The sequence below is a fragment of the Zonotrichia leucophrys genome, chromosome 17 (genome assembly GCF_028769735.1).
Source record: "Zonotrichia leucophrys gambelii isolate GWCS_2022_RI chromosome 17, RI_Zleu_2.0, whole genome shotgun sequence".
NCBI lineage: Eukaryota > Metazoa > Chordata > Aves > Passeriformes > Passerellidae > Zonotrichia > Zonotrichia leucophrys.
Window position 1 is genome coordinate 9428798 of NC_088186.1, and position 264158 is coordinate 9692955.

A 264158-nucleotide genomic window follows, 5' to 3' on the forward strand; every position below is an offset into this window, starting at 1 on the left:
TTTAAAACTGTCAAAAACATTAACAGAAAAAAATAATAATAATAAACATGATGGCATTATGAATGTTCTAGAAGAGATGAACAACAAAAAAAAAAAAAACTTGTTACTGCACTAATTACAGTATTTAAAGATATATGCAAAAAAAAAAATTAAGATAATGACCTGCCCAGCCACCACACAAAAGGTGATGGCAAATTTATTCACACTACAATACTAACAATTTAAAAAAAGTTTTGTTTTTTCCTGCATTTTTATACTAAAATCACTTTGTTCTTTTTATACAATTGATAAGTTTATATTCACGTGGTGAGCAAAAATCACACCAGAATCAGCACCGTTTTGTTTTGTGGTTTCTTTTTGTTGTCGTTTTGGTTTTTTTGGTTTTTTTGTGGGTTTTGTTGTTTTTTGTGGTTTTTTTTTTAAGCTTTTTTTTTTGCCTTTTTTTTTCTTCCATGTTTTTAATGCTTGTCCCCGATGTTTCAATAATGGTAAAAAATAAATCAGTTTATTGAAACCTCATAGCGTGTGGCTTAAAAATCAATCCAAGGTGCCCAGCGTGGAGCAAAGGGATGCAAACAGACGAGCTGGTGGCAGCTGGGATCTTCTCACCCTGACACGTCTGTCCACCCCAGCCAGTCCAGGTCCTCTATAATATATATATCATTCACTTTATTTTTAAAAAAAGGGGAGGGAAAACTGGTTTTCTTCAGGAATTAGTGTCTTGTAAAATCCTCTTCAGCCTTCTCTCTCTCTAAAACCACTGGTGGGATGGGGTGAGGGGAATTCCTTCACGGAGGAACCCAACACTGAGACAGGAGCAGGGCGTGGAGCAGAGCTGGTCTGAACGGAGAAAATCCAGGAGGGAGAGAGCCAGGATCACAGGGAAAGATTCTGGGATTCTTCTCATCAGATGAGAAAAAAGGGTTTGGAGAGAATTGAGGGTATTTTGTAGGGCCCCACCACAACGTCCTGCGAGATGGGGGAGGAATTATTCATTCATATATTAAAAAAAAAAAAAAAACAGAAACAAACAAAAAACCACCCAACCAACCAAAAAACCAACCAAACCAACAAAAAACCAACCAGCACAACCTGCCCCGGGGCTGTGCCAAGGACACCCAGAGGCAGCTCCCTCCCAGAACCGAGTCCCATCAAGTATGCAGAGTTTGCTGTGGCGGTGAGGGCGGGAGGGCTCCAGGGCATTCCGAGGACGGCGGGAGGGCTCCCCTGCCTCTGACAGCATCAGCGCCTTCACAGGGGACACCAGGACAGCTCGGGTGGCCAAAACAACGCAACAGCCACCCCTGCACACAGAGCTGTGAAACCCAGCAGCTTTCCAGGAGCAGGGAGGGGAGAACAACACCACGGAGGTGGAATCTGCTTTCACTCCTTCCTCAAGTAACAGTCGGTGGCACAGCCCTAAGTGTCACAAACCCTCGGCTTTCCTTGAGCGGGGTTTTTTTTTCCTTTTTTTCTTTTTTTTTTTTTCTTTTTTCTTTTTTTTTTTTTAATTTTCCGTGTTGTTTTGTGTCTTTTTTTTTTCTCTCTCTCTCTCTTCTCTCTCTTTAAATTGCGACAGTACGTGAGTGCCTGGGGCGGGAGGGTGGGTGTCAGAAGGGGCCGGCGGCGCTGGCGGCCGAGCTGGTGTCGGGCAGCCCGTTCTCCTGCGTGTCCTGGGCAGAGGTGCTCGCCTGCCGCTGCGCCAGCGCCGAGCTCGAGTGTTTGCACTTGGGTGAACCGCACTGACAGCTGAAGAATTTGCCTTTGATGTCCCAGAACCTGTCCCCGTAGTCGAAGCTGCAACAGAGAGAGAGACAGGAGGGGTCAGTGAGACATCAGTGCTGCCACAGCTAAAGAGAACCTGGGGTGGGCTGGGTTGGAGCAGCCTCAGAGACCATCCTGTTCCATGGGCAGAGACAAGCTTCCATTAGAGCTCCAGCCTGGCCTTGGACAGCTCCAGGGGCAGCCATAGCTTCTCTGGGCAACCTGAGCCAGGGCCTCACTGCCCTCATTGTGGAAGGCTGCAGTGACGGATCCTATCCAGGGAGGCCACAACCCGACAGATTTCTTCCTTTATCTAACACAATCTAACCCTGCCCTCTGGCAGTGGGAGCCATTCCCTGTGTCCTGTCCTTCCACCCCTTGTCCCCAGTCCCTCTCCAGCTCTCCTGGAGCCCCTTCAGGCCCTGGCAGGGGCTCTGAGCTCTCCCTGGAGCTTCTCCTCTCCAGGTGAGCACCCCCAGCTCTCCCAGCCTGGCTGCAGCCCTGGAGCAGCTCTGTGGCCTCCTCTGGATCTCTCCAGCAGCTCCAGCTCCTCCCTGGGCTGGAGGAACCTTACTAGTTCTCTTCTTACTAACTATTCTAGAAGCAGCAGTAGCGATAATCCAGGCCTATGTTTTCGTACTCCTACTAAGCCTCTACCTACAAGAAAATCTCTAACTCTCAATGGCACACCAAGCACATTCTTATCACATGGTTGACCCTAGCCTGTGACCCATCCTAGGAGCAGCCACTGCTCTAATAACTACCTCAGGGCTGGGGCAGCTCTGCAGTGGGGTCTCACCTGGGCACAGGGGCACAATCCCCCTTTTCCTATTACCCATGCTGGGCCCAGGGCTATGAGTGGGCATGGCCAGGTCAATCCTGGAGCTTTGCAAACTTCAGGGGGACCCCGAGGGAGCACAGGGATGGAGCGGGGCAGCTGGGGAGCAGCACAGCTCAGTGTCCCAGCACGGCAGGGGTGCACGTACCCGATCTCCTCTCCAGCCTCTATGTGCCGGGTGCTGAAGAAGGCGATGCGGGGGAAGCGCAGGTCCTGGTGGGACATGAACACCCGCACGGGGATGAGGTTGGGCTCGCACAGGTGGTTGATGAAGCGGCTGATGTTGCCATAGAAACGGGCGTCGATGCAGTAAACCTCTCCATCCTGGGGAGAAACGGGGCAGGGCTCGTCAGGGGTTCATGGCTTTTATAAATGAGCAGGCTCTGCATTCATGCTGCACAGAGCTCCAGGAGCACTCGTGTGGGTTTGAATGGACTGGGAACACACACACAGACTTTCATACACAACAGTACCCTCAAACCAGAGTTTACTGCACACCCCACACCCCCCAGGAGCAGGTTTTTAACACTCTGGCACACCAGTTCTCCCAGTCCAAGCACCAGTTTGGCACAATGGGATTGATGTTCAGTGCAGACACCTTACGGGTGTTCCAACCCCTGGATAGGGGAACAGGCATCTGTTCTGTCCTCTAATTGAACATGACAGCTTGGAAACACAAAGCCAGAGCCTTGAGAAAACACAGGGTTGTGCAGATAAGAGAGAAAGTGAGAACACAAAAATTCCCTTTCCAGAGAGCCCAGAGAGCAGTAATACTTTGTTTTCCTTGAAAATAAAAGAACCCCCCTCAGGGCTTTTTATTCCAGCAGAGAATGACTGTGCAAAGCAGAGGCTTTAATTACAGCAGCTAATTTCAGTTGCAAAGAGGCCAAAAGCAAAAGGATCCATTAGTGGTGCTCCAAGTCCCTTTTGGACAAGCACCTCGGATCGTTAATGGATGAGCTGTGCCACGTCACACTCGGGGTGCAGGAGCCCAGGAAAACATCCCAGAACTGGGGGAGGCATCACCCCAGCAGGCCTGGGGCACACACAGTGTCACCAGCCCTGGTTTCATCAATCAGAGACTTCACTCCCTCAGTTTCATCCACAGAAATGCCATGGTGGGGCAGGATGATACATCCACATCCACAGCAGGACATGGGACACTCCAGGATCACCTCACACAGGGCTGTGAGCAACAGCCCAAGGGACAGGGACAACAGAAAACAAAACCCAGACAACAGAAATGACAGCCCAGGTAACAGAAATGACATCCCAACCACTCTCACCATTCCAGCCCTTCCTTTGATTCACACCAGGACCTCGAGGCCCCCAGGGTTGGGATTCACACCCTGGCAATGCCCCATCACTCTGGAGGACACAAAACCTGCTGGCTCTGCCCTGTCCTTCCCTGCCCAGCCTGATGGGCAGCTTTAGCCATCCCCCAGTGATTTGGTGCCTGCTTTTCTCCAGGTGTTCCACCTTGGTGTCCCTTCCTGCTTCCCTGAAGGATTCCCAGGAGCCAGCACAGAGGTTCTCCCTCAGGGCTGAGCAAGAGGCAGGGCAGGGCCCAGCTGGGCTCTTGCTCATAAACCAGGCTAAAGTCCTTTTCAACTTCTTAATTACAGTCTGACCCCCTGTTTGCACACCAGACTCATTATTTCTCCTTTCTCAGCTTTTGAAATGTGTGTTGCTTTAAAGAAATGAGGAAAAAAAATAAAGCAAAGCTTCTTTGTCACCAGCTGATGACAGAAACAAGGCACAGAGTGTTTTACAGCCTTCCTTGGAAGCCTCCCCACTCCTGTGAGTCCCCAGCTCACCTCTTCTCACTTCTCCTTTCCCAGAGGGAGTCTGAAGTCATGGCCTTGCTTAAAACTTTTAGATTGTACTTTGCAAAGTAAAATTTCTGCCCTGAGAGCCCTCACAGAGCAGTGCAGGGGAACAAACAGCAGCACAAGGTGCCTGATGGATCCTTTCTGAGTGAACAGGGTTTGTGGGGTGTTTTTTAATCTTTCAGCTCATCCTCACTTCATGAAGAACTCACAGAGCTGCCAATCACACAGGTGCCAGGCTGGGAGTACCAAAACCTGGACAATGGAGCTCAGGATGCCCCAAGGGGTTTGACAGAAGAGCACCTTGCTCAGAAGTGGTGTGGGCAGCACATGTTGGATCTGCTGCCCTTTCAACCAGCCCTAACCCTCACCTCAACCACCTTTCCCCTAAAGCACAGCAACTGTGCTCTCTGCAGGATTTCACTGCACATCAAGATGGAGACAATGATTCTCTGGGCTCTTTGAGGAGTCAGGAGCTGGGGTTTGTGTGTTGCACCCTGCAGACACAGTACCTTGTTGTCCAGGTCGAAGAGGTAGGAGTCCTCCTCACGGACATCGGCCTCGGAGTCGGAGATCAGCTCCCCAACGTACCTGTGGGCACAGGGACAGGCAGGAATGAGACCACAGCCTCAAACCCCTCCTTTTGGGAGAGAGAAACACCCCAAAATGGAGCCCAGACACAGATGGGCAACCACAGCACACTGCTGGCCAGCTCCAAGCTACCAAACTGAGCTTTGTTAACTTCCAGCACTGAAAATCTGGCTCCAAACTCCACCTCTTCAGAGCAACACTTAAATAATATTATAAATTACATTAATGATATTAAAACCACTTTAATATTAAAAATCAATTTATTTTTTCCTGAGGACTAAGTTTCCTTTTGCAAATCTGTTAGCCAAGATCAACACACAATCCAAGTCTCCTGAAGTTCCTGGTCAGACTCAGGCTGTCCCACAACCACTGCAGTGCTCATGCTGCTCACACCCCAAAACAAAACATTTTTGTCTGCCCTTCATGTATTTCCCAGGATATTTTGAGCAATTACAGCTCAAACAACTACAAAACTTTTGGTTTAAAAGTCTTAGGTTTGCTTTAAAAGTCTAACCTAACGTGGCAGGATCCCTGGATCCCTTCTCAATCCCTCCTGACCCAGGATAAATGTGAGCTGTGGTCCCAGGTACAGCCACCCTGCTGTAAAACCAGGGGACAGGCAGGTCCTCCAAGGAGAATGAAGCAGGTGCTGCTTGGTCTGGGCTTGCTGAGAAGCACCAGACAGCCAGAGAGGTCTGGGTTTGATGCAAACCTCCCTTGTTGCAGGAGCCCCCACAGCACTGGTGTTCCCCACCTCTGTCTCTCCATCATTTTGAACAGTTATGGACTGTCAAGGTTCAACAGTACCTGCCCTGAGCTGCTCCAGTCAAAGTAAGAGACTCAGAGAGGAGGAACTGAGGGAGGGTGTGAGGAAGAGGAGCAGCACAGCAGCTTTCAAGCTTTTCAAGTGTCCAAGGCCAGAGTTTGGAGCAATATGGGGTAGTGGAAGTGTCCCTGCACATGGCAGAAATGGGATTTAAGGTCACTTCCAACCACCCCAGTCTGTGTTTCTGTGATTTTGGTGTGTAAGTGTTGCCAGCCTGCAATGAAACAGTGATTATTCCAAGCAAAGGATTCACCACATGAATAAATATTCCTTGCAGCATCAACAGAACTTCCATGGCCATGCTCTCACAGCATTCCTGCAGCCCTCAGGCACATTCCAAGTGTTAAACAACTGCCTCCAATCCCCCAGGGCTCAATGAAGCACTTAACTCCCAGGCTGGGGAGGAGGAGAGCCAGGAAACATGAACCTGGAGAGCATCCCTGAGCTCTGTGACCAGGATTTCTGGCTGTAGCTCCCAACTGGGAGCCTCCTGTTTGCCCTCACTGCTCCACTACTGGAAATCACCCACTCCTTGGAGGCCTGAAGCACAGAAAGGTGGCCAGAGAGGGAGGGAAATTGCTGTGGGAAGGCCCAGCAGGCAGCAGCAGCTGAGAACAGCTGAATAATTCTGCTCAGAGAGGCCCCGTGCCCAGGGACAGCCAGTGCAGGTTTATAATTCCATGAAATAAAATACCACAACCAAATTAAAAATCGTTGGTTTAATGCTCCTTCAAAGCCTATTCCTGTAACTCATTTCCTTTCCAGGGCTGTTCAAAGATATTAACAGGTCCCTGATTTTCCAGGCCCAAAGTTAGGGAAGGATGTGCAAGGGGTGCATGTTCCTCCCAAAAAACAGCAGGAGCCCCTTCATTTAACAACTCCTGTGCTCAAGGCAGTGCCTTTCTCCCCAGCAGATGTTCAGCACACTGATGGCAAAGAACTCCATCCCAGAGCTTCCCAGGGCCTCTCATCACTGCTCAGACAGCCTGGGCTCGAGTGAGCTTGGAACAGATGATCTTGGAGGTCATTTCCAACCTCAATGACTCTGTGATCAGAGGGGATTCCATGCAAAAACCAAGAGCAATGAGCAGTCCCTAGCACAGGCTCCAGGGTTTTCCACAGGATGTGGGGGACAGGAGGCCTGGCTGCAGCTCCTCTGCATGAAAATCAGGCTGAAACACCTGCCTTGATGCAGCTGGCACCTTCCTAAAGCACCACTGGAACAGAAAGCAAATATTCAATAGCCATAAATGGATGCAAAAGGAACAGAGCAGATCCTCTGGTTTCTGCATCCCACTAACTCCCAGCCTCTCCAACAAAAGGCAGCAGCAGCTGTGCTGTTTCCAGAAGGAGCAGCTCCAGCAGCTACCAACCAAGCATGAACAGAGCAGATCCAACCCAACCCACAGCAGCAGCACAGGGTGAGCAACAGCAGCTTCTGAACAGCACCAAATTCCAAAGCCAGGGAGAAAGCTGCCCTGAGCACAGCCCTGAGGGGCTGCAGAGCCTGCAGGCTCCATGGAGCCCTGTGGGACAGGAGGGTGACACTGCCACACCTCCCCTTGATGCCTTGTGCAGCTGCCCTAGAACAGAGGCTGGACAGAGCTAAAGAACAAAGCAGGGATTTATGAAAAGCATCTCCTCAATGGATCCACCTTGGGCAGCACAAGAGCCCAGCCAGGGCTGCACCCAAGATGAACCAAAATGGCCCCAAAATGCACGGCCGGGCACGGGGTCTCTCCCTTTGATCAGTTCTGCTCCATTTGCACCTTGCAGTTCATTGTCCCATTCCAGCTTTAGCCCAGGCAGTCCCACCCTGCTTGTTTTTCTCTCTCCAGCCCTCGGTGTTTGTGCTCTTGGGCTGAGATTTGGATCATTTGTCCTTGGTGCCCAGCTGGAGCAGGAATTGTTTTGTCTCCCTGCTCTGTGCACAGAGCTCACCCTGCCCTCATGTGAAGCCCAGACCCACTCACTAAAGCAGCACAGAATGTGAAAAATAGAAAAGATAAACCTGAGGCATCACCCTCACCAAGCTGCTGCTCCCAGGGCTGTGCACAAGGGACAGGAGGCAGTTACAGAGTCACAGAACCATGAGGGTTGGGAGAGATCTTCAGGACCACTGAGTCCAGACATGAACCCACCCCCAGCACCATCACCCCAGACCCCATCCCCAGCTGCCACACCCAGATGCCTTTTGAGCACTTCCAGAGGTGGTGACTCCAACACCTCCCTGGGTGACTCATTCCAATGCCTGACCTCCCCTTCAGCAAAAAGCCATTTCCATAGCTCTGATCTGAAGCTCCCCTGGTGCAACTTGAGGCCATTTTTCTTTTCACTGATTCCCTGGGAGCACAGCCCGAGCCCCCCGGCTATCCCCTCCTGTCAGGAGCTGTGCAGAGCCACAAGGGCCCCCTGAGCCTCCTTTGCTCCAGGCTGAGCCCCTTCCCAGCTCCCTCAGCCTCTCCTGGTGCCTGTGAAGAGTTCCAGGATGAAGGTCACACCAACAAAGGTCACACCAGTACAATGATCCTTCCACAGCAGAGCAATAACCACTGGACAGAGCAGCTGCCCACCCAGGGCTCTAATGCAGATGTTTAACACAAAATGCTCTTCCAGAGGAGCTGCTCCTGGGATCTGCTGTGTCCTGGCAGCCCTGAGCACTGCCAGCCCTGGGGCTGCTTTGCAGAGAGGAGGAAAAGCAGGAACCAGGTCTATGGATGCTCATAGAGAATCACAGGAAGGACTCATGGAGCCAAGGGCTTGGATTTGGTGAGTGAGAAAATGAGTGTGTGACACAGGGGGAATGTGCATGGGCACGACATTAATTAGCTCAGCTGTTTAGTAAGCAGCTCATTTAGCTAATGAAGGTTATCAGCAGTGGAACAGTGCCAGCAGCCCCTGGCAAGGCTGGGGGCAGTCAGGCTGTGGGATGTGTCCCCCATCAGCCCCAGTGCTCTGCAATGTGTGTTCATCACCCCTTCCCTGGGCCGTGCCCTCTCTGCCTGCTCCTCCTGTGCAGGGTTTGCTGAAGTCTCTGCCTTTTTTCCTTGCAGCAGTTTCATCACAGCCTCTGGTCTGTTCTGGGCACTGCACCATGACCCTGGGACCTCTGGTACTTATGGACAGCCCTGCACAAGGCCAGGCCTGAGACACTCCCACAAACAGCAGCTTTTGGCTTTATCTCTAAAAAAATATTTTAGCAGCTGGCAGCTCCTTACACAGAAGAAATACTCGGCCAATTCACTGCAGAATTATCTTTTCCTTTATTTTTTATTTTAAATACTGTAATAATCTTCCTCAATCCCTCACCCAATTCCAAAACACATCAATAACTAGATCTAAAAACAACCAGCAACTATTTCCATGATGGACATGAGCCTTATTTAGAAGATCCTCAGTCACTGTAGTATTGCAATGATGAAAACACTTTCTAAACTATTTCATAAAGTACATATACCACTTTAAAGCCTCAAGCTGTGGGGTCTGATGACAGGTTTTCCACTTGACATAAATCTGAACATTTCTGTGCCTAAGTACTTTATTGAGTGAGGGCCAAAACATGTGCTTAACCCCAAGTGCTTCCTTGTTTTGCTGAATCAGACTAAGCCAGAGCTGTGACACTGGAAAACCTCTGGAGAAGTCAGGATTGAAGCAGAGAACGTTGTTCCCCACTGCCCTGGCCTGCAGTGCCCATATCTGCAGCAAACAGGAGTTGAGCACATCTTGCAGCACAACCTAAATGTGCTTTTCCCCCATAATTTGTGTTTCAAAGTGGGAAGAGCTGAGCACAGATCCCAGCAAGACAGAGGGAAGTAGAGAAAGCTCCACACTATGAGAAGCAGGACAGACAGAGCAGGGAATGGAGTCAGGAAACCTCTGGCTGAGGGCAGGCAGCTGGGCTCAATGCCAGCTTGATCTGCATGAAAACCTCTCCCTGAAAGGGAGCAAAGCATGTGTGCCCTGGGGAGCTGCTGGGGCTGCTGGGATGGTGAAAGCTGCACAACTCACTCCTGGATTAGGGAACAGCTGAGGGTTTTGGGATGGTGAAAGCTGCACGACTCAGTGCTGGATTGGGAAGTGCTGGGGTTTTGGGGATGGTGAAAGCTGCACAACTCATTCAGTGCTGGATTTGGGAAGTGCTGAGGCTGCTAGGATGGTGAAAGCTGCATAACTTACTCCTGGATTTGGGAATGGATAGGATTTTCTGGGCTGCACAACTCAGTGGTGGATTTGGGAAGTGCTGGGTTGCTGGGATGTGAAAGCTGCACAACTTACTCCTGGATTTGGGAATGGATGGGATTTGCTGGGTTCATGGAAGCTGCAGAATTCACTCAGTGCTGGATTTGGGCAGTGCTGGGGTTTTTGGGATGGTGAAAGCTGCACAACTCAGTGCTGGATTTGGGAAGTGCTGGGGCTGCTGAGATGGTGAAAGCTGTACAACTTACTCCTGGATTTGGGGTTGCTGGGCTAGTGAAAGCTGTACAATTTATTCCTGGATTTGGGAATGGATGGGATTTGCTGGGCTGCACAACTCATTCAGTGCTGGATTTGGGCAAGGCTGGGGTTGTAGGGATGGTGAAAGCTGCACAACTCACTCAGTCCTGGATTTGGGAAGTGCTGTGTTGCTGGGCTGGTGAAAGCTGCACACCTTACTCCTGGATTTGGGAATGGATGGGATTTGCTGGGCTGCACAACTCATTCCTGGATTTGGGCAATGCTGGGGTTTTGGGCTGCTGAAAGCTGCACAGTGCTGGATTTGGGCAGTGCTGGGGTTTTGGGGTGGTGAAAGCTGCACAGTGCTGGATTGGGCAGTGCTGGGGTTTTGGGGTGGTGAAAGCTGCACAAGTCAGTGCTGGATTTAGGAAGTGCTGGGGTTTTGGGGGGGCGAAAGCTGCAGCACTCACTCGCACACGAAGGTTCCCAGAGGAATGTCCTGCATCGTCCGCACTCCCCAGCCCATCTTCTGTGTCCGGTAAAGCTGCAACCGAGTCCTGGAAAAAAGGAAAGGAGGAGATGGAGCCACACTGATGGCAGCACTCCATGGGAAGGATGAATTTTCATGGAGAGATGAGCAAAAAGCCAGCACCTTCCATCAGCACACACTCCCAGAGGATTTTAATATTCACCCTCCCGTTCTCACCCTGCAGGGATGCTCCACTCCCATAGCTCCCAGCTGTGGGCAGATGTTGGCATGGAAACAGCCCAGGGACAAGGGACAGGTGCCAGTCAGCCCCTTCTGCCTGCCCAGGTGCACACCAAGGGGCTGGGGAAGAGGGGACAGGGCTGGATGCCCTTTGTGATCATGATTTACAGAGGATATCAGAACCCCACCAGCAGCATTTCCTTCCCCTCCATGCAGCCCTTGGGGAGGCAGGGGAGGTGGAAGGGGATTGACAGCAGTGGAGTGGTGCTGAGGGGGAAGGCAGGGATCTCCCAGGGACTAAAAAACACCTTGAGCTAAGTGCTCTGACCCCTCTGCCCTCTGCCAAAGCCAGGGCATTCAGCAATTCCATCATATCCAGCTGCCTGGCTGAAAGACAAGAAAGAAAAGCTGCAACTTGAGACTTCTTGGTGTAATAGCTGCTCTGTGGAATTTTACTGATGGGGGTTATAGGCAGAGAAACAATCCTGTAAGTCATTCTGCCTCCTGCTCAGCCAGAACCTGAGTTAAGTGCAGGATGAACAGTCTCCAGGGCTAGGAAGAGCTTGCTCTATCCCTGAGGGAACCAAAACCCACTCTCAGCAACGCTGTTATCGGAATTAAGTGAAATCTGATGCTCACCTTAACTTCCCCCTGTTGCTTTTCCCAGTGCTTCTCTTCCCCCCACCCACTCCCTCCTGCACTGTCAGCTCAAACCAGGGGATGTGAACTTCATCCTGTCTGCCCACAGCTGCACCAGGACACACCTCAGGGGAGTCATTGCTCTCACAGAAGCAGGGTCTAACACTGGGTTTGGGGCTTGGGGGAGCTCCCCCAGCTTTTGGCATGTCCATCAGAGCAGAGCTCAGATCTGGCTCTGCTCTGGAGCCAGCACTGATGGCAGCAGGGCTGTGGCTCTGAGCTGAGCCTGCCAGCTGAGCTGGGCCAGGCTGCCAGCTGGATACGTGTGCTCTGCCAGGCAGAGCTAATTTGGAGCCAATCTGATAAAGGAAGCACTGCAAACAGAGCAGCAGCAGCACCCCTGTGTCAGCTGCAGCCCCCAGCAGGAGCCTTCCCCACTGCCTCCCCAGGGACTGTGAGCTCTGCCCAGCACCTGACCCTCCTTCCCAGCAGAGCTGCTCTCCCTGGCTTGTGTTGGGTTCCCAACCCTTCCCATCTTTTAGAAAAAACACTTCAGAAAGGCAAAAAAATGCAAAAGCAACAGCTCTAGCTTTACAGCTCCTGTAGAAACACCCACGGAGGCAGCGGAGCTTGGCAGGGAAAACCAGAGAGAGGTAAAGTTCTGAGGAAACACATCGAGTTCCTTCCTTGCTTATTTTTAACAGTGCAAAATGTCATTGAAACTACAAAGCTTGCAAAAAGAGTGTTGTCAGCACTACAAAGAAATTCTAAAAAGTTTTTGGGGTTTTTTTCCAGTGGGATGCCTTTGAACTTAGTGCAGGGAGAAACTCCTCCATAGCAGAGGTCCAAACCAAAACATTGACATTTTTAGCCAGGCACCAAAATCCCAGGGGTGTAACCTGGAGCAGAGAGGCCAACAGGCATTCAGGTATCCAGTTCAGGGGGAATCATGCCAAGAACTTGTAAATTTTAAGCAGCCAAATCTGGCTATGCTGGCCTGTATTTCTAATCTAGACTGCTGGCTTACAAGATCTTCTGAATTCAGACTCTGCAGCTCAGCTGCTGCCATGTCCTTCTCAGCTCTCCCCCTGAGACACCACACTTGGGCTGTGCATGCAAACCCACAAGCCATTTGTATGTTTTATGGTCAGCTGATGAGAGAGCACTGCAGTTCCCACCTGAGGGTGCAAACATTAACTGAGATGTTAATTGAGCTCATCAACCCACTGCTGCTCCACTCCCACTGGCAGCATGCAGGATCCCACTTCCATCCCACCAGCCCCAGCTTCCCTGCTGGGTTCTGTGGGATTATGGGTGAGCTGAGAGCCACGAGGCTGATGGGTTTGGGGCTGTGTTTGCCCCTCCTGCCCACCTGAGGCCGTTCTGCACCACCCGGTTCCTGCAGGTTCTCCAGCACGAGCACGCGTGGTTGCACTCGAAGATCAGGGGGGGCTCAGCCATGTTGAACTCGGGCAGGAGTCGGCCATCCTGAAGGAGAGAACCACCCCAGTCTGGGTTATTTGTCCCCAAAACCACAGAAATTCCCCCCAGGGTTAAAAACAGGCCAGAGAACCCCATGGTGAAGTTGTGCCCAAAGCCAGCGTCAGAGCTCAGGTTCTGCTGAGACATAAACTATAAGGAATTTAGAGATTTTAGAGGAGCTAAGATTTTAGTAAGACATAAGCTTTATTATAGTTAATCAAAATAAATGGGTAGGCCTTGATGAAGTTAAGAGTTAGTAGTTCACTAATAATTGATTGCTTGTCAACATAATGTTGATTAGCTGCGTTTGTAATGAAGAATATAGAAACATAAATAGCTTTTAGGAACATAAGACAATTGTGGCCTCCTCTGCTCTGAAACCAACTGAAGATGGGGAATGGGAGTTCTACCAACGGTTCATTTGTCACATTTGCATTGAAAAGGCAGAAAGGTCAGAACGAGGAAGACTTCATTTATTTGCTCATTTTGGGACCCCTCCCCATTAAATGGACCACCAACCCATTTCAAGGAACAAACTACACATGCTTAATGGCTTTTGGACTAATTACCATGGGAAGCAGGGAATGGGATGTACCAAAGTTATGAATATGCATTTATATTTTGAGTATTCAATACCTGTATAGATAAAAGGACTCTGTAATCACCTGTAAATTGCAATGTGTATTTGGGAGCTATCCCTCAATAAACATTCACTTTCTAACTTTAAACTGCTAGAGAGTTTTTATCTGTCACAGTTGGATATCAGTAGTAGATCAATATCCATATTTTTTAATAAATCACCAAAGTGGTTTTTTTGCTCTACCCTGACAGCAGCACAGTCACCACTGTCACCCACAGCTGACAAACAGCCAGAGAATTTAGATTTTTGCTGCCTGCTATCACCCTACACAGCATTAAAAAAAAACCCTCGCAGTGCTGTGCAGAAAACTGGTGTGCATCATCATCATTATTGCCATTTGCTGTGCTGGAGGGAGAAATGGATGCTTAGTCTGCCTCTGGAATAAAGCCTGAACTTGCAGAGTCCAAGGCCAGTGCACTCAAGTTCTGTGAATCACACTACATTCCCAAATAACACTTCCAAAAAAACCCTACAATTCAATTATTTACCAACATACAGAATTAAGGAAGTGATGGATGTAATTTATCATATTTAACAAATTTGGCTTTTAAGGCTTGAGAGGTGTAATCACCTATTAATGTGTAAATAAAATGGCTACAAAGCCAAGAAAGATGCCAACACTGCCCCTGGGAGAAACCTGCAGAGATTCACAGAACTTCTGATCTTTGTAGCACCTGCCCAAAGATGAATCTCAAAACCTCCCTGGAGGGTTGAAGCATTTACCCAAAACAAACCTGACTCTTGGCAATGTGGCAGTCAAAGCATCTTTACTCTGCCTTCATCCAGGAGAATCACAATAAATAAAAGCAGATTTTTAAAAATTCTCTTTCTACTCCCCTCCCTTTGTTTACATCTTACAGCACTTTCCACGTTGCTCTGAAATGGAAGCTGATTTCACACTTGGATTGTTAAAAGCTCCCTCTCATATGGGTGTAATTAATGGCTCAGTTGGCACGAGAGGAACACAATAAATAACACAAGGAAAGCTGCCCTGAGCAGGCAGTTTGGATTATCACATGTCTGAGAGCTTAGACTATAACTTGAGGCATTTTAAGTCAAGAAGAAAGGAGTTGGAATTACAGAAACAGGGAATGGTTTGGAGTGGAAGGGACCTCAAACTCAGCTCATCCCAACCCCTTCCATGGGCAGGGACATCTCCCACTAGAACAGGGTTGCTCCAAGCCCTGTCCAACCTGGCTTTGAGCTGTGCAAGGAACTGAATCAGGCAGAATTCATCTCCTAGGCCCTGGTGTGAGCCAGAGGGGGCTGTGTGTGCTCACCTTGTCGTACCAGCAGCGCATGCTGAGCTGGCCACACATGCAGTTACTGGAGGAGCAGTCGTCTATACACACACAATACTGCAAGAGAAGCAAAGGGTTAATTCCACACCACTCACACCACTGAGGCTGCAACTGCTGCCTGGGTCAGGAAAATCCATCTCCTCCTCTTGCTGCAGCTCCTCACCAGAGGGATCACCAGCTTCCCCACTCAGGGGCAGTTCTACTCCACTGTGTATTTCTGTGTGCAATGAGCACCAAAGGACTCTGCCTTGCCAGGAAGGATCTCATTCTGAGCCAGCCTCACTGCTCAGGAGAGGATGTTCCCCTGTTGTAACCCTCCCCCATGCCCTGTGAGCTGTTCTCCACACCTGAGGACAAGGAAAGCTCCAAGGAGGGACCAGAGCTGGGAGATGATGCAGCTGTGCTGCCTCAGTCCTCCCCTGCTGCTTCCCCAGGCCACCACAACAGGGACTGGCCCTGGCAGGGTCACTTCAGCCACCTCAGAGCTGTGCCCAGCAAGGTCTCACCCTCACCCTGAACCTCCCCATCTCTGCTTTCCCACCCAGCCCTCCCAGGGCTGCAGCATCACAGCCAAGACCTCAGCCTGGCTGCTGCAGCCCATGGGAAAGCAGCATGGGGAAGGTCTCCCAACAAATCCCTGACTCTGCAGCCTCAGAAGAGAGGACAAGGATGAATGGGAGCCACATCAGCCAGCACCAGATGGCCAATGCTAGAGCTGAACACAGAGCTCAGCTTTAGCCTCAAAACTGAAGAAAATTAAAATCCCATCTCCTACAACAAAATGCCATCTCCTACAGCTCCAATGCTACAGCTGAACACTGAGCTCAGCTAAAGCCTCAAAACTGAAGAAAATCAAAATCCCATCTCCTACAACAAGAGCTGCAGGTGAGGCACTCAACCTTAGCTGGAATTTGATGGCAATATCAGGACAACATTCCCATGTGGAATGCCAGATCTGTTCTGAGGAGCACTGCAGAGCCCAGAACAGGAACACAGCAGGATCCCTCACCTGTAAATGAGTGATGTTCCTGTCAATGTCCATCGGGGAGGTGACACAGTTCTGTGACACGTATTTGTAGTTGCTGGGGCAGGGCTCACTGTCCACGGAGTTGACACAGGGGATGGGGATCCGCTCGTAGCCCCGGGCAATGTCTCTGTCGTGGAGAAAGAACTGTCACAGAGGAAAGGCCCCCAGACAAGGGGCCATTCAATGCCATCCTGGGGCAGTCACTGAGCACTCCAAGCCATTCAGACTAGAACAGAGCTCATGTTTTCCCACCCTGCCTTACAGATGGTTCTTTGTGCTTGTGAATATTTCCATTTGGAGGATGAATTTGCAAACCATGGACTGAATCAGCATGGGCTCACACTGACCTTCACACCAGCTTAAGAAGGCACACAATTCTTTCTTAAACCAGGCCCCCAGCCTTCCCTGTGCAAGGGCTCAATTTCATGACCCACAAGCAAAGCCAGCCCTATTCTCACCTGCTCACCACCTTCTCTATCTGGGCAGGCTTCTCAGAAGATGATTCTTTGAGAGTCTTGTTCATCTGTAGGGCCACCCAGACCTGAGAGTTAAGGCTGGAGCACTGGAGCGGGGTCTCACCCTCCTTGTTCTTTAAAGTGACATCCGAGCCACGGGAAAGAAAGAGACTGCAAAACAGCAAGGAAGGATAAGGATTCCCCAGGAGAAAGCAAGCAAGGGGAAAACAAGCTGAATCACATCCTCCAGCCAGCCCTTAAGGGACTGTAGTAGTGAATAATCACCTGAGTTTTCTTTATTAAGCATGGTTCAGTGAATCCTTCTGACAGAAGCTCTGGGCACCCATGAGAGCTCTGGGCAAACCATGCCTTGCTTCAGGTACCTTGCTGGTACCAGCCTAACTTCAGACAGGCTTGAAACTCTCTCTGGCAGGGAAAGATATGGGGTGGGAAGAGTAGGCTGGAAATGGAAGAGCCCCACAGGAAACTGGTGGTGGACTTGGCCCTCGTTTATACTCACCAGCTTTTGGTGAGAACATGATGGCTTTATTCAGAGCAGGGATGAAGCAAAGGAACAAAGGTAACAGGGCACCTTTTTACCATGCTAGTGGTGGGGAAAAAAAAGCTTTAATCAAGGAAGCCTGACACCTTCCTGCTGGGAAGCCCAGGCTGAGCACGGCCCCTCAGACTCAAACACGCCACATTCTCTGAGCAGCTGCTGGTACCTCACACCCCCCACCCCAGGAGAGAAACAAGCCCTCCATTGCAATCCTGGGCTGTGTGTAAAGACCAAAGGCATCTCAGAGGCTCTCCTGAGGCTGGCAGGCAGCAGCAGGGGGGCAGGGAGGGTGGGCACTGCACTTACACCACACACCCACAGCGGTTCAGGGAGCAGGAAGGGTGAGTAGGGCACTTACACCACACATTTGTAGCAGTTCAGGGGACAGGGAGGGGTGGGCACTGCACTTACACCACACACTCACAGTGGTTCAGGGAGCAGGAAGGGTGAGCAGGGCACTTACACCACACACTCATAGGGGCTCAGGGGACAGGGAGGAGTGAGCAGGGCACTTACACCACACATTTGTAGGGGTTCAGGAGGCACTGCACTTACACCACACACTCACAGGGGCTCAGGGGACAGGGAGGGGTGGGCACTGCACTTACACCACACACTCATAGTGGTTCAGGGAGCAGGAAGGGTGAGCAGGGCACTTACACCACACACTCACAGGGGCTCAGGAGGCAGGGAGGGGTGAGCACTGCACTTACACCACACATTTGTAGGGGTTCAGAGGGCACTGCACTTACACCACACACTCATAGGGGTTAAGGAGGCAGGAAGGGTGAGCAGGGCACTTACACCACACATCACAGGGGCTCAGGGGACAGGAGGAGTGAGCAGGGTACTTACACCACACATTTGTAGGGGCTCAGAGGCACTGCACTTACACCACACACTCATAGGGGTTAAGGAGGCAGGGAAGGCTGAGCACTGCACTTACACCACACTCATAGGGCTCAGGGGACAGGCAGGAATGAGCAGGGCACTTACACCACACATTTGTAGGGGTTCAGAGGGCACTGCACTTAAACCACACACTCACAGGGGCTCAGAGGCAGGGAGAGGTGAGCAGGGCACTTACACCACACACCCATAGCGGTTCAGGGGACAAGGAGGGGTGAGCACTGCACTTACACCACACGCTCATAGTGGTTCAGGGGGCAGGGAAGGGTGAGCAGGCACTTACACCACACATTTGTAGGGGCTCAGGGGCACTGCACTTACACCACACACTCACAGGGGCTCAGGGGACAGGGAAGGGTGAACAGGGCACTTACACCACACACTCATAGTGTTCAGGGGCAGGGAAGAGTGAGCACTGCACTTACACCACACATTTGTAGGGGTTCAGAGGGCACTGCACTTACACCACACACTCATAGGGGTTAAGGAGGCAGGGAGGGGTGAGCACTGCACTTACACCACACACTCACAGGGGCTCAGGAAGCAGGGAGGGGTGAGCACTGCACTTACACCACACATTTGTAGGGGTTCAGGGGGCACTGCACTTACACCACACACTCACAGGGGTTCAGGGGACAGGGAAGGGTGAGTAGGGCACTTACACCACACTCACAGGGGCTCAGGGAGCAGGAGGGGTGAGCACTGCACTTACACCACACACTCACAGTGGTTCAGGGGGCAGGGAAGGGTGAACAGGGCACTTACACCACACACTCACAGGGGCTCAGGGAGCAGGAGGGGTGAGCACTGCACTTACACCACACACTCACAGGGGTTAAGGAGGCAGGGAGGGGTGAGCACTGCACTTACACCACACACTCACAGGGGCTCAGGGGGCAGGGAGGGGTGAGCACTGCACTTACACCACACACTCACAGGGGCTCAGGGGGCAGGAAGGGTGAGCACTGCACTTACACCACACACTCGTAGCGGTTCTCTCGCGCCGCGATGTGCAGGGGCGAGTCCCCGTGGATGTTCACGGCGTGCAGGTCACACTTTGCTGCCAGCAGGATCTCAGCTATGTCAACACAGCCAGAAAAAGCAGCCCAGTGCAAACAAATGTTTTCCTCCTGGAGGGGAAGAGAACAGAGAGGAGGCTGTTTAAAACCCCGTGGATTTGGGGGTTCCTTCCTCAGCTCTGCACCTGCAGTGTTCAGCGTGTGGCTGCCACCCCAACCCTGCTCTGGCTGAATGGGGATGCCAGGGTGGACAGGGAAACCTCAGAGCAGCCAAACAGGGAGCTCTCACTCCATCCACCTCTGCACACCAAGGATGGGGAGGCTGCACACAAGGCAATCCATCACCTTCCCTACACACACACAGACAGCTCGTCAGTCTCCAAGCCACAAACCAATCTAGATCAATCCAGGAAAAAGTGACAGACATGAACAAACATGCTGGAAAAGGCTGAATGCTGAGTTTGCCCAGCCCCAACAGCCAGCAAAGCTACTGTGCCTCCCAGGGCTGCAAAATTAAGGAGAAAAAGGGCACAGCACGAAATTAAGGAGAAAAAGAGCACACGGGGTACGTGAAGGTGCCAAAAAGAGAACCAGGAGCCATGGGGTAAGCAATCAATCTGACTCCAGGCATCTCTTAAATACTGTATGTACTCATCTCTCACTAGCAGCACTGGAAATAGCTGAACACTCATCTTTCTGATGGAGATATTTTAAGGGATGATCCTGTTTTCTGTTACACTGCAATTTGCAGCGCACGTCGATCCCTTCCCCATGACAGCCTCTAAAGACATTGATGACAACAGTGAAATGATAGTAATGATCACCCAGCTATTCCCCTTTTTTTCTTCTTTTTAAAGCAAAAACAAAGCTGCTGCCGGAGTGTTTGAACTGTTACCATGTAACTTAAGGTCCTGCCTTAAATAGGGAGCTATTGCCACACATCAGGGAGAGGGAGACACTTTCCTACCCAGCTCCTGCTTCCCTTTACAGTGCCATCTAGAAAAACCCCACACAACCTACAGAAAACATCCATCCTGTGGGTTGCAGCCACATTCTGAAGCTCAGACAGGTCACAGACCCCAGGACTGGTGCTCTGCCTTGCATTGCTCCTGCCTGAAAAGCAGCATCATCACAAGCAAAGCCTTTCTCCCAAAGCAGGAGGTTTCCCAGTGACATTTGTCCTGAAGCACATCCAGCAGGACACCCCAGCTGAGGTCCAGGAGAGATGTGTCACACACACAGCTGTTAAGAGCAGTTTTCTTTCAAGGAAATTGTTGACTGAGTTGATTTGATGTTCATCATTAATGTGTGATATTGAAGCTGTGATAGATCAAAGAGTCTGTTTTGTTCAGAGTCAGCAAACAGATGTAACAGCTCAAAAAGCTCCCTCTCACCTTGATTTTTGTTTTTAGGAACAGGATTGGATCCAGACCTGGGAACTGGGAACCATCTAAGTGTGCTGTGTTTGGCTGGGATAGGGTTAATGTTTCTGGTGTGGGGCTGTGCTGAACACAGGGCTGGGGACACAGAGATGTCACCTGCTGAGCAGGGCTGACACAGAGCCTGCTCTGTCCTGTGCTGCCTCACTGGGGGACAAGGAAAGCTGGGAGGACACAGCAGGACAGGTGACCCTGACCAAATGGACATTCCAGACCATCTGACATCAGTTCAGGATATAAGGTGGGGAAAGGAGGAGAAAAGGGGATGTTTGGAGTGATGGTTTTTGTCTTCCCAGGTCAGTGTTCCATGGGTGGGGCTCTCCTGCAGGTGCTGAACACCTGCCCAACCATGGGAAGCAGGGAAAGAATTCCCTGTTCTGTTCTGTTCTGCTTGTGTGTGTGCCTTTGGCTTTTCCATTAAACTGTATCTCACTAAACTGTCCCTATTAAACTGTCCACGAGTCTTATTCTACCTTTTAATCTTCTGATTCCCTCCCCACTGGTGGGGGAGTGAGCAAGGGGCTGTGAGGGGCTTGGTGCCTGGCTGAGGTTAAGCCACACAATCACAGAAACACAGAGGGGTTTGGTTTGGCTTGGCTTGGCTTGGTTTGGTTTGGTTTGGTTTGGTTTGGTTTGGTTTGGTTGAGACCTCAAAGCTCATCCAGTGCCACCCCCTGCACTGGGGTCTGGTCAGTACCCAGGTCTGGATCCAATCCTGTTCCTAAAAACAAAAATCAAGGTGAGAGGGAGCCTTTTGGGCTGTTACATCTGTTTGCTGACAGGGACACCTCCCACTATTCCCAGGTGGCTCCAAACCTTGTCCAACCTGGCCCTGGACACTCCCAGGGATGAGGTGAGACACCACACTTCAACATCCTTAGAGACTCCAAGAAAAGAGTTTGAAACATAGTATAAGGAAAATAGTGCTGCTACAATGACTGCCCTGAAGAAGGCTAGGAAAAGCAGACAGTGTCTCAGAGAGAATCTCTTTGTATCTTCTCTATTTCCCTGGAAATCCCTGGGAAAGCAGCTGGCACAGCCCCACAGGCAGAGCTGGGCATCCCATGGAGCTCCCAGGGGCTCAAGCACTGAGTGCCTCCCACTGGGGCAGGATTTAGGGAGGTGAGGGGCAGCTCCAGCTCTGGACACATCAGAGCTTTGTGCCAGGGATGCCCAGGCATAGCCAGGCTTTGACAGCTGCTGGCAGAGTGCCCAGCCCATCCAGAAACACAAACAGGAGCTCATTCCCTCAGAATGCACACAGGGTGCCCTAAACCATACCCAGAGTCCCTGGACAAACTAGGAGCTGGTAAGGCTGGACTGAAGGGGCTCTGCCTGCTGCAGTGTGCAGTGGCAGCACAGAGGGATGGGAAGCAGGGAGGCTCAGAGCTGAGGATTCCACACAGCATCCTGACAGAGCAGCTGCAGGGACAGCACAGCCCACAGGCTGCCAAACTTCTGCCCAGAACTCAGGAAAACTCTCACCAGACACTTCTCACTCACACTGGGTGGGACTGAGCCCAAAATCTGTCCCCTGGGGGGTGTCTGGGGTTAAGCAGAGACTGGAATTTGTGCAGGAGGTGCCAGGGGAGGGAGCCTTACATTGTCACGGATGTTGATGTCCGAGCCCTTGGCCAGCAGCAGCTTCACCAGCTCGATGTGCTTGTACTCCGTGGCCCAGATCATCGGGGTCCAGCCACCATCGTCCTGGGAGGGGACAGCAGGGTGACACACAGCCCTGCCACAGCCCTGCCCTCCCCCTGCCCCGCTGCAGGTCCCTCAGAGCCCACCATGGCTGGGAGCAGCACTGCTGGGGTTCGCTCCAGCTCAGCAGGCTGGCACTGCCCCTCCAGCTGGTTCAGGTACACAAATTGTCCAAAAAGGCACAAGGAGCACCCAGGGTGTGTAAAAGATCTTACAGAAACTCCCTGAGAAGCCTGGGGGACCTGTCCTTGCCCCAGGTTAATTACCTCTGTCCCTACCCCCAGCTAATTACCTCTGTCTCACCCCACAGCAATGGACAAACCCCAAGGGCAATGACAAAGCCCACAGTGACCACTGCCAGGCTCAGCCCATCCCACACCACTGTCCATGATCCCCCCACTAGGAGAAGCTCAGGGACACCCTGGAGCAGCAGGATCCACAGCAAATTCAAGGAGAGACTGCAAATCAAGGGGAGCTCCCTGAGGTCAGTGAGGGATCAGGAGGGGCACAGAATTGTCACCCTGTGGTGTCTGGAGGTGTCCCCCAGCAGCAGGACTGTACCTGAGTGAGCACTCAAGTGCTGAGGGAGCCCCTGAGCTGGCAAAGCAGCTGCTGCCCCGGGGAAGCCTCACCTGGCAGTTGACATCCATGTTGCCATTGGAGAGCAGGTACTGCACCACGTCGTAGTGCCCCTTCTTGGCTGCCAGGTGCAGACACGTGGAGCCCTCAGCATCCTGCACACAAGCACAGAACACACCCTCAGCCATGCTCAGGACAGCACAGGAGCTCCCAGATGGAAACGGGAATTCCAAAAGTCTCCACCCCGCTGCCAGGAGGGCAGAGAGAAGGAAGCAGAGCCCTAAGCTGAGCTTGGGAGCTTTACAGCAAAGAGGTGCCACCCTGCAGAGAAGGAAAGGGCTTTGCAAAGCCTGGGGAAGGCACAAACCCCAAACCCTGGCAGTGATGCCCCACCTTCTCCAACAGCCCCTTTCCCACTCCCCTCCATGTGCTGGAGAGCCAAAGGGAAGCGGAAATCCCTGACATAGGCAAAGTTTGCACTTTACATCAGAAAAATCACTCTGTCTCAAGTTGAAATGCTCCATTCCTCCAGGGTTTTGCTGGGTTTTGTTAGCCCAAGGCCTTATCCCAGCACCTGGCAGCAGGTCCAGGGCTGGGGTGTCTCTCTCCTGTGAGACCAGGTCCCCATCCAGCCCACAGCCATCTGCACAGACTGGAGATAAAAAACAACCCCAAAGGCTGAAAGGAAAAAAGCCTTTGGGAGCTGGGGATGCAAGGCCTGGAGGAGATGGACAGGCTGTGAGTCATGATGGAGATGCTCCCACCAAAGATCTCTCTGGCAGCAGCCTGACTTTTATCAGGCATTTACATCCCAAGAGCTTAGCACAGAGCAAGGCCCAGAGAGCAGGAAATCAGGAGGAGGAAATGAAAGACTGAAAAAAACCCAAATGATTCCTTCCAGCTAAATCCCTGGGAGCAACGCTGGAGGTGAGAGCTTTGGGATGGAGCTGATGTGATTCAGGCTGAGGGAGGGGACATCTCAGGTCAGGGATTGCACCAGGAGGGCTCCTTGGGACACTGAAAGAGTTTCTACACCCCCACATGTGCCTGCTCCAGCTGAATAATTCCACAGCTTTCCCCTTGGATGGGCAAGAAGCAAGTGCAGCTCCCCAGCCCTGGGAGAGCAGGCAGATTTTATTGTAAAGGTTTTATTCAGGTTTTGAGTGGGGCTTTTCCATGCTGGAAACAGGACCAAAAGCTTCACCCTGGGGGCTGGGGAGCCCCCACCCAGCTCCCTGCAGTCCCACCTGCCCCAGGTAGGGGCTGGAGCTGCTTCCAAAGCAATGCTGCTGCTTCAAACAGAGCCTGAGCTAATTAAGAAACTAATTAACATCATCAACCAGCCTAGACCTCAGATGTGATCTGAGGCTTCTCATTTGCTTTTGCAAGCTCAGGATTTATCTCCTTCCCTTGACCTTCAGAAACAGAAACTCCCCTTTTTTCTCTTCCACAGGAATAAATCAGGTGAGAGATGTCTGGGCTGCTCCAAGGCACTTGGGACAGTGGCCAGCACAAAGCCACAGGTGCCTGTCCTGTCCTTTTCCCCTCCCAAGGATCCATTTAGGGCCTGGACTGGGCAGCACCTGATACCTTGTGCAGTGCTGCCTTCCCAAACCCAGCCATGAGCAGCAGGTTGTGACAATAAGTTTGCATGGGGAGGGTTCCTGTGCTCCAAACAGCATCTGATTTATGGGACTAATAAATGGTCTGTGTATTTTCCAAGATTGCAAAGCATCCAGAGCATGCTAAAGGCAAAGAGACAGCTGCATTTTATTGTTTTGGTTTAAATTAAGGGGTAGAGTTTAAGGATGGGGTTCAATTTTGCCACTGCAGCATGAGTGCAAGAATCCACACATCAGTTCTTTGGAAGGGAAAGCTTCCTCTGTCATTTTTCCTGGCTTGGCAAGCACCTAATTACCAGCCAATTTTAAAACATCACCCCAAAACTCTCATTATTAGAGCCTACAGAGAAGGGAACTCTGAAATCCAACTCCATTGCAGTGGATTTGTGACACTAAAACCTGTGAAACCAAATCCCCCTGACATTTGGTGCCACAAACTAAAGGGACAAGTGGCAACACTTGCCCCAAACAGCTCATGGCCAGCAGAAAAATGAGATTATGACACCCCCAGCCTCCATTCCAAGACAAACCAGCTCATTCTCCTCAGCCTGCGCACTTCCACCCAAAACTTCAAGGAAGAAATGTTGGACAGAGGCTTCCTCAGGAGAAAAAGGGAAGGAATAAATTCCTACCTTGGGATCTACTAGTGCTCCAGCCTTGATCAGGTATTTCACAGTTTCCAGGTGGTTGTTTTCTGCTGCTTCCATCAGGGGGGTCCTCTGGTCCTCAGAGCAGGTGTCAATGTTGGCACCAGCCTGTTGGGAGGCAAGGCAAGGACAAGCACAGTTAGCAGGAGAAGGATGTGGGAGTAGAGATTTAATAACAAGATTTTCTCCTGAAATTTAACCATATTAAACAGGGAAGAAAAAAAAAGAATAAAAAAGAATAAAAAAGAATAAAAAAAGAAGAAATAGAATGAGGAAAGAAGGCAGTGCAAGTCCACCTGCTCTGCAAACAGCACACACTGCCTGCCCCCTCTCCTGCCTTCCCAGCCAGGAAGGAGCTGTAAGGAAGCCAACAGCTGGTGTTCAATAACTCCTGTTATTACCAGATTTTGTACTCCTACTTTCTAGATATTGTTTGTGTAACAATTTGGAAAAGCCAGCCTCCTCCTTCTTCCAGCAGCTTTGTTTTCCCTGGTCTATGATTTAGCCTCCAACAACCAGCTCCTCTCAATGTCACAAGCAGTAGGAACAACTTGCTGGTGGCAACAGAGCAGGAGCTGTAAAGAATATCCTGGGGATTGGCTCAATATTCCCGTGGAAGTCAGTGGCAGTTCCACAGAGGTCTCTGAGCATCTGTTCAGCTCAGCCCAGAGTGCCTCCAACAACATCTCACTGCTTCCAAACCATGGCTCTGTCAGGTTATCCTGCCTGCTTCAGGCCTTGGCTGAGCTCAGGAACCACCCAAAACTCAAACCCAAAAGGTCCCAGACACACCACAGCTCTTGGCAGGGGGGTGTGTGAGGCTCAGACCTGTTCACAGCAGCTGACTCAGGTTCACCTGGCACAAGGAGCTGCTTTCAGGTGCCTCCCACTGAATTCCTTTGTTTTGACTCTTTTCCCCAGCCAGAGCTCTTTAAACCAGGGCAGAGGAGAAGCATTTCAAGTGGAACAAACTGGGGCCATCCCCAGCCAAACCCTGGGCTGCTGCAGGAGCCAGACCTCAGGGGGAGACAAGATGAAGCACTTTGGACACAAACCAACCCTTCTGATATTTAAATTTTTTGTGATATCTCACAAGTTTTGCTCCTTTTCCTCATTCCACTGTCATCACATGCAGTAATTTCAGTCAGAGCAGCCAGGGAGGTCCAATGCTGGTTTCAAACAGTACCTGAAAGCCTCCAATTCCAGGTGCTGAAATGCAGCAGCCCAGCAGGATAATTTCCAAGGGCCAGTCACTGCTGCCTTCTCAACAGCCCTTTGAGGTTTCCCTATCCCACAGCATAAACAAAACACAATTCCAGTCACTCCAGACCAGGTACACCAGCACAAGAAAGGAAAACTAAATTTTTAATCCTTCTTTTTCTTCCTCACATTGTTTTGGAGCAGGCTCAACAACATCCCTACAGCTTTAAACATCTTCCCTCAGTTAGAATCCAAATCTCAGGCAACAAACCAAACTTCCATCCTCCCTCCACTCCTTTCCACATGTGAGACATTTATGCTGCAGAGGAAAATCCTGCTGGAGCTCCTCAGGTTCTGACAGAAGGGAAGGCAGGGCCTGGCAGCTCCCAGGCCCTCATCACCAAGAGCAACCTGGCTTGGAGATCAAAACCAAGAGCTTGGAGATCTCCTGCAGCCTGGCAGCACATCTGGCAGTGCTGGCACATCTGGCAGTGCCCTGGCTGTGCTTAGGCACAGATCCCCACCTGCCCACAGTGCCCTGCACCAAATCTCCCCTGCTCCTTGCCTGGAGAACAGGACAATTCCAGCAGGACAATCCCAGCTGTGCCCTCCCATTACTCTGCCCCACTCCTCCCTCAGCAAACCCTGGGACTGAGGAGGTTTTTACAGGAGGGATTTTCCCCTGCTGTTTTCCATGTGGGGCAGACCAAGCCCACAGAAATGGTTTGTGCAGACAGACCTGAATGAGCATGTGGCAGATGTCCACGTGGCCAGACTCGGCAGCAGCATGGAGAGGGGTTCTCTTACTCTGATGCTCCATTTTAAAATTAGGGTCAATCCCATCCACTGCAAAACAGAGCAGAGACACTTTCAAGCACAGTTCAGAGGCTGAAGTGTAACAGGGGAATCACGTCTCAGCTGAAGGCTGTTAAAGGATGGATTCCCAGCCCATCCTCAGCCCTGCTCACGTCTCACTGCACATTTCACCAGAAAGCTCTCAGGGCAGTCCCCTGCACATTCAATATGCAAACAGCCCTCAAACCCAGAGCTTGCAAACACCATGGAATTCAATACCGTTTTAAGGCATTACTATCTCTCCAAAGGCCACATCCCTTGGCCTCACAACTCATCTCAAAAACAACAAACACCACACAAAGATAAAAAAAGAAAAAAACCACTGCTTGGTTTAAAGCAACCCAGAAATTGGGAACAACAAAGAGCTGGGCTCTGTCTCACCACTATTAACTGAAATTAATATTAGTGATCCTTTTCGCACCCCTGCAAATACAGAGCTGCAACATGGATGGAATTTGTCCACACAGGCTCAGGATCTGGCCAGAGATTCTCACAGCTGTGCAGAGACTGACAGATGATGCTGACAGCCAGACAAAGATGTCTGGGCATGATAACATGTTGTGTATGATGAGGCTGTAGTTAAATATCAATGAATAACATTTCTGTGCTATTGAAAACAGGAACAATGGAGCAAACACTTGCTAGACAAAAAAAAAAAAAAAGAAGGAACTGATAAAGGGCAAGAACAGAAAGCATCCAAAAATGTACAAAGTACTGGAGTGGAAAGGAAGCATCCTTGTGAAACACTGTGTCCTTCAGAGGGGGAAATTCCTGGGGAATATTGGATGCTAAAAACAAGCTCAGCAGCTCAAATCTGACATCTCAGATAGGCACCTCAAAGACATCTGCTGATAGGCACCTCTGCACCCCAAAACAAACCCCATGGATTGAAGGCTCTTCCTTTTTTGCTTTCTTGCAGATGGATCTTGGTTTAAACTGACTCCACCTTGGTTTAAAGTGACTCCATCCATTCCCTCTCTACTGGATGCAAATATGTACCCCAGGCATGGAGAGGGGTGGGAAAGCCACATGGAGGTGACTGTGGGGACACAAGCAGCATGGATAAACCATGCTCAAAGCAGACACAGGTGGGGATCAGAGCCCATTTCCCAGAGAGATGCAGCCCTCCCAATGACACATCACCCACAGCAGTCCCTGCTCCCAGGGCCCTGGGGAGATGACGTGGTGCCCTGCTGGGAAGTGGCTGCTGGCACTGCCTGGCAGGAGCTGGGAGTGCTGCCAGCCAGGCCCTGGCCTGGGCAGGAGGCACCTACCCAGCATCAGCAGCACCTTCTGCAGCTCCCCTTGCCTGGCAGAGAAGTAGAGCTGCTTCGGGTGGAACCGCAGCTTCTTGGGCCTGCAGGAGGGGAGAGAGGAGGAATTAGTGCCCAGGAAAGGACAGGAATGTCACCCTCACTCACTGCCACCCCTCACTGCCACCCCTGGGCCTGACCAAGTTCTGGGCTCATCCCCCAGCGTGGGCAGCAGGGCAGGGGGAGCTCTGCCCCTCTGCCCCCATGCTCAGGTGAGACCCCACCTGCAGAGCTGGCTCCAAATCTGGGATCCCAAACATGAGGAGGATCTGGAGCTCTGGAGTGAATCCAGAGAGGTCCCTGAGATGCTCCAAGGGCTGGAGCCCCTCTGTTCTGGAGCCAGGCTGGGAGAGCTGGGGGTGCTCCAGGGAGAGCTCAGAGCCCCTGTCAGGGCCTGAAGGGGCTCCAGGAGAGCTGGAGAGGGACCGGGGACAAGGGATGGAGGGACAGGACACAGGGAATGGCTTCAAACTGAAAGACAGGAAATTTAGAATTAAATATATGAAATAAATCCTTCCCTGTGAGGGTGGGCAGGCCCTGGCACAGGGTGCCCAGAGCAGCTGGGGCTGCCCCTGGATCCCTGGCAGTGCCCAAGGCCAGGCTGGGCAGGGCTGGGAGCAGCCTGGGACAGTGGGAGGTGTCCCTGCCATGGCAGGGGTGGAACTGGATGAGCTTTAAGGTCAGTTCCAACCCAAACCATTCCATGATCCTCTGATACAGAAAAACAAGTCTCCAAAAGGAGGTTTTAAAAAGCTGGTAAAACTTCCAGCTCCAGCCCCAGGCAGTCCTGTTCCAGTGAGGGCTGGATCTGTTTAGCAACAGATTCTGGGTCTCACTGCTGTGAACAGGAGCTCCCAGAAGTTCCAGCTGCAGCTGAAGAGCCAGTGAAGAACTAAATCCTCCAGAGAAATCAATAAGACATTTAGAGCTGTTACAGTTCTCCCAAATCTGTTGGGGATGACTAATGAGTGAAGTGAACAAAAAAAGCTCTGAGCTGGACCAAAATCCAGAAAAGCCAAATCTCCTTTTCTCTAGGCTAAGCAACTTTGCTGGGAACTGGAGTGACCCAATGGTCTTTTTCTTACTTTTCAGAGTCCAGGGCAATCAGGGCACTTTCCAGAGTTTCTTTCACTGGTCCCTGGGTCAAGCTAGTAGTAGGCTTTGGAAAAACTGAAGACCCAGGGATGTCAAACCCTTCAGCAGCAGAACTTTCTGGCTTGTCTTCCTCTGACAACCTCGTCCCAGTGCCACTGAGGAGGAAAAATGAGAGACAGCCAAAGCACAACCATTAAAAACACACAACAATGTTTCTCTCATGCCAAAAAAGAAAAGCAAATGCATTTTAAATACAGATAAGTGTAACTGAAATTGAAACCCAAACCAATAAATTTTACAGCTTTTTCGGTAAGAACTTGCCCCAGAAAGGAATTACACTGCCCTCTGACTACATCTTGATGTACTCTGTGCTACAGGAGACCCAGGCACATGGGACAAGTCTTAAAGCCACCTAAACAAGGCCAGATGGCATGGGAAGTCAGAGCAGAGTTCAACACAGGGCTGGTTTAATTTGTGTTTTCCTCCTCTCATGGGTGCGAGTCAGGAGCTGCAGATGGGGAATGGCTGTCACCGAGCAAACCTGACAGCATCAACTAATTCCACTGTTATTCCATTCCTAACAATAAGAGGAAGGAATGGTTTAACTCCTGAATGGTTTAACTCAGAGCAGAATTCCAATAGGACTGGTTTAATTTGTGTTTTCCTCCTCTCATGGGTGCGAGTCAGGAGCTGCAGATGGGGAATGGCTGTCACTGAGCAAACCTGACAGCATCAACTAATTCCACTGTTATTCCATTCCTAACAATAAGAGGAAGGAATGGTTTAACTCCTGAACCCCCCACCCTCCAGAGCCTCTGCCTCAGACCCAAAACCCCCCAGCAGATTCCTGCAGCTGAGCCACCCCCAGCCCATCAGGAGGCGCCCAACCACTCCCACCAAAGCCTGGCCTGGCAGGAGCTTTGAGATCCCCCCACACCCCCGTGCTCACCTCCCCGTGGTGGTGTCGGCCCTGCCCTCCACAGCTGCAGGTTTCTGCTGCTCGTAGCTCAGGGACACCGTGGAAGTGGTGTCAGCCTTGGCTATTGTCACCTCCTTGGCCTTGGAGGCCTCCTCCCCGCAGTGAGGGCAGTAGCTGGTGTCGTTCACCTGCGAGGCACAGCTCTTGTGGAAGCGGTGGGAGATGCTGCTCTCGGGCTGACACTCCATGAAAGTGCCCTTAAAAAACCACAGAGAAGGGAATTCAGCCCCTGCTGGGCCCGTGGCTCGCCCCTTCACACGCTCCATGCCACTCCTCACCACCTCTCTCGGCCCTGCTGCGTCCAGTACAGTAAAGCAAGCACTGCCACTTCTTTAGAAGAGAACAAAACCAAGGTAAAGGGGGAAAAACTCACTTGGTTAAAGACTGCAAAGCAAGATTTGGAATTGTGTTTGGGAAACAGAACAAAGAAGTCCCAATTTCCAGCTCTTCCCTCTAACGCTTGAAGTTCTCGCTTGTGTCTCTAGAAGTGCCAGTGCACTGTAAGGACGCCCCCAAAACTGGAAAAGAAACCTTCAGACCTGTGCTGAGCCAGCACTAAAACTACCTGAAACACAGCTGTACAAAAACCATGCAAGAACCTGTCATTGATCCCACTGTAACCCAAATTATGTCACTCTTCTGCCTGGGCCAGCCTAATGAACCCAAACAAGCTGACTGTTCATGCAAACAAACTGGACAATTCCTCCTAAAATTATTTTCCCTTTCTAGCAAAGTCCCTGCAACTGCTGTGCAGGAGCCCAGAGCTCCCTGCCTGTGGTGCCAGTGCTGCCTGAAGCCCTGCTGTGCTCTGGGTTGGTGATGGTGGCACAGACAAACACTCCAGGTTCACCTCTGTGCACCAGCACACAGCACTGAGAGATGGAAGAGAGTGCAAGGAAAGGCCAGCCAAACCCCCTCTTCTCCTGAATCCAGTCCTCCCAAGCAATCTAATTAACTCTATTTCAGCTTTGCAAATGCCTAGAAGGGTTTTGAGGGTTTTATCTCCTAAATGATCTTTGACTCAGCAAGAAAACCCAGGATGGCTCCACTTACTACAATAATGCTTGAGACAACTGCAGCATCTTTCCTTGAGTCATCTTGAAGAATACCAGCATCACACAATTAAGCCTCATCATCACTCCATGAGGCCTCAGTTGGTGCCTTTCAGCTTTATCCACAGGCAAAGCAGGACACTGGCCACCAAAGGACTGCAGCAAGTCCCTTAAAAGCCTCAGTGGCACAGGTGGAAGAAGCAGCAGGAGATCACAGCGTGGTTTGAGTTGGAAGGAACCTTGAATCTCATGTGGTTCCACCCCCCTGCCATGGGCAGGGACACCTCCCACTGTCCCAGGCTGCTCTGGGTACCCTGTCCAGCCTGGCCTTGGACACTTCCAGAGATCCAGAGGCAGCCACAGCTGCTCTGGGCACCCTGTGCCACCCTCACAGGGGAGAATTCCTGCCTAATATTTAATCTTCCTAATATCTAAGCTAATTGAGATCTCCAACGCTGCCTTGGTCCAGTGCCATCACTCAGGATCCCCATCCTGAGGGCACACAGAGGTGGGGGCACAACTTCATTTACAAACCAAGCTAAGACATTTTTTTGGATGTGATTGATCTGTACACAAAGAAAAACAACCAACCCTTGTTCCAAAGGAATTCCAAAGGCAAGACTTCCAGCATATGAAATCCCTTTGGTAACACCCCTTGGGGGTCTCCAGGAAGATCAAGGTGACGATTTCAGCTGCCCTCACACACATTCCTATTGAAAACACCTCCTGACGTGCTGTGGAACGAGGTGGGGCTGATGCCAGGAAGTCAGGACACCCCTTTAGGGACCATCTCCACTTTCAGCTTCCAGCTGTTGCAACAGGTACCCCCTTCCCTGGATTGAGAGCACGAACTTACTGCAGTGCAAAAGTATCCACAGCCAGGGCAACACTGGTGTTTCACCATCCTCCCTCTATGGTCCTCACACAGCACCAAAAGCTGGACTTTGTTAGACGGGCGCATCAGTTCATACTTAACCACACTGTTTGTGCATCGGCCCAGCTGGAACAGGAGAAATTAAAGGCAATGAAATTACTGCAGACCACACCACTCCCTGTGCTTGTGCAGAGGAAGATTTTTGCACACTGCTCCTCGAGGAGCCCTGGCTTTTTCACAGGGATTCAGCTGTGTGCCAGAGAGCATTAGCAGTGCAGCAGGAAGCTGTGAAAGCTGCTCTCAGGAAGGAATGCATCATTTACTAACTAACATGCATGTGCACCCCGAGTCATTTGTTCCTTGCAACAACAACAACAACAACAACAAAATGATAACTGGAAATAGGCAACAGCCAAGCAGCAGAAGGGGCAGTCCCAGGGGCCTGACTCACACAACACACACTCTCCTCTTGCCAGGAAGAGCGGGTGTCAGTGACCAAGAGAAGGAGACCATGCACACTAAATCTTGTTACTGCTCAAAACTCCCAGGCACAGGAAGATAGAGGGGAAAATAATTGCTCCTCATTGCCAGTGAAGTTATCGTCTGTACTGCTTCCAGCGCTGGCCCCTGCCCAGACCACAGGGATGAAGAGCCAGGCTTTGATGAGAGCTCAGCTAAAGTCATGTTTGGAGCGGGTTTTCCAAAGGATTTCACCAATCTACAGCTCTGGGTTTAAAAATCACAGGATCACAGAATCATGGCATGGTTTGGGTGGGAAGGGACCTTAAAGCTCATCCACTTCCACCCCTTCCACACCTTCCACTGTCCCAGGCTGTTCCCAGCCCTGTCCGGCCTGGCCTTGGGCACTGCCAGGGATCCAGGGGCTGCTCTGGGCACCTGTGCCAGGGCCTCAGCACCCTCACAATTCCTTACCAATCTTCACCTGTCCTCCTTCAGCTTGAAGCCATCCCCTTTTCCTATCACTCCATTCCTTCTCCTGCCCCGCCATGTCCTGTGACTGGCAGCAGGTTCCAGGACTGGGGTTTCCTGTCCCCAGCCAGTGCTCCTCACTCTGCTGCTCCAAGAGGGAGCAGCACCTCCTGCAGCCACCACTGTCACCTGCCAGCATGACAGGACACTCCTTGTGTCTGTTTCAAGCTCCTCTTGATAATAATCTTGCTTTCCCCAAACATCTGGCAAAGGAGAATTATAAACTAGGAATATCAAGGTGAAAGGCTGCTCCAAGGAAGGGTCCCTTGGAGGGAAGGTGGAGAATTTATTGTGCTCATGACAGAGTCAGTCAGGGACTCAGTGCCACACACTGTCCCTCTGCTCCAGCCAAGGATTTGCTGCTTTTTCTCAACAAAACTAAACTTTATCTCTAATTTTTTTTAAATTCCACTCCTGCACACACAACATCCCTGTGGGAAAAGAGAATGGATTTTATCCTAGGCTCATCATTCACCTCAGCATCTCCTGTTCAGCTTTCCCAAATTCCAGCTGCAGAGATTTCCTGTGGTTGGGACACCTTGGCCAGACTGATCCCTGTCCCCACCCCGAGCCCAGGGGCTGCAGGGTGGCACAAGGGGACCATGGATCCTTTCCTGAGGAGGAATTTCACTGAGCTGAGCAAATTCCACTGACAGGTGGAAAGCTGCATTACCCATGTGAGGAAGACCCTGAGCTGTTATGCCACACTTTATTATTTGTTAGAAACTCTAGAACAAGTTCAACATGATTAATTGCTATTTTCCAACCATTAGAGAGTGCAGCAGGGTGCTCATGACTATTTATAACACTCTCCAAGGACATGACAGTCTGGAGAAGCCACTATTCACACATATAATATTCCTCTAACAACTCTGAGTCACTTATCCCATTATCAAAAAGAATCTAACATAAAGCATGGCCTTTGCTATTCCTCCCTGTGATTTATCCAGGGACAGAACTGTCAACTCACCATAGCCAGGAGCAGCAATTCCTTCACACACCTTGTGTTTGTTTAGAAACCCTGGGGTCCCCCCTCTCTCTGATGAGTCTCCCAGGACATTTTCTCTTTAATGAATCAATTTTGCCACTCTTTGGAAATTCCTCTCTCTGCAGGTACCAGCACATACTAACAGAAGCAGAGCTGGTCTACAAACCTGATTATCCCTTTGTCCCTCCATCCACCCTTCTCCTGGGATCCTAGAGGAGAACTAGGGGTATTCTCACTCCTTGTGCTACCACTGGTGAGTGTGACAGTGCTGCAGTGAGGCTGAAGCTGAAGAGAAACCCAGTGAAAGGAGAATCCATCAAGAGCATTCCTGTCCTGCAGTTGTCCCTTTCCAGGTTGTGGAATGGAGTCACTTCTGCCACTCCCTTCCACACTTCTGGAACCAGCAGAGCCCAAGCAGCCTGGCTGTGACCCAAAGGCATCGAGTGCAATCCCTGTCAGACCTGGGTGGAAGCTTTGGGACAGAAAGAGAGGAGGACAGAGAAAGGCTGGGGCAGCAGAGCCATGCCAAGCTCCTGAACTCAACACCCGGCCACAGAAAGGTTTGCAGCAGGTCCTGCACAGTCAAGGGAAAGCAGCTCCAGTCCTTGAGTGGTTTTCTCCCTCTGCTGCAGGTTCCTGAATCTGAGCCTGAGGTGTGAATGTTACATCAACCCCATGCAGCCTCACAGGCCAGGACAAGCCCAGGAGAGGCACCCAGAGCCTCTCCCAGTGCAGGCTCAGAGCTGCTCCCTCCCCAGTGGCCTCACCCAGGGCTGGGACAGGCACACAGTGCTGGGGGACACGGACCCTGCCACTCCTCACACCAGTGGGTCCCAGCCTAGGCCCAGAGCCCCTGGGTGACCCCACACGTGCTCCTGGCACAGCTGTCACCCTGTCTGGCCTTGTCCTCAGCAGGAAAGGCTGTGGGGAGCTAAAGGACAGGCTCCTACCTCGTTGTCCACGCTCTCTGTGGCCATGCACTGGTTGTTGGCTAGGGTGGTGATCTCTCTGCTTTTGGGGGTTTCCATCCGACAGCTGCACAGGGGCACCTCCTGCAGACCATCCACTTCCATGGCTTCAGGGCCATTGGAGAGACCTGGGGCACAGAAAAACAGGGACTTAACTCCAGTTCTCTGCCAGGAGAAAGGATTCATTCCACCAACACCCTGTGACACCTTCCCATTCCATGTCAATGCTCTCCAGGCTTTAGCAGAGAGACCCTTCCACCCCAGCTGGAGTTTGCAAAAGCCTCCTGCACTTTTCCAAGTCCAGCCACACTCAGCTGGCTGTGCTGAAAGCAAGAGTGATAAGTTAAGATCAGTTTATTCTGAGAAAGCCTCAGAAAGGCCAAGCAATGAGGTGCAGGGTTTTATCAGCCTCTCTCTCCTCCTCACAACACTGGGCTCTGGCACGAGGAAATTTGCAGGAAACCACCCAGAGCTGGAAATTTGAATAGGCAGTGGAGTGATAAATAGAGATGATCAGGAAAGCACAAACTCCTCTTTGCAAAGGCTTATTACACAGATGGGAAAACAAAATTCCTGGGACTGTTTGGTGTCAGCCAACCACAAATTATTTACTTTGGAAAGAGAACAAACCAGGGAAAAGAAAGCAGCAAGATGCTCCAATGTTCTTTTCCTCATCTCCTCTGAGATGTTGAACATTTACAAACCTGTGGAAAGGTGGATGAGGGCTTTGGAGGGGGATCACTGTGGGAATATTCCTGTTCCTCTGGATTTAAATCAATCACTGGGTTACCCAGCATTGCCAAACTGGCCTAGTGACAAGGGGGGTGATTCCAGTCCTACCCTCCTCTTCCAGACCTGCACCAAACCATCTCTGCAATGTTTGCAGCACAGAATGCTTTGGCCTTGGGGATGCTTCACCCTGAAGCTTTCATCCCAAGCTTTCCCTGCCCACTGCTATGGATTGACTCACACTGAGAAAGAAGCTTGCTGCTATTTTTCAAGCCTTAGAATGGGAATGGAGAGCTCTCTTGCTGTGAGGTTTTGCAGTTTTTACTTCATCCCTGGGGGAGATTCCTCCTCAGCTTCCCCCAGAGCTCCCAGCCCGTGCCTCTGACCCTGCCAGCTGAGCACAAACCCTTTTCATCCCATCAGGAATTCCTTCAGCCAACAAGTTGCAAGCCCAAGCCTAGCAAAGGGATATTTCAAGACATACAAGGCCAGGGAAAGTCCTTGCTGTTTTCATGTAAAATCCTGTCAAGATCTTAAAGGTTTAAGAGTTTTCTCTGGGAGCACAAATCACAAAGCTCATTCCTCCTTCCGAGCTGTCACTTCCCTAATCTGTTTGACATCCAGAGGCTGTGGTGAAAGCATCCCTCATCCCTCCTGACCCTCCCTTGGTGGGGAAGGCTCCCACCCTCTCTTTGAAGTGCCTCTATCAAAGGAGCCAGACAAGCTTTGAGGGAGCAGTGGGGACAGACAGGCAGATCCAGCCAGGGGATGCTGGCTCTGAGGAGAGTTCAGCGCTGGGAGCAGCAGCTGGGGCTCTGCACCCAGGGCCCAGCACCAGCCCCTTCCCCTCCCAGGGCTGAACGAGCCATTCCTGAGGGAATCCAGTGGCAGCACTTCTGGGGGGATGCTGAATCAGCATATTTCAGGGAATGGAGGGAGGTGCTGAATGGGACAGGAGGGCTGGGGCAGTACCTGGGACCATTGGTGAGAGCATTCCTGAGCTAACCTGGAACTGGGATCCCATCTACAGCCTCACTCCATCCCAGCACCCTCCCTATCCTCACCCACATCCAAATCCACCCCTATTTCTATCCCAGCCCCATCTCTACTCTTATCCCCATCCCAGCCCCACCCCTATCCTCATGCTTATCCCCAGCCCAGCCCCATTCCCATCTCCTCCTCATTCTCATCCCAGCTGCATTCCTACCTCAGCCCCATCCCTGCCCTCATCCTCACCTCCAACCCAGCCCCATATCTATCCTCACCCCCAACCCAGCCCCATATCCATCCTCACCTCCAACCCAGCCCCATATCCATCCTCATCCCCAACCCAACCCCATATCTATCCTCACCCCCAACCCAGCCCCATATCCATCCTCATCCCCAACCCAGCCCCATATCTATCCTCATCCCCATCCCTATCCCAACACTCATCCCCGCTCCAGGCCTATCCTCCCCCTCATCTCGATCCCTAATTCCCATCCCGATCTCTAACCCCCCTCCCATCTCGATCCCTAATGCCCAATCCCTAATCCCCATCCCATCATGATTTCTAATACTCATTCCATCCTATCTCCAACCCTAATCCCCATCCTATCCTGATCCCTAACTCCCATCCCTTCCCATCCCGATCCCTAATGCCCATCCCTAACCCCCATCCCGATCCCGCTCCCGCCCCATTCCCGTTGCTCTGCGCGCTCTGTGGCCGCCAGGGGGCAGCCGGGGCCCCGAACGGCGCCACCCTCGGAACAAAGGGACCCCAAACCCGACCCCAAATCCAAACCCGACCCCAAATCCAAACCAGACCCCAAACCTGACTTCAAACACAGTTCCAACCCCAAACCTGGTCCCACATTTAAATTCAAGCCCAAACCCAGCCCTGACTCCAAACCCAGCCCCAATCCCAACCCCAAACCCAACCTCCACCCCAACCCAATCCCCACCTCCAACCCATCCCCAACCCCAAGCCCAGCCCAGCCCAGCCCAGCACTCACCTCCCGCAGGTGAGGAGAGGATCCCCTTCACCCGGAGGTCCAGGGAATCCAGGGACACCTCCATGTACTCCATGCTGTTCTCCTGGCTGGGGCCCTCCCTGCTGCCCAGCGAGGCTTTGTAGGCTTCAGCACCTGGATGGGAACAGGGGATTCACAAAAACCCCACAGGAACAGCCACCCCATGGCTGGGAGGCCCGGGCTGTGCAGGGTCCCTGTGGGAACCATGAGGGCAGAGCACAGGGAATGTGCCACCAACATCTGGGCATGGCTGGGCACTGCTCTGCTCACACTGAGTGCCACCTCCAGCCAGGCAGGGAACAAGGAAAGGGAATAAATGAGATGGGTTCAGCCTCAGCAAGGGCACAAGGAAGGGATGACTGGAGCACCCTCCTGTCCCCAGCTTGGTACACACTGGCCAGGCACAGCCAACTGCACCTCAGGAGGAGGATGGCACAGGTGACATCCAGCTGAGTGGGAGGGGAAACACAAAAAGTCAAGTTGTGCCTCCAAGTGGGCAGAGCTCTGCTGGGCAGGGATTGTGGGACAGGGAACTGTGTCTCTGCACTCCCTTGGCTTCGCTTTCTCTCCTGCTTGGCTTCTGCCAGTCCAGCTTGGCCAAGAGGGTTTGGTTACCCTTCCAGACCAGCTGAAGGGGCAGAAAACCAGCCTGCATGTGAAATGCAGAATTAGGTATTTGCTGTGACAGGGATCAAGGGTCCCTATGGCCTCCTGGGAGGAAGAGGAGGGAGCCAGGTGAGTGACAGAGCCCAGGCACAGAGCAGGGGCTGAAGAATGGTCAATTCACTCACAAGTACCAAAAAGCTGCTCATACAAAAATCACCTTTTTGCCCTGAACTAGCAAACCCAGAAGAATAAAAATAAACCCTTTGGTGGCAGTGGATGTATGACACCTCAGCAGTGAGGCTGAAGGCACAGCTGCACTTCCACCTTACCTCTCCCATGTTGCTACCTTTCCCAAGGAAGAAACATCACATCCTGCCTCTCCTCACCTCTCACCAGGGCTCATTGAGATCTTTTTTGGTGCTCAGTGACTCAGGACAAACAAGAGGGACCTTGAACAACACTCACACTTGGGATGGGCCCGAGGCAGCTCCTTCCTTGTGGTTCTTCCACAAGGAGCAAAGCCAAGCTGCACATTCCATTCAGCTGCACTAGCACTCACACAAAAGCAATGGAACACCACTCCAGGGTGGTTCTTCCTTTCCTTCTGCATCTAAACATCCTCCCTGGAGCTCATGGGACAGGAATCCACATGGACACATCACACAACCCCAGACTGCTTTGGGTGGGAAGGGACCTTAAAGCCCATCCCATTCCAAACTCTGCCATGGGCAGGGACACCTCCCACTGTCCCAGGCTGCTCCCAGCCCTGCCCAGCCTGGCCTTGGGCACTGCCAGGGATCCAGGGGCAGCCACAGCTGCTCTGGGCACCCTGTGCCAGGGCCTGCCCACCCTCACAGGGAACAATTCCTCCTGAATAGATAACATCAATTTCCTGTCTTTCAGTCTCAAACCATTCCCCCTTGTCCTATCACTATCTGCCCATATAAAATTCCTTTCCTCCTTTTTGTAAGCCCCACAAGGCCTTTTTTTGGATACTCCAAAATAAAGGGATTGATGAACAAAATAAAGCTCCTGCAGCATTCCAAGGACAAAGCCACGAGTTCTGCTGTGACAGTGACACCAGCAGCCCCTGCCAGTGAGGGCCAATTCACAGCCTGGCTCATCACACAGCCAGCCTTGGGAAGGAAGGGTGAGCCCAGGCCTCAGGTCCTTCCCTGGGGTGGAATTCAGGAACAAACCCCCATCCATTACCTAGCACACCTCCTTGTTTCTTTTTATTCCTCCGCCTCCTCTTGCGGGTGGGTTTCAGCCATGGACTGTCTGTCTTCCCTTTCCTCTTCAGCAGCTTCTTCTTGACGCTGGACTCGGAGCTCTGGGGAAGCAGAGAGGCCACGTGCACGTCAGGCATGGTGGCACCAGGGTCCCTCTGAGGAACAGCCCTCACCCAGCTCCAGCAGGGCTCTGAAACCAAGGGCTGCTAAGGTGCCTTTATAGCACTGCAAAGGAAACCCAGGCACACGTGGGGGTGGATTTCCTGTCAGCTCAGCAGGCCAGGCTGCACTTTCTCTTCCATGGAGGCCCTCACACCACGCTCATGAGCAGCACTGCAGGTGGGCAGGCACATGCACACTTCCAGCTTCTCCCAAAAATTAATTGTAGAATCACAGAATATCCTGAGTGGTAAGGGAGCCACAAAGAGCACCAAGTCCAGCTCCTGGTCTGTCACAGATATCTTTTCATTAAAATCTTTTCTTTAAGATTTTCCCTTCTAGGAAGCTGAGGCTCCAGAAAAAGAATGTAAACAATGGTTATCTGCTGCTGAAAAATGCAACAGGTGCACCTGTGATTAGCCCATGTTAGATGTGTATAGTTAATGGCCAATCAAGGACCGAGCTCTCTGGGACAGAATCAGAGAGAGCTCCTTTGTTATTCATTCCTTTTCTATTCTTAGCTTAGCCAGCCTTCTGAGAACTTTTCCTTCTTTTTAGTACAGTCATAATGTAATATATATCATAAAATAATAAATCAAACCTTCTAAACATGAGGTCAACATTCTCGTCTCTCTCTTCATCCTGCAACCCTTGCAAGCCCTGTGACACTGGTCCTGCACAAACACCTCACCCTGTCCCTCAGAGGGTTGTCCCAACGCTTCTTGAGCTCTGGCAGTTGGGTTTTCAAACTCAAATATTCGTGTTTCTCCACAAAAAACCCACTTTGCACTTGAAGGGCCACCTGGCAGGGCTGGAGTGGACCCAGGGGAACTGAGCTCCAGAGCAGCAGAGCAGCCCCTGAGCCAGGCACAGCACAGACCAGTCATGCAGCAAATACTCAGCCACATGTATGAATCTCAACAGACTTGGGGTTTTGGTTTCAAAAAATTCACAGTTGTCTGGGGTGGGGTTTCAAAGTCAACATCAGAACAGGAATCAGGCACCCCAACCCTGCCAGGGTTTAATGCATCAATCATAAAATTCATGTTCAGACTGAAACTGTCATCTCCTGATGCTTATCCAGCTGCCAGCAAAGCCTTGGAAAACTTCCTGGTACCACTACCAGCAGCTGGATCAGGCTCTGCCTCCACAGGCAGCTGTGCCAGGCCCTGCTGTCCCAGTGAGGGAACACGTGGAGCTGAGCCCTGGCTCTCCAGGGTGTCTGTGCTGCCCCAAAATCCCTGAGTGTGGGCCTAGCTCTACCCCAACTGCATCACTCTGCTCGTGGGGGAGAGGTTTGTGTGAGAGCCAGTCCTGTCTGGGAGCTGAGTGATTCAGCAGAGCTCCAACCTCTGTCCAGGACATGGAGATCCCACCTGGGAGTGTGGGTGTGAGTCCCAGCCCAAGCCATGGACAACAGACTGGCCTGAGCCACCCAAAGCAGAGCCAGGCTGCCCAGCCAGCCCCTGCTCCTCCTGGGCTGCTGCAGGGTCAGAGCGTGGGGAACGAGACCCTGAAGAGCTCCAGGGATTCCCTTGGTGTGTTCTGTGAGCATGATTCCACCTTCAGCTCAACACATCAAAAATTTCCTCAACTCTTTCTGAAGAGTTGGGTGTCTGAAATGCTGGCTCCTCAGCCTGAGAGGCTATGGAAGGAGAGTTTTTAAGGAAAGGGGAAGGAGGCAGGCAGAGACTTCAATGAACAACCTAAATTTAAAAATGACCAGGTTCTCTTCACCAACCGTCTAAAAATAAAAAGTAGAAATCCCCAGCAGCTGCTGAAAGTCCTGACCTGTTGCTGTACGACCAAGGTCCCAGGGAGAGTATCTGTCTGTCTGTCTGTCTGTCTGAGTGCTGTTTGTCTCCCTGGCAAGAACTGCTCACCAGGAACATTGAATTTAGGCCGTGGGCTGGGCCAGTGGATCTGGGAACAACCCCACCCCAGCAGAAGTTGGGGTTGGAGATAAAGCTTTGCTGGCTCCTACCCGGTGCCAACAGTGCATCTGAGGAACTCAGGCACCCTTAAACACCTCTGCTAACATTCAAATGATTAAAAGCAGTCAACACCTCATTGAAAACAACAAAAGCCCATTAGTTAGCATCAGAATGTAATTAATTGTGCCACGGATCAGGGTTAAGCACCTTGTGGAAAACAATACTCTGTGTGTGGGTGGTTTCAGAGAATGAGTTTTGTCAAGGAGACTTGAAACTGCACCGCTTTGGCTTTGCTCTCTCTCTCTCTCTCTTTCTGGCAGCAGTGCAAAGGGGAAAAATTATTATCAACAGGCCACGGGCTGAAAAACACATTTAGCAGCCCAGCTTACCAAGTCAGACTCGTCTCCATCCTCCTCCTCCTCCCCTGATTCTACAGACTCTTGCTCTTCCTCAGACTCGCCATCATCGATCTGCAGCCACCATTTGCCCAGGAACAGAATGGGTCAGTCAGGTCGGGTCTCCCAAACAGAGCATCCCCCACACCCCTGGTGATCCCAGCAGAGCATCCCCCACCATCCTGCTGTGCCCACACACACCAGAGCACCCCAGCCCCAAGCTGCACATGCACCGAGCCCAGTGAGCTCCAACCACATCATGGAACATCCGTGGGGATGACAGAGGGAGAAAAAAATAATCAACTCCAGAATAAAGTTTTCCAACTAAATTTCAACTTCTTTGATAATCCCGAACCAGCCTCATGCCTGAACTCTGTATCAAAATTTGGGGGAAAAAAAGCAATTGGATTATTTAAGTGCTTTCCCAAGCAAGGCTTGGGGAAGATGTTTCCTATTGGTTCAGGAAATCCCAGAACTACACAAGGCTGTGGTTCTGCAGAGTGGATCCCAGAACTGTGTAGGGCTGGAACTGCGGGGGAGGTGGGGAGACCCTCACAGGTGCAATGGGAAATGGTCACAAAGGGCCTTTCTACCATTGCTGCCATCTTGCAGGTGAAAATCCCTAGAAATTGCTTCAATCCACGCCCCTCCATCCCTGCCACCCCATGCTGCTCCCCAGCCCCAGCAGGGCACAGGAATCACCTTCCTGGCGTTGTCTGCGTCGGACGCGCTGTCCTTGGAGGTCCTGTTGTCATCCCCAGGGAACATGGCTGCCTGATCTGCTCCATGATCATCTTCCTCTTCCAAATCATCCGAGTCCTCCTCCTCAGAGTCCACATCTATGCTCTCCCCGTTCACGTGGGGGCTGCCATCCCCCAGCTCCTTGTCACTCTGCAGGTCACCCAAGCACACGAGACACAAAGACAACATCAATTCCTGAGATCCATCCCAGATTCTCCTCTGTGCTTGGAGTCTAAAGCTGGCTCTGTGTCCCTCCAGAGCTCCTGTCATTGTCACCTCACCCTGCTGGACCTGGGGACCACAAGGAGTCACTGCAGACTCACATGGTTAGGGGAGGAGAACCCCATTGAAGCATGGAGGGATGCAGGAAGGTTTCTAGGGAATGGAAAGGGAAGTTACATCAAATTGGGATTTTCATATCACTCCTTGAAATCCCAGCACTGTTCTCCTTGAATTCTAAGACCAAAACTTCAGGGCACAGCTCGCAGCAAAAGCAGAATTTCATCAGGAGTGAGTCCATGTCTAAACTTTTATAAGTAACCAAGTGTTTTTCTGTACAGCCTCAGACATCAACATGAGATCTTGAGGACCAAAACAAAAGGGGCATGCCTGAAATCTCTCCAGTTGCCCAGGACTCACAGGACAGAAGGGGAACATTCATTGGAAAAGGTTTGTTTAGCAACTGGTACCTGAACAGCCCCTCTGGAACAGTCATTCCCAAAGCAGCAAGGCAGCTGCTGCCAGAGGGAAGAGGAGACTCAGAAGGGAAAATGTTGATCCCAACAAGCCAGGACAACCCTGCACCTCCACATGGGTTTGGTGTCCAAAACAAGGGACATGGAAATGACAACAAACACCTGCAGTGGGCTCAGTGCTGCCCTTACCTTGGCACCCACAGAGGAATGAGTTATGCTCTTGAACATCTCTATCATTGTTCTCTGTTTTAACACTTTGGTCTTTTTCTTGGGAACCAGGCTATAGGTTCCCATTCTCCGCTTTTTCTTCCGAGATACTGCAGCAGCTGCAAGAGAGGAGCAGAGGGAACCCAAAGTTTGCTCAGGAATGAAAAGAAGGGACAGAGAGCAGGGGAGAGGGACTGGGGACAAGGGATGACATGACAGGACACAGGGAATGGCTCCCACTGCCAGAGGGCAGGGCTGGATGGGATATTGGGAATTGGGAATTGTTCCCTGTGAGGGTGGGTAGGCCCTGGCACAGGGTGCCCACCCTGGATCCCTGGCAGTGCCCAAGGCCAGAAATAAATTTAAAATCTTCAACAGGCTGCCAAACAACTGCTACATGTGAGTTTTTTCATGGCAATTTTGCTAAAAGTTTTTTTAAATAAAATTAAGTCTCGTGCAGTAAGGATTTATTTAAAGGCATATGCAGTAATGATTTATTCAGAGGCATTTGCAGCAATGGTAAAAAATAACAAGAATTCCCAGAAAGGGGTGAAAAGATCTCTGATGTGTATAAAAATATTGCATCTAAGGATTCCAATAAAAAGGATCAGCACAAATTTTTAAGTCAGTTTTCTCACCACCTTTCCTGGTTCTCAGTTAAATAAAACAGGCACATCTTTGCTATTCTTATTAAACAGGTTTCACCCGCAGTTTGAGAGAAGCACTGAGAGCAGAATGCCATGCAAAGGAAACTCCAGGATGCAGTTGGAGCTCCCTGTGCTCACATGTTGTGGGCTACAGGCTGGGCAGGGCTGGGAGCACCTGGGACAGTGGGAGGTGTCCCTGCCATGGCAGGGCTGGCACTGGGTGGGATTTAAGGTCCCTTCCAACCCAAACCTTCTGGGATTCTATGAAACCACACCTGAGGGCACAACCTGGGAAAACTTCCCAGTCCAAGAGATTTATTCACAAGTCAAGCAGAAGATGACACACGGATGTGCAGACAGACAGACACCTTCATGCCAGGGCTGCCCAAACCCTGAGTGCCCTCTGCACACTCCTTCTGGCCCCTCCATCAGCACACACAGCAGCAAATTCTTAAATTATCCTGTATTTGGCAGTGCTGCTGGTGTTGTAGGAGGCTGAATGGAATCCAATTGCTCAAATTGAGACTGCAAGGCCAACAATCCCGACTGACAATGGAAGCAATCTGACAGTAACTGAAGAACACACAGGGAAAAGGCACCTTACATAAAGAGCTGTTTGCCATTTCACCTCATTTCACACCTCCTATGGAAGTCTGTTTGATTCCTTTCACTTCTTTGATTGGGTCTTAATTTGTTAAGTCTCCCTCTTGGCCTTCTAATCAAAGCAGCCATGGCAGCTCCCTGCCTGCTGCTGACTGAGGTGAGTGCACAGCACAGGGATGCTCGGTGCAGGCTCTTTTAGGAACTGCCAGCTTCAGCACCACTGGTATTGTTTGCACTTGCACAGCCTGTTCCTTGGAAGCAGGAAGTTTTTTCCTCTTCCACGGTAATGAAATTTCACCAGAATTTATGAAGAGACCGCTTAAAAAATTCTGTGAACCCAATTAATTTTATTTATAAGGCTGTAATTCTTGGTAAGCAGCTGTGGAGATATTCAAAGCCCTACAGAACTGATAGAAACCTCTTCAGAACATCCCAGAGGAAAAGGGATCAAAGTGTCTCCTCTAAGAAAAGGAATAAAAAGGGAAGGGAACCCTGGAGGAGACTGAGTGGCAAAAAGGTATTAACAGACTTTTAACCTCCTCATCTCCCTCTCAGCCCCACAGCTTTGGGAGGTGGGAGCTGCTCAGGATTCCAACATTCCAGCCCTTCCCTCTTTACCTGTCTGTGCCTTGGTGGTGGCCACATAGCTCTGGTTCTGAGGTAGTGACTGGTGAAGGCCCGGGAGAGAGGGCAACGCCAACGGCTTCACAAAGTCCAGCATGTTCTCAAACTCCTTCTCCTTGGACTCCTTCTGATCTCTGCTGTCTCTCCCATCTTTGGGGTCTTTACTTGCATGCTGGAAAACAAAAAGGCAAATTAAATTGAGTTTTTGGATTGAAGAATTTTAAAAAAATAGGAAATTATTGAATTAATTTCTCTTGACCAAAATCTCTTTTATTTGAGGGCAGGAGGAGCGCATTCCCAGCAGGAGCACACAGATCAGGGGGCTTTGCCCAAGCACTGCCAGCCTGGCTGAAGGCTGTGCAGGTGACAGGTAGTGACAGAGGCAGTGACAAAGAGCAGGCTCTGTTTGCACAGCTCTGGGTGCCTCTGGAGAAGAGGAACCAACTCAAGCACAGCACTTGTTCCCTGTGACACCAAACAAGCTCAGCAACATCCTGCAGAGCTGTTCTAGAGGAGCAGGCAGCAAAGGAAAGGGATTTTCCTTTTGGACAGCACCTGGCACCACTGAGCCTCAGCAAAGGCTCCCCTCTAGCCCAGCACACACCAAGCACAGCCAAAGCAGCTCCTTCCTTGACACTGAGCTGTCCAAGCTCCCCTTAACCCCCTGTTCCCACTCCAGCCCCCAGGCAGGCTCCAGGCTCCTGCTTTGCAAACCAAAGGGATTTTAGAGTTGTTCCTGCAGCTCCTCCCAGGCACCACAGCCACTCACACCTGCTCTGATGTGAGCCTGTACCCAAGACAAAGTCAAATCCTGCACCTCTGGTTATGAAAGAAGGGTTCCTACAGCTCCACAGAGAATCATTTAGGTTGGACAAGACCTTTAAGGTCACCAAGTCCAACCATTAACCCAGCAGGGCCAAGTCCACCCTCAGCCATGTCCCTGAGTGCCATTTCTCAGCTTTTGATGTTGCTTCAATGTTTTCCTCCTCTAATTTAGGAAACAATCCCCTTCCTGTGTGTCTAACTCCATTTTCTGTACCCTAAAAGCCTCAGACAGAGAGGTCCAGACTGTGTTTGTGTTTCCTTTTTCCATCTGTGTTTATTCTTTCAACAGCCATGGCTTGGTTTGATGGTGCTTTAATTCCTGTGCCTTTTGTGTCAAGTGTGCCAAAGGAAAGCCAAGGGCAGGGCAAGGCCCCTCAATCCAGCTCACTGAAACATTTTCCTGTCCCAGCCCAGCAAGGAGGTGCCTGGTGAGACAAGGAAACACATGGAGGAATGAAACAAAGCCCCTGCTGCTCCTTGTGTGCCACAGGGTCAGCAGACATTGGGGTGGCAGCTGCCTCTGCTGGGCCATTTTACACTGGATTTACCCTCTGCTTTATCCCACTGCATCCAGCTGGGCAGCAGGCAGGGCTGGCAGAGCTGCTCCAGCAAAACAAGAGAAAAAGCAGCAGAACACAAGGAAAGACTGGGAGAATTGGGATTGCTCAGCCTGGAAAGGAGAAGGCTCTGGGGAGACCCCACTGTGGCCTAACAGTACCTGCAGGAGCTACAAGAAAGAGAGAAACTCTTCACAAGGGCACAGGACAAGGGAATGGCTTCACAATGAAAAGGAGTGGGGTTAGATGGGATATTGGGAATTGTTCCCTGGGATGGCGGGCAGGCCCTGGCATTGGGAATTAGGAATTATTCCCTGGCACAGGTGCCCAGAGCAGCTGTGGCTGCCCCTGGATCCCTGGCAGTGCCCAAGGCCAGGCTGGGCAGGGCTGGGAGCAGCCTGGGACAGTGGGAGGTGTCCCTGCCATGGCAGGGCTGGCACTGGATGGAATTTAAGGTCCTTTCCAACCCAAACCATTCCATGATTGTAAGGTTTAAGTGCTGCCCCACTTGCAGAGAACTCTTCTTTACAGGACTGGTGAAGCAAGAGCTGAAAAAGCCCCGCAGAAAGAGGAATGCAGGCAGAAGCAAGGCTGGAATAAAAAGCAGGAAGCAATAAAAGCACTCAGGTTCAGGCAGGCAGCCCCAGCCACTGCTCTGCAGCAATGTGACCTTGGGAACAAACAGGGAAGAGGCTGATTCCCCTCATTAGGCTGTGCCACGTGTGTGGTGCTGGCAGAGGCAGGCCCAGCAAAGCCCTAATGATAATCAGAAATGACCCACAGCAAAAGGCCATCAAAGTGCCAATGATTCCTGCAGCAAGCCCATAACTTATGGCTCAATTGCCACAGCTTTTCTAAAAGGGCAGCAAGTCTTGGATTAAGGATTTCAAAGATGACAAATCCACCATAGCCTTTGATATGTTGTTCCAATGCTTAATTGCTCTCACTGTCAAATAATTAAATGCATTATGTTTTTGCAACTAAATTAAAAAGCCCTGTCTCATCAGAACCTCTCACTCCCAGGAGACACTTATGGACCAACTTCTTTTTTTTTTTCTTTTTAAACTTTTCTCTTCAATAATTGTAATAAAATGAGCAAATTAATTTGCCATAGGATCATTTTCTGGATCACCCTGAGTCTGCTCCCAGTTGTTCTACCCCTTAAAAAATGCACGTCAGGAGTGCAGGGCACAGGATGCCAAGAATAGTCTCAACAATACTATTTATACCTCTTAAAAGTCCTGAGTTTATAGATCTAAAGGTTAACAGTAACTCTTGGCTACACAATTATTCTGAGAATTCCCAAGTCCCCTGATATATCCAATGCTTTCCATTTCTAACTTAAAATTAGAAAAATGAGCTTGGGACAGGCAGATCTGACACAAGTGTGAACAAGGGCTGCATTTTTTGTCCTTTAAGAGCAAGTTTTTGCAACTGGTCTCTAATAAAAGGTGCTGTTACTCCCAAACACCAGGAATTCACACTCAGGCCATGCCAGGCTGCTTGGAAGAACACAATCCAGTGTTTAAATTTAAAAGTATTATGTTATTAGTTTAGGGTTTGTCTCTGCCTCTATAATTACAACAGAGAAATAAATTTAAAATCTTCAACAGGCTGCAGAACAACTGCTAAATGTGAGGTTTTTCATGGCAATTCTGCTAAAAAGTTTTTTTTTAACTCAAATTAAGTCTCATGGAAGAGAGATACTTGAAGATACTTAAAGATTTACTTGGAGGCACATGCAGCAATGGTAAAAAAAACAAGAATACCAAGAATTCCCAGAAAGGAGTGAAGAGATTTCTTGTGTTTATAAAAATATTACATCTAAGGATTGTAATAAAAAGGATCAGCACAAATTTTTAAGTCAGTTTTCTCACCACCTTTCCTTGTTCTCAGCTACATAAAACAATCACATTTTTGCTATTCTTATTAAACAGGTTTTACCCACAGTTTGAGAGAAGCAGAAGGAAACTCCAGGATACAGTTTGAGCTCCCTGTGCTCACATGTGGGCCACTGGAGGCCAAGAAAGGGCCATAAATGAGACAGAAAAAGAAATACAACACCAACATCTTCATTTCTTGCAGCTTCTCATGTGGTATCAGCTTTGTGTAGTGAATAGTGAAGAATTTGGGCAGATATTCCAGCATTTCTAGCAATGCCTGGAAACAGCAAAAATGGGAATCACCACTATGTGCAACCCCACTGTGAGAAATACAGCCAAGAAAATGGGCTAGATTGGGGCAAGAACAGGATATTTGATGTGTTTACAAAAATTAAACTCAAGTGCTGTCTACATTTTAACAGGATCAACCACATTCTATTATTGCCACTGAAGTCCCCGACAGCAGCAGGGGGAAGTTATTAAAATGGCAAAAGACAGAATATCCTCAGTTGTTTTGGTTTTTCCCTGAAAGCAAAACTCCAGAACAAACCACGCTCAGTAATGAACCCTTGTGTTGGCTCTATAAACTCCACAGGACATTTTTCCCACTGCCCAGCATTTAAAGGGTCTTTCCATCCCTAAAACCAACAAGATGGGAAAGAAACCAGAGTGTTGGTGGAAGGACACAGGCACAGGTCCTGCCTGGGAGCAGGGAGCTCTAAGCACTGCAGAAAGGCTCCTGATGCCTGAAACCACCTCAGGCTGAGATTGTGGGCTCCCTTAGTCCTGTGCTCTGCAGGACTCCCATCTCCAGCACACAACCCAGAGCCAACAGGGCAGGAGCAGTGAGCTGAGCAGCCCTGCCACAGGGAACAGGGCAGCTGGATGGAGAGCTCTGCCTCCCCATCCACCAGCAACAGGGTCAGGAGATTTGTACCAAGGCACTGCCTTTGAAGAGCACAAAGCAGCAGCTCCCAGGGGGATCTGCCTCTAACAACTGGTGAGTGGTGGTTAAGCAAGAAATATCAGTCTGCTATAAAAAATTGATCACAAGCAGATGATAGTGCCTGTAGGAGCTGTAGTGGTGCTGCTCTGCCTTTGCTGCTGCAGGATTGTGGTTTTCACTGCTGAATTTCAGCAGCCTGATCAAGCCTCACCTTGGAGCAACAAGCCTGCAAGGCTTTGGTCTTAGTCTAGATCAGATTAATGATCTGCTGATTAATACGTGCCCATTAGAGGGGGGATTATATGGTGACTTGATTACAATTGCACTGATCTGAATGCAGTCACATTCCTACATAAAAACATGATTTAGGCAGCCAGGTAGACTGAGCTGAAGTGAAGATGTGGTCCCAAACCTGCACTAAAAGTGTTTCTGAAGCAGAGCACTGAGGGGTGTGGATCTCATCCTGTCCCCTCCTGCACCAAACTGCCCCAAGGCAAGGGAGTATCACACATCAGTCAAAACGAAACAGGGAGCCCAGGGCAGATGTGCCACCAGGGCTCCTGACCCCCCCAAACCCCTCTGCTGGGGCCAGGGCCGTTATTTCTGTGGGCTGTGGTCAGAGCTGGGGCAGCACCTCCAGCAGCAGCAGTTCAATGTCAGGTTAAAGCCCTGCACAACAGCCTGCACTCTCACTTCCCTCTGCAGCAACCCCTCTGTCTGAGGAGCCCAGCGGCAGCACTGTCACTCCTGAAGGAGGTTCCCCATCAGGGAAGGCTCTGGAGGGGCCCTGAGGAGCAGCTGAGGGCTCTGGGGTTGTTCAGCTGGAGCAGAGTGAGGGCAGAGCTCCCCGGGGCTGCAGCTCCTCCCGAGGGGCAGCTCCATCTCTGCTCTGGGACAGGGACAGCAGCCAGGGCACGGCTGGGGCTGGGCCAGGGCAGCTCAGGCTGGAGCTCAGGGCAAGGCTCTGCCCCCAGAGGGTGCTGGCACTGCCCAGGCTGCCCAGGGAATGGGCACGGCCCCGAGGCTGCCAGAGCTCCAGGAGCCTTTGGGCAGCGCTGCCAGGGGTGCCCAGGCTGGGGCTGCTGGGGGGGCTGGGCAGGGACAGGAGGGGGATTTGATGATCCTGGTGGGTCCCTCCAGCTCAGGATTTCTGTGATTCCATGATATTTATCTCTGCCCAACCTCACACACACCAATTTCACTCTTTCAGTCCAGTGGAGCACACCTGGATACCCCTCTGGAGAGGGTCCTTCTGAGTCCTCCCCAAGGACACAATATCCCCATTATCACCACCCCCATCAGGCCCTGCCCTTTTTGCTTTATGTTTCCTGCACATGGGAGGGTCAGAGCTTGCTGAGCAATCCCAGACCCCTGCAAGAGACGGCCACAGGGTGTTCTCCAGGCCAGAGGCTCCTGCAGCACAGCAGCACCACAAAGGAGGCAGTTTAAAAGCTCTGGGATCAGGTATTTAATGGCAATGCTACTGAAGGGAATAGTTTGATGAACATTGGTGGAAAGACCTACATGAGCAAAGCATCTCCTGCTCCAAGCTCTTCCTCCCTGCCCACATGGTCTCCCCCAGTTAAACTGGCACCTGCATTTTGGGGACACACTGTGAATCAGGCCAAAACACCCATTTAAAGGATTTTTGCACTATTTCCTGACCCAGTCCTCTGCACAGCATAAAAAATACCACCAGAGACACACACCCCAAACTCCAGCCCTGTGGTCACCACGGAAAGGAAACACAACTTGGGGTTCCCAGTTCACCCATCTGCTCCTCCTGTCTCCAAGCAACTCTAGGATGCCCTCACCACCTTTCCCATCCTTTATCCCTTGTGTTTTACTGAAGTTCAGCTCAGCAGCTGGTTCCCAAGCAGGAGGAGCCTTCTCCCAGCACAGCACACACACACAGACACACACTTGCCTTTCAGTCTGCTGCCTGGCCCTGCAAACTTTTGGGTTCTTAACAGGGCTGTAAAATGGATTAGCAGTGAAAGAAAGATCTTTCCAAAAGGGCAGTGCTTGTGTTACTGCTCTGTTCAGAAGGAGAGCAGAAATTATGTTCTCTGCTCAAAAACCACCTTAACATGCGACAGCATCAATTAAAATTGTCACCTGTTTCAGATTCAGCTTCGATCCCAATTCAGGAAGCAACTCCTAAACAGAGAAAAAGCTGGTTAAATTGGTGAGAAAATTCTCTCCTTCCTTTCAGAGACCAATTCACATGTGCAGGAAAAGGTTACCAAGGTCCCCTGACACCTATTGGATTACACAAAACAATTTCTTGGCCCCAGTGGGTTTCTGCAGGAGCCAGGGGGAACAAATGTTCACACTTTGCAGGCAGCAAAACACCTTCCTCCCCTCCTCCTCCTCCTCCCAGGCAGAACAGTTCTGCAAGAACAGTTTCACCAAGAAAACAGCAATGCCCTAAAAAATACTAACCAAGCAAATTCCTGTGTCCTGCAATATCAGTTCCTGGGTGATTTCCACAATTTATTTCCCAGGATACAGCACCTGATTTCACAGAGGTTTTTTAAGGGGAGAAGGTGTGAAGGTTGGTACAGGAAAAGCTCCTGAGCTGAGGAGCCTCCTCTAAGCAGCTCAACAAAGAAATAATTGGGACAGAAAAATGACAGCTTAGCAAGGACTCTGCTGCTCCAAAGAAAATAGCATGTAAATTCCAGAGACAATGGGGAAAAATGAGGTAGTAATTATCAGGAAGGCTGAACACACAGATGTTTCATTGTCTTGCAGAACTGAGATCAGATCTTGGGTTCCCATTCAGCTGCAGAGGCTTGAGCAGAGAACATGGGAACAGCCTCTTCTCACCACCCTTCCTGGGAATGTTGCTTCTCTCCCTATTTTAAGCCCAAGGCAAATGCCCAGAGGAGCTGAGGACAGGCTATGCACTTTCCAGAGCAGCCCAACAAGTGCAGGCTTTGGTTTTTTGAAGCTGCTTTTGTCGTGTGAGCAAAGAAGGACCAGCAGCCCCATCCCAGTGAGCTGTCCCAGCACTCCCAGAGCTCCCAAACACCCCATGCCACTTCCCAGACACAAACCTTGAAGCCCACGGGGTTAAATGGAAATATTTTTCTGATATATCATAAAATATGAATGAGGGAAACACTCCCTCCCTACCCAGCGGTCACCTTTAGGAGGGAATTGTCTCTTTCAATTGCTCAGCCCCATGGAATCTCTCTCTGCTAAATCCCACCAGGGTCTGGGGGTTTGCCCAGCCTAATTCCAGTGCAGAACAGGGGGCTGGAGGCTGCAAAGCCTTCCCTGGGTGGGAGACACCCTGATGGGAGCTGGATGGCAGCTGGGCTTCCCTGTGCCAGTCAGAAACACAGGCAGGGTGAGAGCAGAGAACTCAACCACAGCCAGGGCAAGGCAGAGGGGAATGAGGGCTCAGGGGGACAGGCAGCTGCGGCTCCTGCCCCTCTCCTGAGCCTGGTGCCCACAGCTTTGGCATCCTGCCGTGCCCTTGGCACTCCCAGCTGCTCCCAGAGGCACAGGTGGTGCCACAGCCACGGCACCTTCCCCCATCTGGGGCTGGCCAGGTGCCACCCTCTCTTTCCCCTTTCTCCTCTCTCTTTCCCTGCTCCAGACCACAGGCACTCCCAGCTTTGAGCCTTTCACACCTCACACTGCCGTGCTGAGATGAGGGGACATCTGAGGGCCCTGTGGATCTGCAGGATCACAGCATCCATGCATTGCACAGACCTTGACAAAGCTGCAGCAGCTTCCATGCATTTCTGGGAATGATCCCATGGCTCCCCCTTCCCAGTCTCCCTCCACCCTCAGACACAGCACAAGGAGAGGATCCAGCTCACTGTAGTCATATAAAGCATCACAGGGATGAAAACTGCTTACAGTGGAGCTCTGCCTGTTGCAGGATCTATTCCCTACTTCTGGCAAAGAACCAAAAAAAGAACCAAACTTGTCAATAACCACGACAAAGAGAGGCCCATTTCTGTCCTCCACACTGTGACATGAATGCACCAAATGACATCTCCTTATGCCTCCAAAAAAAAGCAAGGCTCTGCTTTATTAAGTGATGGTAAATCCACCCTAAGGATCCTGGAGAGAACATTTCCCAATGACATGGAGAGAAAACATCATCTCTTTTAGCCCTATAACGATTCCTACAGCAAAGCAATCAAGCTGCCTCACAGATCAGCTCCTTGACAGCTTCTGAGCTTGGGAGGAGCCTCAAGTTTTCATGCTAGGCTTAATTTCCTTTGGGTTGACCTCAGAAAAAATCTAATTTGTTTCACAAGCAGCTCTGGATGTCAGCAGAGGCTGATGAGCAATAGAGCCATGAGAGAAAGGCCATTTAGTGTCTCACACAGATCTGCTGGAGGAGGCAATTGATCAATTATATATTTAGAAATACATTGGGGATGGGAGCTGGTGTTGCCATGTGACCAACTACTTCAACATTTCTGTCTGGAGGAAGAGAAAAAAATAAAATAAAATAAAATAAAATAAAATAAAATAAAATAAAATAAAATAAAATAAAATAAAATAAAATAAAATAAAATAAAATAAAATAAAATAAAATAAAATAAAATAAAATAAAATAAAATAAAATAAAATAAAATAAAATAACTAAATATAGATATAGATATCGATATAGATATAGATATCTATATAAAAATATAGCTAAAATATCAATATAAATATAGATTTATATATCTATATAAATATATAAATTAATATATTTTTCTATACATATAAAATTGTGCATATTATGAAATTATACATTAATTATAATATTATATTTTAAATAAAGTATAATATAGAATATATAGATTAAAAATATAATATAGACAAGAAATATATTTTTATTTATATATCTATATAAAACATAGATAAACTATCTTGATAAAAATAAAAATAAGATTAAAATTAAATTTAAATTTAAATTTAAATTTAATTAAAAATAAAATTAAAATAAAAATTAAAATAAAAATAAAATAAAAATAAAATAAAAATTAAAATAAAAATTTAAATTAAAATAAAACAAAAACTAAACCAAAAATAATAAAACCACCAATCCACTCAGCAGGCAAGCTCTGAACACCACGTGTTGCCATGCAGCCAGGTACCCCCCAGGCCCCCAGAGAAAGCCAAGAGCAAGCCCAGCAGCAGCAGCTCTGTGCTGGGCAGGTACATTACCAGGCTGGGGGTGGGTTTAGGCATTGTCTTCCGTGCTCTGTGCACCTTGACTTCAGCATTAGCAGCAGGGCCTTTTTTAGCATCCGTGTCCTTGCTGCCCTCCCCGAGCTTGCTTGGCATCGTGGCTTGGAGCTGGGCAAAGGACCCCACAGTCCTGCCTTTGCCTGCTCCTCCAGGCAGGGTTTTTGCAGCATGGCCAGTGAGAGAAGCAAAGCTGGTAGTCCTTAGAGGCTGCTCCTGTGCCATCTGCTTGGTTAGGATATATCCATTGCTCCCTGTGACAGAAGTCTGTGTGAAGTCATTTGCTTTCAGATGGTTTTGCTTCCCAGGCTCGCTGTCCGAAATGCCATTTTCTGCTATCCTATTTAATTTAGTAGAAGAGTCCTGCTGGCTCACTTTCGTGTTGTCCTGAGTGTTTTTCGCTGGGTTTGGGTGGCCCCCACCCTCGCTGTGCTCACAGGAACCGTTGGTTTCACCATCTACTGCCATTTTTGGTTCCCCCACTTGCTTTTCTGTAGCGCTTTCATCTGCAGCCATGGCATTAAACCCTGCAGGGAGAGGGAGGAAGAGAGGAGAAAAGGGTCACAAGTGGGTTGAAACTCCAAGGTTGAAACTCCCAAGCTGTACTCCAAGCACAGCTACTCACAGTGTAAGAGCCGCCATGCCTGATGTAAATCACAGAATCCCAGAATATTCAGGGTTGGGAAAGACCTCCAAGATATCCAACCATGGATCAACCACCACCACATCAATTAAAGCACAGTTTTAGTTGTCAGGCTGTTCCCTCACCCACCTGCCCAGCCCTCCTGGCTCCTCACACAGTGACATTTCAGGTGGTGGCCCAGGTGACAGCAGTCACTCCCACTTGCCTGAGTTGCAGATGTGGCCATTTATTCCCAACAATGGATTTTTCAAGGTAAATATTATCTCTGGCTTTTCCAATAACTGCATTTATTGCACCATATGTCAACACCTCACCTGGCAAACAAAACTCTGCCCCATCTTGCATCCGGATCTCTGCAAAGCCCTTCCCAAAGCCAGTCTGACACAGAAAAGCTTTGCTGGGCTGTCCCAGGGAGCTTTTATGGCTCTCACACGGCCCAGCAGCCAAATGTCATCCCCAAAAGTGAACCCCATCAGGGCTCTGCTGCTACAGGAACATCCCAAGGAATAACTCCTGGCTATCCCAGCTCTCCTGGGAATGTTCTTCAGTGGGAATTGGCTCTTTCAGCACAACAAAGCACAACAGGTCCAGGATTCATGGTGTCATTTCAGAGGGAACAGCAGGAGTAAACACAGGAATGAAGTGTGGTAAATGCATTTTTAGACTGAAATAATTCTATGATTCAAATGCAGCAAGGTTTTTGCAGCCTGACAAAGCTCACACACAACAATGCCCACATAAAACAAACATTTCCAACATTTCCCTGCTCCTCCATCAATGACTTTATCCCACCAAAGATTTCAAATCCAAGCTGAAAAATCCAACTAGGAATGTCACATACTTGCAGAAAAAGTTTCTGACATGACAACCCAGCAGCTCCCCAGGCATCCAGGAGTGATAACAATTCCCTGGCATGCTCAGAGCAATGATTACATCAACCTGCTGTTGGGGATTCCTTGGCTTGTTTTCCTTCCAGAGAGCAGACAGTTATGAAAAGCAACACGAGAAGTACAGGGAGAGCTCTGTCAGAGCAGGGGGGATTGGTTCAAACCAGCTCCCATCAAAGCAATTTTCACCTACAGGATCCAGAGAACCTGGAGGAACAGCCAGACCACTGGGTACCAGCTCCTCATTTCACACTGCCCTCAGAGCACAAACAGCAAGGAGAACATTCTGAACACCATTCTGAACAACATTCTGAATCCCAAAATCAAGGCTGGAAAAACTCCCAAGAGCATCGAGTCCAACCTGTGACCGATCCCTACCCTGTCACCCAGCCCAGAGCCCTGAGTGCCACCTCCAGGTGTTCCTTGGACACCTCCAGGGATGGGGACTCCAAACCTCCCTGAGCAGCCCCTTCCAATGAAGAAATTCCAACCTGAGCCTCCCCCTGAGGCCGTTCCCTCTGCTCCTGTCCCTGTTCCTGAGGGCAGAGCCCGACCCCCCGGCTGTCCCCTCCTGTCAGGAGCTGTGCAGAGCCACAAGGGCCCCCTGAGCCTCCTTTGCTCCAGGCTGAGCCCCTGCCCAGCTCCCTCAGCTGCCTCACAAATGTCACTTATGAGCTGGCAAGAACCTGGTGCCAGGCTAACTCATGGAGGACCACCAGGACCCTGGGATGACAAGCCCAGTGTGCCTGAAGCAGCTCCCTGCAAAGGGCAGCAGGGAGGAGACCCAGCACCACCCAGCTCACCAGAATAGCTCTTCCCAAAACCCACCCAAATTCTCTTTCCATTTTCATTGGGAAAATAAAAATATCTCACTTTTTCTACCCTTTTTTAATGCATTTGTTTAGTTCATCTTAATCATGGAATCACAGAATATCCTGAGCTGGAAAGGAGCACCAGGATCATCAATCCAGCCCAGCCCCTGCACAGATCCTCCACCAACCCCACCCTGGGCATCCCTGGCAGCTCCTGGAGCTCTGGCAGCCTCAGGGCCGTGCCAGCACCCTCTGGGGGAAGAACCTTTCCTGATATTTGATATCTCTTCCCAATGTGTTGACCTGGAAGATTTGGGTACAACTCCTGCCCAAACAGCACTGGCAGCTCTAGATTCTAAAAGTGATGCATTCCAGTATCTCAAACAACATTATTATTCCTTAAACTTTCTGATTTTTTGTGCCCATCTGAGATTTAAAGACATTTCCAGCAAACTGAAAGCCTTCTCAGGCCTGGTCAGTACATGTGAAGCATTCAATCCAAGCCCTGGCTGGACACCTGGTCAGTGCTGGACTCACACCAGGCTCTCAAAGGTCTCCTGGAACATCTCACCCCTCCAGCCTCAGCCTGCCCATCCATTAAGAGGGGACAGCCCCTCTGATGCTCCTGATTTCCAGCTGAAAGCCACAGATGTTGGGCACAAAGCATCTTTGCAGATGTGTCTGGAAGTCTCTCCAAACCCTGAGCGGTCTCTGTGGCCATTTTTCCTGCTGAGGAAAAACTGCACTAAGAGATCCATCCCCCCGCATTCCAGGAAACCCAGCCTGGGATTGCCTCCCACATGGGCTCTGCTGGCTCACAGCCTCCAGAGAGAGCCCCAGAACACCCAAAAATTGCTCCCCAGGGCTCTCTGGAGCACACAGAGACACAAACCTCACCTGCAGGAGCAGTGACTGAGGGTTCCCCAAGCAGGATTTGAATTTATCACCTCCACCTGCTCCCTCTCACACCACCCAGACCTCCCTGAGCACAGAAACAGGCACAAGGGTTTGGTTTTGATAGCAAAAACTCTGGGAGAAGATAAAGTGGGGTTTTTTTTCTGTTTTATTTAACTATTTGAAAAGCTGTGGGCAGAGGGAGCCACAACTATGCCTTTATTCTTTCAATTCTTGTTTCTCTTTCTGCATTCAGGGTCTTTAAAAGGCCATTTAAGCAATTATTGCAGCAAAGTCAGTGCCAGGAAAAAAATGCAAAGCAACAAAAAATAATCTCTGTAACCACAGCTGGAGGTTTCTAGAGCCCAGCTTTAGGCACCTGGGTGAATGAAGCCTTCAAGATTTGTTGATTTAAACACTGTGCTCTCCCACCAGAGCAGTCAAACAACTTCAGTGGCTGACTATGAGATAAACTGAGTAAGCAGAGAGCAAGAATTGCTCTACCTGCCATGAAAGCAACCAAAACAATGTGAATTAGAGCACTGCCCTAGGGAAAAAGTAACTGCATTACTCCAGAAAGCAGCACGGGCTTTATGAAAAATCCATGAGGCTGAAATCAAAATCACACACAAACACACACACACACTTATTTCCCTTATTGTGAAATGCAATCTGATTGACTGTGGAAGTGGCACCAGCCTTCCAAACCTGTGTGAGCAGAGGTTTGATACAACAGAGATGTGGAACTTCACAGCAAAGACTGAGAGAAACCACAATTCCCTGAGACACTGCAAGCAGGATGCTCCCTTTCTTTGGGGTAAAACCCCTCCATTCTCCCATTCCCACTTCTGGCAGCCCCAAAACAAACCCATGAGCAGTTGGGAATGGCATTGTTCCCTCCACACTGAGCTCTGGGCTCCTGCAAGCAGCACCAGCCCATCATCCCCACCTCAAACCCAAACTGAAGATTTGCCCTTGGAGCATCAGTTTATATCAAGAGCAGCGTCACAATTTGTGTGGCTGGGTTTTCCCAACCAGGACACCTGATCTGGTGACAGGAAAACAGGAATTGCCATCCCAGGCTCACCAAGGGCACCTGCACAGCACAACTCAAAATATTTCACAGCTTTGCTGAACTCTGCCACAGCCAGGGATGGGAACACAGACCAGAGGCAGCAGGAGCCTCCCTGTGTTGTCACTCCCCAGTGACAATACTGAATCAAACAGGAGCTTTTCCACAGCCCAGACACCTGAAGAAACACTTCTTCCCGACGTGACCTTTTCATCCCCCCTTTTTCATTCCCCAAAAAAAGCTTCACTGAAAACCTGCTAAAATCCTCATTTCAAACACACCTCGTGGCAGTGAGATCTCCCCTTGAAAATGCTGCTCAGCAGCTTTTCTGCTCCTGTGCTGAAAGTGCAAGGGAATTACAAACCCAAAGTTTTTATTTCTCTAAAACTTGGTGACTTTACAGCATTCATCCCTTCAAAGTAGGCCAAAACCAAGGTTTTCTCCACATTCAGTTTTCTCTCCAACTCACAGCTATTTAATCTACAGGCATTCTTTCTTTAATTAAAAAGAAATAAAAGGTAGGAAGTTCTAGCCTGCATTCATGAAGTATAACCTTATTAATTAGAAACATTCCAGGTTTTTTTTAAAGCTCTTTTAGGCATCCCCTATGCCAGATGCAGCAGGAAAAGCTCCTCCCATGGACCCCAACACTGCCTGAATGCCCATCTGAGCTTGGATTCATTTAAAACCCAGCTAATTTAAAACCCAAGAGATTTACTGGTGTATTTGAAGTTGATACCAAGTAAATACACATTATTTAGGGGCTGGGTACATTTTAGTAACACAAGGAATTTAAGACTCAGGAAGTTGAGCTATTCCACCATCCCTGTAACTCCACGTGGCAAAGAACAGCCAATAATAAATTTAAATCCCTGCTCTGAATTAACAACTCCCTGAGAGCACTGCAGAGCTCCCTGCCCTCCCCAGGCTCAGGCAGAAGGGTCAGGCTCAAGTTTTCACCTCAGAACATCACAGTTGCTCAAAATGGAATTAAACTTCCCAAAGAAAACAGACTCTGGTGAAAATAGGGGAAAACAGACCCTGATGAAAGGAGAAAAGCTAATGCAGGGTGAGACCACCTCATCTAATTTTAGGTGTCTAAAAGGCATCTCAGACTCCAAGGGCCCCTAAGCCACTGCTGCAACCAACAGAGAGAACCCACAAAAAAGCAACACACAACTCACAAAAGCAGCACAGGCTGACTTCAAAAAGTGAACTTAGGACAAACTCACCCCAGCCTGGACCATGTGTGACCTGCCTGCTACCATGTCTAAGCAGAAATGAGCTGGATTAATTCAGATTTAGAATGATAACTTCAAAAAAAACCCCCAAATTAGGTAAAATTAAAGCCACCTCTGCTCTCCCAGCCCAGCCATTGGTTCCTCTTTGCCTGCTGGGGTTTCCAGCCCTTTCAGCAGAGCCAGACCTGGCTGCAGTCCTGCCCTGGAGCTTGCCAGAGCTGGGTCCAGCCTGCCAAAGCTTATCTGTGGGCAGAGGCTGTTTAACAGATGTGTTACTGTCCCCAGCAGCCATGCTGGGCATGACCTGAGGGGACACAAAACCTCTGTGGGGACCCACAGGAACCTCTCATCTGAGGGAGGCCAAAATTCCCTGTTACCTGGACAGTGCTCTGAAAAAAATAAAGGTTTTAATGTATTTTTAAAGTTTGGAGTTCACTGCTTGGTGAAACAAAATAAGAAAAATATGCATTGAGCCCTTGTACTCCAGGCCAAAGTGCAGCCACTAGGTCTGAGGGAAAGAGAGTGAAAAAGAAAAAAATAGAAATAAAAATATATTCTATATATAATATAATATAATATAATATAATATAATATAATATAATATAATATAATATAATATAATATAATATAATATAATATAATATAATATAATATATACTCTCTATATATAATATATAATATATTATATATTATATTATATATAATATATTATATATTATATATTATATTTTTATATAATATATATAATATATTATATATTCTGCAACAAATGCACTACTATCCTATCTGGAACTTTTACACATTTTTCTGAGCATCTTGATGCTGAGAAATCTCTGCCTGTGGGATTTTCCCTGCATTTCCAGAGCCCTCAGCACAGCCAAGAGGCTTCAGCTGCTGCAAGAGAAATGTTTAATCAAAGACAAGGCTTAAATGAACTTAGCTCAAATGAGCTAAGCAAAGACAGAGCTTAAAGGAAAAGCTCAGGATTTGGAAGTGCAGACTGAGGAGTGCACACAGCTGGATTTATACACACTCACATCTCACAGATGTTCTACCTTAACCATCCTTAAAACACCACAGATCCCACAGCCTTTGATTCAATACCCAACTGTCCTGCTGGATAAAAGTGAGAAAAGCACCTGCTTTTAATCTTTGTGTTACAGCAGCTCCCTCCCCTCTTCCTCCTCCAACAAAAAGGAAAACTGCCAAGCAGAGAAGAGCCCAAGCATGAAGATGTTGGGGCTGAAATGACATAGGTGAGGGAGAGGGGGCAGCTGGAGACCCTGAATCCATTGGGATGAAAGCACCTCCTCCATCAATGGAGGCTGGAAGCCACCTGAGCAACCTGACCCAGTGATGGCATCTCTGCCCATGGCACCGAGCTGGAACTGGATCATCTTTAAGGTCCCTTCCAACCCAAACCAGTCTGGGATTCTGGGATTGAAGCCAAAAAGCAGAACATTTTGAAGCCAAGAAATGCAGACAAATGTGCTTTCAGGTAAAAGTTCCTCTCTGGGTTGAGTTATTGATGGTCTCTTCTTGCCCCCAAGCCCTTGTGAAGATGGATTGGTGTCCAGGTATTTCCAGACTCAGATGTCACTCGTCCCTGGAGCACTGTGACACCAAGATGCAAAACAGGAAAAGCAAACCAGAAAAGAGGAGGAATCAACTTCTGCTGGGAGTGCTCAGCATTGAGGTTCCACAGGTTGGGCTGCTGGGATTGGCCAGTGGGCTGGGGATGCTGCTGGGGACTCACAGGGTTGGAAGGGATCTCTGAAGATCATGCAGTCCAAGCCCCTGCCAAGGCAGGGTCACCTGGACCAGGTGACACAGGAACATGTCCAGGTGGGTTTGGAATGTCTCCAGAGAGGGAGACTCCACACCCTCCCCGGGCCCCTGATCCAGAGCTCTTTTCCCTTCCTCATGTTGGGGTGGAACTCCTTGTGTTTTAGTTTATGGCCATTGCTCCCTGTCCTGTCACTGGCACTGCTGAACAGAGTCTGGCACCATCCTCTGACAGCCCTGGGGATGTTTATGTGCACTCATCAGAGCCCTCTGAGACCACCCTGCTCCAGACTAACCACACCCAGCTCCTGCAGTCTGTCCTCACATGAGAGATGCTCCAGACCCCTCATCACCTTTGGAGCCTCCCCAGCAGCTCCTTGTCCTTCAGACCAGAATTTAACCCAAAACTCCAGATGTGGCTGAGTAGAAGGGAAGGATCAACCCCCCTGACACCCTCCAGCCCTACCTTGGCCCCCAGGGCACAGTCTGACCATTAACAGTTAAACTGGCTCAGCAGTTCAATGACTCAGAGCAGACTGACAGCCTCAGGAAACTCCTCCATCCCTCTGCCATGCTTTGGTGTCACAGCCCAGCTCCTGCTCCAGGGCTGCCCCATGGTGCACAGCTGGGTGAACGTGTAAAATCCTGCAGCATCACTTTGCTCTGCCTGGCCTCCTGCTGGCAGCCTCAGCAGGGATCCCAGTGCCAAGGACCTGAGGAGAGCAGGTTAGTCCTTCCCTCCTTTCAAGCTGCCATCCCTGCACTTGGGAATGCAAAGGCTGCAGCTGCTCAATGGAAACAGCACTTCCTGTGCTCACAGCAGCTTCCTACCTGCAATAAGAGGAGAAAAAGGGGAAAAAAAAGGCTCCTCCAGGAGTTTAAACCCCTGACAGTCTCTCAAAGCAGGCTGAAGTTTATCTGAGAACAGCACTGTCTCACCCAGCACTGTGGCTCTTGTAAAGCAGCTGCCTTGGGTGAGGGCTCAGAAACACAGGAGCAAATGGAGAATTTCATTCCCAACACCCATTCCTGCTCCTTTGTGCTGCTGCTTTCCTGGAACTTTCCACCCCTGGGCTTGGGCAATCAGAAAAGGAGTGGTTTGCCTTGAAAGGTCAAGGGAGACGCAGAGCTGGGAGTGAAGCACACGAGGAGCTGAATTCACTTGCAATCCTTGCAAAGAAACCACTTTTTAATAGTTTCTCTCTGAGTCACACTAAAGACAATATGGCCTAATAAAAGCTTTTTTCCACTCATCTCCCATGTCCCTGCCCCCTTCCCCACCCTGTCAAAGGGAAGTATGGACCTAAGCTTACACCCACATGTGAAACTGCACTGGAGCATTTCCCATGGACCACAGAGCAGCTTCATCCACAGCTTCTTTCTATCTGTGTTGAGCAATTTTACACAGACAGGGACACTGAGCCTAGTGAGCAACTTCCACAGGCTGGGACTCACCCCAAGAACTGGAAATGAAAGTGCTGGAATGTGCAAAGAGCTTGTTCCTACAAACACATGTCCCATTTAGAGCTCAATCATTTCTCTCTATCAGGATGAAGGCAGAGGAGGAGAGCCCAGGTGGGAACCACAGGGGATTTCTGCAGCACCTCCCTGCTGAGGAACAGAGAGCAGAACACCCCAACTGCCCACACAAGGGCTTCCCACCCACCAACAACCCACGAGATGTCCCAAATGAAGGCTGAGGACCACCAGGAAAGGTCCACTGCCTCCAAGCTGCACATCAGTGAGGGCCAGGATGGATGGGAGCACCTTGGAGCACCCTGGTCCATGGTACAAAGTGGAATGAGATGAGCTTTGAGGTCTCTTCCAGCCCACACCAGTCTGTGATTCTGTGATTATCAACTCAGCTCAGCTACTGCCCCACCAGAGCAAGATCCTTCCCTGCAAGAGATCTTCATGGAGATCTCTACCAGGATGATGTTCTCCACTGCAGCTGACAGGCCTTGCTTGGGGTCAGAGCCCTGAATATCAGCCCAGGCCTCAAGCTATCCGAATTTCCTGTCTTGTCCTGGACTCAGGCAAAGCTCAAGTTTGTGCAGAGGTGGAATTGGTGCAAGGCCATTCAGAGGCAGCAGTGGAGCTATGGGATGTGATAACACAATTCCAGCAGGTACCTGACCTGCCCTCAGCATCAGCACCTTTCTGAGGCAGGAGGGAGTGAAAAGAGGGGGAAACAGAGCAATTCACAGTGAGCTTTAGTCAGCCTTTGGATCTGCAGCTTCAAGTTTGGAAGTTTGGATGCCAGGTTAATATTGTCAGGTTACCTGGCAGGGGTTTTTCCCAAAGGGAACACAATCCAGAGCAGCTTCAGTCACACACTGCAGCCATGGCTCCCACCAAACACACCCTCAGCAGCCAAACCAAGCCAGTCTGTGCCACTGACAGAGATATTCAGCAGCACAATGCTCCTCACTAAAGGGAAATGACTGATCAAGAAAACTGGAAGCTGAGACTTCAGGGTGCTTTTCCAGTCCACACATCCCAGCTGATTCCCCAAGGCAGGAAACTGGGCTCAAAGGAACCATTCCTGCAAGCCTGCTGGAATGATTTCATGTTCATGCAACAGTCAAAAATGTGCTTTCTGTGCCAGCACTAAACACTGTTATTAACAGGCTTTTGGGCTGTGAACCAAGGTTCTGGTGGTGATGATGCTCCCAGGATCCCAGCTGGGGAGCCAGGGGCAGCAGGGACAATGTCCCAGCACAGCAGCACACACATCACAGGCTGTGACACTCCTGGTGTGCCTGGGGAGGCAAGGACACTGCAGAACATTCCAGAAGAATTGAGACTCACGTTTAGGAGCCTCCTCTCCCTGGGAATAGAGGCTGGAGTGGTTGGAATTTCTCTGTCCCTGCACAGGGAGGGCTCTCAGCTTCCCTCTGACACAGCATTTGCTCCAAGTCAAAGCCAGTCAAGAGGCACAGAAATGTCTCTTCCCACCCTTCTTTTGGATTTTTTTACCTGCACAGATTCCTGACACCTTAACATCAACCAAGAGTTATACAAAAAACCTTTATAATCCTGAGCTAAGAAAGGCAAGGGATCAAAGTGAGTTTCCCCAAAGCAGCACAACCTCCCATCAGCACCTCCTGACACCTCAGATTTTGTCTCTGCTCTGCTCTGCCCAGACCAGAGGTCCCTGTGCCACCACTGCTGGCAGCAGGATTCCTGTGCTCCCAGTTAATATCCAAGCACCTGACACAGAATTCAGTATTTCTGCCTGTTCTGAGCTTTACTTCCTAACTAGAGCAACTTGACAAAACATTATGCTGTACAGAAAAGAAAGAAAAAAGCAATGCTGTACTCAAACACAACAGAATTAAGTCCAAAATTTTGCTTCTAGATAAGAGTAGGGATTTGGATGGGGCCAGTTCAGTGCTTTCATAATGCTCTATTATGGAAAGGAGAACAAAAATATACCAAATCCCTGAAGAGCTGTGAGAAGTAACTAGTCCAGGAATAATAAAAAATGCAAAGAAAGGAGGGAGTTGGGGGAAAGATAAAGGGTGGTGGGTTTTTCTTCCCTAATCCCACTGACACATTTATTAAACCCTTAGATTTGTGTGCATGTAACTCACAGACAACTCTGCAGGAAAAGACTTTGTCAGTTGAACCTGTGCTGCATCCTGCACAGTCAGAGCTGCAGAACCCCCACAGGAGCCACGAGGTGTGGGGTGTCTGAGCCCTGCAGCCTTTGGAGCTGCTCTGCAGCCACAGAGAAACCCAGAGCAAAACAGAAAGCCAACATTCCTAGAGGGAGGAAAAGGTCATGGTGGGGAGGGATCAGAGTTCAGCTCAAACCAGGCACACACACAGGAAGTTCAAAGTAACTCCTGTGCACTTCACACCAATGCAGAAGTGAAAATTAAATCTCCTTCTTCAGGGGAGCAGTGAGGGATGGACAGAAAAGCAAATCTGCATGTCCAGTGGAAGAGCCCTGCTGAGAACAAGCACAGGAGAAGGGAGCCTGTGCTTGTGGGAGCACAACTGGGGGGCACTGAGCACCTCTCCAAGCCCCAGTTGTGTCCCCATCTGTGCCCACCTCACCAGCCAGCTCTGACCCTCAGCCAGTGCTCACCTTCCTCTTTGTTGTTGGTGATGTCTTTCAGCAGCTCAGTCTTCATGCAGCCGTCTTTCCTTGGCTCTCCCTTACTCAGCACTGCTCGCTGTGGTGGGGGAGAAGAAAAACCAGAAACATCAGGGTTGAGCTCAGTGCTCAGACACACGGTGCATTCAAAAGAAGAGACAATCATGGACACATCCTGTTTACAGCACAGCCAAACCTCCCTCTGCAAAATAAAGGCTGCCAGGAAGCTGCCACCAAGGCACAGGTCACAGATAAAACACGGCAGGGCTGGCCCAGGCTGACAGCCCCAGGAGCACGGGGGCTCCAGGCTGTGCCCAGGGCTGGCACCTCCCAGCCCAGCCTTGGATGCAGCCAGACAGATTTTCCCAGTGCAACGTGCCTGGGAACCCAGCTGAGTCCATCTGCATGAAAGGCATCTCGAGGAGGTGACTCTGACTCCCCCAAAACGTTCAGATCTATCAGACTTCTCACTATGACCTCATTTATCAACAGTCCCAGCCCATGTGCTTTTGGTGGCTTGGTTGGGTTTTTTTTTGCAGCTCATTCAAATGAACATCCAAAATTGCAAACCATCACTCAGCTACAGCTACCTCCTCATTCATAACATCCATGTTTATTAAAGTTAATGAGCTCTATTTTTAATTCTATAGAAAGCAATTTTTCTTTTTCCCCCTCTTAAAAAAAAAAATTTAAAAGGGAACACCTGCTCATCTCCTCTACCTTTCACACGCCTGGCACCACGTTGTTAGCTCAGGTTTGCAGCCTTCATACCTTCCCATTTTCTACTTTGAAGTAGCAAGACCGAACCAAAAAAACAAAACCAAAAAAAACAAAACCAAAAAAACAAAACCAACAACCTACTACCAAAATAAACCAGAAGGAAAATGGTATTTTTAAAAAATGAGCTAGAAGGGGTCTTTGCCCCAGCTGAGTTTCAGCAGAGGGCTGGGGGTGCCCTGCAGAGCTGGAGGTCGGAGCCGGGTTCAGCGCGCGCTGCACGAGAATAAGCCCAGGTCAAGCCAACTGTTGTAGGCCAGCACGGGGAGCAGATGGTGCCTGCAGCCATGCAAATCACAGGGTTTAAAGCTCACTGGGTGATAAAGAAAGAAAAACAACCTGCCCACCTCCCTTAGAGCAAGTGAGGGGGATGAGACACGCATGGAGGCCGGTGTGCAGCTCCCAGCAGCTCTCCCACGCTGGGTGGGACTGTCCAGAGCTGGCAGAGATGGGCTCTGCTGCTGTCACCAGCCACCCTGCCAGGCTGGGCAACTCACAGCAATGCCCTGTGCTGGCAGTGCTGCAGAGCAGCCCCCAGCCCCAGGCAGGGCTCACCCAGCCCCAAATCCCTGCAGGATCGCCCTGTCCTGCCCCCAAATCCACCATGGCAGAGACACCAAGGGAAGGAGGGAGACAGAGTCCTGGGAAAGCCTCCACCACCTGCCAGGCCCAGAGCTAAGGGCACTTCAAGGATGGCTCCTGCAGCACAGGACAGAGGCTGTGGATGGCTGCCTGTCCCTGCCTGTCCCCAGCCTGCCCCGAGCACAATCAGACACAAACCCAGCCACATCCCAGTGCTCTCAGCACCAGCACCTTGTGCTCCAAGCACAGCACCTTCAGATCTCCAGGCACACAGCAAAAAGCTGCTGTGAGCACTGGAAAGCTCAGTCAGCCCAGGCTGACACAGAACCTACCTTCAGCAGACACTGGCCAACAGCTTCCATTGAGAAATGACCATAAAGCACAGCCCAAACTCTGAACATAGAGCAGCTGTTTTATTTATTCACTTGCTAAGCCAGTAATTCATATCCTTGCTGCAAACATGAGCTTGTAAACCCTACCTCTCCTCTAGCCAGACCTCTTGTAAACTGGGAATAACCTGAGTTTTTCTCATGGATTATCCTGCAGCAAGACCTGAGCAAAGAGAGCTCAGAGTGCTCGAGGGCAGCCCTGGCTCCCACCACAGCCAGGGGCACCAGGCCCTGGCCACAGGCACCAGCAGCAAATAAAGAGCCTCAGTCAGCCTAACAGGGACCAGTTTGTTTTCCCAACCTTTGTTGCAACAAGGAGAGGTCTTGATATTCCTGCTCCTCCACTGACTCATACAAGAAGCCCCAGGATTTCCAGGGGCCATTCTTTGCCATCTGAACACGATTTTTCCTGTGTTTCCTAAGCTGTAACCTCACTCCACACACTGCCCACGCTCTCCCTTCCACAGAGGCGTTGCTGCTGCTCGCCCATGAGGAGAAGCCACTGCAGGAACCCTGGGGTCAATGAGACCTTGACCACCCTCCCTGCTCGCTGCAGTCACCAGCAGCTCAGAGCTGCCTGCCCAGCTCTCAAAGCAGAACTCCCAACTCCAAGAGAGAAACCATCACTTTTGTCCTTCGAGAGTACAAAAGCTGGGTGCCAAGGCAAGGCTGGCTGAGGTGGCATCTCCCAGGCTCTCCTTCCTACCTCAGAGACAGCAGAGGCGACAACGTTACAACTTCCCACCAAAAACTCGGCATCAAGGTAGAAAAAGAAAAGAATCATTAAAAACAAAAATGAAACAAAAAGCCAACTGTGAATTTTGAAGCATTTGGATCAGAAGGAAGCTACAGGAAATCCCTGCAAAGCGCTCGAAGCCTCATCCCCCCAGGCCATTGCTCTCCCATCAACGCCCAGCACCGAGGGACACCCATGGGGCACCCAGCACCATCCATCCCACCCAGCTCCACCCAGCCAACTTAGCACCAACTTCACCGCAAGTGTCAATACCTCCAGCTTTTTTGTGTGTGTGTGTGTGTGTTGGGTTTTTTTTGCCCTCCCCTCCCTTAAATCCAGAGCAAACTTCCCTTTCTGCTCACCCTCCCCATGCCCCATCCGTCCGCTCCCGATTGGCAGGGAAATCCTATACCCACCCTCCCCGCCGAGAAATGTCTGCTCTTGCAGCAGTCCCAACAAAGCCAACTGCCAAGCACACGCTGCTTCACAATAAAAGTCTCACTCGCTCCATTTATTTTTTTCCTCCTTTCCCCCTTTCCCGCAGCCGTCTGCCTCCATTCCCTCGCCCACCCCAGACTGATTATTAACCATCCGTGGCTGGAGAACCTCCATAAAGAGCACACACAACCAGCCACGAAGCCTTCTTGCCCCCCCCCCCAACCCTTAATTTTTAGGTTTCAAAGGGTAGAAAAAATTAGTGCATCTGAAGAAAGACTGATGGGGTCTTTGAAAGGGCTTTAAGAGCCATGAGGAGCCAAGCAGAGGAGCTACTGCTGGTTTAGTTTTTTCCTCTCTGCCTCTGTTTATAAGAAAACAAGCTTCCTCTCCTCCATGAGGTCTTTGGAGGGGATGGAAGACAGGTCAGACCGGCCAAGGAAAGGCTCTGCAGCATTTCCAAACAGATGATGACTACAAACTACAGTGGTGCCTTTAAAACAAACAAAACAAAAAAATTCAACCAAAAACCCAAAAAGCAAAAAAATAAAAAAAGCCCATTAAAAAAAAAAACAACAAAAAACCAAGAAAAAGGGAAAAGAAAGAAAAGAAAAAGAACAAAGCTGAAAGAGCTTTCTCAGCCTCCTCTCCTTGGTATTTTCATCAGCCATCCGGGTGCCCTTCGCAAAGGTCCAAACAGGTTTTATAGGCACAGACAACACATGCACAGCAAAACTCCAACATATTGCAGCTTACCGAGCCCAAGGGAGCAGAGTTACATCATGAGCCCAGCTCCCTGCTCTCCCGGCAGCCCGGCAAGGAGCGCAGGCTGAGGTGCCAAGATGTCTACCTTCACCAGGGTCTTTTTTTTTTTTTTCTTTTTTTTTTTTATGTCTTAAAAATCAACGGTCTGGGAACCCGAGGCTCGCAGCAGCGGTGCTGTGAGCAGAGCTGTGCACACACAGCAGGTCCATCTGGAAGAGGGCTGGGAGCAGGAGACCCCTCAAAGTGCCCGTTCCCATGCGGGGCAGGGCAGGCACCAACACCTCTGTGGGATGGACAGCACTGATCCTGCCTGGATCCAGCCCCCAGCTGGTCACCAACCCCTCCAAGGGACACCAGACCCCACTCAGGACACAGCCCCTGGGAAAGATCCCACCAGCCAGGAAAATGAGGGCTGCAGCAATGCTGGAGCAAGGCAGAGGCAAATCTCTCAACACATGATGCAACCCCAGCAGCAGCAGATTCTTATTCAGTCATTTTTTCCCTCCTTCTCCCCAAAAATATATAAATTGAAATAACACAACCCAAACCAGCCTGCTCATGATAACTTTTGCCTTGAAGAGAAGACAAACATTTTGTAGTTAATTATATAGGAAGTAATGATTAAGAGAATGTTTGTAGAAAGAGAGTGTTTCTTTGTAGGCACGGGGAGGCTGCTCATTTCAGATCTCAGCACTGTGCTTGGGCAAGGCCTGGGCTCAAGGCTCGTGGGGACGCTGACCACGGGCCTGTCATTAGAAACAACAGAAGCATTTGATCTGCAGAAGGAAGGAAACACAACCACGAGCATACCTGGCCTACAAAGCAGTCACCAGTCTCAAAGCTCCTTCTTTTCAGGCTAAGGCCACTTCCTTATAAGCCTCATGCAATCATGTGAACATGGAATTTTATCTGCAGCTCACAACAAGCACTGCCCTCAGCCTGAAGTTTGCTCCCAAATCAAATTCTTTGCGATTCTTTTGTCTCCCGAAATCCTTTCATCCAGACTATTCTCCTCCTAGAAAAGAAACATTTCCTTCTCAACCCCCATGTCCTCTCTCTCCTATTCCAGCACACACCCCCTGAGAAGGGGGGAAGCACAGACAGAGGTGCAAGTCCCTGCATGCAGGAGCTGGGAACACGTGCATGAAACACAACAGGACTGAAAGTGACTTCTCCCAAGACAAGGCATTCCACGACGGCGTGCAGGCTCCAGGCAAGGGGGGTCTGCAGAGCCCGTGCCCTCTTGGAAAGGGGAGATCGATTTACACTTCCTCACTGCTTCCAGGCCCATCTAGCTGCATCCCAGTAGAGTTAAAGCCAGTGCAACTTGTGTGTGCAGGCAAATGTAAATCCAGAGCAGACAAAGGCATCCCCTCCTTCCACAGGCTGAGGGTAGCAAGGAGTCCAGCTGCTGCCTGCCTTCTCCTGGCCCCCGGCAGGGGAGGAGGGGAAGAAAACCCTAAAATGGAGATCAAGATTCATCACTATCTCTAACAAAAGCAAACCAGCCATTTCATAAACACCCAGTCCCCAGGAACTGGCTGAGCCAGGACAATACCAGAGCACCAAGAGGAGCCTGGAGCAAGCAGATTCCAGCAGTCCAGGGCAGGGGAGCTGGGAGGCAGCTCACCCCCATCAATGGGGCTCAGGTACCTCCTTCAGCCTCCACGCTCCTCTGCCTCCCACCCCAAAGCCCCGCAGCCAGCGGAGCAGGTCCCTGTGCCCCTGCCCATGCCCATGGTGCCCAGCCAAAGGGCCCATGGGGCAGCAGAGGAGGGAAAGCCCCTCGTGGGTTCCCCTGGGACCACGAGGGCCTGGCTGAGCTGCCCACAGCACCTCCACCTGGGTCACCTCCGGCCATGGAGCGGCCAAGCAGCGAGACATCGGTGCCTGTGAGCCAGGAAAGCGCACGGGGAGAAAGGAGGGGAAAAAAAAAGACAAAATAATAATGAAAATAATCATAATCATAAAACTTGCACCCTCGGGCCTGTCCCTCTAATAACTACAGCAAAACCTCACCAAGGCCTTACTCTGCTGGAGGGCGAGAAAGCGACAGAGCGCTGCCCAGCACCCGAAGTCCTGGAGGTGGGAGATCCTCACACCCTCTCCTCCATGGCCTACGGGCTTCGTCCCCGGCGTGGGGCCTGGTTTTTCTGCTCTGTCATTAAGAGTGGAGCCTGGTCTTTTCCTTCAATCCCAAGAATTGCACGGAATTAGATCATCTTTCTGGCTCGCCTCCCCCTACAGGCAGCTCCCGAGCATGCTCAGCGCGGCCGCGCTGCCATTTCATAACCGCATTGTTTACGGACACACGGACCTGCCATCTTTTGACAGGGACACAGGGCCCGTGTCCCTGCCCAGAGCCCCAGCCCCGGCCACAAACACCCCCCTGGGGGCAAGCAAAGGGAGAAAGCATGGCAAAGGAGAAGCCTGGGGGGTGATGGTGATGGGTTTGTTGTTTTTTTCTGATGGTTTTTGTTTCTTTTTGCTCCTTTTTTGCTCCTTGATTTAGGTGAAAATCCACGTGCTTTGGAGGGAGAGGTTAACCCCTGTGGGGGCTGTGGGGAGGAGGAACTCGCAGGGCTGGATGCAAAATGCCAGCCATGATTTTTAGCTTCTTCGAATCACAACTGTGCTTTGATGACACCTAAAAATATAATCCCCAGCCCAGTCTGCCATCCTCTGCCGAGCCTTCCTCTGTGAGAGAATATGGTATTTCCCTTAAATAAACAAGTTGGCTTAGTCCCAGCACATACAGTTTTCTCCTTTAAATGCAAACCAGAGTATTTTTGCAGGCACACAGGAAAACGAGGAGAGGAGGAGGGGAAATGTTCTTCATTTAACACCAAGAACTCCATGAAAAGCCTTGCAAGGTTGCTCAGAGCCCCGCTCCGTTCCAGACCTCTCCCTGTCTGTGCTGATCATACTTCACAGGTGAAAGCAGCTCTGACTTATGACAGAGAGAAAATGCCAGAAGAGCTGGAGGTTTCCTCATCCTTGGAACAAGGACAAGTTGTGAAAAGCTTCCTTTGCAAGAGGCACTGTGCTGCTCAGGCACAGTATGGCAGTGTTGCAGGGAGGACACTTGCACGTCAGACCTTCTTAACCCCCACTGCCTCTTCCCCCTCCTGATGGGGGCTGAAGAAAAAACAGAAATCAACCACCTGGTTTGGAGGATGCAAGTTGTTGTGTTGGAGTCCAGGATATTCTGTAAAAGCTTGCTCAACATTTTCTCCGCTTCTATATTTTCTTTTTCTTTTTTCTAATGGAGGCTTTCCAATTAGCTTGTACAGTTTGAGTGCTTCTCTCCTGCTGCTTTCCTGACTACTGTAAATGCTGGCAGGCTGCCCTCCTCCTCTGCCCCCCTCCAGGACCAACAGCACCCTAAGGCAAAGCCAGACACGAATCCTCCACCCAAGAGACCAAGGAGCTCACAGGGGCACCGGAGGGACAAATCCCACTGGAAACATGAGGGGCCACAAGGGTCTGCAAAGAGGGGTCGGTGTCAAAACTCTGAATTCGGAGGAGTCGGAAAAAATAACTGGCTGAAAATGGGAGTTGAGGATTATAAACTCAGGGATTTGTTTCCAAATCACTGACATTCCATGTCACTGCAGGAACATATGGTCCTCCAAGGCTGGCAAGCAGGGAGCACACGCCATCAGTGCCCCGAGCCTTTGGGCTGACCCCAACACACGGTCACTCTCCCGCTGCGGCCATTCCTCGACCACTCTCAGCTCCAGGAGCAGGAAGGTGAGAAGGGAAAACTTCAGGGAAAAGCAGCAAAAGGAAAACAAAGAGGAGCAGCAGGAATCAAGCCAACCCTCCCCCAAACCAGCTGGCCAGGAGAGTGAAGTTCTTTAAAACAACTCACTGCCATTGCATGAGGTGCACGCAATCCTCTTTCCTTAGGAGATGGCATCACATGGGAGAGCTCCTGGGAGCCAGGCCATGGAGCTGCCTCTGCCCCCTGCCCAGGGCTGGTCTCACAGAGCCTGAGCTGCAGGAATATGCCCCATGTGTGCCACAGAGCCTACTTCTACCCAAACATGTTTTGGGACGAGGGCGAGAGCTCGTGCTGGCACCGCACAGTCAGGTAAATACATGAAACAGAACAAAACCAAGAGCCAAGGGCCCCAATTTGGGCTCTTAACCCTTGCTGAGAAGCAGTGCCAAGCCCAGACCTCGGCAGCTCTCTTCCCTCCAAAGTAGGTCAGGCTTTTCTGTGTCTGCAGACGCTTCCCAAGGGCCCAGCCAGCAGGGACAGAGCGTTTCGGCCGTTGCCACACCGGTGTCACCGTGGTCACCACCACACAGGAGCACACTTCCCACACCTCAGAGGGTTTTTGGTTGTCTCCTCAGCCTTCATCAAGCCCAAAGCCCATTTTCTCCCTGGGTGGAGCTGCTCAGGCACCAGGTCAAGGCCTCAGCTCTTCACTGTTAAAGAGAAATCTCTGCTCCCTCCTCGTGACTTCTGATGCCTTTTCCTTTTCTTTTGGATGATGAACAATGAGCACATTTATAGTCCAGTGGAGACATGAGAGATATTTAGATTGGGTATCACAGATTGTCCTGTGTAAGCTCTCTAATCTTTTCAATGCCATCTTCACACCTTGCTCCTTGATTGAAAATTCAATATTGTGTCTGCATTGCAGCTTTGAGGGTCTCCCCGGAGCACAGCAAGCTCAGGCCAGTGTTCTGCAGGGGTGTCTGTGACTTCCAGGGCTCTGGGACCTTCTGTGTCCATCCCAAATCTCAGCGAGGTCCGTGGCAGCCAACAGAGTTCTTGCATGTAACATGAATCACAGAGAAAAAAAAATTCCCAAGGGCAGAACCAGGGGGCTGAGTTTTATAATATGTTGCAGGCACGGACCTCCTGCCATGAAATCAACCAGGGATGTTTCCTTTTACTCAGATGTTTCCTTGGATTGCTACTATGAAAAAAAAAAAGAAGCAGAAGAGAGAGAGGAGGAAGTAGCCCCGAAATAAAAAGGATTTCTTCTTCCTGGTGAAACACTGCTGGCTCTGGCCTCCACCCAAGTGAGCCATAGGCAGAGGCTGTCAAAAGAGACCCAGTGAGGAGGTGCCATGTGGCCACAGGCCCTCTCCTCCCCTTCAGAAGTTCAGTCTTCAAGCAGCTCGGGCACCCCAGGCTTTGTGCCTGTTTCTTCTTAGAGCTACAAGCAGGGAGGGCTCCTTGGAGAATTTTCCAGAAACTTCACACTTAAAAAGCACAAACAAATCCAAAACCAAACCCAACCCCAAGCGAGCCTCCCCACCCCAGGAGCCAAAGAGGGAACAAAGCCCGAGGTTTGCCAGCTGTGCCTGAGGCTCCTGGGAGCCCATGGAGCAGCCATCCCAGCAGGATGGGCACCCCAGCAGGATGGGCACCCTGGCAGGATGGGCATCCCAGCAGGATGGGCACCCCAGCAGGATGGGCACCCCAGCAGGATGGGCACCTCAGCAGGATGGGCACCCCGGCAGAATGAGGCACCCCAGCAGGATGGGGCACCCCGGCAGGATGGGCACCCCAGCAAGATGGGCACCCCAGCAGGATGGGCACCCCAGCAGGATGGGCACCCCGGCAGGATGAGGCACCCCAGCAGGATGGGGCACCCCGGCAGGATGGGCACCCCAGCAGGATGGAGCAGCCACCCCAGCAGGATGGGCACCCCAGCAGGATGGGCACCCCAGCAAGATGGGTGATGCCAACCCGCCTGCACAGGCCGGCCACGCGCAGAAATATCCAAAGAAATGAACAAACAACCCCGGCCATGCTTCCCCGGCCTCTCCTCTCCTCTCCTGCCCTCTCCAAGGCCTCTCCTTCCCCAGGCTGCCCTGCCAGGGCCTCGCCAGGCACGGGAGGAGGACGGACCCTGCGGTACCTGCGGGCAGCTGTTGTCTTCTTCTGGTGAAGACTCCAAGAGTTGCATATTCCAGATCCTCATGAGCAGTGATTCAGTTTCTGCTCATGTGATAAAGCTCCCTCTACAGAGTGAGCATGCCCAGAAGAGCCCATTTCACTGCTCCCTCCACTGCAGCCATTTCACAGAGAACCTGCCGGCTCCAGGGCGTCCATTGGAGCGCGATTATCCCGGGCATCCCGGGGACGCACCGCTAATGCAGATCATCTGTCAACTTTCTGACAGGGCGCCAGGCCTCAAAACTGATCACTCGCCTGAAAAAAAGAGAAAGCTTTTTAAACCACAGTGCTGTCTCGTGGCCCTCAAGAGTAGCACTTGCCCGTGGGAAAAGGAGAGGCAGGAGGGACAGGGAGGGATGTGAGTGGCTTGGGGATGTCCTCAGGCTGATTTTGTTGTGCTGAACGAAGTGCCCGACCTCTGAGAGCTGGGATGAAGGCACATGGGTTAAACTGACGCAGTGAGCAGTGTCCAAGACAGAGTCTTCGAGATCTGAACTGCTGATCTGAAGGGGAGATCATTTTCACTTTGAGGATTAATAACCTGACCTGCTACAACTGACTTTGAAAGAGTATCACAAACACAGTCATAGAAAAGCAGGGGGGCAATGGAATGAAGGGACATCCTCATGGATCCATCCTCATCCTCACCCTAATGAAGGGATAGTTCACTACGAGGTGCAGGAGCTCTAAGCTCAGCCCATGTGAAACCCTACAAAACTGCTGGGCCCAGCCAGCAAGATAACAGAAGAAATTTTAGCTTCAAAATAAAAGTAGTTTGTCTCTGTTCCACTTCACAATTAAGCATAAACTCTTGGCAACCTTCATATCTGCTCAGGCTCCCAGTAAAACTGCCAGAGCAGCTCGCAGGAACATCTGTAAGCAGAGCTCGGCTGGAAGGGATTCAAGGAAGACTGGCATTTACGGGAGGCAGGAGCAGGAGGCTGCTGGAGCCGGTGTCAGGCTGGAGAACCTCCCCCCGAGCAGGGGGAGGGCGGCCAGCAACCTCGGGAAGAGGCCAGAAGGAAGAGGAAACTCCGACATGGCCCCGTGGCACCACCCGAGTGCTCCTGGCCAAAGGAAAAACAGCTTAGCAGAGGAGGAGAGCACCAGAGAGAGTCCTCCTTAAGAGAGAGCTCTCCTTAAGAGCAGAAAGTACAGTGAAGATGAGTGGAGTGAAATGTGTGACAGCGAGCTGGGGAGGGCAGGAGCAGCCTGCACTGGAGGGAGGAACAAGGCATCCAAATCCGTGGGGAGCTCTGGAGGAGCCTGGGGATGGTGTTTGCCCTGCCCCAGCACAGGCCAGCCCAGGCCTCAGCACAGCACAGCAGCCATGGCTCTGCCAGGCTGGGAACATCCACAAGCCACGTTTCCTCCAGGCCCAGCAGCTCTTTCACCACCGTGGCCAGGCACGTTTGCAGAGCTGCAATAATTAAAGCAGCAAAGAGCTGCTATGGATCTCCCTTGGCTATGAGGATGTTGTTTTCCTCTCCACACTCTGGAGAAGTTTCACTACTAAACAGTTAAAACACACCAGGCTAAATTGAGATGATTGAAATTCACAGGCAAGGAGTATTTGAGGTGACAGCATAAAGAAAGGATCGCTCTTTCACCCATCGGGTTTTCATTTGATGTGAATCTTAAGTTTTAATAAACACAAAATGAGATTTTCCTGGCCTTTCTCTCACTAGCTGAGAGGTGTAGAGGTAACTCATTTAAAGACAAATTCAAAAATCCCCAAACAAAAGCAACAAACCCCAGCCATACAGACAGAAGTTGCATTATCCACCGCATCAAAAGATTACTGTACTTCAAACCAAAGATGGCTTTAAAACAGTCGATGTGCTGCCCTTCCTTGCAGCATGAAGTTACCAAGCTTTCATTAAAAGCCCAGAAATAGAAACGAAGATATTAACAAAGGCAGTGTCAATGATCCAGCACAGTCAACATTCCCTTTCTGAGATAAAATAAGGCGGCACAGCCTCAGCCTCCTCGCTGCATCTCCACACCAGACATGTTTTCACTGCTGAGGTTAAATATACACGGAGAGCAGATGCTACCAGAGATGCTTTTCACATCTCATGGCCACCCTTGAAAGCACTAACCACTGTTTAGAAACAAAAAGGAGAAAGCAGAGCTCATCAGGGCACTGCAGATGCTTCAACAACCAACTTGAGTAAAGCATCGATCGATCGTAGCAGCATCTCTGCCACGGGGGATGCCTGGGTGTCACTCAGTGAAACCTGACATTTCTGCCATCCAAAAGGAGCAGGAAGCTTCCAGGGCACAGGCACTGGCAGTGGGAGAGGTGTCTCCTGCCCAGGACCCCCCTGTACCCCTTGGCAGGGCGCTGCACACCAGCAGCCCCAGGGCTCTTTGCAGGCCGCCTGTGGGAGAGGTTTTGCTGATGATGCAGGATGAGAACAGGCCCAAGCCCCGAGAAGCTGTGCCCTTTATTTAACCCAAATACCTTCCCACCAGAGCCAACACCCCCCTTTGCAAACATTCCTGCCAGGGCCCACAGATTACAGGGTACTTTCACTCCACGGCTCTCCAGCCTCCCTTCTCTGATTGAAGGCTCAAACACCCCTTTCAGAAATCCCACATTTTCAGGAGAAGGGAGCAGCACAAACACCTTCCTTCACAAAGGACACCAGGTTCCTCAGGGCTCTTGCTTAATGACACCATTAAGTCCAGCATTTTCACAGCTCCCTTGCAGGGGAAGCCCAAGTGGGAGGTTTTTCTTTTTATAGGAAGAACAATATTTAGCTCTGCAAAATACAGAGGGTTTTCCTTATTTCCTTTCTTCCATCGGGCTCCTCTTCTTGCAGACCCTCCAGCTGATCAAATCTGCTGCTCCCTTTCAGCCTCCTCAGAAGCAATCCCAAAAGGTGAAGATTCTTTGGGTATGAAAAGAGCATTTCTGCTCTTATAAACCTGCTATAAACCATTCTCCAGCTCCAGCACAAGCTATTCAAACATTCCTTCTGCTCTTTAACGGTTATATACAACATTTCTTAATCAGAAAGTCCCAGGATACCCTGGATATCCATCCCCAGCACCCTCCAATGTCCACCTCCAGGCTCAGGTAACAGTTTTGAAAGAACAGGCAGTCATTAATGCATCTTTTGGAATCACAGTTTTTCCCGTCTTTCAAAACCTGGTTTAAGTCCCTAAAGCTTTCAAGCCATCTCCCTTCCTTCCCCCTTTTCCCCAGCAGAGCTGAAAACTGTTTTTATTTAATAGGAAACAATAAATGTTCCCTGGGATGCTGCATTGAGTAAATCATAAATGCTAAAAAGGAAAAAAAAAAGGAAAAGAAGAAAGATCCTCTTGGACAGCAATTGAGATGTGAGCTCTCTGGGAGATGGTGCTGTTTTGATAAGAATATGCATTGAATATTTCATTTACAGGGCAATCCTAGAACTTTATTTAGCAGCATATTGGCCAGACAGCTGTAATTTAGAACATACTGTATTCCTAACAGCTCCCAATTATAAATTCCTTCAGCTTTAACTTACAGTAACCACAGCTCCTTCTATTTTGGAGCTCTAAATCCACCATTTCTCCCCTTCACTCATCTATGGCATATCAAGAGCTCCTACACTACAAACACAGCCTTGCTGGAGAAGGATCCTAAATCCAGCATTCTCTACCCCCAGCAGAGCTAGCAGGCTTCCAGCACACTCACTGCTCCACAGAGCAATGTTTTATTGGTTTATTTGGGGGCAGTGGCCCCATTTGTCAGTGCAAAGCCATCCTGCAGTGCCCTGCCAGCAGCAGGCTGGGAAAATGGCTGTGCACATTCCATCCTCCTCCTGCTGCAACGAGAGCTGCAGCTCCTGCCAGCAAGCCTCACGTGCTCAGCGTGGCCCTGTTCTTTGACCTCACACCTATTTTTTTAAAGGATTAAGGCACTGACTTGAAAATAAGCAAGCTCTTCACTGGAGGAGAATCAGTGCTCCACGAAGCCTTTGTGTCTCTCCCCTGATCATGAGCTCCTGTGGAACAGCGCCTGTTGACGGCTCTCCCAGCCCATCCTGCTGACTTGATCAAATTTCTGCAAGGAACAGAAGGAGCAGATGAACTCTGGAAAAACAAAGCTCCTGCCTCCATGCAAATATCCCTGGTTAAGAGGAGAGGAGAAATAGAGCGAGCATGATGTGTGTACGGAATTGGCTCCACAGACGCTGCTTCTCAGCAACTGCCATAAGGTGGCAGTGGGTCTTTAAGGCTACCTTACACCTTCCCACAGCACAATAGGAACGAGCACACCAGTGGGTTTCCAGCAGCTGAAACTGATTAAGTCAAATTTCCTCATCAAGGGAACCAGGCCCTACATGAAAACTTGGGGCTGAGATCACCTCCACTGCCAGAGTCACACAAGGAGGAAAAGGCACGGGGGTGAATTCTGCAAAGCCATAAAGGCAGCCCCCATCTGAGCCAAAGAAAACCAGCCCCTTTTCCCTCTGGCTGTACAATCACAGTGCTGTTTGTTTTACAGAAACGCTTCTCTTTGTGCATTCATCCAGCCATAAACAAGCCAGTGACCATTAAAGAGTAGGAGAAGTTCTGCCTGGCCAGCAAGCTGGGCTCCAGCAGGATTTTATGCAGGGAACATAAAAGCCAGCCCAGTAAGCAAGCTGGTCACCAGCTCAGCACTGGGCTGATGTAGCAAAACAGGCCCAGGAAGCACCGAGGAAGAGTTGGGTTCACATGAAAGATGGAACCAGGCAATAAACAAGCAAATTACTTTAGGTAATGAAGTGACTCATCATGCAGAATGCCCATCACCTGGGACACAGCAATAAAATCAAATCTATGCCAGTCACCCCCTGAACCATGCTGTGAAAAGTGGCCAGAGGTGCCCTGAAGGAAGAGCTGATCTACCTTACAGCACAGAGCTGTGATCACAGAGATTTCTGCTCAGAAAGTCAAACACAATAATTCTGTACCACCCAAGGATTCCCAGTGCTGACAGAGCAAACCCCTCATCTTACCTGTACCTACAGCCAGGCTGGAACACAGGTGGGTCCCCCCATGTGTGAGGGGACAGGTCAGAGAGAGCTGATGTCCCCCTGCTCCACACTAACCCAGAGCTCCCCTACACCTCTCTAACACAAACATCCAGAGCCAATGTAAATGTTTAATTGGCACCTCACCATGCAGCGTGCTTGTACAACAACTGGAGTCAATCGGCTCATGCAGCACATACCTGCTGGTGCTTACACATTCCTTGTAAAAAGCTGGCAACTACGGGTGAAATCCAAGAGCCCAAGCGAGCACAACCCACACTGCCTTCCCCCAAACCCACTCACCAACACATTAAACCCCTGCAAGAAGCACAGAAAAATCTCTCTGCCAAAGGAATAAACGTGCATATTCCCTCCTTTCCATGCCACTTTGGAGGACCTGAGGTGGCAAGGTTTGTTTGCCATCACTGGAATGCAAAACAAGTCTGAAAGAGGGGAGTTGGAGTTTAACATTCTTCCACCCTCCCACAATCCCAGAGGGATCTGGAGCAGGTCTGAGCCCTGCGAGGTTCCCCATTAATAACAATTAACGCCCGAGCCCACGATGAGATGAGACGCAATCACGTGCCTGCCACTATGAAGGCTCAGCCCTGGCTGCAGCCTCTGCCTGCTGTCACCTCATGTCACCACCCTGACATTGCACAGGTCCCTTCTCCACGGCCAGCAAAGGTCAGCACTGCAAACCCCTCCCCGCGGATCCGCAGGAAGCGTTTGAAGCCATCTCGTGTCAGTGGTTTAACTGCGCTGCTTTTGAATCAATTCCAACAGTTTGCACTCCAGCCGCTCTCCAGGCTGCCCCAGCCCAGGGCCACGGCAAGGAACCCATGGATTTGCCCTACCTCCATCCTGGCTGCGGGTCCCTCCTGCTCCTGACTCCAGGCCTATCCCTCCTCCAGCCACAAATCCATCTCACTCCATGGGTGCAGCCTCCACCCCGGAGCATGCTCAGTACGGGCTGATCTTCAGCCATTTCAGAGCTTTAATGAAATGTAAGCATAAGGAAGTGTCATTAGCAAAAAAAAAAAAAAAAAAAAGGGGAAAAAAAAAAAGGTGCAGGATTCATCCCGATCCGGCCAACCTTCCTCTTCCCATCCTCTTGTCAAGGAGGCAAAGCTCTCACTGCGAGGATTGCAGGCATTTTTAGGCAGCAAGCATCTCGTTTTAGAACAAAAGCAAGGAAAATCCTGTCTCAGGCAAGCCTTGTGCAAAAGGAGCATTTCCCAGTGACATTCAAACCAGCCAATTTGTCACTCTGGGTCTTCCACAAATTACAATATTTTCATGAAATACCATTAATATTATTTTTTCCCTCAACGGGCTTCAAGCAAGGCTTTTAGCTGGCAATGCAAATAGTGCTTCCCAGCCATCTTAAAGCTAAACCTACCCCAGTCTACCCTGAACTCATTGAAGGTTATTTTAACTCCATTTGCAAGGAAGTTAAACAGCAGGTGAAAGAGAAGGAAAGAGACTGCAGTGTAACACACTTCATGCTACGCTCTCCTAAGGACCTGAATTTTAAGAGAGGTTTGTTTTTCACTTATCAGCTCTGAAATTCCTCCATCACTGCCTTGTTCCCTCAATGCAGAAAGGTTTGTTTCAATGAAGAATTAATAGAGGATTTTTTTAAAATCCTTCCTAGGTTTACAAGCAACAAAATATGAAAGACACACATTGTTGGAGCACACTTGGGGAATAAAACCCTGCATGCTCTGAATGATATGCACATGGAGCTCGACTATTCCTTAAAAACTGTTATTTCCCCACATATTTTTTGTATATCCCCTACAGATCTCTCCCAGCTCACTGAACTGCCCCAGAAAGCAAAGACAGTAGGTAAAAGTAAAGCTTTGCCAGGGCAAAAATTGGTTATTCGATCCCAACAAAGTTGCAACATATATATCCTGTTCCTCCTGTTGGGCTCAGGCCAAAACCAACTCTGGATGCTGAAATCAGTGAATTGTGTGTGCTCTGCCGAGCGGTGTTCGCTTCCGTGGAACACGAGCACTGTCTGCTCCAGAGCTGGAGCTGGAGGAAAATTCAGAAATAAAACCAGTGACTTTATCAACACAGCATTTCAGGAAACACCAGGGTGGCAGCTGAGCACCAAACCAGCTTTTTTCCCGAACAGAACTTCCAAGGGAATCGAAACAACACCACAGCCATTCTGTACAACGCCACAAGCCAAGATTTTCATCAGGCCCCAGCACATCTGTGCCAGATGCACTACACAAACAACTCATGATGTTGTTCCCTCATCCCTTCCCTGATAAATTCAGCCCAGTCCTCAACACCAAGCCACAGCTTTTTAGCAAATTCTCTGGGCCCTCGGGAGCGCCAGGCAGCCTGGCACGCCAAGCGCTGGCGAGCTGCTTTTTACTGAAATATTTTTAGAGCAAAAACATTTGGTAAAGTGACCCAGGATAAACCACACTACTTCAGTGTGCTGAGCTCTGCTCAGACCTCTCCTCCTGCTCCAGGATGTCACCAAAGGCCATTTGGCCCCAGGCTGTCCCCTCTATTGGGGCCCAGATCAATTCTCTCCACGCCACACTGGGCAATCCCAGACACCACCCAGTGCCTTCATTAAGCACAGATTGATAAACCCTGCCAACAAATTCTATTCCCATCCTCTGCTTTGCCTGGAAATTGGAGGTAGTTTAAAAATAATATCCAGACCATAAAATCCCGAGGCATGTCTGCTGAATCGAGCGGTGTTTGCATCTCGCACAGCTCAAGCATGTCAAATTTGTTTCCTTGGAAACAAAGACCAATTTGCAAGCATTGCTTTCTTCCCTTTTTTATTTTATGTAACGAAGACATCCATACCTGCAGCTCTTGCTGATACAAAGGAATTAAAGCAGATTCACCTACTAACAGGGTTCATAAGAGAATTATTAATGGATTTCACTAATGAACCATTGGTTTGCTGCACTGAGGGAAAACCAGAGCACGTTGCTATTTTAAAACCCCATTTTCCCTCAATGGATGCACACTCGAGGCATAGCATTGATATTGTTTCCTTGGGGACAGGTAGAGCAAAACAGCAAAACCCAGAGTGATTTCCTTACCCTGGGTTGGGGATGGTGGGCCCAGTGGAGGAGCAGGAAATCCTGTCCTGGTTCTGCCACACCACTGCAAAGCACACACAGCCCAAACACACCTGCCTCCAACACAGGCTGAAGAGACAACACAAGCTTCACAAAAAACAAAAATTATAACATCTTGTAGATATGTTTTGGCAGTTTTAAGCCCAACTTTTCCCCAAAACACGCAGTAGGAAAGTTGGGAAGCCAGACCTTCTGTGTAGCCATAACTCTTCTCCCAGCCCCACTCCCACCTCCCAGGGAAGGCAGTAAATCCTAAAGCAATGACACACAACCTCTCTGTGAGGGCATGAAACAGGAGGGAGGGCAAAAGTGTCAGAGCTGGGTTATCCACAGGCTCATTTACAAAGGCAGTCAGAGCCCCCAGCCTCCAGAGCTTTTGTCAGGAGCTCAGCACTCTCACAAATCCGTCAGATAGAGCGAAAAACCGACACGTGAGAACAGCAAATAAAATGATGGCTCCTCAAACACGCCCTCCCCGAGGCCTGCTCAGCACAGGGGTCATCCCCAGATCATTCCCTGGGTCACCTTACAGTCTCTATCTGAGAAGGTCACCTTCACAGCCAAGGGAACAGAGCTCCAAACTTCTCCTGCTCCTGTTAGGATCACTGCATTGAAAAAGCCACGGGAGCTGCACAAACAGGAGGTGACAGAGCAAGAAACCCCTCCTCTTCCACATAAGGGACAAAGCTTCACCATTCCCTGTCCCTGGAGATTTCCAGTGTTGTTACTGGAGCCAATGGTCAGCACTAAATCTGATAGAACTGTGGATGCTTCACACTGCAGGCCTTGGACTCCAACATTACAACCAAGCTTGGCAAGGCCACTTTCCTGACACAGCAGCCTTGCTCTGCTCTTCAGCAAGCCCACAGTAGCCCCAATCACCTGGAGAGCAATCTGTAAACAAAAAGCACCCATAAAAACCCTAAACCCTGCAAATGTCCAGCAGAATTCCCAGAGAGTCTCACCCTCAAGCCTGAAGAATTTTTTTTTTTCAATACATTCACTTGGAGAGCTCTCAGCACCACCAGCTCAAAGTTCCAATCTTGCTGCTGTCAAGGAATCCTGGAAACAAATCCCCCAGACTGCCAACAATGTGCACCCTTTCCTAAATACTGTAATTGCTAAATTTGATTCCAACCAATGCCACAGTCTGAAGGAGTTTTGGAGACTGTTGAATGAATTCTGGGGGAAATCCATGAAAAGCCATCTAGTTCTTCCTGATGAAAAGCAGAGCAAATACTGAAAAAAACATCTAAACATCACCAGGTAAAAAAGAACCTGATAGATACATGGGGATTTGCTTAGAGATACTGTAACAATAATTAGGACTTTAAAAAGCAATTTATAATAAAAGATGGGAATAGTAGGCATATGTATCCACTTTTGCAGATGGGAAAATCAAGGTTTGGAGGATTAACTGCCAAAAATTTCTGGGGCAGCCCTTCACAAATGTATGGAGCAGAGGAACAGGGTACAGGAGAACTCGATGTGAAGTCATGCTCAGCTGCTGATTTCCTGAGTCACCTCAACTGAACAAGCTAGGCCACCAAGGAATGTGTTTGGACAGCCCATAAGAGCTGAGTCAAATTTAAATTCCTCTGAAGTCTGAGCACCTCAAGCTCCCTTCAATAAAACCCTCCATTATTTAAAAGCAACCAGAAAACCCCAAACCACATAATGGACGTAACAAACACATCGGTATTTTCTCCCTCTCTCTGATATTCCCTTAACCAACATGTTTTTGGAGGGGAGGGGAAATATTTATGCAGAACAGTGACCATGCAATCACTAAGGAGCTCTTTATGCCCATTGCCAAGTTTGAAAGTGGGTGGATGCCATGTGGGTGAATCTGTGACACCAGGACACAGGCCAGGCTCATAAAAGGAGTCAGACACGTTGGAATCAACCAACAGGAGCAATAAATTCTGGGAAGTTCCTTAGAAATGTTCTGTCAGATAACTGGGCTGCAAGTCAAAGCCCCTGGGGCAAGGGCATGAGCTCTGTTATGGGGTTTTAATGCAGGTGCCTGAAACAGCTGGCAAAGGCTTGGGTGAAAAGATGGGATCACACAAAAGGAAATGTGGAAACATTTCAGAGGGAGATGACACCACTTCCTATCAAATTTAACTATTGCAGGTGTGGGAGGGACAATGAGCTGATGGGTGCTGAGAGCCCCAGGTGTGTCTGGAGACTTCTGAACTCAGGTTTGAATTTGGGGTGACATTCATGGGATTTATTTTAACATCCAAAGCATTAAACCATCCAATTGCTTGGGCTCCTAGAGCCACAACACTAAAGCTTTGCTGTATTCTGGAGAACAGAGACATGGACAGCCTGACAAGGGTAAGCCTGACAAGCTTACTGTGATGCTTCCCCACAGAAAAGCTCTGTAGAATAAAAACTAATTTTAAATCAAGAGTCACACACTGATTTTGGATGGCCAGTTCAGGTAAAGTTTTTTCAAATCTTTTTTTAGAATGACAGAATATCCTGAGCTGAAGGGACCCACCAGGATCATCAATCCCACTCCTGACCCATTCCCAGCACCCTTGGGGGAAGAACCTTGCCCTGATCTCAGCTGAACCACTGCCACAGCTCCACACCATTGTTCTTGAAGAACATCTCCTCACCATGTACAGACATTCCAGCAAGAGGCAAATGGTCAGTACACTTCAAAATGAGGCAGTGGTTTCACAACAAAAATGAAACCACTATTTCAGAAATAACTTCCCTTCAATTCTCCTCACTATTTGCTTGGGGTCCCAGAGCCACATCACTAAAGCTTTGCTGTATTCTGGAGAACAGAGACAAGGACAGCCTGACAAGGGTAAGCCTGACAAGCTCACTGTGATGCTTCCCCACAGAAAAGCTCTGTAGAATAAAAAATTACTTTTAAATCAAGAGTCACACACTGATTTTGGGTGGCCAGTTCAGGTAAAGTTTTTTCAAATCTTTTTTTAGAATGACAGAATATCCTGAGCTGAGGGGACCCACCAGGATCATCAATCCCACTCCTGGCCCATTCCCAGCACCCTTGGGGGAAGAACCTTGCCCTGATCTCAGCTGAACCACTGCCACAGCTCCACACCATTGTTCTTGAAGAACATCTCCTCCCCATGCACAGACATTACAGCAAGAGGCAAATGGTCAGTACACTTCAAAATGAGGCAGCGGTTTCACAACAAAAATTCAACCACTATTTCAGAAATAACTTCCCTTCAATTCTCCCCCCTTCCCACCTCCCTCTATAAAACCCATTCATTGCCTCACAAGGAGGCACAGAGCTTCACTTTGTTAACATTTTAAACCGAAGGACTCAAAATACAGTGAAACACTAGGAAGAAAAAAAACCAAATAAACCACAAAATGCTGCAATAACAAGCAGCCCTCAGAGCTGTGAACCAGAGATTGGGAAAGATGAACTTTGCAGAATGTCTGCCCAGCATCCCCTCTCCTCCTCTGCCCACTCTTGGCCACAGGAACCAAAATCTGTTTGGGAAGCAAAGCAAGGGAAGGTGGGATTCCACCAGGGAGAAGTTCTGCACACTGAGAAAAAGACCATTTGCACTATTTTTGTTATACCAGAAACAGAAAAGGGCTGTACAGGATCCAGATTCTCCCTCCCAATGCTGATCTGCTGAATTTAAATGTGAATCAAAAGTATGATGGAAGTTTCTCCTCCACTCTCATACAGCCTCACCCCAGAGGAAAAACAAGCAGAAGTCATTGGTTCTGGTTCAGTCGTAGCACATTAAAATAAAATAAAATAAAATAAAATAAAATAAAATAAAATAAAATAAAATAAAATAAAATAAAATAAAATAAAATAAAATAAAATAAAATAAAATAAAATAAAATAAAATAAAATAAAATAAAATAAAATAAAAGATAAAAAATAAATCCTGAGTATTTCTCTTCTGCAACAGGAAGCCAAACACCAGCCTTGATCACTCCTGAGCTCCAGTTAAACAAACTCAAGGACTGCTGGAGTCAGCTTCCCTTCCTCCAGCAGTTTTGTCAGACATTAACTTGGTAGCTGAAAGCTCTGGAGTTTCACAGGAAACTTTCCAGCACACAGCCTCAGAGCCAGGCCCAGAGCAGGGCACCAAGGCAGCTCCAATGCTGACTCTGCTGCACTGGGGCAATGGAGCTGCAGCAGGGTTCTCATGTAAAAACCAAGAAAAACCAGCCAGGGGGGCAGAACATGGCTCTGCAAAGAATTCCTCCAGGGTCCCCTGGCCAAAATGGATGCAGAGCCCAGCCCCAGGAGCAGAGGGGGATCTCCATGGGATCAGCACATTCCCTACAGCCACAGCCTGCAGGGTGATCCCTGTCCAGCCTCAGAGGGGAGCCCAGAGCTGCTGCAGCCCCTGGCAAACATCACTCAGCTTTTAATGCCTCCCTAAAAGTGTGTGCAGCTCTCAGCACAGAGCCCATGGGAGCTGTGCTCTGCACTGGGAGAGCACTGGGAGCCACAGGCATGGACAGGGCCTGCTCAGGCCCCTCCAGAACAATCCCACCCATGGGAAAGCTCCCAAACACAAGTGCCCTCGTTTAGGCTCAGTGATACAGTGCTCCAAAGCAAAAACCCCAAGGAACTCAAATCCTCCATGATCCTTTCCCTCCATGTGCACCCTGCCCCTTTCTCCCACCCACAAGGCACTGGCAGCCCCAAGGGGACAGAGGGGAGCTCCCAGCCAGCCCTGGGAGAGCTCTACTGTCCCCTCCTGTCCCCTCCTTCCTGGGTCAGCTCTGTCAGCAGATAAACTCAAATGCTTCTAAGCCTTGAACACAACATTCCCATCCTAGCAGCAGAATTGCTCCATGGCAATGCCCACTGCCAAGTTTGAAAGTGGGTAGATGCCATGTGGGTGAATCTGTGACACCAGGACACAGGCCAGGCTCATAAAAGGAGTCAGACACGTTGGAATCAACCAACAGGAGCAATAAATTCTGAGAAGTTCCATTTTTCCTCTAAGGAAGGAGGAGGGAAAGCCCCACTCAGGTCATGATAACAACATCAGCCAGGTGGATATAAAGGGAATATCAGATCCTGCCACCATGACTGCACCACCTCTGATATTCCCCTCTCCTGACATGTGGAAAACCTGCAAGGCTGGATATGTACAGGTCAATATTCTGTGACCTGCCTGGAGCACCAATATTTTTTTTCCTAAGTCCTTTATAGAAGGAACAGAGTTAAGGATCAACTCTAAAGCAGCCCAAAGTGCCTGTCACTTCAAACTGCATCTCTCCACACAAAAAAAAAACATTTCAAAAGGTCCTGTAAAGCCCTGCATATCCCTCTATGAATCTAAACATGCCCCATTCCCAAGGGGAAGGAATGGATACCATAAATCAAACTTGGGAGGCTGCATCCACTGCAATGCACAAGCAAACAAACCACAAGTACACACAAATCTTCCTGCAACAGCATCATCTGTACACAGCAGCCTAAATAACTGCCAGGTGTTTATACAGCAGGACTAACTCTGCAGGGAGGGAAGAACCCACTCCAGTGATTCAAGGGATTCCTATCCATTTGTTTTCCCAGGTTCTTACACCTCATTTCAACCCCAGCAATGCTGCCTTGCACTCAGCAGTTGACTTCACCTTCAGTCAGCCTGCTTGGGAGGAAGGAAGGTTGTTGCCATCATTTTGTTTTAAAGAGCTACTTCCCTGCGGATCCAGCTGTGCTGATTTGCACAGCTACACTGCAACAAGATCCTTCCAAAATTAAGGTCAACTCAGCCTGTGTCTCATGGAAAAATTCATCAAATATTTTGTCATGTGTTTTTCTAGAGGTGAAAGCCAAATTCTGTGGGAAAAACCAAACTCACCAAGCTTGGGCCTTCCAGACTTACCACGACACAAAATCTACCCAAGGACAACTCATTTTTTTCTTACACATAATTGAGAACTAAATGGAGGCTCTGTCTTCACTGCAAAAGCCACGTCTGTGCTGAAAGGGCCACCTGAAGATGGGTTGAAATGCTATTACCTTGATTTGCTAGGAAGGATCAAATTGGAAATTAATTTAAATTGGCTCTCAAGGTGAAAGCATCCTTTGTTGTGTCTGCACTGGGCTGCAGTGCTGGAATTGCCACCTGAACACAACACTTCTGGCACTGGGCACAGTGCAAGACTGTGACAAAACCATAAAACAAGTGTGGGACACCAACTTACACAGGTTCTTTATGCAGGCAGTTGTGCTCCATTTCCTCTCCTTCAGCCATTCAGGGTTTGTGGGACACCTCCAAACCCAGGTTTCTGAGCCTGGTAGAGCCCTGTCCTCCCCAGCCTCTCTGAGATGCTCCCCATGGAGAAAGGAAGGGTCAGTCCTTCCCACCCATCCATCCAGGGCTCAGGGAACTCCCTTGCATCACTTTTTAGTCCTGGGCCTGGAGGACAATTCAAGGAAATCTCCTGCAGCCACTGCAGACACAACCAGCAGCATTTGCCTCCCAGCCCTTGGCCATCCCCACCTGTTTCCCACCTTTCCCTCTCCATCCCCAAGTGCCTCCCTTGAACACATTTTGGGGAAGTTTTGCCTGTTTGCAGTTGTTCATTGCACTGATGCCCAGTCCCTCAGTCTCCTCTTGTGTTTCAAAACTCTCTTCCCATATTTTTAACTCCTGTATTTTCTCACACTTGTTTCTAATTTATTCTCTCCATCCCACTTCTTTCTCTCTAACTCTTTCATACCCTCCTGTTGGAGCAGGTTTAAAAACAAGGACCCTGCTGTTGCTTACCTCCAGGTACAGGCAGCAATAAGGCTTAAATGCCTTAATTTCACACTTTAAATTTTTTACAAGCTTTGCCTAACATGTCCTGCTCAGCTAATGATGCTTCTCTATCAAGCACATATTGCATCCTGTCAGGAAATGCAGTTTTGAAGCAGTTGCTCCTATCCCACATGGAGAATGAACTGTTAAGCAAGTGCAGCAAAACCAGGAACCCAAGTTAAAGATGAAGAGAAAGATCCCTTTGCAGCAAATAATAAAAATAAAGCTGGTGGGTAAAACAGGGGTGGCACTGACACCTCCCCTTGCTCCCCACAGCCCAGTGAGTGCCCCAGCTGCCCCCAGGCTTTACTGCTTCATCAAACCCCCCAAAGTTCATAGAATCATTAAGGTCAGAAAAGTCCTCCAAGACCATCCAGTCCCAACATTCCCCCAGCCCTTTAAGGCCACCACTAACCCACATCCCAAAGTTTTTGGGGACAAATGGTTTTGAACACTTACAGGGCAGCCTGCTCCAATGCTTGGCAGCCCTGAAGAAACAGTTCCATGAGGAAATTCCTTTTGATGTCCACCCTGAGCCCCCCTGGCCCTGCCTGAGGCCGTTCCCTCTGCTCCTGTCCCTGTTCCTGAGGGCACAGCCCAATCCCCCCGGCTGTCCCCTCCTGTCAGGAGCTGTGCAGAGCCACAAGGGCCCCCTGAGCCTCCTTTGCTCCAGGCTGAGCCCCTTCCCAGCTCCCTCAGCCTCTCCTGGGGCTCCAGACCCTTCCCATCTCCATTCCCTGCCCTGCTCCATCCCTCAGTGTTGGTGGGACCCTTCAATGGTGAATTCCACAAATCCCAGCCAAAACTGGGATTGCTGCTGGTTCCCTCCCCGCTCTGGAGCTCTGCCTGCCCTCCCCAGTGCTCCCATTTGCTTTTGCAGAAAGAGACATTTTCAGCAATGACCCCATTCCACTGCGCCTCCTACTTTCTCTTGCTTTCCTCCATCATGAATCATTAACCATCCCAATTTATCAGCAGATAGCTTTATATATATATAGCTTGACTTTTTTATATATATAACTTAGCATATGCTTGAAATTAAAAGAATAAAGAAAATTGCATTGAACTTCAAGGTTTGGAGTTTTGTTTAAAAAAAAAAAAAACAAAGCTGCAAAACTATCCCACAGAACTTTCTACTAAAAAGGGAAAGTCAAACCTGGTTGAATTTTGAGCCTACCAACCTCCTACCCTTTTGATGTCTGACAACAAAGAGGTGTGAATGCCATCAAATCACACACAGGTACAGGCAGAACCATCCTGGGCTTGTGTTGATGCAGCACAAGCTGCCATGCAATTCAAAAAGCCCCAAAACCAGACTTTAGAAAGCAAAAACCTGCCCATACACCCCAGTCCCCTCATTTCTAACTTTAAATGAGGGTCACAAAGCACCAGTGTAGAATTGCCTTGGCAATGTGTCAGATTTCCAATCAAACAGCTCCTCCTGCCCCATTAGAAACCCTCCCACAGGGATATTTTCTACATCCCATGTATTATGGAAGTGTCCCAGGGCACAGGCAGAGTTTCAGGGCTCTCTGTGCCACCCACTCCCACATTCCCAACTGCAAATTCCCTCCTTGGCAGGGCTGCATTAAAGCAGGGAGAAGGACCTGCCTTACCATGGGGCAATTAGCAAGCTGGGGGGGAAAATAAATAGGAAATATAAATATAAATATAAATATAAATATAAATATAAATATAAATATAAATATAAATATAAATATAAATATAAATATAAATATAAATATAAATATAAACTAATTAAAGTTTTAAAATTAAAATATAATTAAATTTTAACATAAATAATAAATGAAATAAATAGGAAATAAATAGGAAATAGGCCATGCAACCCATGGCCTTCCCTGCTGGGAAGGAGCCCTCCTGTCACTTTTAGAGCACAGAGGCTCCATCCTGCCAGAGCCACCAGCACAGGGATAAACCAACCAGCAGCCAGGCAAGTTCTGAGGTGTTTTGTCCTAAGAAATCCTCATGAAATCCCAACAGAGCAAAGCATCAGCAGGAAAAACCTCTCAGGGCAAGTGTGGGGTGACAAACCCTGTGTCAGGCTGGGTTTTTACAATCCCAACAAGGATTTTGGGGTGTGTCCATAATCTCACAGCGTGGAAGGGATGAGGAGGGAGCAGCATCTCCTGGCACAGCACAAACCCATCCCATGCCATGGTGGGATGGAGGAGCCAGGATGCCCACAGACCTGGCAGGGCCAAGGAAGCAGCTTGAGAAGAGCAGGGACAGTTTTTTTTCTTGATCATTCCTTGGAATAAAATATATTTTTTAAAAAAAATTGTTCACCGAGCGATTAAAATGTGCAAACATTTTGCTTGGTGTTCCGACTGCCACATTTAATATTTCAAACAACATCCAGGCCAATATTGTTGCTTAATTTAACATAACTGGATCCTGAATGCATTTCTAACAGATTAAACCACAGAAATATCCACATGTTTTAATGAGGATTTGGCACTACTCGGAGCCAAACACATTTTAGCAATATTTTTGGACTACAAATTCTTTCATAAGAAAAGAAAGCCCACTGGTAATAGAGCTGCATTCCCTACATTTCAAGCCTCTTTGGATTTATGTAAATTGAAAAACTGAAATATTTAGTGCCATTATAATTCAAGCAACATCTGGACAATTTTCTTTGCCTCGTAAAAGATTTCAGTCAGCTTTGCAGAGGCTCAGGCCATGTTGCTCAGCAGAATGGCTCCTTTTACATTTGCATGCTTCACTTCCATTCTGCAGTTTCTATGCCAACAAGCATTTGTAACTCTTTAAACAGCACATTTGGAACTGGGGGGAGATGGAAGATTGGAAATGTGATAAAGATTTGTTTGTTTGGGGGGGTTTTGTTGATGGTGTTTCCCTAAACCTAAATCATCTTTTTTTTTTTTTTTTTTTCCTTATTTGAGCCCTAGAAACCTCAAAAAGGCCCAATAACCATCACTGCAGCCATGGCAACTCTTCCACCTGCTTCAAAATGCAGCAGTGACTTGGTAAGAGGGGTTTGTTCAGTCAATTTGATGTATAAAATGTATATATAAATATATATATATATATACACAAAAATATATATTATAACAGATATAAAATGTGTAGATATAAATATATAAAAGAAAGACTCAATAGCAAACACTACAAATTTAGGTGTCCATCTCCTGCTGTAGAATCCAGGCCCTGTGGGAGTTTCCAAATCCCAAGGAAAAGTAAACAGAGAGAAGCAGCTACGAGTGAACTGTAACTCAAAACCCAGCAGTTTGATTTTTAACCAGATTTTTAGAAGTAACTCCTCCCCTTCCTCCCCACTCCCAGTCCCAGACCTCCCAGATGGCTCAAATTTTATATTTAAAGCTCCAAATTTTATATTTAAAGCTCATGCTCAGCGCTGTGACATTACAGGTGCAAGGAGACAAAGGAAACCACAGCCATGAAGAGGCACAACACAGCATTCAGAGCAAACAACAGTGATGATCTTGCAAAACTTGGAGAAAAAATTGTATTTTTTAATACAGATGAAGCCTAGATTGTGAATTCCTCTCCTCCTGAAGTTCCCCACAGGGCCAGGATGGAGCTGCCACCCTGGGATACCAACAAAGGAGCCCAAAAATCCCCAGTCAGAGGTGGCCATGGCATGGACAGGGGGGAGAAGGCAGGACTGGAAGAAGTTTCCTGAGGGAGCTGCACGAGCAGGGAGCACCCACCAACACCTGGTCCTCAGCATTTTTATTATTTAGTGACAGAACAAGGGGGAATTGCCTCAAAACCAGGGCAGGCCCTGGCACAGGGTGCCCAGAGCAGCTGTGGCTGCCCCTGGACCCCTGGCAGTGCCCAAAACCAGGTCAGAGCACCCTGGGACAGTGGGAGGTGTCCCTGCCATGGCACTGGAGGAGCTTTAAGGTCCCTTTTAACCCAAACCAGTCAGGGATTCTGTGATTTCCTTGTCCATGAGCTGCAGAGGATGGAAAGCAGCACCCACAGTGCTCCTGCCAGTGCTGAACATTCATCTCCAGGCTCCTGGGATGGGATCCATCAGCTCCTCCTGTGCAGATGTGACACTGCCCTGATGTGCTGGGAGGGGACAGGAGGATGGAAATGCTGTGCAATAATCAATCCTAACCACAGCACCGAGAGAAAAATCACAGAATTATTAAGGCTGGGGAACACCTGCAAGATCAAAAGGTCCAACCACCCCCATGTCCCCAATGCCACATCCACGTGGGTTTTTTCTCCATTTCACAGGAGTGCATGGAGCTCTTTTACAAGAGTGTATGGACCTATTTTCCAGGAGTGCATGGAGCTATTAACTGTATTAAAAATTAATTATTAATTATTAAACTGTATTAAAAAATACAGGTTTTCTCCATTCCACAGCAGTGCATGGCGTTATTACCTGTATTAAAAAATAACTATTAATTATTAAACTGTATTAAAAATACCATTTTTTTCTCCATTTCACAGCAGTGCATGGAGCTATTTCACAGGAGTGCATGGAGCTATTAACTGTATTAAAAATTAATTATTAATTATTAAACTGTATTTAAAAATACAGGTTTTCTCCATTCCACAGCAGTGCATGGAGCTATTTCACAGCAGTGCATGGAGCTATTAACTGTATTAAAAATTATTAATTATTAAACTGTATTTAAAAATACAGGTTTTTCTCCATTTCACAGGAGTGCATGGAGCTCTTTTACAAGAGTGCATGGACCTATTTTCCAGGAGTGCATGGAGCTATTTCACAGGAGTGCATGGCGTTATTAACTGTATTAAAAAATTATCTATTAATTATTAATTATTAAACTGTATTAAAAAATACAGGTTTTCTCCATTCCACAGCAGTGCATGGAGCTATCTCACAACAGTGCATGGAGCTATTTCACAGCAGTGCATGGAGCTATCAACTGTATTAAAAATTAACTATTAATTATTAATTATTAAACTGTATTAAAAATACAGTTTTTTCTCCATTTCACAGCAGTGCATGGAGCTATTTCACAGAGTGCATGGAGCTATCTCACAGCAGTGCTTGGGGCTATTTCATAGCAGTGCATGGAGCTATTAACTGTCTTAAAAATTAATTATTAATTATTAAACTGTATTTAAAAATACCTTTTTTTCTCCATTTCACAGGATTGCATGGAGCTATTTTCCAGCAGTGCATGGAGCTATTTCACAGCAGTGCATGGAGCTATTTCACAGCAGTGCATGGAGCTATCAACTGTATTAAAAAATAACTATTAATTATGAAACTGTATTTAAAAATACAGTTTTTTCTCCATTTCACAGCAGTGCATGGAGCTCTTTCACAGGAGTGCATGGAGCTATTAACTGTATTAAAAATTAATTATTAATTATGAAACTGTATTAAAAAATACAGTTTTTTCTCCATTTCACAGCAGTGCATGGAGCTCTTTCACAGCAGTGCATGGAGCTATTAACTGTATTAAAAATTAATTATTAATTATTAAACTGTATTAAAAATACAGTTTTTTCTCCATTTCACAGCAGTGCATGGAGCTATTTCCCAGTGCATGGAGCCATCTCACAGCAGTGCGTGACTGATCCAGGCTCCCCTCCCCACATCGTGCACAGGGAGCTGCCACTGCCCACGGATCAGGGCCCTGAGTGCTGTAAATTGGAGCATTTTCACCTCCCTCAATGAACTGTATGGGTGTGTACTAGCTGGAAATACAGCTCCATCTGCGACTGAAGAGACTGAGCCTAAAATACTGAAATCAACAGCAGCTTTTGACAGACAGGAGCTGGCCACAGGGGTGTTTCTGTCTGGGATGACGCCTTCCACGCCATGCACGAGCCAAAGGCACCAACAGCAAGAAAAAGCAATCCAGAATGAACAAATCCGGGCAGGTTTCTGCTGCAGCCCGCTCTTACACCTTCCCAAGATATCTGACCAGAGAGAGGAGAGAGATCTCACCTATTAAGAGGAGGGAGAGTGATTTGAAATCAATGTTTGGCAAAATCAAAGCCTGTGGGGACTCGTGTTAATGAATTCCCCTGCTGGGTTTAGGATGTTTAAAGGAAAACAAAAGATTGCTGCACGCAGGGCAGAGCAGGTGAGACCTGGGGAGGTTGTTCACACACCTGGTTTTCTATTCCCTAAGCTCCCCCGGAGCAGGAGAGGCTCAGGGACGCTCAGGTGATGAACCACAGTGCTGGGTGATGCTGAGATGCCCCTGCTGTTCTCCTGCTTGGGATGGCAGCTCAGAATTGGCTGGAAATGCAGCAGATGAGCTCATGTGCTCCTCAGCTCATGTCAATGCCCAGGGGCCACGGGTCCTTCCTGCCCAGCCTTCCCCAGGGGTCCCTTATGAGATTAGGCAGGGCCAAGCACGACAATTCACCATTAGCTGCACTAAGTGCTACGGAGAGATCATGGAAACCAATTAACTGCTGCCCTTCTCCCTCCTGTGATGGATTACACTCTGCTCCTTCAGAGCAACTCACATGAGGGGAGAGGGAAACACAGCAGAGACAAGAGGAATTTATTCCCAGGTGCTTTCTTGTGTGGACACACAGCACTGGAGCTGCCAGGTGTGGGTGGTGCCAGCAGCTCCTCCTGGATCCCCAGGGGATGAGCTCCACCTCCCCTGTCCCCAGAGCCACACCTGGACATGCTTTGGGACATGAGTGACTGGGCAGCAAGCCCTGGTCACTGCTGAGGATCTGGGGTGGCACACTGGGGTTTTACCCTCACCCACCTTCAGGGCAAACCCCACTGGAAGCACAACCATCCCAGCTCCAGGGTTTTACCAAAGCTTGCTGGGATAAAACAGGAAAGCAAAGAGGAGATCCAGCACTGCCCTGATGCTGACCTGGAGCTCTGTCAGTGCTCCCACACCACCTTCCCCATGAAGGGATGAAAAATAAATGTGCTGGGTGATAAAACACAGAGCTCCCTTCCCCACCCAACGCACCCACCAAGGCACTCATTTAGCTCTGAGATTCATCACTGAATATTGCATCACTCTGGAGCCTTTTAAGGAAACATTCCAGCATTTTCCCACATTAATCAGGTAACTTTTTTTTTAGCCAGACAGAATTAAAAATAACCAAGATCCAGGTAGGTGTCAGTGAAAAGCTCCAGCAGGGAAAATCCTGTGGATGGAGGGAAGGGGAAGGGGAAGGGGAAGGGGAAGGGGAAAGGGAAAGGGAAAGGGAAAGGGAAGGGGAAAGGGAAAGGGAAAGGGAAAGGGAAAGGGAAAGGGAAAGGGAAAGGGAAAGGGAAAGGGAAAGGGAAAGGGAAAGGGAAAGGGAAAGGGAAAGGGAAAGGGAAAGGGAAAGGGAAAGGGAAAGGGGAAGGGAAGGGGAAGGGGAAGGGGAAGGGGAAGGGGAAGGGAAAGGGAAAGGGAAAGGGAAAGGGAAAGGGAAAGGGAAAGGGAAAGGGAAAGGGAAAGGAAGTCCTTGCCCATCTCCAGGCACTGTCCCTGCAGACAAACACAACCAAGCCCAATGACAACTCTCCCCATTAATGCTGGATAATTTTAGGGTCTCAGCTACAGGCAGTCCATCTCTCCAGCAAAATCCTACCTAAGACTTGCACTATCTACCACAGCAGGCTTGACCCCGTTTTTATATGCAGAAGCAAAAAAAAAAGAATAAAAAACCCTCCTAATCCTACAGAACCCAGAGCAAATAACACTCTGGGACTGTGTGATACCACCCTATTAAATACAAACATGTTCCTACAGTAGCTCAATGATTTTAAGCATTCACCATCTTTTCATTTCAGTTTTAAGCACTTTGCCTGGCAACTGTCTGAAGGGCAAACCATTATGGAAATAGGAAGACAATTAATTTTCCTTTATTCTGGAAGAGAGGATTATTGGAATAAATAAAATAATCAGCTTAAACAAGAGCATAATTCACAACTTCTGAAAAACAGAGGACAGGTTTCTTTCATTTTCCTTTCCAGAGAAATGATTTCCTGGAATGGAGGTTGCAAGGGAAGTGGAGAAGTTTTGGAGTTAACCTTGGACTGCTGACTCACAAATCACTGCCTCCATGCCTTCAGCAGGAGGAAGGCTGGCATTTCACTCTTAGAGCCACTTTATATATTTATTTAATATAGCAAATCAGAACAGCCCCCCAAAAAGATACAGAGGCCACTTCCCAATCTCATTTGGAGCAGAGGTAAATCTGAAGCAGCCACTGTTGGACACCAGCCTTTGGCAGCACCACAATTAATGTGGTTAAAGGGGGATCTGACACCCTGTGACATACAAGTACACCTACATATATGAATTAAGTTACAGATATTTCACTCCCAAACCCCAGAGGGAGAAGGGAACAAATGGAAGAGAAGAGCTTTCAATTTCATATTAGCAAGAGATGAAATTATTTACTGAGAAAAACTGGGGGTATCTTGGTAAGAACTGTAGAGTTCTTTCTGCAGGACTCCTCTAATAAGCAGAAGGAGCTATAAAAATAGGATGGAAACCGTGGTTCAAGCCTGCTACAGCCTCAAAAAGAAACAGAGATAATAGATGGAGGCACAGATTCCCAGGAACACTAAGGACTGCAGAAATACTGAGAAATCAAATTGATGATGTGGAAAATAACACAAGATTAAGAATGATCAGGTTAGTGGGGGCTCCTGAAGGAGCAGAAGCAGGAGAAGGCACTTCCAGTTTGCAGTGGATTATGAGGATGGGGGATGAACAATCCCCACAGTCCAGGGGATGTTTGAATGGCTCAGAACTCTCCCTGTCCTTCCTCCAGTCACAAACTCCTGGTGCCCTGGCACAGCCACAGCCCAGCAGCTGAAGGAAGAGCTCCTGCACATCCCACAGCCTGTGCTTCCCACAGGGAACAAACAGCCATTTCCCATTTCCTCTGCTTCTCCTCCTCTGCAGAGCACTGAGGCACCAAGTAGGTCACAGAGCAGACAGCTCCTGAAGAATCACCTGCAGTTGGTTTCTTCTGCCTTCTTGGGTTTTTAGGAGTCACCAAATCCCTTCACCACCACCTTCAAACCCCATCCTCCATCCATCCATCCCAGACCTCTCCCTGCATCCCTGTCTCCTGCCTTTCTGCTCTCTCCCAGCTGTTCCACTCCATCTCTCTCCTGCAGGTTCTCAAAGCAGGATTTTCCTTCCATCTTCCCCTTCCCACAACCATATTTTTCCCAGCATGATGAACCTCTTGCACTGCTTCTCTCACCCTCAGAACCCTGGCTGTCCTCTGTGCTGGTCAATGCATTAAAGCCCATCCACCATGGGAATGGAGTCATTCTCTAATTCCACATCTGGGTTAAAAATCACAGCTCCTTCCCCTGTGTCTGTAACTTCACTCACTAATTCTCAGGGAAAAGGGGGAAAGGAGTCCCCTTTGCCAGCTGGTGCTTTCAGGCTCCCTCAGGTCCTCTCTCCATGCAGGGCTCCAAGGAGCACAGGATGGCCCAAGATCCCTCCCTGCTTCACTCAGGAGCCTTTGGGCAGGGACAGCACTGCCAAAGGACACAAAACAAGGATGCAGCAGCAAGGACTGAGCCCAGGCTGTTAAGGAAGCCAAAATTCAGCCATAAATTGTATTTCAAAATGGCCAGGAAGGCAGGAGAGCAGGAGGTAAAACTCCTCTGAAGGTGGAGAAATGCTGTGCGTGACAGCAAACCCTCCCACACAGCATCACCACAGAGAGGATTCACCACAGCAAATAATTACAGGGCTCCTGTCACAATATCTGCTCTTAAAGGCATTGCCAGTTGAGGCCAGGCTGGCTGAAGCAGTGAGAAGGGAGAGGAGCAAAGGCACCAGGCTTTGAAGTGGTCACCATTTGGGTATTAAAGCCTGGGACCTGCATGCTGTGTCCATCCAGCAGTCACCTCCTCCTCCCTGGGATTGCCAAGGCTGCAGGAGGGTTTTTGGATACACCTGTAGGATTCAGTTCCATCTTGTTCTTTCTGGTTTGAATACAGTCCTGGGCTGATATGATACCAAAAAGGTGAGCAAGTCCCAAATTCAGGTTTCAGTTCCTCCATTGAACAAAGCTGTGCTGGTGGAGAAAGAGACAAACTGGCCACACAGGCAAAATTTTCCACACAAATCTAAAGATAGGAATGTGCAAATTCAAACAATGAATCCTCCTCCAAAATCCAAGTCACCCATCTCAAAGAAAGCATCCAGGAGTCCCTGCCCTGCAAATCCAACCCCCTGCTCAGGACACAGCTCCATGGGATGCAGGATCTCCCTCAGCTCAGCCACACCACAGTGCTCAGGGTCTGCAAGGGGAGGGAGGTGCCCCCTCCATGGGAACCCCCAGCAGGGACCTGCAGACCCCTCTGGCAGAGCCCTAAAACAAACACACAAACTGAAATTAGATTTGGTTGTAGCTACTTTTTCATTCCAGACTGATCAGTTCCAGAGCTTGCTGGAAAGGAGGTGAATGTCTCCCTGGAAGAGAGGAGAAGCAGTTCTGGGGTGAGGGTGTCCCAAAAGCTGCTCTGATCCAGAGGCACCAAGTCCCCAGGTCACCAAAGGCTTGGTAAGGCTGAAGAACAGTGCCCTGTGCTGGGGACTCTGCTCAGCCACCAAAAATAGCTCATTTCCCCCATTATACCCTAAAACAAGAAGAGGGAGAGGGCTTTATCCTCTGGCTTGGAGCCAAACCCCATGGCACTAAGGAAAGTGTGACTTCTGTCCCTTTGCTGAGCCTTTCCCCCAGTCTGGGACTGCAAACAGGAGAAGGTTTAAAGCTGGTCCAAACCATTTCAGGGATGAAGCTGATTACTCTTCCCAGTGAGGGTGAAATAAAGAATGAGGTGATGGACCCAGGCTCCCTAAAGTCACCCTGTGGAAAAGGGAAGGACAGCAATGACCTGCACTGGGGGCAGCCAGGGCCCAGCACCTCACTCCAGACCAAGGACCAGCCCTGGTGTCACAGCACCTTGGGCCCTGTGCTGGTGAAGCAGCCCCCACCCACACACCTCAGCCTGAAGATGCATTTTTGTTACACCCTGATCACAGATTTTTACAGTTTCCTTTAACTTTCTTGCTTTCAACTTGGCTTCTCCAAAATACTATTTCCCAGTTCTTCCACCAAACGTGCTTTTAAATAGAACTTGATCATTTTTCTCTGAACTAAAACCCCTTGTCGTGGTGATAGATACATCACTGGCGTCAGTTAAAAATGTGAAAGAGAAAATCCTCATCCACCACTGAGAAACAAGCAGCACCACTGAATCCTGACACAACCATGATCCTCCACAACACGAGTCTTTGTTCTCACAATCATCTCCAAAACAATATTCTGACAACATCCTTCCCTATATAGATTTATATTGCTATATCTCTATCATTTCCCTCACGCCCATCAAAATGAAGTTATAATTAACCCATCATCAATAGAAATTACAATGATTTTGAAACAGCAAGAAACAATCTATTTGCATTTGGTAGCTAATTATTCCCCCTACGCACACAGCCACCAATGTTCCCTAAAACCATCCACAGAACAGACAGTCTGTGCTAGCCAGAGCTTCTGGAAAGGAGGGGAAAAGGAGGGACTAAGCAAAAAAACCTCAACGTTGGGGTGGCAAAATTTTCTTCAAATCCGCAGCATCTCGAGCTCAGCCGAGTCTGTAATAGAACTGCCCTTGTGAACTCATCCAGCAGTGCCAGAATCCACCTGGGTATCACATGGAAGCCGACAGCAACCTCAGGACGAACCTAGTGGGAGCCACTGACATCTGCTAAATTATTGAATTATTATTCCCTTCTTCACACCACTCCAAGGTAACACGAAGCCATTTTTTCAGTAAAAGCTGTTGGACATAAATTTCACACCAGGAGCGCTCCCAGAGCCGGGCAAGCCCTGGATCTGCAGTTGCACCTGGGGTTATCCCCTCCTCAAGGAGGAAGGGTGAGCCCTCCTTGCAGCCAGGGATGCCCAGGGGTGAGCTCCAGCCCCTCCAGCTCCCATCATCAGGTACAGAACAGAACAATGCCCTGCCCCACCCCCGCCCCCACGGCAGGCAGGTTTTGCTGACACATCACCTCCATTTCCTCGCCATCCCCAAGGATTACAGCGATGTTTGTAAGAGGTAAAGACACCAGCTCTGGTCAGGGAGCGCTGACTCGAGCAGCTCCAGCAGCCTGACAAAAATCAAGCCAGCCAGGCATTTCTGCTCGATGTCCTGGGAGCCCCAGGTTGGCCCTCCATGGCTTGTGCTGCGTTCAGAGGAAGCTGCCAAAAGCTCCAGGGATGGTAAATCACATCCTCCTTCACCCACGCCTCTGGAGGCGAGTAGAGAAAACACTCTTGGCTCATTAGGAACCATCCGAGGCTTCCCTTCCTCTGGGATGCCCCCACGAAGCAGGGATTGGGGAGGAAGGGGCTCAGTTCCACCTTGACACAATCCCTGTGCCTGCAACACTTACCTGGCTGCCAAGGCATCCCTGCTCAACACGCCGAGAGTCACCAGCCTTCAAAGCAAAGCCAAAATAGCTCAAGGATTGTTTTCCTTCCCCCATCTGACACGGGATTGCAGCTCCTCAGGCATGGGGAGGAGGGGGAGCAAAATAATAGTAATAATCACAAGCAAAAGACTAGTCTTCTGGAGGCAAAGCTAATCCTGTCACACATTTTCTTCCCAACAGAAGCATGAGAGATCGAGTCCCACTGGGTTCTGCTCACAACTAAACAGGACGAGGTGTTTGCAGCTCCCTTCTGCCAACACAGCTCAACCAAGGCCTCACCTCCTCTAATCATTTCACTCAACACGAAGCCACCCTGGTGCTCTACCCCAGCTCTAGAAAGCCAGCCCGAGCCTCAGGATGGCCTTGCACGGAAATAGGATTACTTTGGCCTGGAGGAAAAAAAGAAACCACAACATGAAGGTCACCCATAAAATCATTACACAGCTCCCTCTTCCCCGGCTCATAGAGAAAAAAACCTTTCTCAAACCCTCAACCTGAAAGGAGAAACACAAAAAGATATGTACATTAATGCCATATACCTCCGTCAATTTTTTTCCTCGTGTCTTTAGAGCAGTTGTTTACTGCAGCCAACTGCAGAGAAATTACAGTAGCTTAACTCTCCAACTCCCTCTAAAGGATTAATCTTCCAGTGAGCATGCTCACGCGGGAGCTTTTTCAGCACTTGCATCCATTTCATGAGTGAGGGCTGCTGCACACATGAGGAAATGCCATTTCAGGGCTCCAGGCACAGCGAGCAGCCCCAAACCAAGGGCTCAAGCCCTTCCCAGGGCTCCACAAAGGAGCTCTGCCCAAGGCTCCAGCTCCAAGGAGGTTGAAAGATTTCATGTCCATGGCCCCTTTCAGGAAGGAGGGGGGCGGTGGTTTCCCTGCGACACCGTTTGAAATGTCTGACCTTGGCTTTTCTCTACAGCCTGGTGGACAGTTCACCCACTGAAGCTGGAGTCAAAAATAGCTTCTTCTCACTGGCACATTTGTCCTTTTGCATCACTTGTTGGCTCATATTTGCTTTTTAGAAAAAATCAGGAAGAATTTGGGGTGCAGGGAGGGGGAGGGGAAACATTCTAATAAAAAGGAACAGCGTTAAAAATCTAGTTCTCAACTCTGCAACACAGTTGGTAACAGATCCTGAGACACATTTAACTCCACAGATTAAGGACCCATGCAAATGAGGATTTGCTGGTAGACAACAAATCCAGTATCTAAACAAGGCTGTTCAAGTAATCTTGTCCATTCTCTCCTAGACCACTGTAGATTAAACTGCTCTATTTGAGATATTTCTCTCTCACCTCAAAGGATGGCCCTCAATTCAAAGCCTTCCTGGTGAAAATAAAGCTCCAACATTAAGGACAAATACACTGCAGAAATAGTTTCTTCCATTTTCATCTTCTCATATTCCAGGGTTCTGCCCTTCCCCTTCCCATTTATCTATTTTATGTCCTGTTGCTTAATTGCTCTTTGTAGCTGAAAGAGATCCAAGCCTCCCCCTCCCCCCAAAGGCTCTTATTTCAACTTTTAAACCCAGCTTGAGTCTAGGACATGCAGAAACCAGACTGCAACCCCTGAGTCCAGGGAAAATCACAACCTCTGAGCCCAAGGAGAAAAAACCCAGAGGGGGCTCAGCCCAAGGTCTGAGCTCACTTCCCAGACCCAGCTCCAGGCTTCTCCCAGCCATTACAACCACCTAAACATGTACTTATTTTTCGAAAAGTCTTGAGTGTCTTTGATGCCATGAAGCCCCTTTAATGTTTTAAGCCACAAAAAGGCAAGATGCCAGGAGAGTGTTAAAGAAGGGCTATGGCTGTGTTTGACAGTGCTCGCTCACCATAGCGACCGTCCCCGCAAGAAATGATAAAACCTATGGTGACACTGGATATTTTGCTCTGTTGCCACCTAAATAGAATCACCCCCAGAAAGGGAATCTCTGTTACCATGCATTAAAATAGAGGCTTTGTTTTATTTATAAAGCATCCAAACTGGTTGGTTGGGATGTGTCAGAGCACAGGCTGCTCAGCCACCCCTCCCTGCTCCATCCTTCGGGGACTTAATGACTGATGGCAGCACCTCATCCTCCCCTCGCCTCCCACGGATCTCAGGTGCTGCTGAGCCTGCCCCAGCTCCCCCAGGCAAGGTCTGGAGCCAGGTGGGATCTGACCCTGAAAACCCCAGCAAAGAAACCCCCAGACTTTGGAGAAGGCAGAGGTGAAAAAGCCTCGATGGAGGAAGATCATGTCCCGCTCTTCCTCCTCCACAGCAGGATTACACCCACACGTGAAGGTGGGATAGCAGCTATGGAGTTATCCTGACCTGTCATTCCTCATTTGGAAACCAGTCATACTCCCTGAGAGTTTAGACTTTGAAGATTGACTACTATTGATTCTTCTGCAAGCAAACAGCCCAAGCTGGCAATCAGTCAATAATAAGCAATTACTCGACAGCCTCTTATCTGCAGATGCCAGGCCAGACAGCTCGATTTGTGGAGGCAGCAGGTCAATAAATCAAAGCTGTCCTCAAATTTTAAAATATCATCATTTAAAAACCCACCCAGCCTTCAAACTGGCTGGAAGAGCAGCCAGGTCAGGGGGATTCCTGCAGAACAGTGTGGTGGCTATCACTAATTTACAGCTCGGGAGATAGAAGGTGATGTGCTGAAACCCACCCCCGACACTCCTCACCTCTCAGGAGTAGCATGAGTGGCAGCTGGATGAAGATGATGAGAGGGAGAGGAGGAAGCAAAACCCTTCTCCTTTGAACAATGACTTGTAGGGGAAAAGCAGCCTTCCCAAAATACTTCCCAATCCCTGGGGCACACCTTGCTGCTCACCAGGAGCCTCAAACCCCAACAAAAACGTGTTTAACACCCCCCAGACAGCAAATTAACGGCACCTCTCTTATCCCCCTGCTGTGAACTCTGTGCCCTGGGTGTACAATTAATCATTTCATCCCAGGAAATGCACTTCCTCCCTTTTTCATGGCCTAAAACATGAGACAAGCACAGGAGCCAAAGGCTCCTCATGAGCATTTCAGAGTGACCCAGAGGCAACACTTTCAACCCAGCAATGCCAACAGTGCAACAAAGAAAACCAGCTGAAAACTCAGGGAGGCATTTCATGCTCTCAGTGCAGACTCCCTTTACAGGCTCATCTATATGAAAAGAGATAAAAATTGCCCATTTAATTTGCAGAAGACTGAGCATGCAGCTGAAATGCCAGCCCAGTGAAATGCCAATATCTATCTATCTATCTATCTATCTATCTATCTATCTATCTATCTATCTATCTATCACTGCAAGGGCAAACACAACCTTCTATCTAGTTCTGTAGACTCCAGAAACTTCCCTGTTTGTCCATGGGTTCTTGCACAAGTCATGGCAACAGCCCAAAAGCACCAAAAGAGCAGAAACATTTCACTAATCCTGCTGGTGCTGCTGAGGAGGGTGGTGGCCTGCAGGATGCTCTGTGCTCCACATCAGAAGTTCACCAGGGGCACAGGAGGATGGAACCAAGACACCCAAAAGCTGCCCAAGCACTGTAAATCCAATCCCCTTGGAGCCTGTGAGGCTTCCAGTGCTAGAGAAATGTCCCAGATTCATCAGGTTTGGGGCAGCTCCACCACCACACCACAGTGATCCCACCCAGGCTGGCTGCCAGGGGCCCAAAAAGTGCCAAGTGCCCAAGAGAGGAAAAGGAATGACTTGGGAATGTCCTACCATTGGTCCCAGGAAGGGCAGTGTTTGTATAATGATGATCAAATCTTGCAGACTGAGTAGCTGCAATCATACCAGCTTGAAAAAACAAGATTTTGAACCTAAAATCTAAATAAAAAGGGATGACCCAATGGAAACAAGATCAATCCCATAGCTGCTACTCACTCTTCACACTCCACTTGCCAAAAAATTCAGGTATCTGAGGATACATTCTAAATATCCTGTCTTCAACACTTTTCAGTGGTCTGGGAGGGAAGGCTGGGTGAAAGGCAGCAGATCATGGATTATTTCAACTTTACTTGGCAGCTGGGACAGACTTCTTGAGGAGCCTACTGAGGTTTTCACTTCCATCTAGACAGGGTGCACTCAGGTCCTTGCAGCAGTGGCTGGGCCAGCAGGAAGCTGTGGGAAGCTGTGCCCAAAATCTCAAAAAGATTTCTTCTCTTCTTACCCACAGAGCACCTACAGGTGGCTTTTACACTGCCAGCCTTGTCTGCAGCACCGTGGCAAAGCATGGGAGAGCACTCAGGAGGGAAAAAAAAAGGTGTTAAATGCATCTTCCTGTATCACTCTCACCATATATAGAGAAGCTACAAAATGCCAGAGCAGCTGACAGGATCCCACAAACCGCAGTGCAGAGCACCAGAGGCTCCTGAGTTTTGCAGGAAAGGTTTTCACCCAATACCTGCAGTTTTCTGATATAAATATGGACATTTCCTTCCCCCTCCAGCAGTGCAGATGGCCAGCAGCTCAGTGGATCCATGCTGTAAGGGCAGTCCAGTGGCAGCCCAGCTCTGGGGAGGAGCCTGCAGAGCTGCTGGAGTTGCTGGGCATGGAAAACATTTTTTATTTACCCAGGAAGGAGCTGCCTGCCATGGGCCTGGCTCCCACAGCCCCACTCCAGAAAGGTTTTCACCCAATACCTGCAGTTTTCTGATATAAATTTGGACCTTTTTCCTTCCCCCTCCAGCAGTGCAGATGGCCAGCAGCTCAGTGGATCCACGCTGTAAGGGCAGTCCAGTGGCGCTCTGGGGAGAGCTAGAGCTCTGGAGTTGCTGGGCATGGAAAACATTTTTTATTTACCCAGGAAGGAGCTGCCTGCCATGGGCCTGGCTCCCACAGCCCCACTCCAACCAGTGCTGACCTACCCCACACAAGGAAAATAACACAGCAACTTTACAAACCACAGCTGTGGCAGCAACACAAAACTATTTCTCACCTTTTATGACAAAAAGCAATGCCAGTTGCAAGACAATAAGACATCACAACCTGCCATTCATCCTCCCATCTCAAGGCACAGCCATTCCATACAAAAGCTGGAGATCACCTGTCGTGCTCTGCTTCCTTCTTTCAAATGCAGCATTGTGTTAGCACCAGGATCCCGCTGCTTTGGGGCTGCAAGTGTTGCTAGAGCAACAAAAATGCTGGAAAGTAGAGCAGAGAACAAAAGGACTCCACAGCCCCACGGAGGATGTGATCAAGGAGACAGTAACAATGTAAAATGGGACCAGGAGACCTCCCTGAGAGCAGGGAACTGCCATCTCCCATCCTCTGCTGGGCAGAGTGATAATTTAGCAACTAGATCATTCCAGTAAGGAATTCCAGCAGCTCAGCCCCATGTCTGCCTCTCATCAGGAGCCCCATGACTGACCAGAGCCCTGCTCCTCCCTGTGATCCATCCTTGCATGCCCAGCACAAGGCTGCCATTCCCAGCTGACTTTGTGGCAATTAGGGACATGTTTTTCTGTCAAGGCAGGACAAATCCCTGCTTGCATGTCCAGCAGGTTGTCCTTGCAGCGGGAGATGTGGTCAGAATTCCCCTCACTGGACAAATCCAGGTTAAGTGATATTCCAGCAGCTCACTGAGACCAGGGGATCCCACTGCAGAGGGGCCCTTGCTGTCAGGAACATGGATGCTTTAGGAAACAATCCTCAAGGCAGACTGATTCAGGGATCCCCTTTGTCCCTTCTGGCAGGTTCAGCACAGGGACACTGCCCCCAGGATGTGGGGAGAGTGTCCTGGCTGGAGCTGCCACCCCTGGAGCTGGGCAGGGACAGGCAGCAAGCACCAGGCTGCTGTGTGATGGAACCCACTGCCAAAATCCATCCTTGGAGGGTTCTGTGTGCTGCAGCAGCCCAATCCTAACCCTGGAGAACTTTGCAAGAGCTCAGATCCTCCACACACTCTTTGCACCACACTGGGCACAAGGACATGGCTAACTCTGGTGTGTAGCCCATGATAAAAAACCCAGTTTAAAGGCAACCTTTGTTATGTAACAAACACTGTCCCTCTGTGCCTGCTGTTCCTGTCACCTGGCTTTAACCCTGGCTCTGCCAGCAGCTTCCAGAAGGCTCTGAGAGGAAAGGGAGCCCCTTGCAGGAGCCACATTTGCTACATGGGAGTACAAACCACTCACACAAACTAAGCAGCAGCAGCAGCAGGAGAAGTCCTGGAGGTGTCTGGCTTGAAGTGTAAAAGCAAAAAAGATTTTTTTTTCAAAGCTTAAGCAAATCCTTCATCAGTGAAGCTGATGAAGACATAAAAATCCTCAGGGTGGATTATGAAAATGAGCAAAGGCAGGACCAGCTCCAGGGATGTGAGGCTCAAAGCCTGGTTCAGAGCTGGCCTCAGCTCCTTGTGACCACCTGCACAGGTTACAGAGCAAGCAGCAAAGAGGATGAACAGCATTTATTCCCCACTCTGGATTAAAATTCAGAGGTGGGGAAGCCCCATGAACTGTGAGGATCCCAGCAGCAGAACCTGCCTGTTCTGGGAGCACAGGGCCAAGGTTGCCATGGCAGCTTTTGGGTCTCTTTCCACACCTGAGGAAACCTGAAGGGTTTGCTGCAACCTGACCCAAGGCCCTGCTGTCCATGGCTGTGCTGTGACCATGCTCAGGTGCCTCCCTGTGCCTGCTCACAGCTCTGGGCAATCTCTGTCCCCTCTGAGCTCTGCCCATGGCACACAGAGCAGAGCACTGGGATGTGCTCCAGCCTCACCTCAGCTGGCACCTCCAGCCCAGCTTCCTAATTCCAAAATAGCTTCTTCCTCATTTGACCTGTCACAACAAAAACCACTGAAAAATACAAAAATTCAAACAGACAGAATGATAAATGCTGGAACTGTATAATGTAAAAAAAGAAGTCAATTAATCCAAGGACCTGAAGACTGGTCCAACCACAATTTTGGCATCTTTTTAGCCATTCCTGATAAAGGCACCTCTACACATGACAATTCTATTGAGACAGGTCAAAGTCAGACCAACAGAAATGCTCTCCTGCCTGAATGTGCTGACACCAACATGGCTGTGCCCCAAAACTTCCCACAAAGAGCTTCAACCTGGGGATCATCATTATACAAACAGAATCTTCATTAATGGTCATTACTTTCAGAATGCAAAGGAGCTGCCATGATCACCCTGTCAATTATTTCTACAAATGCAATGGGTAAAACATAAAACCTGTAACTGAGGGGAAAACACATTACTTCTGCTTCTTCCTGCTCTGCTGAGGAGGGCTGGGAGGGGCCCAGGAGCCCATCCAAAATGATCTTTATGCCATGGAAGCAGCTCACTTCACTCAGGAAGGCTAATTTTGCCAGCAGAAACTGCAGCCAGGTTCAAAACATCCAAGCCACCCACACAGCATTGCTGGATGGAGGCAAGGCTCACACCTGCCCACACAGCCAGGGCCTGGACCTGCAGCTGCTGCAGTGTCTGTGCCCCTGTGTCACACAAACAGCTCTCCCTGCAGGCCTGAATGCTCTGGAACAGTATCACTGGCATAATTAGTAATTACTGCTCTGATGCATTCATGTTTGCAAGTCCCAAACCCCCCAGTCTGGCCTTGTTGGGCAATTCCAGAGCAGAGCCTTCAGCTCTGCCCTGCTCCTCTTCCTCCTGCCTTGGGTCTGCCCTGGACCATGGGCTATTCCCCCATGGAATTGTGTTCATATAAACAGCCCATGCCACAGGGAGATCCCTCATCACACCCCTGGGGCTGTCAGGGCAAGGAAAGGGGTTTTAATCTGATTTTGGGCACCATATCCCCAGCTCAGAGGATGCCCTAGAAAAGATAGAGATGTTAACTGCTCCTTGCAGAAGCTGCCCAGCCCAGCAGGCAGGGAGGTGATACAGCCTCCTGTGGGGAGGGACAGATGTGCCCAGTGCCACAGCACAGCTGGGGAGCTCAGGGGAGGGGACACAGCACCCAGGTAATGGCAGGGGCTACAGGGGATTAGCTCTGAAACTCAGCCTGGGAAAACTCACTGCTCAACTCACATGGAGATTAACAATCATTTTGATTCAAGAATTCCCACAGAAAGAAATGGGGCTGATGAGCCACTGTGCTCCTTCCAGCCTGATCGATCAGTGATTCTGTGGCTGCCCATTTTCCTGAATTCTCCTGCAGAGGTGGCCTGTGTCTCTCAGCCCCCAGGCAGCAGGGGAAGAACAATCTGTTGGGACAGCCAGGAATGTCTGGCAGAGGCAGGAAACCCTCTCTTTCCTCCTCCTTTCCTCCCTGGGTGATGTGACACACAGGGATATTTCCAGTTAGCACAACCCTCCATTGGCCAAACCTTCACACAGTTCTGATAATGCAGTGAGAAAACAATCCTGCCTGATTTTCCTTCCATGCAATTTAACTTCTAGTACTGAATATAACACACTCCTTCCCACTCCTGTGCCCAGAGCCAAACAAAGCTGATCTGCTGGAGAGGGAGGTTTAAGTAGGATTTAAGATCTGCCTTGAACTGCTGGTGGCAGCCCACGATGGAGTGGATCCTACCCAGGCTGAGAAACCACATCAGTTTGTCACATGTGGAATAAAAGAAAGCATTTATTTCTTTCAGAGAATTTCTGCCAAAACATTCAGGGCTTTTTTCTCATTCAAACAAAAAGAAATAAAAAATTAAAAAGTCAAACAGCTGAACCAACCAAGTGAGCAGGGTTTTTCCCAGGGTTTCTGCAAGGCCAGATGCAGCCTGTGGCTGGGGGATCCAGCAGGGCAGGGGATGCTGGGGGGGGGATCCAGCCCTTGGGATCCCCTCCCTGCTTTCCTGCATCCCCTGCCCTCTGAAACCAGGCCTGAACCTCCAGCTGCAGCTGCTGTGCTCTTGCAAGACCACGTCAAAAACCCAAACACAACAGAACAGAAAGGAAAGGTCACTGAGGTGACTCGTTCAATTTTGCTTTAGAAAAGTCCTTGACAGGTTGTCAAGGTGGATTTGTTTATTAAAAGTGTCTTTTTCCTAGCAAGGAGCACAGAATGTCTGTACAATAGATGTCATAATTGCCCAGGTTTGTTAATAATTGCATCAGTTGGAACAGGATGCATTAGCCTAATTTAAGAACAAAATAAGAACATATGAAAGATCACAGGTCCCATTTTCAAGGTGAATCCAAGGCTGCTATCACAAGTCCAGAGATGAGGAGCTGGACCTTCAGAGTCCCACTGGCTTTGATCACAAATAGTTCATACTTTACAAAGTGCTTTTGGAAGTTTTCTATTCCCTTCATCAGGCCTGGTCATGATGTCAAGGAATAAAGCCAAAAACCAGAGCACATAAAATAGTGACTGTTATGTAACTCGCCATCTCTTACCTAATGAAGATAATCTCTACATTTAAAAATTAACATTCAGCACTTCTTCAACAATTCCAGTTAAAGGCTTTCAACACCAAGTCAGGCCTTTGAACTTTGGGGGAAAAATTACCTCTGTTTTACAGCTGGGAAAAGCACCACAGGCAGCAAAACCTCAACCAGCCTTGCCTGGACACTTCTTTAACTTCTTTTGTTTAGGCTGCTGCCTGCCCCATTGCCTGGGCACACTGCAGGGAGGCTCTCACTGCAGCTGATGGCAAATCCCTCCCTGACTTCTGGAGGTTTGGATCAGGTCCCAAAACTCTTTTTAATATAATACTCCAGTCTGGGTAATCTTCTGTCTTATGGAGGGTCAATGCTGCAAACTCTGCTTGCACTTAATTCCTATTGTCTGTCTGCACCAATTCTGCACAGCCAGCATTTCCTCAGGCCTCTGCTCACACAGCAGCACACTCACCAGCCCCAGACACCAAGCCAGGCAGCTGCTAAGGGAGAAAAAAGAAAGCCAAACCCACAGATTTACCTTTCCTCAACACTCAACCACACCGTCCAAGCCTCATTTCACACATGGGACCACGCTGCAGGAACCCTGGGACACAAGCTCTGAGCTTACAAAGCACCCTCCACACTTACAGGGCAATAAAAATTAGCTTAATTAACAATACATCGGCAAGGAAATGTTAACGAGCACCCAGCAGGGGGGCAGGGAGTGCTGTCTAATCTCCTTGTGAGGACTGCTTGCTTTGGCAGGGATCAGCAACTGCATCAGCATCACCATGGGGCAGGGAGGGCTCTGAGTCACCGGGACACACCAGCAAACATTCCCATCTCTCTTCAGAGCAGGCACTGTTGCATCAGGAGTTACTCTTGGCAGCCCCACACCTTCCACTGAGGAGTTTTGGTCATTTAAAGAAGAGTTTTGGCTATCCTGGGCATGCAGAGTATAAACACACACAGACACGGGGCCTCCTCCTCCTCCTGCAGCTCTGTGGCCACGTCTGCAAATTCTGCAGCTCTGCCCACGCCGGCCTCGAGCTGCTGGGTCACGAGTGAGGGGAACCAGCCCAAACCTCCCTGTTCTTGGGGAATATCCAAGCCATGTCCTTAGGGTTTGCCCATCCTACAGAGCCACAGGGTGCTGGGGCTCATCCCAAGGCAGACAATGGAAATCTCCCTTCCCAGCTAGTTCTCCTCCTTGTCACAGGAGAAGACTGGGAGCCCCACAAGTGCCAGCCCGGGGCTCCCAGCCCCAAGGCAGCCCTGGGGGCTCATCCCCTGCAGGGCTGTGTGGGGAGGAGGTTCCCTGCAGCCAACGGAGCAGCTCTGCCTTTCATGGGAAGCATGGCTGGGAACAAAGGCCCGGTGGAGAAAGGCAAACTGGCTGGGGAAACTGGCCAAGGCCCAGACCTGAGAGATGAGCCTCATTCCTCATCATCTCCTGCCCTTCCTCCTCCTCTTGCACAGCCCTGGGGTCACACCAGGTCCGTACCTGAGCCACTGGGGATGGGATGGGAATGGGATGGGAAGGGATGGGGATGGGGACAATCCATGTGTCCCATGTCACTGACACAGCCTCAAAGCCCAATTCCAGCCCACACACGAGTCACAATCCCAGCAGCAACAGCCACACAACGTGCACGTCCTCCCTGCACAAAGCACCAGCATCTGCAGGAGGAGGGAAAATTTGGGGCTGCTGTCAGCCAGGGGCAGGAGATAAATGATGTCTATAAAGCAGCCTCTGTGAGGGCAGTCTGGAAGGCTGAGAAAACATCAAACCAGTAAGGTTTTAATAAAAGCCATAAATGATTAATACCAACGTGCTCTTATCAAAGGCAAACTCCTGGAAACACAAGAACATAACCAGATCACCAGCACAAAGGGCACATTCTACAGGGAAGGAAACAACAAAACTCACAATAAAAACCCAGAAGAAGTGCGAGATAGGCATGGAGCTCACTGTGTGTGGCAGAAATCTTTTTAAAATCTTGAAAAAAACCCATGAGAAATACAACTTGCAGCTCCTAGAAACCCGAGTGGAAATAAAAGACAGAATATGATCCCCCCTCGCTGGCCTTTCCCAACGCTGCACGCCGGCAGCTCCTGGCGCTGTGAATTCCCAGATTCAAAGCAGACAGAGCTGCAGTTTGTCTGTCTGCTCACTGGTGGCACCTCCCTGCTGCAGGGGGATGGCACTAAAGCACAGGCAGGACCTTCACCTCACCTCTCCACACATGGAGCTCCAGGAGCTGGCACCACAGCAAGAGGAAATATTCCAGCTCATCCAGGGCCATCTTTAAAGGAACAGTCCTTGTTTGTCCTCAGAGTGTGGCAAAAAGGATTAAATATTCCAGATGTCACCTCCAGGCCCGACAGGACACCTCACAAACAATCACCTTTGCATATTAAGAAGGCATTAAAGCATCAGTCTGAATCCAGCCCAGCAAAATTAAAGAACACCCTTCCTAATCCAAAGAACAAAAGGATTTCAAATGTATGGGACTCACAGACCCTTAACACTTAAAACACAGAGCCCACAAAAGCCATTACAAACAAGTTTGCAATTAAAGGCACCTCATGTCTTGGTTACCAGTTCAGCACAGCCTTCTGGGTGTTGATTTAAGCCATCAAATATTAATAATACTCTTCAATTAATAAAATATTCAGACTCATCTTTTAGATTCTCATAATCTGGAGGTTTTTGTGCAAACTGGCAGGATCCTACATGGAACCACACAAACCAGCTCCCAGCCCATTGTTAATGCTTTCATCTCCCAAATACAAATATTCTCTATTTTACACTTCCAAACCCACACTTGACAGGCTGTAAATTTGCTGCCAACCTCAATGGACACATGAAATGCACCAAAAAAAAGAAGATAATTTCCCAGGTCCCAAAAATGCAAGTGACTCCAACAGCCATCTCCTATTTAGTGCAGGTCCCAGTGACCTCCAGGCTGGAGGTGCTGCCCCAAATCAGATCCCAAATCCTCCTCACAAGGCAGGAGGAGCCAAGAGGAGCTTCCAGCACCTTCCATGAGTCCCTTCCATGTGCCTCCACACAGGGAATGAACTTCAGTCAAAGCAGCCTAAAAACGTGCCTTGGGTGACACCCCAGGAGTTGATATAATCAAGAGAGGACAAATTAAACTGCAGGGAAAACAAAATAAAATATACAGAGGGTTTTTCCACCCAGCTGCTCCCACCTGGGCTGGGCTAACCCAGCATCAAACCTGGAGTCAGTCTGGCAATTGGGCAAGGCTTTGGAATCACAGATTTGGGACATTTGCATTCACTGGATGCTGAGGAACACCACGTTTCAGTACCTCCCTCCCAATTCTGCAACAGGCATACTTTCAATTCCCAAATCAGCAGCTGGATGAAGCATGTAATTTTGAAACCCATTAATCCTTTCTAAGTCTTCTACCATGTGCATGTTTAATTTCCCACTTCTTGAAACAATATTATGATTTTTGAGAGAAGCAGAGCTTCTGAATGCTCTGGGTCAGCAGTATGAAACATCCCCAATTCCCAGTGAAGTTGGATAAAGCATTGGGGTAATTTGCCTTCTGGCTTTGAGCCTGTGGGAGAAATTACCTATTAAAACTTCCTCTGAAACTGCAAGGATTGGAAATGTGCAACTGGAGAGAAAGAAGGTAGCTCAGATTCTCAAGAAAACAGGAGCTGATGCTTAAAAATGAAAAGAAGGAGTGAAATATGGATTTCATTGCTCTCAGGGCTGTACTCAAATGCACCTGCAGGTCATGGCCAGGAGCCTGGGGAGACCAGGGCTCCCTTTTTCAAGACAACATGCTCAAATCCTTCTGTCCACATCTGCACTTGAGTTCCAAATTAATTAAAAGCCTGGAGCAGCACTCTGAACTTTTACCCTAATCAAGGTCCCAGCAGCTCAGACACCTGCACTGCCATTCCCTCTGCACAGAGGTGCCCTCCTGCCCTGCTCCCTTCTCTGGGGATGGCTCAGCCCACCAGGCCCCTCCTGGCTGCCCCAGAAGCAATAAACTCCTCATTCATTTCCACCAGCAAGGGCAGCAGGGGCAGGCAGTGCTGCTGCAGCATCCCAGGGCTCCTGGACTGGCACAGGGAATGGATCTGAGCCATCTCTGGGCACCTCTGATCCCCACCCAGCTCAGCTCCCCAGTCCTGCTGCTGCTGTAAATGCTGCACTGAGCTCACAGCACCTTCTGGAGCAGGTTCTGGCCCAGCTGACCCCAGGATTTATAATCACTGTCATTATTTTTATCCCTGTTCGCAGAATTTCACATTTCCCTGGAACGCTCAGTCACTTACCTGGCTTTATTTTGGGTTTATCCATGTCAGCCTGGTTATCCTGCTCCATATTTACTTCCTCCCCAGCTGCACCACCTGCAAATTTCCTCCCTGTCTATGTGCTGGCTCTGCAGGATGCTCAGCCTTATGCAAACAGAAGTGGACCTGAATTTTCTGCTCTGCCACTCAGCATCTCCCTGTCCTGAGCTGACACTGCCTCAGAGAGCTCTCCTGCCAGAAGGAGCCACTGAAAAGGATGGATTAATATGGAATAGCCCATCCCCACCCCCAAGCCAGCCCCTGGTACACCCAGACAGCTCAGGTGGGCTCAGGATTTGCCTGTGCCATCAGTCAGGCAGCAGCTTTGAACCATCCCAAACAGAAATCCAGGCTGAGACAGGAGCAAATGGCAAAAAAACAATGGTGGGGATTGTGCTGGGCATTAAGGAAACAGGAATCCTCTTGGAGCAACATTTCCTACTTGAAAAGAGGATGTGCTGGATGTGCTTGATACTTTCTGTGCTACAAAGTTTTACTTAAAAGCAGGAAAGCTTTGAGAAGCTTTTCTATTTTAGACACAGCAATACCACACTGAGAGTTCTTCCAAGCATGGTTTATTCTGGGTTTAGGAACTGCCCAGAGCTAGGAGGGCCACACCAAACTCTTCATTCCCTGCTGGATTCACTTCACCACTTCAAGCAGACTCCAGCCATCAGCAATGGGCTGTCCCTGCCCACACAGCCCCACATCAAGGGAGCACAGACTCCCAGCCCTGCTCCCTGCTCCTCCTGATCCACACACAGCTGCCTCAGCTCCGTGCTGACCTTTGGCAGCCAGGAAGAGAGAACTCTCCAAAATGTGTCCTGAAGCACCCAAACAGACTCCTCGAACCTCTCACAAAACACAATTTCCTCTCACCTCCTCCTTCTCTGGGGTGCTGTGGCCCAAACCAGCACTTGGCGAGAGGGAAAGTGTGAGAAATTGATTTATACTAAATTTCAGCATTTCTTACCTTAAGGTTTGCACATTATGTGAGCTCTCTGCCAGGTGTTGAGAATTTTCCATGAATCCATTTCCCACAGGGAAGAGCATTTCTGGAGTGTAGAGGGGAAGGAGCAGAGGCCAGGCAAGCTGACAAAGAGCAAGGCTCAGACTGGCACTGCAGATCAGCCCAGTACAGCTGCCCTGGTGCCCACTGGCAATGGGACACCCAGGGCCCAGCACCAGCCCAGGGATGTCTGTGCCCAGCTCCAGAGACTCCAACAGGCTCCCCCATGGAGGAGCTGCTTCTTCTCCTCATTGCTGTTGGGCTTTTTGCTGGTAATTGCATCTCTCCCTCCTTCTGCTGACACAGCAGTGGCAGAGCAATTCCTTTGTATTCATGGACAGAGAACTATGTGGGCAAAACTCCTCAAATGGAGACCAAGGCTCTGCTTTGAAAAGCAAAAAATGAGGCACCTTGGTCTGGGATCACCTCTAAACTAATAAAGCTGCATCCACAGCAAGGACTTTTATTACTATTTCAGCAAGAAGAAATGAAAAATCATTCTCTCCAGCCAGCATAATTATATTGGAAGAGTTTATTTAAAGTATAACCCAGGCCTTTGATTCTGCCTTGACTGACAAAATGTTCTTCAGATGCTCTCTTCAGTCACATTGGCTCAGTCACATCAGCTTAGCACAGCTGAAGGGCACTTCTAAGGCTTTCTTAAAGCTTCACCAGTCCTATTTGCTCATTCTGTTATTATTTAAAGTTTCTCTAGGTGGAAGAAAAGGATGAGTTCTCCACAGGCCTTTGCCAGCCCACAACATGTGAGAATTCATGGAAAAAATAAAAGTTGGCACCTATTTGACACAGGATAAGACTTCACCAGGGCCAGGGCTGTGTGTAATTATTATCTTGTTAACAAAGTAAACTCCCTACTTCAGAAAAGTTCTAAAACCTCCTTATGAGTGACAGAGGGAAAAAAACCAAAACAAACATTTCTTTTTCTGCCCAAAGACACAGTTAAAATGCATTAACCTGGTGCCCCTGGAGAAATGCAACACAAGTGAGCACAGGTGTGCTGTGTGTGCTCAGTGTGCTGTGAACACACCTCAGGGATTCCTGGGGAAGCAGCTGCCCTGCAGGACACAGCTCTGAGGGGGAGTGCTGGTCTTTAAAACACACCAGGTCTGCCTGAGATGAGTGACCGAAATGTGAATAAAAACCACAGAGGCCTCTCCTGGCTGCCAGGAGGGAATGAGGGAGGGCAGGCCTGGGAGCAGAGCTGGATGGTGCCACACGTGGCAGACACACAGTGGGAATCTGCAGCTCTGCCCTCCCTGCTCCAGGGATCCCTCCTGCTCTCAGCACCTGCTGCAGGAGCCTCTCTCCAGGCACAGCAGGGAAATGTTGGCCCTTGATGCTGTGGGGAGGTGACTGAGCTGGCAGGGGGCTCAGGGAGCTCCCAGCACCGGCTGCAGGGGATGAGAGGTGAGATCAGAGCCAGGGAGAAGCCTCAGCATCACCCTGACCTGAGAACTGCTCAGCCCAGCCTGGGGAGCTGCTGGTGCTGAGCCCACCCCAGAATCCCAAATCCATCCCCAGCATGAGGAGCTGCTGGTGCTGAGCCCATCCCAGATCCAGCCTGGGGAGCTGCTGGTGCTGAGCCCATCCCAGATCCCCAGCCAGGAATTCTGCCTGCTCTTCTCTCTCTCGTCGCTTTAGAGATCAAAGCTGCACCTCCAGAAGAGGAGATTTTACAGATCCGAACAGACAGAAGGGAAAAAAAGAGATGAAAAATGCAGCGTGACTTCTGAGGGAACCACTTCACTCAAAGCCACACACACACCTCGCTTCCTGCACCAGCCTCCCCAGGTCACCACGGGCCCCAGGAAAAACAGCACGGCCTGAACTCCAAACCTGCACCAAACAAGTATTTTGGGAAGCACACAAACACAGGGGCAGCTCTCCAGCAAACTGGTGCAAACCGGAGGAGCAGCATCAAATCTGATGAACGTGCACCTCATACATGCTGGCTGAGTGAGGCTCAGTTCCTCAAATCTCAATTCCTTAAAGTTTGAACTTTAGTGCAGTAGGTCTGAAGCACATAACAACCCCAAACTGGACTGGATATAAGATATCTACTGAAGAAATCCAACAGCAAAGTCAGATCTTTCTGCAGCCTCGAGGTTACTGCACCACAGCCATTCCCCAGCACAGAGATCACCTGGGACAGGTAACAGAAGAGAAAAACAACAACTGAAGTTCACAGGATTTAGCAAGAACTTGGTGTTCAAAGAGATCCTCCCTCAGCCATCAGCACTAAGATCTGGCAAGCAGCTGTTCTAGACTGGGAGTTTTTGTCTGGAGTTCAATGCCTGCCAGCAGAGTTGGCTGGGCACTCCCTGCAGACACACAGACATCACCTCCCCAACCTGCCCACTGCCTCCCAGCTCTCTGCTGGGAGCAAGGATCTCCTCCCAAAAACACCTCTGCACCTCTCTGAACCAAGTGAAACCATTCCATCTTGCACTTGGCAGAATGTGGGATGTTTTTGCTTGCTCTCCCACAGCAGCACTGGGGAAGCAAAGAGCTTCTCCTCCAGTCCCCACATTCCAGCCTGAGTTACACCAACTTCCTCCCCTGTGGCCTCAGAGGGGTATAAGCAAGATGTGGCCTCAGACAGAACTGAGTTCATGGGGGAGGGGAGGAATTAAACTGCAAATGAGTCACTGTTCCCTCCCCATAATCCACAGCAACATCTGGGGATGCTGTGCCTGACTGAGAGCAGGGTTCTTAATGCTCTGCTCACAGGGCAGACCCAGCCAGGGCCCCTGGAGATGCTTCCCAAAATAAAACCTGTGTGTCTGCAGGGTCAGGACTGACCTGTGCAGGAGGAGTTGATGAGCTATGAGCCAGCTCCTGCCCCACTTACAGCCCTGCCACTCTCCTGGAAGCAAAACTGGACCACAGAGTTACAGAGGCACTCAAGGCCTGATTCCTCTGTCACAGGGGAAAATTAACTCATCCTCTGCAAAACATCAGGGAAAGGCAGCAGGATCAGGCCAATGGGGATGGAACACAAAACATGAAGGAAGTGTTGGACAATCTTCCAACAATGATGGGGATCCTGCCTGAGGAGTAAATCCAAGCTGTCTGCAGCACTTGCAAAGCACTGCCAGTGTTACCTGTGTGACTGTGACACAAACCTCACCTGGGCCAGAGCACAGCCCTGCCACTGAGGCACTGCAGAGAGAGAGCTGGGAAAGGCAGAGCCAGCCTGGCACACCTGGGGGGCACAGACAGTGACCACACCTGGCTGTGGGCACAATCTGCAGTGGGTCTGTACACGAGTGTGCACCTGGATCACAGTCTGTGCATGATGCACAGCTGGATCACAGTCTGTGTACAGTGCACACCTGTATGACAGCCTAACAATGATGCACACCTGTATTATAGCCTATGTACAACTGTACACCTGTATTAGTCTGTGTACAGTGCACACCTGTAATAATCTATGCACAGTGACACCTGCATGACAGTCTCTGCACAACAGCACACCTGTATTACAGTCCATACATGAGTGCACACCTATCTGACAGTCTGACAATGATGCACACCTGTATGACAGCCTGTACGTACATGCACACCTGTATTACAGCCTATGTACAACTGTACACCTGTATTACTGTGTTCAGTGCACATCTGTATTATGGTCTGTGTGCAAATGTACACCTGTGTTACAACCTGTGCACAGTGCACACCTGTATGACAGTCTCTGTACATCTGTATGACAGCCTGTGAATGATGCACACCTGTATGACAGCCTCTGTACAACAGTACACCTGTATGACAGTCTGTGTACACTGCACACCTGTAGGACAGTCTGAGAACGATGCACACCTGGATCACAGCCTGTATACATTGCACATCTGTATTACAGTCTGTGTACAAATGTTGACCTGTGCACGAATGCACACCTGTATGACAGTCTCTGCACAACAGTACACCTGTATTACAGTCCATACACAAGTGTACATCTGTATGACAGTCTGTGTATGATGCACACCTGTATGACAGCCTCTGTACAGCTGCACACCAGTATTACAGTCCATACACCAGTGTACATCTGTATGACAGGGTATATGATGCACACCTGCATGACAGCCTGTACAACATGCACCCTGTGACGACACACTGAGACAGCATACATCTGTGTATGATGTACCCGTAGACCCTCTTACAACATGCACACGTGTAAGACCACTATCATCTGCATTACAGTCTGTGTATGATGCACACCTGTATGCCAGCCTCTGTACAACACAGCACACCTGTATCACAGTCTGTGTATGATGCACACCTGTATGGCAGTCTCTGTACAGCTGCACACCAGTATTACAGTCCATACACCAGTGTACACCTGTATGACAGCCTGTGTATGATGCACACCTGTGTGACAGCCTCTGTACAACACTGCACACCGGTGTCATTACCTGGTGGCTCTCTCAGTGCACCAAGGCTCAGTAGCCAGCCCAGCCCAGCTGCTCGGCAGCGCTCACCTGAGGGCACAGACTGTGACAAGTTTACACTCTGTGCACAGCCGGGCTGGGCCGCACACAGAGCGGTGCTGCAGCCCCGTGTGTTCTCACACCCCGGGCACGGTCACAGCCCGGCTGCCGCCACCCACGGCAGTGCCCGTTCTGGGGGATGCGGGGCCGTGTCCCCCCGAGCCCGGCGGGTGACGGGGCCTCTGCGGGATCCCTGCAATGCTGCGGCTGCTCCAGGATCCCTGCAGCGTCCCGGGCCAGGCTGGACGAGCTTGGAGCAGCCGGGGTTAGCGGGAGGTGCCCCTGGCACGGCAGGGGTGCCGCTGGACCCTCGGGTGCCTTCCAGCCCGAACCGTTCCATGGCTGATTGCACATGCCCGGCGCGGCTCCGGGGAGGCACGGCAGCGCTGCGCTGTCCCCGTGTCACCGCGGCGGCAGCGCCGGCAGCACCAACTCCCGGCCGGGCTCCCCCGGGACGCGCAGCCCCGGCTCCCTCAGGGGCTCCTCCCGCCCGCGGCCCCGGACCCTGCATGGCTCCCGCCCGCCGCCGCCCCGGACCCTGCATGGCTCATAGCACCGGCCCGCCCGCCGCCGCCGCCGCCGCGCCCGGCCGGGCCCCGGACTCTGGATGGAGCCGCGCCAGCACCGCCCCGCCGCATGGGGCGGCCCCGGAACATGGATGGCGGCCCCGCCGCTCCCCCCTCCCGCCTCCGCCACACGCACTCGCTCCCATTGGGGGGAGCCCCGGAATCTGTATGGCACATACCACTGACTCACCGTGGAGGGGTGTAACTTATACAGAGTCCCGGGCCCCCCTACACACAATGGCAGCAGCTCCCACATTCTTCCCCTCAGAGGAGTTGGACTGAACCATGGGGCGGCGGGGGCACGGCCCCCCTCCCGGCCTCCGACAGAACCCGCCTGGCCCTGGGCGATACCACTCCACGCTCCCCCATCTTCCTTCCCCCCGCCCGGGTAGATGGACGCCGCCGCTCTCACTCACCTCGGCATCCACTGTGGCCATGGCCGGAGCCCCGGAGCGCAGCCCCGCCCCCCCGGCGGCTCCTCGCGCCTTGGCTCCGCCCCTTGCCCCTCATTCTTCTCAATGGAGACTCTCTGCCGCGCACTGCGCATGCGCGCGGCAGCATGGCGGCCCCCAGGGCCCCGCTGTCCGTACGGTGTCATGGCGGCGCCCGTCGGGAGGTGCCGTACGGACGGAGCGGGGATGGCGCTGCCGTGACACAGGGACAGCGCTGGGCTGGGACGGACCCCGAGCTCCCCGCACCGCCCCCACAAACCGCGGCTCCTCACTGATCCCGCCCAGACCCCCGAGTCCTCCGCACACCGCAGACTGAGGGGGAAGAGCGGCCCCGCTCCCAGCTGAGCGCATCGTGAGCTCCGCAAACTTTCAGCAGCGCAGCTTGCCCAGAAACCTACATAAAATAAAATCCCTGCAAAAATCGCAGAAAGCGTCAAAAAGTCCCTCTGTCTTTCCTGCCAAAAGGTTGAAAATCACCTCATTTTTCAGCTTCTCCCACTTTTGTGTCATTTCAGGCCAGTTTGTGCGAGGTTTACGGTGTCTGTGCCCCCTGAAGACAGGGATGGGGCAGAGGGAGCAGCTCGCCCTGGCTCTGCCCCAAGAGGGGTCCCTTCAGCCTCCTCCCTGCCTTTCCCACATCTCAAGCAACCACAACAGCTCCAACCCTCCCAAACCCCTCAGGGTCCCTCCCCGTGCCCAGGCCCTAAACCCATGATTGTAAAACAATTATCCCTTTTACAGCTCTCCACTAAAGCAGAAAATAGCACAAGGGGAGGAGATAAACACCTGCAAGGCTTCCTTGGCCCCACAGCTGCATCAGAGACCATTCTGAGGAAGTGACACCTGCCCCAGGGAGACACAGGGGTGGGCAGGTACTGCTGCACCAGCCGTCTGGACAGGGCAATCCGTGTTTCTTGGGGAAAACAGGAGCCTTTGAGTGCTCTGAAGTCAATTTACACATTTATTATCTGCTCTCTGGAGGGACAGATCCCATCCCTTGGTCCTCAGGCTGCACTCCTGTAGACCCCAGCTGACACCTCGCTCCTGTGAGCGGACAAATGGACATTTCTGTTCTGCTTCTCCCGAGGGGCAGCTCCCATCTCTGCTCTGGGCCAGGGACAGGAGCCAGGGCACGGCTGGGGCTGGGCCAGGGCAGCTCAGGCTGGAGCTCAGGGCAAGGCTCTGCCCCCAGAGGGTGCTGGCACTGCCCAGGCTGCCCAGGGAATGGGCACGGCCCCGAGGCTGCCAGAGCTCCAGGAGCCTTTGGGCAGTGCTGCCAGGGGTGCCCAGGCTGGGGGGGCTGGGGGATCCTGGTGGGTCCCCTCCCCTTGAGGGCAGCTCCGTGGGGAGCCCTGGCCGGGTGCGGGGCACAGCCGGGCTTATCCCGCTCCCATCCCACAGCTGCAGCCCCCGGGCACTCCTGGCACAGCTGTGCCAGCCCCGGGGCTGTCGCTGTCACGATGCACTGACTGACCCTGACTGACCGCTGCCCCCGCTGCCCTCACGCCGCGGTGCCCCAGGCTGTGGGACAGGCTGGGACAGCGCTGAGCTCCACAGGAGCGTCCCCAGCGGGGCCCCCCCGAGCTGTGTATCCCTCCGGTCACCCTGAGTGTCCCTCCCGGTCACCCTGAGTGTCTCTCCGGTCACCCAGGGCTGTGTGTCCCTTCCTGTCACCCCGGGCCGGACCTCGCAGCCCCCGCGGTGCCGGAGATCGGAGGCACTCGGGGCTGTGTCAGGGACCCCGAGAGGCTCCGAGAGGCTCCCAGAGCCGCTCAGAGCCCCGGGCGAGCCCTCAATACACCGCGAGCAGCCCCGGGGAGCCCCCGGGACACCGCGAGCAGCCTCAGGGAACTCCCAGGACACCGTGAGCAGCCCCGGGGCCGCTGCGGGCCCGGCAAGGGAAGGAGGCGGCGGCCCCGGAGCGCGGCCCGGCAGCGGCGGCAGCGCCCGCCCGGCAGCGCCGCGGTCAAAATAAAAGTCCCCGGGCCTGGGGACCCGCCCCCAGCCCGCCCCAGCCCCTCCGAGCAGCCTCTCCCTCAGTTTGGCAGCAGCAGCTCATTAATTAATTAATTAATTAATTAATTAATTAACCAATCCCCCAGAGAACCCCTGCGCACCGGCGGGACCGTGGCAGCGCCCCCGCGGAGCCCCCGGCGCGGCCCCTGCGGTGCCTCCCTCGGTGCGGACACGGAGGGGCCCCGGAGGTCCCAGCGCAACCGGGGGATGGGATGGGCTGAGGAGGAGGAGGAGGGTGGTGGCGGGGCGGGTGTCCTTTCCCTGGGATCCCCTCGGCATGGGGAGACTGCTCCCCGCACAGAGAAGAGACACCTCTGGAAAGCTCTGCTCGGGCAGGGGCCGGGGGCAACCTGGACATCGCCCACCTCACACTGAGGGTGCTCAGCATTTCCCATCCCGCACTGGAGGTGCCAACATCACCCCATCCTGTACTGGAGGTGCCCAGCATCGCCCATCCTGTACTCGGGGTGCCAACATCGCCCCGTCCTATACTGGGGGTGCCAACATCGCCCATTCTGTACTGAGGGTGCCAACATCACCCCATCCTGTACTGGAGGTACCCAGCATTGCCCCATCCTGTACTGGGAATGCCAACATCGCCCACCCCGCACTGGGGGTGCCCCGCGTGGGATGTTGGGAATCGCCTGCCTTCATCCCTGCTCCTACAAAGCAGACCCGGGCTCTCCAGCCTTTGCTGCGGGTCTGTCTTCCCCAGATGGACACAGGGACGCAGCGGCCACTGGGACAAACCTCCCCAAGCCACCGGGGGGGGGAGAAGCTCCCAAAAGAAGCCGAAATAACCAGGAACACACAGAGTTTTTGCAGCCCATCATCACTGGCCACCGCTCTCCTCCACCTCAATCTCATCCTGAGCGAAGGCAGAGGGGCGAGGACTGTGCCAGCGCTCCCTGCTTTCCTGGAGCGGCTGCTGGGAGCCGGGGCAGGGCCGGGGCAGGGCCGGGCAGCCGGAGCAGCCTCGCCGAGCTGCAGCCGGGCGGACATCGCCCTCTCCCGCCCGAGCCGGGCGAGCGGAGCCGCAGCCGCACATCCTGGGATTCCGGGCAGCAGGAAGAGCTCAACCCCAGCGCCCGGAGCTTCCTCCGGCCGCGGCCGCGTCCTTCCAGCGGCACCTGCCCGTGGAGCTGAGGCGAGGGGGATTGTAGGGTGGAAACCAGGGCAAGGTTCTGCCCCCAGAGGGTGCTGGCACTGCCCAGGCTGCCCAGGGAATGGGCACGGCCCCGAGGCTGCCAGAGCTCCAGGAGCCTTTGGGCAGCGCTGCCAGGGGTGCCCAGGCTGGGGTTAGGATGGATGATCTTTGTGGGTCCCTTCCAGCTCAGGATATTCCATGATTCTGTGATTCACCTTCCCACCCCAGCCCTTCCCCTGCCGAGCTGCAGGAGCCGTGGCTTTGCTTTAACCTCAGCTCTAAACCAGGCTCCAAGCTCCAGCTCCAGTGGGGATCCTCCACTGACAGCCCTGAAGCATTTCTCACCGTCAGGTCTCAGCATCCAGACAGCTGAGATATCATTTATGATCATCACATACCCAGAGCAAAACAACCTTGGTCTTAAAAAAGATCATCTTTATTTACATTTCTCCAGTTCTTTACATTTGGGGGGTTAAAACCCAGGACAAAAATACTCCCCAGAAGCCGTGGTAAACATGGAAAACTGCGAGTTTACATTTCAAAACCCAGTTATAAATTGCACAGAAGTCTTAGGTTGTACAGAGCCATCACAAATTGTTGTATAAAACCCCAAAATCTGTAAAGAGAACCACAGGAATAAAGAATTACAGCCACGAGTAGTGGTACAAGAAAGGGCACAAGTTTTGTGGGTTTTACCCTGCCAGTCTCTCTTGGGGAGGAGGGATGGGACATTCCTGTTGCAGATAGTTGCAAATATTTTAAAATATAGAATAAAACCCAAATGGAGCCTAGAACACCCTGTATCTCCTGCCTTGTGCTGGCTCAACAGGAAAACGTCCTAGCAGAAAATATTTATTTTTACAAAACTCCTGGAAGTTCAGTGGAAAGCTAAAAAAGAATCATTGTCAAAAAGAAAGAAGAGCCTTTGCATCCCCCAACTCCCCTTTCCCCATCTCCTGCAGGCAGTGGGACAGCAGATGCCAAAGCAGAGTTTAGTTTAGGACACAAACAACATTGAAAAAGCCAAAGGTATGGAGGTGGGATATGTGAAGAGTAGGAAAAGAACAAAACCATGAAGGACATAAAAGCAGCAGGGAAAAAAAAAAGAACTGATGTTATTTTTGGTGTTTTCCATTGGACACTGAGTTTGGAAACAATTAACTCACAAGCTTCTCTCGTGCCCCACTGCTCCCCCTCCCCATTTCAAACAAGCCCAAAAACAATTGCTTCAAAGCCAGGAATTAGAATGAATCCCTGCATGCTGAAGTTCTTTCCCCAGAGCTGTGATCAGAAAAATGGGCTTTTCCTCTTTATTTCAGTGTTCAGCAAGAGGAGGGAGGGAGGATCAAGGGCCTAAAGGAGCTCCCCAAGAGGTGGAACCAGAGAGGCTGTGGACAGGGGACAGAGGGGTTGATCCTCTCAGGAGAGGGCGAGTCCAGACTCAACCCCAAACCCAAACACTGGCTTTGCCCCACACCCAAAGCCCTCCCCAAGGACCTGCTGACAGTGCCACCCTGCAGGGGGGATCAAGGAGAGCCGGACCAACCCCTCCATCCTGCAGTGCTGCCCATTTCAAAGGGCTCCATAGAACATCAGCCAGGCTCTTTGGGTCAGGCCTCACTTCCCCGCACAGCCAAGGCAGGGCAGGAGGGGTGCAAAGCACTGATTGTCACTTGTAATGTCAATTCTCCTGCACAACGAGGCTGCTCAGAGCCAGCCCTGGCTGATGGCTGCTGCACCCTGGCTCTGAGGGGCCCTGCACAGCAGCTGGGCTGGGGAGCAGCCCTGGCCCCCAAAAGGATGAACACCACCCTGAGGTGTAGCTCCAGCCCATTCCTGCTCCCTCCACAGCAGCTGGTGGTGATGGACACTCCTCACCAGACAAGAGTGTCCCCATTTGCTCCCTGCTTTGCAAAGTGTACAGCAGGAGGTCCCAAAGACCAGGTTGTGGCAAATATAATTGGGGAGAGCAAGCTGAGGTGCACAGGAGCACTGCAGAGACAGGGCACAGCACGGGCTGGGTGGGGGCTCCTCCTCCACTGCCTCCACCATGGATGGGCCAGTCCCAAACAAAGGTGGAACATTCCCAAAGGTGGAACAAGGAGGACAGCTGCTGGCTGGGAGTCTGGAAAAACAGCCCAGTGGCTCTGGCCACAGCAACCAAACAGCAATCTCATTTTCCAGCCAAGGAACATGGGCTGGCCACATCAGCAGCAGCTCAGCCCCAGGCATGGAGAAGGAGCTGGGAGACCAGTCCCGTTCCCAGCCCTTCCTGCCTCTCCCTGAGCCTGCCCGGGTCAGGAGCCTGCAGCCCAACCCAGCAGGTCCAGAAGCATTGACAGCTCACAGGAATTTTTCCAGGGGTGTGGAAGGGATTTGGGTTCAAGGATTTGCACAGCCAACAGCAAGGAAGGCCATGGAGCTGCAGACTGAGCCAGGCAAGACAGGTTCAGCCATGTGGGAGGAAGAGGAAGAGCACTGGGGAAGAGCTGTACCTGCCTTTGGCCCATTGGGGATGAAGAATGCTGCTCATGGCAGCACCCAACACAGGAGAGCCAGAACCATGGAAGCTGGGCAGAAGCATAGGCTGAGAAGAGAATGAAGAAGGATCTTTGTGTCTGAGACACAGATCACAGCCCAGGCTACCTGCAGTGACAACATTGAGGCAACATCTGCCTGCTTCAGCCATGGGATGACCAAAGTGGGATTGTGGGGAGGAGCCTTCTTCCACTTTCACAGAATCACAGAAATTCTAGGTTGGAAGAGACCTTTAAGATCATCGAGTCCAACCCATGTTCTAACACCTCAACTAGATCATGGCACCAAGTGCCACATCCAGGCTTTTTTTAAACTCTTCGAGGGATGGTGACTCTACCACCTCCCTGGGTAGATGATTCCTGTATTTGACCACTCTTTCTGTAAAATACTTCCTCCTTAATTCTAGCCTGTATCTCCCTTGGCGCAGCTTGAGACTGTGTCCTCTTGTTCTGTCTGTTGTTGCCCCCAGCTCACCACAGCCACCCTTCAGGAAGTTGAAGAGAGTGATAAGGTCACCCCTGAGTCTCCTTTTCTCCAGGCTGAACAACCCCAGCTCCCTCAGTCGTTCTTCATATGGCTTGTGTTCTAAGCCCCTCATCAGCCTCGTTGCTCTCCTTCAGAACTTTCCATAAGTTTATCCCAAATGGCTCTTTAGGAGCTGGGGCTGGTGGTCCCCAGCCCTTCCAGCCAGACCTTGGCTATGCCATCTCCATCCTCCCAAAGGCAGAGGCTGCTCTCCCCCTCCTCCCCTGCCAGCAGTGAGCACTGCCCAGGACTCCTGGGCCACTTGGACAAATCCTGGCTTTGGGACACAGGGCCTGGGAAGCAGCAGTGCTGCAGTGGCTGCTCTCTCCAGAGCCAAGCCTGTGGCCCCAAATTCCCTCCAGCCATGGGGAATTTTGAGCCTGGCACTGTGGTCAGGTCACACCGTGTTTGTTTTCCCCAAGCTGCCTTGGCAGAGTTCACCACCTTTCCTGGTGAGAGCAAAAAAACTTCATTTTGTAAGAAATCAGCAAGGTGCATTCCTGATTTGGCATGAACAGGCACATGGATCAGCATCAGAAATGGATGAAAAAGCACAGCATTTCTCATAGAATAATTTATTAAATACAGCATTAAAATTTGTATTTCTGAATTCAATCATTAAAAACAACTTCATCTCATATATATATATATATTTATATATATTCAGGGACAATGACAATCACTCTATCATCATTGGTGCATCTTGTGCCAGCACTGCTCAGAATGGCACCTTTGCTACACTACCCTTAAAGCAGTTCAATGCTTAAAAAAAACCAAAATAAAAAAGCATTTGCAAAGAAAGAGTGCAAAGCAGGGCCTGTCCCAGCTGCCTGAAGGGTGTGCAGAGGTGGCTGAGCAAGGAGGCAGCAGCTGGAAATGCTCCTAAAGGTCTGTCAGGTATTGCCTGCCCAGCCTGGGGCCGTGTGGGGACCAGCTCTGAGGTGCCAAAGGTCTGGAGGCCACAACTCCAGCCTGGCTGGCACCTGTGGCTCTGAGGGACGTGGTTGTGGTTTCTCAGCTTGGGCAGTCAATGCTGAATGAGCTAAACAAGGTGTGTGGGGGGAAAAGCACAAAAGAAAAATTGCAAGAAAACCCAGCTCGTTCCCCCAGGTGCCAGGTGCAGCAGAGGCTGCAGCTCCCCACGGGTTGTGTTCATTGTCACATTCTGCTCAGGCCCAGGGGACACACAGGGCCACCACAGGGCCCTGGCAGGGACAGCCACTCCCAGGGACAGCCCCACAGACAGGGGAGGGATCCCACGGGCAGGGCCCCTGGGCAGGCTCAGAGGTAGCATCAGACAGACTTTTGTGATTGACGGTCACTCAGCTGCAGCCTGGGAGGAGAGGGCACCCTGCAGGGACATGGAGTGTGGTCCCCCTGCTCCAGAGTGAGCAGTGCTGCTGTCCTGTGTGCCAGGGCCCAGCAGTGAGCAAGGCTGGGCTGTGTCCCACAGGGCTCTGTGGGGAGAAAGACACCCCATCCCACACCAGGATCTTCCCCAGGGCTCACCAGGGCTTTTCAGCAAGTGTCCCCACAAGCCCCCCTGTGCCCATGGCCACTGACACTGCCATCACTCCCCCCACAGCTCAGGTACAGCGAGGGTTTGTGCTTTTGGCTTTTCTAAAGTCCCTGACCTTCTGAACCTGCTTACTCCAAGAAACCTCCTGCTACCCTTAGGACCTCTGAGGACAAGGAGGAAGGGCTGTCAAAACCATTTGAGGAGAGCACACAGCCCCTAAAAGAGGAGAGCAAGTCCACACAGCCCAGCCCTCCCTCAGAGTGGGGCTGTGCAGAGTCAGGAGTGTTTCAGATAAGGCATCGCAGGTGCTTTGATAGTAAAGCAGTTAGTGTTGACTACAGTACTGGAACAGGCTGGCCCAGGGCACAGGGCCACATCCAGCTCCCCAGCACTTGGAGGAGCTCCAAGGGGAGCTCCAGGGCCACATCCAGCTCTCCAGCAGCAGCAGGAGACTGTTCAGGTTCCCTGACCTCTCCTACACACATGCAGGCTGCTCTGGCTGCCCTTTTTGGTTTTTTTACCCCCTCCCCAGAAAGAGACTTCAGAAGCCCAGGCTGGGATGTGGCAGCTCCCCCCCAAAGCAGCCAGAGAGACAAGAAGACGCCTTGTGCTGTACCAGACTGTGCCACAGGCGGGTGCCCCATGGTGCCAGGGCGGGCAGTGCCAGCGGGGTCGGAGCAGGGGAGGGCTAATTGCCATTGCTGATGCTGGAGTTGGCACTGCTGCAGCTCTGCTCGTAGGATGGAGGTGCCTCTGTGGGGGAAAGGAAGAATGAGAGAGGTTATGGTGGGTTTGGGAGATTCCCTTCAGCCCAGTCTGTGTAACCCAGGGCAGAGTGAAGCAACCCACTAACACACACTCCCTGCCAGGGCCCCAGCTGAGGTGCAGGGGCTTTGGAGGGTTTGAGCCAGCCAGTCCCATCCCTGCCCTGATGCCCATGGAGGTGAAAATCACAACCTCACAGTCTTGTTCTGTTCCTCCCTTTCTTTCCTAAGCATCCTCCTGTCTTCCAGCACCTCCAGATCACTCGTGCTCCATGTGCCCCAGCCCAGGGCTGAAGTAACACATGGAGTGTTCTGTTACCCCAGGGCAAAGAGAGGGGCTGATTTGGGTATAACTGTGCCAACACACACTGCTGGCCTTGTCACCCCTGTAACAGCCCCAGGAACCCAGCACAGCCCCAGGAACCCCACACTCACTGCTGGCCCTGCCACCCCAGCACAGCTGCAGGATTCCAGCATGCTGGGATTTCCCCGAACTGCCCTGGACACTTTGTCAGCTCCCACCCCCACAGCTTCAGACCAGCTGCAGGCCCACTCCAAGTCAGACAGAAGATTCCAGTGACATCATTTTCCTGGCTGTGCTCCCACCAGCCTCACCACAAGCCAAGAAGTTTTTCTATCAGTGGGAGGCTGAGAGCTCTTTTAAGAACAGGGAGATCCTCTCACGACGAGCCCAGGGCAGGCCTGGGTGTGGATGTGGGAAGGACAGCTGGCTTTTACAGCTGGAAGAGGGGACTCCTCCAGAGGCTAAAGCAGGCAGAGAGATGTCACAATCCCTCTGACAGCAGCCTGCAGCAGACTGACTGAATCCCCAGATTCCCAGCAGTTCACAGCTAGCAGAGACTGAGGTAGGAGCTGTTTCCCCCCAGCTGCTGATCCCAGGAGTGCTGCTCACCATAGGGGTATCCCCACGTGCTGTACTCTGGGGGCAGGATGAGAGAGCTGGCTGTGGGAACAGGCACCACGTTCCCCTCAGCATAGTAGGGGACAGTGGCTCCTGTGGACAGGCAGAGTGTGGGGTGGTTTGGGGAGCCCGTCTGCTCCGAGTCCGCCCGAATCTCCTGGAAGCTCAGTCCTGGGGCGTAGCTGAAGGGCTGCTGCTGGGAATGGCTTTTGGTGGGGATGGAGACATTGTCCATGGGGTGATAGCCACTGGCAGCCTCCTCTTCCTCTGGGGGGGCACTGGGGACCACCACAGATGGGATGTGCTGGATGGAGCGGGAGGGGCTCAGCGGGACCCTGTTCACAGCAATGTTTCCAATGTAGATGGGGAGAGTGACAGAAACCTCTGGAGACTTGAGGGAAACCTGGAAGAGAAGGGAAAACAGTGGCATCCTCGTGATACATGGCAGTGGGAAGATTCACCTGATGCCTGGAGCACCCAGACCACAGTGCTCAGCCTGGGAGGGAGCACAGAGCCACGGCCCAGCCCAGGGATTCTCCAAATAAACTCACCTGGATGTAGTAGTCAATGTGGATGAGGCTGCAGCCCTGCAGAATGGACTGGGGCAGTGCTGGAACCAGGATCTGCTCCTTCCATTCTGCATGTTTCCAGGCTTTCACCCCTGAGCCTTCCACCTCGGCGATGGTCCTCAGGTCGTAGATCCAGCGCTTGGATTTGTAGGCCACTTTCTGCACAGACAGGAGAAACACAGCTGGCTCAGAGCTGCAGGTGGTCTTCTGTCTCCCACAAATGTAAACCAGGACACAACCCCACCCAACTGCTTTGTCAAATAAGCACAAGCACAGACATAAGAGGCATATTCCAGGAATACCCTTGTTGTGTGACAGACTCAGCAGGGATAAGCAAGACAAGTTCTAGATCCTCTTTCCCCAGGAAGGCAGAGGGGACCAGAGGTGGGGATTTGGCTGCCCCAGTTTCACAGAGGCCTCCCTGGGGTGGAGCAGCAGCACAAGGCAGAGGATGGCCCCATGGGCACCCACCTGGAGCAGACTGGCCACCACAGCGCCGGTGTCGCGGCCAGATTTGTTCTCGATGTCCGTGCGGAGCTGGATGGCCTGGCCCACGATGTAGCCCTTCAGGTCAGACGTGGCTGTCAGGATGATGTTGCCACTTTTCACAAGCTTGTAGTTGAACTTCTTGGTGATGGACATGGTGTTGGGCTGCTGCAGGATGGCACAGACAGAGGTGTTGGCTCAAGAGAGTCAGAGAGCCTCCAGGAAAACACTCAAGAGATTCACAACAAGCAAGCAGAAATATTTGCATCTAAGAGGATGCAAAGAACCGGCAACATGGCAATGCCACAGACAACAGGTCTCACTTCTCCAGCCCCACAGTTCTACTGTCCTATTAGTTGCTTTCCCCTCCAAAGCAAGTTCCCCAAACCCAAGTGCCTCCAAGCACCTGAAGCTGTTGCCCAACATGTTTCTCTGCATGCTGAAAGTTCAGATAAACCTTTCAGAGCAACACACACAAGGGTCAGAAATCACCTGGAGTAGGCACTGACAGCAAGGCAGGAGAGGAGTCCTTGTCCTGCTCTTGCATAGTCACAGCACGCAGTCAGAGCTGTCCAGCCACTCAGTGACTCCTCAGACAGCAGGACAAGGACAAGTGCTGAGTGTTGGCATTTCCAGCCATGCCCTCCTCGTCCTTACCTCGATGTCAGGGATGTCGTTCAGGTTGAGAGGGCAGAGAACGTAGAAGATCTTGTTGCATTTGTAGTCCTTGGAGAAGCGAGGTGTGTCTATCACAGCTTTCACCTGATGCAGGACCTTGCCAAAAGGGCCTTCAAATGATGTAGGAGCAGAAGCTGGAGTTGAGAGAGAAAGAAGAGGTCATAAGGCTGAGCCAGGCCAGATTCTGAACTGGAAGTATATGCAAAATCCAAGGCTTACAGTGAAGGGCCTTCAGCCACTTTTCTGCATCTTACCTGGCAGCAGGAACTGGAAGGGAAAGTTGTGCTCTCCAGCTGTCAGGACCCCTGTGGAAACAAGAATGAAGCGTTCATGGGACAGGCTGAGAGGCTGTTACCTAGGAATGTGTGATCTGGGAGAGAGAAGCCACCACCCAGGGAATCACACACCACCTGCTCTGCTGCCACTGGACCCCTCTAGACCCAATGGGCAGTGCTTGAGCCAGCAGGAGCACCTGCTGCCAACCCACCCCTCCTTGGGACAGGAGAGGTTCTGTAGGAAGATATCCTGTAAATAAGGTCATTTAGGGCAGGCTCTAAGGGATTCCAGTTCCACAGCAAGTGGTTATCTCAGGCTGTTGACACAGGACACAGAGCAGGGCTGCTGTGGGTTTAGTTTTCCTCTAGTCAGTCCCCTGTCAGGCAGTCAGGGAGAATGTGAGAAATCACAGGCACTGTCTGAGGGTGGCAGGGAGTTCTGGTGGGCATCAAGCCACTCCACCCTCAGACACATACCAAGCCCTTCACAGACAGGGCTCAGGAGCTGGAACCAGAGGTACACCCACCCCTGGACCCTGAGACATCAGGAACTCAGAAAAATATTGCCACAACATCAACCTTGGCACTTATTTCCTTCAACCACTGCTCTGCAACAGCCTCGAGGGCCCAGGGCAGAGTCAAGATCCAGTGCATGGCTGAAACAACAGATTCCAACTCCCCAACTCCGTCCACCCTCCAACACTCCCAGATCCCCTCCAGGGCAGTGTGACAGCTGAACTGAGCCCACAGTGTGATCCAGCAGCTCCTAAAGTTGCCTTCAGTAAGAAAACCACCGAGGTTTATCCATATTTGTTAAATCCATGCATACACAAGAGGTTTTGTTTTTAGAGTGGCAGAGCTGAGAGGAAGACCTGGATGCCCAGTAAATCGAGCTGTGTTTGTTCTGCTCTGCAGGATCATTGCTGGAGGTAGCAAAGCCCTCTCTGGCTGGTGCTTTTGTTGTTGCAAGGCAGGGGGAGGCAGCTTGGCCGTTAGCAACGCTGGCTCTGCAGAGCTGACAGAAACCGAGCCCTGTCGCCAGGGGATTAAGTGGATTACACGGAAGGGGGAGTGGGGAGGAGAAGAGTAAATCCCCCCACTGACACAGCAGCCCAGGCAGGACTTGGTGCATCATTCATGCTGTGAAAAGCCAGATCTCTGCCTCTCTGCTCACCCAGCCACCCCATGGGGATGAGGCACAGCGAGTGTGTCCTCACAGCGCAGGGACAGAGGGATAAACAATCCAACACACACATCGTGGATCCCGGCAAAGGGAGAACACCCCCCTGCAAAGGGACAACAGCAGAGGGGGCTATTTGTGCTCTTTGTACACTCTGGCCTCACAGAGAGGAGCAGGATTTGCCCATTGCCATCACCTCCCTGCAGATTCCCCTCCTGTTCCCCGAACAAACCCGAGCTATGTAGGCTAAAATGCAGCACCCGGCGCTGTCACCAGGTGGAGGCACCAAGCCAGGCTGTGCCCTGGCTGCCAGGGCTGGGGCTCAGAGCTGGCAGGCCCCGAGGCAGCTGTGGGACCCTTCCCCTGCTCCCTCCTGGGCAGCCTGGCACAGCAAAGGCGCCAGGTGAGCTGCAGCAGGTGCCTTGGCTGGTTCAGGATAAAGCCTGGTTAATGGGAATGACTCGATGAGCCCAGCCCTTGTTTGCTGCCCTGAGGGTTTCTGATTTTAACAGGCACCATTCAGCATTGATCTTACAACCATTATCTCTATTTTAGAAAGCAAATGGGTAACTGGAATACATCGACTGTCCTGTGCAGCTTCTGCATGGCAGCACAGGGACTCTGCACCTGACAAGGAGAGGGAGCAAGGGCTGTTCCTGCCCTGCACAAGGGAGGGAGGTGGGAGCTCCAGAGGGCAGTGGCCACTGAGAGAATTCCACTGAGGATTTCCACCATTTCTCCGAATTCCCAGCTGTGCAGAGCCCCACATGCAGGTTCAAGCAGTAATTCTGAGCCTCCTACTAGGGGCATGAAAGTTCACAGTCTTTCCAGGACCCTTAGGATGAGCCCACAGACTCCACCAAGTAAAAGTCCCTATTCTGCATTACAGGCAGCACCATCCAACAAATCATTTCTGTAAGTCCCGCCCAGCTCAGGTGCACCAACAGAAAAATGGACTGGAAGTGAACCTGTGAGCACTTCCACAGTTTCTAACTCCCACAGCATCACTGGCCCTGATTGAGTCCTGTGAAAGCACAGGCACGATCCAGAGTGCCTGGAAGAGTGACAAGGCAGCAGAGCCCACAGGTGAGCTGGGTCCTGCCTGCCTCCCACTGCAGCAGGGGGAAAGGCAGATATTCAGCAGGAGGAGGAAAGGCAGATATTCAGCAGCAATCTGGGCTCCTTCTTGCTTCTCCTGCAGAGGCTCCTCCAGCACGGGCACAGCAATGGCTCCATTTGCAACTTGCAATTACAAAACCATTTCTGTCTTCTGCCTGGTGGAAAGTTGGCAAATCCCAAACCAAGCACCCTTACAATGGGAAGGGAGGTGGCAACTGCTTCTAAACTCTCCAGCTGGCAACTTTGCTCCAAAAGGCTGAGCTTCCATTCCCAAATGCTGACTAATCTTGCTGTAATAGGGGAAATCTGCAATTTCCCTTGTCCCAGCTTCCCTGTGAGCATGGGCAGGGCACAGACTGACCTTGAGCCAACACCCAGGTACTTCTGCCATGGAAAACAGGAGCAAACTCAGCTCTTGTAGAGTCAGTCCAGCACAGCCATTGTGCTGGTGACACAGGGCAATGTGTGTCTCACCAGGCCTTGAATAGATCCCCAGATCACAGCAGGGAAGATGCAGCATCAGGCAGACTGTCCAGAACCTTCCCACAACATCCACTGTCCAATTCCAGCATCCCAGCAGTGAGGGGAACACACTAACAGAGACTCTCATCACCCCTGTCCCTCCAGCCCAGAGAGCTTCAAGCAACAATCCAGGACATTCAATGTGCTAATTCCATCTGCAAGTGGACTTTGTAACAGAGCCTGTTGTTGGCAGCAGGCAGAGGTGAGCTGGTTTCCAGCCATGGTGGAGCCCATGGCCACCCCAACACCTGGGAAGAGCCCATGGCCATCCCAACACCTGCCCTTTCCCTGCTCCTCCAGCACCAGAGGCTTTGCCAAAGCCCTCCCCAGCCTGGGCAGGGCACAGCAGGGCAGTGGGGGTTCAGCACTGCTCCAGGGGCACTGGGACCCCTCAAACAGGGGCAGCTCACAGACCCTGTGAGGGGACAGGGCTGTGCCAGCCACACCGAGCCAGCACCTCCCCATTCCCAGAAGCCAGAACAAAGGCCACAGTGTCCTCAGATGCAAAAAAGCTTTTCCTGAAGTTGATGTGCAGCTAAAAATACCTTGAGAAAGTCATTAGGCAGCAGAGGCAGCAGGCTTGGCAGGGCTCTGCTGTGGGGCCATACCTGCAGCAGCCTGTCCCCCTGATAGGAGCCAAGCCAGCAGAGATTGGCCACCCCCACACAGCCTTGGGAAACTTCCTCCCAGAACATTCCTGCAGGGAAGAAGCTGCTGCCCCAGACAGCCTGGAGAAAGCTCAAGTGCAGATAGCAGGAGCAGTAACAACACACCCATAGTGCAGAAGAACCTTGGGGATGTCCCTGACTCCAGCAGAGATAGGGCTGGTGTCTCATTCATGGCTCAGCTGCTCCTCACTGGGGCTGGGGTTGTACCATTGGATGTGGAGGAGTCCTGGAACATTTCATTTACAGAAAATTCCTTCATCCAGAAGGATCAAGTCTTCTGGATCCCCTGGAGACACTGGGTTCCACCCAGAGAGACCCTGCCAGGCTGAAGGGGCTGGGCCTGTGGAACCTTGGGAAGTCTGACAAGGCCAAGTGCAAGGTGCTGCCCCTGGGTCAGAGCAGTCCCAAGCACAAACACAGGCTGGGCAGGGAATGGATGGAGGAAAGCCCTGAGGAGAAGGGTTTGGGAATGGTGGTGGATGAGAAGCTCAGTGTGCCCCAGCCCTGTGTGCTGGCCCCAGAAACTCCCCTGCCCTGGGCTGATCCCAGCGTGGACAGCAGGAAAGGGGGGACTCAGCCCCTCTGCCCTGCTCACACCCCACCTGCAGAGCTGCCCCAGCCCAGGGAGGAGCTGGAGCTGCTGGAGAGATCCAGAGGAGACCATGGAGCTGCTCCCAGGGCTGGAGCCAGGCTGGGAGAGCTGGGGGTGCTCACCTGGAGAGGAGAAGCTCCAGGGAGAGCTCAGAGCCCCTGCCAGGGCCTGAAGGGGCTCCAGGAGAGCTGGAGAGGGACTGGGGACAGGGGATGGAGGGACAGGACACAGGGAATGGCTCCCACTGCCAGAGGGCAGGGCTGGATGGGATATTGGGAATCAGGAATTGTTCCCTGTGAGGGTGGGCAGGCCCTGGCACAGGGTGCCCAGAGCAGCTGTGGCTGCCCCTGGATCCCTGGCAGTGCCCAAGGCCAGGCTGGGCAGGGCTGGGAGCAGCCTGGGACAGTGGGAGGTGTCCCTGCCATGGCATGGAGTGGAATAAGGTGATTTTTAAGGTCCATTCCCACCCAAAGATTTCCCTGCACAGCACAGGGCTGCAGCACTGCATGGCAAAGCTGCCACATCCCACCCACGGGCGCTGAAACGACCCCATGTCTGCATTTACACTGTGAAACAAATGATCCAAGTCCAGTTCACTCCTCCAGAGCTGCTGAAAGTGTCTGGGCTCTGCTCTGAGCAGTGACCCCTCCCTGGCTGGTGCTGCCAGGCCCTGCCCAGGCAGAGGTGGCAGCCAGAGGAATCCCCAGCCCTCCAAAGCCATCATCCCTCCCTGCCCACACCCTGCCCTGCCTGCAGCTGCCCAAGGGCTGGGAAATGCCCTCCAGCAGCTTCTGCCTGGCACAAGAGCAGGGCTGGGGCTCAGGAGGGGCCAGCCCACAGGAACAAGGACACAGCCCTACCTGCTGTGCCCCACCCACCTTCCCAGGGCTGTCTGGCAGCTTTCATGCCAACAGCCCGGTCTGACAGCCCTGTGGGGCCTGCTCTGCTGGGCTGCACGTTCCAGCCAGTGCCACTGAGGGGACACTTGCCAAATGCTCCTCCCAGGCTGCAGCCCCAGCCCCAGCGTCCCTGTCTGCAAGTCACAGGTGGTGACAGCCATCCCTGCACAAGGGTCACGGCCACCATGACAAAACAGGAGCTCCAGGGAAGCAGAAGGGAGTCAGGAGGTGCCTTGGTCACACAACTCAGGTGAGCTCATTCCCCTCCTGTGAAGGCTCACACAGATGTGACACACAGCAGGCTGCAGGCCAGGAATCACACATGTGGCACAGCACACACCTCTGCCTCACCAGGCTTCACCCACAGCTACCACAGCAAAAGAGGTGAATAATCCCATTTATTCTCCCTCCAGCCCCCAAGGAGAAGGATGATATCAGCTCTGTAGCCACCAGTAGGAGCCTGGAAATGTCCCCACACCCCAAGGGACAGAGAGTGGCTGAAATGGGGCTCCTGCTCCAAGCCCTGTCCCTCCCTGTCGCAGACATCTTTTCATGAAAAATCCTTTCCTTAGGATTTTTCCTCCTGAGAAGCTGAGAAGCCTCAGGAACAAAATGCAAACAATGGTTATCTGCTGCTGTGGAATGCAACAGGTGCATCTGGGATTGGTCTCGTGTGCTTGTTTGTAATTAATGGCCAATCACAGTCAGCTGGCTCAGACAGACAGCCTGAGCCACAAACCTTTGTTATCATCCTTTTCTATTCTTAGCTTAGCCAGCCTTCTGGTAAAACCTTTTCTTCTATTCTTTTAGTACAGTTTTAATGTAATATATATAATAAAATAATAAATCAAGCCTTCTGAAACATGGAGTCAGATCCTCATCTCTTCCCTCACCCTCAGACCCCTGTGAACACCATCACAGCTCCCCACCAGTCCCTGCTCCCCCCTGGCTGCTAGAACAAGAACAGGCTGCACCTTTGGAGCACACAGATTTTTTTGGTTCCTCTAGCAGAGGAACAGCAGGCCAGACCATATGGCAGCTTCTCCCTGGCTATTTAACAAGTGATGCATTCACTGTGTTGGCCAATTCAAGGAGCACAGAAAGGTACCTGGTGCCTGTGGCCCCTGTGCCATCACTTGTAGCAATGTGGCTCTTTAATGCTGCCTGAAGTCAGCCCTGGGGAAGGCAAGGTGCTGAGTTAGACTGATTCTGGTGCTGCTGATGCTCAGCTTGAGTACTCTCCTGTCCAGGCAGAGAGCAGGGAAGCAGAAGGTTTGTGTTTTCCACTTTGGGGAGGAGAAATGAGCAGCCCTAGCTCTGCACTGTGCCCCAGGAGCCCCAGTCCCCAGCCACAGGCAGAGATGCCAGTGTCACTGCAGTGCCAGTCCCCAGCTAGAGGCAGAGATGTCAGTGTCACTGCAGTGCCAGTCCCCAGCCAGAGTGAGATGCCAGTGTCACTGCAGTGCCAGTCCTCAGCTAGAGGCAGAGATGCCAGTGTCACTGCAGTGCCAGTCCTCAGCTAGAGGCAGAGATGCCAGCGTCACTGCAGTGCCAGCAGCCAGCACCCCACTCACCCCTGTCCTGCCCTCTCTCCTCATCCACCTTTGCAGCCAGAACACTGAATATTAGATATAAGCAAGGGGCCAGAGCTCTTTAGCTCTCAGGAGGCTCTACCAGCATCAATTCTGTGCCAGGGCACTTGAGGTGATGCTGAGCCACTGCAGCTTTAGCACAGGACTCAACCCAGCCTCTGGTGAATGGAGTTAATACAGGGGATTACAAACTGCAACAAAGGAGGGAAATGCACACATTGGCTCATGCCACCAGCAGGCACAGGTGCCACAGAGGGAGCAGCCAAGGCCAGAGGAGCATCCTGCCAGCAAGCACAGGCAAAGCCAGGAAAGCTGAGCTCCAAGAGAGCTCTCCTGCTCTGTGTGGCAGTGATGGAGCACAGCCCCAGCAGGCTCCACACTCCCTGTCAAGGCAGCAACTCTCTGCTCCAGCTCTGCAAACACACAAACACACAGCAGGAACAACCCCCCCATGGGTAATGCTGCTGAGATCAACCTTTCTGTACCACAGGAGGTGCAGCAGAGCACTCAGCACTGAGGTGAGGGCTCCACTGCTCACAAACCTCTGTGTCAGCAGCTTCCAGAGACATTCTCAATGAATTAGCAGGATCTGGCAGTGTGGAAATGCTGCAAAAACCCCAGAGGATTAACTGCTCTACTGAGGCAAGAAATTGGGAAGTGCTGAGGAAGCTGCTGTGACCCAAGGCAACTGCAGGGCCCTCAGTGTGGCTTTCCTGAGCTGAACCTGCAGTTCCTGCTCTGAACCCAGCAGCACAGTGGGGCCAGGAGCTGGCACCAGAACATCCTCAGTGCCTCAGCACTGCCCATGGACACCCTGCTGCTGTCCAGGAGCATCACCTGCTGCTCTGAGACCTCCTGCTCACACAGAACAAGCTGCACAAGCCTCACAATTCTGTTTAGTCAGGTCACCAAGATTTTTAAATTCAGCTGGGAGCCAGGATTGTTACCCTGTGCCAACTGCTGGCCATGAAGGTGTTGTGCCAGGCCGGCAGAGAACCACCCCAGGGAAGAGGTGATGCACAGCTGCCCCTTTTATAGCTCTGTGCAAGAAATCTGCCAGCAGAGGAAGCATGTGGAGCTGCCAGGAAATCCCTGCAGTGCCTTCAAGCTAACTAACAAGCTGCCAAAAGAAAGGTCAGCTGGAAATTACAGCCAGCTCCCTGCATGAGTTCAACTCAGGTCCAAGGAGGGAATGAAAAAAACCCAAAAATGTACTTACAACCTACAACCCTTCCACAGGGCAAGAGCTGTGTGTGCAGCTGGAGATGCAGGCAAGGAACAGCCCCACGGGGGTACAGGCACATGATGGACCTGCTCCTGTCTGGCTGAACAAGGGCAGAGGCACAGCAGGGAGGGGGAGAGGAGCAGGAGGCTCTGCAGAGTGAATCACTCCATTATACTGGAGCAAGAGAAGCAGCTCTGTGTCCCAGAGCTGGGTACAAGCAGTGCCATTCTGTGCTCGCTGCCACTCGATCCCTGCACTGCTGACACCTACAGAAACCCCACAGCCCCCAACCCTCCCCTCTCGCCTTTCTTTGCAAAAGGAAAAATCAACACCAGCGAGCAATCAAAGTCCAAGTGGGAAAAGTAAATACCCTCTCAGCCTCCCCTCCAGGAGGCAAGTAACAACCCCCCCTGTGACCTCTGTGGCACAGCAGCAAACAGAGCAGTGAGAGGCTCTGCAGCAGCTGGCACACTCCACACTTCCCAGCAGCTTTGAGTTCATTAAACCCTTGGCCTGTGTGTGATTGCCAAGGCTACAGCACAATCCCCTGCTCCTCAGGGCTGCCTGGGCACAGAGGATGCCCTGCTTGGGTGGGGACAAGCCCTGAGGAGCTCTGCAGCAGCACTCATTGCCAACCTGCTCCAATGGCACAGCCAGGTCCTGCACACCCTGTTCCAAGGTGGGGAGAGAAAGGAAAGCGCCTTTAATTAGTGCCAAAGTGGGCATCTGGGTTATTTCAGGGCCTGCCTCCTTTTTCATGCAATGAAAAAAACCCCAAAGCAGTATGTAATACAAAAAGCAGTGTGCAATACAAAAAGCAGTGTGTAATACACAAAGCAGTGTGTAATACAAAAAGCTGTGTAATACAAAAAGCAGGGTGTAATATACAAAGCAGTGTGTAATACAAAAAGCAGTATGTAATACAAAAAGCAGTGTGTAATACAAAAAGCAGTGTGTAATACAAAAAGCAGTGTGTAATACAAAAAGCAGCGTGCAATAGAAAAAGCAGTGTGTAATTCAAGCAGCAGTGTGTAATACAAAAAGCTGTGTAATACAAAAAGCAGGGTGTAATATAAAAAGCAGTGTATAATACAAAAAGCAGTGGGTAATACAAAAAGCAGGGTGTAATATACAAAGCAGTGTGTAATACAAAAAGCAGTGGGTAATACAAAAAGAAGTGTGTAATACAAAAAGCAGGGTTCAATATAACAAGCAGTGTGTAATACAAAAAGCAGGGTGTAATATAAAAAGCAGTGTATAATACAAAAAGCAGTGGGTAATACAAAAAGCAGGGTGTAATACACAAAGCAGGGTGTAATACAAAAAGCAGCTGATGCCAGAGGACAAGCTGCCCCCTCACTTATTTCAATGCAAAGGTGTGTGGGAGGAGAAGTGTGGAGTCACTCTTGGAGGCTTACAGAGAAATCTGAGCCTCGACAGTTTTGCAAACTCCTCTCCCCTTCCCCCCCATGTGTCCTCAAAGAGCACAGATCGGTGTTTTTGAAAGTTACTGCTCAGGCTGTGGGAAGGGATAGAGTGAGGCAGGCTGTTTGTCAGCTGAGCCTGCTCCCTGCACCACCTCCTGTGTGCCAGCACTGGGGCTGAGCCACTCACCAGGGATGGGCAAGGCACAGCCCCATTCTCTGTGTGGCCTTGGGGACACCTGGGATCCTTCCTCAATCCAGGCCAATGCCATCAGGCTGGATGAGCCCCTTTCCAGAGAGCTGGGGATGGTGTCAGAGGCCAGCCTGGAAGCACCCTCTGCCCCAGGGCACAGCCTGGCTGCTAGTTTCCCCCCAGCAGGGACATGCTGCTCCTCCTTACCTTTTTTTAGCATTTCTGTAGTGGGGGCAAGGCAGGAACAGAAGAATCCTCTGAGGCAGAAGCAAATTCCTCCCTTCCTCAACTCATTTTCAGCAGTGACATCCCCAGTGTGGATAAGGCCTCTGGGGACATGGCAGGAAGGCAGCCCCTCCACCTGGCACCAGGGCCTCCCACAGTCCCACCCTCCCTCCTGCTCTTTGCTTTGTGGTGGGAGAAGGTGGGCACGGCCAGCCCACACCTGGAGTGACAGGCAGGGATCCACCCTGGGGGTTTTGCATGGTTTTTTCTCAGGTATTTGGTTGTTAATTGCTGCCCTGAGATGTGCAGGATGTCTCTGTTTCAGCCCGGGCGTCTGAAGAACGAGTCAGAGCTCTTCAGTTTTTGGTCTGGAAGTAGTTTATTAATTCTTATCTATAAAATTTTCTTTCTGCTCAGCAGGGCAGCCACAGGCACTCTGTGTTGTCCTTTTATACTACAAACTACGTATAACATATTTACACTTAATTCCCAATACCTATCACCTGTGTTAGACAGTGCACTTCTACTCTAAACCAATCCCAAAGTGCCAACAGCACTGCAGAAAATGGAGAACAAGAAGAAGAAGGAGAAAGGCTGGACACGCCCAAGTCCCTCCATCTTGTCTCCATAATCCCCATACCAAAAATCCTAAAATCTACATTTTCACTTTGTGATAATTTTATTATTATGCTATTTAAACTTGTGTGACTTTCAGGTCCTCATACAAAGCTGGTAACTTGCTCCAGGGGTCATAATCAAACCCACAGGTGTTTTGGGCTGTGTGCCAGGGTCTCTGAGTCCTCAGGGGGGTCCTTGACAACTCTGGACACCTGGAGGGATGCACTGAGCTCTGACAGTTTTTATTCTCCTGCAGGACCACACCAGATGCCACCAGTAACTTTTGCTTGTGGTGGTGTCATGGGTGGCTGCTGGTGCTGTGTGCTGGCACTGTGGGCCAGCAGCTCCTGTAGGAGCCCTTGCTTGGAAATGCTTCCAACTCCCCCACCTCACCCTGGCTCCTGCCACCACCATCAGTGACCTCCCCACCCCACAGCCCAAGAACCAGCAGGCCAGCCTGCCTCAGTTTCCCCTCCCAGCCGGGTCAGCCCTGCAGGGAGGCACCCAGGGAACACCCACATGGGACACTCCATCTGTCTGGGGCTCCTTCATGCTTTTTCAGGAGAGGCCAGAGCAGCTGAGAGCTATTCCTGGAAAGCCTAAAAATGCCACAGCTGAGTCAGCACCGAGGCTCTGCCTGCACCAGGCCATGGAGGGCTCCCCCAGACAGCCCTGCAGGGCTGAGCTGTGCCAGGACACTGCTGCCAGCACCCCTCAGAGGACGCAGACAGACAGACAGACAGACAGGCAGACACAGAGGCAGGGAGGTGGAGGAGCAGCCCAGACACGCATCAATGTCACAGGGAGGGCTGTGACAGCAGACAGCTCTCTCTCTCTGTCCCTGTGCTGCAGGCTGGAGCAGTGCCAGCCCCCAGGGCTTTTGTTCCACATCCCTGCAAGCCAGCACAGCACATGCCAGGGTCAGCTTCAAAGCCATCTCTGCTGGGGGACTCGGGTCTAAAGGCAGCATTGACACTGTCCCATCTCCATCCCACTGCTCCCCTCCACCCTCCCAGGGCCCAGCTGTCCTGTCTGGGTGCAGACATGGGACAAAGCTGCAAGTCCAGGGCAGTAATTCCTGAGCATGAAGGGCAAATCCCCCATGGCTGCAATCCCACACACAGGGAATGCCCACCCTCTCCCCCTCTGCTGGGAATCAGGCTGAGAGCTCCCAGCAGCTGGGTGCACACAACGTTTTGGACACAAAAAGCTGAAGAGCACAGTCAGTGACTGTGAGTACCCAGCACACTGCTCCAGACCAGCTGCTGATACCTGGGCTGGGCTTTCCTCATAATGTCACTGCAGCTCTGCAAGGCAGGACAGGAACAGCACCACAACACCTCAGTTTCCAATCCCACAACTCCACAGGGACAGAATTTCCCTTCAATTCGCTACACCTAAGGTAAATCATGCACTGCTGTTTCTTGCCTCACTGCCTGCAGCTGTGGCAGCTCTGGGGACATCAGCTGCCCCTTCAGTGCCACTCACAGCCCAGGCTCTGGGAGCAGCTCCAGGGCAGAGCCAGCAGCCCAGCCCTGCTGCCAGCCCCAGGCTCTGCTCAAGGCTGGCACAGCCTGTGATACCAGTGGGTGACAGAGAGGTGTACAGGAGTCTGGGTCCCAGAAAACCAACAGCCAAAAGAACAGGGTTTCCCACAAACACTCCAAAAACTGGGACTACCAAATTTTGGCCACATTTGGATGTCAGGCCTTCAAAGGGCACACTTCAGCACATGGGTTTTTTTCCCATCCTTCCCAGTTCACTCCAGTCCTAGTTATCAAGGGAACGGCTCCCAAGGGCAGCCTCACAAGAACTGACTGCCAAAGCAGCTATCAAAGTTTTCCAGAGGCTGCAAGCCCCACAAACAGCACACCCACCTCTTCCCTCTCCACCTTCCCTGCCCAGCTTGCCCAGCACACAGATCTGACCACAAGATCACAGCTCTCCCTTGAATCATTAAATATTAGAAACAAAAGTTGGAAGGAGCAGTTTGCAGTGCAGTTGCAGGTTTAAACCTGTCCACAAGTCCACACTCAGTTGCAGCCTTCAACTCCCAACTCATCTAAGCCTGCCACAGACTTTTATGAAAAATCCTTTCCTTGGGATTTTTCCTCCTGAGAAGCTGAAAGGCCTCAGGAACAAAATGCAAACAATGGTTATCTGCTGCTGTGGAATGCAACAGGTGCATCTGGGATTGGTCTCATGTGGTTGTTTCTAATTAATGGCCAATCACAGTCAGCTGGCTCAGACAGAGAGCCTGAGCCACAAACCTTTCTTATAATTTCCTTCTAATTCTATTCTTAGCCAGCCTTCCGATGAAATCCTTTCTTCTATTCTTTTAGTATAGTTTAAATATAATATATATCATAAAATAATGAATCAGCCTTCTGAAACATGGAGTCAGATCCTCATCTCTTCCCTCATCCTGGGACCCCTGCAAACACCACCCCATGAGCCCAATGGTCTGCAGCACCTTACAGATCCCCTGTGACTGTGTCCCCACCCTGACACCACAGCTGGGCTCTCTGTGCTCAGCACACCCAGAATCAGACAGGAGTGGTTCCCATTGCCCTCCCAGGCAGTTTATCTCTGACTGCAGCCCCCAGGCTGAGAGCCAAGAGCCAGCCAGCCAACTGTCTCCCCTGGCAGGGACCTGAGAGCCAGCAGCCCTCTCACCAGTTGCTGCAAGAATGAGCTCAGTCTCCCCTCGATGCTGAAAGCTCTGCTTGGGAAATTGCTGAGCTAGCAGCAACTGCCATTTCAGTTTTACCCATTTCCTGTTACTTGACAAAACAGTATCAGAGGGCTGAGCTCCTGCTACCCTGGGCTTCTGCATGTTCCTGCTACAGCAACTGCCTTCAGCAGGTGAATACTGGCACATCTTGATTTCAACAGCATGAATTATTTGTGGTAAGGCTGACCTATTTATCAGCAGAAAGACAGCATTCATTCAGGCCCAGATCCCCCAGAGGCTCTGGTGTCACTTTACCCACAGGACAATACAACTCCATCACTATCTCTGTCCATCTCACTGGGAGCAGGGGTAACTGCCCTGGGCTGATCCTGCCACGCTCCCAGAGCTTCTCCTGGAGCACAAGTGACACATCCACACCCCCTTTGACAGCAAACCACTGGCTTCTGCTGACCAGCTTTGATCAGTGCTTTGTGAGCACCATAAACACACGTGGGAAGCAGAGCAGGGCGAATGTCACAGACATCTTTTATGAAAAATCTTTTTTTTTAGGATTTTTCCTCCTGAGAAGCTGAGAAGCCTCAAGAACAAAATGTAAACATTGATTATTTGCTGCTGTGGAATGCAACAGGTGCATCTGTGATTGGTCTCATGTGGTTGTTTCTAATTAATGGCCAATCACAGTCAGCTGGCTCAGACAGAGAGTCCGAAGCACAAACCTTTGTTATCATTCCTTCCTACTCTATTCTTAGCCAGCCTTCTGATGAAATCCTTTCTTCTATTCTTTTAGTACAGTTTTAATGTAATATATATAATAAATCAGCCTTCTGAAACATGGAGTAAAATCCTCATCTCTTCCCTCAACCTGAGACCCCTGTGAACACGGTCACAGGTGAATTCACAGAGAATTGAGACAGGGAGCAGTCCCTGTGACAGCTCTGCTTCAGGCAGACCAGGCCAGAGGATGCCAGCAGTGTTTGCAGGGTGGCTGCCAAGTTCTGCTCAGGATCCTTCCCTGCACAGCTCCTGCTAAGCTCTTGTAGTGTCTAATCCTGGCTCCCATGCTCTGTGCACAGGCCAAGGCAGCCTGTGAGGGGTATTTCACATTGAAGGGATGCTGAAATCTTGGTGAAACGTTTCTGTAAATCTTCTCTGAACACAGATTTGCACCAGGCCTTAGGGGACCATACCTTTGTCTGCCAGGGACAGCGTGCTGTTGAAGTACTGCTCCTCCACAGTCCATGCTGTGTCATTGATCTTGTTGGACACCCCACAGGATCCAATGCAGCTCACCTTGATGGCTGTGGAGAGACAGGACACATGTCAGCACTGGGAGAAAGCAAAAGCTCAGGTTCAGACCTGCCTCAGGTACTGCACTGTGCAGGAGCAGTGCTCATGAAAACACACACAGGGTGGGAAATTGGAGCAGAGGAATCAGGTCATGCTTTCATTCCAAAAGTGGGTTTTCCAGCACTCCCAGCACAACTGAGCACTCCCTGCTACCCCAGTGCTATTTCTAGGTACTACCACCTTTGAAACCCTCAAGCTGGTTTCCTTGCACTGAGGAAGCCCTCACCAGCAGTGATTGCAGCTCCCTGACAGGCAAACCTCTCTCCCAAAGAAGCAGTGTTCCCTCCCAAAACATGCACCAGCCTTGGCACTCTGGCTGAGAGCACAAGCCTTGGGTGTTACTGTCCAGAGAGGGATGAGCAGCCAAGGACTCTGCTGCTGCTCCCACCCCACGAGGAGCCAGGATTCCCATTGAGGGGCTCACCATCCCTGGGAGGAGGGAGCCTGGCATCCCACTGAGGGGCTCACCATCCCTGGGAGGAGAGACACGTTTGGCACAAGCCCATTCAGCAGCTGAACAAGGGCTTCAAACAGCCCTGTCTGAAGCAGCAGCAGAGAGCTGAACCCCCCAGCGCAGCCTGGACAAGTTCTGCTGCTTGAATTCACAGCCCTGTCACCCTCAGAGGACATTCCCAGCCCCTGGGAGCCTGCTCATGGGCTCAGCTTTAATGTCTTGCAGCAAAAATACTTTGCCATTAACACTTGTCCTGCATCAGGACCTCCAAATGTCCATGAACACATCACTTCCCAGGCAGCCAGCAGCTCTAAGGAGTGGCTTCCTCCTTTGTTAGAGACACAGAACTCAGCAAAGCCACACAGCAAGGTCTGGAAGCACCAGAGGTGCCATCTGACTCTCCCAAAAGCAAGGACAGTCATTTGAGCTATGTTTGTGCCTTGCCTGGATAAAGTCACCCCAAGAGCTCAGCCTGCAGCTCTCAGAGGAGCTCCCCACAGACACCTTCAGTTAGTCTTGGCCAATACTCAGCAGGTTGAAATTAGATTCTGATGTCGACACTGGACCACAGAGACAGAAAAACGTGACAGACTGGCCTTGCTGCACAGCAAGAGATGATCTGCACTGCTGCCCCCACACAGGGAGGACACAGGCAGACCCATCATGGCACAAACAGAGCCCTCAGGGCTGTCCCAGCCTCAACACCTCCCACCTGAATCCCATCAGGTTTTGCAAGAGCTGGAGCCCACAGAAGTCCCTTACCCCAGTGGCCAGGTGAATAGTTCTGCTGGCAGAAAGGTGACAGGATCCACCCAGACTCTCTGCCTGTTTGACCCATCAGCTCCCCTGTGCTCCAGCTGCATCCAGAGGAATCATCTCCCTGGGAGGCAGGTGGCCAGTTTGTGTGGCTTAGGAGCTCTCCCCTCCTCAAATGTCCTCAGCCCTGTTGATATCAACACCTCCACCCACCAACCCAAACACTGAGGGCTGGATGTTATTGCTGCTTGCAAGCACCTCAAAAGGCTCTCCAGAGCACCTGCCTGGCCAAAGTGACTGACCCAGGACAGGGTGAGAAGACCCCAAATCCAGCCCTCCCTGCAGGGGCAGCGCAGAGCTCTTACCCCAGTCACAGCCAGGGGGTCATGAGCTCCTCAGGGCTCAAAGTCTGTAACCCCACAAGGAAGAACAGATCTCCTGCCACCCCCTCAGATCTCCTGCCATGCCCCCACAGCAGATCACAGCTGAGATGAAGAGCCCCTTGCAGTCCAAGTGTTGTTCTACACTCAAGGACAAAGGATAAGCAGCTCCAGATGCCAACTCTCATCATCCAAACATCAATACAGCAGCGAGGCTGACACACCACTGCCTTGTCTGTGATGTGCTTCAGCATTTGCAAGGCAGGCAAAGATCAGGATGGCATGGCCTGGGATGGGAACTCCCCCAGCACAGCCCAGAGCACACCTGAGCTGATACAGGTGCCCTCCTGAGGTGAACCATCACAGTGAGCCCTCCCCACATCCCCAGGTGACATCCAATCCTCTCTTTTGCCAGGTGGCAGAGCCAAAGCCACAGAGGGGCCTCAGCATCAGGAGCAGGAAAGGTTTCAGCAGGGTGGTGTCCTGTGTATCTAAACATTGGTGCCAAGCTCAGACATACTGCCACATCTCTGGGCTCACAACAAGCCTGTCCCACTCTGAATTAGCCCACAGAACACAGATGGATCCAGTCAAACCAAGCCCAGACTCACCCACTCCATTCCCTCATTTTCACACAGGAGATGTGAGCAAGAAAAGCCCAACCAGAAAGTGGAGAATGTTCACATCCTCCAGGAGCAACAGCCCCTGAGCAGGCTCCCCCTCAGCCTCCCTGCACAGCAGGAGTTTATAGATCAGCACCATCTGTTCAATGCCCAGATAAGGGGCCCACAGGCTCTGATTGCAGCCTGATCCTGCACTGTGGTGAGGAGGCTCTGCTGCTCCAGGGAGGCAGGTGGGAGGGGATGCTCAGGAACACAGGCTGTGCCACAGCTCCCTTCCCACAGCACACAGGCTCAGCAGGCAGGGGCAGTGGGTTTGCAGTCTGACACCCAGACCAGCCCTGGCTGGGGCCCTGCTGCCATGGTCAAGCACCAGGGCTGAAGTCAGACCATGTCCAAAAATCCCTCCACAGCTTGCTGAGGGGTTTTCCAGCACAGGGACTGTCAGCTCCAAGGCTTCCCCATTAACCACTGACATCCCAAACTGCATGGTCACAGCCAGCCTAGAGGGGAGGGACAGTCCCAGAGGGATTGCTCTGGGGCTCTGAGGGGCTCCAGTCCCTCAGCCCCACCAAACCCTCTCCAGCCACATTCCCTGACCATCACTCACCCTGGGGTTGCCATTCCAACCCCAAGCAACAGAAAGCAGCATTTCAGGCTGAAAAGTTTGAAGGAATTTCACTCTCCCCTTCCCTCTACACCCCCAAAAGTCCCCAGTGTCCCCTCACCAGGCACACCAAGTCAAGTGGGACAAGCCTTGGAGCAGCTCAGGGGGCAGAGATTTGTCACAGAGCATCTTCTCCAACCTGCTCCAGACACATGAGCTGCCCCACATCTCATTGGGGAAAAATGGGGTGGACAATAGCTCTGAGCTATTGCCCCACAGCTGACAGTGTGGCTGGACACAGGGATTGCACAACCCACCTCATCCCCCAGGAGGAGCCAGCAGATCCCCAAGCCCCTGCAGGGTGGGTGATGCTGTCCAGGACAGCCACAGAGGCCCCCCAGTTTCATGCAGAGCAGGAAATACTGGAAGACACAGGGCCAGGTTATCTGGGAGGTTTCAGAGGTGCCTGGTTCAACAGATCAAACCATTTATCTCACTCCTAACCAGGTTTTAGAGCAGTGGACCATGAATCAGCCTCTCCATGAGCATCCCATGGGCAGAGGGAGATACTGGGGACTTGCCTGGCTCTCTCTTGTACAGGCTCCTGCCCACAAGCAGGAGGAGGGACAGGGATGTGTGACAAGCACAGCTCAGGCACGTGGCTCTGGGGGCAGCTGGAACCCAAAAATGGCACTGTCAGGATGGACCTGGCAAAGCCAGCACCATCACAGCTGCTGCAATGGAGCCACCTGAGCATGGAGCTTGTCAGGCTGCCTGTCAGGAAGCAAAATGCACAGTCTGAGCCTTTCCAAGGAAATCTTGCAAGTGCCAAGCTGCAGACAGAGGAAATGAGAATAGTTTCTGCATCAGAATAGGCCAGTTCCAGTTATTAGAGACTCATTAAAAATGCCTCTGGAATCCAGGGCTACCAGTGGCCCCAGTCACCTCCCTCCTGCTCCCTGTTTACCCAGGCTGATTTGAATAAATACAGGAAAACAACAAAGTCCAAAAACTGTAAGGGGAGGGGAAGGGGGAGGCAAAGAGAAGAAATGAATGATGAAGCCATGCAGAAGGCAAGAGCCCTTCACCCCAGAGCCCCTGAGGGACTGAGGGAAGCGGGCAGCTCCACATCCAGCCAGACACATCTTTAGCAACGCGCTGCAGCACGCGCCAAGCGCTGGAAATAAAAGGAGACAGCTCAGCCATATCCATCTCTGCACAAAGTAAAAATAGAGATGCCAGGAGCTGGGCACGTCTGCCTCCTTCCAAGGTGATTTAAGGAGAGCAGGCATAGATTTCAAACTGCTTTTTCTCCTCACCCAGTGAGTTGCCCTCCTCGGGGGAGCTGGTGTGGCACCTCGAGCATGAGGAAAGGACAGCACACACATCCCCTCCTCTGCCAGGGGCATGGGGTGTGTGCACATCCCCCTTCCAAAATCCAGCCATGACTGAGCCAGCAGAGGCTCAATGGTCACCCTGCACTCAGCCCCAGTCCCAAGTGAACTTTCAAGTCCTGTCTGTGTCACACACCTGCTACAACAGGTATGGGCAGAGGGGGAGGGAAGAGGCTGCTGCATCTTGGTCAGCTTGGATTTTCTAGGCTGGGCAGGGGAAGCAGCAAAACCAGTTTGTAGAATCATTAAATATCCTGAGCTGGGAAGGACCCACCAGGATCCCCCAGCCCCCCCAGCCTGGGCACCCCTGGCAGCGCTGCCCAAAGGCTCCTGGAGCTCTGGCAGCCTCAGGGTCGTGCCCATTCCCTGGGCAGTGCCAGCACCCTCTGGGAGAAGAACCTTGCCCTGATCTGCCCTGCCCCTGACACAACCTGACACAGCTGGAGGTGGCTGTTGCAGATGGCAGCAACTCAGGCAGGACAAACAGACCCTCCTGTCATTCCCTTTCCTCTGCAAGGACGGATGAAGAGCTGGCAACTGAGCTCTGAAATGGCACTGAAATGGCATTTACACACAGCCTGGGATGTTGCCAGCTCACCCGGGTCACCACGAGGTCTCAGCCATGTCTGCTGCACCCAGAGGCTCCAGCTGTCCCTGCTGCAGGGAAGGAGGGGCCCAGCCCTGCACATGTGGGATAAGATGGATGGCAGAGCCACAGTGCCTGCAGTGACCCCACACAGCACAAGGGACATGGACACGCTTTAGTGACAGAATCAGAGGGCACCCAGGGACTCAGATACCCTCTGGAAAACTCCTGCATGCCTGGATGCAGCTAACAAGGGAGCAGAGGAGGAGAAAGTGCTGTGGGAGTTGTGGGAGTCAAGTGAGTGTGCATCAGAGAAATCTTCATTTCATGGGAACCAGCCACAGGAAGGCAGAGCCCCCTTCCCTCATCCCTCTCCATCAGAGCCATGGCAGACAGTGATCACCACATGTTAACAGATTCTCTCAAGCTGCCAGGGACTCCCCAGAGCTGCAGGGACTCAGAGCACCCATGAGCTGGGAATGAACCATTTTCCATCCCAGGGAGAAGGGGGTGAAGGATCCCCCTGAGCCCCAGCCCCTCCCCAAAGCATGGCAGTAGGGATCTGGTTTTGGCAGAAGGATGGGCAGCAGGAGGTCACCTCAACACAAGCACCACTGCTCCACCTTGGAGTGACACCTCTGGGCTCACATAGATCACAAATTTGGATTCACCCTGAGATCCTCCAACCTGCATCTGTGTGAAAATGAGGGGTTTGAGGTTCGCACCCTGGCAGCCAAGCAGGCCCAGATAGCACTGGGAAAATGGGAAGCCTGGGAAAGAGCAAGACCCACAGGCAGAGCAAGTTACTCTCAGTTTGTAATCTGTACTATCAGACTGAGTAATTCCTATAAAAGTTCCATGAGAAGTGGACACCAAGAAGGGCAGGATGAGGATTTCTACTGATGGCCTTTACACAGACACACACCCAAACAGCTCCAGACAGAAAGGACTGAGCAGGAAGGCTGGGAACTCACAAGATGCACACAAGTCCCTCGTGCATGAATATATTGAGACACTACTAATTAAACCAACAGCTCCTAATTAAATCTCAGCTGTCCCCATCCTTCTGGGTCCATCCTGTCAGTTCTTGAGACACAAATAGTCTGGAGCATTTCACAAGCCAGCGAGGCAAGAGCAGAGCTTACAACAAGTGCTGGAGGCAGCAGCAGGTTTGGCACAAGGTTAAGGATTGTCTGGGGAGGTTTTTGTCTTCCTCCTTCACAAGAACCCAGCACAGGGGCAGGAAAGGGATCTGGCCTCTAATGTGGAAGGAGAGGAATTGTCTAGAAGTGTAGTCTGTGCTTTCCATCTCAAATCAAATGCAAGCCTGTAGCAGGCCCTGGGAGGTGACGTGTCTGGAGCTGACACACAGGGAGCAGCATCTCCCACAGCACCAGCAGCTCCTGGAGCACTTGGCTGCTGCTCCCCGTGCCCCAGGGGCTCATCCCACCTCCCAGAGCCATCACAAGCTCTGCTCAGAGGCTCAGACAGGCTCCCAGTGAAATTCTGAGTGGTTGCTGTGTCTGACCCCTCTCTGTCCCACAAATTTCAGCATCATTTAGCCCCCAGGAGCAAGAGCAACCTCTGCTGTTCAGCCATTCCTTCCCCATGTGGGCACTTGCCCTCTGCACCTACAAGGGGTTGGATCAGCCAAACCCCTCACAGCAATGCATAAGAATCCATGAATATAAAATAGAACAGCTTTTTCTGATCTCTCTCTTTTAGAACTTTTTTTTTCCATTTCTGAATGTGTAGAATTCACATGAACGTTGTATTTTTTGAGTTTTACATCACTTCATTCAAAAACTCTCAGATCAATTAATCCTTTCATTTCCTTGAATATATCTTTTTTTCTGTCAACTCAATATTACAAGCAGTTCCTATTGCCTTTTTTGTACCAAGAAAGTTCCTGAAAATAAATCCTTAACTATCACATATCCTGTTCCTTACAAGACACATTTGGACTGATGATTTCTGAAGATCTATCCTCCTTAAGTTGTTCAATTAAATTATTTTTTAGAATTATTATGCTTTATTTATTTTGGGTTTATTTTTGTTTTTTTTTATTGTTTGTGCTGTATACTTTTGGGCACAGATTTGTTACTCAGCATCACAAGTAACATATTTTTTCTGCTTTATACTTTGCATCTCACATTCTAAGAATCGTATTTTTTCTCCCTGACCTTTCAATGTGCTGATTCTCAGGGCAGCAGAGGCAGCCCTGCAAATCCAAGCTCAGCAGATGTGATCCCAAGAGCCAGCAGTGCCTGTTGCCCTGGCTGTGGCAATAGGGCACACCCTATTTTTTATTTATTTTTTAGAATTATCATGCTTTATTTATTTTGGTTTTTTTTAGAATTATTATGCTTTATATATTTTGGGGTTTTTTTAGAATTATTATGCTTTATTTATTTTGGGGGGGGGGTTTATTCTTTGTGCTGTATACTTTTGGGCACAGATTTGTTACTCAGCATCACAAGGTATATTTTTTCTGCTTTATACTTTGCATCTCACATTCTAAGAATCCCATTTTTTGCTCCCCACACATCCCTCCCTGACCTTTCAATGTGCTGATTCCCAGGGCAGCAGAGGCAGCCCTGCAAATCCAAGCTCAGCAGATGTGATCCCAAGCAGTGCCAGTTGCCCTGGCTGTGGCCACAGGGCTGTCTGTGTGTGTGTCCAGTGCCAGGCTGAGGCAGGAGGACACACCTGGGTGTCCCACCCAACCCTCCAAAAGCAGCCCCACACTGTAGAAAGGCTGAAGCAGCTCCTCAAAACAGCCTGGAAAAACCCCACCTGTAGCAGCCCCAGGGCAGTGACAGCTCTGCCACAGGGGCACAGTGACCCACAGCCATTATTTCAGCTGTGCATGAATTATTTCAGCCCTGCCTGAGGAGGGACAGCAGTATGGACACACAAGGATGGCCTCATTCCAGCACTGGGCAGGTGTGGACCTGCAGAAAAGTAGAAAAAAATCTTCTAAGTCCTTTCCCAGGTAGGTCAATCCTTCCCCTCATTAGGAACATTTTCTTCAATCAGGCTGAGAGCAGCAGGAAAACCTACATTTTCCAGCTCCTCCCCAAAACCAAGGGTCAACATAAATCCTGAGACAAAAAGGCCAACTCTTGGGCTCCTGTTTAGAACAAACTCCTGCTCAAAGCAAAGGCTTCTCTCCCTTGTGGAGCAGACAGGTTTATTTATAGCATCACAGTGTTTTATCAGCACGCTGGCTGCCCTCAGAGGAAGGGGGTCATCTCAAACATCTGGAATTAAATCCTCAGCTGAGCACACTTAACAAGCCTGGCTCTGCACATGTTGGGCTGCAGGGGGAAAACTCAGCAGAGAACAAGGCCACAGAGGCTGTGGCAGGGGGATGAGCACGTGCCACCAAGGCTGTGCCTTGGATGTGCCAGAGGCAGCTCCTTAGCAACAGGCATGGAACAGCACAGCACCTGCACTCAGGGCCTGAGTGAGGGGCTTCACCCCAATCCCACCGTGCTGCTGCTGCTGCAGCCTCCTCACTGCTCCCCAAACACTCCAGAAGGGGATGCTGGGGTAATCCTTTCTCCAGTACTGCCTCTTGCAAAACCAGGACAAGTTTGGGACTTTTTTTAAGCTCCAGACTGATGTAGGCCCCGGTGCTGAGGCAGACTGGGGAAGAGGAGGGGAGAAGTGGGCTTGCTCTGCTTGAGAGCCCACAGTGCAGAGGTGGTGGTTCCATAACAGCCAGGCAGAGCAGAGGCTGGACATGTCCTGGCAGTGCCTCAGACCAGTTTTGGGAGCCCAGACTTTGATCCCCTCCTAAACAGGTGGCACAGTCCAGCAGGGCTGCTCCACACAATGCCACACCCAGGGCACAGGTCAGCGATGCCATTCCTTGGGTACTCCTGCAAGGAGAGCAGCTGTGCCCCACCCCAGCATGCTGAGGGACCATCCTCTTCCTCCCAGGCCAGGCTGGCAGCCACAGGCACCCTGACAGGCTGGGACCAGCCAGATCAAACAGCAGTGAGAAACTGCTTGGCACAGAGAGGCAGATCTCACATCTCCCAGGAATATCTCCATGCCAGCCACCCACCTGAGCCACGCTGGCAGCACTCACAGCCTCCTCCTCTCCCATCCATCCCTCCAAGTACTGGAGGGGAAAAGCAGAGAGGTTGCAGAGGAGCAGAAGGCTGGAGGAGAGATGGAGGCAACATTTCATGCAGAGCTTCAACTGCTCCAGGGTGTGAAGCCAACTTTTATCTCAAGAGATTTCTTTCCTTTCTGCTAGTCTGGACAGAAATTCAGAGTGGGAAACTGTGACCTGTTTGGAGACTGCAGAGCCTGCCTTCCTCCTAGAGCTGCATTTGAGGCTCACTTCTGTTCAGGCCATCCATGAGGAAGCAGCCTCTGTTGCTCTCAGGGATGGAACCAAGCCCCAGGCAGGGCCTGCAGCTGCCAGCCTGGTACAGGAACATCTCCTGTTTAGGATCTCAGCAGGACCCAGAAAAGTTTTACTCATGCTCCCCTGCACAAGACAGATTTCTTTTAATAAATTTAATGTAGATTTAATTTACTCCATCTTTCTCAGGGGACCTAGGTAATAAGCTGGATTTGGTGAGCCCTGAATTTAAGTAAGCTATCTTGTTCAAAGTGAAATAAGGCTGTACATACATAAGCAGTCAGAGCATCTTAATCTCCAGCACTTGGCCCCTAGAGCAGCCCCGTGGGAAGGGAATGCAAGTCCCACATGCCCAACATGCAGCCAGACAAGTGGAACAGAATCAGCAGCTCAGCCTGGCTCACAGGAATGCTGATGGATGCCAGGACCTGCCAGCACTCAGCACTTCAGCCAGACAGGGACCACAGCCACCCTTCCTCAGACTGAGCAGTGCTAAAACAGAAGTGAGGAATGTCATTTTTTTATAGCTTGCCCAGAGTGAAATAGGTTTCCACCCAGCACTTAACACTACTTTAGGCCAGAGGAGTTGAGATATTCTGGTACAATTGACTTGGCTGTCTAAAAAAGGAAGAAACTCCACCACAACCTACCACAGAGCCCTGCAGGTTCTGGGGGAATGTACTGGATGCTGATGTAAAAAAACACTCCTTTAAACTGATTAACAAACTCAATTGTTCTTACCCAGCAAGTGCAAAACCTGGCACCTTTTCCCACCTCACTGGCAGAACAACTCCCATGGAAAAGGAGCAGCTGAGCTCTCTGATGTGCTGGGAACACACCTCTGTCCTGGGAACCACCTCTGTGTAACCCCACAGCCCTGCCCCGCTCTCCCCACACCCCGAGCAGGTCTGACAGCTCTTTGCCCAGACCGTCCCTCTGCCCCCAGCATGGAGCATCTCCCTCCACGCTGGTGCAGCAGCCACTGCAGGAGATAAACAGGCACTGATCAGGTTTCCCTACTCACCACAAAGGGCTTGATTCACCAGAGCCTACTCCCTTTTCAGACTCTTTCTAAATAAATGCTTCAAAGACTTCTGGAAATTCATGCTTAACAGGCTTACTGTAATTCCAGAGCAGCAGGGCTCCTGTGGGCCAGGCTCTGCTGTGGGACTGAGTCACGCTCATTTTCTTCTGACACTCTCAGATACCCTTTCTTAAGAGATAGGGCTACAAATCCTGTGGGCTGATGCTCATTTTGGGAGACCCTCACTGCCACCCATGACACAGCCAGGCACAGCTCTCCTGGCCTCAGCAGCAGACAGCCCTGCAGATGTAAGTTCAGCAGGGATGACACTTCTCCATCCTGCAGATGTAAGTTCAGGAGAGATGACACTTCTCCATCCTGCAGATGTAAGTTCAGGAGAGATGACACTTCTCCATCCTGCAGATGTAAGTTCAGGAGAGATGACACTTCTCCATCCTGCAGATGTAAGGTTCAGCAGGGATGACACTTCTCCATCCTGCAGATGTAAGTTCAGCAGAGATGACACTTCTCCATCCCCTCCTGGGGCTCAGGGGATGCTCCTGGGCACAGATTCCCCCATCAACCACTCTCCAGATGAGGAGCACATGAAAAACCAGCCCAGCACCTGGTGGGCAGCAGGTCTGTCACAGGCTGGACACTCTGGGGCTGCAAGGACTCAGCACAGAGCACATTGTCACAACCCAGTGTCCTGAACAAGCCTCTGCCTCCACAGCAGGGGAAGGACTAAACAGCACACTCAGGACTGCTCAGCCATCCTGGGAACAGGAGTTTTGGTGGGAGGGGTTGGAGCCCTCTAACAGGGAGAGGAGGCAGGAGCAAGGAGTCAGGCAACCACATCAGGGTCTGCCCTCCTGCCGCTCCAGGCACTGAACTCACAACTCAGCACACAGAACTGCTGAGACACCTCCAAATGATTTAGTGCTGCTGCAGCTCCCAACACGAGCCAGCAGCCAGCTCCCCTCCTCCTAGAAGGGGAGGTTTTTTCCTGAAGAGCTTTATTTACAAGCAGTAAAGCAAGCCTGCATTTAGTGCCTCCTCATCCTGGCTGGATACCAGCACAGGCAGGTTCTTGCTGGGGAGGCAGGAAGGCACAGCATGGGATGAGAAATCCCAGCTCCACCTGCTCCCTGCTGAAGATCCCAGCACAGGATGAGAGATCCAAGCCCAGCATGAGAGATCCCAGCCCCATCTGCTCCCTGCTGAAGATCCAGCATGGATAGAGATCCAAGCCAGGATGAGAGATCCCAGCCCATCCTCTCCCTGCTGAAGATCCCAGCCCAGGATGAGAGATCCAAGCCCAGGATGAGAGATCCCAGCCCCACCTGCTCCCTGCTGAAGATCCCAGCATGGGATGAGAGATCCCAGCCCAGGATGAGAGATCCCAGCCCAGGATGAGAGATCCCAGCCCCATCTGCTCCCTGCTGAAGATCCCAGCTCAGGATGAGAGATCCCAGCCCAGGATGAGAGATCCCAGCCCCATCCTCTCCCTGATGAAGATCCCAGCCCAGGATGAGAGATCCAAGCCCAGGATGAGAGATCCCAGCCCCATCCTCTCCCTGATGAAGATCCCAGCACAGAATGAGAGATCCAAGCCCAGCATGAGAGATCCCAGCCCCATCTGCTCCCTGCTGAAGGTTCCCCATTGAGCTCTCCTGCACTGCTTTTGCACATCTCGGTTGTCAAGAAATCTCCCAGCATATTCAGAGAAAAACAGCCAGAATCCACTTCACTAAGCAGAAGAGCTGCTCCTAAGATTTTCTTTGATGCCATTCAACACAAGCAGCTGGATTCTCTATTTATAGCAAGATCATCAGTTTGGAAAGACGACTTATGTTCTTGTTATCACCAGAGCACCAGATACATAACAAATCCTCGCCGTGCTGGGAGTGCTACAAGTTGGTAGGACAGTCCTCATGGTCAGGCTGGGCTCCTCAGAGATCCAAGCAGAGAGAAAAGGAACATCTGGGGCCTGAGCTGCACCTCTGGCACTGACATTCAGACCCCTGCTGATAACCCCCATTGAGGAGGCTCTAATTTCCACACATACACTGAGCATCCCTCCCTAGAGTTGTTACCTTCCAAGCCAGTTTTATCCCACTCTAATTTGCAGGGAATACTTGGGATTCAGGAGGGTGTTTGGGGAGGGATGAACAGTGAATTGCTGCAGCATTGTTACCTCTGGTCTGAGCTGCCTGAGCCAGAACCACTGTCAGAGAGCAGAGTGCTGTCAGCAAGAACAAAGGAGGGGAAGTCATGAGCATTAGTGCTCCAGAAATGATTCATGCTTCTTGGAAACAGATTTTGCTACAGATATCTGACAAACTCTGGTTTTTAACAAAGATTAAGGTGCTCAGAGATCAGGGTGTTTTTAAACCATATCTTTACATAATTCCAGGTTGGCACTAGCTTGCAACCCTCATGTTGTTGAGGGGGACAAAAGCAGCTCAATGCTTACCTTAGGATCCTCTCCACTGCCATCATCCAGCATCTCAAGATCCCAATATACCTGTGACAATTTACTCAAGCTATGGCCATTCCTCTGCACAGAGCAACACCCAGCCATAGGTACCCACATTGGGGCTCTACCCACAAACTTAGGGACAGCAAAACACCTCACTCCCAGCTGACTTGTGCACCCCATCACTTACTTTTTATATGCCATAGAGAGAGTGAGGAATGAGGATTTGCTGTTTAAAAGCCATCACAAGCAGACAGAAGCCTGAACACCTCTGTGGTATGCATCCATTTGACCTCTGTTTTGGATCCTGAGCACATGCAGGCACAACTGTAAAAATATGCTGACTGGCAACAGTCTGGTCCTTTGCTCATTTTCTCCTCTCCTAAGCACTTTGCATTTCTGCACGAGAGATTTGAAGAGTGACAGATTTTAAGAGCAGCACAAAGAGGCAATTAACTTCCACAGCAATTCCTGCTGCCAGACTCCAGAGGTCACAGCAGTAGCCTAAAGGCTGAACATTGGATATCTCAGCAATCAGCCCTCAAGAAAAGAGGCACCAAACCAAAGCCCAGCCTCTGACATGTTTGCCAGGCCATTTCAGGAGGAGCTGCCCTGAGCAGGAGAAGGAAAAGACCTTCCCCAATGCCTGGCAGAGCATCTTTCTCTATGCTCTGGCACAGGTCTGCAGCACAACCCAATGACCCCATTCCCTTCATCTCTTGGAAGGGCCTCTCTGGATAGTAGAGGATGATCCACATGTCCATCCTCCTCTTACTGGCCATGAGAGCCTCTAGCAAGGCTTCACCAAGCCAAGTGACAGCTCTGTGTCTTCTATACACCTACTTCTTCCCTGGGGATGACTTACAGCACAAAGTATTCCACAACAGCTCCGAGTGCAGCACACCCATCCATGCACTCCCTGGCTGCTCAGGGACAGGGAGCTGCCTTGGGATGAGAGGGATGGAAACCCACAGGCTTCCTCCTCCCAGCCAGGGAGCCTCCCTGCCACCCACCTGACTCCAGCCCAGAAAGACAAGCTGCATTTCTGACAGCTCTGCGCCGCTCCAGGGAAGGGATAAGCACTCACACCCCGTTTGTCACACTTGGAAGCAAATCAGACAGACAGAACTCCACTCCACTTGTCCTCCCATTTTGTTAAACAAGGGATGGGAGGCCGTGGCACGTCTCCCTGCCAAGGAAAGCAGCGAGCAGTTTTTCAGCGGAGCGCGGGCGGGGGGAGCGGCTCAGTGCAGTGACAGAGACACAAACCCAGCTCGTGATTAGTTATTGACTCCAGAGGAGTTGCAGCTCTAGCAGCAAGCCAGCCAGGAGAGCAAAAATCCCTCTTTTGTTCCCCAGCCTCAGACAGACTTGGCCACACAGCTGCCTGCTGCCTCGCTTCACACAGTGAGAAAAGAAAGTTAATCCAGCTCCCCTCCAGCAGGAGCCACCCAGCCTGGGGGAGTGATGCTGCAGAGCCATCCCTGAGCATTCCTGAGCCTCATCCTGGCACCCACCACTGCTGGTGGATACCAGACAGCTCAAGGACCTTGTGGGACATTGCCAGGATCAGCAGGGACAGTGCCCTTCAAACTCTGAGGCCTAGCTCAGCTCTCCCCACAGTGCCCCCCAAAGCAGGACCAGCCATGGGATCCCTGCTGCCCACACAGGGATTTCCAATCCTCCTTTACAGGAGAGAGCCAGACCCCTGTGCAGGGGCTGAATCCACCTTTTCCCAAGCCACAGCCTTCCTGCAGGAACAATGTTTCCCACTGTACCAGAGGTCAAGTAGTAGGAGAATTGTGGCCAACAAAGTCCTTTGGTGTCATCCCTTCCCCTCAGGAAGGGCACAGGTTACACACACGTCAGAACCACCAAACCCAAATTTCTCCCTGCTGCCCTTCTATGGAACAGGAGTTACCTCTTAGTTTGGACACCTGACCCAGGATTTCAGAGCCCTGCTCTTCATCCCCCTTCCCCACCAGCTTTCTCTGTCATCCATATGAGAATATTTACTACATTTAAGATCAGAGAAGAAAATTATGATTCATGGGCTCTTCTCTCTGTGGAAATGGGAATTATGTATCTGTATTTCTAGAGCATGAACAAACATGAGTACTTGTGTCTATAGCTTTGTAGATCAAGGGAGTGATTTTAAAGTCAACTCATCCCTGCATAAACCTGGACAGCCAAATAACAGAGTGGAGAATAGCAAAGTGCTGAAATCTGTTCCGGAAAGCCCTTGCTGTTTCTTTGCTCTCAGTGACCTGGCAGAGAGGGCTGTTATTTTAACATTATGCTGGTTGAAGCCTCACTGAACGGCAGGCGGGACCAAAATAATCCACATGGCCCCTGGAAGCCACAGAGTTGAGAGGAAAGTGCTCCAGCATCTCCAGGCAGCACAAGCCTTTGTTCCCACATGCTCCTGCCAGCAACCAGGACTGCCTGCCCTGCTCCAAGTGAACTGGCTTCCCTCCTCCTTCCCCACAAATTAACTCCATCTCCAGCTGTCCCTGCACAAGCTTCCTGTAAGATTAATTATTCTTTGTACACACATGTTTGATGATTTACCCAGCAAACCAGGCACAATGATAAGGAATTCTCCATTTCCATCAGCGCTCTCCCCTGAGGCTCAGAAGTTTTCTGGGCAGGTCCTTCACCCTGGCACAGGCACAGGAAGAAGTGTGACTCCTCAGAAGGCCCACGTGGGTCACCAGGACCAGTCAGTGTTTGTGATGCTGCTGCAAGGTCAGCTGAAGAAGATGCGCTCCTGAAGAGCCCTCACTGCCAGTCAGCAGGGCTGGCACTGACGCCAGTCTGAGTGGGAACATGAATGATCCCAAAAGGTGTGTCCCCAGCCACGCTGCCCCATGACCCAAGATTTCTCCTGTGTTTAGCAAGGCACAGCGAGCTGTTTGTTTGCACTGTCACCTTTCAGAAGGTGTAATTTACAAGAGCCAGAAGTTACCGTGTGAGGAGTCACCTAAGGCTGGTTCCGGCTGTGATCTCACACACCAAGCACGGAGGAGTCACCGCGCCGGGCTCGCCTGCTCAGGAAATGGAAAGCACCAAATTCAAATTGTGGGGCTGTGGGCCACACCTGCCAGGGGTGAGGAATAAACTCCTGGAAGCAGTTTATTAGCCTGGAAAGTCACAGTTGGCCACAGAAGGTGTAGGGCGGGATTGTGTAAGATACAATACAATGTAAGATGAGTTGATGCCACCCAGCAGGAAGCCAGAGCCTGTCAGGCTGTCTGATCTCTCCAGTGCTGAGCCCACAGAGCTCAACAGGGCTCACAAGTTCCTTTAAGATCTCTTACAGCAAACAGTCACCTGCTGTAACACCAAAAGGATGTTTCAGCAGCTACATGAAGCTCTTCCTCTGAGGGTGAGACATTTGCTTCATCCAGAAAGGAGAGGGTGCCCAAGAGATCAAGTGTGGAGGGTTTAAGCACCAGAGACCATGAGATACACAGCAGGAGGGAGAACACACAACAAAGAGTCACTTTGTGCTTGGCAGAAGTTGGTTTCACATCCAAATGTGACTTAACTGGGTGAGTTCTGACACGAGTAATGGAAAGTTTCTACCCCAGTTCATGAAGCCACTGTACAGGAAACAGCCTAGAAGAGCTGCTCAGTGACCTAAGCACAATAAAAGCATCAACCACATGGAGCCCACCTCAGATTTTGGCTGGATGCTCCTGACAGCTTTCCTAGAGCTCAGCTGCCCCAGCTCTTCCAAAAATCCCTGCACTAGCCCCAGACACCAGATCCCACCGCAAAACCCCTCATGAATTCAGGACCTGCACTTAACAGCAGACCCTGATGCTTCTCAGAATCAAAGCAGTAAGGAAGCAGAAGGAATGTCTAGAACAACAATACACTTTTCTCCTTCCCTACAACACCACCAGGAAGCAGAGGAGAGCTGGTGTAGAGCAGAACCTGGCAGGTCCTCTCCAAATGGGAGTTGTAGAGGCAGCAGCGAGCAACTTTGGCCAGCCGGCAGCACAAGGGGCCAGCACACCAAACCCTGCAAGGCCAAACTCCTGTCCCTCCCAAGAAGCACCTTCAGGAATGGGTGGAAGGCAATGGGATGGGCTGAGGAGGGAAGTCAGCCAGGCTTCATTAAAACATCTTTGCTGGAAGTACATCTGGGAGTACTCTCCACTGAGATAAACGCTGGATCTGCAACTGTTTTGCTCTGACAGGAGTTAAACAGGCTACAAGTTTACACATGTCCTAGATACTTTTTTTCCAAAAGGAGCTTCCAAAGCTATTGCAGACAACTGGGAGAGGTGCTCTCAAAAGCAAGGCACAGGCAAGCATGGGCACCATCATGCAGGCTGACAGCTCTTGAACAGAGACTTCGCATTTTACATTACTCGGTCTTTTTTTCCCCCTCCAATAATTTGTTACAAAGGAAGCAGCATGCACACACAAGAAGCAAGCAAGACCTCAGGGAAAACAGCAAATTGGTTCACATTTCCACAGCGCTGAGCACAAAGCTGACTTGCAAATGCGAATGACTTCTCCCAGGCGGGGGAGGAAGCTCCCAGTTTGGATGATCCGAGCCCAGCCGCTCATTTCCCTGCAGCCCATCCCCATCCCTGTGCCCTGACAGACTGCACCAGCCACGAGCATGGCCCGAGCCTCGCGTGGAGCAACAACAACAACCCCACAGCCCAACACGTCCTGCTCCAGACCACTGCTGCCCAGCGGGGACTCTCAGCACCTCGTACACACCGCGGGCATCTCCCACACCAGCAGAGCCACAACTCCAACGCCCGAGTTCATTCGAGATGTTACAGCACGGCTGCTCGCTGCGGACGGTGCCTGCGAGCCCGGGTGGGCGCCGCTCTTGCCAGGACACAGCAGAGCCCATGTCCCCTCTCCTGCCCACCGGGACACGGCACATCGCCCTGCCCTAACACATTCGGGCTCCGTCCGACCCCGGGGCACCAAGCTCGGGGTTCGGGCGATGCCGGCAGCCCTGGGAAGCCGCAGGACTCGGGGAAAGCAGAACGAGGCATGCGAGCCCCTCCACCACCTCCCGCTGCCAGCCTGGGCACCCGCCAGCTCCGGAGGCTGCCGTGGCACAGCCCCGCGCTGGGCTGTTTTGGGAAGGGGGCTGGGAGGATGTTTCCTTATTTATGGGATAGGAGCAAAAAGTAAGAGGAGGAAGCGGAGGAGGAAATAATCCAGCAGGTTGCTCCCATCGGCCCCTCCCGGCCGCCGCATGGCAGCGGGGGCAGCAGCGATGGGGCAGCCCCGGAGCCGCCAGTTCCCAGAGCCGGGGAAGAGAGCCCGGCCGCTCCCCGGGGCGCCCGGCGGGCCAGGGCAGCCCGTGAACCCCTCCCCGGGATATCCGCCCCGCCGTGCGGCCCCGCGGGCACAGTAGGGCACGGCAGGCCGCGGGCTCACCTCGGTACTGCAGCGAGCCCGAGAGCCGCACGGTGACGGTGCCGGCCAGCGGCTCGCCGGGGCTGTAGACGACGCGGCTGTCGCCCAGGCGGATCTCGAAGAGCTGCACCTTCCCCATGGCCGCGCCGGCCCGGCCGCTCTCCTCCGCTCCGCTCGTACCTGCGGCCCGCGCTGTGCCTGCCCCGGCGGGCGGGACCGCCCCGCGCCCGCCCCGCCCCGGCCGCGCTGAGGGAGCGGGGCGGGCCCGAGGCGGCGGCCGGGCCGGCCCGGGGGCTGCGGGTGGGTCCCTGCCGAGGGAAAGGGGCAATTGTGCGGCCAGGCTGAGGGAAAGGAGCAGGCTGTGGGGCTGGGCTGTGAGGGAAGGGGTAGCTGGTGGATCCCTCGCTGCTATAGGGTCAGGCGATGAAGTAAGGGGTAGCTGATAGATCCCTGACTACTGTAAGGGAAGGAGCTGTGGAGGAAAAGGCAGCTTCAGGGCTTGGGCTGTGCTGGGAGGGAAGGGATTGCTTGTGGGGTCAGGCTGGGAGGGAAGGAGGAGATTGTGGGGCTGAACTGTGAGGGAAAGAGAAGCTGGTAGATCCCTGACTGCTTTGAGGGAAGGAGCAGGTTGTGTGGGAAGGAATCGCTTGTGGGGTCAGGCTGGGAGGGAAGAATCACTTGTGGAGTCAGGCTGGGAGGGAAGGAGCAGGCTGTGGGGCTGACCTGTGAGGGAAAGAAAAGCTGGTGGATCCCTGGCTGCTTTGAGGGAAGGAACCATTTGTGGGGTCAGGCTGTGAAGGAAGGAATCACTTATGGGGTCAGGCTGTGAGAGATAGGACTGGTTGTGGGGTCAGGCTCTGAGGGAAAGGGGTGGTTGTGGGGTTGGGCTGCGAGGGAAGGAGCTGACTGCCCAGCATGGGGCCACCTTGCCTGCCAGTGATCCTTGCTCCCTCTAATCTCATTTCCTCTCTGTAATTCTCCAGGCCCAGCTGTCACCTCTCCTAGCTCCTGTTTTCATAACCCCAGTGCTTTAAGTGTCAGTAAGAGGCAAATTCAAGGGACCTGGCAGCAACCTGGGACTGAGGAGTCAGTAATGACCCCATTTGTGCATCAGTGGGTGAAGGTCAGGGTGTCCCAGGAAGCCAGCAGTGACCAGCACACTTCATACCTTTGCCACATTCCTCCTTCATCTCTGCCTGATTGAATAAAAACCATCTGTAAAACCCACACCAAAGGCAGCGCCGGGAAAAGGCACCTCCCGGCCGCTGGCCAGCAGGCTGTGTACACAGGCAGAATGAATAAGTGTAAAAGGAGCTGTTTATCTGCAAAGCACACCCAGCCCGGACCTGGCTGGACAGACAGACATCCTCCCACTGCCCCACAGTGACACCAGCCTGGGTATGTGGGGCTGTGGAAGCCTGAAATCCCTCACACGGCACCAAAGGAGTTTGTGTGCCCCGGGTACACAGGGCTCCTGCTGGGAAATCTTTTCAGACCCTCCCTCCTCCGGTGCTTAAGAGCTACCTCTGTTTCCAGGCTGCTGCGTGTAGTCACAGGCTACAGACACACAACAGCCTTGTGCCAAGGCTTTCTGCAGCTCCTCTCCTCCCGCAGGGCGTACCCTGGGATCCGTCCGCACGCAGCTCTCCTTGTGCTGCCCTTAGCTGCTGTTTTCCCAGGCTAAGCACGCCAATTTGCTCCAGCCTTTTTATTTTGTAAGACGAGCCTGCAGCCTCTTTCATCAGTCTCCGCAGCCCCTATTTAGCTCTGCCAGCAAAACCAAACAAATTAGGAGAAGGGAGGAGGGGGAGTGAAAACACCCCTGAGCTACTGCAGATTTTACTGAACCCTCTTCCCCCATGGAAACCGGCCAAAGATTCATGATTTGAGGCACAATTAGGGCCACCCCATCTCTGGGCCAGCACTGGCACCCTTGCCCCAGAGGGACACCATATATGTGACAACTCAGGGTGGAAAAATCCTTCACCAAACCCAAGCCACTTGTGCCATGCCACAGCTTCTCCTGACACGGAGATTTATGCGCCTTGTTTGCAGAGAAGTTAATTTTAAGCACAGCAAAGTTGCTCGCCCAAGGTCACAACGTGAGTAAAAAGGATTCCTGCAGCAAGAGCTGAACAAAAGCAGCCAGGCACAGCTACAATAGTGCAAGGGTTTGTGCTGAGATACACAAGGTCCCTTGTCATGTCACAGCCAGCAGTGGTCCCACAGCACTGATCCATCCCCTGGATCACAGCTACACTGGGCAGAGCAGTCTGTAAAATGGAACTGCATGGATATAATTGAAGCATGGAGAAGAGAAGGCTTCAGGGAGACCCCATTGCAGCCTTCTAGTACCTTAAGGAGGCTTTAAAAGTGGAAAGAGAGGGACTTTTTATATGGGTAGATAGTGACAAGACAAGGGGCAGTGGTTTAAACTGACAGAGAGCAGGGAGAGATTGGATGTTAGGAAGAAAAAGCTTTACTTAGAGAGAGGTGAGGCCCTGGCACAGAGCAGCTGTGGCTGCCCCTCGATCCCTGGAAGTGTCCAAGGCCAGGCTGGACAGGGCTGGGAGCATCCTAGGAGATAGTGGAAGGTGTCCCTGCCAGTGACAGGGAGTGCAATGAGATCATCTTTAAGTTCCCAAACCAGTCAGTGATTCTATAATTCAATGTATTCAATGCTTGCAGTGCCAGGGCACCCATCATTCCCCTGGTGATGCCAGATTCAGGAGGATTTTACTCATTGCAGTCAAAACGTGTATTTACATTCCTGCCTCCCTGCTCACCCCAGAGTCATTCCTCTTATCTACTTGTGTGAGGAGTCACTGGAGTTAAAACTCAGAGCAGTTTAAAAAAAAAAGTAAGCTAAGGATGTTTGGTAAACTTCCACAGTTTGCTTTCTGATATTTTCTACTATTGTTTTGGTTTTAAAAAAATGTTTTGAAGAGTTTTGTTGTTGTGGTGGGAAATCTCACTTCCTCTGCATTCTGTGTGCTCTCCTTCCTCCTCTTCCCCTTATTAAAAGGGAAATTTAAAAAGAGAGAAGGAAAATGTCAAGATAAGCTCTAGAATAAAATTTTCCTTTCACATGTCACCACATTCCCCTAACTTCAAGGAACATGAAATTTTCTGACAAAGAGCATGGTAGTTATTAAAAAGAAAAAATTATCAATAAACCCTCATTCAGGAGCACCTGAGCCGTGCTTTGCCAGCAGCACAGGAGCTGTGAGTGGTGTCACATGTGGGAAAAATGTGCCCACGGAGGGCTCAGCTGTTCCTGCAAGTGTGAGACACACAAACCTCCATCATGGAGTCACAGGCATTGGCTTGTGATTGAATTTGTTCCTCTCTTGCCTTTCCAGGAGTTCCCAGCTGTGCCTGCTGACACGGAGGAGGCACAGCCCCACCTGACCGTGCCTCAGTTTCCCCCCGCTGGGGCTGCTCGGGGAACGAGCAGCGGAAATGCCAGGGCATGGCTGGGCCGTGAGTGATGCTGCGCTAACCACGGCAGCGCGGCGGGGCGAGGCAGCAGCGCGGGACCGGGGGCGGTTCGTGTCTCGGGGTCACCTCCACCTGCCCCGGGCTCCGGTGGCTGCAGGAAAGAAGGACGAGCCCGGCAGGTGCTGCCCAGCACCGCAGGGACACCCAGAGCCTCTCCTGCTCTCTCGTTACAAGACCAGGCTATCTCTCCGCCCTCAATTCTCTCGCTTTTGCGTTTCCAGCCTCTCCCCCCGCTCCTACTGGGTTTGGCGAGGGCGTGACTCGCGGAGCCCATCGCACCCCATCAGGGCAGGCACAGGAGCGGCTGGGATGGAGGGAGATGTAAAGCAGCCGAGCTTTGTGGAAGTTGACCTTTAGGTTTCTTATTTCTTTCCCTTGAACTAAAATACACAGATGTGAAGTGCCATGGAGGGCTCCCTATGCTACCTACACCACTGACAGCCGTTCTGTATTCCCGTGTACATAAATTCCATTACCTTAATATATTTATATCACACTTAGGTTTATTACCTTTCTAAATAATTTCCCTGCTTCACTCAGCGCCTCACCGCTTCTCGGCTGATTTGCTGGAGGGTAAACTACGTCATCTGATACCAAGAGCAACAACAACAATTACTCATTTGTCTCAGGCTGTCACCTCCCAGCAGCTCAGGCAGAGGTGGTACCGTTCAGCCACACCTCCCTGCACACCGCCTCCCTCCTCACAGGAGGCCACAGCCAAAGCCCCCTGTCTGCCTTCTGTGGCTTCATCAGGGATCCTGTCCCCATTCTGTGGGTTCATCAGGAGGTCACAGCCAAAGTGCCCTGTCCCCCTCCTGTGGCTTCATCAGGGATCCTGTCCCCCTTCTGTGGGTTCATCTGCAAGGCAACTCCCAGGCAGCTTCCCGAAGGGTGGAGTTGGATGTCCCACCAGTGCTGTACAAATCTCTGGGCTCAACATGTGATAGAATTATAGACATATATAGAATTATAGGTTTGGCTTGGGAGGGACCTTAAAGCTCATCTCATTCCTCCCCCTGCCATGGGCAGGGACACCTTCCTCCACACCAGGGTGCTCCAAACCCTGTTCAACCTGGCCTTGGACACTTCCAGGGATAGGGCAGCCACAGCTTCTCTGGGCAACTCCAGCACAATGTCCTGGGACTCTGCAGCAGCTCCCCACTGCTGCTGGAACTGCACCAGCCTCCTGGTCTCACCAAGCCTCCCAGACACAAGGGCCACCTGCCCACCACAGCCCAACCCCTGGGAGGATGAGAGGAGAGCAGGAAGCAACCAGAAACCACCCAGAGCACAGAGCCAGGAGGCACCACTGCTCAGGGGCTCTGCAGGGAGGCCAGGCTGCTGCTTTGGGCTCCATCCCACAGAGGCCTCACCAACTGTACCCCAAGACCGTGCCCCAGGCCTTGCTCAAAAAGTAAGGGACTGAAACATGAGTGGCTCTAACAGCATAACAAATAACATTGGCTTACCCTCACTCTGAGAGCCTGGTGATGCGGTAACTTGGCTGAGACACCACCAGAGGGACTGCCCTTCACCAGGTGAGAGAAACCCTGCCATGCCATCCCCCAACAGTTTGTTTCCAATGCTCATCCCCTTTGTGCCAGCATGCACACCTGCTCTCCAGGCCAGCTTTGGCAGCTTCATCCCTTGCTTCTTGTTCTGCTGCTCTCTGATGTCAGAAAGTCCTTTGGTGCCACATCCTTTCTCCTTATGACAGTGTTTACACACCGGAATAAACACTCCTCTCAATGTCTGTGGTAAACAGAGCAATTTGAGCTCTTCAAGCCTCTCTCTGCAGAGCATTTTCTCCAGCCCCCATGTTATTTGCTGGCTTGTGTCTGTGCGAGCCCACAGGCTGGCATTTGTGTGTCGACTGAAACGTGTGTGCAGGAGCAGCCTCCCACACACAGACACGTGCACAGACAGGAGTCAAAGCAGTAGAGCTCATTTGTGTCCCTGCACACACAGAGACACACACAGGCCCTTCAGCTCACATCACTGGGGCCAGGTGAGCACCCCTGGCCAACACACAGGGTGCTCCTGACCTGGTCTTCTCCCCCATCCATTAACCCTCATCCCTGGGATTCTTAAAGCAGCTCCTCCTAACCTCCCCCTCCAAACCATGCAGAGAGATGAGGGCAGGGAGAGCGAGTCCCCACCTGAGGCACTGAGGTCCCGTGGCCCAGCTGGCACCCATCCCCTTCACGTGGGTGCTGAGGCTTTGATCACTTAATGCCCAGCCAGCACCTGGCAAGCCTCACTAGCAAATCCTTAGAGAGAGACAAGGCATTAATTACTATTATTATAATTCTAATTGCACTGCCTGGATTTCTGATCTCCTTTGCTGGAAGAGTTCCCGTTGCTCAGCATGAGCCTGGGGTGAAGGACTGGGTGGTGGGATGCGTGTCCTCCCTTCCCTGGGGGGTTCAGCATCTGCAGGGATGGCAGATTGCTTGCACAACTTACAGGGTGTGGGAATAGGATTCACTCGACCTCAGTGATCCCAGTGGGACCTTGCCTGAGAAAAAACTGAAACCACAGACTGAATTCTCATAATCCAGCACCACTCAGGATTTTGAATTTCTCCCTCACTGCAAAAGACTCGTGGAATATCCTGAATTGGAAGGAATCTACAAGGACTATCAAAGTCCAACTCCTGGCCCTGCACAGGACCACACCAAGAATGACACCATGTTTATGAGGGCCAAGGAAAGCAGCAGTTGCTTTTCCACATGTAGGAGCAGGCTGAGGTCAAAGGATCATGGAGTTTCCTCCAGGGAAATGCTGTGCTGTGGGAGCAGGGCGGTCCCATCCTGAGTTGTCTGCCATCCCAAGAGATATCCTGGGCAGGCACAGGGTCCAGCAGCACGAGATCACTGATACCACCTGAGGTGCAAGACATTTGGATGCTGTATTTGTCCTGGCTCTCATGCCTTCCTCCCCTTCACTGCCCAGTTTTTCTACTTCTCTTTCCTCCTGTAACAATATCTCAGCATGGCTGCCCAGGGCAGTGATCCACTACAGCCCTAAAAACAGCTCTCCCCACACTCCTGACGTTTGATCCCATCCCTCCCAGTGGGGAGCTCACTTCTCCACCACAGACTCATAATCAGGGAAGGGACATCTCATTAGCCACTCCCAGGCAAGGTCCACAATCACACTTCCTGCAGCACTTTCACCTAAATCCACTGAATTCTTCCCAGAAATGGCCAAGGAATACACCCACATTGTTGGCTGCAGGGGAGAAACCTGTGACAGAGAGCCAGTGACAGCAGTGGTGATGTGAGACCACCATTGCTACCAGCCAGAGGATTGGATCTCTGTGTGGCTCAGCAGCCCCCTGCTAGGATTAATTCAGTCAAGCAGCCTAGCTGTCCCAGTTCTAGGTGATAAAAAGCTTTGGCATGGCCCCTGACCCACATGCAGGGACAAAAGTCACCAAGAAATCCCTCAACTCTCCACACAACCCAGGAGGAGGTGTCTGGGGATGGGAGATGGTGCACCAAGGGTCACATCAGTGACACAGCTGGAAACCCCTGGGGTGCAGGGTCCCCACAAACATCCCTCCTTCTCTCCCACACCTGTTTCCTGTGACAGCTCATAGACAATCCCACTCCCTCTCTCAGCTCACATCTCCTCACCTCACTGAGAAAAACACTTCCCTTTCCTGCTCCTCACCGGTTACTCCATGTGTCCGGAGCAAAATACAGCAATCCCCAGCATGGAGAAACATGTCCCAGCAGCTGCTCCTGCAGGAATGCAGAGTGCAGCCCTCTTGGCACATCCTGAGCAGGATGTCTGAACCAAACCATGGCTTGGTGCAGGAGCAGATGCATCCAGAAGAGCAAGGCTCAGGGTTGTTGTCACCTTATTGCAAGGGTTCCATACTGTTGTCTCCTTATCACAGAAGTATCATACCTTCTTGGTGTTTCTTGTGGGCACCTTCTCAGAGCACTGCCTCTTTCTTCTTCACAAAGCAGCCAACTGACTCCAGTTCCCTTCTTAATACCACCCCACTCTTTTATAGCACTCTTCTTCTCATTGCTTACAGCTGTGGCCTGTTAAAGTCAGGCCTATTCCTAATCTGATAATTGGCCCAGCTGCAACTCCTTAGGGGTAAGATCACTTTCTACACCATCTTTATTTCCTAATATTCTATCCCACTGACACTGATCCCCCTCCACCTGCTGATGTGAGTGGCTCCAATGGAGTGAACAGCCCAACCAGCACCTGGTGACACAACCAAGAGTCCCCTTCCAAACAAAGCCATCCCTTTGTGTCATTAGGCTACATGCAGAGCCCTCCCCATCACCAGGGCCTGGGGAGGGGACAGGATGGCACCCCAGCAGTGCTGACACAAGGACCAGAAACCACCCCGAGCCAGGCATGCAGGGGAAGGAGTTAATGCCTCAGCCCAAGCTGCTGCTGTGGCTGTGCCCTAGGGCATCGTCAGCCACAGCACATTTCTCTTTGTGCAGTAATGCTTTCCAAAGGAGTTTGCTGGCTGGCTGCATCAGGGAGGAATGCTGGGGATAAAGCTGGGAGAGCAGAGGTGTTCCCCCCACCACACCCTGCTGCTCCTATCCCTGCTCATCAAGGCTGCCCTGGGATTGTCCCTCACCAGATATTTCCCTTTCCCAAGCCATTATTTGGGTTTCCATGAGCTAATAGCCAGACTCAAAGGTCACCGCTCGGGCCAGCCGGAGCCGTCACGCACAGGTGAGTCACACCTGGCAAACCCGCCCTGGCCAGGGCAGGAGCAGCACTGAAACATCTCCAGTGCCAGGACAGGAGCGATGCCTCCCCCTTGCACAGCCTGGCACAGTGCTGCTTGCTTGAGGAGAGTCCCTGCCCATGCCAGAACCCCCAGCCTGTGCCATAGCCAGCTGAGCTGGTGGCAGGTAAAGCAGCTGAGCTCTGCAGTGTGCTCTCACCCAGTGACCAGGCAGCAATGACACCAGGCAGCAATGACACCTGGGCAGCCACTTGCTCTGTGGCCCTCGTACTGGGCCAATTGCCAAAAATCTGTCACAGACATCTTTTATGAAAAATCCTTTCCTTAGGATTTTTCCTCCTGAGAAGCTGGGAGGCCTCAGGAACAAAATGTAAACAATGATTATCTGCTGCTGTGGAATGCAACAGGTGCATCTGGGATTGGTCTCATGTGGCTGTTTCTAATTAATGGCCAATCACTGGCTCGGACTCTCTGTCCCAGACACAAGCCTTTGTTATCATTCTCTCTTTTTCTATTCTTAGCTAGCCTTCTGATTAAATCTTTTCTTCTATTCTTTTAGTATAGTTTTAATGTAATATGTATCATAAAATAATAAATCAAGCCTTCTGAAACATGGAGTCAGATTCTCGTCTCTTCCCTCATCCTCAGACCCCTGTGAACACGGTCACAAAAATCAAACTCGCTGTCCCCAGAGGATGGAGCAGCTCTGGCAGGTTCTATCAGCAGCCCCAGGACACTGCTCCTGCCAGCAAGCCCCAGCTCTCTGCATGGAGGAAAACTGCTGATCCCACCTCCACAGGTCCATTGGGGCTTCAGGATGGTGACAACTGAAGTACAGGTGATTTTGGTGTGGCCCAGGGCTGCCCTGGGGGGGCAGCCAGCACCTGTCACCATGGGGACAGTGATGGAAAGAGCCACCAGAGCATCCCCAGCACTCTGCCAGCCTCCACTCCTCCCACACAGGTGGGAGCAGAGCAGGATGAGCTTCTACACATCCCTGTCCAGTATCCCAACTCTGCCTCTCTGGGGAAACCTGCCAAGGCACCACCACCCAGTTTCCCCGCTGGAAAGTGGGAGCTGAAGTCACTGTGCTGCCCCAGGGATTTGTCCTGACACAAAATCCCAAAGGAGCACATCAGGGGCAACACAAGACCCCAAAGGAGAGCATCAGAGAGCCTCCAACACCCAGGGCAGGTACGAGGGTGCAGCCTGGCAGAGAAACACCCAGTGGGTGCAGCCAGGAGGGCAGAGCCTTGCAGACCACATACAGACATCCAAGAGGTCCATCCATCAAACTGGAAGCCAAGAGCAGGTCAGCTCATTCCAACAGCATGAGTCAGAAAGCAAAGGAGGACAGAGCAGCAGTGAGGGATGTACACGACCCAAACTGCCTCTCCTTTCCCCAGATTTTGTGGCAGTGAGAAAACACATGCTGAGCACTGAAAGGCTGGTTAACAAACATTGGGACCTTGGTCTGAGGACAAGGAGGGGAAAGAACTTGGTATGCCTGAATTAATACAGCCAGGATCACTGTTAACAGCATGCTTCAGCTCCCTGAGAACACGTGGGTGAGGTGAAAACATCCCTGGCACAGCGTGGGTCCATCTCCATGGAGCTCTCTCCAGGACAAGACAATCACCCCAGCTACATCTCCCCAACTGATTTTATCCCTCAGGGTTGGAGTTTCCTTATATATCAGCTGCTGCCAAATCTGTCAAACTTTTACTTTCCCTGAACTACAATATCACAGTTCTATTTTCCCACCCTCCCTTCATGCTGGGAGCTGAAGATGGTTTAGAATTAAACCAATTCTTTTACTAGCAGCTGTTTCCCAACAGCACCCACCACCTTTGCACACTGCTGCCATGGGCAAATATCACAATCCCAGCCCTCTTACAGCTATTTTTACAGAGTCCTTCTAAAACCTGCCGTGCATTGACATTTCAGTCCCTGAAAACACCTGCCCTGATGGGAGTCAAGGCCAACAAATGCATTCAATTTCTGTTATTACAGTTACCAGGCTAGAGCAGCACCAGGAGAAATAGCTTCATCTATAAATACCAGGAGAAAGCTTCATTTGGGTTTGGACCATCTCTCCACTAGACACCTGCCTGGCTACAGCTACAGCCCAGCTGCTGTGGAGCCTCTCCCTCCTTCTCTTGGGCAGCTCTGCTGGTAGAATTTCACTGTTGGCATCCCTTGCTGCAACCCAAGCACCTGCAGAAGCTGCAAAGAGCTTAAAAGAAAAAGAGAAAAGCATTATGGCAATTGCATCTCATCATCCTCTCACATTCCATCACTGGCACTGCTCCTCAGCAGCTGCAGGAAGTAAGGATTGAGGAACAAACTTAATTCCCCACGCCCAGCACTTGATTTTCTCCTGTAGGCCTTTGTATAACCCCCTCTCCCACCCATCAGGGCTCAGCAAGGGCCAGGGGCTCCCAGAGGTCCAGGAAACCAGAAGAGACCCCTCAGCTCCAGGGCAGAGTCTCACCAGAGACTCTGTTCCCAAAGAATCCATCCAGGAGGGTAGAACTGTTCATTCAGGAGTCCAGATCATCAGGAAAGTGCCCTACAAGGCAGGTCTGAAATGAAGCCAGAAGGATGAGGCCAGGTCAGGGTGAGGGCAGCCAGGGTGAGAGCCAGCCTGGGGATCTCCTGGCAGCTCTGCAGTCCGTGGGTGAAGTCTGGGGGGCCAACACAGGAGAGCCACACTCCCAGTTCAGCTGGAACAGAGAGTGATGGCTCTGACAGAGCTCAAAAACATCTCAGGGCCCATGGGCTGGGATCCAGGTGAGACTGGGATCCAGGTGGGGTTGGGATCCAGGTGGGGCTGCTCACAGCCATCAATGCCTGCTGGTCCTGGCATCCCGTGCAGCTCTCAGCCTGCAGCTGGTGGGTGCTTGTCCTGGATTTCCTGGCCCTGTTCCCTCAGCAGCAAGACTGAGGGCTCAGGAGGGTGCTGGGGTGAGCAGAAGAAGCTGCTGCAGGTCATTAAGGACTGTAGGAGCATCAGGGGGTAAGACGGTGGGGACGGACAGAGATGAGGGATTTCTGGAGCCAGGTCTGAGAACTTGGGGTTTATTGCAAAGGGCCTGGGTGCAGGGCATGCTGGGAGCTGCCAAACACAGCTCAGAGCAGGAATGAGAGAAGAGAGGGGGAGAGAGGATGAGAGGGAGGTTCCTGTTACAATACCATAAATCTTCTTCTGTGTTGAATATTCTAATTCTCACTAACCAATCTAGTACAAGATACAAATCCTACAGCATTTACATACAGCCTATAAGAATCATTACATTACCACACTGTGTTACATTTTAAACCCTAAAAACTCCTCTTTGGGCCCCTTCTGCCAAGCTGTAGGGTCTGCTCTGACCCTTGGGCCTGTCTGCAAGCAGAGGGTGTTGTTCCATCAAAAGGGGATCACCTTCAGCTGGCCACACCATTGTTTTCCAGTTGTTCAGTAACTGAGGGATCTCAAAGCTTGCTTTCATTTCAATCTCACTTATAGTTTCCATATTCTCAAAATCTTTTGCCAGGCAATCATATTTATAAGGCTTTCCTGTTTCACCCTCCCCAACAAAGGGCTCCTTTGATGAGGCTGCTCTAGGAAAACTGGGGCAGCCCTGCTCATTGCAGAACTTTCTCAAACCAACGACCAAGTGCTGCTGTGACCTCAGGGGGACTCTGCCCATCCCAGTGTGACTGAACCAAGCAGGGGCAGGGCCTGGTGTGCTCTGCACTGTCACAGCCTCTGCTGCCTTCCCTCCCAGGAGCAGGACTGGCCTGGTGGCTCCTCTCACACCCAGGTACAAGCCCCAGCTTAACCCAGGCCGCTCACCCTGAGGCCATTTGTGCCACACAAACATCCCCCAGATGACAGTGAGTGCTGCCCCAGGGCACTGCAGTGCTCAGGATTGCTCAGCTTTGCACCATCTAGATTTATTCTTTTTGCAGCTGCAGCAGCCCTGCCATGGTAACAGGCTTTCCTGGAAGGTCTGATTGCTGCATCTTCCCAGCAGTGAGGAGGCAGCAGGTCTCAGGCAGCCTGACCCCTTCCTCAGAGCCCCTGGGACCGAGGATGTGGAGAGGGATTCAGCACAAGCAATGCAAGAAAAGCCAGTGTGCATTGCCAGGTCACTGCTGCATCTCAGCAAGACACTGCTGTCACCTGGGGTGTCTCCAAGGACTCCCCAGACAGCCCACCTGCAGCTCAGGTCGGGCTCAGGGGCTCTTTAATCCCAATTTTTGGGGATAACACCAAGCTGAGAGCAGCTGAATGCAAACCCAGCTCCAACCTGGGGGCCAGGCTTGGGCTAGGAGAGCCACACAGAGTTAGTGGGGTCTGGGGCCAAGGCCCCCCCAGCCAAATCTCCCCCTGGCTCTCTCTCCATGGTGTTTGTCCCCCTCCACTCACATTTCAACAGCAACAAATTGCTGCTAATGAGCCGTGTCTCTGTGTGAGCTGAGAGCCTTGGAGATCAAAGATGCTCTTACACAAAACCAAAATATCATCAGTGGCCTTTAAAGGCCAGACTGAGCTTCTCAGGAGAAAAAAAATTTCAATTTTCTGTAGATCTAATTTGAAACCATTTTAATGCTCATTAAGATAGAGGGACCCAAGCAGATTGTGTGGGCTGGAAGACAGGGAGAGAAAAAAAGGAGTTATTATTGACATTTTAGTTTAGGTCTTTATTCTATCCAGAGCTCCCTGCTTCTCGGCAGCAGCTTTGAGTAATGCTATTGTTAGCACTGGAGCTGTAATTCCAATGTCCTTTTTATAACTGGCTTGGAGAAAAAAATAAATCCTGAAGGCTTTCACTAAATTCAAAGTAATGGAATTTATAGTGGTAAAAAGAGACTTGAAAAGGGAGAAATGTGCAAACCTCTGCATTGTTACTCCTGTCATGGGGTGGCCACGGTGCCCACCCAGCCTGGGCAGCCTCTCTGCAGCACCTTCCTGGGTGCCTGGTGAAGGAAGGGACCCCAGGGATGCTGGGTGAGGGTGTGAGGATGTGTCCCAGCTTGGTCACCCACTGGAGCCACATCTCAGAGTCTCTTATCCACCTGCAGGGTCACATCCCTTCCTGAGGGGTCCCTCAGCAGCACCAGCTGGGTTCCTGCAGCCCAGGGCTGCCATGGGCAATGGATACAGCCCCAAGGGGTTTGTATTTGCCACTGTCTGTGTGGAAATAGAAGATTTGTATTTGCCCCATGGTGAGGGTGGTCCTGGGGGCAGGTGGGCATGGTCAGAGCCTAAATCAAAAGAGCTTGATGTTTTGGTGGTGCTTTTCTCCCTAAAAGTACTGCCAACAATTCTGCCAACAATTTCAACAATTTGATGCAGGCAAAGGTTTTGTTGCAATCTCCTCCCATCTGACTAACTTGAATTTTGCTTTACAGCAGCAAGAAATTATTTGGAGTGCATTAAGCAGATTTATTTTCCCTCCCCTCCTAGTATTTCATTGTAATTCTGCAAGGTGTACAAAAGCCAAATCCAATCTGGGATCAGATTGTCTTTTAGTCATAGTCACTGCTCTTGGCATTGTGGCAGCTCCTGGATTTCTGGCCATCTAATATCTTTATTAGAGTAGAAATATGTGAGACAGGGATCCATGTTTTATATAGCTACAGCCTGAGAGGAAGGTGGAGACACGGAGGGGTCGGGCTCCTGTCCCAGATAATAAGGATGACAGGAAACAGCCTCAAGTCGCGACAGGAGAGGTTTAGGTCGGGTATTGGGGATAATTCCCTCATCAAAAGGATTGTCCAGCCCTGCCCAGGACAGCGGTGGTGTCACCGTCCCTGGAGGGTTTTTAAAGCCGTGTGGATGTGGGGACATGGGGACGTGGGACATGGGACATGTCGGCAGTGCTGGGGGACGCTGGGACTCGGTGATCCGGGCGGATTTTCCCAGCACGAACCGGGCACTGCTCCCTGCGATCCCTGTCCGCGTCTGCAGAGGGCACCAGCCCCTCAAATGTCCCTGTCACCCCCGGGCCGGGCGGCGACACCGCGGGGACAGCCGGGATGCTGTGGGGAATGCTCCGGGTGACACCGACCCAGCCATCCCGAGATGCTCTGGGGAATGCTGTGGTGACAGTGACACCGACCCAGCCACCCCGGGATGCTCTGGGGAACGCTCTGGTGACACCGACCCAGCCACCTTGGGATAATCCTGGGGAATACTTTGGTGACAAGGACCCAGCCACCTCGAGATGCTCTGAGGAATGCTTCAGGTGACACCAACCCAGCCACCTTGGGATGCAGTGAGGAATGCTCTGGGTGACACCACTGGGACAGTCGAGATGCTCTGGGGAATGCTCTGGGTGACAATGACCTATCCACCTCAGGATGCTGCTTCAGGAGAGCCCTGGATAACAGTGACCCATCCATCCAGGACAGTCCCTCATGGAGCCCTGAGGGATAACAGTGACCCATCCATCCAGGACAGTCCTTCAGGAGATCCCTGGATAACAGTGACCTATGCCCCCAGGACAGTCCCCTGGTTAGCAGTGACCCAGCCATTCAGGACTGTCCCTCAGGAGAGCCCTGGTTAGCAGTGACCCAGCCTCAGCAGCCCCATTCCAGGCGGGATCCCAGCTGGGATCCCAGCACTGCTCCCACCACTGCAGTTCAGCACAGAGCACTGGTGATGTTGGCTGCATCTCCTCCCAGCGTTGTCCAACCCTTGGATGGGGATGGGGACACCTTAATCCCTGCCACGGCCTCAAGGCTCAGCCCCATGGCTGGCTCCATCCCCAGCACCTCACTGAACCCAAAAATCCACCTCCAACAGTGGCAAACACAGCAAAACTATTGGAAAAATTCTTGTGGGAATGTGTTGTCCTTGTTTCCCCAGTGCTATGGGCCCTGTGGGTGGGAATCACTTCTGCTTTAGGAAAAAACCAAAACCCTGACATGTGTTTTCTGGCCCAGTCTGACCTCAAAAAGCACCAGTGAGAAGATCTGTGTTTTGGCAGAGGATAGCGTGAATGCCTCCAAACACACAGTGGCTCCTGGCATGTGGGGACAAGACTGAGAAAAGCCCCAGAAGTGGCTTTGGGAGAGCTCCTGGCCAGCCCTGGAGCTTCACTAGCCCACCCTGGAGAGGATGGTGCTTGGTTGCAGGGGAAGGCCAGGGTCAGAGCCAGAGACACAAATGTCTGGCTGTCCCACAGTGCTGTGTCCAGTCACAGATGTTCCCATGCTGGGAATGTGAACTCACATGATTCCCAAATTTGAGTGTCTGTACAGCAGCATGACGAAAGCTGAAGTGCTTCAGCCACTGGTACAGCCAGAGAAGCAAACAGGAGTCTTCCCATTCCAAATTTAGCTCTTTATTGATTTTCCAGCTGCATCCATCCGTCATTGTCCCAGTGCTCAAATTACCCATTAGAGATACCATAGAAATGACAGGAAAACAAGACAGGCTTGTGGTTTTGATGAAAAATGATAAACATCCCAAACAACAACTTCTGGAAGGAAAATCCTTCCTTTTTAGGGTGGGGACTGGGTTGCATTTATTCTTAAACAGCTCAGAGGCACTGAGGACTCCAGGCTGCTTGTGATCTGGGGCTTGACCATCTCCCATGGCCCTTTTCCCTGTGCACTGGCAGCACTGTGTCCTGCAGGAGGGACTCAGGGGCCTCCCTCCAGCCCAGCTCGTCACCTGTGTCAGATTCAAGGATAAATCCAGTTTCAAATCCACATGACTGCACTGGATGCCCTCTGTCCATGCTGCTGCTTCCTCTCACCTACAGTGACTCCCTGCTGGTGACTGCAGCTGGGTCACAGCCTGCAGGTGGCCTGAGCTGTCTGAGATGTCCCTGGGATTAGGGGGATGTCCCCTGTGCTTGTATCCATCACCCCACAGCTGCATTGCAGAGGGACCCAAGGGTTTGGGACTGGAGATGCTGTTAACATTCCATCTACATTTAAATGCCCTTCCTGAGGGTTTTACTGCATGAACTTCATAGGGTATGAGTGAATGGCTTCAAACTGAAGGAGAGGAGGTTTAGATTAGATATTAGGGAGAAATCCTTCCCTGTGAGAGTGGGGAAACCCTGGCACAGGGTGCCCAGAGCAGCTGTGGCTGCCCCTGGATCCCTGGCAGTGCCCAAGGCCAGGCTGGGCAGGGCTGGGAGCAGCCTGGGACAGTGGGAGGTGTCCCTGCCATGGCAGGGGTGGCACTGGGTGGGCTTTAAGATCCCTTCCAACCCAAACCCTCCTGTGATTCTATCAATAAATCTACAGCCTCCACCTTGTGAAGAGACTCCAAGCCAAGGAGCTGCAGCGTGACCCTGTGGCTCACCAAGGCAGCAGGGGGAAGTCCCCAGGGTCCCCGCTGCAGGCAGAGGTGTCCCCAGAGGGGAGGGCTGTGCTGGCTGTGCCCGGGGCTGGCTCTGCTGACTCAGCAGCACACACCCTGTGTAAACGCCCGCCAGCTGCTGCTCCGGCCGCTGTTTGCTCAGCCCGCACTGCTCTGTTTGCCTTTGGGATCACGATGGAAGGAGATGGCCTTTGGTCCAGAAAATGAGGTGAGGCAGCTCCAGGCACCTGCCTCAAGGATCCTCCAGCATCTCTGCTCCTGTCCAGGCACTCAGTAGCTGCAACCCACCAGCACCACCCAAATTAAAACCTCCACGGAGCTCTAGGAGCCACAGGAAAATGCACTCACTACAGCATAACCCAGCTGCCACGCAGCCAGGAAAATTATTTATTATCATTTCCTTGCAACAGAGATATGGGAAAAAAAAAAAGCACCCACCCTCCTCAGGTGCAAACAGCAGCAGCTGCAGCATCCACGTTGGAATCTATGTACATCACAGTGTAAAGTCCATCAGGGAAAAAAAAAATTCAATCCAATTTTTTTTTAAAAAAACCTCATGACCTAAAACCAGGAACCAGAACAAACAAAGTAGTTGAGAAAATAGCTTGGGCCCCTCCCTCTTGCTATAAAATACACATTTCTAAGGCGAAGTTTCACAAGACCAGAAGCGAGGTTCCTAAGAAGAGTCTGAGCTTGCAGCTGAAGACACTGCACAGGCACAAATCCCACGTGAGAAGCCGCTGTAGGCACGAGAACCTCCACCCACCCCGGTGCCTCAGTGCTCAGCGTAGTCCTTGGTCTCCACGCCGGTCTCGTTGAGCACCGTCGTCCTCATGATGGCCTCGGTGACGGCGTAGGGGTCGCAGTTGGCCGCCGGCCGCCGGTCCTCGAAGTAGCCGTAGCCGTCCTGGCCCACCTGGCGCGGGATGCGGATGCTGGCGCCCCGGTTGGCCACGCCGGCTGAGAACTCGAAGATGTTGGAGGTCTCGTGGTGGCCGGTGAGGCGCCGGGAGTTGTCCCTGCCGCCGCGCGGGTCGTACACGCAGATGTGGTAATCGTGCCGCTTGCTCAGCTTCTCGATGGCGGCTTCGATGTGCCTGTGGGAGAGCACGGGGGGTTCAGCAGGTCCATTCACCCCCTCCCCCTGTGCAGGGACCAGGACAGCCCAGGGGATCCCTCATGTAATCAGCTGCTCTTAAAATAACAAGCTGGGATAACCCCAACCCTGCCTGATGCAGCCACACAGGTTCCATATGGCCCAGATGCTTCCATATGGCCCAGGACACCCCCAAGCTCCCAGGTGTCACAGACATCTTTTATGAAAAATCCTTTCCTTAGGATTTTTCCTCCTGAGAAGCTGAAAGGCCTCAGGAACAAAATGTAAACATTGATTATCTGCTGCTGTGGAATGCAACAGGTGCATCTGGGATTGGTCTCATGTGGTTGCTTCTAATTAATGGCCAATCACAGTCAGCTGGCTTGGACTCTCTGTCCAAGCCACAGGCTTTTGTTATCATTCCTTCTTTTTCTACTCTTAGCTAGCCTTCTGATGAAATCCTTTCTTCTATTCTTTTAGTATGGTTTTAATATAATATATCATAAAATAATAAATCAGGCCTTCTGAAACATGGAGTCAGATCCTCATCTCTTCCCTCATCCTCAGACCCCTGTGAACACGGTCACACCCAGGAACCTCCCAGGGAGCCCCCAAGGACACACTTGAGTCCTGAGACTCCCCTTGAGACCCCCCAGGACTCACTTGAGACCCCCCTCTCTGCGCATCTCCTCGGTGCTGTAGTTGGTGTGACACCCGGCGCCGTTCCAGTTGCCGGTCATGGGTTTGGGGTCCAGAGTGGCCACAACCCCAAAGTCCTCGCAGACACGGTGCAGGATGAACCGAGCCATCCACAGGTGATCCCCCATCTCAATGCCTTCACACGGGCCCACCTGGAATTCCCACTGCAAGGGGGAGCAGATGCACAGGTAAGGATGGGCAGGTGGGCACCTCCCCAGCCACCACATCCCTGCCACCCCCAGCCTGGGCTGTTGCCCAAACAATCAGCAACAAGGATGGGGAGCATTGAGGCAAGCAACAAAACAACTTTGACATGCAAAAAAATCAGAAGAAACTGCTCATCGCTATGTAGAGCAAATCAGAAGGGTTTTTAATCAAAACAGAGATAAATAAACACATCTGACTGAGGCTGGAGCTGCTGGGAGCAGGACCCCAGCCCACACTGCAAACAGGACAGGGGATTAACCAGGAGCCTGTTAGTCCTTCCCAGGGCTGCTCCCTGCCTGGCTGGAGCCAGGGTTGCACCACCCACGGTTACTAAGCACGGGGTGACGTCTTTGTGGCTGCTGGCATGGCAGAGCCCGAGCCCAGGATGTGGAAGGCAGCCAAGAAAGGACCCTGAAGAATTTAGGGCAGACAGTGAGGTGGGTAAAAGTCCTGCCTCGGCTCCACTGCTGATAAGCCCCTGCTTATCACTGCCACATCAGCAGCAGGACAGTCAGGGCTGCAGGTCCCAGTCAGTCTGGCCATCTGCCTAATGCAATCAGGGGCTCCCTGCTGCTCACTCCTAGATAAAACCAAATCCTCCCAACTGCTCCCCAAGGCCATGTCCCACCCCAGGTTCCCAGTTCCAGAACAGGGCTCAGACCCCATCACTCCACACAGTGCTCCTGCAGCCCAACCCAGCTCCCATCCCCACATCCCTGCTGCCACGGGGAGCTCCCAGCTCTGCTCCAGCAGCCAGGGCTCAGGCTGAGCTGTGCAAGGAGCGGGGTTGAGTTAGGAGAAAATCAAATGCACATTTCCATTCCAGCAGTGCAACTGCTCCTAACTAAGCAAAACCAATGTGAGGAGTCACCGAATTCAGAGTTCCAGAGGAGTTGGGAGTTGCTGGGTCATTCCAGCCCCACAATATCTGATCCATCTCTGGGAATGGGCTGCCTGGGGCCATGCACACCTACCTGGGAGGGCATCACCTCGGCATTGGTGCCACAGATCTTCACCCCCGCATAGAGACAGGCCTTGTAGTGGGACTCCACGATATCACGCCCGTACACCTTATCTGCTCCAACCCCGCAGTAATAGGGGCCTGAAAGAACAAGGAGTCACCACCCAAGGAAAACATCAAGGAACAACAACAGCTCTGTAACATAACCCCACTCTCCCAGGTACCTGCTGCTATGGGCAGGGGATTTATGGGAATTAAAATGATGTTTCTCTCCACAGGACATCGAGCCACCGACCCCAGCTCCAGGATTAGCAGTGTGAGCAGTTCATCTGTGCAACCTCAGCCTTATCTGGGCAGTTCAATAATACTTGTAACACATCAGCCGGGAGGTGGCCTCGAGATAAGCAAAGTTTGGTCTGCCCCGGGGCACCTCCCTCACCCTCCGAGCACATCAAGCTTCCGAGATTGCTCTGACAACAGCTGGCATTGTTCACAGCTAGAAAATCCAATTCATTCGCTGGGCTTTGATATCTTCCTCATTCAGGCAGGTAAGGCAAAGATCTTCTCCCGCCTGGGGGAAGGGAGATGTTGCAAGCAGCCGCTCCACACGAAAATCATCTTGGGAAACCTCTGGCTCTGTCCCAGGAGGCAGCAGAGGAGCCGGCTCGCTGCTGCAGGAGGGCACAACGCGCCATGCCAAGCCCTTTCCTCAACAGCCAAGGGGAGGAGGCTTTTCCAGCCCAGTTCTCCAGCCCTTGCCAAACAAGTCGTGCAGCTGAGCTGTTTGTGCAAGCAGGGTCCGGCGGGAGCGGCTCACGTGAGCCACGGGGCACCAGGTGCTCTGGGCAAACAGCCCCTACCTGGGCTCATCCCTGACAGCAGAGCTGCTCTGGGCTGGGGATGGGCTCACTGCCCCCTCCTGCACCCCACAGCAGCAGGGTGGGCAATTTTGGGCTGGATTTTGGGCTGGAATTTTGGCTCTTACCCTGTGGGCCGGGGAAGCCGTTGTCGGGCCAGCCGTAGGGGTGCCCGTTGATGCCCAGCAGGGTGTACTCCTGCTCCATCCCGAACCAGGGGTGGCTGTCCTTCACCAGGTCCATCACTTTCTTGCACGTGTGCCTCAGGTTGGTCTCTGGGGGCAGAGATGATAGGGTTAGAGCCGTGCTGTGAGGCAGCACCCACCACTCTCTGCTCCATCCCACCCTGAGGTTCCACCACTGCCAAAGGCTTCCCACAGACGCCTTAAGGAAATCATGATGAATCCCCCTTCCTGCTCACCAAATTCCTCCTCACAGTTACTCCATCACCGGAGCATCAGGCCACAGGTCCAGAGGATTTAATTATCCTGTTCCCCAAACCACTGCTGATGGTCCATCCTCCTCCTCTTACTCACTGAGAAATGAGGAACATTACCCCAACCCCATCCTACAGACATTCAGCAGACCTGGGAACTTCCATCACTCCTTCACCCCTATCCTCTTTCTTCCAGCCTCATCTGAATTATCCTTATCTTCCTGCAGCTCCATGGTTTTGGTCAGCATCCAGACTGGCTGGCCCTGCCTCGGCCTTTCGAGGTGCTCAAGGCAACTGGGGCTTTGCCAGGAAAACACAGATAGCAGAGAACTGTCCAGACATGAACGAGCCAGGCAAGGGGAATGAGAGCTTGGACCAAGACATCAGCCAGAAAGGCTGAAAAGCTGCTGTGGCAGGGACAGGCAGGCTCCAGGCTGCACATTCTGCCCTAACTTGCAATAAAAACCCAGAGCAGCTATAACAGAGCCTGGGGCTGGAGGGAAGCAGTGGCAGAGGGGGAGCAAAGCTAAGACAATTTCTTATCCTGAGCCCACAGAGCCCTTAGGGTCCATGGAAACCATCACGTGGAGGGCTGGAGGGTGCACCCCTCTCACCATCAGCGCTCTGGGCTGAGCTCTGTGCCCCGGGAGCCCAGGATCAGGGGCTCTCTTTACCAACTCCTGCAGCGGAGGAGCTGCCGGGCAGGAATCTCAACCAAGACACTTCCCCCACCCTGTCTGGAGGCTGCTGGAGGAGGAATCAGCCCACAGAGGAATCAGCCCCGTCTTTCACCATCGCTGCCCGCCGCTCTCCCGGCAGAGCTGCATCACCCGCAGATGCCCTCTCCCTCCCCCGCACACCCAGCGGGCTCAGCCCTGCTCCAGCGGCAAATATCCGGTTGTTTGCCTGCAAATAACCCCTCCGGGAGCCCCTCGGCGCGTCCCTGCAAACAGGCTCCTTTTCCTGTGTCTGGGGCTTTATCACAGGGACAAGACGGACTGCAGGCTCCTGCGAGCGCAGCCTCGGCGATAAGAGCGAGAGCCGCCCGTTCTGTTTGCTAAAGGTCACTCCGAGCGAGCAGCACCCGCCGTCTCAGCATCTTCTCCTTCCTTTTCTGCAGCCTCCCACCAGCCAGAAGAGCCACCACAAGCCGGGCACGGCAGAACCCCGCTCTTGCAGCTCCCGCTCCCCCCGGGCTGGGCGAGCTCGGGCTCAAGAGCCGGGAGAAGCCTTTGGTGAGCTCCACGTCTCGCTGCTGCTCTCCTCGCCCCGTGCCACTAAAACAAGTTCCTGCAAGCATCCACCGCCACCAGCGCTTGGATTTCGGAGCCTGGGGCCAAGCGCTCGGCGCTCAGCTGCGCCCCAGGGCCGGCGGTCCCGAGCAGGAGCCCTGGGAGGCGACACCCTAAATAATAAAGGGGTGACCCTCGGGAGCGCGGGGTGCTCACCTGCGGGCTTCCTGTTGTACTTCAGCACTTCGCAGAGCACCAGCTTGTTGGGGTCCAGGCAAAAAGGGTCCCTGAACATGCAGACGGGCACCAGGAACATGTCACTGTTGGAGCCCTCTGCCTGCGCCGTGCTGGAGCCATCGAAATTCCACTCGGGGACATCTGCGGGGCAGGAGGTGGGAGTGAGCTCGGGAAAAGGCCCTCATTCGGATTGTGCCGAGTGCTGGTGGCTCAGATCCAGGATGGAGCACCCAAGGGGTGCCGAGTTCCATGGGATGTCAGCCACAGAGGTTTTCCTGCACATCCCCGGAGCCCCTCGGTGCTCCCTGAGCATCAGCGTGCTCTCCCCACCCCAGCACCATCAGGCACGAGCAGGATCAGTCCCAGCCACTCCACCTCCCTCTGCCAAACCCCATCCAGATGCCGACAGGTCTCCATGCCTGTTTGCCTGGAGGAAAGGGGCGAGGAGCTCATCCTCCCCTTCCCACCCAGCACTAATACCAGAGATTAGCGGGTTAAGCAAACCGCAGGGACGTAGGTTGGATATTCACCCACCAGACAGCTGCAACAGGTATCACTGGTGCCACACAACCAGGGAGAGCCCGTCCCAGCTCCCAGCGCCCGAAGCACCCCACACCTTTTCCTAGGTGATGCTCAGGGCCCTTCACACACCACCCATCACCCGAGGGACGAGCAGCCGCGTTACCTTCGATGCTCTTGGGCTCCTTATCGAGGGTCCTGCTCTTGCAGCGCACTCCCTCGCCGCTGCCGTCGATCCAGACGTAGGTGACCTGCACCCTCCCATCCTGGGGCAGCCTCATGTACTGCTCCCGCACCAGCTTGTTCAGCCTGGAGCTGTGCGACACCGACATGGCGACGGCCCTGCGGGGGCGCACAGGTGAGTGCCCCATCACCCCCGGCCCCTCATCCCCAGGGGTGTGTTACAAACCACCCTCCCATATCGAGCCACCCCGACTCCCACCTCTGCCTCCCCCGGCGGGACTCGAACCCGCGATCCCGCGCTCACCGGGCCCAGCGCTGCCCGCGCCCGCTCCGCCCGCGCTTTAAAGGCGCCCGCGGTCCGAGGGCGGCGCGGAGGCGGCTCCGCCCCGGACGGGCCCCGGCCCCCACCTCCGGGACACCCACTGAGCACGTTTAGTATCGTTTTCTTTTCTTTTCTTATTAAAAACGACGGCTATCTTACGGCTAAAGCATCGCTTTATTTGTTTAAAGTTGTGAGTTACTGGCTAAATAACTTATTGTTTATTTAAAGAAACAGGTGTTACTCATTGAAAATTTTATTCACCACCTCCGGTCCCCTCTCTGCGTGTGTCATCCGTTTTGGCCCCTTGTTTGTGCAGGGTTGCCCTCGTACACGCGTGCAGGTGTTTTTCTCCCAGCGCTGCTAAGTCGGTGCCGGGGGAGGAAATGGGGAGGCTGCTGGGTTGTGCTCCCCCAGCACCCCAAAACCTGGCTGGGACCATGTGGATGTGTGATGGAATGGATCTGGGTGCCTGGGTGGTCCTGGGGACAGCAGAGGCAACAAGATCCCTGGGACAGGGACAGCCAGATTCCCGGGACAGGAGCAGCCCAATCCATGGGGACAGGGACAGACAGATTCCCGGGACAGGAGCAGCCCAATCCATGGGGACAGGGACAGACAGATTCCCCCTACCATTACCTCTCTCCCCCCATCCTGCCCTGGCCATCCCAGGAATGACCCCTTCCCACCCGGCTTCAGCCCTCCCGTGGCTGCAGGGCTGGGTTTGCCCCCAAGGCTTTCCTTGGAAAGGAAGGGAGGAAAGGCTGAGAGCTGCTGGGAAAACACCGCAATCTCCTACTTCAGCCCTTCCCATCTATAAACCGCCGAGTTAAAGGGCAATTTTAAAGCACCAGAGCGTGGTAGATCTCTTTAAACCCCCAAACCATCCGCGCTCAGCACAGGCTCTGCCGTGATTTACAGTCAGCTAAAAATCCTCAGCCAACAGGTGTGAATTTGAGTCGATTATTTCAATATAGCAGCAATTTCCAGCTATTGAGCCGAACGCAGATCCAATTAAGGTGAATTAAACGCATCGCTGCCTTCCCGGTTTTCCATGGATCCTGCGGGAGAGGCTCCCACGTGCCAGGGCACAGCCAACATGGGCACAACAGCACGGGCACAACCAGAAAGGGCACAGCTAACATGGGCACAGCTAACATGGGCACAGCCCGCGCCGGCGCCTCCGGGGTTATCTCAAACACTCCCGGATTTTTTTCTGGGAGGAAGGCAAGATTCCAAACAACCCCCCCAAGCAAACCCAGCGGGGTGAACGCGCCTCGACTCCCCAGCCTCGGGTTTCAAGCAGTTTTCCGATGTTACAAAAGGAAAAACAGGCTTTAAGGCATGACTGGGCTCTAAAGCAGTTGGGGTTTTGCTAATTCCCCCGGTTCTTAAGACAGCCTCATGTTTGTGGCTGCCTGACTCACCGCCAGGAATGTTTTTTCTGCAAAACACCAAGGCAGCTAAAAAAAACCTGCTTCACGGCTGGCTGCCCCCCACAGGACATCTCCTCCCCGGGCACTGACCCAAGACATCGGCGCTGTTTTTCTTCTGAGGGTGTTTTGGTCCCGCAGGCAGATAAAGAATCGGGAAGAAACCTGAAAGCCCTTGGGATTGCACAAGAACCAGGAAATGAGATTGGCAGCGGCAAAGCAAAACTCAATGAGCGATTTGGGTGACATCAGTGGCAGCGGGCTGCGGGCGGGCCGGACGTCACCCAGCCCACGGCCCCTGGGTGCTGCCCGAGCAGAGCCTGGGCACGGGATTGGCACACGGGCATGTGCCCAAGGTCCCGGAGCCACGCAGGTCTCCCCCGTGTCCTTGTCGCCGCCCCGGGGACATTCAGGCTCTCCTGCAACTGCAGCTGGGGTGCAGCTCGAAAGCAGCCGCCTCCCTCTGCGGGGTGTTTTAGGGACACATCCACGAACGTGGCTGCAGAGCTCAGCATTTCCTCATTCTTGTTTGGAAACCGTCCCAGGGCGGGAGGAAATGCGCCCCTGGCTGTGCAGCCCTTTCCCGGAGGCGTTGCAGCACCGAGCAGCACCGAGCCGGGGAGGTGCCAGCGGCTCCGGGTCCTCGGCTCCCTGTCCCATCACCATCTCCATCATCTCCATCTCCATCCCGCCCGCAGGGCCTCAGAAGCAGCGGCTGATGCTGAGCACAGAGCTCAGAGATGGATCTGCATGCCTTGGGAAGGACACAAACCACACCGAGGAGAGCAGAGCTGCATCCTGCAGAGGCAGCAGGAGCAGCAGGGGTGTGCTCAGCGTGATAGGAGGGTTCTGCCGAGCCCCTGCACCTTCCTGACTCAGCTGGGTGGGGAGAGGCTCATTTTATCCCTCTGGGTTCCCTCCTGGATGTGCCCACCTGTGCACAAACACCCCGGAGATTGCGTAGGCTCAAACCCAGGGAGAAATGGAACAAAATCCAGGCTGAGTTAACTCAGTAACCTGGATTGGGAAGCTCCTCGGTGAGCAGCTGGAATCCCTGAGCACCAAAATACCCAAAAGAGGAAGACAGAACAAACACCAGTAATCCCTCACCTGGTCAGAGCCCACCTGCCCCAGGAGGGCAAACACGGTGGGTTTGTGGTGTTTGGGGACAGCAGGGACAGCAGCAGCCTGAGAGGGCACAGGGGTGGAATCACAGAATTCCTACGGGTGGAAAAGGTCACTGAGCCCAGCTGTTACCCAGCACTGCCAAGGCCACCACTGCACCAGGTCCCCAAGTGCCACCCCCGAGGCAGCTCACCAAACACACACAATGATTTCACACCAAAAGGGATTTTGGCAAGCAGGAAAAAACATTTCTGCCATGTAAGGCTGGGCACCTGCTTAGTCAGTTTTTCCTGGGATCAAGCCTCCCCTCCCCAAGCCTAATTCCAGCCATTTCCATAGCGACAGCCCTGTTACACCAACAACAGCAGCACCACTCACACCTGGCTCCCGAGGCTCTGCAGTAACATTTCCCCCCAAACAAGCCCCGGCTCTGCAATCAGCGGGCTCCTGCCCGCTCCCCTCCTCGCCAGGTACAGTAAATATTAACCACCAGCAGCTCCCAGAACCAGCACTGGCCCAAGGTCGGAGCCAGGGCAGGAAAGGGAGCAGGAGTGTCCTTGGAGAAGTAAAAGGTCACAGATTAAAGCTGCTGAGGACTTTGTGAAGCCGTTCAGAGCTGCAGCAGAGGAGTTTCCCACATGGAGCACAGCAGGGAGAGGAGCTGATTCTGCTGGGCTGCTCCAGCCCGGACCAAGCATCACCCCTGGTGCCACCTGGATGTCACCTCGTGCCCACAGGGATGCAGCAGGGCTGCTCCCCTTCCCAGGGTCTTTTTTGGATCAGTCTGGAGACCCAGCCTAGGGAGACCTGGCCAAGCCCTAAATTCTTCCAGTTTTTATCTCTCTGACTTTGAGAGATACTTACGCTGCATTTATCAAACTGAAAAGAACCTTTCCTCAGGAGTACATAAAATCCTTTCTGCTCCTTGCCTTATAATAAACTAGATTTAGCCCTAACCTTCTCTCCTGTATAGCATTTTGCAGACCTACTGCATATATATAGGTTTTAAACCAAATTTGCAAAGATCCTGCTTTCCAATTTTCTGCAGAAAGCACTCCTAATGCTTTAAGGGAGTCACTTCCTACATTTCCTTCTCGTACAGCTTTATCAGCCTGAGCATTTTCCAGCCTTGCCAAAATGCACCAGAGATATTTCTTGCTTTGATAGGATAGTAAGAAATCATTCAGACATTTATCAGATTGAAAATCTTCAGTAACACAATATGTTTTACCACAAAGGGGTTAAACACGCAGTAATTTACTTCCTGGGGTGGCTTTTTACACCTTCCCCTGGTGCTGCAGCAGAGGGCTGGGTACAGAAGGCTGGGCCTTGGCTATGAGATTCCTCCCCACACTTGCCCAAGAAGATCCCTGGCACAAAGCAGGGATTTTGGGATGGAGAATTCGGGTTTCACTCTAAATCACCCTCCAGGATTCAGGACGCTGCTCAGAACTGAGGGAATCCCTCCCTGGCTGTTAAACCCCCACAGCACCTCCCAGAGCTTCTGCAGAGAGCATTCCCCCTGCCCGGGATCGGTGTGACCAACCCGGGCTGGTTTTTGTCCTTTTTGTCCTCTCGGGGGGGAGATTAGAGGGAAGGCAAAGAGCAGCACGGGCAGGAGGAGCGCGGCACAAACACCATAAAGGGATTAGAGGGGCTGGGGGGAATTGTGCTGTGTGCAATGTGCTGGGAGAGAGGGGGGATTCCTGCAGCTGGGGGACCCCGAGGGGCTGGGGGGGACGGAGGTGCCCCAGCAGGGCTGGGATGGGATGGAATTGGGCAGGGGGTGGCCACAGTGTGTCAGAGCCACTCTGAGGGGTCCAGCAGAGACCACCCAGTGCCAGGGGGGCTGTGCTGGCACCCCCTGTCCCCAGCACACAGCCACCTTCACACTTTCCTGCAAAACTGCTGAACTGACAGTTTTCCTTTACAATTAAATACATTTAGGCAACAGCAAATCTCCTTAGAGTTGCACCCAAATTGCTTTGCCTTCATTCAAATAGTGCTGCCATACCTTTTTCTGGGCACACATATATAAATACACATATATGTGACATTAAATGCATATATATGGCATATGAATACATATACATGGCATATAAATATATATGACATATAAATACATATACATGGCACATAATTACATATATGTGTATGGCATATAATTACATATATATATGAATATAAGTACACATATATATGACATAAATAAATATAGATGTGACATATAAGGCATATAAGTTAACATATATATGACATTTAAATCCATATATATGGCATATAAATACATATACCTATGACAAATACATATATATGACCTATAAATACATGTATATGATGTATAAATCCATATATATGACATTTAAATCCACATATATATGGCATATAAATACATGTATATTGCATATAATTACATATATATGTATGGTATATAATTACATATATATATTAAGTACATATATATATTACATAAATACATATATATGACATTTAAATCCATTTATATGGTATATAAATATATATACATTACATATAAATGCATATATATGATGTATAAATACATATATATGACCTATAAATACATATATATATGCACATACACATCATTATTTATGTCATACATGAATATGCCTGGGAAAGCCACAGTCCCAAGCCAAGCAGCGCCCAGCACTATCCCTGTAAAGGTGAAATCCTCCCACCCAGGCAGGATTGGGAGTTCTGCTCCCTGCAGGGATTGCCCTGCAGCCTCAGGTCTGGGTGAGCTCCAGAGCAGGTCAGGCTCCCTCCAGCACAGAGCTGCTTTAGGGCTGTTTGCAGAAAGCTCTTATCAATCATTTTCACAGAATCTCAGAACCAGTGAGGTTCACAGATTGAGTGTCACAGACATCTTTTCATGAAAAATCCTTTCTTTAGGATTTTTCCTCCTGAGAAGCCTCAGGAACAAAATGTAAACATTGATTATCTGCTGCTGTGGAATGCAACAGGTGCAGCTGTGATTGGTCTCATGTGGTTGTTTCTAATTAACGGCCAATCACAGTCAGCTGGCTCAGACAGAGCCTTTGTTATCATTCTTTCTATTCTTAGCCAGCCTTCTGATGAAATCCTTTCTTCTATTCTTTTAGTATAGTTTTAATGTAATATATATCATAAAATAATAAATCGAGCCTTCTGAAACATGGAGTCAGATCCTCATCTCTTCCCTCAACATAAGACCCTGTGAACACTGTCACAATTGAGGTTGGATATTAAGAAAAAAATTTCATTTAAAAGCTTGTAAAGCACTGGCACAGGCTGCCCCAGGAGCTGATGGATTCACCCATCCCTGGAAGTGCCCACAGAAATGTGAGAATCTGCTCTGCAGGCTCAGTGGTGGTGCTGGGCTCACAGTTGGACTTGATGATCTTAAAGGTCCTTTCCAGCCTGAATGATTCCATAATTCTGTGTTTTCTGCCCTGTCACATCCTTCCCCAGGCTCCAGCCAGCACCCTGGGGTGCCAACTTTAACCAGCAGCATTCATTTCAGCAAAACTGAATATCAAATATCTCAGTGCACCAAAGCTCCCGCAGCAGCAGAGAGCTCAGAGCAGAGCCTAAACAAGCAGTGAGCCACCAAAAAGATCAACTCCTTTTAAAGTAAATACAATTATCAGCAACTGGTGCACCCGGGCAGCCGCAGCCTCCTTGCCCAGCTGGTTTCCCAGCCTGTATCCTGTTTGGCAACCCCATTTTGCAGCCTTACACAAATGCAAAGCTTTTTCACTTCCCTCCCTGCCCTGGCTGCTGCCAGCAGGGCCTCCAAGGCAGCCCCACTGTGTTTGTCCCAGTCAGGAGGGGATTTTTCTGAAGAAAACGGGAGGAGGCTCCTCGCTGGTGGTTTTTGTTTTCTCAGTGCTTACCCAAATCCTGTGCTTTCCTCAGCAATGTCATCTTGCAATCACATGATTTGGGACTTTTAAAGGGTCAAAAAGTGAATTAAGCACTTTTAAGGCAACTTTAGAGCTTGCAGGGTTTGGCCTTTGCTACACAGACCAAGGCTGCCCTGAAGAGGGGCTGTGTCTGAGGCCTCTGGTGCAGCTGGTGGGTATTTTGGGGGAAAAAGGTTTGTTTTGTAGGGAAAACCACCTTCCTGCCAGCTAATTGCAGGCCTCCTCCCAAAGGAAAGGTAAATCCTGGCAGGTTCCTGCAGGGCAAAGCAGCCAGATGTGCTTCAGCACCCAGGGCTTGAACCTCAGGGGCTGTAACTCAATCCAGATCCTATAGGCAGAACCAGAAGCTCCCCTTGGCGGGGCTTTAATGTGAATTCAAACCAAATCAGAGCCCTAGAAAATCCCTTGTTCTGGATGAAAGAGCTCTGTAAGCCCTTCATTTTGGCCTTGTTTAATTCCTCTTGCTCCCCAGCAGGGCATCCCCATCCATGCTGGTTCCCATCCCTTTCCCAGCTGAGATTAAGCTGACCCAGGTGTATCGGTGTTCACAGGGGTCTGAGGATGAGGGAAGAGATGAGGATCTGACTCCATGTTTCAGAAGGCTGATTTATTATTTTATGATATATATTACATTAAAACTATACTAAAAGAATAGAAGAAACTATTTCCTCAGAAGGCTGGCTAAGAATAGAAAAGAAGGAATGATAACAAAGGTTTGTGTCTCAGACAGAGAGTCCAAGCCAGCTGACTGTGATTGGCCATTAATTAGAAAAACAACCACACAGATGATGGCACCTAATCAAGCGTGCACCTGTTGCATTCCACAGCAGCAGATAATCATTGTTTACATTTTGTTCCTGAGGCCTCCCAGCTTCTCGGGAGGAAAAATCCTAAGGAAAGGATTTTTCATGAAAAGATGTCTGTGACAGACCCAGGTTTATTTTCCTGCCACAGCCACAGCAGAGTTATCTCCCCCTGGATGCTCATCCTGAGCTCCCAACATGATTCCCTCTGGACAGCACCGAGCCCCAAATGCAAATCCTGGGGAGCTCTCCTAGCACTGACTGGGGTGAGCTGCTGCTGCAGCCCCCCATCCTCATCCTCACCTCATCCTCACCTGCCCCTCCTGTGCTACCCAGCAAGAGCAGGGACATCACTGACCGTGTGCATTTACCCTGGCACAGTGGCCAGCCCATGGGCACAATGTCACTGTCACCTCAGGGCACGTGGGATCTCCCTGCTGGTCCCCAGCCAGTGGCACTGTGGGGACAGCCCTGCCCTGACACAGCCCCAGCTGGCACAGCTGTGTCCCTCTTGGCCTGGGGACGGCTGTGGTGGCTCCAGCACCCCCGGCCCTGGTTCTGCCCATGGCAGGGGGGAAGGAGAAGGACACAGCTCCTCATTTAACCAGTAAAGAATGCTCAGGGTGTCCTGGCTGCAGTGACCAGGCTGGGTGGTGACAGTGAGGGGACAGAGGTACCCTGAACAGGGAACAGCCCCATGTGCAGCTCCAGGCCCTCCTCATCCTCCCAGGGCCAGGCAGGAGGAAGAGGAGGCTGCCCCAGGGGAGCCCCCTGGGAGGGCTTGGTCAGAATCTTGGAAGTCGGGAAATCAGCAACAGGGGCAGCAGGTACCCCATCACTCCCCTCTGCAGAAAGGCAAAGCAGCCCCCAGTTTGGCCCTCACCAGGCAGGTCCCAGTGCTCCCAGCAAGGCTCCAGCAGCACCTTGGGGCTGCCAGGGCTGTTCCCAGCTCAACGGTGGTCACCTCTGTGCCATGGTCCAGCAGTGGGATGGGATCAGCACCCCCAGCCCTGAGCAGAGGAGGAACCCCTGGTGCATTCAGGATGGGGATGAGCTCCAGCAGAGGGCACAGGGAGAGCCAGGGAATGTGCAGGAGGAGGTTTGCACCTGTAATTTCCTGCTGGAACCCTGAGCTCTGGCTCTAGGATCTGCTCCCAATTCCCTCACCAGCAGTGAGAATCTGCATTAACCAAGGAATGGGCTGGTCATGCTCCTTACAAGCACAAATCCATCTCAGAAAGCCATAAGAAAATCACCTTAAATCCCTGCAAGCTCAAAACCATTTTCCTCTAAGCTAATAGGAACCATATTCCCAAAAGCTCCTTTAAACCAAACGTGTCTGCAAAGGAAGGATTTTCCTGGAGTTACTGCAGGGTTTGGAGGGTGCTTAGGGTGGGTTTTGAGGGGAAACTGAGGCACAAGGATGGGCCCTTGCCAGCTGGCTGGAGGAGGTGCAGGAGGAGATAAAGAATGATAAAGTTGTGGAACGGCTGCCCAGGGAGGTGGTGGAGTCCCCATCCCTGGGTGTGTTTAACAAAGCCTGGATGTGGCACTGGGTGCCAGGGCTGAGTTGAGGTGTTGGGGCTGGGTTGGACTCGATGATCTTGAAGATCTATTCCTACCCAGTGATTCCGTGAGAAAGCAGGAGTTTCTTTGACATCCCCTGGGTTCCAATCTCACTGGTTTTCTTGGTTCATCATCTTTTATTTGGCTGGGCTTGGAAAGGCTGGCACCCCCTTGGGGCAGGGAGGTTCTGGGCCAAATGAACATTGTGACCTTCTGGGGGTAAACTGAGGTGCAAAGCAGCCACTGATCACCCCACTTCCAGCAGAAATGGATTTGGGATGGGTTTTGCTGGTTTTGGGGGGACTGACCCCAGGAGGGCCACAAGCCAGCTCAGCATGGGGCTGAGCACAGCCCAGTGGGGCAGATTTCTATGAATATGGAGAGTTTTAACTGAAACTCGTGCCTGGGGCATCCGAGGACACCTTTTCACAGAAACCCATCTGTAAATATTTATCCTGCTCCCAGTTCCATCAGTGAGCTGCCCTGGAGGTGCTGGCAGAGTCCAGAGGCCTCGTGCCAGGACAGGAGCTTTAAGAACTGCTTTTGTTTGTGCTCAGAGCAGGAAAAGCCACCAAGGTCCTGCTTGGCAGGTCACAGGGGTTGTGGCCTTTTCAGTTTCCAGCCTCTGCTCCCTGCAGGTCACCCGTGATGATTGACTGAGCTGCAGATTTTCCATGTCAATTTTCCAGCTGGTTTGGGTGCAAAATGAACCTGAAAACGCAGCTCATCCCCTCCGACACTGCAGAACTGATCTGGTGATTTGGGGTGTGAGCTGTTGGGGCTGGAGGAGCAGGGAGTGAGCGGATTGAAAACTGGGGAGTGCTTGGGTGGTGATGGGGGGCACAAAGTTTAGTTGGCAGTGGCTGATTCTGCATCCCAGGGGTCAATCCTGGAAATCCTGGCTCCAGTCCTCACTAACATTTAGTGGTCTGCGTGAGGGGGCAGAAGGCCCCTTTGACACTTTTTGCTGTTGCACCAAAGTGGGAGGGATGTGCAATGTGCCAGAGGGACCTGGACAGGCTGGGAGGGGGAGGCAGGAATTTTATAAAGAGCAACAGTGAGGAAATAAAAAATTCTGCTTCAGAGAGGGACCAGGGAAAGGCAGGAAAGAACCTGGGGGTCCTGGAGCACAATGAGCTGAACATGAGCCACCAACAAAGGTGACAATGGCACCCTGAGCTGGCAGGGCTGCCTGAGGGAGGTGATGTCCCATCCTTGGAGATGCTCAAAAACCACCTGGATGTGACAATCCTCTCTGGATGACCCTGCTTGAGCAGGAGTTTGCACTGGGTGGCCTCATGAGGTCCCTTCCACCTCCACAGCTCTGTGGAGCAGGAATAAAACTTTCCCAAGAGCCCCCAGGCAGGGCAGCATAATAAAACAAAACAATAAAAAAAATTAAAATAAAAACAAAAAACCCTCACAAAATTTAAAAGCCAAAAAAAAACAAAATAAAAAACAAAATAAAAACACAAAAAACCCAAAATAAAAAAATACAAAACCAAAAAAATTAAAAAAAAAAAACAAAATAAAAAATTAAAAATTTAAATTTTTAAAAAATTAAATAAAAATAAAAATAATTTAAAAATACAAATAAAAACAAATAATAAATAAAAACCAGTCTTTCCCAAGAGTCCCCAGGCAGGGCAGCATCCCGTGTGTGCAGCCAGCCTGGTGTTATATATACATATAATATATACATTATGCTCTTTTCTGACCTAGAGATGGGGCAACTGAGAGGCATTTCTAAGCCAGTATTTCTTATCTCAAAGCTTACATGCAAATACACACCATATAAACCTCCTATCAAACTTTAAACATGTTCTGCAGATTCATTTCCCAGTGCCCGGGCTGAGTTTTGCCAGGGCACATCCACCCCTGGGTGGGTTTTGGGAGGGCACCTCCATCCCTGGACTGAGTTTTGCCAGGGCACATCCACCCCTGGGGGAGTTTTGGGAGGGCACCTCCATCCCTGGACTGAGTTTTGGGAGGGCACCTCCATCCCTGGGTGAGTTCTGGGAGGGCACCTCCATCCCTGAACTGAGTTTTGGGAGGGCACCTCCATCCCTGGACTGAGTTTTGGGAGGGCACCTCCATCCCTGGACTGAGTTTTGGGAGGGCACCTCCATCCCTGGACTGAGTTTTGGGAGGGCACCTCCATCCCTGGGTGAGTTTTGGGAGGGCACCTCCATCCCTGGGCTGAGTTTTGGGAGGGCACCTCCATCCCTGGGATGAGTTTTGGGAGGGCACCTCCATCCCTGGGCTGAGTTTTGCCATCCCTGCCCTGCTGAGCCTCTGCCAGCTCAGCAACAGGAAGCTCCTCTGCAAGTCACCACCTAAAAATGAGGGCAAATGGCCACGGTTCCTGCTGGGCAGGAGTGTCCGGGCTGCCCACACAGCCAGGCTGGCACCGCTGGCATCCCACAGCCCGGCCCTGAGCACCCCCAGCCCCGGGGCAGCAGCCCGGAGCCTCCTCCCGCAGTGACCGCGGCTCTGACATCATGAAAACCCTCCCAGGGCTCATTATCGGTGTTAATATGCAAATTAGCTGATGTTTCTGGGCAGGAGGGATTGTGGGAAAGCCAGGGAATGTGCACAAGGAAGCATTTGCAGCTGTAATTTCCTGCTGGAACCCTGAGCTCCGGCTCTAGGATCTGATCTGCTCCTAATGCCCTACCAGCAATGAGAATCTGCATTAGCAAGGAATGGGCTGGTCATGCTCCTTACGAGCACAAGTCCATCTCAGAAAGGCACAAGGAAATCACCTTACAAGCTCAAAACTATTTTTCTCTAAGTTAATAGGGACCATATTCCCATAAACTCCTTTAAACCAAATATGCCTAGAATGGAAAGGTTTTTCTGGAGTTACTGCTCCAGCTGAGGAGAAACAGCAGGGTTTGAGGGTGCTTAGGGTAGGATTTGGGGTTTAAATGTAGCCTGAGCTAGCACTGCTTGCAGGACTGCAGATTTGCTTTAATTCCTTGTTCTTTGCCATGCCTGGGAGCAATTCTGGGTTTCAGAGCTGCCCGTGCCAAGGGAATCCCTAAAGAATCAAAAGGTGACTGCTGGCCTGCACAAGTGTTTAGTACCAAAATCATTAGAGTTATGCTCCCTGGTGGAATAAAAAGGGATTATCCAGATTCAGCTCCTCCCCATCTCTTGCTCAGCTGAATGTTGACATTTGAGGTTTCATTTGTTTGTGGCACTTTGGCAAATGTGGGCACAGGGACAGAAATTTTCCTCACAGATACGTACAAATGTCCTCTCATTTATCCATCAATCACTAATCCAAAAGTATTTCCTCACCTCAGAAAGAGCCCAGACCCCAGGTGCACTTTGTTGGGGACAGGATTTATCCAACAGGAGGGTTCTGAGAGCAGGGAACAGCACCTGAGCCTGCCAAGTGCATCAGAGACACAAATTCAGCATCACAGCAGCCCCAGTGAGGCAGGCAGGTGGGGATTAATCAAGGAATTAATTAGTACAGAGAAGCCAGGTTAGAAAACAAATCTGCCATCACTCACTTCTGCCCTGCCCTCCATACCAGGCTCCAGGATAATCAGGTTATTTGTGGGGTTATGTTAGAGCAGCCCCCAAACCCAAAATGGGGCACTGAGAACAAAAACCTTGATGGAAATCCCAACATTGCCCAGCTCCTCTTGGGAGATGAGGAATTGCTTCCTCCCATCCCATCACAGCATCCACAGAATCCCAGAGCAAAGCCAGGGCTCTGTGCCCAGCTCTGCTGATGCAAAAAGCAAATCCCAGCTGCTCTGCCAACTGCAGGTTCTCCATTGCAAGAGGCAAGGTGGGAAGGATAATTCAGATTTGAGGGGTGGAGAAGTGAAATGTGGATCCTGTGTCATGTTCATGAGTTGAGTTTACAGCAAATCCTAAAAATCAACCTCGACTTCCTTGCCTGGGGAGCATTTCCTCTCTCTCTATCCTGTTCTAGCCCTCATTTCATCCCCTTCTCTCCCAGTTTGGGTCAGTACAGCCTCAGCTGCTCTGGGTGGCCCAGGGACAGCAGGGATCTGAACATGGGGATTTTCCCTTGTGTGGGTGCTGGGTTCACATCTGCACAGACCCTGATCCTGGGGGCAGAGCCTTGCCCTGAGCTCCAGCCTGAGCTGCCCTGGCCCAGCCCCAGCCGTGCCCTGGCTCCTGTCCCACAGCAGAGATGGAGCTGCCCCTCCTCTTCCTCTCATGAGGAAATTCTAACTGTGCTGAGTCTCCCCTCAGCTGCTCCTCACAGAGTTCCTCCCAAAACCCTTCCACCACCTCCTTTGGACACTCTCTGATGTTTCAACATCTTTATTACAATATTTCAATATCTTTCCTCTCCTGTGGTGCCCCAAAGTGCCCCCAGCACTGGAGGTGAGGCTGCCCTAGCCCAGAGCACAATTGTGCCCCAAAGGAAGGAGGAAGGGCAGCACAGGAGCTGCTCCCAGCCCTCACTGCTGAGGGAGGAGATCAGAGAGCTGATCTTGGCTCCAGAAGGGGCTGCACCAGCATCTGGGGGGGCTGGCTGGGGGCACAGCATCCCCCAGGCTCTCCCTGCACTGAGGGCACTCAGGCTGTGCCAGGCTGGCAGCAGGGCACGGGGTGAGCAGTGAGGCTGGCACTGCTGGCAGGGACCCACTGCCCCTCTTTGGGAGGCAGATTGTCAGCCCAGATGTGAAACACCTCCCTGGCCTCTTCACAGCCTCAGCCTCACCTGTGGCCGGTCCTGAAATCACACTGTGGTTGTGTTTCAGCACTTGGATTTACACCCTGGCCCCTGTGCCCACTGCTGCTCACTGTGGCACATCCCAGCACCCCCCAAAAATGCTCTGTGGGATTGGGGCTCTCAGCCTGCCCAGAGATGAGGGACACATTCCCAGGAAGGAACAGCCTGAGGGCATCTCACACTGCCCTAATTTCAGACAGAGGCACCTTTGCTCTCTCCTGGTTTGGGCAGCCAGAGGTACCCAAAATGAACCTGCCCCTTCCTTGTGCTCCTGGCTGTGGCGACAGAACGTGTCTGGAAGAGCCCAGGAGGTGCTGAGAGTCCCTCTGTCCCCAGCAGAAGGTGACAGAACATGGCTGGGACAGTCCAGGATGTGCTGAGGGCCCCTCTGTCCCCAGCAGGGCTCCTGCAGCCTGCCTGGAGCACGGTGGCTTTTCCTCAGTGCAGCTTTAACCCCACTTTGGTAAATCTGGGAGCCCAGAGGCTCAGGGAATGCTGATTATTGAAAAGGACAGTGGCTCCTCACACAGGCAGCCTTTGACTCTTTGCTTGCCTCTGTCTTTCACTGCCCTTCCCAAAAATGAACCTTTCTAAATTAAGGTTTTTTTCACAATGTTTTGTTGCTGCCTTCTGGCACCATCATCCACAAAGCTGCAGAATCCCAGCCCACAGCAGAGAGCTGCCAACAAGCGGGTCCTTGCTTTTCTACCCAAAACTGTGACAGCAACCAGCTCAGGGCAACAAAAATCCCCAAATAAAGCCCCATGGGCTTTATTCCCCCCCATAGCCATTGGCTGGCTTTAATACTTGCTCTGTACAAAGCAAGCTTTAATATGTGCAATAATTTATTAATGCAAGAGGCAGAGGATCTGTACTCTGAGTGAGAGGAAGGATTTTGAGTTGTAAGATGAAAACACATAAGAATTACTGCAGAATTTGAAATGGGATTTAACTTAACAAGGAAAAGCAGAAAAAAAAGTTACTTTTTGTTTAACTTGGAGGAGAATCCCGAAACCATTAGCCACAAACTTGGGAAGCAGCAGCAGAAATGCCCCTGGATCCCTGGCAGTGCCCAAGGCCAGGCTGGGCAGGGCTGGGAGCAGCCTGGGACGGTGGAGGTGTCCCTGCCATGGCAGGGGTGGGACTGGAGCTTTAAGGTCCCTTCCAACCCAAACCAGTCAGGAATTCTGTGATTTTTTAATCAGAGCTGATCTGGATGTGAAGGGGAGTAATCAGAACCCACATCCAGCCCTCCAGCTCTGAGCAGGACAGAGATTTCCCCACCCTTTATGTAAAACCCTTCCCCTATTGCAGCCCTTACAAACCCCAGCAGTGCTGGGGTGACTCCATTGAAATATTTGCATTTAGAAATTATTCCTGTTAAGGCAAAATGTGGATAAAGCACACACAGAGCCCCAGGGACACTTACCTGTCCTCCACGATGCCAGGCTGGGGCAGAGCAGCAGCTCCTCAGAGTACCCAGGCAGGAAGGGACGGGCAGGAGGAGCTCTGGGGCTGAGCAGGGGATGGCAGAGCTCAGCACTCAAACTGCAGGCAGCAAAAGCAGCAGCTGGGTTTGCTCAAAATGCCCCAAAAGCAGGACCCTCCGGGCCTGGAGACACCACGAGCTGAGGATGGAGGTGAAGGGGTTGTTTGGTTCTGCTGAGAGCAGGGTCCAGCCACAGAGGAAACATCACAGGGGGAAGCAGAGCTCAGCAGGGCTGGGGTGACATCACTTCCCAAACTGCTGGGGTGACATCAGGGGTGATATCACTTCCCAAACTACAGAATTGCTGTCATCTCATCACGGGGGTCCATACTGTTGTCTCCTTATCACAGAGGTTTCACACCTTCTTGGTGTTGCTCACGGGCAGCTCCTCAGAGCACTAATTCTTATTCACAAAGCAGCCAACTCCCTTCTGGTCACCACCCCGCTCTCTTATAGCACTCTTCTCATTGCTTACAGCTGTGCCCTGTTAAAGTCAGGCCTATTCCTAATCTCTGATAATTGGCCCAGCTGCAACTCCTTAGGGTTGAGATTACTTTTTACACTATCTTTATTTCCTTATATTCCATCCCCCTACACAGCAGCACCCTCAGGTGTGCTGGGCACTCAGGGCTCCCAGGTGCTGCAGACACCAACAAATGTGAGCAGCTGTGTCCTCCAGGGCAGAATTTGACACCCACAGGGGTTTGGAGCCCTCTGGCTTGACCTTAGCTGCAGTGAGTGCAGTTTGCCCAGGAGGAGCTGCAGCGGTGGCACCATGAGCTGTGGGTGCAGGGCTGGGTCTCCAGGTGGCACCAAATGCTCCAAACAGCACCATGAGGTGGGTGAGAAAATGGGGATTTCTGGAAACGCCTTCCCAGGCCAAAGGAAATCCCAAGAGGGCTTTGCTGAGGTGTTCAGAAGGTGATCTCCAGTGTCTGGACTCCAGCAGATCCAAATCCAGCCTGTGAAACTGCTCCGCCTTCACTGAGCCCAGCTCTGCTCTGCGAGGCAGGACACATCCACGGCTGAGGGTGAGAGCCCAGAGAGTGGAATCCCAGTGCTCCATCCTGGTGAACTCTTTGGGATCTGATGGAAACAGTCCCTGCAGGAAGGTTAATCCATGGATGGCCCAAAGTTGAGGATTCAAAGCCTCCCTGAGCAGCTCCAGGGCGAGCAGGGCTTCCACTGACTCACTGTGAAAGGGCTGCAAACTGAAATTCAAGCTAAAAAGGAAGTTTCTGACAAAAGTGTGGTTTGGGGTGCAGCCCACAGAGTCTATTTTGAGCAGAGCCAACGGCCCCCACAGCCTCGTGCCCCAGCTGAAGGCACAGGAGGTGACTTCCCCTGTCCCCCTCAGGGGAAGCTGCACATCCATGAAGTGCTGGTCCTTGGGGGTTTTGGGTATTTTGGGGCATGTGTCTTCTTTTGGAGCAAATAGCCCAGATCAGTGCAGTGAGCTGGGATATTTGGTGCAAAACTGTGCTGGTTTGGGGTCAGAGGCACTGCTGGTTACAGCCCATGAGGAGGATTTTGGGAATTCCTGTCCAGAGGCATTCCTTGTGTGTTGGGACAGCACAGCACAGCCTCTCCCTGCAGAGGAGGCTCCTGCAGGGGGAAATGTGTGCCCAGGGGTGCTGAGGGGTGCAGGGCCAGGGCCCAGGCCCTCAGGGGGCTGAGGGGACAGACAGGAGCCCCCTGGGCACCCCTGGCTGTGTCCCCTCACCCTGGACCATTGGTCAGCCCAATGCCAAGGGGAGGGTGAGTCCCTACAGGGTCCTTAGAGCAGCTTGGGGTTTCACTCCCCAGGGCTCTGGGGTCCACACCACTGCAGGCTGGGGGTCCTGAGCTCTCCACCACCACCAGCTCCCACCCCAGGGGACGTTCCTTGGGCAGGACTTTCTCCAACAGAGCTGCAGAGTGACCTGAATATTAAAAATCCCAAACCAAACCCACAACCACCCAAAACCAGGCTCTGTTTGGCAGTCCTGGGTTCCTCTGCATAAAGAATGAGAACATTTGTGCTACAAATTCAGCTTTTATCCATTCTGGATCACCCCTAGATTCCACCAACACCTCCCCTGGGTCCCAGCTGGGAAAGGCAAACCCAGAGAGACACAAGGGCTGAGTGGGAACAGAGACAGCCTGAGTCCTGTGTATGCAAAAGAGTTTATTGGCAGTAAACAATCTTCTATTTACAGGGATAAATCCAGCGTGTGATCATCAGGGCAAGGCAGTCCTGGCCCTTCACCCTTCCTAAAGGTGCATCTCTCTGTCCCTGTTCAGTCTGTCTGTCCTGCTGAGGCTGAGAGCCCAGCGTGGTCCCAGCCCTGCCCTGCCCCACTGCAGGAATTCATCCAAACCCTTTTTCCACAGCCAGAGCTCCCAAACTCACCCAGGCTCTGGCAGAAGAGCAGGGAGAACATCCCCCAAACACACTCAGCTCCAGGGAAGCAAACTCCCCCAGCACACAGAACATTTCCTGAGCATTTTCCCTCCTGACATCTCCATGTGCTGCTGTCACTGGTACCTGCATGGGTCAGGTCAGGGGAATAGCCCCAGTGTCCCAGAGCTGAGGCACAATTTCAGTTTTTATGCTGAATTTCACATTTTTTAAATACAATTTCACAGACTTTATGCTTTGAAATGTGCAGAAACTGTTCACAGCTATTTTTCCCCCTTTTTTCAAAACAATCTCAACACAAGGCATGAACTTCTAGGTGGAAACTTCATCTCCTGTAGGTGAAAGCAGAGATTTCCATCCAAGTCACTGATCCAGCCTGCCTGGGAGAGAGAATTGGGAACTCCCAGCCCCGGGTGACTGAACAAACACAGCATCAGCCACCAGGAACCATTTGCAAACAACTGAGCAGCAGACAAATGTGCAAATGTATCTGCTGGCTACTTCTGGGTAATGAATGCATAATCTATTCCTATTCCCCTTCCTATCTGCTTCTGGATAATGTGTCTGGGAGCCTGAGTCAGGCTCACAAATGGCTGGCAACGAGGAAAACAGGCTGTGTTTGAGCCAAACATTATGTTCAGCAAATAAGGGGCAGTTTTGCCATGGGCAGCTGCTGTTGGAGCCCAGTGTCAGAATCTCAGAATCCTTCCATGCTCCACAATTCCAGCTCTGTGGGCTGCTGACTTTTGCCTCTAAAATCTGATTTTATGCCTGAACAGCAGAGTCTAAAGAGCAGGATTGTATTCCTTCCCCACCTATCTGCTCATTAGAAAGTGGCTCTCACATTTATTTGCCTCAGCTGCTGGGAAGGCTCCAAAAATGCTAATTACAAGGCCATTGCAGTAAATTGCATTTGATGACATAACTCTGAGTCACTGGTTCAGGACATTTTTCCCTCCTCTTCCCTGGAGCAACTCATTTAGCGAAGGTGAGGAAAAGCAGAGAATAACTGGCAGGCTCTTGGTGCATGAGGCTAACAGGGAGCATTCCCAAAGGGCTGTGACTTCTGGGTGTCCCAGGGGAGGCAGCATTCCCAAAGTCACTTCTGGGTGTCCCAGGGGAGGCAGCTCCTCCTGGGAGTGGTGACAAACTGGGCACTGAAGGTTTTCCAGCCACTTTGGGAAATGCTGCACAGTCCTGGAGAGCGAGAAGAGGAGCCTGAAACCACAGGGCTGCCCATGCAGGAGCAAATCCCACTTTTCCCCTGGGAAATCTGCTCTCCATCCACTCAGCCCTTGGGGGAGAAGAAAGCAAAGTCACTTGGTGGTGATGGGAGGCAGAACCGCTGTCCCAGCTCAGGCCATCCCTCTGCTCCTGGCGGCTCCTCCGCGGGCAGGGGTGATTCCCTGAGGAAGGGGCTCCTCCCCCTCAGCAGATCGCTGCAGGATGGATGGATGCTGTCCCTGTGGAGGTGCTGCAGCCCCTGGGGGGCCTCTCTGAGGCTCTGCAGCCTCCCCACGGCCCCTGGATCCCGCTCAGGCTTTGCGGATGATCCTGCCCGGCTTCCTCCAGTCGCGGCATCGCTCCCGGCGCGCTGAGTGCACCAGGGGCCGGGAGAAACTGCATGGGGCTGTCCTGGGACTGCTGCTGCTGCTGCTGCTCGGGAACACAGCAAGGAGACACGGTTACTGCTCAGGAACACAGCAACAACACACGGTTACTGCTCAGGAACACAGCAACAACACACGGTTACTGCACGGGGCACAGCTGCACCCAATGGGGCTCCTAAAGGACAGGTGTTGGGGAAGATGAAACAGGAAAGCCGTATAAATATGATTGCCTGGCAAAAGATTTTGAGAATATGGAAACTATAAGCGAGATTGAAATGAAAGCAAGCTTTGAGATCCCTCAGTTACTGAACAACTGGAAAACAATGGTGTGGCCAGCTGAAGGTGATCCCCTTTTGATGGAACAACACCCTCTGCTTGCAGACAGGCCCAAGGGTCAGAGCAGACCCTTCAGCTTGGCAGAAGGGGCCCAAAGAGGAGTTTGTAGGGTTTAAAATGTAACACAGTATGGTAATGTAATGATTCTTATAGGCTGTATGTAAATGCTATAGGATTTGTATATTGTACTAAATTAGTTAGTGAGAATCAAAATATTCAACACAGAAGAAGATTTATTGTATTGGAACGGGAACCTTGCTCTCTCACCCTTTTTACTCTCTCACCCTCTCATCCTCTCTCCCCCTCCCTTCTCTCGGGCCTGCTCTGAGCTGTGTTTGGCAGCTCCCAGCAGGGCCCTGCACCCAGGCCCTTTGCAATAAACCCCAAGTTCCCAGACCTGGCTCCAGAGATCTCTCATCTCCGTCCGTCCCCACCATCCTGCCCCCCGATGTTCTCACAGACAGGGAATTCTGGTTCAGCACCGCTGCTGCCAAGGGATGCAGAGCTGGATCCTGCCCTGGGGCTCAGGGTGGGCAGAGTCGGGGCTGAGCCTGTCCCAGGGCTGTGCCCCTGTTGGCTGTGGGGAACCCGCCCTGCCCTGGCTGCTGGAGGGCTTGGAAAGAGCTGCTGAATACAGGAGCAGCTCAGAACCCCATAAACAGAACCCCAAAAATCCCACAAACAGAACCCCATAAACTCCACAAACAGAATCCTATAAACTCCCTAAACAGAACTCCATAAACCCCAGAGCCCCCAGGAATGTCCCCGCTGGCTGGGGGCCACTGAAACCAACCCCTTTCAAAACCTCCAGTATCTTTGAGCAGCTTTCCTTAAAACCATTAAAGCAAACCATGCACTCCTGGAACTTCTTTGGGATTCCTTGTGCTGCCAGGGCAGAGGGAGATGTGGGCACACCAGGCTCTGTAGGAATTTGGGGTGACTCACTCGGGGTGAATCACAGCCCCTCCCCATTCCTGCCAGGAGAGCTGCCCATGGTGATCTCTGGTGATCAGAGACCTCTCCCCTTTCTGGATCCTGCTCAGTCATTGTCCTGTAATCCCCAGTGGCTCCATCAACAAACATTGTCCAGAGCAGGCATGGAGCTGCTCCAGGGCTGGGAGAGCTGGGGGTGCTCACCTGGAGAGGAGAAGCTCCAGGGAGAGCTCAGGAGAGCTGAAGGGGCTCCAGGAGAGCTGCAGAGGGACTGGGGACAAGGGATGGAGGGACAGGACACAGGGAATGGCTCCCAGTGCCAGAGGGCAGGGCTGGATGGGATATTGGGAATTGGGAATTGTTCCCTGGCAGGGTGGGCAGGCCCTGGCACAGGGTGCCCAGAGCAGCTGTGGCTGCCCCTGGATCCCTGGCAGGGCCCAGGAAAAGCTGTGTTCTAAAGCTTTTTCAAAAAATACCTCTACAGATAATAAATAAAAGGGACCCAACATTGCCTGATTGCAGCAATTTAATGTGGCATTTTACTTTTGTGTTTTGGCCCTTCAGGCAAAAACCTCAATGTCCTCAGTGGCTGCTCCATCCCTGGCAGTGCCCAAGGCCAGGCTGGACATTGGGGCTTGGAGAAACCTGTCTGAGTAAGAGGAATAGCAGATTTGTTTTTACAAACAAGCTGTGGTAGATAAAACCAGCTCTGGAAGATAAAAGAAACATTGGGAAGGATTCCACTGATTGATGAATGGAAAAAGAGATTTGCTCTTACAAATAAACTTTAGGTTGGCTGATAAATGAAATAGACATTGAGATGAAAGAAACAATGGGGAAGAAAAACCTCTAAATTCCCTAAGAATTAAAAATTAAGAGGGAGGGTTATACATTAGAGGGGAATCTTTGATATCAGGTGTTTCAGTCTGTACCTCTCAAGTACCTCAGCCAACGGGGAAAAACCCCTAAATTCCATAAGAATTAAAAATTAAAAGGGAGGATTGTACATTGGAGGAGAATCTCTGGTATCAGGTGTTTTGGGAAGTCTGAACCTCCCAAGTACCTCAGCCAATGGGGAAAGAAAGAAGGGAAATGTGGCTGGGAAATTGGGATAAAAAGGAGGCTGTGACCTCCGAAAACTGGAGAGACCCCTGGGGAATGCCCCATGGCCTTTCCCTTTATTGGAATAAAGTAAAAGGACTCTTCTGTCTCCTTTTTGGACATAAACCTCTGGTGTTTGTGGATTCATTTTCTTAACATGAGTGACCCTGTGGGGACAGTGAAATTGTCTTTGTGGTCCCTCCCAGCCTGGGGCTCTAGGCTGGGCTCCCCCTGCCCGCAGGGCCTGGGGAAAGGGGAGCAGGAGCTCAGGGAAAGGGGAGCAGGAGCTCAGGGAAAGGGGAGCAGGAGCTCAGGGCTCAGGGAAAGGGGAGCAGGAGCTCAGGGCTCAGGGGAAAGGGGAGCAGGAGCTCAGGGCCTGGGGAAAGGGCAGCAGGAGCTCAGGGCCTGGGGAAAGGGGAGCAGGAGCTCAGGGAAAGGGGAGCAGGAGCTCAGGCCTGGAGGAAGGGGGAGCAGGAGCTCAGGGAAATGGTGGAAAGGGGAGCAGGAGCTCAGGGAAAGGGGAGCAGGAGCTCAGGGCCCGGGGAAAGGGGAGCAGGAGCTCGGGCCCAGGGCTGTGAATGGAGCCGGGCGGGGGAGCCGCCAGCCACGCCGGGAGCGGAGGAGGCCGAGCTGTGGCAAAGCTGTGAATGTGAGAAAAAGCTGCTCACAACAGAGCCTGTTACTATTCAACAGCCACCCAAAGGAGGGAGAGCCCTGAAATCTGCCTGGGCTGAGGCTACACTGGAGAGAGAGCACCCTCCTGTCCTAATTCCTCATTAGCTCGCTGTTTATAACTGAATTTCCTAATTGGTTTGGATATTAATTACCTTTACCGGTGGCAGGAATGGAGGCTCAGCTCCCCAGCGCTGGCCCAGCTCCAGGCTGTGCTGGAAGCAGAGCCCTCACACCCTGCTCATCCAGGGAGCTCTGCCTTGCTCTCACCTCAGGGTTCAGCTCTTACAGGAAGGTTTTGGGTGGCTGCCTTGGCAGTGTCTGCAAATCCTTCCTAAAATCCTGGAACCCTCGAGTCCCAGAGCACAGCAGCTCCTGGCTGCCCCTCTCCTGGCTGGAGATGGCACCTGCTGTGGGAACCTTTAAAATTAGAGGATTTTAGGAAAGTTGTATAAGATAGGCTTTAGAAATAGTAGAACTGTAATTAGAGTTAAGTAGTAGCTATAAGATTTGTTAGTAAAAAAATTATATGAGAAAGAAGAAAGTAAGGACATATAAAATAATGGTTTGTGTGTTAACACTTGAGTTAACATTGAATTCTTTGTCTGCTGCTGGGGATGTGAGCTGCTGGCATCTTCCCATTGTCATACCCATGTAATGAGGCTGATGCTGGAAAATAAAACAGTTTGAGACATGTTCTACAGCAGTCCCATCCTGATGGTGATCTGTACACAGACCCCCAAAAATACACTGCCACTGCCATCAGTCAGAGCATTATTGCAGCAGGAGTGAGCTGCAATGTGAGCCCAAGCTACACCAGAACCAGCAAGGACAGCCTGACACAGGACAATCTTAACTCCTCTAAAAGGATCCCAATTCCTCCTGTGGCTCTGCAGCTCTCTGGGCCACAGAGCTTCACCTGCTTGTGGTGCAGCCTGTGAATGATCCAGGTGATCCACACAGACCTGGTGGCTCTGCTTTCCGGGCTGGGGGCCCGGCTGTGACAGCAGGGTGGGCTGCACACCAGCTGGGATGGAGAGGGCTGGGATGGCTCCAGGATGGGGAGCCCTGCACAGATCATCCAGCTTGGTGCCACATCCCAAAGGTGAAGTGGCAGCTCTTGGGGATTTTTGGTTTTGATAGGGCACCTAATTCTCTTTAAAAACCCCCATTATCCTGGCTGCTTGATCCAGGTTGTTTGGTAGCTCTGAGTAACCCAAATTACTCCATTAGGTTTTCTCTCTGGCATCAGGGTGTCCCTGAGCTCAGTGCAAGTTGTGTCCCAGTTCCTCCCTGCACTCTGCCATGGAGACAGCGAGGAAATCTGCCTCTGACCTCGATCAGAACCCAGCCAGCCCCATCCCTTTCAAGCTATTTCTGTGCTGTCTCCACCCATGGCAGTGCTCCCAGTGCTGATCATTTCACTTGCACAAGGTGCAGCTGAGCTCTGCTGGCCTGGAGATCCAGCCAGGGATGGTGTTCCTGAGCTCTGGAGAGATCCAGCCAGGGATGGTGTTCCTGAGCTGTGAATGAAGAGGCTGGGAGGTGCTGATTTCCAGCCAGCCATGGGTTTATCCTCACCCTTTCTTTCTCATCTCATTTTTTCTCTGGGGTTTCATGGATGGAGCCACCTCTGTGGGTGTTTGTGCAGCACAGGCACAGCAGGGCTGGAACTGGGGCTGGGAATGATGCACATCACAGGATTAGGATCAGGACTGAGCTGACAGCTCTGTGCACTCGAGCTGCAGCAGCCAGACCTGGAGCAAACTGGGTCACGGGCTCATTTTTAGGTCCAAAGCTCTGAGGGGTCGGTGTGCCATGGCCTGAGATCTGGCAGGAGGTGGATTTGGGGTGTGATTCCCTAATCCCAGGGCTGATGGAAGATAAGGAATATCTGTATCCAGATAGTCTTCCTGATAAGACCCCAATGAAGCTGATTACAACCGCAAACACTGTTACATGTAAATAATGTTTGCAGGAGCAGATCTGAATTTTAAAGATATGCAGAATTTTTCATTAATTTCCCTTATTTCTCCAGCTCATTTTTGTTGTTGTTGGGCAGAAAACAAGGGATTGGTGTAGTGGGCACAGCCCAGGGAGTGGGAGGAGACAGGGAGATAGTGACATGCACGTAGTGGTTTAACATGAAATACTCTGATTGCAGTCTCTGGAGCTTTGTGCCTCATTGATGAATATCATGCATGAAGTGTAGCTCCTTGTGCTACCCACATTTTTCTCTTCCAGGTCTGCTGATTGGGAACCTGAGTCACAGCAAATATGCTGAGTTACAGCACATTTCCAGTGAAAAAAATCTCAAAAAAAAAAAAAAAAAAAAAAACCCAGGGAAAGGATGGGCAGGCGTGTTTATCTGCAAGTGTGTCAAATGCACGGGATGCTCAGACAATGCAGGCTCAGAGGATTAACAGACCTTAATCCCCCTCAGTGCATAATGCCCAGCAGATGAGACAGACAGGGAGAGACACAGACAGACACACAGACACATCTCTCAGGACCGGTGGATGCACACAAAAACAATCTCCCCATGCAAGCATCCCCTTTGGGATCAGCAGCTCACCTGGAGGACCACACGGGACCCGCCTGCTTCTTGGGCTTGGCCATCTGCTTCTGGTACTCCATCCAGCCGCTCACCAGCTCGTGCAGGATCATCACGTAGAGGAGGAAGATGAGAATCCTGGGATCCATGCGCGGCACCTCGGGGTCTGCTCCATTGGGTACCGGTGACATCGGCTCGGGGGGAGCCGCTGATGCTGCGGGCAGCGCTCCGGGAGCCGCGGGGTGCGAGGGAGGCTGCGGGAGCGGCGGGGCTCGGTGCGGAGCGAGGAAATCCCCGCGGATCAGAGCCCGGCGCTGGGCTGGGTCACAGCCAGCCCCCGGAGCCCCCCTGGCTGCCCGCTGGGGCCGCAGCGCTCCGCTGGAGGAGGAGCAGGAGCAGCAACAGCAGGGGCAGGAGAGGAGCCGGAGATGGAGCAGGAGAAGGAGCAGCAGCAGGAGCAGCAAAAGCAGCAGGAGAGGAGCAAGAGCAGGAGAAGGAGCAGCAACAGCAGGGGCAGGAGCAGAGCAGGAGAATGAGCAGCAGCAGAGCAGGGGCAGGAGCAGAGCTGGAGCAGGAGCAACAACAACAGCAGGGACAGAGCAGGAGCAGCAGGAGAAGGAGCAGGAGCAGAGCAGGAGCAGCAACAGCAGGAGCAGGAGATGGAGCAGGAGCTGGAGCAACAGCAGGAGCAGAGCAGGAGCAGAGCAGGAGAATGAGCAGCAGCAGAGCAGGGGCAGGAGCAGAGCTGGAGCAGGAGCAACAACAACAGCAGGGGCAGAGAAGGAGCAGCAGCAGGACCAGAGCAGGAGCAGGAGATGGAGCAGGAGCTGGAGCAACAGCAGGAGCAGAGCAGGAGCAGAGCAGGAGCAGCAGGAGAAGGAGAAGCGCAGGAGCAGAGTAGGATCAGAGTAGGGGCAGGAGCAGCAGCAGAGCAGTAGCAGGAGATGGAGCAGCAGCAGCAGCAAGAGAAGCAGCAGCAGGAGCAGGGGCAGCAGCAGGAGAAGGAACAGAGCAGCAGCAGGAGCAGGAGCTGGAGCAGCAGCAGCAGGGGCAGCAGCAGGAGCAGAGCAGGAGAAGGAGCAGCAGCAGGAGCAGCAGCTGCCCCTCTGGGGCTGCAGGGGAGCCGGGGCTGCCGTGCCCAGCAGCAGCACAGGCAGGGAGCACTGCTGCTGCCAGGAATAAATCAAACCCCAGCCACTGCCTGGGGATGCTCCGAGCTGGCTCTTCCCAGTGCCTCAGGATTTGGGGCTGCACCGAGCCAATCTTGGTCAGGAGTGTTACTGAGTGTTTTGCAGCTGGGAATTTTTTTCTCCTGTTGTTCTCTCACTCTCTTATTTTGTTTTCCTCGCTGTTATCCCTTACCTGAACGTTCACCTGCTGTTTTCCCGGTGTGAGGCTCCTGATGTGCAGGAAAGCTGTGGCCACAGCCCCCAGGCTCCCCAAAGCACAGCTTTCCCAGCCCCTCGAGCTCCTTCCCTTGGAGTGGAGGATCCAGCGGAGATCACCAGATCACAGAATCCCAGACTGGTTTGGATTGGAAGAAACCTTAAAACCCATCTTGTTCCACCCCTGCCATGGCAGGGACACCTCCCACTGTCCCAGGCTGCTCCCAGCCCTGCCCAGCCTGGCCTTGGACACTGCCAGGGATCCAGGGGCAGCCACAGCTGCTCTGGGCACCCTGTGCCAGGATCTGAACACCCTGAGATGCCCTCAGCATCTCCCTTTTTCCCTCCATTGACACAATACAATATTTGTGCCTGGAGTTTCTAGCAGGATAAAAGCACAAAGTGTCTTGCTATGACACTTGTATGAACAAAAAACAAAAAAAAAAGCCCCCCCAATTATTGTTTTTAAAACCATCTTTTTCAAAATTAACCTTCTTCCAGTGCAATATTTCCATAAGGGAAACAATAAACCCTCAATAACTATTCATGGTTATCCAGAACCAGACCTTTGACCAATGGAGATGTGGAACTGCAGAAAGGGGCCCTGAGGAGGGGCAAACCCAGGGACCCCCAGGATCCCCCATCCCACAGCTCCCACACAGACAGGGAGAGCTGGGCAGTGCAATTCAGGTGTGACAAACACATCACCACCCTCCTGTGATGGTGTTCACAGGGGTCTGAGAATGAGGGAAGAGACGAGGATCTGACTCCATGTTTCAGAAGGCTGATTTATTATTTTATGATATATTACATTAAAACTATACTAAAATAATAGAAGAAAGGGTTTCATCAGAAAGCAAGCTAAGAATAGAATAAGAAAGAAATTATAACAAAGGTTTGTGGCTCGGGGGCTCTCTGTTTGAGCCAGCTGACTGTGATTGGCCATTAATTAGAAACAACCACATGAGACCAATCACAGATGCCCCTGTTGCATTCCACAGCAGCAGATAATCATTGTTTACATTTTGTTCCTGAGGCCTCCCAGCTTCTCAGGAGGAAAAATCCTAAGGAAAGGATTTTTCACAAAAGATGTCTGCGACACCCTCCCACCACAAACTCACCATGGGGAAGGTGCTGCCCACCCAGCCCAGCTCACCTCACCCACCTGAGCCAGAGAAACTTTTACCCTTGGGTGTGTAAGCACAGCCAAGTGTGCAGCAGCCAGGGCTTTGTTAATTTTCTATGAAGTACCAATTCAACACACATTAGGGAATGCTAATTCCATGCTAGATCTGCACATGAAATCAACCCCAGGGTCCCCAGACGCCTCCAGGTGCTGTGAGACTTTCCCTCAGGCAGCTCATGAGGAGCCCAGAAGTGCTGAGTAAAGGGAGGAGAGGAGCTCAGGGAGGGAGTGAGCAAGTGAATGAAAGCAGCCAGGACTGGAGGTGTTGGAGCAGCTCTGAAAATGGGAATATTTGAGGTTCTCCATGAAGGGATAGTGGAGCTGCTGCCATGGCAACAGAGAGAGCTGCCAGGCTGTGGGTGATGGGTTCCAATCTATGGCAGAGTCAGACATGGGGAGGGAGGGGGACACCAAGGACAACACTGATATTTTATACATGTGCAATTTTTGATGAGTAAACCCAACGTGACTCCTTTGTTCCAGGGGAGAGAAGCTTCTCCCACAGGGAGAGATATTACCAGGGCAGGAGCAGCAGAGTAACTCCTAACAACTCAGCTCTGTAAGAGATGCTCCAACAGCTGAACAGAAATAATACTTAATACTACAGAAGGTAGAAAAGCCAACAATTTGTGAGCTGAGAGCACAGCAGCTGATTCCCAAACTGTGACTAGCCATGAGCTGCACATCATGACCTGCACATCCATGATGTGCTGCTTCGTGGGGTTTTTGGGGTGTTTTGGGGCATGTGTCTTCTTTTTGGAGCAAATAGCTCAGTGCAGTGGCTGTGCTGGTTTGGGCTCATTTTACTCTGACAAATGAGTTAAAAAAAAAATTTAGATTTCAGAGAGATTAAAGCCCAGTTTGGGAGGGCAGGGTGCTGCTGAGGGACCCCTGAGGTGGCCACGGGGTACAGGGGGTACAGAACACCCCTCACATCAGTGGGGAGCCTTGGCCTGATGATGTTTCCTCTCTGTCTGAAGGGGGATTTAGATGAGATATTGGGAAGGAATTGTTTCCTGTGAGGGTGGGCAGGCCCTGGCACAGGGTGCCCAGAGCAGCTGTGGCTGCCCCTGGATCCCTGGCAGTGCCCAAGGTCAGGCTGGGCAGGGCTGGGACAGAGGGAGGTGTCCTTGCCATGGCATGGAGTGGGATGGGATTTTAAGGTTCCTTTTAACCCAAACCAGTTTGGGATTCTGGGATTCCACAAGTTCAGCCCAAGGGCAGAGCCTGGGTGTTCTCCTGAAGTCTGGTGGGAGCAGAACCTGTGAGGATCCTTCATGTGTCCAACACTGGCAGCAGAGCCCAGCAGGTGTCTGCAAACTCCCTGTGGATTCCTAAGGGTTGGGAGCAATTAACAGCTGGGCTCTTGCCCTGTTTGATGATCATCAGTTCCCAGAGATAAGGCAATAAAATGTATATTCAGTGTTATCACACACCACAGGCACCAAACAGAGCTCACTGCAGAGCCTGGAGCTGCTCCCGAGCTCTGCAAAGGGCTCTGATGGAGAGCAGCACTCCTCACCCTGTCCCTGCTGCTTTCACACAGCCCCTCAGCAATGGCACCTCCTGGGACAGGAGAAAACTGCCCAGCCTGAATGAGAGGGAAGCAGGATCTGGGCTGGTGTCAGAGTGAAATAGGAGCTGCTCTCAGCCAGGTCTCACAAGCTCTTGGAGGTCTATTTTACACTTCAGATAGTTCAGCTACTTTAGAAGGCATAAAATCAGCAGGATGGCTTCTGTGGCAGTGTTGGAAACAAAGAGGTTTTAATAAAAGGCAAAATAACAAACTCTTTATAGGGAAAAACTGATTTAGGTGCAAGAGGCCCTCCTGATAAAACACCTCACAAAAGCCATTAGTTTCTTTGTTCTCTTCATTTTTTAATAAATTGTCCAGGTGGGACTTTTTTGCTCCTGTCCAATTGGCCTTCCTTACATTGGAGGTGAAGCCCCCCAGGTCCTATAAGATGCTTTTTTCACCTAATCCAGGAGAGAAACTTCTGGGCTGTTTTCCTTTTTAAGAGGACAAAGGAGAGTTTTGTCACTCCCTCAACAAGGAGCACATTCCTACATCAGAGGGGCTGGAACTCAGGCAGGTTTGGAGAGCAGGGAATTAAATCAAACTTTGGGAAACAAAAACAAAGCATTGTGCCCCAGCTCTGGTGGGCACAAAGCCAAGCAGAGAAGGTTGAAGCAGGCACAGAAGGGATGCAGCTGAGCCCTGAGCAATGACAACACCTCATTCCTAAGCAGCAGCAAGGACAGGTTGGAAATTCCTTTGTAAAACCAGGCTGGACATGAGGCCAAGCTGCTTTGTCCAAGGCTCAGTGCAGCTGGTTGGGCTGGAATTAAACCCCAGAGTAATTATTCAGCCCTTGCAAGCCCAGCTGCTGCAGGAGTCTCCCCTGAAATGGAGAATGTAAACCTTCCTCACCCTTCTGAATTGCTATAAATTTTAAATTAAGGGGCTCTCAGGCAAAAATATGGGAGCAGGAAATAACAGTTCTTTAATAGGGAAGAAAAATAAAAGGATAAAATAAACAATGCAGTGCACTACAACAACACTGACAGAGTCAGAACCCAACCTGACACCCTGTGGGTCAGGGTGTTGGTGGCAGTCCCATTGGAATTGTGGCTCAGCCCTCCTGCAGTGTCAGGGGTGGTTCTGTTGGAGCAGGGATCCTGTAGAGAAGGATGTGTTCTTCCTCTGAAGATCCAGTGGGAGAAGAGGCAGCTGCTGTTCCTCTGGGAATCCAGTGGAGAAAGGCATGCTGGTGTCTCAAAACCTCTGGATTATATCTGGGTAGCAATGCTTGGCTCCTCCCTCTGGGCTGGGCATCTCACAATGGGATGCTGTAGTTCTTATCAGCCATGCAGTGACATTCAATAGCTGTTATCAGCAATGTCCCCTCCTGAGGGAGGTGTGATTGTGGTCACCCAAAGAGAGAGATAAGGCAAACTGCCCACTGGACAAAGGTAATCTGCCATACAGATGGTAATGGAAAACATCTTGCATTGCAATCTGGAACAGTCCCTCTGCTCCCCAGGGCCCATTTCCCTCAGTTTGGGTGTCAATCCAAGCCTCTTTACTCCTCAAGAGATTTAACAACCAGAGGTGGAGGTGCCAGTTAATATTTATATTCACTGCAGCCCAAGGGCACCTGCAGCACCAACAGTCACATTCCTTCAGGCTCCCGGGAAGCATCCAGCATCCCATTCTTCACCTGGAGTGAGGTGTGGCTGAGTAACAAAGGCAAAACTCACCTTCCTGAGGCTCACCATCGACCCAGAACTCTCACAGCCCCCAAGGTGCATCACAAAAAGGCAGCAACAACTGCTTTCTGACAGTAAATCAGGATTGACCTAAACCCTGCTGCAATTTTTAGCTTTTTAGAAGGAATTCCTGAGTTTCACTGCAAAGACAATGATCTGCATTTCCTTTTTGGGGCCCAAAGACTGCAGGATCCCTCCAGCTACCAGGGCAGACAAGATTTGGAAACACCAAACCTCCCACACACAGGTGAAACTGAAACATCAGGACAAGGAGCTCTTGCAAGAGACCATGAGGTCATGGCCCAAAATTCCTGTGGCATCCAAAAGGTCCAGTGACTCCCCCAGGCAGAGCCAGGCCACAAAAACCTGCAAGTGCAAGTGCCTCTGCTTAGACACAGCCCTGGCCAAGGTGCATTGGGGGTCCTGGTGTCCCCTGGTGTCCCCAAATCCCCCAGCAGGGCCCTGTTGGTTGCAGGTTCTTTCCTGCACATCCACATCCAAAGCCCATGGATGTTGTCCTGCTGGGTGTAGCTGAGATGGAAAACTGATTCCTTTCCCTGTGCTTTGGCTGCCCTTCAAGGAACCACCTGTAAAATCCCTCTGGAATTCTGTGATTATTCAGTGGACACTGAGCAGAGACCTTGGTGCTGGCTTGGAGAACATGGGCTGGGAACAAACCTGCCTGTGACCCACTGGAGCAGATGTTTTGTTGTTTGTGGCACCCAGGCTTGGTTTCACAAGTCCCTGGTGACACCTTGACCAAGGTGTGGGCTCAGGGGAATAAAAGAATAAAGCACTGCAGCCACAGCCCTGTCTCTGCTCTCTCAGCACACCAGGGACAGAGAGGAGAGCGGACACAACCTGCCAGAGCAGCTCTGAGCCTGCAGAGCAGAGAGGAAAATGGAGTTTCAGAGTTAAAAAGAACAAGGGGCTCTGCAGAATGTGTCAGCTCCTTCCACAGGCTCACATGAGTCAATAATTAACAGAAGAAAGAACAGATGCTATGAGACACGTTTCTTCTGAGGGTATTTACTTGCTTCTACCTACAACTGTGCCTGAAAAAGTGGTAATATGAAACTGCATTCCTAATCACTGGGTTGTTTTGGATCAGATTGGTAATGATTCATTACCAGGGTTTTGTACACATTTCCCCACTTCTTTGTTCTGTTAACCCTCATCAGGCAACTCAGCTTTGGCACAGCAAACTGATGCTGGCCTGAGGGGAAAAAATTAATATTAAAACTACAATAACAATTGTCTCCTGAGTCCTGAACTGGTTTTTATGACAATAGCACAAGAACCAGCACAGTTTATTCTTGCTCAGGCTGGAGGGCTGGTAACAGGAATTACAAATATCACAGGAATATTTGAGGGTGGGCAGGCCCTGGCACAGGGTGCCCAGAGCAGCTGTGGCTGCCCCTGGATCCCTGGCAGTGCCCAAGGCCAGGCTGGACAGGGCTGGGAGCAGCCTGGGACAGTGGGAGGTGTCCCTGCCATGGCAGGGGTGGGATGGGATGGGATGGGATGGGATGGGATGGGATGGGATGGGATGGGATGGGATGGGATGGGATGGGATGGGATTTAAGGTCCTTTCCAACCCAAATCCTGCTGACTCTTTCTCCCTTTCCAGCCATAGAATGACATCCACAGAAGCTGTTGAAGGACAGACCCCAGTTCTCACTCCTGGGCTGCTCTCTCCAGCACAGCAGATGTGAGGCTGTGAGATGTGAGCATCTCCCAGGGATGTTTTTCCCCTTCCCTGGGCCCAGGCCCTGCTGATGAGGAGAAGCAGAGCTCAGACTCAGCCCAAGGCAGCTCTGGCAGCCCAGCTGAGACACCTTTGCCCCTTGTGCAATTGTTTTGCTAGAAAAGGAAGCAGGTTTCACTGCCTCCAGGTGTTCAGCCTCGTCCTTCTCCTCAAACTCCCCTGGCAGGTCCAGCAGGCTGAAATCCACCCACTCAGATGGTTCAGCTGTGAATTCTCCTTCAGCTGCACTGACCTTGTTATCTTTGCTGGGGGCTCCCTGTGCTCCTGGACTCTCCTCAATTTGCTGATGGTCATTTCTGCACCACAGAGGGCAAGAACAGGGAAGGGCTTGGGAAAGAGCAGGGAATGCAGAGGATGCCCATGGACTGTGTGATGTGTCTCAGCACTGAGTGGCCAGGGTGGAGCTGCCCTCAATCCAGGTTTTACCCCCACCTGAAGCTCTGAGATGCTGATTTTCCCTTTGTTTTTAATGCTGAGCTTGGCTCTGGTGAAAGGGGAGTGCTGGCAAGGACACCCAGAGCATGCCTGGGGCTCAGAGCCATGGGGAAGGGGCTTGGTCCTTGTTAACAAAACAGCCTGGAGGGGAAATTAAGGTGAGCAAGGCAAGTGGAGAGAGCAGGAGGTCACAGAAGGATCTGCCAGAGCTGCAAGGACAGAAGTGCAGAAATACTTCATCCTCCTGCAAAGCTGCTCCATCAAGACTCCCATGCATGGACACAGCTGGAGGAACAGTGGCACTTGTGTGCCAGGACAGGTCACACTGCTGTACAAAAGGGAACAGAGAGTTCTGACATCTGTGTGTCACCCACCAAAACTGGAATAAAGGCTGGAGAGCCCTGTGTGCTCTGCCTCTGCCCCCAGAGAGACTCAGACACCAGGTCCAGGTGTGGCACAGCCCTGCTGCTGGGCACCTCCAAACCCTCCTGAGACAGCCCCAGCCTGAGGAGAGCTCAAACAGCATTTAGAGCAGATAGAAACACCTTTAATGCACCTACAGGCAAAATCAGGGATGTTCTCTACCCTCAAATGGCTGAATTATACTGAAAAAGTAATTAAATAACTAAGAAACAATTACCTCTCTCCCAGCTGAAATCAGGACAAGAGTTAATAGGATTTTTCATGTCACTTCATTTTCTGGGCTAGATGCAGCTCTTCCAAAGTTGAAGACAGACATTCATCCAAGGAGCTGGATAGGGGAACTTCTCCTCTTTTACAGGGGAAGTCACAAACCAAATTCCCCACCATGTACAACTCACCAGAATTAACCTAAAGGAGATTGCAAAGCCTGAATTTTGCAGCAGAAAAGTCCCTTGGAGGGAGATCACTCAGTTTTCTGCTGTGCAGCACCTGCTCCAGCCTTTATCAGCCACTCCTTTCTATGTCCATCTTCCCTCCAGCCACCTGCACCATTCCCATTCATTGTTCCCAAGCATTTTCCAGTGGGTGCAGTGCCCACAGCACCAGGACAGGGTGTTGTGCCCAGGAGCAGATGCTCTGGAGCATTCAGGAGTGTGAGGATACCTGATAATGGCTTCAGTTGTTTCCCTCTCGTTATCCTGTAAATCACAGCCCAGCTGAGCCTGAAGAGCCTCACTGAGTTCCTCTGATCCCTCAGGAAAACCCAGAAACCTGAATTCTTTGTGAAAATCCTCTCTGCAGTCAGGCTCAGTGGGTTTGGAGAGAATTCATGGTTAGTTCGTGCCACAGGGATCCCACCCGTGCTGCAAGGACCAACTGTCCCCTCTGAGTGTGAGCAGGGAGCGATTCCAGCTCCCATGTGCCAGCCCGGGAGGATCTCAGGGCAGGCAAGGCTGCACCACCCTCTAGTGCACACCCACAGCAGTGCCTGTGCTCAAAGGATGGGAAAAATTCCCGAATCCAGCCCAGCTGAGCCCCCCGGAGCGGGGCTGGCACCAGACGTGAAACAGCAGCTGGGAGCAAAGGGAGAGAGCTCCTCGGAGAGGGAACCCAGGGCAGAACCAAGGGCTGGCCTGGCCGTGGCACGGGGAAAAGCCACTGCCCTGCACCCAGCACTGTGCACATGCAGCACCCTGCACCCAGAGCCCTGGCAGCCCAGACCCCTGGGACCCCACACCCTCAGATCCCTGGAATCCCAGACCCTGCACATCTAGCAATCTGCACTCCATATCCCTGTATTCCTTGGAATTCCAGACCTTGCACATCCAGCACCACACATGCCTGGAACCCTGGTAGCCCAGATTCCTGCACCCCACACCCTCAGATCCCTGGAATTCCAGACCCCACACCCTCAGATCCCTGGAATCCCAGGCCCTGCACATCCAGCACCCTGCACCCCACACCCCTGGATCCAGGAATCCCAGACCCTGCACATCTAGCACCCTGCACCCCATACTCTATATCCTTGGAATTGCAGACTCTGCACATCCAGCACCCCACACCCCATACCTCACACCCCTGGGTCCCTGGCAGCCCAGATCTGTGAATCCCAGGCCCTGCACATCCAGCACCCTGCACCCCATACTCTATATCCTTGGAATTCCAGACTCTGTACATCCAGCAACCTGCACCTCACACCCCTGGGATCCCTGTAACCTGCATCCCTGACACCCCAGCACCCTGCACCCCACACTCCTGATCCCTGGCAGCCAAGACCCTGGAATCCCAGGCCCTGGACCCCATATCCCTGGATCCCTGGAATTCCAGACTCCGCACATCCAGCACCCTGCACCCCAATCGTGTATACCTGGGACCCCAGACCCTGCACATCCAGCACCCCAGACTCCAGGATCCCTGGCAGCCCAGATCCCTGGAATCCCAGATCCTGCACCCCATATCCCTGTATCCCCAGAACTCCAGACTCTGCACATCAAGCACCTTGCACCTCATACCCTGTATCCTTGGAATTCCAGACTCTGCACATCCAACACCCTGCACCCCACAGTCCTGGACCCCTGGGATGCCAGACTCTGCATCCCACACCCCTGCTCCCCTGGAATCCCAGCCCCTGCACCCCATATCCCTGTATCCTTGGAATTCCAGACTCTGCACATCCAACACCCTGCACCCCATACCCCAAACTCCTGGATCCCCAGCAGCCCAGATCCCTGGAATCCCAGGTCCTGCACCCCACACCCCTGGATCCCTGGAATTCCAGACCCTGCACCCCATATCCCTGTATCCCTGTAATGCCTGATCCTGCATCCCACACCCCTGTAGCCCTGGAATCCCAGATCCTGCCCCCCAACACCCCTGGATCCCTAGAATCCCAGATTCTGCACCCCATATCCCCTATATCCCCAGAATTCCAGACTCTGCACATCCAGCATCCTGAACCCCATATCCCTGTATCCCTAGAATCCCTAACCCTGCACCCCATATCCCTGCACCCCTGGAATCCCAGACCCTGCACCCCATATCCCTGCACCCCTGGAATCCCAGCCCCTGCAGCCCAGTGCAGCCAGCTCAGCTCCTGCCATGCAGGGCTCACCTGCACAACAGGGCTCTGTGTCATTCCTGGCACAGGAGTGAAACCTTTCTCATCTCAAAACATGGAAGATTTTCACTACCAAAACGGGCAAGCAGGAGGAGATGTTCACTACTAACATTGTTTTCTGGAATTGTGTCTCCTTGAGCAGCACCAGGCTGGCAGCCACTCCCTCTCAGCTGCCCAGCTCTCCCCTCCTCAGCCAAACTTGCCACCAGCACTGGGAATGGCCAGTTCATATTCTGGGATTCAGTTTCTTCATGGATGTAAAAAACTGGGAAAAATCACCATTGTGTGTGACAGTCCTGCAGGTACAGGCCTTTGTACCAAGCAGTAAAAAATAATCATCCTGGATGACAAATTCCTGCTACAGGAGAGCACAACATTAACTTTAGGATATGGGGAACCTCAAGTGACCAAGAGAATCCCCAAAACAACCTAAAATAACCTCCAAGTCTGAGCAGAGCATGGGCCTGAGCAGGTTCATGGCCAAAGTTTGGCAGCAGGGTGGGATGTTATTTGGTCTAAGTTGCCAGGACAGTTTAAACAGTTTGAAACCAAACCTCTGCAGGAAATTGTTACACTCAGGTGCTGCAAATCCAGTATCAGGAAATTGTTACACAGGTGCTGTTTCCAACAAATCCGGTATAAGAACTGCTGAGAAGCTCCCAAAGGCAGCCCTGATGTGGGAGCTGCAGTGGAAACAAGAGAACACAGGAAATGTGGGGTACAGGACAGTGCCCCTGTGTCAAACACAAACACCTCCCACCTTTCCTGTTCCTGCACCAAAGGAGAAATAAAGCACCAAGGTGGTGAAGGGAGGGTGTCACTGCCCTCACACAGCATTTCTGAGCTCAGGAGGAAGAAAACCACACAGAGGGGGAGGGAGCAGCACTGGGGAGGGAGTTCCACCCCTCCACTTAACTACTGTGTTTGTTTGGGTGTTTTGGACACAGCTTCAGGAAACAGAGGAGTCTCCTGAGCGTGACTTGGCACTCAGAGCTCCAGTCCCAGGAAACAAGAGCTGATGGGGGAAAGAAGGAAGGTTTAGGTTGGGTATGAGGATAAGGTTCTTTCCTCAGAGGGTGGTTGGGCACTGAACAGGGCCCTGCACACTCCAGCTGAGGCAGAAGCAAAAGCAGAAGTGGAACAGAAACAGTGACACAAGTGAGCCATGAAGGACAGGCCTGCCAGCCTGGAGGAGAGAAGCTCTGGGTGACCCAAGTGCAACCTGCCAGGGCCTGAAGGGAGCCTTCAAGGAAAGGGGAGAGGCCTGGAGTGCCAGGACACAGGGAATGGCTCCCACAGCCAGAGGGCAGGATGGATGGGATATTGGGAATTAGGAATTGTTCCCTGTGAGGGTGGGCAGGCCCTGGCACAGGGTGCCCACCCTGGATCCCTGGCAGTGCCCAAGGCCAGGTTGGGCAGGGCTGGGAGCAGCCTGGGACAGTGGGAGGTGTCCCTGCCATGGCAGGGGTGGCACTGGATGATCTGAAAGGTCCCTTCCAACCCAGGAAATTTCTATGATTCTACTGAGTATCACTGCACCTACACTCAAGCCCTACTGTCACTGAGGAACATCCCAGCCTTGCTCTTTGTAACAGGTTCCAGGACTCACTTCAAGCTACTCCTTTGGAGAAAAGTTGGGAGGAAAGGGGAGAGACTGGTTCCATTTCTGGCTCTCTTTGTGGAAGCCCATCTGAGAAGAGGCTGTTGACTGCTGCCCGGGTTGGTGGCAGCACCAAACACCTCTGAGAGTGCAGCACATCTTACCATGTGCCACACGAGCTGGAACCTCAAACAGGAACTGCTTTCAGTGGAGCTCATCTCCTCTGAGTCTTCCTCCTCTTGAGCATCTTGTCCAGAGACCCCGAGGGGCAGACCAAGGCCTTGATCAGCCTCAATAGCCCACAGCACCTGCTCAGCCACACTCACTGAGCAGAGCTTAAAAACACAGCATGCTAAGCTTAAAAATATGCATTTTCTTTTTTTCTTTTAAAAATGTACAGTCAGATTTCAAGTGGATCTACAAGAAGACACTCAGCTATGTTTAAGAAAAGTAAACCTTGCAATGCACTGCATACAGTTTTCTAACCAGCCAGAGCCAGTGAGTTGGGTGAACTGCAGCGAATCCTGAAGGAGCTTCGGTGGCTTTGTTTTTGTCTCCACCCCGTGGGCAGAGGCACTCAGAAGGCAGCAGAGGCTCAGCTCCTCTCCCCTCAGGCCTGCCCTGCAGCCCAGCTCAGCGTGAGGCTGGGGTGGGCACGGTGGGCAGGGGCAGCTCCATGGAGGGAGTCTCAGTCACTTCAGCCGGGCTGGGCTTGCGCAGCTCCAGCTTCTCACTGAGCTGGTTGTAAAGCTCCTTCACAGCTTCCCCACTCTGCAGGAAAGAACCAGGGACAGGCAAACAGCACAGTCACACTCCATTCTAGCCAGAGCACCAAGTGTGCTTCACCCTGTGTGTTTAACACAAACCAACACAGGAGGAGGGAGCCACAAGGTAATTAATTAGGCCACAGCTTGGTAGCCTTGGAAAGCAGAGCTTGTGTTCCATTAAACAGTGTCTGGCAAGGCAGCTGCTTTCACTTGCAATCAGAATTCCCCTTCTCCTGCTTCCCTTCCTACCTGCTTGGTGGGCTCCAAAGCTTTCTGGAGAGACTCCAGCTTGGCTGGGGCCACTTTGTGATGCAGATGCAGCAGCAGCCTGAGCACATGTCTGTGCACGTTCTCCTTCCTGCAAGAGAGAAAGCACAGTAACCAAGACAAACAAACATCTTGAGAACAAGGAAGCCAGAGCAACAGAATAATTCCCCCCACCACAGGCTTTGTTATAACTATCCAAAACCCCTGAGAAATGGAGCTTCTGGAAGGGGCTAACTTAGTGTAAGCACTAACACTGCCTTAGACCTTCAAGGATTCAAGGCACTGTTCAACAGGAGTGGATTACCTGCACAACCACGAGGAGGGAGGGGGAGATTTTAAGCACAGAGTGTGTGGAGGAAGCAGCAGAAGCAGCAGCAGATGCTGCTGTGCTCCAGCAGGAATTTCAGCCACTTTCAGGGAAGCTTTCTGGAGGCTCAACTTGTCTGCAGGCCACCAGCTAAACCAGAGTGAGGGACCAGAGGTAACAACAGACTTTTGTCTGCTGCTGATACTGCAAAGAGCTGAAGTTAACTCTACACAGCCAGAGCTACTGCAAAGCCTGAAGAATATTCTCTTTGCAACTCCACCTTAGGCATAATGAATGAAATAATTCACAGTCAAGACATATCCATTTTGCTGATAAAAACTTCATCCCAAAACATTCACCTTTCCTTAAAGGAAAACAGCATCAGGCTGATATTTCCACTGCTTGTGAAGAATTGGATGAACTATTAAACTACTGTTCAAAGCAGTAAAACTCTGTCAGGCATTCTGTAAACTCCCTCTCTCCAGTGAGAACAATCTGCTTTACCTGGAGCAGGCAGTGAGGAAGAAGCCATCAAAGAGACTGGTGCAGAACTCCTCGAGTGCAAACTCATCACTGAGCAGGGTGAGGTTACCAGTGAGCAGGTGCAGGAAAATGTCACTGAAGGCCAAGTCACTGAATGTCTCAACTATGAAACATGGCAAGGAAAGAGACACAGACTGACAAGGATGTGCCAACACCTGTCCACACAGCTCCTGTTCCTGCTGAAATCCTGCAGTGAGGTTTCATCATGGAATGGTTTGGGTGGGAAAGGACCTTAAAGCCCACCCAGTGCCACCCCTGCCATGGCAGGGACACCTCCCACTGTCCCAGGCTGCTCCCAGCCCTGCCCAGCCTGGCCTTGGGCACTGCCAGGGATCCAGGGGCAGCCCCAGCTGCTCTGGGCACCCTGTGCCAGGGCCTGCCCACCCTCACAGGGAACAATTCCTCCCCAATATCTAATGTAAGCCTACTTCCTTTCAGTCATTCTTTTCTCATTTCCTTTGCTAACAGGCAGCCCAGGCAGGTGGCTTTGATCCTTCAGACATAAAAGATTAGGAGCAGATTGCTCCAGAGCTCTCCTGCAACTCATCCCAGAGGAGTCAGTGAACAAGATAATACTGGTGGAAAAATTAAGGCTGTGTTCAGTCCTATTTTGTTACTTATTTTGTTACCAATTTTTCCACCACACAAAGCCAAGTCCCAGCAACTTCTGGCCACCTGCAGTCACTGTGGGCAGCAGCAGAATTGGGGCACCTGCTTTGCTATTTTTCAGATTCATTCCAAACAGTTCTCAACTGATCTCATTGTTAATGGAGGCCTTGATGTAAGGAACCACTGACCTCAGCATTACCCCTAAACTCTCACATCAGCAGAAAACTGCAGAACCCAAACACTCCTGCAGGGACTCACAACTAAGTCACCAGAAGAGCCAAAGGCAGAAGAACACCCTGTCCCAGTCTGACATCCCTGTCACTCCAGGTTCAGTGGCCTCCTGGGTGTCCCATACAAGGCAAACAGAAGATGAGACAAAAACTTACCTAGTGCTGGCAGGAGCCTCAGAAAAGCATTCTTGTTCCTCTGTTTGGTGATGTGAAGGATGTAATACAGCCCAATCTCACAAGCTATCCTGTTCTCCTGCAGGAACCTGTTATGGCACAAGCAAAGTTTATTCATCAATAAAGCATTTTTTTTAATTTTTAAGAGGTTTAAAGTACTTTTGGGATGGTTATCAAGCAGGTACAGCAGTGGCTAATCTCAAAACCACTGAAGAGCAGCTATTCAGTGAGTGAGCAGATGGATCATCCCTGTGTTCACTACCACACTTCCAAAAACTGAACATTCAGCAAACAGCTGTGTTTAACTGTCCACAGTTATAATGTATTCCTGATAAAAGTGCTGTTCAAAATGGCCTTTAGAAGAAGCCCAAATACTCAAAAATTCTACAAAATCCAATAATGTTTCAGTCTCCCAAAAGTCAAACATAACACTGTGATAGAGGAGAGCACAACAACCAGGACCCAGTATCCAGATTCTGGCACACAGACAAGAATTGTGCTAGAAATCAGAAGATCTGAACAGAAAAGAGCACACAGAGGTTTTAATTATCCTTCTGATGTCCCTGGGGTGACAGGTTATCAACAGACAGAGTGTGGATGTCAAAAATGCCAACTTTATGATTTCCAATAATGCTCTTCAACATGGGCACTCATCCAGCTGCACCCAAACATCACCCCAAACTCAGCATCCACTGCCTGGGAAGCTGAACAGAAACACCAAATATATTTCATATTCAAATTCATATATATATCTCATATTCAATGAGAGAATGGTCCATTATAGGAAATATGACTTTATGTAGATAAATTGTATTTGAGGGAGCACAAGGGAAACCTGTTTTGTTGAAGTTCAAACTCGATGAATTAGCACTGAATCTCACCCCAGGAAGCCCTGCCTTCAGCACAGGCAGTTTTCCCTGCCAGGTCTGGCTGGCTCCTGCTGCCCTGGAGGCAGAGCCTGCGGTGGGTGGGGCCAGGCACGTACTTGGTGAAAGCCTCGGGAATGGCGCTGGGGTAGGGGATTGGTCCCTTCTCCTCCGAGGGCAGCTTCTGATCCACTGTGAAGGTGTGGTCATCCACCACAAAGGACATCAGCAGGGGCAGGAACCTGGTGATCAGCTCGGCTTCCTTGCAGGGAGGGAAGAGAACAAAGCCATCATCAGTCACTTCATGCCACCCCATGGTCCTGAAGTGCTGTGACAAAAGCAAGGCAGTGTGAGGAGCCTCATCCTGCAGTCAGGAAAATCAGCTGACAGACATCCAATTCCAGTAAAAATTCCTGAATAATTCACTTCCACACAGTTCCATGGTAATTAGGAAAACTCTGCTTCATCTCACTATAGGAACACTCCTGCTCAAACCCTTTCTTTGGACAATTGTGTTGCATTTCTCCTGAGAGGCTCTACCAGCCCTGCTGCAGGCATGGGATGTGTTCAGGATGACATCAAACTGCTGATATCAACAATCACTGACTCCCAGCATGGCCCAGAGGCTTATTTGTGGCAACACAAGCCCAAATAAATCAGATTTTAAAGACTGATTCAGACACTCCCTTCGGAAAGAAACTGAGCATTTTCCCTTATGGGTTCATGAGAGAGCACTACCTTCAGAATGACTGGCCACTCCCAGTGTTATGCACACCCTCCCTGGGTGAATTTAAACATCCAAGCAGCCAGGAGTGGATGCATTTTAGAGACTTCAAATGTGCCCCCAGGTGTTTATAAAATATTTACTGCTTTATAGTTCAGAACAGAAACAGCAAATTGCTCCTGAGGAACAGCCCTGCTGTGCAACACCAGGGTTGGCCCTCCTGCTCTCAGCTGAGCCACACCAGGGATTCCTCTAACACTGGGAAAGGATTTCCAAAGCATGGAAAGATTACAGCTCAATGTGACACTACATTAAACTGCTGTAACACAGAGCTGGAAGGGGAAGAAACCATTTTTCTTGTCAATGAAAAGCGTCTGAACTGCTACCAGAGTTTGAGACAGTCCTGGAAATCCTGCTTTCCTCATGCAAGATGTGTTCCACAAACACATCAGTTGTGTGCAAGACTCCAGGAAAAATGAGAGCAATGAGCAACCAGTGGAGTATTTAACAGAGGTACAGGCTGATTTTAGAACAGTAAGGACCAGGCACCCATGGAAATAAAAAGGTAATGGAAGCTCCCAGCATGTCCAGAACAGCTGCTCTCTGACCACTGTTTTTTCCCAAGAAAGCTCTGATGAGACATTTGGAGAACAAATGTTTAATGAGGAATGAAATAAAATAATAAACAAGTCTAAATTTGATTAATTGTGTTAAATTCTTAACACCAAAAGGGCTCACCATTTTTGGTTCCTTGAAGACTTGGCTGTCAATCATGTCCCAGGCCCCCTGTCCCAAAGACAGCATCCTAAGGAGCAGCAGCAGATCTGGGCTTTCCTCCAATGTTAAGGGGAGAAGAAAAACAGCTATTTTAATTTTAATTTTCACATGAGATATTTATTTGGAAGAAGTGGTTTATATTCAAAGCTGTTCTGGATTAGCAGCTTTGTCCAACACTGCTAAAGGCATTCAGTTCAAGTTAATTGAAAACTGATCCTCAAATGGGCATCAAATAACTGCCACACCTCAGGGTTTGGGGAGGGTTTGTAAATTTATAATGCACCAGGAAGTTTGCAGTCATCTGAGAACATCTTTTTAAAATGTGTCCAGCCCAATTAGTGCACTAGAATCTAATGTGTGAGAGGACAAACCAAGTCATCTCAGCAGAAGAAAGGAGAAGAAGGGGTGTGTAAGAATGGATTGTTTGTGTCCTGAAACCCAAAGGACTTTCAGTCTTAAACTGTCACAAGGAAGTTGCTCCATGCAAGAACATTGAACAGCTCAGGGGTAAAACAGCAAGTGGCTCCCATTGTTCAGACACCTGTCAGGGTGCCCTTCTTTAACCCTTCAGCACCTCCTGCAGACTCCACTTGCAGGAATTGTGTTTTATCTCAGCCACCAGAGCAGAGCTGTGCAAACAAACCCATGGCATTCACCGTGGCAGGAGGAAGGTGCTGCTGTCAGACAGAGGGAGGGACAAAGCAGGGAGGCACAGATTCTACACATTATTCTGTATTTGCACAGCTGCCAGGCAGAATGAGCCATGCAAAGAATTTATGGTCAGTCTGGAGAGTTCCAAAATGTCCAAAGAGCTCCTGCAGAGCTCTGCAATTGGACAGGAATCATGTTTCCCTTGTTCCAGCTGCCACATTTGGGAACTTAATGAGTCTTGGATGGTGCCAGTCCTTCCCTGATGGCTGTCAGTCAGTCAGCCCAGAGCACAGCCCAGGTTAGCTACACAAGCTGCAATGCTTACCCTGGGTAAGGTGTCCTGCCCAACCAGGTCCTGCAGGTGCCTTATGGTGCTCAAGGCTAAGGTGTTAATGGCAAAGGGATCACACAGGATCATTGATAAGTCCCTGAGAAGAAATAAAAACCAAACACTTGTCACACATAAGCAACAACCCCATTGTACAGGTCCAAACCCAGCTGTGTGCACCTGCTGAACCTTGTCCTGCCTTGTAAAGAAATAACACTCATGGTGGGTTCAATATGAAAGAGCAGAAAAAACAACTGCTGAAAGTCTTCTGCACTGAGATCAAGCACAAAATCCACCACAGGCAGCTGAAGGTCTGCTGGCAGACAGCCCACAGGTACTGGGGCTCTTTGAGCTGGCAGGTTTTAACCATGTCCAGAGTGCTGAGGACAGAAAGGTCTCAGAGGCTTTTGAAAAACAACAAGTAAAAGTGAATTCTTAAGTAGTTTTAAATACAAATGGACAAATCTGAAAGTACCAGCTAAATAAAATACTGAGAGAGCAACCTTCCAGAAATGTAAGTGTACCAGATCACAGCAAGGTTTTAATTTGAAGTTAATGAAATACTTTAACTGACAGACATCACCAGCCCATTTTCTCTGGGTTTAAAGCCAGACAAGTCATTCATATTAAGTTATTCTGACTCCTTAAGAAAGGCTAATGAATTTTGTTATGAGGCCACAGGGGAGACTCAAGGGTGGCAAGTGAAGCAGTGGAAGCTCTGCCACCAGGCTGTGCTTGGCTGTGACTCTGTGACTGCACAGAGGGGCTGCTGGAGGTTTGCTGGCTTCAGGGAAGAATGAACACCTGTCAGATGCTGTGAGTGCCAGGAAGGCAATTTCAGGTTCCCAATGAACAGCCCAAGAGCCTCACCCCAACACTTGTTCTTGTCCTTTCTTCACCCCATCCAGGAATCCTTGCAATTCCCGAGCTCTCTTGTTGTCCACGAACTTCTCCCGAATGCAGGCATCGAGGCACCAGGTGAACTGCAAAATGGAGGGAGCTTTAGGAACTCATTAAACAGCAATAGAACACATGATGTCAGAGAAAACACGCTCAGAATGACCTCAAAATATCTGCAGTTGAGATGCTTCATTAGTGCACCCAGGCACAGTACCACAGTGGTGACAAACACAGAGGTCAGAAAGGCCAATACCCCAAAAGCAGGTTGGGAATGCTCAGGGAAGTTAACCTGGGGTCACTTTCTCACTTCCCTGGCAATTAAGGAGCAGGCATTTATTAAATCCACCACTGCCCTGCACACCTGTGGACTTACACAAGGAGGAGACTGAGAAAGAAGCAGCATCACTCAGAAACAAACATGTGGTTTATTCTGGCCACTGCTATAGCACTGCCACTCACTAAATAAAGGAGTATTGACAGTGGAGGTGTTCCTGCTTTAGAGCTGTACTACTGAACTATTTTTTAAGCAGAATACATGCAAAACTTAACAACTACTTCAGAGAAAAGGCCTTGTTCCAGGTCAGAGTGATGCTACCATGAACAATGGGCCAGTAACAAGATCCTGTTGTGACATTACCACATCTGTCACTTCCCAATATTTGAATAGTCTCATGTTTTCATTTTCATGTTTTCATTCAATATCCAAAGTATTTACTGCTACACACACAGTTTACTGACAGATAGAGCAAATCCACAACTGGGAGGGAAGCCTGGAGTAAGAACCTGGGGCCAGCTGATGTTTTTTATTATTTTTGCAGCATCCACATAGAATAGATGTCAGATTAGACATTGCTTTTAACACTGCCAAAGCACCCTAAATTTGAATGATGCATGGGTTATGAAATGAAAGCAAACTGCTGGTTAACCAAGATGAAGTTTTCACCCAAAGGTCTAAGGAATGTAAGATGATGTTTAGGTTTAAGGTCTGAACTCTCTTTACAGAAAGGACTCATTTTCTCATGGCTTTTTCCAGTAAATTCTCCACAAATACCCCCATGTGACAGGTACCTTGTGGCAGGGATCAACAGTGCAGATCTCACTGATCTCCAGGTCGTGCAGGGACATGAGGAGCTCAGCCCTGAGCGTGCAGTAGTGGACGTTCCTGGTGCGCAGGAAGAGCGTCCTGAGGAACTGCAGCACCATGTCATAGAGCTTCACGTTCTTGCCAATCATCTGCGTCAGCTTCTGCACCACCTGAGCTCAGGGGAAACGAGGGCTCAGCACCACGAGGTGCTCTCATTCTACACATACACAAATGTCAATTAATTATCTGATGTGATTTACCAAGATTGAAACATCTGCAGGGACACGAGGTCCTGAAGAGGAACTGTTTACCCCAAGATTTCCAGGAGCATTTGTTCGAAACATTCACCAAATCTTCAACAACCACAACCTGGTTTTGTCTCAACCACTAGTTTCTTTTTTCTACCCTTCTGATTCCCCCCCATCCCCTCAGGGATGACCAAGTGGAGGTGTGGTGCTGAATGTCCTGCTCTGCAGTGCAAACCTGGAGTAAATTACACCAGGGCACAAATGATTCTGAAAGCAAAACAGGCCTAAAACAACCCCTCATGTAATAAATGTGCTGCCCTCTCTGAAATTAAAGCTTTATACTGCCTTAACTTAATTCAACTTTTCTGGCTGCCAATTAACTACAATTTTCTACATATTTTAAAATAAAAAAAAAGCAACTTCAGTTAAGCTATGTCCACTAAAAAAGTTCCCAAGTAAGCAAATTTAACATATCATCACACTCAAACTGGTGTGATAAGGGATGTTCAGCCTTAAGAACAGATGAAGTGAATTAAAATCCCACTAACCAACAGAGAAAAAAATGTGCCCTTTCTTTTTTTGAAGTGCATAAACAGCTTAGAACATTCAACTTTTATTACACAACAACTAAAATAATTCATGATGTTTTGATCAAGATGTGTAGGAGAAAATGACCTGGTGTTTCTTGCAAAGAGTTTGTTCAGCTAAATAACTTCAGCAGTGAAGGTGGGGAGAAGAAAGCAGCCCAGGTTATGTGATGGTTGACTGCAAGCTGATAAATTCCCCTCACACACACTCTGAGGGTTTCCTTGTCCTTACCTCTCCCTGACGTCTCGTTTTGGGAGACGGACTGAAGAAATTTTGCAAGAAGGAAATGTCATTGCTGAAGAGAATGTTCTCCTTCTCCAGGATGTATTGCTTCAGCAGGGGTGACACCTCATCCCCAAAGAGAGCCTGGTTGTCCTGCCAGATCTGTCTCTTCACCTCCACAGCACAGGCCTTGTACAGGTCCTTGTCAGCCATCACCAGCTTCAGCTTCTTCTCAGGGACCTGCAATCCCAGAGCAGTTACACAGTGAGCAGCTCCTCACCTGCCTGTCCCTGTAACCATCCAAATCAGGGAATCACAGAATGTCCTGAGCTGGAGGGACCCACCAGGATCATCCAGTCCAGGCCCTGTCTCCCACAAACCAAAGGAAAAGGAAACTTGGGCTGTTCTGTACTTGAGAAATCCATGTGAGCTCCTTTTTATCCCCCTGGGGTTTGCAAACTGATTGATTCTGAAAGGCTGCACAGTGGAGCATGAAATGAAAAGCCAGTAGAGCACAGTGCTTCTGATTTGAGGAAATATCCACATTTTCAGCTCAGGTTCCTGGGGAGTGGCTAACTGCACATTGCCACAACCAGTTGCAGCATGGATGGTGGATAATTCAGCACATCCCTGGCTGAACTCATGGAATCACAGAATATCCTGAGCTGGAGGGACCCACCAGGATCACCTGGAGCTCTGGCAGCCTCGGGGCCGTGCCCATTCCCTGGGCAGCCTGGGCAGTGCCAGCACCCTCTGGGGGCAGAGCCTTGCCCTGAGCTCCAGCCTGAGCTGCCCTGGCCCAGCCCCAGCCGTGCCCTGGCTCCTGTCCCTGGCCCAGAGCAGAGATGGAGCTGCCCCTCGGGAGGAGCTGCAGCCCCGGGGAGCTCTGCCCTCACTCTGCTCCAGCTGAGCAACCCCAGAGCCCTCAGCTGCTCCTCACAGCCCCTCCAGACCCTTCCCCATCCTTTTAACATTTTCCAACAGCTTTAGATGGCTTTTTATCTTGTGCCCAAACAGCCCCAGGACTCAAGGTGAGGCTGCCCCAGTGCAGAGCAGGACAATCCTCCCCATGCCCTGATCCCCACCTCAGGCAGTCTGGGCATTCACCCACCTGGTGTAGCAGCAGAGCAGCCCTAAGAGACTTCAACAACCAAATCACAAACCATTAATTCTTTCAAGGAAGAAAAAATATCTACTTAAAATCTCCAGTGCTGACATTTAAGGTGATATTTCCAATCTCAATAAATTACCGAAGTTCCAGCAGTGTTTTGATTCCATTACCTTGAGTGCAACATGATGCTTTTAGTAAGGACACTCCTAGAGATTTTTATTTCACTGATTCTGAGATCTGATTCTCCCTCCTGCCTACTTTTAATTGCACTCTTCAAGTCTTGCCTTCCACTTGTCAGAGATTTGTAAATCAGCTGTGGAAAAACTCACCTATCAGCAAACTTGGCTTTTTAGGAAGCTGCATGGATTGAAGGAAAGAGGGAAATAGTCTTGTCTGATTATGAAAACATGAAATGCTTTCTGAATTAGTCCACTGAGCTATTAGCAGACACAAGAATGTACTGAATCCTCAGTCAGTCCCTGACACTGAACAACACATGTGGCAGAAGGTGCAGAGGGAGCAGAGCCCACCTGCCAGAGGCACACCAGGGATGTCACACCAGGGATGTCACACCAGGGATGTCACACCAGTGTCACAGCATGTCACACCACATCACACCAGGCCAAGCAGTGCAGTGCTCCCACCTTGGGCAAGTGCTTCATGACACACATGACCACTGGCTGTATCGAGGGCATCTTGACCAGGGAAAAGCTCTTCTCTAGGAGATCTTCCAGCTTCTTGTATCTGAAATCATGGAAAAACACCAGACTAGGCACCATGCAGCAGTAAAGGAACAAAGTGGCCACCTCAAAGCCACTGAACTCAGTCCCTGAGGAACCTTTAGAGAAGTCACTGCTGACAAACCTCTCCTCGACCTTCCCCTCCAAAGCGATGGCCGAGACTCTCTCCAGCAGCTTCTCCCGCAGCTCATCGAACACGGACTGGTGGAACTCGAGCCGAGGGGTGCCGTGCAGGTCCAGGAAGGGCAGGGCATACTGCAGCGAGGGCAGCAGCACTCCGTTCTCCGTCTGCAACACGGCCAGAGGAACTGACGGCGGCACTCGGGATAACAAACAAAGCCAGGAAAAGCCCGGACAGCACTGCGGACCGTGCCGTGCTCCCTGTCCCCGCTCGGCCCGGCCCCACACGGCCCCTAACGCACCTGGAACTGCTCGATGGCCTTCAGCGGCTCCGTGCAGTTCGTGAGGGTCTCCTTGAGATCCTCGCCGTTGGCCACTCCCAGCTCCTGCAGCCCCGCGTACATGTCGGCCTGGCCGGGCCCGCGGGGCCGCTCCCGGCTCAGATCCCGCTCCCGATCCCGATCCCGGTCCCGGTCCCGGTCCCGGCCCCGGTCCCGCCTCAGCTCCCGCCCCGGCCCCGCGGTCCGCCCCAGACTGCCCCCGCCGCGCGCGGGCCCCGCGCCGCAGCACCAAGGTTCCGCCTCACCAAGGTTCCGCGGGCGCTGCCCCGGCTGTCCCCGGGCTCCCCCCGGCCCGAGGAGCTCGGTGCGGCTCGGCTGAGCGCCGGGCAGGGCGGATGGAGCTCAGGGAGCCTTTGGACAGCGCTGTCAGGCACATGGAATCGCAGAATGACAGCATGGTTCGGGTTGGAAGGGACCACAGAGGGTCATCCGGGCCCACCTTCCTTTCCAAGCAGCGCCCTCCCAGAGCACACAGCACAGGGTGGTGTCCAGAGTGTGAAAAACGCATGTATTTTATGATTGGCTTTTCACAAATACTGAAATGAATATTATATGTGTTGTGTTAGAAAGTAATGCTGTATTAATTCTCTTAAGTACTGTGTTAAATATAGTTTTAGGTTCTAAAAATTGTTAAAATAGAAACGATGCTATGTAGGATACATTTTTAAAGAAAGGGCTTGCAGCCAGATAGCAGCCACAGGACACCTGAATCTTTCAGAGAAAGAGAATTTATTGCCCTCTTATCAGAAGAAACTAATTTCTTCCTGCCTTGAAGGCGCTGTTAGGATTTTTAGGAAGAAGTTGACGATGACCAGACAGAATCCTGTGTTTGAATGGAATTTATGCATCATGTATGAAGTGTATGAATATGCAACGGGCTATTGCTTTTAAGGGTTAATCCTTTGTTAACGTGGGTCCTTTTTCGGGCTCGTGCTGCCCAGAAAAAGATACCTGGACATCCACAACTCTTTGTATTTATTGTCTCATATTGTCCTAATTCAAATTGTCCAAATTATTATTATTCTAATTGTATTACTATTTTTATAACCATTTTATTACTATTAAACTTTTAAAATTTTAAAAACAAGTGATTGGCGTTTTTCACACAGAGGTTCTGGAATATCTCCAGTGAGGGAGACTCCACACCCTCTCTGGGCTGCCTGTTCAGTGCTAGGTCACCCACACAGGAAAGAAATTCTTCCCAATGTTTGGGTGGAACTCCCTGGGTGTCAGTGCTGCCTCTTGCCCACTGCTGGGCACCAGCAGAGTCTGGTCCATGCTCTGGCACTGCCCTTCAGACACTCATACACATCAATATGGTGAGAGATCCCCTCTGGGCTGTCTCTTCTCCAGGCTGAACAGGCCCAGCTCCCTCAGCCTTTCCTCGCTAGAGAAATGTTCCAGAGCCAGAAATGACCAACTCAGCAGCTTCCCACAGGACCTGCTGCAGGAGCTCCCACATGGAGGGACTTGTGGGGTGTCCTATGCAGGGCCAGGGGCTGGACTCGATCTTTGTGGGTCACTTCCAAACTGGGAGATTCTGTGAGTCCATGTTCCTATGCAGGGCCAGGGGCTGGACTCGATCCTTGTGGGTCACTTCCAAACTGGGAGATTCTGTGAGTCCACATTTTTATGCAGGGCCAGGGGCTGGACTCGATCCTTGTGGCTCACTTCCAACCCCAGAGATTCTGTGATTCCATGTTGCTATGTAGGGCCAGGAGTTTGACTCACTCCTTGTGGGTCACTTCCAGCCTGGGAGATTCTGTGATTCCATGTTCCCCTGCAGCAAAATTCAGGTTTCTGGGGGTGTCTGAGGCTTCCCTCCTGACTGATCTGGGCAGACAGGAATGAAAAGAGGAAACATCACCAAAAACAGGGAAGTGGAATTTCCCCATTCCTAGTTTGATTTTCAGATCCATGACCAGTCTGTGGACATGAGCAATCAGCCAAATGCCTCAGTCTGAGCAGCCACAGGGTTTTGTTCACAATTTCCATTTCAGAGATGAGACTTTGTGGCGCTGGCAGGAGAATGCAGGCCTGTGTTTCACGAAGCCTGAGCCCTGGTTATTTTCCATAGGGAGGCTGTCAAGAAGAGGGGCTCAAGCCCTCAGAAATAAAGTAAATCCAGTGACAAGCAGTTTCCCCAACTTCTAACGTGGAAGCTCACACTGCCAGACGTGGAATACCAAAGGGATGAGTTTTGGCTGCTTTCTGCTCCTTACCCAGCTGAGTTAAGCCCACATTTGTGTTTACCTCAGCCCCGCTGCCTGGGGCAGTTTCGAGGTTGCAGCGGTGCCGTTGCACAGGCCGGGCACGGAGCCCTCCTGTTGTTTCTGGGCAGCAGGGATGGAAGGGAAAGCAGAGCAGCCTGACACATCACAGCCAGGCCCACGCTCCCTGTGCTCCCTGTGGCTTGGGGCTGGGCTCAACTCAGAGCCTGGCCCCGGCCACGCCTTTCTGCTCTTTTTAAAGGGTGCAGAAGCAGCTGGTTTGCTGCTGCACGGCTTCCTCTGTGGGGAGAGGAGAGAGCAGCTCCCTTCATGTCCTGGCGAGAGCTGCTGCCCCCCTGGCTGGTGATCGTGGCGGGGCTGACGGGCATCGTGCTGCTCTGTGTCTCCACCAAAGATGTGCCCATGGCCCCACTCAGGACCAAGGTAAGGCTCTCCAGGGGGAGACAGGCAGCTAAGCTGGGCTGATTTCTTGCTTTGGGCATTATTTTATTATTGAGCTGCTTACAAATCGAGGAGGGAACTGGGACAAGACTGTCAGGACAGGTTGGCATCTTTTAACATGCTGGAGGTTTTCAAACCAGAAACAAGCCCAGCACTTTGGTCAGGGAATACAGGCTGGAAATGGTCCATGGATCAGTGGAGATGCTCAGGGCAGGCTGAGGGGAGGCAGCCCATGGCAGGAGCTGCCCCAGAGCAACAAAGAACCAGTGGTGTCAGTGCAGGGAAAGAGCTAGGTCCCTCTCCAAAGTCAGTAGGAATGTGCCCCTGAACTGCTGCTTCTGTCCTAAAAACAAATTGTCTTTCATGCCTTCTTCTCTTTGGTCCTGTCTTGATTTAAGTCAAAGAGCCAGTGTGCTCCTCACAGCAGGGTCAGGTCTGGGGGGGTTAATGCCCACCTGCTGTCTCTTGATGCTCCCATTGCTGAGGTGAGCTCAGTGGCACACCATGGTTCAACCCAACAGAAGGAGGCTATCCTGTGTGTTCAGAGATAGCACCCCTCCTCCATGTTCCTCTCAGAAACAAATCTGGATTAAAACCCCCCTTATTGCTCCATGTTCTGTCCTTTCCTGCTGTTGAGCTGGACATAAATGTGATGATGGTGATCCCTCCCCTTGTCCCTTGTGCTCCCAGCAGCAACCTCTAATTTTCTGAAGGAGGAAAAAAAAAATCAATCCATATTTCTCCACCAATGCCATTCCTTTCTTCCTCTTCTGCAGCAGCCAACATGTCCCTGCTAGAAAGCCGAGCTGTCACTGGTGTGGGAGGGTGCCAGCAGGCTCGGGCAGGGAGCTCCAGCTCCTTTCCTTCCGCATTGCTGCCCCAGCCCAGCCCTGGCCTGGGTGCCTGGACTGGTGCAACTGGGAGCTCCAGGAGGGCAGCAGGCAGCCAGCCTCACTGAGAGCCTGCAGCCAGCTCAGTCTGCTGCTGAAACCCTTCTGGTGGCATTAACATCAGCCTCTCAGGAGGTTTCTCCTCCCACTCAGTCCCAGCTCTGTTTGTGGGTGAGATCCAGCTTCGACCACGCACTGCCATGCAGCTCATGGGTCTCCTTCCTGCCTGGGTAGGAGATATCCCAAACTGGGGTCATGTAATAGGAGCAGAGGAGCCCCAGGCTGGCTCTGGGGCTATTTGGGGTGTGGGGACATCCAGAGCTGTGCTGCAGGGTAGTCCAGTGGCCTCCACTTGCTCATCCTCATATACTGGGAGCAGCAAGGCTGGGTCAGCAGCAAACAGACAAACACTGGGGACAAAGAGACAGAGAGCCGCCAGGGGACAAGGGGCTGAGCTGCTCATTCCACTGCTGCTGCCCTTCCTGCCAAGACATCATCTCTGTCTCTGAGGGCTGCTGTGCTGTACAATGTCTGTGCTGGTTGCTGCAGCTCCCACAGCTCTGCACACATCAGGGCAAACCTAGCCTGGTCACACCATCACTGCAGTGGGACATCAAAGAGACACAGGGCTCCTTGGGACAAGTGAGCTGCAGCCCTCCAATCCCTGCACAAAAGCCTGAGCAAACCAATCAGCAGCAGTTTGAGTCCCAGAATCCATGCAGAACTCATACAGTGCCATCTCCCACTGCTTTAGGACCTGTTTTTCCTGAGCTCCAGGTGGCTCAGCTCTCAGGGGAAGCCCTCTGCCTGGTTTCAGGAGCAGCTCCAGCACACGCCACTGTAGGGCTGATGTATTTCTGGGCGTTTCTCCACTCCTGCTGTTCCTCATATATATTCAGAAATGCAGATGGTTCCCTGCAAATCCTCATCATCTTCTGGCTTTGCCTGCTCTTTGAATGTTAACAAGCAAACTCAAACACTGCAGTGCAGGGGTCACCCAGAATACCTGTATATGCTGGGTAACCCTACAATATCAATCAGCATGCATTTCAGTAGTGTTTTTCAGCAGAATGTTCTGGGGTTTTTCCAGTATGGCATTGTTCTGGATGCTGGTCCATCCCGCACCATCCTCTTCATCTACCAGTGGACAACCACCAAGGCAAACAAGACCGGGGTGATCAGAGGATGCAGTTCCTGTCCTGTGCAAGGTAAGGTGCCCATTTCCTGCTCAATGGACTGTGAGACTGCCATGGGATAGATGGAAAAACAGAGACCTGTGCATGGACCAGTGCCATAAATTCCTTGGCTCCTGCACCACCCAGCTGTGCACAGAAATGGTGAAGCACAAGTTGCTTCTTTCAGCATGGCTCTTCTCCACTGGGCAGATTTAGCCACACACAGCTGGGCATCAGGCACTTGGCAGTAGCAGTGTCAGGATTTTGGGGCTGCTGCAGGCAGGGAAGCATGCAGAGAGGATGTGGCTGCTCCTGTTGCCCACGTGAATCAGTGGTAGAGCCAAGGTTGCTGGAGCTTCTCACCCAGGAGAGGCAGTGAACAGCAATGGAGACAAATCTGACTGCAGAATGATTCCTGGTATCTTCTGCCTCCTCCTGACTGTGCCCTGGGCAGTGAGTGGGGTAGCTCCAGGACAACAGAGCTGAAAAAACTCCAATCCCCCATATGGCATTTGACAGCACAAGCATGAGTTCAGCTTGCCTTTAGGTGTCCCATTTCAGAAAAGTTGGGGGTTTTCCTCACAAATTTGGATCAGTTTGGCCCTGCCAATGCCAGCTGAGAGGGTTTCATGCATTAATGCATGGGGTTTTCCTTCCCTATCTCCTAATCTTGCTTTGATGTTAAAGCCTGGTTGTAGTGGGATGCTGGGAAGGACTGAGCCCTCAGCAGAGTGTGCTGGGGGAGGGCAGCTGCACAGCAAGCAGGGATCAGGGTTTGTGCCCTTGCAGGCTGTAAACAACACAAATCACACACAGAAGATGCAAGAAAGGCTCCCTGGAACCTTGTTCATGTCCCTCATTCAGTGGCTGGGTTCAGCAGCAGCTCTGTTTGCTGCCAGCAGCAGCACAAGAGGCCCAGGCAGGGCTGGAGCCCAGGTGTGAGTGGCCCTGCCTGAATGGCAGCACAGCCACAGAGAGCAAAGCACCTGCTGAGGGAGTCAGGAGGGTGGGGAAGGGAAACTCTCCTTCAAAACCAACATTTAAGACCCCACTGACTTGCTGGAAAAATGAGTCAAGGCTGGCACACAGTTTCCCTCTGCAGAGCCCTGGCTTCCTCTAGGGCAGGGGTGTCTTGCTTGCCAGCAGGGCTCAGTGGCTGGGGGACAGAGCTGACACATCAGCCTCTGTGTCCTTTGCTTATTTCTATAGCAACTAAAGCCACACTTCTTCCTCTGTGGGCTGAGACAGCCTCAGCTGTTGCAGCAGTCATGTGGCTGGTATAGATGTCTCAGCTGCAGAGCTAGGGTAGCCTTAGTGTAATTTGGGATTTCTGTGCACATTTTGGTCTCACTTCCATATTTTAGTAGGATGGATACCTGGAAGACTGTGATGGTGTTCACAGGGGTCCGAGGATGTGGGAAGAGACGAGGATCTGACTCCATGTTTCAGAAGGCTGATTTATTATTTTATTATATATATTACATTAAAACTATACTGAAAGAACAGAAGAAAGGATTTCATCAGAAGGCTGGCTAAGAATAGAATAGGAAAGAATGATAACAAAATCTTCTGTCTCAGACAGAGAGTCCAAGCCAGCTGACTGTGATTGGCCATTAATTAGAAACAACCACATGAGACCAATCCCAGATGCACCTGTTGCATTCCACAGCAGCAGATAATCATTGTTTACATTTTGTTCCTGAGGCCTCTCAGCTTCTCAGGAGGAAAAATCCTAAGGAAAGGATTTTTCATAAAACATGTCTGTGACAGAAGACCTCCTTCATTCCACCTGTGAGAGGTTCTGTCTTAAGCATGTCCTAGGATAGCAATCTCTGGGGTAACAGCTCTCACAGTTCTCCCATAACTTCCCTTGAAATTCCATTCTGTTCCATGGTCCTCAGGTCCAGGAGTCTCCAGCTACTCAGATTCTCCTCAGAAAGCTGGGAAGAGCTTGGAGCCATGTTTGAACTGGGCCCAGAACGAGATCCCAGCAGAGCAGCACAGCCAAACCCCCCTGTACCTGGGAGCCACTGCCAGCATGAGGCAGCTGAAGTGAGTGAATATTGCAAACCCACACCCAGAGACCAGCACACATCACAGGATCATTCTGTAACAGCCATCTCACCTGGCTGCTCTGCAGGGTGAGCCATCCCTAATGTGCTAGCCAGGTAAACCTTCCTCAGGCCCTGAGGAGAGGAGCATGGCAGGGCTGTGTCTCCATGTGCTGCCCCAGGCAGCCATGAAGATGACAGTCCTGCAACTGCTGCCAGGCTGGCAGTGTCTCCTTCACAATTACACTTTCACAATTAGTGATTGGGAAAACACCCATCAGTCTGGAAGCTCAAGTGGTTTCAGTTTGTGTGACAGCCCACGTGGGCTTGCAGGAGTGTTTCTTGTAAGCACACTGGAAATGGTGGTGGGAAGGTTCCCCTTATCCCACACACTCTTGTGGACCCTCTTCTCAGTCACATCACTGGGACCTTTATCTCCTTTTAGACACTGGGGAAAAGTGAGGTCTGGAGGGGACAGGCCAGTGGGATAGGGCCAGAGGATTTCTCAGTGACAGAGGGTACTGAGGTCCTAAATTCTTAAACAAGTGGCATAATTGTTCAAACCATCCCTCTGCTGCTCTTGCCCCCAGTGCCATGTGAGGGGAGAGGGAAGCAGCAGCAGGAGTGGGATTGTCACTGTGGTTTTGGGCTACTCCCAAAGTAGGGAACACAGCAGAAGCCCTGCAGTGTGCCCCCACTGCAGGCAGCTCCTGGCAGGGTCCTGTAACCTCAAATGTGCTTTCTTTTTCTTTTGTGTTTAGCCTCACCCATCCCATCCTCTCTGCCAGTCTCCTTGCAGCTCTGACTGGCACCCTGAAGTCATCCCCCTTCAACTTTCAAGGGGCACAAATCCTGTCCAGCCCAGAGGAAGAAGCATTCAATTGGGTTGCTGCTAACTACGTCCTGGAGAACTTCTTCAGGGTAAAGGATGATTCTCCCTGGGGCACACAGGGCTGGGCTGAACAGAGAGAGCCACAGAGACAAGTGGTGGGATGGGCAAACCCCTGTACTTAAAACAATGCTTCAGCATAACTTCCACTGCCTTTCAGAGGAGGCAGCTTAGATCCAGCACCAGCTGGTTGAGGGCCTGGCACAGGGTGCCCAGAGCAGCTGTGGCAGCAGCTGTGGCTGCCCCTGGATCCCTGGCAGTGCCCAAGGCCAGGCTGGGCAGGGCTGGGAGCAGCCTGGGACAGTGGGAGGTGTCCCTGCCATGGCAGGGGGTTGGAATGAGGTGAGCTTTAATATTCCTCCCACCCCAAACCATTCTGTGATTCCATTATAATAACTAGGCTGAAGAACCAAATCTCTGCTCTGGCCTTCCATGAACTATCCATGCATCCTTCCATGAACTGTCCATGATAGTTGCCCCATCAGACCTGGGGCTCCCTGGCCAGCACATCCAGGATGCTCACATGGATGACCTTACACAGCCTGGCCATGGGGCATCCCCAAGAACTCCACTGCAGCTGTAGCTCAGTGCCTCTGTCAAACAGGAGCTGCTGTTTGTGCTGTGGGATTCCCACTGGAGTCCAGCTGGCCCATGGGGAGTCCTGTGGATGGTAGAGAAGCAGATTCTGTTGCTGCCAAAGAAAAGCCTCTCTCAGTGAGACACCAGGGAGGCCTGCTCTGTATTTAGAAGGTACTTGCTAAACAAAAAGAAAATAATTTCAGTTTTCTTGTTTCACCCATCACTTCTCAAGCCAAAGGGTCTCAAAAATAACTCAGAGGGTGAGAGAAAGGTGGGTTGGACTGAGTTATTCCTCATCAGGGATGTGAAAAGCAGCTCTGATAACCAGCAGCAAGCACACACTGGTTAGGGGAGGGTCAGACCTCCTCCAGCCAGGCACATTGTTTACCCCATGTAAACTCTCCTGCCCATGCTGTGAACTTCAGCATTGCCAAAGTCAGTTCTGCAGGACTGCAGGAGATGATGCCACAGGGTTCCTCTGACAGAAGGATCACTTTAGCAGCAAGGCAGCACTTGAAACCTGTATCTGCCCTCTTGGAAACATCCCTGCCACTCCCCAGCACCCTCTGCACTGTCCCCTTCTGCCTGCTGGCACCACTGCCAGTGCAGCCAGCCAGCCTGGGCAGCCCTGTTTGCCCCCACAGGCTGTGGGAAGGCTCTGTGCAGGTGGCAGTGCCTGTACACTGGCTCCTCTGTTCCCTCCAAAGCCACTGCTTCAGCATCTTTATGTCCTGTGGGCAAAAAAGAGTTGGGCTGTGGGCACCATGGAGCTGCTTTCCCTCTCTGTGCAATAATGGTGGCACCAATGGTGGCACCTGGCTGTGACTGAGATGCAGGAGTCTCAAGGATTGACCTCTCTTGTTCTTTTTGGGTCAGTACGACTGGCAAGGACAGCTGGTGCCCTCCAGGAAGGGCATGGCAGGAGTGCTGGCCGTGGGAAGAAGCTCAGCACAGCTCACTGCCGAGCTGCCAGAGGAGCAGCAGAGCCCAGAGCAGGCAGTGAGGCTGCAGCTCTACGGGCACACACACAGCGTGCACAGCCGGCAGTGCCCCTGCCACGGCACCGAGCGGCTGCGCAGCGGCCTGGTCAGCGTGCTCCTGCAGGTGAGTGTGAGTGTGAGAGTGAGTGTGAGCGTGCTCCTGCAGGTGAGTGTGAGTGTGAGTGTGTCTGGTCAGCGTGCTCCTGCAGGTGAGTGTGAGTGTGTCTGGTGAGCGTGCTCCTGCAGGTGAGTGTGAGAGTGAGAGTGAGTGTGTCTGTGAGCATGCTCTGCAGTGAGTGAGTGGAGTGTGAGTGTGTCTGGTGAGCGTGCTCCTGCAGGTGAGTGTGAGTGTGAGAGTGAGTGTGTCTGGTGAGCGTGCTCCTGCAGGTGAGTGTGAGTGTGTCTGGTGAGCGTGCTCCTGCAGGTGAGTGTGAGTGTGAGAGTGAGAGTGAGTGTGTCTGGTGAGCGTGCTCCTGCAGGTGAGTGTGAGTGTGAGAGTGAGTGTGTCTGGTCAGCGTGCTCCTGCAGGTGAGTGTGAGAGTGAGTGTGTCTGGTGAGCGTGCTCCTGCAGGTGAGTGTGAGTGTGAGAGTGAGTGTGTCTGGTGAGCGTGCTCCTGCAGGTGAGTGTGAGTGTGTCTGGTGAGCGTGCTCCTGCAGGTGAGTGTGAGAGTGAGAGTGAGTGTGAGTGTGTCTGGTGAGTGTGCTCCTGCAGGTGAGTGTGAGTGTGAGAGTGAGTGTGTCTGGTGAGCGTGCTCCTGCAGGTGAGTGTGAGTGTGAGAGTGGAGTGTCTGGTCACAGATGCTCCTGCAGGTGAGTGTGAGAGTGAGTGTGTCTGGTGAGCGTGCTCCTGCAGGTGAGTGTGAGTGTGTCTGGTGAGCGTGCTCCACTGCAGTGTGAGTGTGAGTGTGAGAGGGAGTGTGAGTGTGAGAGTGAGTGTGAGTGTGTCTGGTCAGCGTGCTCCTGCAGGTGAGAGTGAGTGTGAGTGTGTCTGGTGAGTGTGCTCCTGCAGGTGAGTGTGAGTGTGTGCTCTCTGTGCTCATCCAGGTGAGTGTGAGTGTGTCTGCTCTCTGTGCTCATCCAGCTGAGTGTCTGCTCAGGGGCCCAACACCACCAAAAGGCAGCTGCACAAGGTGTGGAAATGAGCAAAGTGTCAATCACTTTGAAGTCAATTCCTCTTTAGTAGAGGCTGTTTCCATCCAGTGCATTTGTAAAGCAGACACACAGGCACCAGTTCAAGGGTTTCCTCCTTACAGGTTCTATTTGGCTCCTACTTAACACACACAAGCAAAAAATTGCTCTTCAGAGGTGTCAACATCACCTTCAGGGTGAGGAGAAGCAAGGCTTGCCTTGGCTCCCAGGAACTGCTCCTCCATCCTAGAATGGGAGCACCCAGGAACCAACTGGGACCTTCCATTTGGGGTATTTCCTTTGCTGACTTTAACCCTGAAGCATCTTTAAAAGAGCAATATTTCATTTTGAAAACATGCCAGTGTTTTGGTTCTTCCAAGCTTTATTTCGCTTGGGGAATGGGGAGGGGGGGAGGAAAAGAGTGGTATAGGATGGTACAAACTCAAGAATCACCGTAGTCCTCATCAAAATGATGTTTTCCAGGAATTAACTGCTCCCTGCCCATTCACTTTTTTCCCTGTAAACATGACTTGCCCTTATTTGAGACCTGAATGTCACACATTGAACACCAATTTCACCACAGTTATAGGGCTAAATTGCTAGAGATAAGAACCACTGATTCTTGTGGGGCTGAACCATCTGGAAGGCAGATCAGAACAGCCTCCTTCTTGCAACTAGAGAGAGCCCAGGATGCATGGAATTGTATTTGTGCTCTGAGGGAGGGTGGTAGGGCTGGGACTCATCACCTCTCAGCACCTCCAGTCACTGACCCTGAGCTCAGCTGGCACCTGCCTGGGCCTCGTGGTTGATTCTAGATTTGCCATAAGATTTGGCAAAGCTTTCACAGCCTCCCTGCTCAATCTCAGCACTGTGGTGCTTGGGTAAGGCTGTTCCTAACCATCTTACAGTCTGTCTTCCTGTGTGAAGCCCTGGATGCCAATGTCCTCTCTTGCTCCTTGTTTTATTGTGCCTCCAGGATCAGAGAGGGGCTAAAACCGTGTCCAATCCCTGCTGGCCCCTCACCTACTCCCAGGAGGTGCAGTGGCAGTCGGTGCATGCTGGGCCTTGTGCTGCCAGGGGTGACACAGGGGACATCCCTGGCCCCAAGGAGCTCTTCAACATCACAGGCTCCAGCAACCCCACAGCCTGCATGAACCTCGTGCAGAGCCTGCTCAACTCTTCCTCCTCCTCCTGCAGCTTCTTCAGCAGTGACCTCAAGCCCCTTCAGAGCAGGCTTCTGGTGAGTTCTCATTTACACTGGGGTAAGCAACTGGCATGAGGAACCCATGAAATGGGACCAGTTTGACCATTAATCAATACAGTGGGAACATCCAGACCATGACACTCCTCCCTCTCCCCCTCATTGCCACACAGCTGTTCAAACATGGACCACTGGCTTCCCACAGGGGCTGTGGGGGAGCTTTTTCCATCTGTGTGTCTTCAATGTCTGCAGCTGAGACCAACTCTAGGGCTCCATGGAGCCAGCAGGGATGGGACAGCCAGGAGTGAGTGCAGAGCAGGAGCCAGCAGGGATGGGACAGCCAGGGGCTGTGTGCTGAGCAGGAGCCAGCAGGGATGGGACAGTCAGGAGTGAGTGCTGAGCAGGAGCCAGCAGGGATGGGACAGGCAGGAGTGAGTGCAGAGCAGGAGCCAGCAGGGATGGGACAGGCAGAAGTGAGTGCTGAGCAGGAGCCAGCAGGGATGGGACAGTCAGGGGCTGTGTGCTGAGCAGGAGCCAGCAGGGATGGGACAGTCAGGGGCTGTGTGCTGAGCAGGAACAGCAGGGATGGACAGCCAGGAGTGAGTGCAGAGCAGGAACCAGCAGGGATGGGACAGTCAGGGGCTGTGTGCTGAGCAGGAGCCAGCAGGATGGGACAGTCAGGGGCTGTGTGCTGAGCAGGAGCCAGCAGGGATGGGACAGGCAGGAGTGAGTGCAGAGCAGGAGCCAGCAGGGATGGGACAGGCAGAAGTGAGTGCTGAGCAGGAGCCAGCAGGGATGGGACAGTCAGGGGCTGTGTGCTGAGCAGCTCTTCTCACACCAGGTCTGTGGCAAAGGTGGAGATCTTCTGCTCCTCTCTTCCAAACTTCTGGTCATGCTGCACCACAAGCACCTTTCTTCCTGAGAACTTGGACTTAGTGGCCAAAGTCACTGGATTGTGAAGGCAGGAGTAGCTCAAGATCCTAGGACAAGCTGAGGGCATTTCCAGGGAGGGTAACTGGAAATTTCCCCAGCTCCCTGCTCCTGAGTCTGCCATGGACATGGTGCTGAGGAGCATCAGGATCATCTCCCAGTCCTCAGCACTGGTGAGGTTACACCATGAATATTGTGCTCAGTTTTGGGCAAGAAAGGCATTGAGGGGCTGGAACATGTCCAAGGAAGGGGCTGGAGCCCCAGGAGAGGCTGAGGGAGCTGGGAAGGGGCTCAGCCTGGAACAAAGGAGGCTCAGGGGGCCCTTGTGGCTCTGCACAGCTCCTGACAGGAGGGGACAGCTGGAGGGGTCGGGCTGTGCTCCAGGGAACGGGACAGGAGGAGAGGGAACAGCCTCAGGCTGTGCTAGAAGTTTAGACTGATATATTTGGATATTCGGGAAAATTCCTTCACCAAAATGGTAGTCAAGCCCTGGCATGGGCTGCCAGGGCAGTGGTGGAATCACCATCCCTGAAGGGCTTTAAAACCTTTGTAGGATGTGGCACATGGAGACATTGTTTAGTGGTGGGTTTGGCAGTGCTGGTTAATGGTTGAACTTGACTTTAGACATCTCCTGCAACCAATATGATTTTTTGATTCTATGACCAGTCTACTTATCCAGGCAGGCCAGGAATGCTGCAGGATGCACGCTAGGAACAGATCTGTTTCCATCTCCACACAGCACCAGCTCTGCTCATGTCCCTTGAGCCCTTCCAAGGCCCTGGAACAAACCCTGCACCCCAAGGGCACCCTGGCAATGCCCAGCCACTGCCCCTCACTTCCCCAGGGGCACTTTCTGGTGTGCAGGGCAAGGACACAGGGCACAGTCCCACTGATTATTATTTCTGCTGCTCTCGTAGGTGGTTTCTGAGGCCATGGACTTCCTGAGAGGAGCTGCACCTTCTGCTGACTTGGGCCAGGCTGTCCAGAGGCTGTGTGGGATGTCTGTCCAAGAGGTAACTGTGGAGTAACTCGGTGTTCAGGGAGGGGGGAAGCAGGGAACAGTTTGCTGCAAAAGCCCTCAGGGCTCAGACTGACAGATCTGTAACTTACTGGCTCCCTCAGGGAAAATTTTGGATTTGTCTGGATTTTGTGGGTTTTGTTTTTTTGTGAGGCTTTTCTTTGTTTTTCTTGTTTGTATTTTTTTTACTTTGAAGAAACAAGCTCCATTTATTTTCTTTCCTCTCAAATCCCAGCTGCTGCTGGTAACACCTGGACCTAATTAAATGAAAAGCCACAAATACCTTTTACAGTATTTTAAGGAGTAAATAGGAAAGTTGTCTACTCACTCCTGCACATCACCTTGGTCTTTCTGTTATCCTTCTGTCCTTAAGTGCAAGGGACACATCCACTCAGACTCCAGGGTTGCTCCCATTTCACCTGGCCCCAGGGAGCCCAAGCCAGAGGGAGTTTGTCACTTCTTTCCCTGAGTTGGTGGTTATGAGGTCACCCTCATTTGCATTTACACTGATGGAGCATCCACAGTAACATTCAAATGGGGCAATTTCTCCAGGGTTTGTTAATGAGCCATAAGCAATGCCCTAAAGCATTCTCTTCTGGAAGGAGGAGAAAGATCCCGATGTTCCAGTTGGGAGAAAGGCTGCAGCATCAGCTCAGCTTAATTAGAGAGCAGGGAATCAATCCTACCAAGCAATTCACCAGCAAGGCAACCTGGCTGTCAGTCCTGCTGCTCTTGGATCTGGCTTAGATGGGAACAAAGTAACAGATGACATGGATTTCTACCCCACAGCCCAGTGAGTGCAGGAAATGTGGTTTCAGTCTGCACAGGACACAAACCCCTCCTCCAGTCCCACAGTCAGTTTTAGAACAGGAAAGGAGAGGCTGTAGCAGGCCTGAAATTCGCTATTGAGTATTTACTTCTTTTCTTTTTCTTCCCCATCTTTTTTTTTTTTTTTTTTGGTTGTTGTTCTGGAAATGGCACCAGCTGATTAAGGAGTCCCAAGCAAGCCTGGATACACTTGTTGATTACTGCACTGTGTCTGCCTTCATCTTCCATCTCAGTACAAGAGGATACACACTTGACTTTGAGCAGCCTGCCTGGACTGCATTCCAGAAGGTCAGTTCCTACAGCCCAGTGCTCCCAGTGAGCAGGAGGCTGCTCCCAGCACAGCCAGCCTGCTCCCACACTGACAGGCCTCACCAGCTGGGCTTCTCCAGCATCACAGTTTTGTAAAATGGATTCACACTTGTGATAAACAAGAAAACCAGTGTCAAAGAGCCAGGGATTAGACTTGTCCTCTCTGAAAACACATGGGTCAAAAATCTTCTCTGGATCAGCACCATCTTTAGAAATCTGTGTTGACAGGGAAGGAAGTCCAGCTTGATCTTCACTTAATGCTAAGGACAAGCTGCTGGTAACATTTGCTTCCCTACCTTTTTGCAATCACCTTTATACTCATGAGGGTTGATAAATATCATCATAGAATCCTAGACTGGTTTTGGACTGGAAGGAAACTTAAAGCTCTTCCCATTCCACCCCCTACCATGGGCAGGGATACCTTCCACTATCCCAGGTTGCTCCAAGCCCCAGTGTCCAACCTGGCCTTGGACACTTTCAGAGATCCACAGCTCCTCTGGGCACCCTGTGCCAGGGCCTCATCACCCTCCCAGAGAAGAATTTCTTCCTAATATCTAATAATCTAACCTAATCTGTAATAAGGTCTGAAACTGCTCCAGGATCTGGAGGCCCTAAAGACAGGGGAATTTGATTCAGGTCATTCCCTTCACAAAAGAAAAGAAAGCCTGTTCCCAGACCTCTTCACAACTGACAGTCACAGCCATGGTCCCACTGAACAGGGCCAAGTAATGACCATCAGAAAAGGCAAGGTAATGGGGTAGGTCCAGGACCCCCACTTTTCCAGGAGTGAAACCCAGGGAGCTCAGCCTGAAAAGACAGAGACAAGCAACCTAAACCATAGGTGTGAGGTTCAACCAGGGCCAGAGAGACAACTATCCACAAATGCAGACTTGAGATCCACTAGAAGAACCCATCAGTAAGCAGAGAACAGCACTCCCGTAGAGCAGAGTTCAGGAGAGAGGGGCTGCCCAGAGCTTACATGGAGTGCCCATGCCCATGGGCAGAGGTGTGGGTGGAAGTGCCATTAAGGCCTGTTGGTGTTTTCAGGGCACTCAGAGTGGGAGAGCTCCTCACTGCAAGCCAAATCCTTGGATCAGTCTCAGATAATACATCCAAAGCCTTGGGCCCATGCACACAAACACAGCTGGGGTCCAGGCCACCTCCTTCTCTTCTGACCTCTCCTTTTTATTTCAACAGATGGGTGACAGATCATCTGGCTGGACTCTGGGCTACCTGCTGAGCCTGACCAGCAGCATCCCCCAGGACAGCCCAAGCTTCCTCAAGGGCATTGAGCCGGGGGTCTGGTCCTTGCTCCTGATCCTCTTCGTGGTGCTGCTCGTGGGCTCCTTCCTGCGCATCTCGTACCGAGTGATGGCCAAGGAGAGCAGCTCCAGCCACAGGAACAGCAGCGTGTTCGATGACTGATGGCTCTCTGTGACTCAGCACAGTTAACAGGGTCCAGACACAAATCACACTGCAGGATGCAAGTGGTTTTCCTGCAGGGCTCCCAGCAACTTGCTGGTACTTGCACTGCTGTACTTTGAGACAATGGAGCCTGCTCCACAGGAAGTCTGTGATTCCTGGTGGATGGCAAGCTACTCATTCTCCAAACAAGAACAGCCTGCATGGCTCTTCCTTGGGCTACAGCTGGGATTACTCATGTCAGACCTGAAATGATGCCTCTGAGCAGGCAGGCCCTGAGCTCTTGTGAAGCTCATGCTGTATAATCCTGTCAAATCAGAAGAGGTGGTGTCTGAAAAATGTGCTCTGTCCCCTTCTGTGGCCTCTCGAGAGATGATACCTGCAGTATTGCCATTAGTGAGGACTGGAAACACAGTCAGAATGTAAGAGCCAACTGCTTCCAGATATTTTCTGCCCGATCTGTCTGTGCTTTCATGTCACTGATGATGGCCACATGTCCCTTCCAATGAGCACTCCTTGCTGACCAGGAATCCTTCAAAACCAACCCTTCTTAGTCTTGGCCTCTACAAAATGTGCAGTGGATCAAAGGAGAAGCAAAGGGCACAGACACACAGCTGAGGTTTTGCCTCTCAGCTGAGTCATGGCCACACAGGGTTAAAATTGCCAATTTAAACTGTTTAGCAAGGACTCAGATGAACACATTTAATTTCACATTTGCTAAAGCTGGGCTCATGCTGGGCTGAGGCTCACCTGTTTGTTCATTTGCACTGACCTGCTTCTCTTGCTGACTCTGGAAGTGTCTGAGCTGACGCTGCCCTTCAGACCAGAGCAGACTCAGGAACAGAAGCTTTCCTAATTGTCACTTTCATATTTCACCATGACCAGAGGTACTTTATGATCTAATAATCAGGATTCCCCTGGGACCTGCAGTCATCCCAGCTCCTCTGGTCTGTCCTGCACGTCTGAAAGATGAGGTGCTGTACAAATTCTGAGTTACTGTGAAGAACAGGGATCGATTCACAAGCACTGTCCTTTGACTGAGGCATTTAGAGCTTTCTTCTCAACTGCTTCAGAGCCTTAAAACACACAGACTGTTAAGAGCCTCAGGGATGAGTGTCCCCAAGGCTTTTCAGACCACTTTAAACAGAAATGTAAATGCTCACAGATGCAGTGGTGAGCCTTGCAGGATTTTTAAAGCTACCATGGCACCTAAATCCTTTCAAATCTGATTATTCGTCCCTTGTGCTCCCAACTGATAATATAGGACACACACACCCCATAATATTGGGGTATTCATGCATTTTCAGGCCAATTAATGAAGGTTTGGAACCTGCCAGTCAAGTTTAGAGGGCTGTGGAAACAGACTTAAGCTTCATATTCATTTCTTTGAGTTGCACGTTAGATATTTTTAATTGTATCATGTCATTAAAGATGTTTGAATAGACTGTCTGTGTTATTCTTGGCAAGAGATCAAAGCAGGGGGGTTATTGTGAACACAGAGTGTTTCAGGGAGCAGGATGGGGGTGCTGTTGCTGTTTTTACTCGAGAGCTGTTTTGCTGTGTGCTTTTGGGGTACACAATGAGAACCCCTGAAGGCACTTTGCAGTGAAAGAAAAAGATTTCAGATAACCTGACTGCTGGGATTTAGCTGATGAGAGACATGCCTACACCTTTTGATGTGTTCTTTGCTCAAACCATCTGAAGAAGGTAGGAGGCATCCAGGCAAGGGGGCAGAGAAAAAATAAAGAGGTTATCATGGAGTCAGCAATATCAGGGAAATTCCTGAGACTTCATTCATCCTGCAATCCTTGAACAGTGACCTGACAGCACAGGGGTGAGCTCTGGGATTCCTGGCTCAGATTTGGAACCTGCTGAGGAAGAATCCCAGCACTGTCAGAAATGGAAAGAAGGCAGTGAGATGCCAGGAACTCCTGGACTCCAGGTGCTCTGGCCTGTCAGTCACTGCACCTTCCTGAACTGGAACAGATCACAGGGTCCAAGAGAAAAGGATGTCAGCCAGACCTTCCCCAAGCTCTTGTTTAGAAGCTTTGGGACTTCCACACAGATAATAAGTGAGTAATTAGGCAATGAGCTCAGCGTGGCCTCCTGACACTTCACTTTTGCCTTGCACATGCCACTGAATTAAATCCCTGCCCCCTGAGCCACCCTGACAATGAACACTGCTCTGCCATGAAGAAAACCACAACCACTTCTTTTTCTGACAGATAAAAACATTTATAAATGTTTTTACTAGACGATAAGATAGATTGAGATTTTTAAACTGGTGTTTTGGTAACAAAAAAGGCATAAAATAACAAAATGGGGACCCATGAGAAGAAAGGAGACTAATCCTGGTAACATATTCCTTCCTCCCAGCTCTCTGTAGAGCAGCTTGTACATGTCAGCCCCACAACACCTTTGCAGAATAAACCTCCAGACTGCCTGGACAGGCAAAATCTACTTAAAAGGAGATTCTAGATGAACTCACTCACTTTGAAACAGAGATGCTTGCAGGTCTTTGGTTACAATTCAACTGTGGAAACGATAAATAATGAGGATTTTCTAACTGTCTGTAAATTCCATATTTTATACACAAGGCCCTCGCTTCTCACTCAGGCTGGACCATGGCAGATAATAAAGTCTGCTCATGTGCAACTGCAGTTCTGCTGCTGTCAGCAATTACCAATAGGAAGGAAATAAAAGTATTAAAAAATTGACACCAGAAAGGACTTTGTCTATTTTGGTTTCAGACACACAACAGGGTGACTGATCTGCCCCTGGCTATTAGGGCTGTCATTTAGGCATCCCAAAGCACCAGGGGTTCTCACCAGTACACCCCATCTGAGTTGTCCCAATGAATTCCCATGAATTTTGAGGGAAATAGTTTGCTGCCTGCAGTTCCCCTCTGCAGCACCCACAGGGCCTAAGTTGTTTCTTTCTTCCCATTCTGACATACCTGGGCTCCCTGTGGTAGGAGAGACCCAAGCTGAGGCCTTGGAATCCACAGCTCTTGTGGAGAAAACCCAGCACAAGATGAGAGGAATGCCTTTCATGGATGGCTGGATTTAATATATTTTCATCTTGTTCTTCTACCTCGCCTCTGATCCTGTATCTGAGTGTCTCTCCAGAGAAGCAGGCAGCCATATGATGTTTATATCCTACCTCATGGACTGTCACTCCTACTTCAAGAGCTAATTCTGAACACACTGAAGAAAAACAGGTCTGAAGGAATACTGGGATCAGAAAACCTGCAATTTTTACCACAGCTTTCTTAATATAAAAGTCCTCTCACAATGCCATCAAACCCAGGCAAGTCCCAGTGTTTTGGTGTTTTCTAAGCAGGTTCCCCCCATGTGAGACACTCAGCCCTCCTGCAGGGGGATGCTGTCAGATCCCGGTTCAGGTCACACAAACACAGAACAGGACCTGCTGCAGCAGCAGCGTGCAATGCCAGGGATCAGGCACGAGAGGGAGGCTGGCACAGCACCCCTTAAAGCCTGAGGAAATCTGACACAGCCAGCAGCAGCTCCCACCACAAATGACATCAGTCAACAAGGAGGGTTCTCTGGGAACACCTCAGGGATGCAAGGGAAAGACACTGCAGTATGAAACTCTCTGTGTGGGGTGTGAAAGCCACTCTGACCAGGGATTCAAGAAGCCATGGCACTGGGAGAAGTCCTCTATGCAGGGAGACAGGCACTAGCATGGAGTATGGATGAAGGCTGTTTTGGAAACAAGAGAGAGAAAGAATAATTCCTACCAGGAAGAGAAATGCCCTGAGAATGAAGAGGAGGTTTGAGAGAGACAAAAATCAACTTTTGTGTGAAGGAAAGCTTATTTTTGTTCACAGCAGGGGTGTCACCATATGTGCACCTCATGACCAAATTAGTCACCACTTCTTGGTGCAAAGTCTCAGGAGAAACAGATCCTCCACGTGGAAGAAGGCAACAGCTATCAGGCTTATCACTGGACAAGGAACAGCAGCAGAGCCGTGGAACCTTCATGGGAACAATGTTCAAAGTTCACAGGTTTCAAACATGAAGGAGATGTAAATTGCCAATTAATGCCGAACATTACACAAAGTAAAAGCTGGTTTAGCATTACCTTGTCTCACAGTATGACAGAAAATGTGAAACAGTCCTGGAGTGAAAGTTCTGAAGGGACAGACTCAGAATGGAGTTACTCAGTGGAAATTATCAAACCAAATGGAAGGAGCTCTTCTTCCACACCAATCATAGTTAAACCACTGCACTCACCAGGACAGGAGGCTGTTTATGCCATAAGTTTATATGGCTGCAAAAGGTGATTAGATAAATTCATAATAACCCATTGGGGCTATTAAACAAAAAGTTACTTGCTTGTGGCTAAAGAATTGCCCCAACCACCTGCCACATCCATATCTGTTTGCCCTGTTCCCTTTTGGTAACTGCTGCAGAGCATTAGAGACAAGACACTGGCCTGGGTGGCTCTGTGGCTTGATCCCATTCAGTTATTCTGATTTCCCTTAGGCACAAATCCCACAGCTGCACCTCTCACTCACTGGTCTCTGGAAGCAGCCTCTCACCTCCATAGCTTCAGTATCACAGGAGCAGTAATTGCTGGAAAACAAGACTGTTTATCCTTAGAAGTAATAATCAGAATAAGAAAACACCTGCACATACCCACGTCTCACTTCAGTGTTACCATAAACCTGGAACAACCCTAACACCAACACCCCTCTGGTTCTGGAGCAGCTCCCACCCACACTCATCCTCCTGAGTCCCTCCCTTAACTCAGGGCTTCAGGTTTTTACCTACAGGAACAGGATTAGTTCTGTGACTCCTGCCTGGGCTCCTGCCAGCCCCAGGGAGAGGCTCAGTTCAGATCCTGTTTCACACACAGGCTGCAATCTCACTGGTTAAGCACTGAGAGGAAGGACGGTTGTGTGTGCCTGCCTGCTGAGGGGAGGGATCAGCTCTGTACACAGAGAACGCTTCAGTAAAAGGGGAAGGTAACATGCAAAAGTGAAAAGAAAGTCCCTCCCCACCCTGTCCAAACCAGTTGTGTTTACAGTAAAATCTGTTTCCAAGCAAAGGGCAATACAGGTAGTTACAAAACCAAAACAATTGCAATAAAAAGGTTTATTTAAACCCTAATATCTAATTCAGCAAAACAGAAATGCGATTTCCAACTTGTTTTAACTTCTCTCTTTGGGTTATACTCAGGGTCTTTGGCCATGTAACACTGCCCTGATGTTTCCTAGGATGTTTTCTAGGACGTTTTTACAGCATTAATTGATGCAGCACTTACAGATGGGATCTGCCCCTAAATGAGGTGAGACCTCCCTGCTTGTCACTTGCAGCAAAGTTTGAGGAGAGCTTTCAGAGTAATCAAACACCAGCCGAGACAGATGTCTGCAATGGAAACACAACGTGGGAGCCACAAACATCCCACCTCAGTGCTGCTCCTTTCTCTGCCCTCCCAGCATTCCCTACTCTGGCAAGCTGCAAACTCTCCACTAAACCAAGAAATTCACTTCAGCATTGGCTCAGGCAGGACCGTGGAATGTGCAGCTTTTTGTCCCAGAATTTCCCTCACACTCAGTATTCCATGCTCCCACCCTGTGAGGAATGCTCCATGTGAGGCAGGGTTCTGGCACAGACCTGCCCTGGCACTCACTAATTAATGCCACAGCCTTAGAAACACCAGGGCTGGCATGGTCAGCAGCTCCAGCAGCTCTCCATGGAGATTCCTCACTGTGCTCCTTCTCAGAGAAAAGGACTGGCATTTTAATTCAATTTAAAAATGGAAAAATATTTTAGATAGAGCTGTCCTTTCCTGTGGATGTGCAGGTAGCTAAGAACAGAAATATTCACTGACTGGGCTAAAATTGGCAAAAATTAACGTTGCACAAATAATTTGAAATGCCTCCTCCTTAGATATTCAGGTGGCTGAATCTCCTGGGGAAACTTCTAGAAGCTCAGAGAGCAAAGCTGAGCTGCTCCATAGGGTCCTAGCCCTGCTCCCCTGGGTTCTGCAGACAGGTATGGGAGCCTTAACCGAGCAGAGCATTTCCACTCTCACACTCCCTCTGGGAATGCTGGGGGTGGCAACAATTGCTCACTGCACACATTACAGAGCAGCTTCCCAAACATGAAAGGCAGTGCAGGCTGGAGTAGAGGCTGTGGGAAGCACAAAGGCTGGGGATTGCTCACACAGTGAGGAGATGCATGGCACTAATGCACAGGCCTTTGCTTTCTGGCCCTGGCTGAAAAAACCCCAAAGCTGTGCCTGCATTAAATACAGCAGCATTAAATACAGCTCGGGATTGCTCACACAGTGAGGACATGGATGGCACTAATGCACAGGCCTTTGCTTTCTGGCCCTGGCTGAAAACCCCCAAAGCTGTGCCTGCATGAAATACAGCAGCACTTGTGGCAGAACACCTCCCCCAAGCCCTGCAGAGGCTCCCCCACTCCATCTCAGGGCAGGTTTTCCAGGGTTTCCCGAGCACACGTGCCTCTGAACGCTGTGCTGAGCACACCTGAAGAGAATTGATGCTGAATGTGCCTCCCCAGACAGCACCACACAGGCAGCACACTCCACATTCCCTGCTTTTAATCAGAAAGAAGCCTGGATTCTTTTTGTACATTACTCTGAAGAGAGGCATCACATCCTGCAGGAAAAGCTGTCTTGACTGATTAGCACAGCCTTGTGTGAAACCTTGAGCAAGTCTTGTACAGATTCATCCTGGCTGCCTTTAGTACCTAAATGATGCTGCAGTTTTTGGAATTGGTCACCTCAGACACCATCACAGAGAACAGAAAGGTGATGTCAGAGGAGTGCTCCAAGCTGGAGTGGGCTGAGCCATCCCTTTCCACTGATTCCAGTGTGAACACTATTTAATCAATGCCTGTAATTAGCAGGATAAATCTGGACCCTAATGGCTCTGCATTACTCAGCTGTCTCAAAGGTTGCTGCATGAACCTCCTGCATTCTGGCTGTGGATGTGAGGGATGAGCTGTGTGTGTCTCACACACACCTCAGAGGCAGACACAGGCCTGTCCCAGGACCCTCTCAGTCACTCCTGATGCCCTGGGGCTGCTCCAAGTGTTCCTGGACTCCTTCCTCTGCAAGAATATGTTGTTTATATGCCAGAAATATCGACCATCATAATCTTTGTATTAAGCTGACTACCAGAGGCCATTCAGCCTCCAGCCAAAGCCTTCACGGGGCTTCTATATCCTGCCACCTCCTCCTCACCTGACCCAGGCACAGGATTGGATTATTGTTATCCAGGCACAGATTCCAGGATGTGTTCGAGCCGTTTGTGTGTCACACAGAGCTGGCCTGTGTCAGCAGAATCGAGGTCATGGCTGCCTTTGCCTCAGCCCACCCCACGGCAAGGCAGCAGGACCAGACTCCCTGCCTTGGCAGCTCCATTAGGAGCCTCTTTCAAGTTTTTGTTCCAGTATGAAACAAGAAGAGATGCTGGGACTTGTAGACCAAGCCAGCATCACAATGAATACATACAACCATAAAAAGATTCTGCTGAAACAATAATCAAATATGCTTAATAAAACTGTGACCAATGGATGCACTGTCTGGGCAAGAATGTGCTCACAAAGCTGGGAGGTAGAATAAGGGACAAGGAAAGGCGAGGGTGGTATTTATCCAGCACAGGGTGTCTGGCTGCCTCATGACAGGGCTGCAGCACCCACACACAGCCCAGGATGGAGGTGGCCATGTGGGGAAGCCTTGAGAAGCATGCAATGTCTACCTCAGATCCCCTTGCAGGCAGGAGGCCCTCTCTGGGGCCTTCCCCTCAGAGGATAGGGGCCCCTACAGAGCTGCCACTGCAGGGCTCAGAGCAGCCCTAAGCCCTCACAGCCCCTCACAGCCCCCAGAATCCCCAAACCTCCACATTCCCCTCACAGCTGCCAGGATACCCCTCTGCCCTCACAGCTCTCTCACTGCTCCCCATGCCCCCAAACCCCTCAAGCCCTCACAATTCCCTCACAGCCCTTACAGCGCCCCCAAGCCCTCACAGATCCTCGGGCCCCCACAGCCTTGTCACAGCTGC

The 264158-nt window shown here is 51.2% G+C and overlaps 5 protein-coding genes across 19 annotated transcripts; 1 reads left to right on the forward strand and 4 right to left on the reverse strand.

Annotated features, from left to right (window-relative positions):
* Window positions 1–248: 248 nt before the first annotated feature.
* Window positions 249–123939, reverse strand: EHMT1 (euchromatic histone lysine methyltransferase 1). Of its 10 annotated transcripts, none has more exons than XM_064727575.1 (28): window positions 123897–123939; window positions 66758–66845; window positions 55307–55854; window positions 52241–52282; window positions 45906–46083; window positions 44020–44156; window positions 43097–43285; window positions 42389–42469; window positions 39887–40007; window positions 38051–38182; window positions 35310–35455; window positions 32364–32507; window positions 30426–30652; window positions 29467–29631; window positions 28343–28425; window positions 26953–27059; window positions 24999–25121; window positions 22798–22899; window positions 22064–22168; window positions 18979–19133; window positions 16539–16706; window positions 16063–16207; window positions 15033–15110; window positions 13003–13118; window positions 10753–10839; window positions 4944–5022; window positions 2751–2926; window positions 249–1797 (listed from the first exon to the last, which is right to left on the reverse strand). In XM_064727575.1, exons 1-28 carry the CDS (start codon window positions 123915–123917, stop codon window positions 1611–1613), a joined length of 3930 nt encoding a protein of 1309 aa, XP_064583645.1. In that variant the 5' UTR covers window positions 123918–123939; the 3' UTR covers window positions 249–1610. The 10 variants fall into 10 exon arrangements, with proteins under 10 accessions (XP_064583645.1, XP_064583647.1, XP_064583644.1 ...); XM_064727577.1 differs by lacking the exon at window positions 123897–123939 and adding an exon at window positions 82243–82296; XM_064727574.1 differs by lacking the exon at window positions 123897–123939 and adding an exon at window positions 76336–76488.
* A 3579-nt stretch (window positions 123940–127518) lies between these two features.
* ARRDC1 (arrestin domain containing 1) lies at window positions 127519–167973 on the reverse strand. The gene is made up of 8 exons (XM_064727742.1): window positions 167773–167973; window positions 149511–149621; window positions 135351–135401; window positions 135076–135230; window positions 134404–134586; window positions 133915–134091; window positions 133355–133766; window positions 127519–132430 (listed from the first exon to the last, which is right to left on the reverse strand). Exons 1-8 carry the CDS (start codon window positions 167888–167890, stop codon window positions 132366–132368), a joined length of 1272 nt encoding a protein of 423 aa, XP_064583812.1. The 5' UTR covers window positions 167891–167973; the 3' UTR covers window positions 127519–132365.
* Window positions 167974–184670: 16697 nt separating this feature from the next.
* Window positions 184671–206452, reverse strand: LOC135455090 (glutamine synthetase). 5 transcript variants are annotated; one of them, XM_064727945.1, is made up of 7 exons: window positions 206077–206452; window positions 190730–190905; window positions 190024–190185; window positions 188268–188414; window positions 187296–187423; window positions 186079–186278; window positions 184671–185416 (listed from the first exon to the last, which is right to left on the reverse strand). In XM_064727945.1, exons 2-7 carry the CDS (start codon window positions 190893–190895, stop codon window positions 185095–185097), a joined length of 1125 nt encoding a protein of 374 aa, XP_064584015.1. In that variant the 5' UTR covers window positions 190896–190905; window positions 206077–206452; the 3' UTR covers window positions 184671–185094. The 5 variants fall into 5 exon arrangements, with proteins under 5 accessions (XP_064584015.1, XP_064584012.1, XP_064584016.1 ...); XM_064727942.1 differs by lacking the exon at window positions 206077–206452 and adding an exon at window positions 192493–193343; XM_064727946.1 differs by lacking the exon at window positions 206077–206452 and adding an exon at window positions 191051–191082.
* A 22328-nt stretch (window positions 206453–228780) lies between these two features.
* On the reverse strand, window positions 228781–240194 carry NELFB (negative elongation factor complex member B). Its single transcript, XM_064727958.1, has 13 exons — window positions 239986–240194; window positions 239688–239851; window positions 239468–239567; window positions 237722–237952; window positions 236639–236824; window positions 235541–235653; window positions 234668–234770; window positions 233653–233748; window positions 232310–232452; window positions 231307–231413; window positions 230273–230414; window positions 229444–229552; window positions 228781–229198 (listed from the first exon to the last, which is right to left on the reverse strand). Exons 1-13 carry the CDS (start codon window positions 240085–240087, stop codon window positions 229061–229063), a joined length of 1734 nt encoding a protein of 577 aa, XP_064584028.1. The 5' UTR covers window positions 240088–240194; the 3' UTR covers window positions 228781–229060.
* A 2362-nt stretch (window positions 240195–242556) lies between these two features.
* LOC135454984 (ectonucleoside triphosphate diphosphohydrolase 2-like) lies at window positions 242557–257597 on the forward strand. 2 transcript variants are annotated; one of them, XM_064727729.1, is made up of 9 exons: window positions 242557–242678; window positions 244677–244794; window positions 246663–246813; window positions 247574–247733; window positions 249157–249384; window positions 251365–251628; window positions 253437–253532; window positions 254522–254653; window positions 255872–257597. In XM_064727729.1, exons 1-9 carry the CDS (start codon window positions 242565–242567, stop codon window positions 256097–256099), a joined length of 1491 nt encoding a protein of 496 aa, XP_064583799.1. In that variant the 5' UTR covers window positions 242557–242564; the 3' UTR covers window positions 256100–257597. The 2 variants fall into 2 exon arrangements, with proteins under 2 accessions (XP_064583799.1, XP_064583800.1); XM_064727730.1 differs by having other exon boundaries at window positions 247601–247733.
* Window positions 257598–264158: the final 6561 nt, after the last annotated feature.

Excerpts from the sequence above, each read along its gene's own strand:
- EHMT1 (XM_064727574.1), bottom strand. The coding sequence starts at position 76,398 with ATGAGGATCTGGAATATGCAACTCTTGGAGTCTTCACCAGAAGAAGAC. Across the intron at positions 32,508-35,309 it reads CAGAGAGCGTGGACAACGAG|CTGGGCCGATGCACAAACAG; the intron begins GTAGGAGCCTGT and ends CTCCTGTTCCAG. Across the intron at positions 16,208-16,538 it reads ATAGAGAAGGTGGTGAGCAG|AGACATTGCCCGGGGCTACG; the intron begins GTGAGAATAGGG and ends TCTCCACGACAG.
- ARRDC1 (XM_064727742.1), bottom strand. The coding sequence starts at position 167,890 with ATGGGGAAGGTGCAGCTCTTCGAGATCCGCCTGGGCGACAGCCGCGTC. Across the intron at positions 134,587-135,075 it reads ACGACATCCCTGACATCGAG|CAGCCCAACACCATGTCCAT; the intron begins GTAAGGACGAGG and ends GCCATCCTGCAG. Across the intron at positions 134,092-134,403 it reads TGGTGGCCAGTCTGCTCCAG|AAAGTGGCCTACAAATCCAA; the intron begins GTGGGTGCCCAT and ends CTGTCTGTGCAG.
- LOC135455090 (XM_064727942.1), bottom strand. The coding sequence starts at position 192,572 with ATGTCCTGTGGGGGGCAGCCAGCCGTGAAGCAGGTTTTTTTTAGCTGC. Across the intron at positions 190,906-192,492 it reads CAGAAAAAACATTCCTGGCG|GGCCGTCGCCATGTCGGTGT; the intron begins GTGAGTCAGGCA and ends GCGCCCCCGCAG. Across the intron at positions 185,417-186,078 it reads CGCAGAGAGGGGGGTCTCAA|GCACATCGAAGCCGCCATCG; the intron begins GTGAGTCCTGGG and ends GCTCTCCCACAG.
- NELFB (XM_064727958.1), bottom strand. The coding sequence starts at position 240,087 with ATGTACGCGGGGCTGCAGGAGCTGGGAGTGGCCAACGGCGAGGATCTC. Across the intron at positions 237,953-239,467 it reads TCATGAAGCACTTGCCCAAG|GTCCCTGAGAAGAAGCTGAA; the intron begins GTGGGAGCACTG and ends CTGGGATTGCAG. Across the intron at positions 229,553-230,272 it reads TTCCTCACTGCCTGCTCCAG|GAAGGAGAACGTGCACAGAC; the intron begins GTAAAGCAGATT and ends TCTCTCTTGCAG.
- LOC135454984 (XM_064727729.1), top strand. The coding sequence starts at position 242,565 with ATGTCCTGGCGAGAGCTGCTGCCCCCCTGGCTGGTGATCGTGGCGGGG. Across the intron at positions 242,679-244,676 it reads TGGCCCCACTCAGGACCAAG|TATGGCATTGTTCTGGATGC; the intron begins GTAAGGCTCTCC and ends GGGTTTTTCCAG. Across the intron at positions 247,734-249,156 it reads TCCTGGAGAACTTCTTCAGG|TACGACTGGCAAGGACAGCT; the intron begins GTAAAGGATGAT and ends TTTTTGGGTCAG.